Here is a 288358-nt window from a genome sequence, read left to right on the forward strand (position 1 = left end):
TCGGAGAGGGTCCCACCAAGTTGCGGAGAAATTCACTCTTAGTGTTCAACTTCTTCTGCCTACAGAGTGCAGCTTGACTCCTCCTTTCCAAGGACGCTTTTTCAACTTCATCCTTCCCCTTTCTCTCAAAACTTTGGGAACTTGGGTTTCATTGGAGTTGACGGCAGTTACAGGGAGCCCAGTTGACTCCTTCACTGGGGCCCTCTGAAGTTTCCTGCCGGCTTCTGATGTTTTATGGCTGCTCTCGGACTTGGGCACACGTTCCCGAAATGTCCAACCCCTCCACAGTTGAAACAACGTCCAGATTGGCTCCTGAAGGTGGAGTCTGGTACCTTCTTCAATTTTTCTGTCCCTTCATTGGGCGGGTTTGGGGGTCTCATGGTCAGTAAAGCCATCATTTCCATTAACTGAGCCCCCTGAGTCTTGAGAAGCTCAATCTGGGGATCATCCTCCATCACATTAACTGTTCGGACTCCAACAGTGTGCTTTGGTTCTGGGATGTTCTCCTTCTTTCTCTCCAGAATAGCTTCTTCTTCCCACACAATCCGAATCAGGTCTGGGTATTTCAGTATGCCTCCATCTTGGCGGGTTCTTAACTGGAGGGTGATGGGGTCCAAAGGCTGGGCACCCCTTAGGACTTGTTTGGCTCAAATCTCATCCACCTTACAAGGATCTATTCCCTTCTTTAGTAATATCTGGTGAATGACCTCGTCCAGCCGCCTCACATATTCTGATAACTTCTCTCCAGTTTCCTGATAGGTATGTTCTAATTGGTAAATTAGGTCAGAAACCTTTTCAGTACGTCCAAACACATCTTGCAGGATATCTAAGTAGTCTTGGGCTACACAGTTTTGTTTACTGAGTTTTAAATTTCGAATGGCCTCGGAAGCAGGCCCCTTGAGACTCTCAGTGATCCGCTGCTTCTTCTGTGTTTCAGGGATGTCCCACTCATCCAGCACCTATGTGGTCTGCTCCAACCATTCTTCAAAAGTATCTTCTCCTTTGGGTACAGGCTGTTGGCCCGAGAAGATGCCCAGTTTTTGGTACCCAATCCCTGAATAGGTTGAGTTCCCCTTCTGACATTGGGACACCAAGTTTCCAAGGGCTGTGATGAGTTTGGGTTCAATTGCAGTCGGTGCTGCCTGCGATGGACCCCTTGCTCTTGTTAAACTCATCTGAGAGAAGGTGGAAGGATTCTCCCCCTGCTCTATTGGGTGGGTCAGGTAAAAATTTTTTTCAGCGAGTTCAACACTATCACCCTTGAAGTTTTCCAGAACTCCCTTCCTCCATTCTAATAAGCCATAGGTGCGGCATGTCGCATGGTCAGGTCTTACTGCGACCACCTTGGCTCTTTGACCTGGGGATAGTGTTTTCACCACTTGATTAATGTGTTCCTTCTCCCAGATATCTCCCCAGAGTTCCATGGCTACGCTCGCTTCTGAGCGGATGCCTTCCGCCTCACACCACTGTGCCGCAGTGAGGGAATCCATTTTAGGGTTATTAAGACGATGTTCTGCTTTAGAGTGACAGTTATCCCGGACGAGCCCCCACATGTAGCAATAACTCACGGTGGAGCTTCTGGTTTAAGCGGGCCTGTCCTCTTTGCTCTACACCCTTCTTAAATTGTTCACTCCCCTTGACACAACTGTAGTGCAGTGTTGTAACAGTATGAACACTAACTTTAACCCACAATATACACTTACAATTATGGTTACCTCTGCCTGGGTGCTGGTAACTCCACCTGTAGGAGAAATGACAAAACTGCATGCAAACTTCAATAATGACCAAAAATAACTTCTTTCTTTGAGTAAGTAATATATTTGTATAAAGAGTTATAAAGAGTTATTTCAATGAATATACTATCACACCAACGTAGTTTGATAGTATAAGGAATGATAATGACAGTCAATAACAATCACAGAAATATATATATACAGTGGTATAAGCCTATACCCGGGAGCTCCCCCTGCTCTAGACCTTAAAGTCACTATGCTAAAAATGCAGGGCCCTGCAATGAAAGAGGTAGTCCAGACGTCTTCAGTCTTCGCTAGCTCTTATGATTGTAATCCGCAAAGGGTTCCTCCTGGGGGTTTCACAGTGTAGTATAACACACTAAACAATTGTAATCCAAATGAGTGACTAGGTGTCTTTATATGAAGAAACAAACATCTAACATCCGCTCTTGAATGCTGAAGTCTATTTGGATGTGATACTCTCAGACTTAACTTGTTCCGTGGGACTATCAGTCCCAGCAACACTCTGTACAGTTCTAAAGATGTGTGTGTAATACTCAATTAAACTTCCGGGTGTCAACCCTCTCACCACACGAAATCCAGGCAGGTGGATGTCTCCGGTTCAACAGTTCTCAGTTCCGTATGGAAACACCACCACGCCGTCACACTGTTCCATCCACAAACGACCAGGAGTCCTCGGTTAACTCCCTATGGGTCCTCCGGAACATTTGCGTCTCTTGTCCAGCTCACTGCGATGCGATGGTAGGATACTGCAGCTGCTCCGCTCCTCCACAAGGTAGGCCGCAACCCTGTGGGACACACACACCCACAGATTCCTGCTGGCAGGCCACACGTCCCAGGAACAAGAGACCTAAAATGGCCGCTGCTTACCCTTTTATATCCTCCCACAATGCAGTTCAGTTCTGACTCTGTCCAGGAGCATTGTGGGTGGGTCAGAGCTACAGTTCCGAAGTAAACAATGAATCACTTCCATGTCACTGAGGCCTGAGACGTAAACTTACTGCACTATATCAATTGTCCACAAGATGGCACTAACACAACTAATGTACTGAATAATATACATAAAGCTAGAAACAACAGTTGTCACTGAAGATATTGTAATTCCTGATGAATCAGGTATGGCTGATGTCCATTAGTTGAAGCATTAGAAGTTATAGCCATGTCTTAATAAACCTCTGAGTATCAGGCTAGATGTACTTTAAATACAGTACTTACAATCAGACTCCTCTAGTTAAGACATATCTAGCATACCCTTGTGTTGATGGTTCTTTCCCGGAAAACTGTAAGTAAGCTGGTGAACTTGGGTGTATTGAATTGTTTCTGTTCTTATTTTACACCGTAGCTGTAAAAAGGAAAGATAATGAAAACAAGGTGGAGGGGTAAACACAAGTAAACAGTTAACTTTTAAGCTCAAACTTTTATCTTTGTGGTTGGTCATTTTCTTGTTGGATGGTTTGAAGATGTTTTATCTGAGAAGGCAAAGGACGTATTGATGACTAATAGTTGTCTGAAGATAAGCATACGCAGAATGTCAACTGTATTTGTTGTGGATGTTTGAGTTTCAGGTGTCCATTTGGTCCTGTCTATCCATGCGATCTCTGCGTCTAGGAGGGGAAAGTCCTGGGCTTCCTTGGTTTGCTCCTCTTCTGTTCCTGTCACGTACCTGACGGTAGAGCCTGATGTGCAGGGAACGGCCTCTCTTGCTCCTCTGATTCTGGCCCCCTGATAGAGTAGACAGGAGGAGCAGAAGTGCAGAGTCGCACAAGTGCCAAACAGTTTGTCTTCACTGTAATGTAAAACAGCGGCAGGTGGCATGGTGCTGGAGCAGGGTTCTCCAATGAGCGGAAGAGGCAGGTCGGGCAAGCCGGGTCAAACACTGGCAGGAACGTCAGGAGCAGAAGCGGAGGCAGGTGCGTAGTCTGGATGCAGGCAGGGTCGGCAACGGGCTGGCAGCGTGGTAGTAGAAGGAGCAGGCAGATGCGAAGTCACAAGCCGGGTCAGATGCAGGCAGCAGGTAGCAGAGTCAGAGGCAAGCCGGGTCGGTAAACAGGTGCAGGTATCACGGGTAAAGCAGGCAGGAACACACGGGAATGCTGTAGAACGGACAGCACTGGATGCAAGCACAGACCATGTTTAAATAGCCTCTTGGTCATGTGCACACAGGTGAACCGAAGGTGTTCTGACAGAGGCTGAGGTCACAGGTCGACTTCTCCATCGGCCATCTTGAGTACTGGCTGGTCTTCACTGACAGGCTGAGGTTTGGTCATCTTGAGTACTGGCTAGTCTTCCCTGACTGGCTGAGGTCACAGGTTGACTTCTCCTTCGGCCATCTTGAGTACTGGCTGGTCTTCCCTGACATTGCCCCCCCCTAACGGGCAGCCTCCGGATGCCCAATCTGGCTACTTTGTGAGGATAGGTCCTCTTAAAGGTTCGGATCAGTTCTTGGGCATGAATATTGGTTTCAGGTTCCCACGAATTGTCTTCAGGACCGTAACCCCTCCACTTAATAAGGTATTGAACTTGACCTCTCCTTCTCCTGCAATCTAAAATCGCCTCTATTTCAAATTCCTCTTCGCCATCTACCACCACAGGTTCGGGTGGCCCTGTATTCCGATCCGGAAAAGAGTTGGGGATGACGGGCTTCAGTAAGGTTATATGAAACACCGGGTGGATCCTGAAGGTCTCCGGTAACTCCATCTCATAGGCAACATCGTTAATTCGTCTCTTTACAGGAAACGGTCCCACAAATCTGGGGCCTAATTTCTTTGAAGGACAGGTTAACAATGTTGCCTATGAGCTGGAGTTACTCATAATGCCCAAATCGTGTGCGGAAAGCAGTCTTCTACTCGTCTCCTTCCCGAATGCGCACCAAATTATAGGCGCCCCGAAGATCCAATTTTGTAAATATGGTAGCGGAACCAAGTCTTTGAAAAAGTTCTGGAACTAATGGAAGTGGGTAACGGTTCTTCACCGTCACCTTGTTAAGTTCACGGTAGTCCACACAGGGCCTTAACGACTGATCCTTCTTCTGGACGAAGAAAATCCCCACCCCAGCTGGAGACGTGGAAGGGCGGATGAAGCCTTTCCTGAGATTGTCATTGATATAGTCCTTCAGTGCCACCAGCTCGCTTTCAGACAGAGGGAAAATCCTCCCAAAGGGAACTTCGGCTCCGGGGAGTAGCTCTATAGGGCAGTCATAGGGCCGATGAGGTGGGAGGATCTCTGCCCCCTTCTTACTAAACACGTCTAGGAAGCTGTGGTAGGCTGGAGGCACAAGCTGACTGGTTTCAGAGTCCGTATCTAGACACAGCAGAGCGGGAACATCACAGGAGGTCTGTAGGCAGTGCTGGGTGCAGTAAGAGGAGACAAAGTTAATGCTTCCTTTAGACCAGTCGATATGGGGATCGTGGGCCTTCAACCAAGGTATACCGAGGCTAACTGGGAACAGAGGGGAAGCGATGGCGTCTAGTCGTAGCAGTTCTCGGTGGTCCTGGGACATGATGGTCAGCAGAGGAATGGTTTCGTGAGCGACTGCTCCGGACTTAATGGTGGCACCATCGGCCAAGTGAACCGAGAGTTTCTGTGCTTTAGGCTGCAGGGGGATATGATGTTCGGCAGCAAAGGACAAGTCCACAAAGCAGCTGCAGGCTCCGGAATCAATTATGGCGGTAGTCTGAAGAGTCCTTCCTGGCAGCTGTAGAGAAATGGGAATAGTAAAGTGAGCGGAGTTGCTAAGCGAGCTTGGGGTTAGCGAGGCAGAAGTAGTGAAGAGAGACTTACGAGGTTTCACTGGGCAGGACCTCACGTAATGTCCGGATCCCCCGCAGTATAAGCATAAGTTCTGTTGACGGTGGCGTTGTCGATCTTCAACAGTAAGAGAGGGCCGCAGCAGGCCGAGTTGCATAGGTTCCGGGGCGTCAGGAGCCGGAGTGGCTGGAGCAGGTGGAGCGGGATAGGACGAGCTGGGTACCCGAGGTAACATCCACACTGGACTGGATGGAGTGGACGCTCTCTCTAGTCTTCGTTCTCTCAGCCGGCGTTCGATCTGGATGGATAGATCAATCAGAGTTTCTAAGGTAGGGGGTACCCCTACCCGTGCTAACTCATCTTTGAGTGGTTCGGAGAGCCCCATACGAAATTGGTATCATAGGGCGGCGTCGTTCCAGTTTGTGTCAAATGCCCATCCTCGAAATTCAGAGACGTAGTCTTCCACCGCCCTACGACCCTGTTGAAGTGCATGAAGGGCCGCTTCGGCTGAAGCTGTCTGCTGAGGATCTTCGTACAGCTGGGCCATGGCACTGAAGAAAGAGGTTAAGTCGGATAAGCATTCGGCCTTCTGTTCCAGAAGGCGGTGGGCCCAGGACTGTGGCTCCCCTTGTAGCAGGGAGATTACAAAGCCGACCTTGGTAGCTTCTAAGGAGAATGTGCGGGGTTGAAGGGCAAAATACAGTTCACATGCGTTCCGAAATGCTCTAAACTTGCTGCGTTCACCCAGGAACCGGTCTGGAGTAGGTATCCTGGGCTCAGGTGGGAGCATAACCACGGCAGGAGCAGGAGAAGATCCCTGAGAGGAGGCTGATGCTGAAGGTGGACCCTGCAGAGTTGCAGCGCCCGTCAGGGTCTGTAGGCATCCCTCTAGCAGAGTGTAGCCCTGCTGTAGGTCTTTGATGGCTTGTGCCAAGCCGGCCAGGTGCTGGCAAAGTTCATCCATAGGAGAGGGCCCCTGCGCAGGCTCAGACATGGCTGTCCGTTACTCTCACGTACCTGATGGTAGAGCCTGATGTGCAGGGAACGGCCTCTCTTGCTCCTCTGATTCTGGCCCCCTGATAGAGTAGACAGGAGGAGCAGAAGTGCAGAGTCGCACAAGTGCCAAACAGTTCGTCTTCACTGTAATGTAGAACAGCGGCAGGTGGCACGGTGCTGGAGCAGGGTTCTCCAATGAGCGGAAGATGCAGGTCTGGCAAGCCGGGTCAAACACTGGCAGGAACGTCAGGAGCAGAAGCGGAGGCAGGTGCGTAGTCTGGATGCAGGCAGGGTCGGCAACTGGCTGGCAGCGTGGTAGTAGAAGGAGCAGGCAGATGCGAAGTCAGAACAAGCCGGGTCAGATGCAGGCAGCAGGTAGCAGAGTCAGAGGCAAGCCGGTGTCGGTAAACAGGTGCAGGTATCACGGGTCACAGGTCGACTTCTCCGTCGGCCATCTTGAGTACTGGCTGGTCTTCCCTGACAGGCTGAGGTCACAGGTCGACCTCTCCTTCGGCCATCTTGAGTACTGGCTAGTCTTCCCTGACTGGCTGAGATCACAGGTTGACTTCTCCTTCGGCCATCTTGAGTACTGGCTGGCCTTCCCTGACAGTTCCGTTGAGATGAAGGTGATCTGCGACGTCTATCTCTGTTTCTCTGAGCTCTGAGAGTGTAGTTGTTTGTTACTTCGAACCACGTGTCATTCAGCATGAAGGAATTCCACCATTCTGGTACTTCAGTTGGAGGAATGTTCAGTGTTTCACAAAATGATTGCAGGTCATCAGGCATGCGTAACAGTGCTGTGTGTCCTCTCCAAGTGGCTGAGAGACAAAATGGAAACTTCCATCTGTAAGGAATTCCTCTGGTGCGCAGTTGGTCTAGAATCAGACGCAGAGCCCTGTGTTGCTGCAATGTGATGTTTGATAGGTCTTGGTATAACTTTATCTTGTTTCCAATAAAGAGCACTCTATTTTTCTCTCTAGCCTTTTTTAAGATGGCTTCCTTCAGAGGGAAATTTTCCAAGCAACATATTATGTCCCTGGGAGGATCAGTATCCCTTCCTCTCGCTCTGAGGGCTCTGTGTATCCTTTCAAAGTCAATGGGGGAGTCTGGGGGTCTGTCCAGTAAGTCGTTAAATATGGTTGTAGCAGTGTGTTCTATGGGGTTTTGGTCTGCTGATTCTGGGACCCCTCTGATTCTTATATTATGTCGTCTTCCTCGGTTATTGAGGTCTTCTAAGTGGCGATGAATTTCCATTCTATGGGTTAAATGCATGTCAGAAGATTTTTGTACCTGTTTTATTGCTTCTGCATGGCGTGCTGTGGTCTACTCCACCGATCCCATCCTTGTTGCAATGCTCTGGATGTCTGCTTTGAGGTCTGTGATGGCTGCAGACAGCATGGCTTTTATATCCAAGGCCACTGCTTGCAGATCTGACAGGCAGAGTGCTTGTGGGGTTGGAGGGTTATGGGGTAGAAGAGATGCAGCTTGTGGTGTGGAGCTGTGAGCGCCGATCGCGCCGTTCATTGTGAGGCTGGAGCCGCCGGGCGGGGCGGGTGGCGTAGGCGAGGCCGTGGCTTTGAGGCCTTCTCCCTGCGATGTCCGGAACATCACGGGTATGTTGTTGTGATGTTGCTGGTTTGTCTCAGGGGGTTCTTGGGATGACGAGGAGCTCCAATCACCTTTTCCCATGTTTGGGGCAGATGTATTTAACCCTGTGTTTTTTTTCAGCTGCTCCTATGTGCATTAGGCATCCATCCTGGTCCGGAGTTAGGCCACACCCCTAAATTTCTGCATTATTTATACTTATATGTGAAGGGCAGAGAGAGATAATATAATATTTGAAGCAATAAAGTTAATGAATTGTCATTGCTTGACTATAATTGTTATACATCTGTTGTTAAAACTGTACAATGGGCGGCCAATTTCATGAAAAGTGAGTGCCACATGTGCTCCTCCTCACCGTATTATTGTCTTCATTCCATGTTATATTGTTGGGGTTGATGTGAAGTTCCTCTTTAGCCCATGGTGTGTACAAACCAACATCAGTATCACTTGTTCTAATGTGGCAGGAAAACTTCACCCAATTTACTATTTTGTAGTGGAAAGGAAAGTCACATATTTCCTCAAAGAAGGTCATTCTGTCTGCCATCTTATATGGATTTTTTATTTGTTTCACATATTTATGCAACTGGAGGATAGAAAAACCTCAAACAAGTTAAAGCTGAATCTTAAGCTTTTTATATGTTGCTTTCCTTTGTTTCTCCATCTCCCTTAATTAACATTCTTTTTTTTCTAATAAAACCTTTCTGTTTATATTACATACCTTATTTTAGACTCATTGGTGTCATCAGTGGGTAACTGTGCCACCCAATGTAACGTTGGACATAGCTTCCCTAAATCATCACAGCACCCTGCCTCAGTACTCTTCTCAAGAGCCTTCAGTCCTGATGTAAGCAGCGGTCTGGATCTTGGAAGGAGTTATGCAAATATCAATATCATGCCCTCATGAGTGGATGTCAGACTGACGGAGTGGGCATTCCTTGTAGGCTGTATTCAGGGCTGGTGCAAGGATTTTTGACACTCTAGGCAAAACCTAATTTTCCTGCCCCCCTGGATCTGCCCCTGACTCCACCCCCTTTGCCCTGCCCATGTATACAGTGGAGGTAACAGGGATGGAGTTTTCTTGTGGCACCTCTCCACCTATTTGTTCATCCGTGGTCTCCACCTGCCTCTGGACCTGGCCTGAAGACAAATAGTGGCAATACAGCACCCCTTAACAATACAGTGCCCGCTTTACATCACAAACCTCTTTCCGTTTAAGTCCCCTAATTTACACCACAGGCCCCCTCCTTTCATCACAGTCCTCATCACATAGCTCATCTACTAACTGCTGTCTTCTAGGATCTGCTCACCTTTTTTATTCTCTAATTTAAAATTTTCTGTTACATGCATACATTTCTCTTGTTCTGCCCACCAGCTGAGCATGATAGAGTAACAGTAATGAATGTCTCTTATAGTGAACAAATGTGTTGCTTGTGCAAATTCTACAAATTATAGCATATGCTTTAAAATTGTATATGTCTAAAAAAAATTTTAAAAAATTTAAAAAAAATAAAAATTTTATATGTGTAAAATTTTTGTTTGGGAGGGTCCTACATGGCACCCAGGCAGCAATGGAGTGTAAAAGCCCCCATGTTAAACTACTGTCATCTGGGATCCTATAATCCTTCATTTTCTGCATACATGTGTAGCACGGCCCCCTAGGGGACTGCTTGGATTTACCTGCTCATCTGCATCGCCATGACCCTGTGAACCTACCAACCCACCTGACACTCTGGGTTCAGACATCATTGGAACACCTTTAAGTAATAAGACAGCACTCAATGTGTTTATATTCTAATAATGTTTACTGGACTTCAGTTAAGCTATGGTTGTACAAAAAATATTGGTTCAACACTCAGCCGAATACACACTCAGCCGAATGACTACTTAAGAAATGTCAGTTGAGACAGAAGGCAACAACAGAATATTATATACACCTATGTACAGTAGTATACCACTTGGACATACCTGAAAGGATAAGCAAGTTAAACAGCAATACTGACAATACTTCTAGAAAGAGAAACCCAGGCCGACCTGTTAAACCTCTGATCCTAATAAAAGATGCAGCTAAACATGGATGGTGTAAGGGCCCTTTCAGTAGCAATGACAGAGTGTCCCCGTTGCAGATCTGATGGTCTTCACCGGCAGTCGGAGCTCATTAATTGTATCCAATAGGGTGTAGTAACAGAGTGGTAGTATGTCTTGTGATGACTGTAGCTAAAGAGAATTATGTACAGTGTTCAAATGAAGGTGCAGTGAAGTGTTTCCAAAGTAAAGCTGTCTGTGCACAATGTCCCAATGAAACAGAGGAAAGGTTTGCAAAGATGGACGATGGCCCTCTCACCAACGACCAGCCCGATTCAACGCCTTTCAGCTAGCGACTCCCGAATGGAAGTTCTGGCTGTAGATCCGCTTGTGATGATCCCCTGTTATGGAGCGCGAAGCATGGGTAGCTGCACTGTCGAGATGGTGCTGATCAGATATCCCTTAAACAACAGGCAGTGCTGGATCCCTTCTCAATCAGGTAGGAATGCTGTGGACCGCGTGGTAGGCCGCAACCTCACTCTCCATGCGTGGAGAGGTCCTTCACACACGAGGCCCTGGAGAAAGAGAGCTCGAGGCGGGTCTCTGGTTTCTTTTATAATTCTGCTAAGCAATCTCCCTGGTGGTAGCAAAGATCCCTGGAATATATAGTCTGGATGCATGGTCATGCAGGGGAAGAGCCGTCTGTTGGAACTACCAATCCCAAAATCCCTTGAATTGGGCTCACAAATATGATGTCTGTTTGATAATGCTGGGCACTAGAGGGATAATATGATATACAGATACGGAAGGGAACAGCAGTTCATTGCAATTATAATCATATTGCTACATCCTCCCCCCCACTTGAAAGTTTTTGGTCCCCGAAGACAGGGCATAACATGTAGGATCACCTCACTGTATATAAGAAATGTATAGTTAATCATATGACAAACTAGAAGTTGCAACAGCCAACAACTGATCCAAAGAGGGATCGTCTAACAAAAACTTATGTACATTATCAGGCATATCATGTTTATGACAGGCCATTAACAAGTTAGTGGCCCACCAAGTAGTGTCAGGGGGCGGATCAAGGCCATTCTTTAATAAAGGTTCAATAAAGGAGACAAGTGCTTGACTAGGGCGCTGAGCGGTAGAAATAAGTTCATCAGAATTTTCCCCAAGGGTATCATACGTTAATCTTTTTGGGGGGCATATTCTCTGTCTCAATCTGGAGTAGATATTGTCCAGCGGTTCTGAGTCAGGTTCTGATTCACGTTCTGGTTCAAACTCTGGTTCATGTTCCAGCTCAAGCTCTGGTGCGTGTTCAATTACTTCAACAGGTTCCATCTTTCCATTCTTGTTTCCTCTCATTGGGTGGAAATACAGCATTCAACCTCTGGTGGCAGAGGATCTGTCCCCTGAGTGGCAGGGTTGTCTGCAAGAGGGGAAATCCATAACCAATCAAGAGCTAGTTCCTTCTCATCACTCTCTTCTTTAGGAAGCATGGGTTGGCAGGCTTTTCTCAGCCCTAGGCCTCAGAGTAAGGGACTGGTAAGTCTCTAGACAAGGAGATGGAGGTACCCAAACAGCCTTAGGTTTTCTTGTTCCTTTGTTCTCTGGTGGTAGAGGCTTCCTTGGCTTTCTCGTAGGCCATCTTTAGGCTCTTCTGAAGCCTGTTAACATACCCCCATTAGGATCTAATGATGTCCCAAAAGCCAGGTCCGCTGGTAAATGAGCCTCTCTCCTGAACAATAATCTGTAAGGGGAGTACCCAGTAGAGTCATTGGAGGTGCTATTATAAGCACAAACTACTGCAGCTATATAGTCTCTCCAATGCTATTTCTTCTCCGAGGGAAGGGTTCCCAACATATTCAGCAGGGTACGGTTGAAACATTCAAGTTGCGGACCCCCTTGAAGATGGTAAGGAGTGGTTCTGGATTTCTTTATACTCAAGAGTTCACACAATCTTCTGATTAACTTGTTCTCAATGTCCCAACCTTGGTCTGAGTGTAGACGTTGGGGCAGTCCGTAGTGAATAAGCGGAGCTTTTCCACCAGAGTTTTTGCTATAGTACTGGCTTGCTGATCCCTAGTGGGGAAAGCTTGAGCATAAAAAAAATCCATACCAGGACCTTCAGCTGTTCTCTAAGGTCCTCCAGATCACACAAAAGGATCCGCCTGGCCCTTTCTTGTCTTGAGTTAGCCATATTCGATGTTGGGCAGTCCTGGCGCAGCCCACATCAAAGTCATCTTTGGAGAACATTTTCTCCCATCGGGCTAATTGGGCTTTAATCTTCTCCTCCCATTCTGAGGGTTGATTTGAGCAATTTTTTTCCTTGCAAATTTTTTTTATTATTCAGCTGTCAGTGGGGAAGCCCGTTGAAAGCTGAAAGCTTTGCCCAATCAGGGTGCAGAATGCACTGTGAAAATTTGGCTGTTTCCCAATGTTCAGCCTGAACTCATGCTCGGGCTTGACCGTTCTCCCAACACTAATATCTATCACACTGTCCCTAAAAAAAGGAGCTATATCCCTGCAATGCCCACTTCACAAAATGTGTGTCATTTTGTGTCACTAAAGATGGCCGCGGAGGTCACCCAGGGTTCCAGTGCCCAATCTGACAGCTGCTCCCCTGATGACACTGACAGAAGCTCCAGAGGGACAAAGTTCTCCATTCCTCCCTCCTGTACAGTGGCCATGACACAATGCCATCTACAGCCAGGAGGCCACATTGCACCTGCCTTACATACTAATGCACTCATCTTCTTTTTCCTTAAAGAAGACTCCAAGGTATGGCATTTTTTTACATAGCTTGGACCAATCTAACTATGCATATACCATATCAGTGGAATTAATCTAGAATCTGGAAATCACTTTAGTAGACAACCCTACTACAGTGATCTCCACTAGCTTCTGGGTCTTGTACCAAGTGGATGCCCTGCTGCATTATAAACACAGGAGTTTGTGATATCACTGCCCCACCTGCCCACCTCATCCAATTAGAGAATGCTTTGTGAATGCAAATGCAATGCAAAGCATTCCCTGAATGAGATGCTGTGTGGCTGACCGCCTGTGTTCAGCATGCAGCTGGGAAACCATTAAGCATAAGAACTAGAAATGAGTGGAGATCACAGTAATAGACACTGCTACTACAGTGATCTCTACTATCATTTAGGTCCTGTGCTTCAGCTTGTAGAGGGATCCCATGAGTATGGTATGTGCATTGTTACATTGGTCCAAGCTGCTATACTTGGAATTCTTTTTTTAGGACACATTAAAACCAGTACTTGGGACTACTAATTCTTTGTTTTCTTCTTGCGCAAGGATACATATCAGTATTTTTTTGGATTGCTAGTGCACACATTCTCCTCCTCCCTTTTTCTGTGTCCTGTACTACACAATAATTACACAATAGCAGGTACCCAACCATCATTATTTTTTTTTATACATGTGATTCTACTACTTCTTAACTGTAAGTGCAATACTACGGTTTATTAAAGTTACTTTGGATATATCACACTATGGCCAGTTCTCTTCTCTTTTGGGTTGTATACTAAGAGAATGGATACCTTAGCCGGAGCGAGTGAGAAAGGTCAACCATCTAAACACCATCCCTATTGTGATCATCTGCAAATTTTAAAGGCCCTGGCTGGGTTGTAAGCCATCTGCTTTTGTTGCTAGTTGTCTGGTAAGCCTAATCTACAGCTAAGGTGGTCGGGCACTTCACCTTGTTTACAGTATGTGTGCACACCAGGGTGTTTGCAAGATTTTAAGTGCTTTCATTGGATTGTCATAACCTTTTGGACATACTTCTCTTTTTTTTTAGCGCAGCTTTTTTATTATATATTCATCATTATTTTGACCCGAAGTTCAAGCCAGTGCCATTATTTTGCACAAAAGGCCATTCCATGTCCATGGCATGTGAATGCCCTAAGGCAGCAGGAGGTAAAGCTGTAATAATGAAGAGGAAGAATGTTTGGGTGCTGAAGGTTAGGAGGAGAAGTGTTGGCATGTTGAAGGTTAGGAGGAGAAGTATTGGTGTGTTGAAGGTTAGGAGGATAAGCGTTGGGTGATGAAGGTTAGGAGGAGAAGTGTTGGAATGCTGGCAACAGCAGGAAATATAGTGGGACGTTTCAAGGATATTTCACCCCTTCTTGATACAAGGGGAAAACTCTGGTAGATCTACTGCAACCATTCCAGAGGAAGCCCAAGTAGAACAATTACTGTAGGAAAAGAAAAATGCAAAGCCATTACTGTTTCATGAGCGTAAATACAGAAGACATGGAGAAGCAGGTATTCACACACTTAAACATGTTTGCAGGTAAGGGCCACAAAAAAGGTAAGTAGAGACAGTCTTCTTTTACAGGCCTTGCTTACTTTACAGGGTCAGAACAATATAGAACAGTTATGTGCATTGTTAATGTGAGCAGAAATCATTATAAAAAAAAAATATGGTACTACCTGTGTATTTCAATTGTATGATAATATTTGATCCTTGCTGAATAGGAGTTTATTTTAAAGAAATTATGTGTCTTGGTTTAGAGTTGTTAAAATAATATGAATAATAGAGGACTAAACTTAACCACTCACAAATAAACTACCTGCACAAACAACTAAAAGTAGATACACAGTGATGTCAGTATAATGAGAACAATGAGAGATGTATGATACTAAACTGTATAAAAAGAGAGAGAGAAGCCAGCTCATTGTATTGTCATTGTGATACCCATGCTGCAGAGGTCTGTGTCACAGTGGATAATTATAGGCTTTAGTTAAAGAAGAACCCAGTGATCTGAGCTATGGGTGTATCATATACCTACATCTTCCAGTTCTGTGTGATCCTGCAATGTATGACACTCTGGAGATCAGGAATGCAGAGTCCGGCCTGTACCCTTCATTTTACTGATGTGTTTGATGAGTTACAATATTTTCAGGATGGAGATTTGATCATTGGAGGAGTGTTTACTGTGAGGTCAAAAGAAGAAGATCTATATTTACCTGAAGAAAAGAAATACAGGTATGTAACTTACTTGATATGGAGAGAAAAAAGTGATCAAGCGACAAAGAACAACAAATCGGATTTTACAAAATGATTGTAAGAAATACATGTGATGGGAATATTATAAGAATGTATATAATGAATATAAAATGTCTCTTCATTTACATGCAAGCCAAGCTGAAAGTGTCAGGGGGTGGGCTACAGTGATAGGGGGTGGGTGACAGTGACAAACTATAACAGTGTCAGGGTGTCAGGATGTTGGAGAAGTTGCTGGAAGAGGATTTTCTTTAAAGCTGAAAAGTGTAGGGATTCCTCCATCCGCTCTGTTTGTGTGGATGGAGAGATCTGTCATTTTTTATTTGTTGTAACTAGGGTTGCACCGATACTAGTATTGGTATCAGTGCCGATACTGAGTATTTGCACAAGTATCGTACTCGTGCAAATGCACCAATACCTGAAACCAATACTTTCAGGCTCGGTTCTTTGAACTGTCAGTGAGTCTCCCCTGACAGTGACTTGGTTAAATTGATGATAGGCAACTCGCATCCTCATATTGATTAGTGGTTCCAAATGAATAATAACTACTGCAGTAGGGAACAGACACAAAAGATGCGCTCAGCATCTTTCCAAATAAGTGTTCTGCTCTATTATGACGCAATTAAAGGTTTTTATACACATGATTACGTAGGTATCACATTAATATTACAATTGTTCGTTTATGGTTACATATGCAGGCTAATTCTAATCAGGACTCAAGAATGTAAACATGTACTGAAAACATTATTAGTGCCGTGTGCACAGTGAGGTCAGTGTGCAATACATACAAAATAGAGTACAATTATATACAGAACTTACAAATTTCCATTACAACAGCTGAAGTGTTAAAGAAGTCTGGTAATTGGAGGTGTCAAAAAAAAAAGAAAAAAAGCAGCCAGCAATGTTTATTAACAACATGTCTCAGCCCCTGAAACACTAAAATAAAAAGAAACATTGTTTCTTTTTGTATCTTTCTGTTTCTTCATCTGCAGATCAAAGGGATGAACAAATATTCCTCTGTTTAACCCCTTATTAACCCTAAATTTACTCTAATCAGCCTTAATTAACTCCCCATTCTCCTCCATTTAATTATTATTTTCCTGCTTTTTTTTTTTTTTTGTTCACGTCTATTTTTTTAAATGATAAACAATTAAAACTTTTTTGCTTGCTTTGTTAGTGAATATTTATATATATATATATATATATATATATATATATATATATATATTAACAAATATTTACACATTACACAATGAAAAAGCGCAAAAAAACTATTTATTTAATTATATTACATTTATATAATAAATTAATTATATTTCATTTATTTATTATAAAATAACTTTTCAATGCTTTGTACCATTGCTGACAGCTGAGGTGAAAAAAAAAAAAAACTGTTGCGGTAGGTATCGGTAATTGGTATCGGCAAGTACTGAAAAAAAAGTATCGGTAAAAAAAAATGATATTGGTGCCTCCCTAGTTGTATCAGTGATCACTTTACAGCTGTCCTTGGATGATTTTTTTTTTTTTTTCATTCATCTAGGTAGATGGAGGGATCCTCCCTTTTGAGATATTGTATTGGAAGTGGAACTCTTCACTGTCAGAATACTCTGACTTTTGTTTAACCAAAAATGCAGATTTTAAAATGTGTGCAAAAAATAAAATAAATGCTCTGGATGGGACATAAAAACTCAGGCGGAAGTTTTTGCGGAAAGTGTAATGTGCACTTATGCTTTAATCCCAATTGTTCTGTTACCATTCTTTATAGCATCACACATACAATCTGTGCTGTCATTTCCCTTTTTTTAACAAACTCCAGCACAGGGCACAATGAAGGGTTCATATACTAAAGTCCTGCTGTGGATTGGCCACTCAGATTGTTTTCATGTGGTTTATGATTTATGTATGTTTTAAAGGTTATAAATCTGAACCCCAGACAGATATAAAAGACACAAATGAATGCAGCTCTGTACTGAATAGTACATCATTACATGTGTAAGTGCTGACATTTTACTTGGTATCAGACACAGTCTGGGGGAGGGATAAGACCTGCAAGTGTGTCTGAACTTCAGCAGAGAAAAACCCGGTCTTCTGTACTGTTAGACAGAGCTGTGTGGCAGAGCTGCATAAATATCAGAACTGGATGGACAAACATACAAATCCTTTGGCAGTTAAAACAGCTCTCATGTATGCCTTTCTTCTTGTGTATTTCATTATTTGCTTGGAGTTTGATTTGAATGCTTTCTCTGCCAGAGCAGTTTCAGTTATTGCACTCCTGGTAAAATGCACATTTTAGGCCTGAAAATTACTTTAAGCTCCCCAAACATTATACAGTATATTTCTGAAAGCAGAGAACCTGTAGAATAAAAATAAAAAGATAATTGTAAATCTTTATGTTGTACCATATCTGTGCAATTGTGTATCAAACCAATATTTTCACTACAAAATAAACTTACATTTTCTTTTAGTGCACACAAAGATAGTAATATAATGTACAGTATATATTTTTGAATATAAAAGGTGAGATTGTGTCTAGTAAATAGATACCAAACTTGTAAATTTAAAAAAAAATGCCTGCACCCACAAAACAAACATCCTTAAGTGACGCTTTCAAAAGCCCTTCCAGCTCATAATTTTAGAGTTAACCATAAATATTGGAAGTAAAACTATTTCTCTCCTCCAAAATGTGTTACACTGGTGATGTCTTCCAATGCTAGCTATACGTATTTTTACATATGTGTGTAAGGGCATCAACGGTCATTTGTTACTTTTTGCTTTACTTATTTATTTTTTCCATTTTTTTAAATTTTAACTTCACTTTGAATTTTCCTTCTTTAAGGACTGTTAAGCCCCCAATGTGATAGTATTCTGCAGTGACAGGTTCTCTCTATGGAGACATCAGGGGTCTATTATTTTCCCAGAGCTGATAAAGGACATAAACTCCCTGATCAGCTCCTACACTTGCCATTAGCGGCTGTTATTTGACAGTCACAAACCCAGAAGTGCTTCCAGGTTCGCTGTATAGAGGAGAGATCAGATAAGTTATCTCTCCTCTGTTCACACCGCTAGTCACCCTGATAGTTGTGGTGGTCCTGTGCTCCTGGTAGGAGTGGGAGAGCCTAGGAACCACAGTGGGGAGTCACATGCTGGGTCTTCACTACTGATGTTCTTGATGTTTGAGTCGAACGTAAGTTTGACTTGAACATCAGCTGTCTGTTCGTAGAACAAACAAACATATGGGGCACTTGCCTGCTATGGAGCTCCCCATAATGCACTACGAGATCACAGTGCATTGACAGCTTCTGATTGGCCAAAGAATGCACCTGAACTGTATGCTTTGGTCAATCACAGCGCGATGTACTATTAAAGCCATCATGGCTCAGGGGCTAAGTCCACACCCCACACTATATAAGGCTGCCTACACTGCGGCCGTATGTAATGTGTTGTAGTGGAGAGAGATTAGGCAGGTTAGTTAGTGGATTGAGTGTGTAGGCAGTGTAGAATATATAAGAGAGTGTAGTCAGTGTAGAATATATAATACAGTGCAGTCAGTGTAGTGTATATAACGCAGTGCACAGTATAGAGTGCAGTGCACAGTATATACTACAGTACAGTGCAGAGCATATAGTGCAGTGCAGTGCAGAGTACATCGTACAGTGCAGAGTATATACTACAGTGCAGTGCAGAGTACATACTACAGTGCAGTGCAGAGTATATAGTGCAGTGCAGAGTATATAATACAGTGCAGTGTAGTGTGAATAACAGTGTTGTGGTGCTACTGAAGTGTCCGTGTGTCACCACTGATACCATTTTTAATTTTTTTTTTCATTAATCATTTTTTTTTGCAGTATCAGGTTATTTTGCTGCATTACTAGTACTCCCCCTTCTGTGTCACATGTGTTATTCCTTCTGCGTCAACACAGCAGTTGTATACTTAGATTTTTAGGGGATATTTAGGGCATAATTGCTGTTCCCCCTTCTGCGTCTCAGGTGTTTCTTATTCTGCATCAGCAGTGGTTACCTATTTTTTTTTTGAGGGGGGCTTTTTGAATTTTTTTTCCAGCAGGAGCAAAAAAAAAATCTCCATTAATGCTGTTCCTTCTTTTGAGTCGCAGGTGGTCTTCCTTCTGCATCACCACTGTTTGTTTTGAATTTCTTAAAGTATCAGCACATAGTGGTCATGCGGATACATATATGTTACGAGTGCCACGTCCTATTATGAGCTGAATTCTGTATCTGTTCTCTTTTTTACCTATACATTTTAAATAATCTCTAATAAATTAGATTTTTAATTATATCAACATAGTGATTATTGTGCCTTAAAAGTCCAAAGCCCAATCCATCTTTCTCTTTGTATATAACCACTGTTTGTTTGTTTTTTTGCCTTTCTTAATTTTTTTTTTACTTTTATTTTATTTTAATATTTAAATTCTCCACAATTGCTGCATCCTTATTTTCTTTATTAAAAAAAAACTATAATAAAATGGTTTATAGCGCACCAAGTAAAAAAGTATTGCACCCAAGCACTATATTCCCTTCCCACATTCTATACTAAAGAGTTATAAACCACCCCCCCCCCCCAAAAAAAAAAGACTAATAAAACGGTTTATAGTGCACCAAGCAAAAAATAAATCCCCCAAAGAAATCCCCATCATGTCCGAAAGGCCAATATGGAGAGGCAGATGCTCACAGGCCACCAAAAGAGGGAAAGCAGCCTCTTTGTCTACAGAAAAAAGTGGTGGTCGCGGATATGGTGATTCTTCTGCAGGCAGGGCACGTTTGTCGTTTTTTTTTCCACTGCTGGCCGTGTTGTTGAGCCACAACATGCAGAAGAGCTGGTGGAGTGGATAACTAAGCCATTCTTATTCTCCTCATCCTCTGTCACCCAGGCTCATAGTAGTTTGCCTTCCACCGCAGCTGCCAAAGCGGCCTATTCCACCGGCTCCTTGTCCACAGCTACTCCTTCCATAGGCCCACCATCATGCACGAAGGAGTCACCTGAATTATTGGATCATAGTGTCAGTTACTTGCTGCTGGAGTATGAGCAGCAATTTGAATGCTTCGATATTGGTTCCCAGGTTGAGGCAGGGAGTAACGTGAGCATAGAGAGAGGGGGTGCCACAGAAGGACAAGAAACTAGCAGTCATGTTCACCCAGCTGCAGCATATGGCCAAGTTTGCTCCAATGATGAGGAGGGAGGGGAGGATGAGGTCACTGACTATACGTGGGTTTCTGAGAGAACAGAGCATGAAAGTGAGGAGGAGGCACAACTCCAATGAGGCAGGATGTCCTCCAGGGGCCGGCTTAAGGGTAGCCACCCTATTCCATCACACCACAGAGCTCCACAGGTGCAGGGCGCTTCTGACTCCCCGCTGACTTCCAAAAGTTCATTGGTTTGGGCTTTTTTCAACACATGTGCAGCAGACCACAGCGTTTCTGTTTGCAATGTATGTCTGAAGCGGATCAAGCGTGGCCAGAACACCAACCGCTTGGGCACCAAATGCTTGACAAGACATATGACGACCTGTCATGCAGTCCGTTGGCAACAGCACCTGAAAGACCCACATTATAAAAAATGCAGACTTCTCTTTGCTCCTCATCTGGGATCTTTACTTCTACTATACCTCAAGTTTTCTCAAAAACCTTCACTGAGAGGAATGATGGTATAGCAATGGGTGCCACAAGTGCTTGCACCCAATCTGCTAGCAGTACACCACCTGTTGATTTCACCAGGCACATTTTGCTACCCAAGTTGCTAAACAGTAAAAAAAAAATACTGTCCCAGTCATCCACATGCTTAGCATCTAAACGCTAGCTTGGCCAAATTGCTAGCACTACAACTGCTGCCTTCTCATATGGTAGACTCTTCCCCTTTCATGAATTTGCAGAATGTGTTATACCACAGTGGCAGGTTCCAAAAATAATTTATTTTCACGTAAGGCCATTACAGCTCTGTACCGTCATGTGGAAGGCAATGTTTTGGCCTCGTTGGACAAGGTGGTCAGCAGCAAGGTTCACATCACAAAACATATATAAAAAAATGACAATAAAAAGTCCCACATATTTTTGTGTCCTTAGAATGTCAAAGCAACGCTCATATCAAATAGTCCAGCTAAGACAAGCTTTTACATGATTTCAACACATAAGAACGAAGCAAAAAAATTCAAACACATATAAAGATAAGGTGATGAAATAATCCCTCTGAAGATTTGTGAGTCTTGTTGCGGTGATCCTGAATGTTGTCACGCGTGCACCACACACCTAAAATACCACCACGTGTTTTTATACTGTGGTTTTTACAACTTCTAAAATGTTTTTTGGATTATAAAGTGGGTCTTTCAAAAATGAGGTGATTGTATGGTAACAATACCATATATACAGAGACACAAAGTATAAGGGAAAAGGAATTATTGTCCTCTCACCTGAACAGGTATCTGAATCAAAGAACAGTCCCTTTAAAAAAAAAAAAGCACCCACTCTATTGGACTCTTAAATTGTTATACTGTTTCATAAAACATATTTCTCAATTCCAAAGAGTTATTTTACATTTATAAAGTATCAATATGTTAAATGGTTAATAACATACAAAAATAAATGACCATTATTTTGGGATGACTAATTAAGGATGAATTTATTTTATTATATTGATTCCATTGATTCTATTCTGCCCCATCCACTCCATTGATCGATGTGTATTATTATTCTTAAATCTGCATATACAGTACTGGTGACTGGATCTAGCCTTTATAGTCTCAACCATAGTGCCGCTCATACAGGATGGTATGCTGTTCAACCACTCCCTGTATGTAGACACAGGCAAATAGATAACGGGGTCAAAAAGGTTTGACCTAGTATTGGATTAGATTACATTTTGCTTTTATTTTATTCTACACTCCACCTTGTTCTACTTCATATCATCTGATTATTATCTCATTATTAACCCTTACCAAACCACCCCCACCATAAATTGCATTTTTAATTTTCATTTATTCCACAAGAATGCTATAAAAGGCCCAATAGCACAGCTCCGTGCCAAAAGCAAAATCCTTTTAAGGAATTGATGTTACCTGAATGTAGTTTTAGTTTTCACCTAAATAGGACATATACTAAGCAACTTTCTTTATTTATGTCAGCAGCTGCTGTCAAAAAAAACATATGTAAAAAAAAAGTCCCACATATTTTTGTGTCCTTAGAATGTCATAGCAGCGCTTATGTCAAATAATCCAGTTAAGACAAGCTTTTACATGAGTTCAACACATAAGAATGAAGCAATAAAATTCAAACACATATAAAGATAAGGTGATGAAATAATCCCTCTGAAGATTTGAGAGCCTTGTTGCGGTGATCCTAAATGTTGTCACGCGTGCACCACACACCTCAAATACCACCACATGTAATAAAGCCTCTCCCCTTTGGGGGTAAACTCACCAGATGGCCAAAATGTAAACACCTTTTGTAATAATCTTTAAATGCTGCTTCAAAAAAACATCCAACAGCTCTGCTAGGGTTCTTTACTGTGTAAACATGGCTTCAAATGAGCAGGATCATGTGAAAGAATAAAAATATCCACATAGCGTAATCCTGTTTATAAACATGGCATGGATCTGCTTTGCCGGGAGGCCATCAATAGACTTTCTCCCCTTTACACGCTGGCCACGCCCCCCCTGAAGGGCGCACGCTGTGATCACCTGAGTCAATGATCGATCCTGACCCCTTACCACGTGATCAGCTGTCAGCCAATATCAGCTGATCACGTGATGTAAACAGAAGATCGGTAATCTTTTTTTTTTTTCTCACGCTAACAGCTTGAGGAGAAAAAATAGCCGATCACCGGCTTCTGTTGAAGGGACATCGGTCCCAAAGAGTTAGAGGCAAAGCCGCCTCATATATCTGCCCACCAGTACCACCTGCCAGTGCCATGAATCGGTGCCCACCAATCAGTGCCCACAGTGCCCACCAGTACATAAGTGCCAGCACTCAGTGCCACCTATCAATGCCTCCAAGTGCTACGTAATAATGCCCACCAGTGGTGCCAATCAGTACCTCATCAGTGACACCTAGCAGTGTTGCCTATCAGTGTCCCCTACCAGTGCCAATCAGTGCCCATCACTGCCTCCCATCAGTGCCCATCACTGCCACCCATCAGTGCCCATCACTGCCAGCTTTCAGTGCCACCTATCAGTGCAACCTCTCAGTGCCCACCAATGCCACCTATCAGTGCCCACCAGTGCCACCTCATCAGTGCCGCCTATTAGTGCCCATCAGTGCCACCTTATCAGTGCCCATCAGTGTCACCTTATTAGTGCCCTTCAATGCAGCCTATCAGTGCCTATCAGTGCCCATCAGTGTAGCCTCATCAGCGTTAGGGATGGGCTGGCTGTTCGAGTGGAACATGAGTTTGACTCGAACATCGGCTGTTCGATCGTTCGATGAAGATCGAACATTATGGGCCATTCGCGCCAAATTCGAGCGGCGTGTCATGGCCCATAATGCACTGCGTCATCACAGTGCATTGCTGGCTGATGATTGGCCAAGCATGCACTATGTAAATCAGTGAATCCGCGTTTAGGACAGTGTGAGAGCTGCTGCCTATCTCTAATTAGTACCCCTAGGGGTCTAATTACATAATAGATGGGTAGGTTGAGAATGAAAACGGCGCTGCCCTCCTATATTAATATTAAATAACGGTAAAGGTGTCATAAAATACAGACTGACTCCAAATGTGTCAAAACTACACCAATATCAAAACATAGTACGGTCTAAACCAGAGAGAGCCATATATTTGGAAATAACCAAAAAATTCAAAAACACCAGTGTTTTAGAAACTGCTGAATGAAGTGTGTCCCATCAACGGAAAAATGTCATCCAAGTTGAAATATATAATGAATGGTGAATGAATAGTGAAAAAATATATTGTGGTGAACTGTGCACACAAGAAAAAAAGGAGAAAATTAAAAACTTGACCCCAGAGTTCAAAAGTATTGGGACAAGATGGCGCCAAATTGAAAGATGAAAAAAATGATGAGATACTGAAAGAATATATGTGTATAATATAATCAGTGTAATGTCCGTGTTGCCCCTTCCATATGTATATATACAAAAGATTAATCAAGTGTGGTTGACCCCAATGTTCAAAAGTATTGGGACAGTATGTTGTTTGTGTAGCGTGAGGTGTCCTTCTATGTAAAACGTGAGGTGTCCCTCTACGTGACCAACTGAAATTATAATTCAATAATAACGCTCCCTGTACACAAAATGCAGTAAAAAATATACAAATGATTCCAATTTCTTTTGTTTGTAACACGTGATATGGTTAATTTCTAAAAGTTTTTATATATAATCCATGCAGAAAAAAGCGTTGTTAACCAGGTGGGAGAAACAGAGTTCAACTGTAGATGCTGTTTATTTCACCTTAGAGGGTACACCGCAGTGACTTCTGTGCGATTTTTTCATAAGGTGACTTGAAGTGCTCACCCCCCGATGTTACCCCACTCACCAGATATAATCACCCCTGCAGGGGTACCGAGCGATAAAGTGGGTGCCTCAGGGCGGATGGTATTCACTCCAATAGTGCTTCCATTCCTCTGCTCTGTGCGATCCTTACGGCTGTTCCAGGGTAAATAAATGCTCTGCTATGACCATGCTACTCCAGCAGTAAACCACCTTAATCTGTTAAACTCTCCAAAGATCCAGAGAAAAGAGAAACACAAGGGGGCTGCCTTCGTGAAGTATGTCAAGTTGTTTTATTCCATAAAAGCATAGAAAATCCCAAAATTACAAGCCAGAATATAGGTAATGTAGAAACAGGCAACGCTGTGTGCAGAGAAGGGACCAGCAGCGATCTGCGAGCATGCGTCCCAGCTTGCGTTCCAGCGTACACTTCCGGGTATGACGTGTGAGCGTGACTCCGCCTTAACTATGAGTATTGGAGTCCAAGGAGGATAAGAGATCGCAACGTATACCAGGAATACGACACAAATCCCCGGACCGAAACTACGAGGGAATATCAACAGGGGACGGACATAGGACCCACACACAGACACACAGAAAGAGAAAACAGGCAAGAGGAAATCGTGGAGGCAAGAAGAAGAAAGAGGCCCAGAAACTATTAGGACAAGGCATTTTTAATCTTAGTAACGTGCAATTTACGCGAGAAGAGCTAAGGGTACTAGAACTGGGACTTAAATATGCCCCAGATAAACCGTTTGATCAATTTGAGGCTTTCATTGATTTACAAAAGTTTTTAAGAAAGCTGAATATAAAGAAACATTTTGCGATGAACCCAGGTGAAACAGTAAGGGTAGATTCAGAATTTGAACAAACGAACCTCAAGAATAACTCCATTTTTAATCCCAAAACCCCAGGGAACCAATGTATTAATGCTTTTAAAAAAATGGTGGAAGAAGATATTAAATTAATGGGAAAAACTAAAAAAAGATCCAACAATATCTGGAATACCATTAAGGATATAGGAAAAAAACATGAGGTAGTGATCAGGCCTGCTGATAAGGGGGGAGGCCTAGTCATTCTGAACAAAAAGGACTATCAGGATGAGATGAACAACCTTCTCAGTATAGAAAATACATACAAAACGCTAAAAGGGAACCCGAAGAAAAAATATGAAAAGGGGAAAACCAAAGGTATACTAAATTGCAAAGAGGCAGAATATCTAATATCCAATTCGACTAAAACACCAGTGATATACCATACACCAAAAATCCACAAAAGGTTGGAAAAACCACCAAGGAGGCCCATAATCAGTGGGATCAATTCCATCTTCTCCTGGCTGGGAGAGTACCTGGATATATTTCTCAAACCTCTAGTGAAAGAAGGGAAATCCTATTTGCGGGACAGTATGCAATTAATTCAAGAACTGCAAGAGATCAAGGGAGTTGAACAATGGTTACTGGTGGCAGTAGATGTTAATTCTCTGTACACTAGTATTGAACAGAAGGACGGCTTACGGGGTGTGGAAAGAGCCCTTCATACGAACACAAGTATGAAGCAGGAACAGATCGGTTATATCCTCGAAGGCCTAAAAATGGCCATGGAATGCAACTATTTTTGGCATGATAAAAAATATTATGTACAAACTAAGGGAGTTGCAATGGGAGCACGCTATGCTCCTAGCGCAGCTAATTTATTCATGGACCTATGGGAAGATAAATACATCTACAGTAGAAATATACCTCAGATCAAGATGTATAAAAGGTACATAGATGACCTGTTCATTTTATGGAATGGAACACCAGACAGCCTTACAAAATTTCTTGAGAACTTAAACGACAATAAGTATGGTATTAAGTTCACCGGGAAGTGGAGTTACGAGAAAATTGATTATTTGGATCTAGAAATTTTTAAGACAGGAGACAAGCTATCTACTCGTACCTTCTTTAAACCGACAGATAGAAACGGGTACATCCCCACTTCCAGCTGTCATCACCCAAGATGGAAAAGTAATGTCCCTAAAGGACAGCTGCTACGGATAAGACGCAATTGTGATAGAACTGAAGATTTTAATAAACAGGCCGATATTTTAATTAAAAAATTTCAGGAAAAAGGATATGACAAGGAGAGACTCCTGAAATTAAAAGCAGACATTATGAAGCTTGACAGAACCTCCCTGCTCTTAAATAAGAACAAAAATTGGCTTGTAATTTTTGGATTTTCTATGCTTTTATGGAATAAAACAACTTGACATACTTCACGAAGGCAGCCCCCTTGTGTTTCTCTTTTCTCTGGATCTTTGGAGAGTTTAACAGATTAAGGTGGTTCACTGCTGGAGTAGCATGGTCATAGCAGAGCATTTATTTACCCTGGAACAGCCGTAAGGATCGCACAGAGCAGAGGAATGGAAGCACTATTGGAGTGAATACCATCCGCCCTGAGGCACCCACTTTATCGCTCGGTACTCCTGCAGGGGTGATTATATCTGGTGAGTGGGGTAACATCGGGGGGTGAGCACTTCAAGTCACCTTATGAAAAAATCGCACAGAAGTCACTGCGGTGTACCCTCTAGGGTGAAATAAACAGCATCTACAGTTGAACTCTGTTTCTCCCACCTGGTTAACAACGCTTTTTTCTGCATGGATTATATATAAAAACTTTTAGAAATTAACCATATCACGTGTTACAAACAAAAGAAATTGGAATCATTTGTATATTTTTTACTGCATTTTGTGTACAGGGAGCGTTATTATTGAATTATAATTTCAGTTGGTCACGTAGAGGGACACCAGACGTTTTACATAGAAGGACACCTCACGTTTTACATAGAAGGACACCTCACGCTACACAAACAACATACTGTCCCAATACTTTTGAACATTGGGGTCAACCACACTTGATTAATCTTTTGTATATATACATATGGAAGGGGCAACACGGACATTACACTGATTATATTATACACATATATTCTTTCAGTATCTCATCATTTTTTTCATCTTTCAATTTGGCGCCATCTTGTCCCAATACTTTTGAACTCTGGGGTCAAGTTTTTAATTTTCTCCTTTTTTTCTTGTGTGCACAGTTCACCACAATATATTTTTTCACTATTCATTCACCATTCATTATATATTTAAACTTGGATGACATTTTTCCGTTGATGGGACACACTTCATTCAGCAGTTTCTAAAACACTGGTGTTTTTGAATTTTTTGGTTATTTCCAAATATATGGCTCTCTCTGGTTTAGACCGTACTATGTTTTGATATTGGTGTAGTTTTGACACATTTGGAGTCAGTCTGTATTTTATGACACCTTTACCCGTTAATTAATATTAATATAGGAGGGCAGCGCCGTTTTCATTCTCAACCTACCCATCTATTATGTAATTAGACCCCTAGGGGTACTAATTAGAGATAGGCAGCAGCTCTCACACTGTCCTAAACGCGGATTCACTGATTTATATTTTTACAATACCACTCTTGGGTGGATTTTGTCTGCAGCTATGGACATCTTTGGTTATTTTAATACTAGAAATATAAATGTAGAGGCAATTTTCAGTCAAGAGCAGATCTCAAATAATAATGATATGCATGGGCTGCTCAAACAACTGAAACACACCCTGGAAAAACAACTCAGGGTGTGGTGGGACATCTCCACTTTGGAAATGTATGTTACTGAAAAAATTACCCCCAGAAGGCTTAGGTGGGACATGCACCCCAATGATGGAATAGACAACAGTGACCTCATGAGAGATTGGTACTCCCTATTCAATAAGTGTGAGGGAGAACTACTCCAGAATATTATCAAAAGAAGACAATTCAAAATGCGAATAATTGAGACTAACATCACTGAAATAAAAAACTTACTCCTACCCTTCATTCATTTGAAGGAATACAAAGATAGGGAAAAAGAATTACAGGAGTCTATCAAAAAGTATGATAGCAACATACAGGCAAAGAAACAGAAAAAATTCAAAAGTGATGTTATGGATTACAAAAATTCGAAGGTCTATAAATGGCAAACCAATGGAGAAGAGGATGATGATCCACTAGAAGAACCCTCTATGGAAGAGGAATCTGAGGAAGCAATACCTATCCCGTCCCTGAATACACCTAGAAGATTAGACAATCCACCATATAGCCCAGCAGGGCATAACATCCCCAATACACCACTAGACAGAAGGGATACTAGAAGAGACGCCTATAGAGGACCCTCCAACTATAGGACCCCAACAAATAGATACAACGTATCTGTGAATAATCGATACTCCCCTCTGAGGGAAGAGTATAAAAGACCGCCTATGAGGGATGAGCACAGAAGATTGTACCCAGAACATGAAAGATGGGAGGGTGGAAGGAAGGTTTTTCCCCGAGTCACTTATCAAGACAAACCCCCAGGCAGATGGAGACCCCGTATCCCGTACAGGAAATATGGATGGAGGGGACGGAATATGGAAGGAGGATCAAGGCAGGAAGATCGGTATTGGAGTCCAAGGAGGATAAGAGATCGCAACGTATACCAGGAATACGACACAAATCCCCGGACCGAAACTACGAGGGAATATCAACAGGGGACGGACATAGGACCCACACACAGAAACACAGAAAGAGAAAACAGGCAAGAGGAAAACGTGGAGGCAAGAAGAAGAAAGAGGCCCAGAAACTATTAGGACAAGGCATTTTTAATCTTAGTAACGTGCAATTTACGCGAGAAGAGCTAAGGGTACTAGAACTGGGACTTAAATATGCCCCAGATAAACCGTTTGATCAATTTGAGGCTTTCATTGATTTACAAAAGTTTTTAAGAAAGCTGAATATAAAGAAACATTTTGCGATGAACCCAGGTGAAACAGTAAGGGTAGATTCAGAATTTGAACAAACGAACCTCAAGAATAACTCCATTTTTAATCCCAAAACCCCAGGGAACCAATGTATTAATGCTTTTAAAAAAATGGTGGAAGAAGATATTAAATTAATGGGAAAAACTAATAAAAAAAGATCCAACAATATCTGGAATACCATTAAGGATATAGGAAAAAAACATGAGGTAGTGATCAGGCCTGCTGATAAGGGGGGAGGCCTAGTCATTCTGAACAAAAAGGACTATCAGGATGAGATGAACAACCTTCTCAGTATAGAAAATACATACAAAACGCTAAAAGGGAACCCGAAGAAAAAATATGAAAAGAAGCTTAAAACCTATGTGGAAAAAGGGAAAACCAAAGGTATACTAAATTGCAAAGAGGCAGAATATCAAATATCCAATTCGACTAAAACACCAGTGATATACCATACACCAAAAATCCACAAAAGGTTGGAAAAACCACCAGGGAGGCCCATAATCAGTGGGATCAATTCCATCTTCTCCAGGCTGGGAGAGTACCTGGATATATTTCTCAAACCTCTAGTGAAAGAAGGGAAATCCTATTTGCGGGACAGTATGCAATTAAGTCAAGAACTGCAAGAGATCAAGGGAGTTGAACAATGGTTACTGGTGGCAGTAGATGTTAATTCTCTGTACACTAGTATTGAACAGAAGGACGGCTTACGGGGTGTGAAAAGAGCCCTTCATACGAACACAAGTATGAAGCAGGAACAGATCGGTTATATCCTCGAAGGCCTAAAAATGGCCATGGAATGCAACTATTTTTGGCATGATAAAAAATATTATGTACAAACTAAGGGAGTTGCAATGGGAGCACGCTATGCTCCTAGCGTAGCTAATTTATTCATGGACCTATGAGAAGATAAATACATCTACAGTAGAAATATAGCTCAGATCAAGATGTATAAAAGGTACATAGATGACCTGTTCATTTTATGGAATGGAACACCAGACAGCCTTACAAAATTTCTTGAGAACTTAAACGACAATAAGTATGGTATTAAGTTCACCGGGAAGTGGAGTTACGAGAAAATTGATTATTTGGATCTAGAAATTTTTAAGACAGGAGACAAGCTATCTACTCGTACCTTCTTTAAACCGACAGATAGAAACGGGTACATCTCCACTTCCAGCTGTCATCACCCAAGATGGAAAAGTAATGTCCCTAAAGGACAGCTGCTACGGATAAGACGCAATTGTGATAGAACTGAAGATTTTAATAAACAGGCCGATATTTTAATTAAAAAATTTCAGGAAAAAGGATATGACAAGGAGAGACTCCTGAAATTAAAAGCAGACATTATGAAGCTTGACAGAACCTCCCTGCTCTTAAATAAGAACAAAAAAGCTGAGAAGGTGCCGGAAGTAGCATTCATCACAGGGTTTAACAGCCAGTTCAGAAATTTTGAGAAAATAATAAAAAAGTACTGGCCTATACTCAAGGAAGATCTTACCCTAACAAAACTTCTGCCGGCCAAACCTAAATTCATATACAGAAAGGCACCCAATCTAAGGGACCACTTAGTGAAGAATGTTACTGATCCTCCGAAGTCCATCAAAATATGTCCAGAACTAAAAGGTTTTTTCAGGTGCCAGAGATGCTTACCGTGTAAAGTAGCTAAAAGACAACCAAGAAGGAAGAATACGTTCAAGTCATGTACTGATCACAAAGAATACAGAATTAACCAATTGATCACCTGCCGGAGCACACATGTCACATATGTTGTGGAATGTCCCTGCCGCCTCCAATATGTGGGAAGAACCACCCATCAACTTTTTGTCCGTATCCGGGAACATATCAAAAATATTAGGAAGGGGTTCCCCAATCATAGTCTATCCAGACATTTTGACGAGGTTCACCATAGGGATCCAAGTGTACTTATTTTCTATGGGATTGATTCCGTGCAGGAACACTGGCGTGGAGGCAACAGAGAGACCTCAATATCCAGAAACAAAACGAGTTGGATTTATCGACTGGGTTCCCTTGCCCCCAAAGGGCTTAACTGGGGGGGTCTCTCTCAATTCCCATCCAATATTCCTCTATAGTCTGTTGTATTACTTTTAACAGTTGTTCTGGCATATGAGTTATGTCCCAAAACTTTTGAACCTTGGGGTTAATCTACACTAGGTATGAAGAGACAGCACTAAAGTGGCCGACGTACTTTTTTGCAGTAGGGCTGGGTCACTTACATCACATATGGTTTTCCCTCTATATAAGCATATATGGTACTAATAATTCTGTGTACCCTCTAACATCTAATTTAACACCTCTTCACCTTACACCTGTTAATATATGTATTTTATCAACCTAAAATACAATTTTACATCTTCTCACCCTCCACCACTAACTATACGCACTTTACTGACCTAATATGGATACTACTTTATTGAATAACTATATGCATTTTAATTGATCGATTTTAATTGATTAATTATATGCATCAGTCTTTTTACACTAGGTCGTTTTATATAAATGGCTTATTTTAATGGTTTTTAGCTTTACATATAAATTAATCTGTTTGTATACTTTTTATATTTTTTTAATATTAAATCTATTAATGTTGGGGTTTTTACACATGTATTTGCTATATACATGTCTTTATATACATTTTTATGTATATACTAATATATACATGTTTTTATATATATATATTTTTATTTCTGCCTGTCTCCATGGTTTGGTTATAGCAGTTAGCACTTATACCTATTAATGATGCACTGGTGCTTAATCACTGCTATTTTTTCCATTTACACACAATAAACCAGGAGAAATTACTCCAAATTTGACTAACTTATATACCCGTTCTAAATGCAATGTATTTAGTTTAGGGGTCATTATAACTATGAGTAGTTGGAGTTTAAATAGCGGTGATTAGTTTTGTAGAATGTTTGGAAAGTGTTCAGTTCCGCTCTATGTATGTAATACATCACTGAAGTATAGCGGCCACAACACATCCTCCCCCCGAGCGATATTACCATAATAAGGGGAGTGACGTTGTGGGCCGCAGGACTATATTAGAGTGTGAAGCGTAGGTGTCAACACCGTCTTTGAAAATGTCCTATGACGAAACGCGTAAGGCGGAGTCACGCTCACACGTCATACCCGGAAGTGTACGCTGGAACGCAAGCTGGGACACATGCTCGCAGATCGCTGCTGGTCTCTTCTCTGCACACAGCGTTGCCTGTTTCTACATTACCTATATTCTGGCTTGTAATTTTTGGATTTTCTATGCTTTTATGGAATAAAACAACTTGACATACTTCACGAAGGCAGCCCCCTTGTGTTTCTCTTTTCTCTGGATCTTTGGAGAGTTTAACAGATTAAGGTGGTTCACTGCTGGAGTAGCATGGTCATAGCAGAGCATTTATTTACCCTGGAACAGCCGTAAGGATCACACAGAGCAGAGGAATGGAAGCACTATTGGAGTGAATACCATCCGCCCTGAGGCACCCACTTTATCGCTCGGTACCCCTGCAGGGGTGATTATATCTGGTGAGTGGGGTAACATCGGGGGGTGAGCACTTCAAGTCACCTTATGAAAAAATCGCACAGAAGTCACTGCGGTGTACCCTCTAGGGTGAAATAAACAGCATCTACAGTTGAACTCTGTTTCTCCCACCTGGTTAACAACGCTTTTTTCTGCATGGATTATATATAAAAACTTTTAGAAATTAACCATATCACGTGTTACAAACAAAAGAAATTGGAATCATTTGTATATTTTTTACTGCATTTTGTGTACAGGGAGCGTTATTATTGAATTATAATTTCAGTTGGTCACGTAGAGGGACACCTCATGTTTTACATAGAAGGACACCTCACGCTACACAAACAACATACTGTCCCAATACTTTTGAACATTGGGGTCAACCACACTTGATTAATCTTTTGTATATATACATATGGAAGGGGCAACACGGACATTACACTGATTATATTATACACATATATTCTTTCAGTATCTCATCATTTTTTTCATCTTTCAATTTGGCGCCATCTTGTCCCAATACTTTTGAACTCTGGGGTCAAGTTTTTAATTTTCTCCTTTTTTTCTTGTGTGCACAGTTCACCACAATATATTTTTTCACTATTCATTCACCATTCATTATATATTTCAACTTGGATGACATTTTTCCGCTGATGGGACACACTTCATTCAGCAGTTTCTAAAACACTGGTGTTTTTGAATTTTTTGGTTATTTCCAAATATATGGCTCTCTCTGGTTTAGACCGTACTATGTTTTGATATTGGTGTAGTTTTGACACATTTGGAGTCAGTCTGTATGTTATGACACCTTTACCCGTTATTTAATATTAATATAGGAGGGCAGCGCCGTTTTCATTCTCAACCTACCCATCTACCAAGCATGCACTATGACTCGCATGCTTTAACCAATCACAGCGTCATCAACAGGAGAGCCATAATTGGCCAAAGGCAGGGTGCCTTTGGCCAATTATGGCTCAGGGGGTTAAGTCCATGCCCCACACTATATAAGGCCGTCTGCACGTCAGCCGTGTGTAGTGTGTTGGTGGCGTTGTTAAGAGAGAGACAGAGAGAGACAGAGAGAGGCAGAGAGAGTGTCATTTCATTTAGTTTGAGGAGGCAGTTGATTCAGTTAGCTGCAGTGTATTTCATATATATACAGTCAGTCTAGTATATATATATCCACTGCATACAGTTTAGCTAGATCCCACTGCAGACAGTTCCTGCTGTACTGTTTCTAATAAACTTTAGGCAGGCAGTTGATTCAGTTAGCTGCAGTGAATTTAATATATATATACAGGTGTGTATATATATATATATATATATATATATATAGTCTAGCCAAGCCTATACCTGACTGTAGGCCATTCCTGGAGTGCGTGTTCAAAGACACTTTCAGGCAGGCAGGTGACTCAGTGAGCTGCAGTTCATAAAATATATATCCACTGCATTGTAGTCCAGCCAATCCTATACCTGACTGTGGGCCATTCCTGGAGTACATGCTCAAAGACACTTTCAGGCTGGTGACTCAGTGAGCTGCAGTTCATTTAAAAAAAAAAAAAAAATATATATATATATATATATATATATATACAGGCTTGTGTATATATAGTCTAGCCAAGCCTATACCTGGCTGTAGGCGATTCCTGGAGTGCATGTTCAAAGACACTTTCAGGCAGGCAGGCAGGTGACTCAGTGAGCTGCAGTTCATAAAATATATATCCACTGCATTGTAATCCAGCCAAGCCTATACCTGACTGTAAGCCATTCCTGGAGTACTGTTTTTAGTAAACTTCAGGCGTTGTTTTGCTAATCTAATTGTACAGTATGTCTGGAAGGCCACCAGGGAGAGGCAGACACTCACAGGCCACTAAAAGAGGGCAAGCAGGCTCTGTGTCTACAGCCAACAACAGTGCTAGTCGTGGACACGGTGCATCCTCAGCATGTGGTGGGGCACGCTTGTCCTTTTTTTCGGCAGCTGACCGTGTTGAGCCACAACATGCAGGAGAGTTGGTAGAGTGGATGACCAAGCCATCCTCACCCTCAGTCACCCAGGCTCAGGGTACTTTGTCTGCCAATGCAGCTGCCAAAGCGGCCTTTTCCATCGGCTCAATCTCATCAGTTACTCCTTCCCTAGCTGCATTATCATGCCCTGAGGAGTCCCCCGAACTGTTGGACCACAAGGTAGGGTACATGCTGCAGGAGGATGTGCAGCGTTTTGAAGGCTCTAATGATGGTACCCAGGTTGAGGATAAAGGCAGTAACGTGAGCCCAGAGAGAGGGGGGCCCAAGAAGGACAAGAAACTGGCAGTCATGTTCACTCAGATGCACATACTGCCAGGTTTGCTCCAGTGGTGAGGAGGGAGGGGATGATGAGGTCACTGCCTCTACGTGGGTGCCAGATAGAAGAGAGGAGGAGGTGGAGAAGGAGGCACATTTCCAATGAGGCAGGATGCCCTCCAGGGACCAGCTTAAGGGCAGGTAACCGACTACATCACACCGCTGAGCTCCGCATGTGTAGCCTGCGTGTTTTCCAAAAGTTCTTTGGTGTGTGCCTTTTTTGAGACATGAATGAATGAATGAATGAATGAAGGATTTGTAGAGCGCTGCAAATGCGAACTGAATCGCCTCAAGGCGCTAGAAAACATGTGCAGCAGATTGCACCATTGCTGTTTAAAACATATGTCTGAAGCGCATCAAGCATAGCCAAAACAGCAGCCGCTTGGGCACCACATGCTTGACCAGACATATGTCGAACTCCCATGCAGTCCATTGGCAACAGTACTTAAAAGACCCACACAAAAGAACAAGGCGGACCTCTCCTTGCTCCTCATCAGCTGGGATCTCCAACCCCAAAAAGATGCCATGCAGTGCTTGAGTTGGTCTGCTTAGGGGACAGGAGCCACACTGGGGCAGAGATTCTGGCAGCTCTGCAGGGGCAGGCTCAGAGGTGGTTTATGCCATGCCAGCTTTAGCCAGGAATTGTGGTTTGCAACAATGGCACCAACTTCCTCTCTGTCCTCTGACAAGGACACTTCACCCATGTTCCCTGTTTGGCTCACATCCTTAATTTGGTGGTGCAGTGGTTCTTGTGCAGGTACCCGGGCTTACAGGATCTCCTGAGGCAGGCCAGGAAAGTCTGTGGGCATTTCCGACGGTCATATAATGCCAGTGCTCGGCTGGCTGACCTCCAAAAGGAATGCAACCTGCCCAAGAACCGCCTCATCTGTGACATGCCCACCAGGTGGAACTCAACGTTGGCAATGCACAAGCAGCAGAGGGCCATCAATGACTACCTGTGCGAGTATGGCACCAGGACAGGGTCAGGGGAGCTTTTTTTGGCCACGCCAGTGGCTACTGATCAAGGATGCATGCACTGTCCTGTCACCATTTGAAGAGGCCACAAGGATGGTGAGCAGTGACAGTGCATGCATCAGTGATACTGTCCCTCTTGTCTACCTGTTGGAGCACACGCTGCGTGGAATAATGGACAGGGCACTTGAGGCAGAACAGAGGGAGGAAGAGGAGGACCTCCTTACCTCTCAAGGCCCCCTTTATCCAGACAGTATTCCTGCTGGCCCGCCTATCACCCAGGAAGAGGCGGAGGAGGATTGTGTCAACATGGAGGTGGAACCTGTCACTCAGCATCAGCAGAAGTCTTCAAGGGATTGTTTCCAGTCCCCAGAAACCCATGGACTTGTGCATGGCTGGCAGGAGGTGGCTGCGGATCAGGTCGTCCTTAGTGACCCAGAGGACCCTGGACCAAATGCCTCAGAAAACTTACGCTGCATGGTCCTGCAAAGCCTGCGAAAGGACCCTCGGATTTGTGGTATCAAGGAGAGGGATCAGTACTGGCTGGCAACCCTTCTTGATCCACGTTACAAGGGTAAGGTGGCGGAACTTATCCAGCCGTCGCAGAGGGAGCAGAGGATGAAACAACTTCGGGAGGCCTTGCAGAAAGGTTTGTGCAATGCGTTTCCAGAGCCTGGGAGGTTACAATTTCCTGGTACTCCTGGACAACGTTTTGCTGAGGCTTCGGTGAGTCACAGAAGGAGCAGTGGAGAAGGTGGCCGTCTGTCTGATGCGTTCAGACAATTTTTTAGTCCACAGCCCCAAGGTCTAATCGGTTCCAGCAACCATCTCCAGCGTCTGTTGTACATGGTGTAGGAATATCTAGGGGCAAGATCAGACTTGGAGACCTTTCCAACCAAAAGTCCACTGAGTTACTGGGTCTTGAGGCTGGATCACTGGCAAGAGCTTGCACAGTATGCAATTGAGCTATTGGCCTGTCCTGCATCCAGCGTTTTTTTCGGAACGCACATTCAGTGCTCCTGGAGGCTTTGTAACTGATGTGCCTGTCCACCGACTCAGTTGATCAGCTCACCTTCATAAAAATGAATCAGTCTTGGATAACCAGCTACCAAGCACCTGATGCTGAAACGATTCATTTTTTTAATGAAGACTGCCTATGCTGATGCTGAGTGACTATCCTGTTATGCCGAATGACTATCCTATTCCTCCTCAAGCATTATTAAAATCACTGCTGCCGAAAAAAACGGCCGTTTTTAAAACTTTTTTGCATTGATACATGTCCCCTGGGGCAGGACCCAGGTCCCCAAACACTTTTTATGACAATAACTTTCATATTAACCTTCAAAATAAGCACTTTCGATTTCTCCCATAGACTTTTAAAGGGTGTTCCGTGGGTTTTCGAATTTGCTGCAAACACCCCAAATTGTTTGGTGTACGGCAAACAGCCAATGTTTGAGTCAAACTCATGTTCGACTCGAACAGATAGCCCATCCCTAATCATCAGCAAACACTGAGCTATTTATATCATGTTCTATGTCATTTTTCAATACTTTAAACAGAATTGGTCCCGAGACAGAGCCTTGGGGTACACCATTTACCACACCAGACTATTCTAAGTACACGCTATTTATCATCATCCTTTGGACACGCCCCTGTAACCAGTTTTCTATCCAGGTTCATACACTATGGTCTAAGCCAACAAACCTCAAGTTGTGTATCAAATGCTTTTTCAAAATCCAGATACACCACATCCACAGGCCTTCCTTTATCTAAATGACAGCTCACTTCCTCGTAGAATGCTAGCAGATTGGTCTGGCAAGCAGATCTTTTATAAATCCATGCTGATTACTACTAATGATAATATTTTCATGTGAAAATTCTTGGATATAGTCCCTTATCATCCCCTCTAGGGATGGGCCGAACACCCCCCTGTTCGGTTCGCATCCAGAACATGCGAACATGCAAAAAATTTGTTCAAACACGCGAACACAGTTAAAGTCTATGGGACACGAACATGAAAAATCAAAAGTGCTAATTTTAAAGGTTAATATGCAAGTTATTGTCATAAAAAGTGTTGGGGGACCTGGGTCCTGCCCCAGGGAACATGTATCAATGCAAAAAAACGGCCATTTTTTTCGGGAGCAGTGATTTTAATAATGCTTAAAGTGAAACAATAAAAGTGAAATATTCCTTTAAATTTTGTACCTGGGGGTTGTCTATAGTATGCCTGTAAAGTAGCGCATGTTTCCCGTGTTTATAACAGTCCGAGAGCAAAAACGTCATTTAAAAGTACTAGTGCTAGTGCTGGCTTAACCACTTCCCACCCGGCCTATAGCAGAATGACGGCTGGGTGGTGGTTCAGTTATCCTGACTGGGCGTAATATGACGTCCTGCAGGATAACAGCCTCCATGCGCCCGTGGGGGCACGCATTGCGGCGATCGTTGGTGCGGTGTGTCAATCTGACACACCGCTACACCGTTCTCGGTAAAGAGCCTCCAGCGGAGGTTCTTTACCACGTGATCAGCCATGTCCAATTACGGCTGATCGCGATGTGAACAGGAAGAGCCATTGACAGATGCGAGTAGAGGAGAGCTGATCGGCGGCTCTCCTGACGGTGGGTCTGCGATGATTGTTTGTCAGTGCAGCCCCCCTCGGATGCCCACACTGGACCACCAGGGAAGCCGCCAGGACCACCAGGGAATCACCTAACATGTGGATGGCCAGGTATATGCCCCATGGCCATCTACATGTGAAAATTGATGCCCAACATATGCCAATCAGTGCCCATTTATATATAAATGGGCACTAACTGGCACCTCTGTGGCACAATAAAAAACAGTGATGCCCAGCAATGCCATCCATCAGTGTCATCAGTGCCACCCATCAGTGTCCATCAGTGCCACCTATCAGTGCCCATCAGTGCCCACCTATCAGTGCCCATCCGTGCCACCTATCAGTGCCACCCATAAGTACCCATCAGTGCCACCCATCAGTGCCGTCTATGAGTGCCCATCAGTGCCGCCTATGAGTGCCCATCAGTGCCGCATACCAGTGCCACCTTTCAGTGCCCATCATCAGTGCCCATAAGTGCCACCTCATCAGTGCCACCTCATTGGTGCCACCTCATCGGTGCCCATCAGTGTCATCTTATCAGTGCCCATCAGTGCAGCCATATCAGTGCCCATCATTGAAGATGAAAATGTACTTATTTACAAAAAATTTTAACGGAAACAAAGAAAACCAAAGAAAAATTTTTGGTCTTTTTTTATTTGTTGCGCAAAAAATAAAAATCGCAGAGGTGATCAAATACCACCAAAAGAAAGTTCTATTTGTGGGAACAAAATGATAAAAAATTTGTTTGGGTACAGTGTAGCATGACTGTGCAATTGTTATTCAATTTACAACAGCGCTGAAAATTGGCTTGGGCAGGAAAGTGTATAAGTGCCTGGTATTGAAGTGGTTAATGAATTGTCGGTCCTGACAATACACATAAAAGTCATTGAAAGTCATTGAAAAAAAAAAATTGCGTGGGGGTCCCCCAAAATTCCATTACCAGGCCCTTCAGGTCTGGTATGGATATTAAGGGGAACTCTGCACCAAAATTTTAACAAAAAAATGCCGTGGGGTTCCCCCCAAAAATCCATACCAGACCCTCCACTCATGTTCGACTCGAACAGATAGCCAATCCCTTATCCCCTCCAATGGTTTACATACTACCGATGTTAGGCTGGATTCACACCTATGCATTTTTAGTGCTTTTTGCATTTTGCAGATTTGTACTACAGTCCATTTACCATGGTTTCCTATGGAACACATTCTGTTGTGCAAATCTGCAAAATGCAAAAAGCACTAAAAATGCATAGGTGTGAATCCAGCCTTAGACTGACTGGCCTGTACTTTCCAGGAAATGCATAATACTTTCCAGGTATCTTTGCTCTTTTTTTAATATCGGTACCACATTGGCCTTACACCAGCTGGTATCATTCCAGGCCTTAAGCTATCCATAAAAATTAGGAATAACGGTCTGGCTATTACCTGGCTATGTTTTTTGAGGACCCTTCTGTGTAAACCATCTGGTCTTGGTGATTTATTTGCATTCTGTTTTTCAAGTCTTTTTTGGACGCTGGCTTCTGTTAGCCACAAGGGTAAATTCTGTGATGCAATCCAATGATCCAGCCTTGATTATTATACCCCATCCTTTTCTTTTGTTAAAACTGAGGAGATGAATGCATTTAGTATAGTTGTCTCCTCCTTGTCATTTGTAACCAATTTCCCCGATCATCTTTTATGGGGCTTATATGCTCTGACATCGCTTTCTTACAATTAATATATATATTTTTATAATTCCATATATTTATTGATTTTACATATGAAATACAATGTACAATTAAACATTGTACGTTGTGCAACGACATCGGTGTAAATAGTTCAAGGTTTAAACTTATATCCACTAACAGAATTCAGATGTAACAAGTAGTAAACGTATATTTATGAAAGTTCCTAGAAATACGATCAGTCCACTTCACTAGTGTGGCACCTCATGTGGGAACTTTAATGCCACAGGAGTGGAGAGGACCTCTTTGCAATATACCATACGTTAACTGAGGTTATCTAGTAGTAACTAGCTAGAACACGTAACATATAACTATTAAGAAAGTAACTGGTATTGCTCGGTTAAGAAAGAGAGGTCTGTGTTTCAGTACTTTTATGTGAGATGCGCGGCGTTAGTCTAGTCAGTCCATGGTTGCCAGTTTGTGTGCGTTTTTGCTGTTTGGCCATTGTATGCAGCTAATATGATCTCATAGCTGAAGTGTAGGGCTACCAAGTGCAAACGAGAAGATCTGGACAGCCGCACTCCAGGAAGTAATAATCCAAGTTTCTTTATTTTAAAATCAGGAACACATCAGATACAGGACATCATAGACAGAGTGTACAGATCATAGGCTAACGCATTTCACACTTGTCCAAGTGCTTACTCATAGCTTTTGTAGGGCTACCAAGTCGATGACTTGGGCTAGTGTCAGAGGTTTGTCGGACTTCCATTGTCTGGTTATATTGAGTCTGGCTGCCAGCAGAATATGGGTTATTACGAGTCTGAATGGATAAGGAATGTCGTCAATAGTTAGGTTTAGGATTGCAAGTGCCGGTGAGGGGGGGGATCGTGATTTGAGTTATGTTCAAAATTAGCTGAAAGATGTTTTCCCAGTATTTCTGTAGGTTGGAACATGTCCAGAAAACATGGAGTAAGTCACCTGGGGAAGATTTACATCTTCAGCATAGTGATATTTTCTGTGTGAGTTCCCATAGGGCCACGCATTTGGTGGCTTTGTATAGGTCTTGAGGGTTTGTTGCCATTGAGTGTCTGTATAGGTACAGGCAAGATCTATGTCCTACCTGTAGTGTGAGTTTAGTTTGGAGAAGGTGTATTTTTGGTGAAGGCTGTTGTAAAAGTAGGAGATACATTTGATTTTTGTGGCAGGGTTGGTGAGGTAATCCCAGGTCTTTGGGTGAATACTGTATATAGGAAGGGGTATAGTATGCAGGCAATGATGTATACGTAGGTCGGTAAAGTATTCGGATGTAGGAAGAGTAAATTCTGATTGTAGTTGGGAGGATGTTTTAATGTGGTTATCTTGTAATAAATCTTGTAGGGAGTGTAGTCCTTTGAGGGTCCATACTGATAATGAGAGTTCAGGCATTAAGTGTAGGAGAGTGCGTAAAGGAATATGGGATTGTGGGGTGATGGGAGTGAATGTCAGGAGGGCTGTCATTTTCTTCCAGGCGTGGACTGAGACTTTCATGGTTGGAGATAGAGATGTCTGAACTGAGGTGCCGAATGGTGTGCTTAGTAACCAGTTTTTCAGATTAGGCCGGGTGAGTGAGGAGTCCTCTATTTGTCCCCACAGTGTGGTCGGGCAGGGTTGGAACCAGCAGGGTAGTTGGGCTAGGATGGCTGCCAAGTAATAATCCTCGAAGTCTATGGATCCCGTGCCTCCCACTGGTTTGTGTTTATTCAGTTTTAAATGGGCACATCGAGGTCTTTTACCATTCCAAAGGAATTTGTTAAATATCGTTTGGAGTGATCTGAAGAATGTGGCGGGTAATGGGAAGGGTAAAGTTCTGAAATAATACAGTATTTTGGGGAGGCAGATCATTTTGAAGGCCGCAAGTCTACCTGTCTAGGAAAGTTCGTGCTTTGTTATTTGTTGTGAGGTCGATTGAATGTTCTGAAGGAGTGGCAGGAAATTACATGTGTAGAGGTTCTTGTTTTTTCTTGGTTGTTGGATGCCTAGGTAGGATATATCAGTAGCTGCCCACGCACATGGGTATTGTAGCTGTAAGAGGTTCTTCATGGTAGCGTCTATATTAATATCTAATATGAAGGATTTGGTCATGTTAACCTTATAGTATGAGACCAAGCTAAACCAGTTGAGCAATTTTTGTACTTCTGCCAGGGAAAAAGTCAGGTTGGTAAGGATGAGAATGACACCATCAGCAAATAGGCTGATTTTGTGGTGTAAAGTGCCAATTTGAAGGCTTGAGATGTTGGGATGGGAGCGGATATGTTCTGCTAGGGGTTCCATAAGCATGTTAAATATGAGGGGGGATAGGGGGCAGCCCTGGCGCATGCTGTTGGTAATGGGGAATCTACGGGAGAGCATGCCCTCTGTGTACACTTGGGCCTCAGGGTTGGAATACAGTGCCATAATGGCACATAGAATGTTGCCTTGGAACCCAAATTTTTGGAGGACCGCTTTGAGGTAGGACCAGTGGACCTTATCGAATGCCTTCTCTGCATCCAGAGATAGGAGCAGAGAAGGCGTTCCAGTGGATTCTGCATGTTGATTGAGGTTAATCATCCTTCTGGTGGCATCTGAGGATTGCCTGCCTTTTGTGAACCCTGTCTGGTCTTGGTGGATAAGAGTCGGCATAATTTTAATTAGTCTTGTTGCTATTGTTTTAGCGTATATTTTGAGGTTGAGGTTGAGCAAAGAGATTGGGCGAAAATTTTGGGAGACATTTGACTTTTTTCCTGGCTTCGGTATCGTTATAACCAATGCTTTTAAGTATTCTTTGGAAAAGACAGAAGAGGAGGCAGCGTGATTGAAAAGCTCAGTGAGATGCGGGATTAGCTGTGAGGAGAATTGTTTATAGTATTCCCCTGTCATTTCGTTGGGGCATGGTTCTTTACCACTAGGTAGCGAGTCAATAGTTACATTAATCTCTTGGTCCGTGAAAGAAGCATTAAGGGTGGTTAGTTGATCCTCAGTAGGGATGATCCGAACACCCCCCTGTTCGGTTCGCACCAGAACTTGCGAACAGGCAAAAAATGTGTGCGAACACCGTTAAAGTCTATGGGACACGAACATGAATAATCAAAAGTGCTCATTTTAAAGGCTTATATGCAAGTTATTGTCATAAAAAGTGTTTTGGGACCTGGGTCCTGCCCCAGGGGACATAGATCAATGCAAAAAAAAGTTTTAAAAATGGCCGTTTTTTCGGGAGCAGTGATTTTAATAATGCTTAAAGTGAAACAATAAAAGTGTAATATCCCTTTAAATTTCGTACCTGGGGGGTGTCTATAGTATGCCTGTAAAGGGGCACATGTTTCTCGTGTTTAGAACAGTCTGACAGCAAAATGACATTTCAAAGGAAAAAAAGTCATTTAAAACTGCTCGCGGCTATAATGAATTGCCGGTCCGACAATACACATAAAAGTTCATTGATAAAAACAGCATGGGAATTCCCCACAGGGGAACCCCGAATCAAAATTTAAAAAAAAAATGATGTGGGGGGGTCCCCCTAAATTCCATACCAGGCCCTTCAGGTCTGGTATGGATATTAAGGGGAACCCCAGCCAATTTTTTTTTTTAAATGGTGTGGGGTCCCCCTCAAAATCTTTACCAGACCCTTATCCAAGCAAGCAACCTGGCAGGCCGCAGGAAAAGAGGGAGGATGAGAGGGCGCCCCCCCTCCTGAACCGTACCAGGCCACATGCCCTCAACATTGGGAGGGTGCTTTAGGGTAGCCCCCCAAAACACCTTGTCCCCATCTTGATGGGGACAAGGGCTTCATCCCCACAACCCTTGCCTGGTGGTTGTGGGGGTCTGCGGGTGGGGGACTTATCAGAATCTGGAAGCCCCCTTTAACAAGGGGACCCCCAGATCCCGGCCCTCCCCCCCTGTGTGAAATGGTAAGGGGGTACAAAAGTACCCCTACCATTTCACAAAAAAACTGTCAAAAATGTTAAAAATGACAAGAGACAGTTTTTGACAATTCCTTTATTTAAATGCTTCTTTTTTCTTCTATCTTCTATCTTCCTTCAGTTTCTTTCTCCATCTTCTTCTTCTTCTGGTTCTTCTGGTTCTTCCTCCGGTGTTCTTGTCCGGCATCTTCCTCCGCGGCGTCTTCTTTCCTTCTTCTCTTTGGGCCACTCCGCATCCATGATGGCATGGAGGGAGGCTCCCGCTGTGTGACGCTTCTCCTCTTCTGATGGTTCTTAAGTAACGGGGGCGGGGCCACCCGGTGACCCCGCCCCCTCTGGCGCACAAGGACTTGACGGGGACTTCCCTGTGGCATTCCCCGTGACGTCAGAAGGGGGCAGGGTTACGTAACGGGTGACCCTGCCCCCCTCTGATGTCACAGGGAATGCCACAGGGAAGTCCCCGTCAAGTCCCCGTGCGTCAGAGGGGGGCAGAGTCACTGGGTGGACCTGCCACCTGTTATTTAAGAACCGTCAGAAGAGGAGAAGCGTCACACAGTGGGAGCCTCCTTTCATGCCATCATGGATGCGGAGTGGCCCGAGGAGAAGAAGGAAAGAATACGCCGACGCCACAGAGGAAGATGCCAGATGAGAACACCGGAGGAAGAACCAGAAGAACCAGAAGAAGAAGAAGACGGAGGAAGAAACCGAAGGAGGTTAAAAGATAGAAGAAAGAAGAAGCATTTAAATAAAGAATTGTCAAAAACTGTCTCTTGTCATTTTTAACATTTTTGACAGTTTTTTTGTGAAATGGTAGGGGTACTTTTGTACCCCCTTACCTTTCACACAGGGGGGAGGGCTGGGATCTGGGGGTCCCCTTGTTAAAGGGGTCTTCCAGATTCCGATAAGCCCCCGCCCGCAGACCCCACAACCACCGGGAAAGGGTTGTGGGGATGAGGCCCTTGTCCCCATCAACATGGGGACAAGGTGTTTTGTGGGGCTAAGCACCCTCCCAATGTTGAGAGCATGTGGCCTGGTACAGTTCAGGAGGGGGGGCGCTCTCTAACTCTCTCGCCCCCCCTCTTTTCCTGCAGCCTGCCAGGTTGTGTGCTCGGATAAGGGTCTGGTATGGATTTTTGGGGGGACAGACATGTGAGTGAGTGCACAACACACACACACACAGTAGAACATGCCAGGCACACTTTACACCCCCCCGAAACTGTGATAGGCAGTGAAGAGTGAAATCAAAAATTTACACCCTTAGAAATCCTGAAGGCGGTGATTGGTTTTCGGGGCCCCGTACGCGGCTAGGCCCCCAAAAAGTCCCACACATGTGGTATCCCCATACTCAGGAGAAGCAGCTAAATGTATTTTGGGGTGCAATTCCACATATGCCCATGGCCTGTGTGAGCAATATATCATTTAGTGACAACTTTTTGTAATTTTTTTTTTGTCATTATTCAATCACTTGGGACAAAAAAATGAATATTCAATGGGCTCAACATGCCTCTCAGCAATTTCCTTGGGGTGTCTACTTTCCAAAATGGGGTCATTTGTGGGGGTTTTGTACTGCCCTGCCATTTTAGCACCTCAAGAAACGACATAGGCAGTCATAAATTAAAGGCTGTGTAAATTCCAGAAAATGTACCCTAGTTTGTAGGCGCTATAACTTTTGCGCAAACCAATAAATATACACTTATTGACATTTTTTTTACCAAAGACATGTGGCCGAATACATTTTGGCCTAAATGTATGACTAAAATTGAGTTTATTGGATTTTTTTTAGAACAAAAAGTAGAAAATATCATTTTTTTTCAAAATTTTTGGTCTTTTTCCGTGTATAGCCCAAAAAATAAAAACAGCAGAGGTGATCAAATACCATCAAAAGAAAGCTCTATTTGTGGGAAGAAAAGGACACAAATTTCATTTGGGTACAGCATTGCATGACCACACAATTAGCAGTTAAAGCGACGCAGTGCCAAATTGTAAAAAGTGCTCTGGTCAGGAAGGGGGTAAATCCTTCCGGGGCTGAAGTGGTTAATATCCATACCAGACCTGAAGGGCCTGGTATGGAATTTAGGGGGACCCCCCACATCATTTTTTTTTTAATTTTGGTTCGGGGTTCCCCTGTGGGGAATTCCCATGCTGTTTTTATCAATGAACTTTTATGTGTATTGTCGGACCGGCAATTCATTATAGCCGCGAGTAGTTTTAAATGACTTTTTTCCTTTGAAATGTCATTTTGCTGTCAGACTGTTCTAAACACGGGAAACATGCGCCCCTTTACAGGCATACTATAGACACCCCCCAGGTACGAAATTTAAAGGGATATTACACTTTTATTGTTTCACTTTAAGAATTATTAAAAGCACTGCTCCCAAAAAAAGTTTCTAAAACTTTTTTTTGCATTGATCCATGTCCTCTGGGGCAGGACCCAGGTCCCCAAACACTTTTTATGACAATACTATGCATATAAGCCTTTAAAATTAGCACTTTTGATTTCTCCCATAGACTTTTAAAGGGTGTTCCGCGGCTTTCAAATTTTCCGCGAACACCCCAAACTGTTCGCTGTTCGGCGAACTGGCAAACAGCCGATGTTAGAGTCGAACATGAGTTCTACTCGAACTCGAAGCTCATCCCTAATCCTCAGTCAGTTTGGGTAGGTCTAGATTGCGAAGTTGGGTTGTGGGGTATGGGGGTCTTGTTTCAGGTTGTAGAGGTCTCCATAATAGGCTCTGAAGGCATCGGCTATGTCTTGGGGGTTACTTAGTCGGGTTGTCGTGTGAGGGTGAATTTGTTGGGTTATTTTAGTTCTGGCACGTCTACCTTTAAGGCATTGTGCAAGTTACTTCCCCGCTTGGTTAGAGGTTAGAGGTTAGAGGTGGAGTATGTACACGCTTTAAATTTCCTTTGAAGGAATTCATAGGAGTGGAGGAGTAGGGTTTTAAGTTCTTGTCTTAGGGGTAGTAGTTGGTTTGTCTGCGGGTCTTGAGGGTTAGTTTTGTGTCTCCTTTCTAGGGCCGCTATCTGAGCTGTTAATTCATCTATGCGCTGCGTCCTCTTTCATTTATGGTAAGAACTCTATTTAATTAACATTGCCCTCATGTACGCCTTATGCGTGCTCCACACCACGGCAGGGTCGGACTCCGAGCCTTTGTTCAATGAGAAAAAATCAGTAATGTGTTCTGATATTTCTGGCGTGTACTTGTCATGTTGGATAATGAAGTTGTTTTCTCACCAGAGAAATGTGTTTTGCTGTAAGTTGAAATCTTGTATTGTAATTGAGGTAGGAGCATGGTTCGACCATGTCGTGGTGTGGATCATAGAATTAGATATTTTCTGTAGTATACATTTGTCAGTTAGGAACAGGTCTATTCTCGAGTATGAGCGGTGTCTGGAGGAAAAAAAAGTCGCGTTCGGATCCATGGTGGCAACGCCAAACATCGTATAGATCCTGGGAGGAGATTAATTTTTTCAAAGGTGAATCTCGCCTCTTTGCTGCTGATGTGGAGTTCATGGATACGTCTGGGACTAGGTTTAGGTCTCCACAGATTATTATGTGGCCCTTTTGAATGGGTTTGGCGGTGCATAGGACTCTGTGTAGGAACTTCATTTGGTGGGAATTCGGGGCATAAATATTGATTATAGAGTAGGACAGTCTATTGATGGTGCTGACAAGAATAATAAAACGACCTTCAGGGTCTGACACAACATTTAGTAATTGGAAGTCTACAGTGTCTTTGATCGCGATCATGACCTCTCTAGTTTTAGTGGAGTGCACTAAAATTGACCTACACAAGGCTTTTGACTCCATAGACTGGGGTCTGAGATTCTGGGAAGATGGGGCTTGGGCCCTCACTTTATGAACTTAATTCACTCCATGTACTCCAAACCTACTGCTCAGGTGAGATTAATGGGTAGATACTCAGATTCATTTCCAATTGGTAGGGGGACCAGACAAGGGTGTCCCCTTTCCCTACTCCTCTTTGCCATAGCCATTGAAACCCTAGCTATCGCGATTAGATCTAACCCGGATATTAAAGGGGTTACCTGTGGAGACAGGGAACACAAATGCGGCCTGTACGCGGATGACCTCTTACTCTACATAACTTCTCCGCTAATTTCTATACCAGTCATACTTAGCGTGCTAAACTCATTCAGTAGAATATCGGGTTTGAAGGTCAATATTTCCAAATCCACGGCCCTAAATGTCTCCTTACCACCCGAATTACTTTCACAGCTCTCAAATAACTTCACATTCTCCTGGGCTCATAAGGCTATCCCCTATTTGGGGATATACTTGACCCCGGATGTTAAAGATCTATTTAAAGCCAACTATCCCCCATTGATCACAAAGTGTAAGGGGGATCTTCAACATTGGTCAAGATGTGGTCTGTCCTGGCTGGGAAGGGTGCATGCCATAAAGATGACTCTCCTACCTCGCCTCCTATATTTATTCTGTTCGCTGCCAATCCCCCTCCCGAAGACCTTCTTGGGGAAATTCCAATCTGAGACAATCCGCTTTGTTTTGGGAAACAAGGGGTATAGATGTCCATCCAAAATACTTATGCCGCGTACACACGGTCGGACTTTTCATCTACAAAAGTCTGACAGCCTGTCCGACAGACTTCCTGCGGACTTTCGGCGGACTTGCGGCAGACTTTCTAATGAACGGACTTGCCTACACATGACCACACAAAAGTTCGACAGCCTAGTACGCGGTGACGTACATCAAGTCCGGCGAGACTATAAAACGGAAGTTCAATAGCCCGTACGACACCCTTTGGGCTCCTTCTGCTAATCTCGTGTTAGTAGAAGTTTGGTGAGAGACGATTCGCGTTTGTGAGACTCGTATTTTTCAGTTCGTTTTAACTGTTGTTCAGTCTGTGCTTGTGAGGTTTGTATCTGCTTTTCAGTGCGTTTGGTCAGTTGGCATTGAGAAATCTTTGTTTTATTGGCCGCTCGTTCCTGATTTTCAGGTCGTTCTTCACAGGCCTTGCTGTTCTTCAGTGCGTTCTGTTAAGTGCGTTCTGACCAGCCGACCGTTTTATAGCCATGTTACCTGTACGTACTCGTCGTCGAGCTCGTGCATTGTATGTGTTTGGTGCTGTAGTTTATTCTTCAGACCAAGACCAGTCCATGAACAGGGCGAGGAGGAGTTCATGGACCAAGAATTGGTTGCTCCAGCGTGACCAGTTCTGTCACATGCCATTGCTCCGTGAGATCCGTGAGAATAATCCTGAGGATTTCAGGAACTTTCTCCGGATGACGGACCCCGTTTTTGACCATTTGGTGGCTTTGCTGACCCCCTATATCAGCAGGCAGGATACCTGCATGAGGCAAGCCATCACTCCGGAGCAGAGGCTAGTTGCCACGTTGCGGTACTTGGCAACGGGGAGAAGCCTGCAGGACCTCAAGTTCTCGACAGGCATCTCCCCCCAGGCTCTGGGGATCATTATCCCAGAGACCTGTTCTGCCATCATCCAGGTCCTGCAGAAGGACTATATTAAGGTAAGAATTGTTTCTTTTATTAGCATCACATGTTCTTTTATTTATTCTTTGATAATGTAATGTATTTCTTAGCTCAAACACTACTTACCATCATTGTAATATAGTGTGAATGTCCCCTTTTTCTTCTCACGCATGCTTGATTTGTTTCATGTTCTTTTTTGTCATGCATGTATATTTGCCTTCAATAACCTCTCCAGCATACAATGCTGGTCACATATTCACCTAGTCTACTCAGTTTGAATGTATTTAGTCAGCTGCATTGTATTTTGTTTCCCCTAAACTCTATCCAAATAGTGTGCTTATAATTAGCTTGATTTCAAACCCCCCCCCCCTAATAATTTGCTAGAATCTTCTGTGGTGTTGATTTTTAAAAAGCAAATATATGTTGCACTTTGCAAAATGCATGTGCACTCTACAAGTGCATTTGCTCCAGTGCTTTAGTAAATGAGCAGAAGCTCTGCTGATTTCCATCATCAAATCATATACAAGCCACAAAGTGTTTTCATTAATTGCCCTTGCATGTGATTGTGTACTCCTTGCAACATGAAAGCCTTTTTACCTTACCTCATTTACTTTAAGCTGGGGAGCAACTGCACTTGCAGAGTGGGACAACTGCAGTCTTGTAGCCTTTTTAGTCCATAAATCCCTGTGTGTCCTAAAATTAATATTTTTTGGTAATTTCACCACCCCCTAAAATGTAATCAATGTTCCATTAGAGGGGGTGAGCAATCTGATAAGTGTGCCTTTCCATATTATTTCTTCCAGAAGATATAAATTATTTAATGTTGTACTGATGCTGTGGAATAATGTTTTTAATTGTATAATTTTCTTGCAATGTTCGATTCAAAATTACTGATTTTTGTTTTCTTGTTTGATTCCCCAGTTTCCTTCAACGCCACAGGAATGGCAGACTGTGGCATCCCATTTTGCCACCCGTTGGGACTTTCCCAATTGTGGAGGGGCTATAGATGGGAAACATGTCCACATTGTGCCACCACCCCATTCGGGGTCATACTATTTTAATTATAAGGGGTTCCACAGTATAGTTTTAATGGCGGTGGTGTCGGCACACTATGAATTTCTATATGTGGACGTGGGGAAGAATGGCCGGATGTCGGATGGAGGAGTATTTGCCCAGACAGAGTTCTGCCAGCGTCTCCAGAGTGGTGGCCTGGGATTGCCACCTGATGCGGATAACGTGGAAGGACTCCCCTTTGTCTTCATTGCCGATGAAGCCTTCGCTCTGAGCAAGCACCTCATGAGGCCATTCCCCCAAAGAACCCTCACCCCGGAGAGGAGGGTTTTTAATTTCCGGCTGGCCAGAGCTAGAAGAGTGGTTGAGAATGCGTTTGGGATTCTGGCCAGCCGGTTCCGCCTGTTTCAAACCTCCATTAATTTGGCGGAATACAAACTTAATTTTATCATTTTATCGTGCTGCATCCTGCACAACTTTTTGCACAAACATTCTCAAAATTATATGGTGCCAGTTGGGCCTGAGGCCGGACTTATCGTTGAGAATCTTACGGGCCTGGATACTGTCCATACTGGCTTGGCCCCACAAAGTGCCCGTCAAGTTAGACAGCAATATGTTAATTATTTTATGGGTAGGGGGGCCATTGCAATGGGCCAGGATATCTAAAGATTTAAAATAAAAACAATCTTGATGAAATCTTGAATTATATTTATTGCTTGCCTTTCTTTTGGGCTTTCTCCTAGGTTATGGTCAAGCAGTTGTAGTGCCAACTGTATTTTCCTTGTAAATTTCTAAATAAGCTCCATTGCCACTGTAAACAACTTTTTTGAAATTTATAAACAAACTGATACTGAGCATTGAAATAACAAACCACACATTTATTTAATTCTAAGCAGATGTTTTTAATCTTTGGTATCCATTCAGTTATGCATTTAGTATAAAATGTTCCTAGCCAAAAATATAATGATATATTAAATAAATTTAGAATAATATAATTAGAGTTAAATATTTTTAGATAATCAAAAATAAAATTTGTTGGGCATTTTGATTTTAGCAAACAGGCCTTTTTTTTTTTTTGTCTTTTTTCAAATCCTTTTTTTTTTTTTGTCTTTTTTAAAATCCTTTTTTTTTGTCTTTTTTAAAATCCTTTTTTTTTGTCTTTTTTAAAATCCTTTTTTTTTTTTTTTTTGTCTTTTTTAAAATCCTTTTTTTTTTTGTTTTTTTTGTTTTTTTTGAAAAATAGGCCTCCTTTTTTAAATGTTGTTAAACAGGCATATAATTTAACAGAAAATAATAAAGAGAAGGCCCAGAATGGGGTCAGCAAACCAGGAAATGAAGGACATGATCGATGTTTTGGGGTTTAAAAAAGGGCATTTAGATTCGACCCAAAACATCAATCATGTCCTTCATTTCCTGCTGCATACGATCCAGCCGATTCCGCATTTGATCGATCTCCCCATTCCAGGCCATTATTTGAGCAATTAGCCGTTGGGCACTGTCTGTGGTGAAGTAGTCACTTGGACCTAAAGTGGAATGAAAAAAAAAATGTGTTTAGAAATATGCACACATACATATTTTACCTTACCATAAAGCTGGTGTCTCAGACACTGACCTGGTGGGGTGCCCATGTTGCATACTTCATGAACATTCTCGGGGGTGGCGCTGTTGCTTGACTCAAGCACAACCAGATCACCTAAAATAGAGTAGAAAAATTACATAAAATAAAAGGCAGCCATGCATAGATTACCGTAAGCTGGTGTGTCAGACACTCACCTGGTGGGGTGCCCATGTCGCCCACCTCTCCTTCCTCCACATCCTCAGTGGGGCTTGGGCTGATTTCCCAAGTATGTTCTTTTGCTTGGGGGGGACTGGGTTCCTCTTGCTGGCTGAGTGATTTTTCCCCTATGTGAAGCAAAAAATTAATATACTTAGCACACAGATATTTTAGTACATACTAATCTTCAAACATTTGTAGTGAAGTGGTGTACAAATTGTCTGTTTGTGTAGAGTTCCTAGTAGACTTCAAGATTTTAATTTCTAAAGACATATCAAGATAGATAGATATCTCGATATCTAGATATCAATATCAAAATATATCAAAAAATCTTTGGAGCTCTCTCTCTCTCTATATCTATAACTAAATATAAATCTTCAATCTCAAACAAAATCTAAATATAAAAATAGATATTAATTTAAATTAAAAAAAAAAAAATTTCTATATCTATCTATATCTACCTATATATCTATATACATACATATATACATACATACATATATGTATATATACACACACATATATATATATATATATATATATATATATATATATATGTGTGTGTATGTGTATATATATATATCTCTATATATATGTGTGTGTATGTGTATATATATATATCTCTATATATATGTGTGTGTATATATATATATATGTGTGTATGTGTATATATATATCTATATATATGTGTGTGTATATATATGTGTATATATATATATATATATATATATGTGTATATATATATATATATATATATATATATATAGAGAGAGATATATATATATATATATTATATATATAGATATGTAATGATATATGTAATGTAATGTATATATGTAATTATATATAAGATATGTTATTAAAAGATCGTTTCAAACGATGCAAACAATCGTATAGGAACGAAAAGCACATGGAGCAGTATACGAGGTAATCAACACAAGATGAAAACACAGGTACTTACTTTTTTTCAGCACTTTACGGATCCGTCTGTACTGATCCGGCTCCCTGAGTTTGAGGTCAGACCATCTTTTTCTAATTTGATCCTTGGAGCGCTGTACCCCAAAATAAGCCTGTAAAGTGTCCACCACCTTCGCCATTATTTTGGCCTTGCGCAAATTTGGCCCGGGCGTACGGCCCATACTTCCCATCATAGTCCTTTTTTTTAAGAATGGCCACCATTTCCACCATCTCTTCAAAGGACATATTGGAGGCCTTAAATCTAGGCCTCACAGATCTTGACGTTACGGCCTCCGGGCTTTCTTCGCTACCTGAGGTAGTACACACCTGATGTGTCTCCGCCATTATTCACCCCACTACGCGCCGTAAATAAAAATGGGCGGAGAACATGAGTTAAAATCGAACGTCAGGGGCGGGCGACGCAGGCGGAGTTTCACACATGCGTAGTGTATAAAGAGGGGCCTTGCGCACGTGTCGTACGTACGTTCTGTGCGTAGAATTAAGGGGCGGAGAACATGAGTTAAAATTGAACGTCAGGGGTGGGCGACGCAGGCGGAGTTTCACACATGCGTAGTGTATAAAGAGAGGCCTTGTGCACGTGTTGTACGTACGTTCTGTGCGTAGAGTCAAGGGCGGGTTATATGCGTAAACAAAAAGAACGTCAGGGGCGGGCCAAATAGGCGTAGTATTACGCATGTGCAGTGTATAAAGCGCTGTTACGTATTGTGTCGTACGTACGTTCTGTGCGTAGGTGATAGTGGACCGGGACGCTACTAAACGAAGGTAATTTAAAATTTATACTTTTGGTCAAGACTTTGTAGCAAGTGGCCTATATGGCTTGACAGATTGATGAGGCCTACATAGGGATAAGATGATGAGGGTTTAGCAGAAACCTAATAAGTGTTTTTTGTCTTGTGACTTTATCTTTTATACAGACATTATGAATCCCCTATTTAAGGATCCAGAGTTCCTTACTGCTTTTATTTCTAAATATAGAGAGATGAGGAATTTGTGGAAGGTGAAACACCCACAGTATTATGCAAAGCATGTGAGGAAGTCAACGCTGGAGAGACTTCTGTCCTTTGTCCAGGCGACCATCCCGGAAGCAACAATGGAGACATTGCTCAAGAAAATTGGGGTCTTGAGGAACATGTATAAGAGGGAACATAAGAAGATCCAGGAATCAATGAGATCAGGAGCATCAGCAGATGATGTTTATGTACCCAGGCTGTGGTACTACAATCAACTCCGTTTTCTTGATGACCAGACTGAAGCCAGGGCATCACTTTCAACCCTTCCCTCCACCCTTCCCTCCACCCCAGCAGAGGCTGATGAAGAGCAAGCTGGGTCTTCCATCCTGGATGAACCGGATATGACCATCTGGAGTCAGGTAAATTATTTTAACAAATATTTATTGTACTAATATTAATGATGTTAACTGGATGTTATAATTGTCTAAAATAATTTTGCCCTCAAAATAGTGTATACATATAAATTGACAGTAGTGGCTAAATATGTTTGGCACCTGCTTGAAATAATTAGGGTGTCTGATTAGACTCTTTTATTAAAGAGATGTATTCACATTGAATTTGCTAGTCATGAGAAGCAAACTGTGTGTCATTGATGAACCCAAAAAAATATACTAAAACTATGTCCTTTTTTTATACACAGGATGAGTCCATCCAGGAGGAATGTGGGGAAAGTGGCAGGCAGGAGGAGACCGGGCCCATGGACAGCCTGGTGGAGGCTGGATTCACCATCATCCTGGAGGAGGCTGGGCCCAGTGTCAGGCAGGAGGTGGCTGCTCCCAGTGAGGTGGCTGGGCCAAGTGAGGTGGCTGGGCCAAGTGAGGTGGCTGGGCCCAGTAGGAGCCTGACCGAATCCCAAGTGCCTCCCCTCCACCTTCCCAAAAAAAGGGCCAGGAAGGGGACGGTCACACAGGAGGCATCCCTGCGCCTCATGCAAGAGGCCACCCATTTTTTAAGGAGCCCCCCCGAAGCGGAAGAGTCCTATGGCTGCTACTTAGCCAGCAGGCTTCTTCAAATGGATTGGGAGCAGCGCCTCATTTGTGAGCGACTATTTGGGGAAACAATCCAGAAGGGGCTGCAGGGCACGCTAACACGAAACACCCAACTACATGAGGCAGCCCCCCCTCCTCCTCCTCCTCCTCCTCCTGCCACAACTGAAACACCAGAGCCACAGCCTCGAAAGAAGGCTACAGGGAAGGCTGCAGGGAAGGCTGCAGGGCAGCGTGGAGGAAAGGCTGCAGGGAAGAGAAGAAAGTGATGACCTGGGTTCAGTCTGGTCTGACAGAAGACGCAGGCTGTTGTAGTACCACAGTCTGGGGACATCTATATCATCTGCTGGTGCTGTTGATCTCTGGGATTCTTGGACCAGATTGTGCTCCCTCTTATATGGACTCCTCAAGATCCCCATTTTCTTGTACACATACTTTTTCCAGCGTTGACTTCCTCTTTATTTTATTTAGACCATAAATAAATGGATCTTTTTTGAGTTTAGGTTTTTTATTTTAAATCATAGATTTTAGACACAATGTTAAATTAACAAGGGACAACAATCTCATTGAGTTTGCAAAAACACACCAAAAATAGATTAAAATAATGTTAATAATGTTCGAGTGGTAAGTATTTAAAAAAAAAAAAGATACATAACCAAAAACGGTTCTTTGGGTTAACCTTATATAAAAAAAATAACAAATCACTATAAAAACAAAAATTATAAAGGGTTCTTTGTGGTAACTTTACAAACATTAAAAAAAATACAATAAAAACATAAAAAGAAAAATGGTTTCTTTGTGGTAACTTTACAAACACCAAAAAAATTTAAAAAATATATATAAAAATGGGTTCCCTGTGGTAACTTTACAAACAAATATATAGATAAACAGAAAAAAAGTTCCACAACAATCATAAAATAAATATCTGGATAAAAATTACAAGAAAAGATGACTCCACCAAAAAAAAAAAAAAAATTAAAAAGTATTATTAGTATGGAAACATTGTTTTGAAAAAGCATACCATGTCATTCATGAGATCAAAGAGAAAAAGAATCCAGAAATCTGTTTGGGAGAACTCTGTTTGAATAGGAACAGCAAAACATCTTCGTTCTTTATAGCATTCGTAAAGAAGACATTAAATGCGCTGCATTCAACGATCACAGATTTTGCAGCGTGAGGAATGTGCTTCCTACAATACGAACACTAGCTTTACTAGACCGAGTGCTTCAGTTTAGTTTTTGCTTATGAGCATGCGTCGTTTTTTTGTCCGTAGGACTAGCATACAGACGAGCGTATTTCGGGGTCCGTCGTAGTTACGACGTAAAGATTTGAAGCATGTTTCAAATCTAAAGTCCGTCGGATTTGAGGCTGAAAAAGTCCGCTGAAAGTCCGAAGAAGCCTACACACGATCGGATTACCAGCCAGCTTTAGTCCGTCGGTGTCCGTTGGACTTTTGTAGACGAAAAGTCCGACCGTGTGTACATCCCATAATACGCCTGAAATCACAAGGTGGCCTGGGTTTACCAGACCTCTGGGGATACTATCAGGCAGCACAGTTATCCCAAATCTCGATAATTTTTTCTAAAGGCCCGAAACCGGAATGGCTCTCTATGGAAAGGTGGGCAACACCCCTCAACACCATCGATTTCCTTTTATAGGGTGACCCCAAACAAAGACCGGCTATAATGGCTCCTACCCTTTCACACTCTATCTCCTTAAGCACTAAGTTATTCAAACACTCCTCTCTCATATCCCCTCTAAAACCATTATCACACATTTTCCATAACACTAAATTCCCCCCGGGATTAAATATCCAGGCCTTCCGATGGTGGACAGATAAAGGTCTCTACCGGACAGGCCACTTCTTTTCCCAAACTGGCCCCCTTACATTATCCCACTGTATACACAAGCTTGAAATGCCCAAATCGGAACAATTTAGATACACACAAATCTCTCACTTCCTAAGTGCCATTTGGATCACTAGACTAGAACCTCCCTCATTTACCCCCTATGAGTATTGGATCTCCAACTTTTCAGAACTGAAGGGAGGCATCTCTCTAATATACAACGCATTACAGATGAAACTGGACAAGCCGAGCTACGCGAAGGCCTGGGAGGAAGACACGGGTGGACCGTGGCCGCCAACAGACTGGTTCAGGTCCTGAACACGTTCCTTTAGAGGTATTTGCAACATCTCCCATATCGAGGCTAATATAAAGGTTATGTCCAGATGGTACTATGTTCCCTCTAAATTAGCCTTGATCTATCCTGGGACTTCTCCTTTGTGCTTTAGGGGTTGCGGGCTAGTGGGGTCTATGATACATATTTGGTGGACCTGTCCCTGCATTAGAACTTTTTGGCGAAAAATCTTCCAAATAATAAGCAAATTAGTAAAGACACCAGTTGGACCCAGCCTCTACATGGCCTTATTCAACCACACCATCCCCAATTTAACTAAACATCTACAGGACCTCTCTTTCTTTGTACTGTTAGGAGCAAAAATCACTATAGCCAAGGCCTGGAAGAAAACCACGGTGGCTCTTCAGCCTTGTAAACAGAAGGTGTCTTGGATAATGGCCCAGGAAAAAATAGTAGCTAAGCTGAATGACAACATGGAAAAAAATTCTATGGAATATGGGAACCTTGGGCCACGTTCTGTAATATAGCTCTAATACCGGGGACGGGACCTGCTGCTGGACCTGCCCATGTTCTAGGCTGATCAACTCTCTACTCTTCTTTTTCTCTTTCCTCCCCTCTCCCATGTTCTTTCTTTCCTCTCTCTGGTTATTCTTAGCCTCTCAGGCTCTTTTTGAAGTACTTAGATCTCTCAACCCCATTGGTTGGGGAAATCTTGGATAAGGCTGGATGAGACGTCGAGGGGGATACCACCACCGCTAGTTAATTTTAATTTTCTCTTACATATGGACCTGGAGGAAGAGGGCACCACCATTTTGCCCTCTCTCTTGGACCTTTTATTACTGGAGACAGCGAGGGATGCTGGGAGGACCCTTATCACACCTACAGGAAGATCCCATAGGGGTAGTGTGTGTGGGCCCCGGCAGATCCTGGCGGGCTCTCCTCAAAAACAAAAATACACTTTTACATGGTATCCTTCTCGGGCGGTGTGGGATCCCCTCCAACTACCCTGACCTGAATACTAGGTCCGGATGTATGATTCCTAGGATTATTTTCCGGTAACTTGCTAACATTTTCCTCAATAATTATTTTGGTTTATTGTTACCCTAATATAGCCTTTATGTGTCCTTCTCTTTTACCTAAATTTCAGCCTTATCCTTTTTGATCTGATCGACTGTAAAGTTTTAGCTAGCAATCGCATGTAGCTGTATCAGGAATTTCTTGTAATCTGAATTACGCTACTGTATGTTTTTATGTGAAATATTTCAATAAAAATCTTTAAACCTTAAATATCGTACCTGGGGGGTGTCTATAGTATGCCTGTAAAGTGGCGCGTGTTTCCCGTGCTTAGAACAGTCCCTGCACAAAATGTCTTTTTTAAAGGAAAAAAGTCATTTAAAACTGCTTGCGGCTTTAATGTAAAGTCGGGTCCTGGCAATATGATGAAAATCAGTGATACAAACGACATGGGTACCCCCCAGTCCATTCCCAGGCCCTTTGGGTCTTGTATGGATATTAAGGGGAACCCCGCACCCAAATTAAAAAAAGGAAAGGTGTGGGGCCACCAGGCCCTATATACTCTGAACAGCAGTATACAGGTGGTGCAAACAAGACAGGGACTGTAGGTTTGTTGTTAAGTAGAATCTGTAATTTTGAACGGGTACATTTTTAACGTGTTTAGCTCCAGCCAAAAAATCTTTTTTAAGCTTTTTGGAAAACATAGGGAAGGGTTATCACCGCTGTGACATTTGTTTTGCTGTCTGTGCTCCTCTTCAGAAGATTTCACCTCACTTTTTGTCCCAATGACAAATGTTTTTTGAAAATTTGGAGTTTTTTGTGAAACAAGGATTGGTGATAAAGCATCAGTGGAAAGGAGAAATGTTTTTCCCATATTAACTCTAATAGGGCGTACACACGGTCGGACTTTGTTCGGACATTCCGACAACAAAATACTAGGATTTTTTCCGACGGATGTTGGCTCAAACTTGTTTTGTCTACACACGGTTGCACAAAGTTGTCGGAAAATCCGATCATTCTAAACGTGGTGACGTAAAACACGTACATCGGGACTATAAACGGGGCAGTGGCCAATAGCTTTCATCTCTTTATTTATTCTGAGCATGCGTGGCACTTTGTCCGTCGGATTTGTGTACACACGATTGGAATTTCCGACAACGAATTTTGTTGTCGGAAAATTTTATCTCCTGCTCTCCAACTTTGTGTGTCGGAAAATCCGATGGAAAATGTCCGATGGAGCCCATACACGGTCGGAATTTCCGACAACACGCTCCGATCGGACATTTTCCATCGGAAAATCCGACCGTGTGTACGGGGCATTACAGGAGAGAATTTCCCTTCCTAGGGGTAGATTTCATCTCACTTCCTGTTGTCTCCTTCCGTTTGCAAGTAGGAGTCGTTTGTAAGTTGGATGTTTTAAAGTAGGGCCTGCCCTATACACTCAGAAGAAATTTGGGCCTTAGGTGTTGTTGTGGCCACAACACTGTAATCCCTTACAGGGCCCTGCTGTGAAATATTAGATCAAGTACTGTAATTACATGCCCCTGTTGAACAGGGGCAGAAAAATTGGGCCTTTGGTAGTGGTGGTGGTGGTGCTGGTGCCACAACACTGTAAGTCCTCACTCGCTCTTGGTGGGCGCAGAAACGGGCCCTGCTGTGAAATATTAGATCAAGAATTGTAATTACATGCCCCAGTTGAACAGGGGCAGAAAAATTGGGCCTTTGGTGGTGGTGGTGCTGGTGCCACAACACTGTAAGTCCTCACTCACTCTTGGTGGGCGCAGAAATGGGCCCTGCTGTGAAATGTTAGATCAAGAATTGTAATTACATGCTCCTGTTGAACAGGGGCTGAAAAATTGGGCCTTTGGTGGTGGTGCTGGTGCCACAACACTGTAAGTCCTCACTCGCTCTTGGTGGGCGCAGAAACGGGCCCTGCTGTGAAATATTAGATCAAGAATTGTAATTACATGCCCCTGTTGAACAGGGGCTGAAAAATTAGGCCTTAGGCACTGGTGCTGGTGCCACAACACTGCAACCCCTCACAGATACTCTAGTTAGAACGCAGGAACGAGCCCTGCTGCAAAGTATTGCATCAAAAATTGTAATTACATGCCCCTGTTAAACAGGGGCTGAAAAATTAGGCCTTAGGCACTGGTGCTGGTGCCACAATACTGCAATCCCTCACAGATACTCTAGTTGGAACGCAGGAACGAGCCCTGCTGCAAAGTATTGCATCAAAAATTGTAATTACACGCCCCTGTTAAACAGGGGCTGAAAAATTGGGCCTTAGGCACTGGTGGCGGTCCCCAGAACCAAAAATGTTCTTACAAGCTATCAGCATGATCATTGAGGAGGAAGAGGATAATTACTCAGGATAGTCACTCAGCATCAGCATAGGCAGTCTTTGAAGGGATCTGAGATTTCAAAAAAATTATTCGGTTACATCAGCATCAGGTGCTTGGTAGCTGATGATGATCCAAGACTGATTCATTTTTATGAAGATTAGTCGATCGACCGAGTCGGTGGACAGACGCACCCTGTGATCGGTTACAAAGCCTCCAGCAGCACTGAATGTGCATTCCGAAAGAATGCTGGATGCAAGACAGGCCAGTAGCTCAATTGTATACTGCGCAAGCTCTGGCCAGTGATCCATCCTCAAGACCCAGTAACCCAGATGATTTTCGGTGGGAAAGGTGTCCAAGTCAGATCTTGCCCCTAGGTATTCCTGCACCATGTAAAACAGACGCTGGCGATGGTTGCTGGAACCGATCATACCTTGGGGCTGCGGACTAAAAAATTGTCTGAACGCATCGGTTAGACAGCCACCTTCTCCACCGCTCCTTCTTTGACTGAACAAAGCCTCAGCAACACGTTGTCCAGAAACAGGAGTTTGTAACCTCCCAGTCTCTGGGAACGCGTTGCACAGACCTTTCTGCAAGGCCTCCCGAAGATGTTTCATCCTCTGCTCCCTCTGCGACTGCAAGATAAGGTCCGCAACCTTACCCTTGTAACGTGGATCAAGGAGGGTTGCCGGCCAGTATTGGTCCTTCTCCTTGATACCACGAATACAAGGATCCTTACGCAGGCTTTGCAGGATCAGGGAGGCCATGCAGTGGAAGTTTGCTGAAGCATTCGGTCCGGAGTCCTCTGGGTAACTAAGGACGACATGGTCCGCAGCCACCTTCTCCCAGCCACGTACAAGTCCATGTGTTTCTTGGGACTGATCCCTTAAAGACTGCTGCTGATGCTGAGTGCCAGGCTCCACCTCCATACTGACACAATCCTCCTCTTCCTCCTCCTCGTCCTCTTCCTGTGTGATAGGCGGGCCTGCAGGAATACTGTCTGGATAAAGGGGGCCTTGAGAGCTAAGGAAGTCCTCCTCTTCCTGCCTCTGTTCTGCCTCAAGTCCCCTGTCCATTATTCCATGCAGCGTGTGCTCCAACAGGTGGACAAGGGGGACAGTGTCACTGATGCATGCACTGTCACTGCTCACCATCCTCGTAGCCTCCTCAAATGGTGACAGGACAGTGCATGTATCCCTGATCATGGCCCACTGGCGTGGGGAAAAAAAAACAAGCTCCCCTGACCCTGTCCTGGTGCCATAGTCGCACAGGTACTCATTGATGGCCCTCTGCTGCGTGTGCAACGTTGAGCCAACGTTGAGTTCCACCTGGTGGGCATGTCACAGATTAGGCGGTTCTTGGGCAGTTTAAACTCCTTTTGGAGGTCCACCAGCTGAGCACTGGCATTATATGACCGGCGAAAATGCACACAGACTTTCTTGGCCTGCCTCAAGACATCCTGTAAGCCCGGGTACCTGGCCAAGAACCGCTGCACCACCAAGTTAAGGACGTGAGCCAAACAGGGCACATGGGTCATTTGTCCCTGTCGGAGGGCATCGTCACAAACCACCATTCCTGCCTTAAGTTGGCTTGGCGTCAACCACCTCTGAACCTGTCCCTGCAGAGCTGACAGAACCTCTGCCCCAGTGTGGCTCCTGTCCCCCAAGCACACCAGCTCAAGCACCGCATGGCATCTTTTGGCCTGCGTACTTGCGTAGCCCCTTGAACGGCTACGGAGCACCGCTGGTTCAGAGGACAAAGCACAGGAAGAGGCCATGAAGGAAGAAGAAGAGGAGGGGGTGGAGGAGAGAGGCGTGTCACAATCATTAGTAGTGGCATTTTGGAGGCGTGGTGGCGGAACAACCTCCAACACTACTGCACCTTGTCCTGCATCCTTCCCAGCTGCCAGCAGAGTCACCCAATGCGCGGTGAAACTTAGGTAATGTCCCTGTCCATGCCTGCTGGACCATGAGTCAGCGGTAATATGCACCTTACCGCTGACCGCCCTGTCCAGCGAGGCATGGACATTGCCTTCCACATGCCGGGAGAGAGCCGGAATCGTCTTCCTTGAGAAAAAGTGGCGTTTGGGTGCCTGCCACTGAGGAACCGCACATTCCACAAACTCACGGAAGGGGGCAGAGTCTACCAACTGAAAAGGCAGCAGTTGAAGTGCTAGCAATTTTGCCAAGCTAGCATTCATCTGCTGGGCATGTGGATGGCTGGGAGCGAACTTCTTTCGGCGGTGCAGCAGCTGGGAAATTTGCCTGGTACAATCTGAGGTCGGTGTACTGAAAGCAGATTGCCCACAAGTACTTGGCTGTGACACACCTAGTTCTACACCTTCATTCCTCTCAGTGCAGATCTCAGAGAGGACTGAAGGTATAGTGGGGTTGGAGATCTCAGCTGATGAGGAGCAAGGAGAGGTCCTCTTTGTTCTTTGGTGTGGGTCTTTTAGATATGCTTGCCAACGAACTGCATGGCAGGTCAACATATGTCTGGTCAAGCATGTGGTGCCCAAGCGGGAGATGTTTTGGCCACGCGAGATACGCTTGAGACTTATGTTGCAAATAGCAGCGGTGCGATCTGATGCAGTCGTCTCAAAAAAGGCCCACACTAAAGAACTTTTTGAATAACACACAGAGACAGCAGCGCCCTGCATGTGTGGAGCTTTGGGGTGTGATGCAGTCAGTGTGCTGCCCTTAGGCTGGCCCCTGGAGGGCATCCTGCCTTGTTGGTGATGTGCCTCCTCCTCCTCTCTCCTATCAGGCACCCACGTTGAGTCAGTGATCTCATCATCCCCTCCCTCCTCATCACTGGAGCAAATCTGGCAGTATGCTGCAGCAGGGGGAGCATGACTGCCAGATTGCTGTCCTTCTTGGACACCCCCTCTGTCCGTGTTCACGTTACTGCCTTCATCTAGCTCAGTATCATCATCAGAGCCTTCCAAATGCTGGGCATCCTCCTGGAGCACATACCCAACACTGTGGTCAAACAGTTCGAGGGACTCCTCAGGAGGACATGGTGGGGCTAGGGAAGGAGTCACTGATGACATTGAGCCGAGGGAAGAGGCCGCGTTGGCAGCTGCTTTCCCAGACAAAGTACCCTGAGCATGGGTGAGAGAGCATGAGGAGAATGAGGACAGCTTGGTCAAGTGGACTCGACCAAGTCTTCCGCATGTTGCAGCTCAAAACGGCCAGCTGCCGAAAAAAAGGCCAAGCGTGTCCCACGGCCACGTGCTGATGAGGATGCACCGTCTCCACGACCAGCACTGTTGCCTCTAGAAACAGAGCCTGCTTGCCCTCTTTTATTGGCTTGTGACTGTCTGCCTCTCCTTGTTGGCCTTCCAGACATACTAATGGCCTGTAGCTGCACTATATATATATATATATATATATATATATATATATATATATGTACTGATGCTGTAGCTAGCAAAATCAACTGCCTGCCTGTAGTATGAGAACACCACCAACATTCTACAGGTAGCTTTAGCTGAACAGTGTGCAGAGCTTGCAAAAAACTAACTTGTAGCTTATTTAGCTGCCTGCGGTAGTGATAGGATCAGGAAAACACCACCAACCTTCTACAGGTAGCTTTAGGTAAACACTGTGCAGAGCTCGCCAAAAAATAACTTGTAGCTTATTTACCTGCCTGCGGTAGTGATAGGATCAGGAAAACACCACCAACCTTCTACAGGTAGCATGTAACTTTAGGTGAACACTGTGCAGAGCTCACCAAAAACTAACTTGTAGCTTATTTAGCTGCCTGCGGTAGTGATAGGATCAGGAAAACACCACCAACCTTCTACAGGTAGCTTTAGCTGAACACTGTGCAGAGCTCGCAAAAAATAACTTGTAGGTTTAGCTTAACACTGTGGAGGAGGACGCACTACACTAACTTGTAGCTTTAGCTGAACACTGTGCAGAGGTCGCACTACACTAACTTGTAGTTTTCGCTGAACACTGTAAGGAGGACACACTACACCAACTTGTAGCTTTAGCTGAACACTGTGAGGAGGACGCACTACCCTTACTTGTAGCTTTAGCTTAGCACTGTGCAGAGGTCCCACTAAACTAACTTGTAGCTTTAGCTGAACACTGTGAGGAGGACGCACTACACTAACTTGTAGCTTTAGCTGAACACTATACAGAGGTCTCACTACACTAACTTTAGGTTTTATCTGAACACTGTGGGGAGGACGCACTACACTAACTTGTAGCTTTAGCTGAACACTGTGCAGAGGTCACACTACACTAACTTGTAGTTTTAGCTGAACACTGTGAGGAGGACGCACTAAACTAACTTGTAGCTTTAGCTGAACACTGTGCAGAGGTCGCACTACACTAACTTGTAGTTTTCACTGAACACTGTGAGGAGGACACACTACCCTAACTTGTAGCTTTAGCTTAACACTGTGCAGAGGTCACACTAAACTAACTTGTAGCTTTAGCTGAACACTGTAAGGAGGATGCACTACACTTACTTGTAGCTTTAGCTGAACACTGTGCAGAGGTCTCACTACACTAACTTGTAGTTTTAGCTGAACACTGTGAGGAGGACACACTACACCAACTTGTAGCTTTAGATGAACACTGTGAGGAGGATGCACTACCCTAACTTGTAGCTTTAGCTGAACACTGTGCAGAGGTCACACTAAACTAACTTGTAGTTTTAGCTGAACACTGTGAGGAGGACGCACTACACTAACTTGTAGTTTTCGCTGAACACTCTGAGGAGGACACGCTACACTAACTTGTAGCTTTAGCTGAACACTGTGCAGAGGTCGCACTACACTAACTTGTAGTTTTAGCTGAGCACTGTGAGGAGGACGCACTACACTAACTTGTAGCTTTAGCTGAACACTGTGCAGAGGTCGCACTACAGTAACTTGTAGTTTTAGCTGAACACTGTGAGGAGGACGCACTACCCTAACTTGTAGCTTTAGCTGAACACTGTGCAGAGGTCACACTAAACTAACTTGTAGCTTTAGCTAAACACTGTGAGGAGGATGCACTACCCTAACTTGTAGCTTTAGCTGAACACTGTGCACTACACTAACTTGTAGTTTTAGCTGAACACTGTGCAGAGGTCACACTAAACTAACTTGTAGCTTTAACTGAACACTGTGAGGAGGACGCACTACACTAACTGTAAATAGTCTAGCTGTCTGACTGTGATACTAATAGGATCAAAAGAACACCAGCAATTTTCTTCAGGTAGCTGTAAATACTGTAACAAGACAAGCCTGCCTGTCAGTAGGAAGATAACAGGAAAGGATCTAGCTAAACTGAATACAGTGTATATATATATATATATATATATATATATATATATATATATATATATATACACACACACAACACCTGGGATGCATATATATACACAATACACTGTAAGTGCAGCTAACTCACTGACTGTCCTGCCTAATCTAGCTAACTCAAATGAAATGAAACTGTCTCTCTCTCTCTAAGCACGCCGGAACACACTACACAGGGCCGCTGTGCAGGTGGCCTTATATAGTGTGGGGCGTGTTCTAAACCCCCTGAGCCATAATTGGCCAAAGCCACCCTGGCTTTGGCCAATTACAGCTTTCTCTACCGACGGCGCTGTGATTGGCCAAGCATGCGGGTCATAGTGCATGCTTGGCCAATCATCAGCCAGCAATGCACTGTGATGCCGCAGTGAATTATGGGCCGTGACGCGCCGCACGAATTTGGCGCAAACGGCCCATATCGTTCGCAATTCGACGAACGATCGAACAGCCGATGTTCGAGACGAACATGGGTTCGACTCGAACACGAAGCTCATCCCTAATGACCGGATACGCTTCAATCCGTCTATGGCCATTCCTGCTAAAGGTGAAGTCAATTTTTAATGATAAACTTCTCTCAAACCAGCAAAAATGTTTCCTTTGATCTGCAGGGCTGACATAGATGTTTAAGTGGAAAGAATTCCCTCATCCACCTTAGTTGTGCGGATCTGCTCAGTTTTTTTGATCAGACATGGACTAAAAATAAAAACTGATCCATTTATGGCCAGCCTACAGCTTACCATACACTATACAATCTGATTGTACTATATTTTTTTAATCTACCAGCAACTATGTAATACAAAGTCCTGCCTGATTGGATACTACTTAAATTAATTGTTTAGGTTTGTCCATATATTACAAAGTTTTGGTAAATCTAAAGGTGATTGTGCAGAGATTGTACAATCCGATTGTATAGTGTATGCTCACCTACAGCATTGTGTTCTTGTGCATAAGTACTAACAATGACAGTTGTTTTCCCTGTTATTTTTATTCTCATCTTTGCAGATTTGTTTGCCCAGGAGCTTTGCCTTTGAGTCCATTAAACACCCTTACACACTGTCTAAAGCTGTGTACACGATGGGGTTGCGCCAATACCTGTTTTGTACTGGCAATTAGGAGTGCCAATACTTGTGCTTAAGTACTCACTGATACCAGTTATGCCGCGTACACACGAGCGGACTTTCCGGCAGACTTGGTCTGGTGGACCAGACTCCATCGCACAATTCGATCGTGTGTGGGCTCCAGCAGACTTTTTTTCCCCAAAAGTCAGACGGACCTAGAAATAAAACATGTTTCAAATCTTTCCGACGGACTCAAGTCCGGTCGAAAAATCCGCTCGTCTGTATGCTAGTGCGACTGACTAAAACCGATCCTAGGACAGCTATTGGCTACTGTCTAGGGATGAGCTTCGTGTTCGAGTCAAACCCATGTTCGACTCGAACATCGTCTGTTCGCCCGTTCGTCGAATTGCGAACGATATGGGCCGTTTGTGCCAAATTTGTGTGGCGCGTCATGGCCCATAATTCATTGCGGCATCACAGTGCATTGCTGGCTGATGATTGGCCAAGCATGCACTATGACCCGCATGCTTGGCCAATTACAGTGCCGTCAGTAGAGAGAGCTGTAATTGGCCAAAGCCAGGGTGGCTTTGACCAACTATGGCCCAGGGGGTTTAGAAAACGCCCCACACTATATAAGGCCGCCTACACGGCGGCCCTGTGTAGTGTGTTCCAGCGTGCTGAGAGATAGAGAGAGAGACAGTGTCATTTCATTTGAGTTAGCTAGATTAGGCAGGACGGTCAGTCAGTTAGCTGCACTTACAGTGTTTTGTGTATATATATGCATCCCAGGTGTTGTATGTATATATATATATATATATATATATATATATATATATATACTGTATTCAGTCTAGATCCATTCCTGTTATCTTCCAACTGACAGGCAGGCTTGTCTTGCTACAGTATTTACAGCTACCTGAAGAAAATTGCTGGTGTTCTTTTGAACCTTTTAGTACCACAGTCAGGCAGCTAGACTATTTACAGTTAGTGTAGTGCGTCCTCCTCACAGTGTTCAGCTAAAGCTACAAGTTAGTTTAGTGTGACCTCTGCACAGTGTTCAGCTAAAGCTACAAGTTAGTGTAGTGCGTCCTCCTCACAGTGTTCAGCTAAAACTACAAGTTAGTGTAGTGCGACCAGTGTTCAGCTAAAGCTACAAGTTAGTGTAGTGCGATCTCTGCACAGTGTTCAGCTAAAGCTACAAGTTAGTGTAGTGTGTCCTCTGAACAGTGTTCATCTAAAGCTACAAGTTAGTGTAGTGCGTCCTCCTCACAGTGTTCAGCCAAAGCTACAAGTTAGTGTAGTGCGACCTCTGCACAGTGTTCAGCTAAAGCTACAAGTTAGTGTAGTGCGTCCTCTGAACAGTGTTCAGCTAACGCTACAAGTTAGTGTAGTGCGACCTCTGCACAGTGTTCAGCTAAAGCTACCTGTAGAAGGTTGGTGGTGTTTTCCTGATGCTATCACTACCGCAGACAGCTAAAGTATTTACACGTTAGTGTAGTGTGACCTCTGCACAGTGTTCAGCTAAATCTACCTGTAGAAGGTTGGTGGTGTTTTCCTGATCCTATCACTACCGCAGGCAGCTAAAGTATTTACACGTTAGTGTAGTGTGACCTCTGCACAGTGTTCAGCTAAAGATACCTGTAGAAGGTTGGTGGTGTTTTCCTGATCCTATCACTACCGCAGGCAGCTAAAGTATTTACACGTTAGTGTAGTGCGACCTCTGCACAGTGTTTAGCTAAAGCTACCTGTAGAAGGTTGGTGGTGTTTTCCTGATCCTATCACTACCGCAGGCAGCTAAAGTATTTACACGTTAGTGTAGTGTGACCTCTGCACAGTGTTCAGCTAAAGCTACCTGTAGAAGGTTGGTGGTGTTTTCCTGATCCTATAACTACTGCAGGCAGCTAAATTACTTACACATTAGTGTAGTGTGACCTCTGCACCGTGTTCAGCTAAAGCTACCTGTAGAAGGTTGTTGGTGTTTTGCTAGCTGCAGTATCAGTATATATATTTATATCAGTATATATATATATATATATATATATATATATATATATATATATATATATATAAAAGACCCACACCAAAGAACAAAGAGGACCTCTCCTTGCTTCTCATCAGCTGAGATCTCCAACCAACCCTACTATACCTTCAGTCCTCTCTGAGACCTGCACTGAGAGGAATGAAGGTGTAGAATTATGTGTGTCACAGCCAAGTACTTGTGAGCAATCTGCTTTCGGTACACCAACATCAGATTGTACCAGGCGAATTCCCCTGCCCCAGCTGCTGCACGGCCAAAAGAAGTTCACTTCCAGCCAGGGCCTTAGGCACTGGTGGCGGCGCCCAGAACCAAAATTGTCCTTACAAGCTATCAGCATGATCATTGAGGAGGAAGAGGATAATTACTCAGCATAACAGGATAGTCACTCAGCATCAGCATAGGCAGTCTTTGAAGGGATCTGACATTTCCAAAAAAAATTATTCGGTTACATCAGCATCAGGTGCTTGGTATCTGGTGGTGATTCAAGACTAATTCATTTTTATGAAGGTCAGTCGATCGACCGAGTCAGTGGACAGACGCACCCTGTGATCACTGAGCATGCCCTTCGGGGGGGTGTGGCCAGCTTGAAAAGGGGAGGTCGTCTATTGACGCCCTCCCTTCAAAGCAGATCCGCACTGTAGCTGTCATTCGGCTATAGCGCGGATCTAAAGGAGTTAATGGCTGGAGGCCATTTAATCCAGAGCACCCAGTGAAGGACTCCCCCCCCCCTAATCTATGAGGTGTGTTCCTCTGTCTTTGTGCTTTAGTCTGCTTGTTGCAATCCTTGAAGTGTTGGAATGCGGTGCGGACAATGACCCCTCGGCCTTATACTATATTTTTAAAGGCCATGTTTTCTCTTTATAAACCTTTTTACATTAAAGTTTAGACACCCAGGTTTACCCTTAGCTCTTTTATATGTGTTGGCCATTGGAATGCACTGGCTGATACTCTTATTTAATATGTTCTTAAAACACTCCTATTTTACCTCAGTGTTCAATGTTTTAAGAATTTGATCTTATTTAATATTCTGTGGTATGGAGAGTAGCTTAGAGAAGTTGGCTCTTTTGGAATTTAATGTTCTTGCACTGCCCTGGTGCCTCCTTTTACTATGAGGTGTGTTGAATGTAATACCCTATGATCGTTGTTTCCTAATCTACCCGTAATTCCACGTAAATCTGCAATCGGATCTGTGTTATTTGTAATAAGTAGATCTAGTAAAGCATTATTTCTAGTCAAAGCATCCACCAATTGACCCATGGAGTTGTCCTGTAAGACATTTGAAATGAAATGGCAAGCTTTAAATGAGTTAGCAGTTCCTTCTGCCAAAGTAATGTAAATCCCCTATTAGGATAACATTGCCCTGCCTTACTGCCATTTCTAACTGTGATAGATCAGACTTCTCCTCATCCTCTAAGTTAGGGGGCCTGTAGCATATACCCACTATTAGTTTCCCATTTGCTACTTCCCTTTGAAGCTCCAGCAACAAGGATTCCACCCCCTGCCTTGCCCCATTAGCTATGCCGTCCCTCACATTCACTTTTAAATCATTCTTTATATACAGACACACCCCTCCCTCTCTTCTACCTTCCCTGTCCCTCTGATAAAAGGAGAACCCCTGAACATTGGCATGCCAGTCATGTGGGCTGTCAAACCAAGTTTTTAATATCTCCACAAAGTTAAAATCATCCTTGTGTATCAGCAGCTCCAGTTTTTCCATTTTATTAGCTAGACTTCTAGCATTTGTGTACATGTCTTTTAGTTTTGTACGAACACATATTTTTTCCTCTTTAGTACTAATGCCCCCAGTAGCACCTTCTGTCTTTTGCTCACTGCTGGCTATCTCTTCCTCTGATCCCTCCCCCCAACATCTAGTTTAAACGCTTACATTTTTGGCCATCTTCTCTCCCAGCAGAACTGCGCCCTCTACATTTAGGTGCAGTCTGTCCCTACTGTAGAGCCAGTAACCGACCAAAAAGGCAGCCCAGTTCTCCAGGACCCAAATCCCTCTTTCCTGCACCAGTTCCTCAACCAATTGTTAAGTGCCCTAATCTCCTGCTGCCTCTCTGGTGTGACTCAAGGTACAGGCAGTATTTCTGAGAATACCACCATGGAGGTCCATTTCTTCTGCATAGATCGTAAATCCCTGAATTTTTTTAGGACACTCCCTCTTCCTCTAACTTTGTTATTGGTACCAATATGTACCATGATGCTGCGTCCTCCCCAGCTCCACCCATCAATCTGTCCATCTGATCCATGAATTGCTGAACCCGGTTGCCCCGGTAAACAACATATTTTCGGCGATCTTTGTGACAGAATGCCCTGTCTGTCCTTCTAATAATTGAATCCCCTACCATCAGAATGTGTCTATAATTTACTTTATCCTTGTCCCCATCCTCACTGGAGGAGTTGTTCCCCGGCAACTAGGGGATTCACTCTGCTCCAACACTGCCACTCCTTGACGGATGTCCCCAATATCACGCAATCGGGTGTATTTATTGGGATGTGTCAGCTCAGGACTGGCCTCCATTATACTTTTCCCTCTACCCCATCTAACTGTTACCGAATTATTCTGTTCTGGAGTCTTCACCTCCCTATCACCACCCAATTGATGGGTATGGTCCAAACTCACTTTCAGGCTAATGATGCTTTGCAGTGTTGCCAGCTGCTTCCTTAATAATGATGGGCCGAACACCCCACTGTTCAATTCACATCAGAACTCCTGAACAGAACCGCAAACTCTATTAAAGTCTATGGAACCAAAACATGAAAAATCAACTGTCCACATTTTGAAGGATTATATGCAAGTTATTGGCCATAAAAAGGGTATGAAGGCATGGGTACTGCCCTGGGGACAATGCAAAAAGTGTAAAAAAAAATGGGGAACCGCATGGCAAATAAACCCCCGCCGCCCAAAATCCATACCAGATTCTTATCCAAGCACTCAGCCTAGCAGTAAAGGGGGAGGATGAGCCCCCCCCCCCCTGAACCATACCAGGCCACATGCCCTCAACATGGGGGGGTGCTTTGGGGCAGAGGGGGCAGAGCCAAAGCACCTTGTCCATGTGCTAATCAAGACAAGGGCCTCTTCCTGACAACTCTCTGCTGTGGTTGTGGGGGTCTGCTCCCCCAGATCCCAACACCATATGTGAATGAGTATGGGGTACTGCTCTGTCCATGATGAAGGCTAACAAGCAAATAACTGCTCCGCCATGTGACAGTTCTTAAATAGGTAAGGGACAGGGCCATCTGGTGATGTCAGCTGGTGGCACCACCCTCTTGTGATATCACCAACACAGCATGACTTCACATGACCCAGCATGACCCACCCATGCAACTCTTCCCCACAACCCTGGGCGATGGGCGTTGTGATTGATGATGGATCTACATTACGAGACATTGTTTTTTATTTTTTTTTATTAAAGGAATTGTCAAAAACTGCCTTGTTATGGTAGACCAAAGAACTCAGCATCATATCCAGAGGTTGTCTTTGGGAAATAGACATATGAGTGCTGACAGCATTGCTGCAGAGGTTGAAGGGGTGGGGGGTCAGCCTGTCAGTGCTCAGACCATATGCTGTACACTGTATCAAATTGGTCTGCATGGCTGTCGTCCCAGAAGGAAGCCTCTTCTAAAGATGATGCACAAGAAAGCCCGCAAACAGTTTGCTGAAGACAAGCAGACTAAGGACATGGATTACTGGAACCATGTCCTGCGGTCTGATGAGATAAACTTATTTGGTTCAGATAGTGTCAAACGTGTGTGGCGGCAACCAGGTGAGGAGTACAAAGACAAGTGTGTCTTGCCTACAGTGAAGCATGGTGGTGGGAGTGTCATGATCTGGGGCTGCATGAGTGCTGCCAGCACTGGAGAGCTACAGTTCATTGAGGAAACCATAAATGCCAACATGTACTGTGACATACTGAAGCAGAGCATGATCCCCTCTCTTCGGAGACTGGGCCAAAGGGCAGTATTCCAAAATGATAATGACCCCAAACACAACTCCAAGACGACCACTGCATTGCTAAAGAAGCTGAGGGTAAAGGTGATGGACTGGCCAAGCATGTCTCCAGACCTAAACCCTATTGAGCATCTGTGGGCAGGGCCATCTTTACTATTGATTGGGCCCTGGGCAAAAAAAATTCTTGGGCCCCCCCATGCAAATTGTCTCTCCACCCCAACATTCGAAAAAACAAAACACATACGTATGCATTGCATTGTATTGTAACTGTACTGTCTGCCCTCATGTTGTAAAGTGCTGCACAAACTGTTGGCGCTATATAAATGCTGAATAATAATAATAATGATGGGGGGAAGAGATAGAGAAGTCCAGGATGATGGGTGGGGGGGGGTTGGGTGGGAGATATGGGAGTCCAGGATGATTGGGAGGGGGGGAGATATGGGAGTCCAGGATGATTGGGGGGGGGAGATGGGGGAGTTCAAGATGATGGGGGAAGGGGGGAAATAGGAGTCCAGGATGACACACAGGGATTGGGGGTGTGTACTTTGAGGTGTTTGTATCATACAGGGCACAGAAAAAAATCAGCACAAGGGGCAGTACTTGCATATCCTCCTCCCTCCCGCAAAGTAACTATCTATTGGTCACTTCTGCACATCACTTTTCTTATCTCTGCTCCCCCATACACAGCTCACTTCTGTAACCCCCATCCACCTCTGTACATCACTTTTCTTATCTCTGCTCCCCCATACACAGCTCACTTCTGTAACCCCCATCCACCTCTGTACCCCCTCCCCCTATGTCCACCTCTATATCTTTCCGTCCACCTTTGTACCCCCCATCCACCTCTGTGTTCACCTCTGTACCCCCCATCCACATTCACTTCTATATTTTTCCTTCCACCTCTGTATCCCCCCATGTCCACCTTTGTACCCCCCATCCACATCTGTAGTACCCCCCCCTCCATGTTCACCTCTGCATCCCCTCATTCACAGCTCACCTCTGTTCCCCCATTCCACCAGTGTTCACCTCTGTACCCCCCATGTCCACCTCTGTACCCCCCATGTCCACCTCTGTACCCCCCATGTCCACCTCTGTACCCCCTCCACCTCTGTACCCCCCCCATGTCCACCTCTGTACCCCCATGTCCACCTCTGTACCCCCCCATGTCCATCTCTGTACCCCTCATGTCCATCTCTGTACCCCCTCCACCTCTGTACCCCCCCATGTCCACCTCTGTACCCCCCATGTCCATCTCTGTACCCCTCCACCTCTGTACCCCCCCATGTCCATCTCTGTACCCCATCCACCTCTGTACCCCCCATGTCCATCTCTGTACCCCCTCCACCTCTGTACCCCCCCATGTCCATCTCTGTACCCCATCCACCTCTGTACCCCCCCATGTCCATCTCTGTACCCCCTCCACCTCTGTACACCCCCCCATGTCCACCTCTGTACCCCCCATGTCTTCTCACTTCTGTACCCCCCCCATGTCCACCTCTGTACCAGCAATTCTCTGCAGTCTGCACATATGAATCCTCTTCCCCTTCTCTCCACCTTGTTCTTTCTTACCTGATCACACAGCGGTGCAACACAGTCCCAGCCTATCAGACCCAGCACACAGCCAGAAAACTTCACTCGGCTGTGTGCTACACAGGTCTGCCAGGTGGGGCTGGGAGGAACACGGAGCGCCGCTCTTGCTCTGTCATTGACTCCGGTCCGCAGCTCCTGACAGAGGGAGAAGCGGGACAAGTGGGCTCAAACACATGAAGCCCGCAGCTGTCCCGCTCTCCTGTATAATTAATGTGGCCGCCGCTTGGGAGAGCAGGGGTGATCGGCTCCCCCCGCTACTCCAGAAAAACTGCGGGCAGCACAGGGCTTAATTGGCAGCTGCTTTGGGCCCCACAGCAATGACAGGGCCCAGGGCAGCTGCCCCTTTTGCCCTGCGTTAAAGACGGCCCTGTCTGTGGGGCACCCTCAAACGGAAGGTGGAGAAGCGCAAGGTCTCTAAGATCCACCAGCTCTGTGATGTCATCATGGAGGAGTAGAAGAGGTCTCCAGTGGCAACCTTTGAAGCTCTGGTGAATTCCATGTCCAAGAGGGTCAAGGTAGTACTGGAAAATAATGGTGGCCACACAAAATATTGACACTTTGGGAACTATTTCTACATTTTCACTTAGGGGTGTACTCACTTTTGTTGCCAGCGGTTTAGGCATTAATGGCTGTGTGTTGAGTTATTTTGAGGGGGCATCAAATTTACACTGTTATACAAGCTGTACATTCACTACTTTACATTGTAGCAAAGTGTTTGTTTCTTCAGTGTTGTCACATGAAAAGATCTAATAAAATATTTACAAAAATATGAGGGTTGTACTAACTTTTGTGAGATGCTGTATATCTGTAAAACACAGATAACATTTTTTCTATCTGTCAAATAACTCTTTCCAAGACAATATGCAGTTCAGTTTTCACCAGTTTTCACCAGATCACTAATCCTCAGTAAAGACATTGCTGAATTAGAAAGAGTTCAGCAAAGGGAAAACTAATAATAAGATGGGTGGAGGATCTCAGCTATGATAATCTATTACATAGACTACAGTTATTCTCTCTGAAGAAGAAGCGTTTAAGCAGGGATAAGATTACAATGTACAAATATGTCAAGGGTGGCTCCAATAATGAGAAATTGTTTACTCTAAGGTGAAGAGGACATGTGGCCATGAGCTAAAGTACGAATAAAGGAGCAGTAAAAATGTGAAACTCCCTCCCCCAGGAAACAGCACCAGCTGAGGGTGACAACTTAAAAAGAATTGTCAGGCGGCACAGTGGTGTAGTGGGTAGCACTCTCGCCTAGCAGTAAAAAGGGTCACTGGTTCGAATCCCAACCATGACACTACCTGCCTGGAGTTTGCATGTTCTCTATGTACTTGCGTGGGTTTTCTCCAGGTACCCTAGTTTCCTCCCACACTCTAAAGACATGCTGGTAGGTTAATTGGCTTCTGTCCAAAATTGACTATAGTATAAGAATGTGAGTTAGGGACCTTGGATTGTGGGTTCCTTGAGGGTAGTGAGCAATGTATGTGTGCAGTGCTGCGTAAATTGACAGCGCTATATGGGTACCTTAAATAAATGTTGATATAATAGATGAGCATCTTAATGAGACACAATGTACAGGAATAGGGACAATTGTAGACACTCACTCAGGATGGATGTTGTATATGTTCACCGATTTATGTGGGACATTATATTATTATATATATGTACACATACAGTCAATATTAACCAGGCCAGAATTCAATTGACAATGGTTGATTTGTCCGAGCCAACTAACATAGCAAGGGGACAGCTGAAGACCCTTTGATGTGTTAATCTTATGCAAGTCTATTTGAACATTTCAAAGGGTGTTCAGGTGGTATCTGTTAATCTAATCTAATTACACATATCTAAGGGGACTTGTTGACATTGATATGTGGGAGTGCAAATTGGGGCGGTTTATGACTACAGCTGTTCACGGCTGGGGGTTGTTGTCTGTCTGAAAGAATGAAGCTAATCAAAGTCCTAAATTGAAACGGCCAATCAAATTGCTCAGCCATTCAGTGTCTAGTGAATATAACACGGCATTCAGTCTATAGTTTAAGTTAGGCTTGTCTGTGTATGAACACACAGACCTAGGAACATGGGACTCTGAATTATATCTACTCTGTCTGATTTTTTGTCATCTGTGGACTTTGGACTTTGTTCTGTGTTAGAAGTCAATAAAGTGCATCTCTCTGGAAGAATTGGGTTGCTGCGGAAGAGTACTTACTAATTAATTATCATACCCACTGTGACCACTATACTACTACTACATATTATTATATTATATCACTACAATGGACTGGTGTCTTTATTCAACCTTACTAACTATGTAACTATGTCTCCTTAGGAAGCAAAATATACAGGGCCGAGATTGAGAATTGTTAGAGAATAAATATCATACACACATACTGGGGGAAACTACATTGTCTGTCCACTGTCAGCATCCCTTCTGATGTGAAATTCGTTTCCCTCCGAATCCAATTCTGACAAATTTTTGGTTATTTTGAGATTCAGATGTATCCGAATCTTCAAATGAAATAGTAACAATTTTCATTAAAAATCATTAAAATTTGTTTTGTTTATTCATTTTCTAACAAATTCCAAAATGATTAGCTTTCACATTGGTCAAAAAATGAACAACCAATTCAAATTCTGTGTGAAAAATAGCTGGTTGTAAAGCAGCGGGCCGGGAAGCCACCCCCCCACCCTTAACAAACAATGACTCATCAACTGTCAGCGGGCTTTCCCACTGACAGCTGAAATGTAAACAAACAATGCTGGCAATACAAAAATGTATTGAGGTCCCCCCAATCCATATCAGGCCCTTTGGGTTTGGTATGGATTTTAAGGAGAACCCCATGCCAAAATAAGAAAAAATGGCGTGCCCCCCCCCCCAAATCCAGACCCTTATCTGAGCATGCAGCCTGGCTGCTCAGGAAAGGGGGGGATGAGCGAGCAGCCCCCCTCCTGAACCATACCAGGCTGCATGCCCTCAACATAGGGAGGTGCTTTTGGGTGCGGGATCTTGTCAATCGTCGTGATTGTCGATGGATCTACATCGGGGGACATTGTTTTTTTAATTTATTTTTTATATTTTTAATAAACTGTCCACTGTTTTTATTTATTTTTGACATTTTTTTTGGTGAATGATTAGAAATATACCCCATACTCATTCACCTGGGCGGGGGTGGGATTCCTTGTTAATGGGGACTTCCAGATTTCGGGGGGGTTTAGGGGGAACTCACTTTTTTTTGCATGGAGACCCACCTAAAATCTGTACCAGAATCAAAGGGTCTGGTATGTACAGTATATCCTGCGGAACCTCATGCTTTTTTTTTTTGTTTTTTTATTTTTTTGTGAAGTACCCTCTTAAAATCCATTCAAGACTCAAATGGGTCCACTTTAACACCTTCCCGCCCAGAACTGTTGTTCTGGGAGGACGTCATATGACAACCTCCCAGCATTGCGCCTCGCTTTGCATTGTTCTCGAAGGCAGTACTCGCCCACTCCCTTTTTTTACACCCTTTTGCCTATTAGAGCAGAAAATTAGCATTTTCAATTTAACTGGTTTCAATGAAGTTCACCGAACACCTGCTGAACTGAACATTGGCAGTTTGGCTGATCACTACCTGCCAGACCTCTGCAGAATATACCAAAACAGTTCACAAGTAGGTGTTCTGGATCTTTAAAGGCCACATGATTGGTTTAAACATTCAGTGTGAGACATTAATTTACAGACCTGTTTTGTGAAACTATCAAAGAAAAAAGGGAATATTTGGGACTTTAAATGAGACGCCCTGATTGCTTTTGCAAGAGGGGGAGGACGTTAGATGAGGTGCGTGGGGTAGAGCCAGACAAAACCATATAAAATACAAAGTATCAACATACATATTAAGGATAGTCACCAACATGACACAGAAAGTAAATATTATACATCACAGTCCCTCAAATAGAGTAGGCATAATATTATCTCAGGGTGGTAGAGCAATAAAAACCATCTGCAATCATAAATATGAAATGGATGCATCAAAATAAGCTCAACGACGTTTCGTTGACTTCTATCCACTCATCAGGAGCAAGTGCATCCATGTACTAAAAGGGGATAAAAGAAATCACCATTATAGTTTATTATAACCACAGACTGGAGGGGTAGAGGGGTTAAAGATGATGATGAACAAATAAACGGCCATAACTGAAAGTACTCACATAAGAGCTGATACTAGGCCATGCGATACCACCTGCTGGAGGTCAGCCAGATAATTATGTCCAGTACGGGAGCTGAGGAAAGGACCCAAGCATGGATCAGGAGCACACACGCAGTCCCCCAAAAAAGTGTGTATAGAAAAATCTTGATGTAACTGTAGATGGGATTTCTGTATTGTATACAATAAAGTAAGTGGTTTGTTACCATATTGGTATAAATAAAAAGAAATGTCATATAGAGTAAACCCATCACCACAGTATAGAAGTATATTGCGGAGCATATCAACAAAGTGAACAGAATGAAAAAATAGGGTGTCCATATAGTAAGAATAGGGAAGAGGAGATTAAATTCCTGAAATCAGGAGAAATTAATGAAAACTGGAGTAAAGAAATATTAGTAATGCTTGTTATAGAGGAATTTAGAATAAATCAAGAGCTTGCTATGTATTTACCCATGTAGGTCCTAATGGGATGTGAACCAAAAATGGAATGAAATATGGGACTGCTGAGAAAAGGTCACTAAGGGGAAACTGCAGGGTGAGCTCAACGGCCAGGGTCCCATCCAGCGTCACACTGGCATGACAAGGGAGAGACAGCCCGGCAGCAGCCAGACCTACTCACCATGTGTCAGCCAAGCTGAAATAACATGCACCTGCGTGAAGGGACGCCTACTGGGCGTCATACGCATGAAGTGGAAGGTGTGGTGCCGATGCACAGTGAAATCGCCCGCCCAATGCGTTGTGAAACTTAGCATTAACTCAACATTGTTTCTGCTGTTTTATTCATTCCCCAGAAAGCATTGCCCAAAAGCTTAAATATATATACTTATATTATATATTATATAATATATAAATAAATAATAATATATAAAATTATATAATATTATATATTATATTTTTGAAACATTTGACACATCTGTATAGAAATTGTTAATGTACTGTTTTGGAAAAATCTTTTTGTAGCTCGTCTTTCTGGTATTACATGAACCTCCTAGCTTTCCTTTACGCAATTGATAATATTAACCAGGATCCAGATATCTTACCCAATATCACTCTAGGCTTCCATCTATATGATTCATGGTTGGAACCCAGGAAGGGTGTACAGAGTGTTCTGCAGATCTTATCTGGACCAAATGGGACATTTCCTAATTATTCCTGTAAAGGACAAGGCAAGCTGGCTGGTGTTATTGGAGATCGCCATTCATCCACTACAATCCCAATCGCCCAAATCCTTGGAATGTACAGATACACACAGGTGAGTCAAAAGTGCTTGTATATTTGTAATAAGTCAACAGAGAAAACAATATACATTTTACAAAAACATGACAGTCTGTAAAAGTTAAAGTGTATATAAACTCTAACATTTAAAGTTTTTGTAAATGCAAAGTACATAGCACCCCTACTCGTTCACCAAAAAAAAAAAAAGTGTTGTGTAAATAAAGACAGGAGACAACTTTTGACACGTGCGTTATTAAAAAAAAAAAATGTACGCCGGAGTAGATCCAACGTCAATCAGGATGAACGCCAGTTAACCCGAAATAAAAATAAAAGGTCTGCACCCGATGAAGGCTCCAGCCAAATGACAGCTTCACCACCTCCTGCCACTAAATACATTAAAAGGTGAGGCCACCCGATTATGTCACCAGGTGACCCCACCCCTTGCGATGTCATCAGCCCAGCATATCTCAGTCAATGACATCACAAGGATGCGGGGCCATACGGTGACGTCACCAAAGCACATTGTCCCCATGTTGATGGGGACAGGGGCCTCTTCCCCACAACCCTGGTCAGTGATTGTGGGGATCTGCGGGTGGGGGGCTTATCGGAATCTGGAAGCCCCCTTTAACAAAGGGGCCCCCAGATCCTAGTCCCCCTATGTGAATGAGAATAGTATCCCTACTCATTCACCAAAAAAAGTGTTGTGTAAAAAAACACAGGAGGCAGTTTTTGACAAGCCCTTTATTAAAAAAAAAATTAAAAACTGTCCCCAGGAGTAGATCCAAAGTCAATCACGATGAATGCTGGTTGCTGACCTGAAAGAAAAAAAAAAGCCTGCAGCCGACAAAGGCTTCCAAAGACTGACAGCTCCGCCACTAAAAAAATCAAAAGGCAGGGCCACCCAATGATATTACTGGGTGACTCCGCCCCATGTGATGTCATCTGACCAGCATGCCCTAGTTGATGACATACGGTGACATCACTAAATCACCTTGTCCTCATGTTGATGGATACAAAAGGCCTCTTCCCCAAAACCCTGGCCGGTGGTTGTGGGGGTCTGCAGAGGACAGAGGCAGAGGACTTATCGGAATCTTGAAGCCCACTTCAACAAGGGGCCCCAGGATCCTGTCCCTCCATGGGTATATAGTAAAAAATGTTGTCACAAGGGGGCCCTTTAGTTTATTAGCGGTGGGAGGCGGAAGAGCTGTCAGATGGCGGTAGCCTTCATCACGTGAGGACCTTTGAGGGCTGTGGGGAAAAGGCCCTTGTCCTCATCAATATGGAGACTAGGTGCTTTGGAGGGGAGTCCCCTACCCCAAAGCACCCCCCATGTTGAGGGAATGTGGCCTGGCATGGTTCAGGAGGGAGGATGCTCACCCACCCCCCTCCCCTTTCCTGGTCTGCCAAGCTGTATGTTTGGATAAGGGTTTGGTATGGATTTTGAGGGGACCCCACTCAATTTATTTATTTTTTTCATTTTGGTGTGGGATTCCCCTTAATTTCCATACCACACCTGAAGTGCCTGGTATGGAATGGAAAGGACCCCCGCTCTGTTTTTAAATTTTTATTGCTGGCATTGTTTTTTTACATTCAGCTGTCATTGGAGAACACCAGAAATATAAAGTAGGCTAGGCTTTAAGCAAAATGAATACAAAGCTGTGCTAGAGTTTGTAATTATAAATATAAATTACATCTTTATGTATATATACTAAGAGAAATGTAGTTTATCTTTTGCTGACTTCTTTTTGAAAATGTGGGTAAAATGTTTTTTTCTGGCTAGCCAGAATCGGTGATCCAAAGTAAGCAGATCACAAGTGAAGCCAGGTTGATGTCAGGTCTCCTGATTTGCAAAGTTTTTCTGGGTATGTATAATTTAGCCTGAGTAGGGACGCCTGTCCCCTGCCAGCCTGCTGCAGAGAAAGGTCACTGTTCTCTGTGTGAAAACAGTGGTCTCTCTGCATAGGTCCAACATGTTCACTGATAAGCCCAAGCTATATTGTATATAATACTTATGACCCTTGCTGATTGGAGAGCCACAGATCTGACCGGGGCATATTGTACCTCTGCAGGTAGACCACTGTTTCAACACAGAGAGCAAGGATCCTTCTCTACAGCATGCTGGCAGGGGCCGGCTTTTCTACTCAGGCTCTGGCTGCATTCCACAGTATATAGAAATACATGTTTTGTTTTAATGCACCTGCAATGTATTTAGCTGATTTAATCTAGAAGATCAGTTGTATTTTTAAATATTTGTACAGTGCAGTCTCTAATTATAATTTTAGTGCCAACTGGATATGAATGCAACTTTAAATATAGTAACATTATCGTTAATAGTCAGGGCCGGTGCAAGGATTATTGTCTTCACAGGCAATAGCATTATTGCCGCCCCCACCATCCTCCCCCCCACCCCTCTTCTCCACAATGCATACCCCATGCCCTCTGCTCTGACAATCCCACAGTGAATGGTTTCAGTAGGATAGTGGAAGGTATCAGTTAGTTGAGAAATGGACAGTGTAAGTATGGCTGTGGACTTTGTCAGTAGGGCAGAGGATGGGGTCAGTACAACAATGGATGGTGTCAATAGGGAAGTGAACAGTATCAGTTGTTTTTACCTTTTGTTATTATTTTTTTATTATTATTTTCTACAATTTTTTTATCAGCCCTTTAAGGAGCTTTGGTGAAATATCAGGAGTCCGAACAGACCCCTGATGTTTAATTTTTGAGACAGAAAAATTAGATTGAGGACACAGTCCTCAATCTCCATCACTGCAGCCTTAGCTACATGGAATGAATGAACAGGAAGAGCACATCCTCCCTGTTCATTCACAAACCAAAGCATAGTAAACAGTTATAAATGAACACAGTAAGTGATCAGTACCGATCACTCACTGTTTTCATTCAGAAAAGGTAGGGGCCAGTAAATTATGAATTTAGCCCCTTCCATGTTCTACATCCTGAAGCAATCCTGCGCCGCAGCTGGCTGGAGAAGAGGTGAAGCCGGAAGCACTGTGGGAGGGGGTACCAGGGGAGCACATACAGTAAGTGGCCCGGGCAGCAGGAGGAAGTAGAACCTGGTAGGAGGAGTGGGAGGGGCAGCATATACTGGAACAGATCCCCTGTATTTTCCTCCAGCAGCCGCAGAATGCCGACGGGAGGGAAAGCAGGAGAAGCAGTCTTTCAGAGGCTGCAGAGGAATCTGTTCCAGTGAATGCTAAAGTGTAAAGTATAATGTGAAAAGAAGGCCTCACGGTCCCCTAGAGCATAGGCAGGGTCACCATTGCGACCATCAAAGCTCCACCAGCGCCACTCCACATTCTGATGCCCTAAAGCGGCTGTCTAAGTAGCCTTATGCTGGTGCCAGCCCTGTTAATATTTAATCCTCCTCTTTTCAGATCAGCTATGGAGCCACCGATTACTCATTAAGTAACAGACTCCTTTACCCGCATGTATTCAGGACCGTTCAGAATGATTATGTCTATTATTTAGCAATTGCCAAACTAGTGAAACATTTTGGCTGGAATTGGGTTGGAATACTTTTTTCAGACAATGATACCGGAGAGAATGAAGTGCAAATTCTGAAGAGAAATTTGGCTTCCCAGGAGATTTGTGTGGCTTTTGAAAAAAGAATGACTGTGAATTCCGCTACAATGGATCAGTGGAGAGACACACTTAGTAAAGTGCATTGTAAAGTTTTAATACTTTGTGGTTCCTTCACAAGCAATGCTCGGGGATACCTTTATGAATACTCTCAGTTCAATAGAAACAATATGATTATCCTTCCCCCAGGCTGGACTTCAGGTGAAATCAAAATGATAACAGTTTTTGCAGGTTTTATAACAAGTTTGTCTTTACAGTTGTTTGATCCGCAAATTCTTATTGATGAAAGTCAGTTTGATAACAATCTATTGTCAAGACATTCACAAATTGGACTGTTGCTGGATAATCTGATCATTACATTTTACAATATAACATCAACTCAAAATGGGAAAAATATTTATTTCCAAAACTTTACTAGTTTTAGTCAGAGTTTCATAAGAGTGTTTTTTCCACGAATTAAAGGAAGTATGCTTTGCGAAGAATCTCTACGAGTGTATATTGCAGTAGAAGCTATGGCTGAAGCTATACATTTTTTTAACAAATTTAATCACAGTTTTAATATTAACAGATTTAAGCAGGTAAAACCGTATAGTGCAATAGTCTGTAAATAATCTTTTAGATTTTTTTTTTTTATAGAAACGTAAGAAGGTACTTTGACCAAACATTTTGGGATTGTTATAATTATTCTACAGGATTTATATAGCGCCAACTGTTTGCACAGTGCTTTGCAAAATAAAGGGAAACAGTACAGTTACAATATAATTCAATGCAAGAGGGTTAGGTGGGCCTTGCTCATGGGAGCTCACAATCTAAAAAGAGGCTGCGAGAAGGGGAGATGGGCGGAGTCTAGCGGAGCAGACATGCATTGTTAGAGCTCCGCACCGCTGAGGAGAGAGGAGAAGGACAAAGCGGAGCCTGCAGGCTCAAAAGGTATCCATTTGAACCTTTTTGCCCCAGGGAACAAACTGTGAAAGTTTGGGCAGGAAATATGGTACTGGGAGGAAGCCGTGGCAGAAATAAAAATCACCTCACAAAGAGCTCACAGGCACTCACTGCAACTAAAGCAGCTCCAGTCACCTCACAAGATACAGCATCAGGGCGCTCTCACAGACAGAAAATGTCACAGCAAGACTCTCCATTTGAGTCAGATACAGAACAAATCCTCTCACAAACTTCTCCACAAGCCTCCTCAGCATCCCCAGTAATATTATTACAATTTGAAAAGATGCTTCATAAGGCTTTAAAACAAACCTCAGACCAAATAACAAAAAGCCTAACCAAAGAAATAAGAGAGCTGGGAAACCGCACCGCAGCCTTAGAAATAAAAATGGATGAAATTGAAATTACAACCCAAGAAAATATAACAGAATTGGAACAATTAAAAGAAGAGAATTTAATACTTCAAACTAAGCTCGAAGATTACGAAAATAGAGCCAGACGTTCAAACTTGCACATAAGGGGAATACCTGAAACTGTGACAGACCTGCAATCTACTATTACTGCTCTATTACAAGAACTAAAGCCAGATATCCCTATTGAACGTTTAGAACTGGACAGAGTACACAGAGCCCTCACAGCCAAAAAGAAAAGATGGACCCCCACGTGATATAATTACAAAATTTCATTATTACAGAACGAAAGAACAAATACTAATTGCTGCAAGAGAAAAAAAGGAACTTAATTTTCAAGGACACAATTATCAAATTTTTGCTGACCTATCCCAACTTACTATTACTAAAAGACGATCCATGAAACCCCAACTAATGGAACTGCAACGCCACAACATTATGTATCAATGGGGCTTCCCCTTTTCAGTCAGATTTAACTACCAAGGTACAATTTACAGAAGCAGATCAGCAGATGAACTACAACAAACCCTTTTAAAATTAAATCTGACAGAACCCACAAGCAGCAACTCTCCCACACGCAGAAGAATGGCATCACCTTCACCTTCAGGCAGCACCCAGAAAATTTCAGAACAAAATGGGAATCATCATTCTCACAAAAGAGGCCGTTATGCCACATCATCCATGGACCAAGAAGATTCAATGGACTGACATCCTAATTCCTGATATCTCTTCATTTATTATACTAAGAGATGGTTCTCTATAAAAAACCTGTATTTATAACTGAATGTAACTGCATTCTGATAGTCACACACTGTGTGGGATCATGTTACATTCCAGTTATATTTCTTATTACTTCTGATTCATATAGCCTTAGAATATATAAGTGAAATAAGGAAATTCTTGTTCAGTTATATATTTTCAGGTAATAACAATAGATTTATTACTTTTTAGGACAAATATGTTCAATAATCCAGAAGTAATGGAAGCTTTTTCTTTCCTTTCTTAAAACAAATATATTATTACCTAACTAGTTCCTAGAATTATGTTTTTGTTTATTCTAATCTGAAGCAATACAACCTCAATTTTATGAGTTAACATATCTAAACAGTTACATATGAATAAAATATGTAATTGTTTACTCTAAAAGGGTTAAAATCCCAAAATAATTCAATACCAAAGTTATTAACAGTACCTTTCTAACTGAATTATTTAGCCTAGGGCAAGACTAACCATATACAACCACCCTGGAATAAATAATTTCAACAAAAACTATATTCTGCACTCCAATTAATGAATCATCATTTTGATGTCTTTTGACATAGTACTTCTCTCCTGTAAGCGGAAGATCAGTGTACCCCCATTAGCCCTCCTCATTCTCCCAACCATATTATGTGGGAGTGTGACGAAGGCACTTATTCCCCTGAGAGAGATATTTATTCTCTTTCACGGGTAAATTGTGATTACTTGCAAAAAATAATTTATACAATGTATCATCTAATCTCATATGTTTTTTGTTTACTCTTTACTCCAGAATTCACTGGTTTCTTTTCTATCTTTTCATCTCTTCAGTCCACACAGGTTGATCTGCACAGTCAGCTCTGCATAACAAAAAGTAAGTCAAAACTATTTGATCTGTTGCCATGGCACCACTGAATATACTTTCCCTGAATGTTCAGGGAATAAATGTCCCTCAAAAAAGGACCAAAGCCTTCCGTACTTTCCATAACAAGAAGGCTCACATAGTATGCCTCCAAGAAACACACATCACCAAAGATTCTACTCCAACATATATTTCTCCTTTTTATCAACAAATTTACACGGCTTCTGCCTGTACCAAACAAAGGGGTACTCTAATTGCATTTCACCGATCCACACCATTCACCTTATCATCAGAAATTAAAGACCCAGAAGGTAGATACCTGATACTCATGGGTTATATAATGGATACAGCAATCACGGTGATTTCCTACTACGCTCCTAACAAACAACCTACACCATTCCTCTCACATATATTACAAGTGATTAATACACACAAAATAGGAACAGTGATAATGTGCGGGGATTCGAACCAGGTCCTCCTCCCATTTCTAGATAAATCACCTTTTACACCATCCAAAATAACCTCTAGATTACCTTTTTCTCAACTTCTTTCCAAATACAATCTGGTAGATTCGTGGAGAGAAAGTAACCCAATGAAAAAGAAATTCACTTATTTCTCGCACCCTCATCAAACCTTGACCAGAATAGATCATATTTTTCTAACAATAGGAATGATACCAGAAATTATTGCATCAGATATAATTCTGATTCCGTGGTCTGACCATAATGCAGTATACACTACTATAGCCTCAGCCATACCAAAAGCGCATGACCCAACGTGGTACTTACCGGACATAATGCTCAAACACCCACTACATCAGATGGCCATTGAACAAGCTTTAAAGGAATACATATCAATTAATAATACAACAGACATCTCCCCAATAACACTGTGGGAAGCTCATAAGCCTGTCTTGCGTGGTACAATACAAAGACAAATGGCACTATTTAAACGGGAACGCAAAAATCTAGCAAAAAAACTAGAACTTTAATGCAGCCTACATATCATTCCAAAATAATCCATCTCAGAGTACAAAATCTCATCTGGAAAAATCTAGATTGGAATACGATCTATTTCTCACTGAGTCAGTTGATAAATCCCTCAAACGCTCCAAACACAATTTCTACATGAATACAAACAAACCAGGTACATATTTGGCTCGGGCATTAAATTCAACTAACAAATCTTTCAAACCAATACATTTGAAATTATCAAAAAATGTTTATACTTGTAATCCAGTTAAAATAGTCCATAAATTTCACTCACATCTCGCAACTTTATACAAGACAAACAATGAATTTAATCCTACAGAGGCTGAATCCTTCTTCTCAAAAATAACCTTACCTGAGTTGTCTCAGAATCAAAAAAGCAGTTTGGATGAGCCTATAACTATAGATGAAGTTGCTAACGCCATAAAAGACCTAAAACTTAACAAAAGACCAGGCACAGACGGCTACTCGGCTTTATACTATAAAACATTCTCAGAAATACTCTCTCCCATTCTCACTGAAACTTTTAACAAACTTCTAGAAGGACATTCTTTTCGGCAAGAAACACTAATGGCAATTGTTTGTATGATCCCAAAACCCCTTTCTGATGATACTTCCTGTGTGAATTATCGGCCTATCTCTCTGTTAAACCTTGATATTAAATTATTAGCAAAAATAATAGCAAAACGCCTCAATAGCATTATAGGAAAATTAATACATAGAGATCAAGTAGGCTTCATGCCAAATAGACAGGCAGGCGATAATATACGCAGGGCAGTGTTATTGGCACATATTGCTGAAAAACGGAAAATCCCTTTATGTTTTCTATCTCTCGATATTAAGAGGGCATTTGACACAGTATCCTGGCAATATATGCAATATTCATTACAAAAATGGGGTTTTGGACCCCACTTTTTAACATGGATCAAAGCATTATATAATAAACCCAAAGCCTATATAAAATATGCTGAATACAAATCTGATGCCTTTAATATCGAAAGAGGTACCCAACAGGGTTGCCCATTATCTCCCTTATTATTTGCCCTTATACTTGATCCCATGGCCCAATACATCAGAACAAACCAAACTATAACTGGCATTGAAGTAGGAGGTATTACACACAAATTATGTATATTTGCAGACGATATATTACTTTTTCTATCATCACCACAGGTCTCTGGTCCTAACTTAATACCAGCTCTTGATGGATTTGCAGCCCTATCCGGCCTTATGATTAATCCTAAGAAATGCCTAGTGCTTAATATTTCGCTCACAAACATGGAATTGATCCCGGCTAGGGCTGCACTCCCATTCACATGGGCAGAAAAATCAATCCCATATCTTGGAATTCATTTAACAGCATCTCATTCTGACTTATTCTCAACCAATTATCCTCCTGTATTAAGACAGATCACAAATCTAATAAAACAATGGTTGCAACTTCCTTTATCCTGGATAGGGAAGAATAATGCAATCAAAATGACTGTTCTACCCAAATTGCTTTATCTATTCAGAGTCCTCCCTATTCCAATTCCTTCCTATTTTTTGAGAATAGTACAAAAAAGAGCAACTTCGTTTATATGGGGCTCTTCTAAACCACGTATACCTATACACACACTACATCTTCCCAAAAATAAAGGAGGCCTGGGATACCCTAATTTTACTAACTACTACAGAGCAGCACATTTGGCCAGTCTGTCCAAATACCATGCAAAACAGGAAATCCCATTATGGGTATTTATAGAGGCTTCAGAAAATGACCCTCTATTAATATCAAATTTATTATGGCTTGATCCTAAAGACCGCTTTAAAATTCATAATCCCATAACTAAACACTTCTTATCTCTCTGGGATAAACTAAAAACCAAATATCAGTTACAATCTCCACACAATCCTCTCCTTTCTTTTATCAGAAATCCGGCCTTTTATCCGGCATGGATCTACCCAAATTCTTTTAAAGCTTGGACAACATCAGGCATTCAGACACTAAATGACTTCATAGCATCTAAATCATTCCTTTCATTCCCATCGCTTAGAGACAAATATGATCTACCAAACTCTGAGATATTTAGATATCTCCAAATCAAAAATTTCTATACACCATTCCTAAAGGGGGATACACCATTATCCCAATTATCCATTTTTGAATCAATCTGTACAAAAGATCCATTTGCTAAAGGTACAATTTCATCACTTTATAATCAATTATATGGAGTAGTAAATCTTAATAGACCCTCTTACGTTCAGAAGTGGGAGGAGGACCTGGGACGAACTTTAGAAGACACGGACTGGTCTAACATATGGCTCGCATCTAAGTCATCTTCACCCAACATCTTAGCACTGGAGACAAATTATAAAGTCCTAACTCGCTGGTACCTTGTACCCGCTAGAGTGGCAAAATATTCACCTAATACCTCAGCTCTTTGTTTTCGAGGATGCCCAGAAATAGGCACACATTTACACATATGGTGGACGTGCCCAGTAATCCAAACCTTCTGGAAGGAAGTCTTCGTGATTGCATCTAAAATATTTAAAAAAATAATACAACCAGATCCATATTTAACTTTACTTAATCTAAAACCGGAATGGTTAACACTCTCTCAATTCAAACTTATGATCCAACTAATAACGGCTGCAAAACAAACAGTGGCCAAGGCATGGAAATCTCCTACATTGGTACTAGCAGAAACAATTCACAGAATGAATAATACAATGTCCCATGCTAAGATGGTAGCCATCGATCAAAATCAAATTCCAAAATTTGAAAAACTTTGGCATCCTTGGATAAAACAACAGTTCTTGTCAAATTTCAATGACTCTGTCCTGTTGCCATGGTAACAGATTAAATGACTTACAGAGACACCCATTCTAAGGCTTCAAAGAGAACTAAAAAGAATAATAAACTGACGAGCGGGACAACCTTGTGGCCCATACCTCTGCCTTTCTACCCTTTTTCTTCTTTCTCTTTCCTTTTCTCCACTTTACGATTAAAGCTCATTATCAGAATTTATTTGACCTATATACACTCTACCTGTAAACAATATGTATAGTAGGTACAAATCATTTAAATACCTACAAAAGTAACTAAGGAAATGATATATATCTTTAATTTAGGTTTACGTGAACCCAATGTTTAATATTTGAAATTTCATGATATTTACCTATATAAATCCTACTGTAAAACAATGAGCTTACTTTATAGATCCTTGTAAACTTACTTTATGTATCTTTATAATATTGTATACTCAATAAACTTCTTTTGACAAGGAAAAAGAGGCTGCGAGTGATACAAAAGGTAATAACTGTATTGGGTGAGCTAATGAGAAAAAAAAGTATAGTTATTAGGTGGTGGTAGGATAGGCTTCCCTGAACAGATGAGTTTTCAGGGATTGCCTGAAGGCGGACAGAGCAGGAGATAGCCAGACAGATTGAATTAGAATGTTTCAAAGGATGAAAGAGTCATTGAAGTAGTCTTGGAGGAGAGCATAGGAGAAGGTGTTGAGGGAGCTAGAGAGCAGGAGGTCTTGCGGGAGGATGGTTTGAATGATATTTTGAGATGAGGTTGTTGATGTAGCTCCTCAGAGCAGGGCTCCTGTTATTAGTGAGAATTTTAGTTATTAGATGAGCGCAAGCCAGTGGAGAAATTGGTAAAGAGGGTTGGTGGTTAATGAGCTGATGGTTAGGTGCATACATCTAGCAGCAGCACTATAGCTGGGATAACCTGTGTAGCGATAGGCCAGTGAGGGGAAAGGTGTTATAGTAGAGGTGAGGGATACTAAGAGAGTGAATTTGTATGTTGGTGGTGTCATTGGCAAGAAGGAGTGCATTTTGGAGATATTATGGAGATTAAGGTAGCAAGATTTGGACAGTGATTGGCTGTGGAATCAAAAGGAGAGGTCAGAGTCCAGGATTACACCTTGTGTGCTGACATGAGGGAATAGACTAATGATTGTGTCCTTTATCTTGAAGGAAAAGTTTGGGGAGGGGACATGGTCGAATGGAATATATGTTTTTTGCAACTTTTAGCATCTGACCACATCTGAGGACTGCAAAGGGAATTGGTTCTGAGACTTCCCTCTGCCAGACTTTACAATCTCATGTCTAAACAGGGAAAAGGTATAATTTTCATCATATTTTACTAAGTGCAGATCCCACTTTGGCCACTGTCTGAATAGTAGCTTCACTGAGGGCCCCAACAAAACAAACTGTATTTTTTTAGTAGAAGAATTAAGTTGGCCATACACCAGAGCAGGAAAGTATACACTTAAGAATTTGCACAAGCAATACATTGGGGTTGACTTACTAAAACTGGAGAGTGTAAAATCTGGTACAGTTGTGCATGGTAGCCAATTAGTTTCTAAGTCCAGCTTCTTCAATTAAGCTTTGACAAAAAAAATTTGGAAGATGGTGGGTTTCTATGCAGAGCTGCCAGATTTTGCACTCTCCAATTTTAGTAAACCAACCCCATTGCTCACTATAAGAGACCTCTCATTTTTCAAATCCCTTATTGCAGATCAAGAAGATTAACTGTTTCCATGTTAAAAAAAAAACATGATACTGATACTGATACTGTCCACTTAGCAGATGTGTTTTGTCTGCTAAGACTTCGAAACGCATCGGACCTAAACAATACATTTTTCCTTGCATACCGGATTTACACTATGTGGAAGCTTTTTTTCTTTATTTTCTCTTTGCCACATCTGAAGGATTGTCGCCGATCGGGTTGAACCCGGTGAAAGATCCCAGCCTACACCCGGATGGTGAACCAGATTAACAAGTCCACTCTTTATAACTTATGTTTTATGTTCACGTTTTTTGTGCCTTTCTATTATGATTGACATATGACACTGTGTTTACTTTTTAAGTCCATATCACCAAGCCAGTGGAGTCTCTCAGATGACTCATTATATTTTGGTTTAATCTCTTTATATATGTTTTTGCTTGGTTTGATGTCACAGTTAATGAGACACATTTATATGGCTTAATGACACTAACCAGGTTGAGAACTCCTGAATGCATTTGTCCTCTATTTTATAGAGACGGTTCACACACCTGGCAAATACATGTATCACCCTCACCATTGTGATTCTACACTCATTAATGTAGATTCTCAATTTTTGTTATAGCGCTACACTTTATTTTTTCACTTACTTTTCACAATTAGTTTTATTGTAGTGTTGGCTGCTCCTATATTCAGAGTTGGCGCGCCAGTTTCTTCCAATTTTTTACATAGGAGGGGGGTAAGGATTATGACAAATGGCCATCCCCAAACAGAATATTGCGCTAAACTAGATAAATAAACAAACCAGAACCTTCACTAAGTGGAAGAGTGAGTTTGATAATATAGTTAGCAGTGCCTCCACCCAGGACAGGACCTCTGTGAACAAATACCCAGGTATATATAGTTATTAATAAAGATATCTCTATATGAATGTTGCAGCAAAGTCCAGTTTCATGGGGCCTCTGAGGATGAACCCAATGTGGTGTCCATCTTTGTGTCTCAGACCTGAATATAAGATCTGATGTGATGAGGAGATCCTCCAGCCATTGTACAACCAGCATAGAATTGAGCTTTTCATCAGCAGAAACCATTGTATGGCACTGGAACTCAGAGTCAGCCTATCTACTCTGCACCCTATGGATTTTTATCTGTCATGCAACCAAACCTTTTACTACCAGAAGTGGCTGTTGGATGCCTAACCTGGCACTAGCTTATGCTGATTATTGAGTCATAAAGTGGTTGAAAAGGCAGAAGGTTTTTTATCTTAATACATTCTATGCATTAAGATAAAAAGCCTTCTGTGTGCAGCAGCCCCCCTCAGCTCCTCTAATACTTACCTGAGGTCTATCTAGATCCAGCGATGAGGTCAGGCCAGTCAAGTTCTTCCACTACAAACTTGCTCATATATGTCTTTATGGTCCTCGTTTTGTTATGGTCATTTATAATGGTCATGTTAGAACAGGATGGGGCCATCCCCAAACTGTTTCCACAAAGTTGGGAGCAAAATGTCCAAAATGTCTTGGTATGCTGACACCTTAAGGTTTCCCTTCACTGGAACTAAGGGGCCAAGCCCAACCCCTGAAAAACAACCCCACACCAGAATCCTCCATCCACCAAATAATTTGGACCAGTGCACAAAACAAGGGACACGAATACCCCCCGGTACATTGGGACTTTATGGGCGAACAGAAAGAAAATCATGTATCATAAAATATCATTTATTTAGAAAAGTTATTTTGTTTTAAAACACATGTATAGTGACAAACATAGCAGCAGTTTGTACAGTACATTTATATGAAAAAACAGAAAATACTTGTGGTGAGTTATTACAAATTCCAATGAACGTAGATTTTCTCCTTTTGGCCTGATATGTTTCAGGAAAAATATCCCCTCCTCAGAGGCATTATAGGAGAAGGTACAAATACATTCGACATTGAATTGTAAAGGATTTTCATACAAGTACTTTAAAATCAGAATTTTATAGGAAGGTAAGTTTGCCGCTGTCTGTCCATCAGAAGGTGATGAACCCTGTCTAGGCTCGGAATAGCCCTCACAAAGGTCCCCATGAAACAGCCCTCATGGTACAACCACAGAAAAAATCTTAGAGTGAGTGTGTGGGCAGACGTAGCTGGGACATTGCTAGTCCTATGAGGCAAAATCTAACAACGTCCCAGCTACGTCTGCCCACACACTCACACTAAGGTTTTTTTCTGTGGTTGTACCATGAGGGCTGTTTCGTGGGGACCTTTGTGAGGGCTATTCCAAGCCTAGCTGGGGTTCATTGCCTTCTGATGGACAGACAGCGGCAAACTTACCTTCCTATGAAATTCTGATTTTAAAGTACTTGTATGAAAATCCTTTACAATTCAATGCCGAATGTATTTGTACCTTCTCCTATAATGCCTCTGAGGAAGGGATATTTTTCCTGAAACATGTCAGGCCAAAAGGAGAAAATCTACGTTCATTGGAATTTAAGTAAAGGATATATAAATGTACTGTACAAACTGCTGCTATGTTTGTCACTATACATGTGTTTTAAAACAAAATAACTTTTCTAAATAAATGATATTTTATGATACATGATTTTCTCTCTGTTCGCCCATAAAGTCCCAATGTACCGGGGGGGTACTCGTGTCCCTTTTGTAGGGTCTCTATCTAACAAATGTTTGGGATGTTGGCAACACTCTAGAGTGAGAATAATAACAATTCTCCTTGTGGTTCACCACTTATATTCAGTGCACAAAACAAGGTCCATAAAGACATGGGTGAGCAATTCGTGGTGGAGAAACTTGACTGGCCTGCACAGAGTCTTGACCTCAACACGATAGAACACTTTTGGGATGAATTAGAGCGGAGATTGCGAGGCAGGCCTTCTCTCCGACATCAGCGCCTGACCTCACAAATGCGCTTCTGGAAGAATGGTCAAACATTCCCGTAGACACACTCCCAAACCTTGTGGACAGCCTTCCCAGAGTTGAAGCTGTTATATCTGCAAAAGGTGGGCCAACTCAATATTGAACCCTACGGACTAAGACTGGGGTGTGTGTGTAAAGGCAGGTGTCCCAATACTTTTGGTAATATAGTGTATACACTCAGAAGCTTTGGACAGTAATTTTAAACTATCAAACATAGGAGCACTTGCCTCTTAATCCCTTGTGGTCTGGATTTAGCAGCATGGACAGGACACGTTCCTGAGACTTTCTCTCTCTCTCTCTCTCTCCTCATTTTCTCCTCATTGGGGATTTTCAAAGCCAACCTCCAATAGACAGGAAGTGCTAATATATAATTACATATAACAGTGATATATTAGTAGCTAATAGTAGAAGGCAGCAAGTCCCTCATAGGCGTGCACAGGGGGTATGCCAGGTGTGCCTGAGCACACCCTAATCACTCTCTGTGGTGTCGATTCCCCCTACTGCCTGGGCTTCCCTCTGTGTTGAGCCCTTCCACCACAGTGCTGCTGGCTTTCCTCCTCTCCTCTCCTCTCCCCCCCTGGCTGCTTTAGGGGATGTTTCAGGATGAAGAGTGGGGGAAGGCGCTAATGAATATGTCATTTACAGGCACCTTCCTTTTCTAAATTAACACAATGAAAACACTCACTCACTGTGTTCAATCATAACTGAAGCACAGTAAACTGTGTTTACTGTGCTTCAGTTTGTGAATGAACAGGAAGCAGCTCAGCACAGAGCACTTCCCATTCATTCACTGTTCCATGCAGCTGAGACTGCCGAGAAAGGCATGTGTGTTTGAGCTTTGGGGTGCATACCCTAATCCAATAGGCTGCGCAGACCTATGAAGTCCCTAGATATATAAAATAAAAAACATTAAAATTCAGTACACTAAAAATGTATTCCAAATCTCCACCAGTGTTTTCATACTAGTGAACTTGTGCAACAAATTCAAGTGAATGAATAAATAAACATATTATACTACAATAAATTAAGAAGTTTAATTTAATAAATATAGTGATCTTTGTGATATCTTCAATGTATAATCTACACACTGCTCCGTGCTCCACATTCATTATTAGCACTTCACCAGAGATACGTGCTTCTCTAATTCTTCACTTGAATTTGTTGCACACGTTCACTAGTATGAAAGCATTGGTGGAAAATTCATTTTTAGTATACTGAATGATTTTTTTATTTTATCCATACAGTGCTGCAATTGTTTGATGCATGATGTATAGGGTTGCTGACGTTTAATGCAGCTGCAGTAAAATGTTGAAGTTTGATTGCACAGTTTGCTTTATTTATCAATAAGCGCAAAGTATTTACAGTAAATCCCTACATATGTAATAAATATCTGTGATCAATTGCAAAGTGATATTAAAGGTTCATTAAAAAAACAAAAAACAAAAAAAAAATAAAAAATGTCTTATACTTGTGCTCAGTTTGAAGCTGTGGAGCTTGGTGTAAGTGGAGCTGGATTAAGTGGGAGTTAAAAACAAGTGTTAGAGTATACAAGTCTTGCTGTCTGTCGGTGTGTGTTGCTGTCTGTTGGTGTGTGTTGCTGTCTGTTGGTGTGTGTTGCTGTCTGTTGGTGTGTGTTTGCTGTCTGTTGGTGTTTGCTGGGTTGCATTTTGGGGACTTTTCCTTTTAGTTTTTAATTTGCCTTTTGCTGTCACTTATTAAATAGCTTTTTTTTTTTTTTTTTTTCTTGTTTCATCAGTCTATCAATTAAGGGGTGTGGTTAATTGCTCACAGGTGCCTATTTAACTTGTTGTAGGACTCAGTCTGAGCGTGCTCAGTTTGAAGCTGTGGAGCTTGGTGTAAGTGGAGCTGGATTAAGTGGGAGTTAAAAACAAGTGTTAGAGTATACAAGTCTTGCTGTCTGTTGGTGTGTGTTTGCTGTCTGTTGGTGTTTGCTGGGTTGCATTTTGGGGACTTTTCCTTTTAGTTTTTAATTTGCCTTTTGCTGTCACTTTTTAAATAGCTTTTTTTTTTTTTTCTAGTTTCATCAGTCTATCAATTAAGGGGTGTGGTTAATTGCTCACAGGTGCCTATTTAACTTGTTGTAGGACTCAGTCTGAGCGTGCTCAGTTTGAAGCTGTGGAGCTTGGTGTAAGTGGAGCTGGATTAAGTGGGAGTTAAAAACAAGTGTTAGAGTATACAAGTCTTGCTGTCTGTTGGTGTGTGTTTGCTGTCTGTTGGTGTTTGCTGGTTTGCATTTTGGGGACTTTTCCTTTTAGTTTTTAATTTGCCTTTTGCTGTCACTTTTTAAATAGCTTTTTTTTTTTTTTTTTCTTGTTTCATCAGTCTATCAATTAAGGGTTGTGGTTAATTGCTCACAGGTGCCTATTTAACTTGTTGTAGGACTCAGTCTGAGCGTGCTCAGTTTGAAGCTGTGGAGCTTGGTGTAAGTGGAGCTGGATTAAGTGGGAGTTAAAAACAAGTGTTAGAGTATACAAGTCTTGCTGTCTGTTGGTGTGTGTTTGCTGTCTGTTGGTGTTTGCTGGGTTGCATTTTGGGGACTTTTCCTTTTAGTTTTTAATTTGCCTTTTGCTGTCACTTTTTAAATAGCTTTTTTTTTTTTTTTTCTTGTTTCATCAGTCTATCAATTAAGGGGTGTGGTTAATTGCTCACAGGTGCCTATTTAACTTGTTGTAGGACTCAGTCTGAGCGTGCTCAGTTTGAAGCTGTGGAGCTTGGTGTAAGTGGAGCTGGATTAAGTGGGAGTTAAAAACAAGTGTTAGAGTATACAAGTCTTGCTGTCTGTTGGTGTGTGTTTGCTGTCTGTTGGTGTTTGCTGGGTTGCATTTTGGGGACTTTTCCTTTTAGTTTTTAATTTGCCTTTTGCTGTCACTTTTTAAATAGCTTTTTTTTTTTTTTTTTTTCTTGTTTCATCAGTCTATCAATTAAGGGGTGTGGTTAATTGCTCACAGGTGCCTATTTAGCTTGTTGTAGGACTCAGTCTGAGCGTGCTCAGTTTGAAGCTGTGGAGCTTGGTGTAAGTGGAGCTGGATTAAGTGGGAGTTAAAAACAAGTGTTAGAGTATACAAGTCTTGCTGTCTGTTGGTGTGTGTTTGCTGTCTGTTGGTGTTTGCTGGTTTGCATTTTGGGGACTTTTCCTTTTAGTTTTTAATTTGCCTTTTGCTGTCACTTTTTAAATAGCTTTTTTTTTTTTTTTTCTTGTTTCATCAGTCTATCAATTAAGGGGTGTGGTTAATTGCTCACAGGTGCCTATTTAACTTGTTGTAGGACTCAGTCTGAGCGTGCTCAGTTTGAAGCTGTGGAGCTTGGTGTAAGTGGAGCTGGATTAAGTGGGAGTTAAAAACAAGTGTTATGCCGCGTACACACGGTCAGACTTTTCGTCTACAAAAGTCCGACAGCCTGTCCGACAGACTTCCTGCGGACTTTCGGCGGACTTGCAGCAGACTTTCTAACGAACGGACTTGCCTACACACGACCACACAAAAGTCCGACGGATTCGTACGTGATGACGTACACCGGACTAAAATAAGGAAGTTCATAGCCAGTAGCCAATAGCTGCCCTAGCATGGGTTTTTGTCCGTCGGACTAGCACACAGACGAGCGGATTTCGGGGTCCGTCGTAGTTACGACGTAAAGATTTGAAGCATGTTTCAAATCTAAAGTCCGTCGGATTTGAGGCTGAAAAAGTCTGCTGAAAGTCCGGAGAAGCCCACACACGATCGGATTACCAGCTAGCTTTAGTCCGTCGGCGTCCGTTGGACTTTTGTAGACGAAAAGTCCGACCGTGTGTACGCGGCATTAGAGTATACAAGTCTTGCTGTCTGTTGGTGTGTGTTTGCTGTCTGTTGGTGTTTGCTGGGTTGCATTTTGGGGACTTTTCCTTTTAGTTTTTAATTTGCCTTTTGCTGTCACTTTTTAAATAGCTTTTTTTTTTTTTTTTCTTGTTTCATCAGTCTATCAATTAAGGGGTGTGGTTAATTGCTCACAGGTGCCTATTTAACTTGTTGTAGGACTCAGTCTGAGCGTGCTCAGTTTGAAGCTGTGGAGCTTGGTGTAAGTGGAGCTGGATTAAGTGGGAGTTAAAAACAAGTGTTATGCCGCGTACACACGGTCGGACTTTTCGTCTACAAAAGTCCGACAGCCTGTCCGACAGACTTCCGGCGGACTTCCGGCGGACTTTCGGCGGACTTGCAGCAGACTTTCTAACGAACGGACTTGCCTACACACGACCACACAAAAGTCTGACGGATTCGTACGTGATGACGTACACCGGACTAAAATAAGGAAGTTCATAGCCAGTAGCCAATAGCTGCCCTAGCATGGGTTTTTGTCCGTCGGACTAGCACACAGACGAGCGGATTTCGGGGTCCGTCGTAGTTACGACGTAAAGATTTGAAGCATGTTTCAAATCTAAAGTCCGTCGGATTTGAGGCTGAAAAAGTCTGCTGAAAGTCCGGAGAAGCCCACACACGATCGGATTACCAGCCAGCTTTAGTCCGTCAGCGTCCGTTGGACTTTTGTAGATGAAAAGTCCGACCGTGTGTACGCGGCATTAGAGTATACAAGTCTTGCTGTCTGTTGGTGTGTGTTTGCTGTCTGTTGGTGTTTGCTGGTTTGCATTTTGGGGACTTTTCCTTTTAGTTTTTAATTTGCCTTTTGCTGTCACTTTTTAAATAGCTTTTTTTTTTTCTTGTTTCATCAGTCTATCAATTAAGGGGTGTGGTTAATTGCTCACAGGTGCCTATTTAACTTGTTGTAGGACTCAGTCTGAGCGTGCTCAGTTTGAAGCTGTGGAGCTTGGTGTAAGTGGAGCTGGATTAAGTGGGAGTTAAAAACAAGTGTTAGAGTATACAAGTCTTGCTGTCTGTTGGTGTGTGTTTGCTGTCTGTTGGTGTTTGCTGGTTTGCATTTTGGGGACTTTTCCTTTTAGTTTTTAATTTGCCTTTTGCTGTCACTTTTTAAATAGCTTTTTTTTTTTTCTTGTTTCATCAGTCTATCAATTAAGGGGTGTGGTTAATTGCTCACAGGTGCCTATTTAACTTGTTGTAGGACTCAGTCTGAGCGTGCTCAGTTTGAAGCTGTGGAGCTTGGTGTAAGTGGAGCTGGATTAAGTGGGAGTTAAAAACAAGTGTTAGAGTATACAAGTCTTGCTGTCTGTTGGTGTGTGTTTGCTGTCTGTTGGTGTTTGCTGGGTTGCATTTTGGGGACTTTTCCTTTTAGTTTTTAATTTGCCTTTTGCTGTCACTTTTTAAATAGCTTTTTTTTTTTTTTTTTCTTGTTTCATCAGTCTATCAATTAAGGGGTGTGGTTAATTGCTCACAGGTGCCTATTTAACTTGTTGTAGGACTCAGTCTGAGCGTGCTCAGTTTGAAGCTGTGGAGCTTGGTGTAAGTGGAGCTGGATTAAGTGGGAGTTAAGAACAAGTGTTAGAGTATACAAGTCTTGCTGTCTGTTGGTGTGTGTTTGCTGTCTGTTGGTGTTTGCTGGGTTGCATTTTGGGGACTTTTCCTTTTAGTTTTTAATTTGCCTTTTGCTGTCACTTTTTAAATAGCTTTTTTTTTTTTCTTGTTTCATCAGTCTATCAATTAAGGGGTGTGGTTAATTGCTCACAGGTGCCTATTTAACTTGTTGTAGGACTCAGTCTGAGCGTGCTCAGTTTGAAGCTGTGGAGCTTGGTGTAAGTGGAGCTGGATTAAGTGGGAGTTAAAAACAAGTGTTAGAGTATACAAGTCTTGCTGTCTGTTGGTGTGTGTTTGCTGTCTGTTGGTGTTTGCTGGGTTGCATTTTGGGGACTTTTCCTTTAAGTTTTTAATTTGCCTTTTGCTGTCACTTTTTAAATAGCTTTTTTTTTTTTTTTTTTTTCTTGTTTCATCAGTCTATCAATTAAGGGGTGTGGTTAATTGCTCACAGGTGCCTATTTAACTTGTTGTAGGACTCAGTCTGAGCGTGCTCAGTTTGAAGCTGTGGAGCTTGGTGTAAGTGGAGCTGGATTAAGTGGGAGTTAAAAACAAGTGTTAGAGTATACAAGTCTTGCTGTCTGTTGGTGTGTGTTTGCTGTCTGTTGGTGTTTGCTGGTTTGCATTTTGGGGACTTTTCCTTTTAGTTTTTAATTTGCCTTTTGCTGTCACTTTTTAAATAGCTTTTTTTTTTTTCTTGTTTCATCAGTCTATCAATTAAGGGGTGTGGTTAATTGCTCACAGGTGCCTATTTAACTTGTTGTAGGACTCAGTCTGAGCGTGCTCAGTTTGAAGCTGTGGAGCTTGGTGTAAGTGGAGCTGGATTAAGTGGGAGTTAAAAACAAGTGTTAGAGTATACAAGTCTTGCTGTCTGTTGGTGTGTGTTTGCTGTCTGTTGGTGTTTGCTGGGTTGCATTTTGGGGACTTTTCCTTTTAGTTTTTAATTTGCCTTTTGCTGTCACTTTTTAAATAGCTTTTTTTTTTTTTTTTTTTTCTTGTTTCATCAGTCTATCAATTAAGGGTTGTGGTTAATTGCTCACAGGTGCCTATTTAACTTGTTGTAGGACTCAGTCTGAGCGTGCTCAGTTTGAAGCTGTGGAGCTTGGTGTAAGTGGAGCTGGATTAAGTGGGAGTTAAAAACAAGTGTTAGAGTATACAAGTCTTGCTGTCTGTTGGTGTGTGTTGCTGTCTGTTGGTGTTTGCTGGGTTGCATTTTGGGGACTTTTCCTTTTAGTTTTTAATTTGCCTTTTGCTGTCACTTTTTAAATAGCTTTTTTTTTTTTTTCTAGTTTCATCAGTCTATCAATTAAGGGGTGTGGTTAATTGCTCACAGGTGCCTATTTAACTTGTTGTAGGACTCAGTCTGAGCGTGCTCAGTTTGAAGCTGTGGAGCTTGGTGTAAGTGGAGCTGGATTAAGTGGGAGTTAAAAACAAGTGTTAGAGTATACAAGTCTTGCTGTCTGTTGGTGTGTGTTTGCTGCCTGTTGGTGTTTGCTGGTTTGCATTTTGGGGACTTTTCCTTTTAGTTTTTAATTTGCCTTTTGCTGTCACTTTTTAAATAGCTTTTTTTTTTTTTTTTTTTTTTCTTGTTTCATCAGTCTATCAATTAAGGGGTGTGGTTAATTGCTCACAGGTGCCTATTTAACTTGTTGTAGGACTCAGTCTGAGCGTGCTCAGTTTGAAGCTGTGGAGCTTGGTGTAAGTGGAGCTGGATTAAGTGGGAGTTAAAAACAAGTGTTAGAGTATACAAGTCTTGCTGTCTGTTGGTGTGTGTTTGCTGTCTGTTGGTGTTTGCTGGGTTGCATTTTGGGGACTTTTCCTTTTAGTTTTTAATTTGCCTTTTGCTGTCACTTTTTAAATAGCTTTTTTTTTTTTTCTTGTTTCATCAGTCTATCAATTAAGGGTTGTGGTTAATCGCTCACAGGTGCCTATTTAACTTGTTGTAGGACTCAGTCTGAGCGTGCTCAGTTTGAAGCTGTGGAGCTTGGTGTAAGTGGAGCTGGATTAAGTGGGAGTTAAAAACAAGTGTTAGAGTATACAAGTCTTGCTGTCTGTTGGTGTGTGTTTGCTGTCTGTTGGTGTTTGCTGGTTTGCATTTTGGGGACTTTTTCTTTTAGTTTTTAATTTGCCTTTTGCTGTCACTTTTTAAATAGCTTTTTTTTTTTTTTTTTTCTTGATTCATCAGTCTATCAATTAAGGGGTGTGGTTAATTGCTCACAGGTGCCTATTTAACTTGTTGTAGGACTCAGTCTGAGCGTGCTCAGTTTGAAGCTGTGGAGCTTGGTGTAAGTGGAGCTGGATTAAGTGGGAGTTAAAAACAAGTGTTAGAGTATACAAGTCTTGCTGTCTGTTGGTGTGTGTTTACTGTCGGGTTGGTGTTTGCTGGGTTGCATTTTGGGGACTTTTCCTTTTAGTTTTTAATTTGCCTTTTGCTGTCACTTTTTAAATAGCTTTTTTTTTTTTTTCTTGTTTCATCAGTCTATCAATTAAGGGGTGTGGTTAATTGCTCACAGGTGCCTATTTAACTTGTTGTAGGACTCAGTCTGAGCGTGCTCAGTTTGAAGCTGTGGAGCTTGGTGTAAGTGGAGCTGGATTAAGTGGGAGTTAAAAACAAGTGTTAGAGTATACAAGTCTTGCTGTCTGTTGGTGTGTGTTTGCTGTCTGTTGGTGTTTGCTGGTTTGCATTTTGGGGACTTTTCCTTTTAGTTTTTAATTTGCCTTTTGCTGTCACTTTTTAAATAGCTTTTTTTTTTTTCTTGTTTCATCAGTCTATCAATTAAGGGGTGTGGTTAATTGCTCACAGGTGCCTATTTAACTTGTTGTAGGACTCAGTCTGAGCGTGCTCAGTTTGAAGCTGTGGAGCTTGGTGTAAGTGGAGCTGGATTAAGTGGGAGTTAAAAACAAGTGTTAGAGTATACAAGTCTTGCTGTCTGTTGGTGTGTGTTTGCTGTCTGTTGGTGTTTGCTGGTTTGCATTTTGGGGACTTTTCCTTTTAGTTTTTAATTTGCCTTTTGCTGTCACTTTTTAAATAGCTTTTTTTTTTTTTTTTTTTTTCTTGTTTCATCAGTCTATCAATTAAGGGGTGTGGTTAATTGCTCACAGGTGCCTATTTAACTTGTTGTAGGACTCAGTCTGAGCGTGCTCAGTTTGAAGCTGTGGAGCTTGGTGTAAGTGGAGCTGGATTAAGTGGGAGTTAAAAACAAGTGTTAGAGTATACAAGTCTTGCTGTCTGTTGGTGTGTGTTTGCTGTCTGTTGGTGTTTGCTGGGTTGCATTTTGGGGACTTTTCCTTTTAGTTTTTAATTTGCCTTTTGCTGTCACTTTTTAAATAGCTTTTTTTTTTTTTTTTTTTTCTTGTTTCATCAGTCTATCAATTAAGGGTTGTGGTTAATTGCTCACAGGTGCCTATTTAACTTGTTGTAGGACTCAGTCTGAGCGTGCTCAGTTTGAAGCTGTGGAGCTTGGTGTAAGTGGAGCTGGATTAAGTGGGAGTTAAAAACAAGTGTTATGCCGCGTACACACGGTCGGACTTTCCGGCATACTTGGTCCGGCGGACCAGAGTGTGCCGGACAATCCGTCCGTGTGTGGGCGGCGGCGGACTTTTCCGGCGGACTTCTTCCCAAAAGCCCGCCGGACCTAGATTTGAAACAAGTTTTAAATCTTTCCGTAGGACTCAGTTTCGGGCGGAAAGTCCGCTCGTGTGTGTGCTGGTCCGACGGAAAGCCCGCTCGTGTGTAGGCTGGTCCGACGGACCAGATGCGACACAAGGGCAGGGTATTGCATCTCGCGCTCTCTGCAATAGGAAAAACAAATCTTCCTATTGCGGTGAGCGCGGTGCATGCCAGGCCCTTAGCTCTGGTATGGATTATAAAGGGAACCCCGCTACGCCGAAAAAACGGCGTGGGGTCCCCCCTAAAATCCATACCAGACCCCCGATCCGAGCACGCAGCCTGGCCGGTCAGGAAAGGGGGTGGGGACGAGCGAGCGCCCCCCCTCCTGAACCGTACCAGGCCGCATGCCCTCAACATGGGGGGTGGGTGCTTTGGGGGAGGGGGGCGCCCTGCGGGGCCCCCCCACCCCAAAGCACCTTGTCCCCATGTTGATGAGGACAAGGGCCTCTTCCCGACAACCCTGGCCGTTGGTTGTCGGGGTCTGCAGGCGGGGGGCTTATCGGAATCCGGGAGCCCCTTTTAATAAGGGGGCCCCCAGATCCCGGCCCCCCACCCTATGTGAATGAGTATGGGGTACATGGTACCCCTACCCATTCACCTAGGGAAAAAGTGTAAGTAATAAAACACACTACACAGGTTTTTAAAATATTTTATTAAACAGCTCCGGGGGGGGATCTTCCTCCGGCTTCGGGGGTCTTCTTCCGGCTTCGGGGGTCCCTCCGCTTCATCTTCTCCCGGCGTCCGGTTGGTTCTTCTCCGCTCTCTTCTCCCGGTGTTCCTGTTCTTCGGCCGGCTCCTCTGCTGTCTTCAAGTAGCTCTCTTGCCAGCAGAGGTCCGGACTTCTGGGCTTCTGGGCTTCTGGGCTTCTTGTCTTCTCTTCCCCAGATGTTGACACGACGCTCTCTCCTGCTGGACTGCTCTCCGAGGGCTGCGTTGTGACTTATATAGGCGGAGACCCCGCCCCCTTTTGATGTCACAGTCCCTGGGCATGCTGGGACTGTGACGTTTTAGGGGGCGTGGTCAACATCACCCAGTGACCACGCCCCCTAAAACGTCACAGTCCCAGCATGCCCAGGGACTGTGACATCAAAAGGGGGCGGGGTCTCCGCCTATATAAGTCACAACGCAGCCCTCGGAGAGCAGTCCAGCAGGAGAGAGCATCGTGTCAACATCTGGGGAAGAGAAGACAAGAAGCCCAGAAGCCCAGAAGTCCGGACCTCTGCTGGCAAGAGAGCTACTTGAAGACAGCAGAGGAGCCGGCCGAAGAACAGGAACACCGGGAGAAGAGAGCGGAGAAGAACCAACCGGACGCCGGGAGAAGATGAAGCGGAGGGACCCCCGAAGCCGGAAGAAGACCCCCGAAGCCGGAGGAAGATCCCCCCCCGGAGCTGTTTAATAAAATATTTTAAAAACCTGTGTAGTGTGTTTTATTACTTACACTTTTTCTTTAGGTGAATGGGTAGGGGTACCATGTACCCCATACTCATTCACATAGGGTGGGGGGCCGGGATCTGGGGGCCCCCTTATTAAAAGGGGCTCCCGGAATCCGATAAGCCCCCCGCCCGCAGACCCCGACAACCAACGGCCAGGGTTGTCGGGAAGAGGCCCTTGTCCTCATCAACATGGGGACAAGGTGCTTTGGGGGAGGGGGGGGCCCCGCAGGGCGCCCCCCCTCCCCCAAAGCACCCACCCCCCATGTTGAGGGCACGCGGCCTGGTACAGTTCGGGGGGGGCGCTCGCTCGTCCCCACCCCCTTTCCTGACCGGCCAGGCTGCGTGTTCGGATCGGGGGTCTGGTATGGATTTTAGGGGGGACCCCACGCCGTTTTTTCGGCGTAGCGGGGTTCCCTTTATAATCCATACCAGACCTAAGGGCCCGGTATGACCCGCGACGGGGCTCGCAAGGTGTCAATCTCGCCGATAAAAGCGGCAAGATTGACATCCTTTGCTAGTCCCGTCGCACCTGAGTCACGTTCAAAATGAACGGACTTGTCCGTGTGTGGGCAAGTCCGTTCATTCTGAAAGTCCGCCGGAACTCCGGCGAAAGTCCGTCGGAAAGACGGGCGGACCTAGCCCGCCGGAAAGTCCGGTCGTGTGTGGGCAAGTCCGTCCGTTTTAAAGTCCGGCGCACCTGGCGGACAAAGTCCGTCGGAAAGTGTGCCGGACCAAGTAGGATAGAAAGTCCGACCGTGTGTACGCGGCATTAGAGTATACAAGTCTTGCTGTCTGTTGGTGTGTGTTTGCTGTCTGTTGGTGTTTGCTGGGTTGCATTTTGGGGACTTTTCCTTTTAGTTTTTAATTTGCCTTTTGCTGTCACTTTTTAAATAGCTTTTTTTTTTTTTTTTTTTCTTGTTTCATCAGTCTATCAATTAAGGGGTGTGGTTAATTGCTCACAGGTGCCTATTTAACTTGTTGTAGGACTCAGTCTGAGCGTGCTCAGTTTGAAGCTGTGGAGCTTGGTGTAAGTGGAGCTGGATTAAGTGGGAGTTAAAAACAAGAGTTTAAAACAGGAGGTTATAACAGGGGTCATAGTACCTGTGTAGTGTGAGTATCTGAGTGTTGTCTGAGTAGTGTGTGTGGATCGTTAGTACTTGTGTATTGTGTACCTATGTATTGTCTTGTCGTGTACCTGTGTATTGTCTTGAGTATTAGTGCCAGGAAGCTAGTTGTTAGGTAATTTGGACAGGGTAAAATCCCCAAATCCTCACCAAATTTAATAGGTACGATGCCCGGCGGGTGTGGAGAGGCGACTCTTTGTACATCTTGCCGCATGTATGCGTTCCTTGATCATCTGATCGAGGGCGAATACTGCTGTGCAAAATGTAAGCACATTGTTTCCCTGGAAGCCCAGGTTCTGAATCTGGGGAAGCAACTGTCAGCACTGAGAAGTCCCTCCATACTAAAGGTGAGCCAGGAACGTACACGGCAGGTGCCGGCAGGGGCCAGCACAGAGGCGGGTGGAGACAAAGAGGTGCAGGCACTAGCAAAGAGTAGATGGGTGACAGTCAGGAGGGGTAGAGGGGGAAGTGCCAGGGAGGCCGATCCAGGACTGGAGCATCCCAATAAGTACACTCCATTGAGTGACATTGGTGTAACCAGTCACGGACCAGCACTGCTGGAGATGAGGGACTCTCCTAGCTGCCAGGGGAAGAACTCCTCCAGTGAGAGTGGGGGGGCAGCAAAGGGAAAGGAAAGACAGATTCTGGTGGTAGGGGACTCAATTCTTAGAAGGACAGAGAGGGCAATCTGTAACCAAGACCTGAAGCGCCGAACAGTATGTTGTCTACCGGGCGCTCGGGTTCGGCACATCACGGATCTTGTGGACAGATTACTGGGAGGGGCTGGGGAAGACCCGGCTGTCATGGTGCACGTTGGCACCAATGACAAAGTCAGAGGCAGATGGAGTGTCCTAAAGAACGATTTTAGGGACTTAGGAGCTAAATTGAGGAAAAGGACCTCCAAGGTAGTGTTCTCAGGAATACTACCGGTACATCGAGCCACACCAGAGAGGCAGAGGGAGATTAGGGAAGTAAACAAGTGGCTGAAGAGCTGGTGTAGTAAGGAGGGGTTTGGGTTCCTGGAGGACTGGACCGACTTCTCAGTCGGTAACCGGTACTATAGAAGGGACGGACTGCACCTAAATGAGGAGGGTGCAGATCTGCTGGGAATGAAGATGGCCAAAAAGTTAGAGGGGTTTTTAAACTAGGCGATGGGGGGGAGGGTCCAGAGACAGTGATAGCCAGCGCGGAAGATATTCCAGAGGGTAGTATTGGGGGCATTAGTGGTAGGTTAACCAAAGCACAAAAACACAAGGTGAGTATAGTAGCAAGTCCAAGTTGCAATCTTGAAACACCCAATACGAGGACAATATGCGACCGGTCTAAACTATGTGGCATGTTCACCAATGCCAGGAGCCTGGCGGACAAGATGGGTGAACTAGAGATACTGTTGTACAAGGAGGATTTGGATTTTGTGGGAATTTCAGAGACCTGGTTCAACAGCTCTCATGATTGGCTGGCAAACATTCAAGGGTATACCCTATACCGCAAGGACAGAGAGGGTAAAAAAGGGGGAGGGGTATGCCTATATATCAAGAATAATGTACAAGTGAATGTGAGAGATGACATCACTGAGGGGGCTAGGGAGGAGGTGGAATCTTTATGGGTAGAGCTCCAAAGGGATGAAGCTAAGGGGAAAATAATACTGGGAGTATGCTATAGGCCCCCTAACCTGAGGGAGGAAGTGGAGACGGATCTCCTATCACAAATTGGATTAGCAGCAAGGATGGGAAGTGTTATCATAATGGGGGATTTTAATTATCCAGACATAGACTGGGCGGAGGGAACCGTGCATTCATTTAAGGCTCGCCAGTTCCTTAGTGTCTTGCAGGACAATTTTATGGGTCAGATGGTAGACGCACCAACTAGAAATAAAACATTACTAGATCTACTGATTACCAACAATACAGACCTGATAACAGATGTGGAAATACGGGGCAATTTAGGTAACAGCGATCACAGGTCAATTAGTTTCAGTATAAATCACACAAATAGGAGACATGAAGGGAACACAAAGACACTGAATTTCAAAAGAGCCAACTTCCCTAAACTACAAACCTTGCTAAAAGGCATAAATTGGGATAAAATATTAGGAACAAAGAATACGGAGGAAAGATGGGTTTGCTTTAAGAGCATATTAAATAAGGGCATTAGCCAATGTATCCCATTGGGTAATAAATTTAAAAGAGCGAACAAACATCCTGGATGGCTTAGCTCCAATGTAAAAATGCATATAAAAGCAAAGGAGAAGGCCTTCAAAAAATACAAGGTTGAGGGATCATCCACAGCATTCAGAATTTATAACGAATGCAATAAGAAATGTAAGGGTGCAATTAGGTTGGCTAAGATAGAACATGAAAGACACATAGCGGAGGAGAGCAAAAAAAATCCCAAGAAATTCTTTAAGTATGTAAACAGTAAAAAAGGGAGGACAGACCATATTGGCCCCATAAAGAATGAGGAAGGACATCTGGTTACAAAGGATGGGGAGATGGCAAAGGTATTGAATTTATTCTTCTCCTCAGTCTTCACGAGTGAATCGGGGGGCTTCAGTAACCAAAACTGCAGTGTTTATCCTCATGACACAACACAGGAAGCACCTACATGGTTAACAGAGGACGGAATTAAAATTAGACTTGAGAAACTTAACATTAATAAATCACCGGGACCAGATGGCTTGCATCCAAGGGTACTTAGGGAACTCAGTCAGGTGATTGCCAGACCGTTGTTCCTAATTTTTACAGACAGTCTATTGACTGGAATGGTACCAGCTGATTGGAGAAAAGCCAATGTAGCACCAATATTTAAAAAGGGCCCATAAAACATCCCTGGGAATTACAGACCAGTTAACCTAACATCAATAGTATGTAAACTCTTGGAGGGGATGATAAGGGACTATATACAAGATTTTAGTAATAAGAATGATATCATTAGCAGTAATCAGCATGGATTCATGAAGAATCGTTCTTGCCAAACCAATCTATTAACCTTCTATGAGGAGGTGAGTTGCCATCTAGATAAAGGAAGGCCCGTAGACGTGGTGTATCTGGATTTTGCAAAAGCATTTGACACAGTTCCCCATAAACGTTTACTGTACAAAATAAGGTCCATTGGCATGGACCATAGGGTGAGTACATGGATTGAAAACTGGCTACAAGGGCGTGTTCAGAGGGTGGTGATAAATGGGGAGTACTCAGAATGGTCAGGGGTGGGTAGTGGGGTTCCCCAGGGTTCTGTGCTGGGTCCAATCCTATTTAATTTGTTCATAAACGACCTGGAGGATGGGATAAACAGTTCAATCTCTGTATTTGCAGACGATACTAAGCTAAGCAGGGCAATAACTTCTCCGCAGGATGTGGAAATCTTGCAAAAAGACCTGAACAAATGAATGGGGTGGGCGACTACATGGCAAATGAGGTTCAATGTAGAAAAATGTAAAATAATGCATTTGGGTGGCAAAAATATGAATGCAATCTATACACTGGGGGGAGAACCTCTGGGGGAATCTAGGATGGAAAAGGACCTGGGGGTCCTAGTGGATGATAGGCTCAGCAATGGCATGCAATGCCAAGCTGCTGCTAATAAAGCAAACAGAATATTGGCATGCATTAAAAGGGGGATCAACTGCAGAGATAAAACGATAATTCTCCCGCTCTACAAGACTCTGGTCCGCCCGCACCTGGAGTATGCTGTCCAGTGTCTGGGCACCAGTCCTCAGGAGGGACGTACTGGAAATGGAGCGAGTACAAAGAAGGGCAACAAAGCTAATAAAGGGTCTGGAGGATCTTAGTTATGAGGAAAGGTTGTGAGCACTGAACTTATTCTCTCTGGAGAAGAGACGCTTGAGAGGGGATATGATTTCAATTTACAAATACTGTACTGGTGACCCCACAATAGGGATACAACTTTTTCGCAGAAGAGAGTTTAATAAGACTCGTGGCCACTCATTACAATTAGAAGAAAAGAGGTTTAACCTTAAACTACGTAGAGGGTTCTTTACTGTAAGAGCGGCAAGGATGTGGAATTCCCTTCCACAGGCGGTGGTCTCAGCGGGGAGCATTGATAGCTTCAAGAAACTATTAGATAATCACCTGAATGACCGCAATATACAGGGATATGTAATGTAATACTGACACATAATCACACACATAGGTTGGACTTGATGGACTTGTGTCTTTTTTCAACCTCACCTACTATGTAACTTACAAGCTCTGTGTAATGGTTTTACACGGAGCAGCCTGGATCCTCTTCTTCTTGGGTCCCCCACCGGTGCTCTTGGCTCCTCCCCTTTGACCATCGCCCTGAATAGCAAGCTGATTACTACGGGAGCACTGGTGTGTACTCGCTACTGAGTCCCGCTCTATGCGTCCATAAGACACATAGAGCCGTGGCTTGCCCCACCCCCCACACTTAAGACACATAGAGCCGCCCCCCCCCACACTCTGTACTTATTGGCTCACTGGCTGTCACTGACAGCAGTGGGAGCCAATGGAATCCTGTACAAAAACTGTACTGTAAAAAAAAAAAAAAAAAAAAAAGCTTCAGCCTTTACAACCACTTCCACCCTGGAAGGTTTCAGCCCCTTCATGACCGGGCCATTTTTTTGCGATACGGCACTGCGTCGCTTCACCTGACAATTGTGCGTTCATGCGATGTTGACAGAACGGCGGTCTGCCTTGTGTACATTGTGTAGACTACCATTCTGCTTCTCCTGTAAATGACCGGTGGGTCCCGGCGGACATTGCGTCCGCCGGACCCTGCTGATTGGCTCCTGCCGTGTCCAATTACAGCGGGAGCGGGGTCGCGGGCGGCACGCATCCCCAGAGCGGGAAAAAGAGACAACGTACAGGTATGTTGTTTCACGCCGCCCGGAACGCCCTGCTGCTGTAAATATGTGGTGGTCACTCTGGAAGCAGTTAAAGTGGTATTATCCCCTTCCCGACTGGCTCCCATACATATATGGCAGCGGGTTGGCTCTCCTGCACAAATCACCATATATGTACGACGACTCTTTTAAGAGACATAGCAGGCGCACGCGCTTACCAGCTGCAAAGGGGGGGGACCCGATGCGCATGGCCGGTGGGCACGAGAGAAAGAATGAGGATTTGTGTATGTAAACACACAGATCCCTCTGGCAGGAGACGAGAAACAGATCATGTGTTCCTACTAACGATCTGTCTCCTCCTCTAGTCAGTCTCCTCCCCCCACAGTTAGAAACACCTCCCTAGGGAACACATTTAACCCCTTGATCGTGGTGCCCTAGTGTTAACCCCTTCCCTGCCAGTGACATTTATACAGTAATCTGTGTATTTTTATAGCACTGATCGCTGTATAACTGTCAATGGTCCCAAAAATGTGTCAAAAGTGTCCGATCTGTCCGCCGCAATGTTGCAGTCCCGCTAAAAATTGCCATTACTAGTAAAAAATAAATAAATAATAAAAATGCCATAAATCTATTCCCTATTTTGTAGATGCTATAACTTTTGTGCAAACCAATTAATATATGCTTATTGCGATTTTTTTTTTCAACAAAAATATGTAGTAGAATACATATTTGCCTACACTGATTCAGAAATTTTTTTTTTTAAACATTTTGGGGGATATTTATTATAGCAAAAAGAAATTTTTTTTTTTTTTTTTTCAAAATTGTCACTTTTTTTGTTTATAGCGCAAAAAAAATAAAAAGCGCAGAGGTGATCAAATACCACCAAAAGAAAGCTCTATTTGTGGGAAAAAAAGGACGTCAATTTTGTTTTGGTACAGCATCGCACGACACGTGCAATTGTCAGTTAAAGCGACACAGTGTCATGTAGCAAAAGATGGCCTGGTCATTAAGGGGGAAAACCCTTCCGGGGCTGAAGTGGTTCAACCTAAAAGCAAACACATAATATATTGCAGCTTACCAATCATTAGATGTGGTGGCTGCATTCATTTTCTTTTCTTTGGCTTCCCCTCTCCTCTGTTTTCACCTGGTGATCTGCCCATTAGAACATCTCCTGTATTAGAGCGCCTCCCACTTTGGTTGAAGGATCACCGGGGGCACCTTTTCGAATTTCTGAAATTTCGAATTTACGAATTTTCGAATTTACGAATATTCGGAAAAATTCAGAAATTCGACAGATCGCAAATTTGGATATTTCCGAAATAATAAAGTTGTCTAAATTCGTTAAAAAACTAATTTGGTAATAAACGAATTACACATGTCTAGTATGTAATAGAAACAGAAAAGATTTGTATAAAATACATATACATTATATATATATATAAATAAAGAAAATTGCGCTGCGCTTAGGTATGTATCAATATATGCGTTCGCCCTATCGGTATCATATGCAAAGGTGCTATGTGCATGCGATTCAGATCCACAAATAATTCCGTATATCCAAACCAAAAAAATGTGCTACTGAATGCCACATCCAAAGTGCAATGTGCTTAATAATAAATGAGCTCTATATGCGTAAATAAATATATTGCTCACATGTTAATCAATTAGATTGAAAACAGCCTAGCAAAAATCATTGTGCCAAAGAAATGCATCAAAGTGCCATACGTATTAAATCCAAAGTGCAGTGTGCAAATAATAAACTCTACATATATCCATATATATAATACACCCACATTGATCAATAGTATTCAATAAAAATCTAAGTGAAAAAAACATGCGCTATGAATATAGTATCTTATACATATCACATGCAAAACTCCAATAAATCATACAGGTGACAGGTGATATAAAAAACATATATGAGTGATATGCGATGCTTGAGACAATAATTGTCCTTATCCGTGAAAAAATCCTCCGAGATAGTATCACACAGCAATGTGCAGTGAAAAGTTCCAAAGGTGAACTACAGTGCATAAAAGTGTTTCACAGAAAAATCCAATCGCTGAACCACAGTGCCCAGATCATGCCGTGATGTGCCTCGGTGACCCCCAAAGTAGTTGCGCTCACCTTAGAGCGTGTGACACAGGGTTTAACTGCGTCAATACACGCTATGGAGCCACCCCTGGGCTCAGTATTAGGACAACAGATGATCTCCAACCAGGCTCTTTAAGGCTCCACAGGCATCAAACCCATAAAAAAGAAGGGACTATATAGTATAATATCGCCAGACACTTTATTAAAAACATATAAAATCCAATCCCCACACTGGGGTACTCACATTTTACAGGTGCTTAGTGTGCACCAAACAATACAGGCAGAGTAACGCTAATCGGCGTGCTGTGGGGTGTCAGAGATCCCCAGCCCAGCTCTGTGCTGATCGCTCCGTCCTGGCCCCTCCCCTACGCCTCTTCGACACAGGGAATCACGTGTCTTCATCAGGGGGATATGATTGGACGAGCGCTCTGCAGTTTAAATACACTAACGGCGGCCATTTTCCCTGAGACCGCAGACTCTTATGTGTTGGGCTTCGCTCCTCTATGCATAGCACAACCTTTAACATAAGACGTTCTATCACTGTAGCCATATTAATCATGCTGATCATAAGGGGAACCAAATATAAAACATAATTATATCCAGGACGGAGCCTCGGAGGGGAAAACTAAGACACCACAGCACTCTTATAGCCAACATTAAGATAAATAAAAACGATCTTACATATATCTACTATAAGCGATCTCATATCTAACTCTATTACAAACAACCACATACAATTGCTGGGAGACCCACAGTACATACACTGGCTCTATTAGCAAGTAATGCCAGTAATCAGCCTGCAATTAACTATCCTCAAGATGAATTGTTAGTGTGTATGGTAATTTGACTAGTTTAATTATGAATGATGCCTGTATACGGCTCTCCCTCCGAGCTGGTATCTCTCTTATATTTCAAGCAAGCGGCCCATACAGGCATACATAATAAATAACTATAAAAATCCATCTTATGCATATAGACCAACTAATAGCATATAGCCCTATATATCTACAAAGGTATAAAATTTATAAAAAATTAAATATAAAAAACTACTTACTTTTATTGAAATATAAATTAAAATATATATATATTAAAAAAAATGTATAAACCAGTGGACACCTAAAAGAAATCAGTCATATGTACCTAATTAAATGTCCTCAAAAAGGGAAGGGAGAATTTTATTACTTCCTGACTAAAGCCTATAGACTACAAAAAAGGAGGGGGTAAGGATGACACCCTTATATGGGACCTCTGAAGTCCTTCCAATTAATTACATATTAAATCTATATAATAAAAACATCAGACCAATCTTGCTATGAAATTATATACAATAGACTACATAAATTCCAGAAATATATATGATATAAATTACGTGATATTCAGATAAATAGGGTACAGAGTGATGTATGTCAATCTCCCGGCTAATCTAAGCTAGGATAGTATATATAGGAATAAATCGTATAACGTACAGTATGAAGACTAAAAATTGCTCAAAAAACATGTGAGATCGAACTCTTTATTCAACCCACCCGGTGACAAAGAGCCGAGCTGGTAAATCCACCAGGATTCGCACTTGCTAATATCTCTGACATAGTTGGAGCCTCTCCAGTTTCGTTTCGGAGCCTCTAGTCCCCAAAACCTCATGCCCTGCGTGCTCTGGTTGTGCTCATTCTTAAAATGCACATACAGGAAATGGCTGTCAGACCCCTTCCGTATGTTCCTCACATGCTCCTCCATAGGTCTTTCAGGGCCCTAATAGTGCGACCAATATATAATAAGTTGCAAGGACATTGAATCGCATATACCACTCCAATGGTGTCGCATGAAACAAAATCCTCTATAGTGTGTATCTGCTTCCTATGGGGGTTATAGAACTCTTTAACTTTCTTAATATTAGACGGTACTCTTACACAACTATAACATCTCCCACAACCAAAAAATCCCTTTAGGTCCCAGAACATCTTAGGCTTCGGTGGGGGTGGTTCCACTACATTGTGCACCAGTCTATCGCGCAAACAGGGTGCTCTCTTGTAGATGATCTTAGGTTTATCAGGTATTAAATCTCTTAAATGACAATCTTGTTTTAGTACGTTCCAATACTTTTTTAAAATCCTCTCTACTTCTTTACTCTGTAGACAATAGTCTAAAACTATACATGTACCATCATACTCATCATTAACCACAGCAGCATTTTTATCCTTTACCAAATCTTCCCTCTTAAAATTCTTCACCAAATTTTTTTCTCTTTCTAAAAATTCCTTCTGGTAACCTTTATCTAAAAACATTTTCTCTAATTTATCTGATTGTGATTCAAAATCGCCCTCTCGTGTACAGTTTCTCCTCATTCTTGTAAACTGGCCCCTGGGGATATTACTAAGCCATGGTTTGTGATGGCAACTGGTGGTGGGAATGTAGGAGTTACGATCAGTGGCTTTAAAAAAGGACCTGGTAATGATACCACTAGTTGTAGCTAAGATTTCTAGATCTAGGAAGTGTATACGGTCCCTACTAACATCCCAAGTTAGGGAGATATTCCGATTGTTAATATTCATGGACTCCAATAATTTCATTAGCGATTCTAAATTCCCTTTCCACATGATCAGAAGATCGTCTATGAACCTCTTGTATAATAATATATCTCCATACTGTTCAATCCGCACCGACTCTTCCTCCCATTTGGCCATATAAAGGTTCGCCACACTGGGGGAGAACTTAGCGCCCATAGCGACACCCCTTATCTGTAGGAAAAATCTATTGTTGTACCAGAAAAAATTATGGTGTAAACAAAAATCCAGACATTTCAAAATAAATCCACATAGGCCCCTATCAATTCCTTCCTCTTTATCTAGGGCCCATTCCACGGCCTCCAAAGCGCCCTCACGGTTAATATTTGTATATAATGACGACACGTCGCCTGTAGCCATGATGATATTATCCGTGACGTGTTCTTCCAATAATTGAAGGGTGTGCTTAGTGTCCTTAAGAAAGGCTCGTGTTCTTCTTACCAGAGGTTGTAGATGGAGGTCAATGTATTCTCCCAATCTGGAAGTTAGGGACTCAATCCCACTCACAATGGGCCGTCCAGGTGGATTCAGACTGTCTTTATGAATCTTCGGCAGATAATATATTACTGGAATCCTGCTGACTGTGGGAATTAAATATTTGGCTTCTTGTTTATTTAGGAATTCATTATCTACACCATATTTTATAATCAGATCCAATTCATTCCTAAAGTTCCTGGAAGGATCAGCATTTAATACCTGATATGTGCTGCTATCATTTAGGATCCTATCCATCTCATCCTTGTATTGCTGTAACGAAAGCACCACAATGCCCCCTCCTTTGTCCGCCGGTCTTATAACTATATCCGTTCTTCTCTCCAATGAGTCTAATCCCTTTTTAAAATCCCTGTGCTCATGTACTCTTTTTATGGGTAATTGTTCGAGCTCTGTATTGACCAACTTTTTAAAAAGGTCCACATATTTGTTATTGGCCACATATGGATTAAAAATCGAGTTATTTCTTAAACCCGTAAACTTCTCATTAACAACCGTTTTCTCAACTGGGTTCAAGGCATAGTATTTTTTGATGTTCAATTTCCTTATGAACTTTTGTACCCCTACATAAGTTTCAAATTTGTTAAGTCCCTTTTTGGGTGCAAATTTTATGCCCTTATCAAGTGTCAAAATTTCTTCCCTTGATAGATCCTTGCCGCTTAGATTATAGATCCCTTCACCTTATCTTCCCGCCTTCTTTTTTTGCTGTAACCTTCGTCCCGCTCTTCCTCCTCTCTTCCTAGGTATCTTACTTCGCGGGCGTGTCCATCCTGGTTCCTCCCTAAAAAAGGCTCATATGCGTATCGATCTTCATTATCCGTAAGCGGTTGGTAGCTATTGTACACAGTATGTGCATTTTAAGAATGAGCACAACCAGAGCACGCAGGGCATGAGGTTTTGGGGACTAGAGGCTCCGAAACGAAACTGGAGAGGCTCCAACTATGTCAGAGATATTAGCAAGCGCGAATCCTGGTGGATTTACCAGCTCGGCTCTTTGTCACCGGGTGGGTTGAATAAAGAGTTCGATCTCACATGTTTTTTGAGCAATTTTTAGTCTTCATACTGTACGTTATACAATTAATTCCTATATATACTATCCTGGCTTAGATTAGCCGGGAGATTGACATACATCACTCTGTACCCTATTTATCTGAATATCACGTAATTTATATCATATATATTTCTGGAATTTATGTAGTCTATTGTATATAATTTCATAGCAAGATTGGTCTGATGTTTTTATTATATAGATTTAATATGTAATTAATTGGAAGGACTTCAGAGGTCCCATATAAGGGTGTCATCCTTACCCCCCTCCTTTTTTGTAGTCTATAGGCTTTAGTCAGGAAGTAATAAAATTCTCCCTTCCCCTTTTGAGGACATTTAATTAGGTACTGAAGTGACTGATTTCTTTTAGGTGTCCACTGGTTTATACATTTTTTTTTTAATATATATATTTTTTAATTTATATTTCAATAAAAGTAAGTAGTTTTTTATATTTAATTTTTTATAAATTTTATACCTTTGTAGATATATAGGGCTATATGCTATTAGTTGGTCTATATGCATAAGATGGATTTTTATAGTTATTTATTATGTATGCCTGTATGGGCCGCTTGCTTGAAATATAAGAGAGATACCAGCTCGGAGGGAGAGCCGTATACAGGCATCATTCATAATTAAACTAGTCAAATTACCATACACACTAACAATTCATCTTGAGGATAGTTAATTGCAGGCTGATTACTGGCATTACTTGCTAATAGAGCCAGTGTATGTACTGTGGGTCTCCCAGCAATTGTATGTGGTTGTTTGTAATAGAGTTAGATATGAGATCGCTTATAGTAGATATATGTGAGATCGTTTTTATTTATCTTAATGTTGGCTATAAGAGTTCTGTGGTGTCTTAGTTTTCCCCTCCGAGGCTCCGTCCTGGATATAGTTATGTTTTATATTTGGTTCCCCTTATGATCAGCATGATTAATATGGCTACAGTGATAGAACGTCTTATGTTAAAGGTTGTGCTATGCATAGAGGAGCGAAGCCCAACACATAAGAGTCTGCGGTCTCAGGGAAAATGGCCGCCGTTAGTGTATTTAAACTGCAGAGCGCCCGTCCAATCATATCCCCCTGATGAAGACACATGATTCCCTGTGTCGAAGAGGCGTAGGGGAGGGGCCAGGACGGAGCGATCAGCACAGAGCTGGGCTGGGGATCTCTGACACCCCACAGCACGCCGATTAGCGTTACTCTGCCTGTATTGTTTGGTGCACACTAAGCACCTGTAAAATGTGAGTACCCCAGTGTGGGGATTGGATTTTATATGTTTTTAATAAAGTGTCTGGCGATATTATACTATATAGTCCCTTCTTTTTTATGGGTTTGATGCCTGTGGAGCCTTAAAGAGCCTGGTTGGAGATCATCTGTTGTCCTAATACTGAGCCCAGGGGTGGCTCCATAGCGTGTATTGACGCAGTTAAACCCTGTGTCATACGCTCTAAGGTGAGCGCAACCACTTTGGGGGTCACCGAGGCACATCACGGCATGATCTGGGCACTGTGGTTCAGCGATTGGATTTTTCTGTGAAACACTTTTATGCACTGTAGTTCACCTTTGGAACTTTTCACTGCACATTGCTGTGTGATACTATCTCGGAGGATTTTTTCACGGATAAGGACAATTATTGTCTCAAGCATCGCATATCACTCATATATGTTTTTTATATCACCTGTCACCTGTATGATTTATTGGAGTTTTGCATGTGATATGTATAAGATACTATATTCATAGCGCATGTTTTTTTCACTTAGATTTTTATTGAATACTATTGATCAATGTGGGTGTATTATATATATGGATATATGTAGAGTTTATTATTTGCACACTGCATTTTGGATTTAATACGTATGGCACTTTGATGCATTTCTTTGGCACATTGATTTTTGCTAGGCTGTTTTCAATCTAATTGATTAACATGTGAGCAATATATTTATTTACGCATATAGAGCTCATTTATTATTAAGCACATTGCACTTTGGATGTGGCATTCAGTAGCACATTTTTTTGGTTTGGATATACGGAATTATTTGTGGATCTGAATCGCATGCACATAGCACCTTTGCATATGATACCGATAGGGCGAACGCATATATTGATACATACCTAAGCGCAGCGCAATTTTCTTTATTTGTATCTACCGCACGGCCATGAATACGTGATCTGCGTTTGCAACTGGGTATTTATTTCCATATTTGGTTTGTTCTCCAGTAAGGCATTGGATTATTGTGGCTCGCAAGATTTCTTCTATATTTCTGTATTATATATATATATATATATATATATATATATATATATATACAAAAAAGATGTAGAAATTGCGCCAACTCCTAAAGGGAAATGAAGCAGCCGACACAGCAATTTGACCGTTGCAAGTATGAAATAAAAATAAAAAGTGTGGCGCTAATGAATAGTGAGACACCTGTTACTAATCAAGTAACAATGATCTCCGTAGAGGAGTGATAAAACTTACAGTGTGAACTTGTGAAGTGAGAAGTAATTATTTAGTGAAATATCCAAAAGGAATAGATAACGGTGAGTACTAAGATGTGTAGAAAAGTGGAATACTCAGTGACAACCTATAAGTTGATAAAGAAGCAATCATGCATATAAAACCATATTCCAAAAAACAAAAACGAAACAGGCAAATATTGATGCAAGGTATCTCAATATACTGAGTATGCTGTTCAACAAAAATACTGTTCATTAGGATAGAAATCAAGAGAAAGGGTATCCAAATCCCTAAGGGGGATAAACATATATGGAAAACTACAAGTCTCTTGATGGGTGGATGGGGTACTCCTATTTAGTCCCACAACCGACTGGGCGCAAGCCGTCTTCCTATAAGGTGTTTGTAAGTTGTTCAGGAAGGGTCCTTAAAAACACGCTGAATCCTGGCTCATGTGGGTGATTTCAACCCAGAGAAAGAAAAAGCAAAAGGATGCCCTTACCAGATCAGGTGGACTCACAGGCCGTGGCGGTGAGTCAAACGAGCTTGTACCGTCAAGCGGTGTGGGGGTGAAGGTCTATAAGAAGAAGGTCTATATATATATATATATATATATATACTGTATATTTCGTTGATAAAGGGAGATGGAGAAACAAGGTAAAGCAACATATAAATTGTTGAAACTTCAGTTTTAACTTGTTTGAGGTTTTTCTGTCTTCCAGCTGCATAAATATGTGAAACAAATAAAAAATCCATATAAGACGGCAGAGAGAATGACCTTATTTGATGAAAATGGTGAATTTCCTTTCCACTACCAAATAGTAAATTGGTTGAAGTCTTTGCGCCACTATAGAATAAAGTCTACTGATGTTGGTTCGTACACACCTTGGGGTACAGAAGAAGACCAACTTCACATTGACCCCAACAAAATAACATGGGATGAAGACAATAATACGGTGAGGAGGATAACATGTGGCTCTCACTTTTCATGACATTGCCAACCGAATGGACAGTTTTCTCACCAGATGTGTAACAATTATAGTCATTCAATGACATTTCATAATGTTACCCATGAACTTTATTGCTTCAAATATTATATTAGCCTTATCTGCCCTTCACATATAAGTATTAATAACACAGAAATTAACCACTTGCCTTTTACCCCCTTCCTGCCCAGGCCATTTTTCAGCTTTTAGCGCTGTCACATTTTGAATGACAATTGCGCGGTCATGCTACACTATACCAATATGAAGAGGTTATCATATTTTTCATACAAATAGAGCTTTCTTTTGGTGGTATTTCATCACCACTGTTTTTTTTTTATTTTTTGCTAAATAAACAAAAAAAATGTGAAAAAAAACAACAACAAAAAAAAAAATGTTCATAGTTTATTATTAAATTTTGCAAACAGGTAATTTTTCTCCTTCACTGGTGTGCACTGATAAGGCTGCACTGATGGGCACTGATGGGTGACACTGGTAAACAGCACTGATGGGCACTGGTAAGTGGCACTGATGGGCTCTTATAGGTGGCACTGATGAGCACTGATGAGGCGGCACTGATGGGCACTGATAGGCACTGGTAGGCAGCACTGATGGACACTGATAGGCAGCATTGATAAGTGACACTGATGAGGAGGCACTGATGGGCACTGGCTGACAGCACTGATTGGCACTGATAGACAGCACTGATGAACAAACATTGATTGGCAGCACTGGTGGGCACTGATAGGCAGCACTGATGGGCACTGATTGGCAGCACTGGTGGACACTGATTGCCCTGATTATTAGTGCTGATGCCCCTTTAACACAAGCTGGTTATTGGCTCTCTTCTTCTCTCTTCACAATGTCAGCATGAGGAAAGAAAAGCCCATAACCAGCTTGTGTTTACATCCTGTGATCAGCTGTCATTAAACACAGCTGATCACGTGGAAAAGGGCCACTGTGATTGGCCCTTTACCCCGATCTATGATCATCTCAGTCCCATGGTCTCAGTGATTACAGAGGACGATCCCAGGAGGATGTCCATGGATGCCCTCCCAGCAAAGTAACCCTGCGCTGTAGCCATCTATAATGTAGGCAGGATGTGGTTAAAAAAAGAAAGTAAAATATTTTTCGGGTTTATTTCTTACTCTTCCTCATAGACTATGGGGTTCTCCATGGGGAATGACTTCTGTCCCCCCAGGTTAAAATAGTTAACATGTTTGTAATCCGTACAAGTGAAATTCTCTTTTTTCCTCCTGGTTGCTATATTAAATATACAATTGCAAGCATTTTGTTATACCTGTTTAATATACAAAATAAAAAATAGGGCAAGGCTGACACCAAACCAAAAAAAAAAAAAATTACATTTTATAGTGCTAGTAAACCAGAAATTATATATACATATATATATATATATATATATATATATATATATATATATATATATATATATATATATATATATATATATATATATATATATATATATATATATATACACACATACACCGGTATATATATATATATATATATATATATATATATATATTTTGAATATGTTAGTCATCACTATATCACTGTATTCGGTTTGCATTTTTTGGGAATCCTTTGCAGTTTCTGACCTGGAGATCACACCAGTAGCAGCACTTCCTATAGCAGGCTGACAACACTAATCAACTTCCTCAATATTATCATCAGCATTGTAATGCCGCGTACACACAATAGGATTTTCCGATGGAAAATGTGTGATAGGACCTCGTTATCGGAAATTCCGACCGTGTGTGGGCTCCATTACACATTTTCCATAGGAATTTCCAACAAACAAAGTTTGAGAGCAGGCTATAATATTTTCCGACAACAAAATCCGTTGTCGGGAATTCCGATCGCGTGTACACAAATCCAACGCACAAAGTGCCACGCATGCTCAGAATAAATTAAGAAACAAAAGCTATTGGCTACTGCCCCGTTTATAGTCCCGACGTATGTGTTTTACGTCACCGAATTCAGAATGATCGGATTTTCCGCCAACTTTGTGTGACCGTGTGTATACAAGACAAATTTGAGCCAACATCCGTCGGAAAAAATCCATGGATTTTGTTGTCGGAATGTCTGATCAATGTTCGACCGTGTTTACAGGGCATTAGGCTGCCATGAGTACTCTTCCAGTGTGAGGCGGTGGCTTAGTGTGGTCAGCCTGAAATAAGAAGAGTTGTTCCCGGCAGGATCTCCAGACTGTACACTGAGACACTTACTGGCAGCTCTACTGAAAAATAGAAATAATATGCAATGGAAGACACAGATAAAGAGATACAGTAACAGTTTTCAACACACTCTTATTTAATCTCCAATGTTATTTCACACAAGTAAATACATTTTTTTTCACTTCCTTTTAGAAGCTGGAGTCTCGGTGTGTGGACTCTTGTTTGCCCGGATACAGAAAAAAGCCAGGAGCTTCAATCCACTCTTGCTGCTATGACTGTGTGCCATGTTCAGAAGGGCAGATATCCAATATGACTGGTATACCTTATATTTTTATATACATACTGTATATATGTATAAAGTGAAATTTACAGATGTGCAAAAGCTGTATCATATATATATATATATATATATATATATATATATATATATATATATATATATATAACTGTATATGTATATACTGTATATATACAGTATCTCACAAAAGTGAGTACACCCCTCACATTTCTGTAAATATTTTGTTCTGGGGGCGTGGCTTGGCTCCGTTCTAAGATGGACGTGTAATCTTAGAGCTCCTGTTCCTTGAGGTCCAGATACCTGACTACATCAGCCCCACAGCAGATCCAGCATGGGAAGTACACACCAGAGTGCTTCAGCAACCCGTTCCCGCTCCCCCAGAGATCAAGACACACAGCTCAGCCCTCATATACCAGAGATGTTCCGGACACGGTCTTAGGGAGTCATGATGGCATCTCAGGCCTCCTCACATGAGTCACGCTCATCCAGCCGTGACACGCTTAGAGACCGGAGTCGCAGTCCTTCCTCACCGGACCTGCACCCTACCTCTGCACTGAGCCTAGCAGACCTCTGCTCAGTAGCTACAGACATCAAAAACACACTGTCAGCTGCTATCTCTGATCTTCGCTCTGACATACAGGCCATTGTTCTGAGGGTGGAGGAAGTTGAGGAAACACAAGCATGCCATGACGCTTCACTGTGCCATGTTCAACAAGTAACAGAATCCGATGCCATTCACCTGAGGGAAATAAACCGCCACATGGAAGACCTGGACAACCGCGATAGACGCCGCAACTTTTGAGTAAGAAGCCTCGATGAAAACATTGAAGCTGCTCAGATCACAGGAGTGGTCAGCGCCATTTTCAACGACCTCCTGGAGAGACCTCATGATACTCCAATAGCCATAGAACGCATACATAGAGCGCTGCGCCTGAGAGGTAAAGACACAGATCCACCCAGAGATATCATTTGCTGCCTGAATGATTTCTTACTAAAAGAAGAAATATTGTGCAAAGCGAGAAGCAGGGGACACCTCACATTTCAGGGCACTGAAATTAAGCTCTTTCGGGATCTATCTAATATTACTCTGCAGAGGAGGAGGGAACTGAGACTACTATTAGATGTCCTAAGATCCAGAGCCATTACTTATCGCTGGAAGTTCTCTTTCTGCCTTTCAGCAACCCATAACAACCACACAGTGAATCTCAGCAGGGATGAGCCGAACACCCCCCTATTAGGTTCGCACCAGAACATACCGAACAGGCAAAAAATTTGGCAGAACATGCAAACACCGTTAAAGTCTATGGGAGTGGGAGTCTATGGGAGTGCTCATTTTAAAGGCTTATATGCAAGTTATTGTCATAAAAAGTGTTTGGGGACCCGGGTCCTGCCCCAGGGGACATATATCAATGCAATTTTTTTTTTTTAAACGGTCGTTTTTTCGGGAGCAGTGATTTTTTGTTAATGCTTAAAGTGAAACAATAAAAATGAAATATTCCTTTAAATATTGTGCCTGGGGGGTGTCTATAGTATGCCTCCAAAGTGGCGCATTTTTCCCATGTTTAGAACAGTACCACAGCAAAATGACATTTCTAAAGGAAAAATTGTCATTTAAAACTGATCGCGGCTGTAATGAATTGTTGGGTCTAGGCAATATAGATAAAACTCATTGAAAAAAAGAGCCCTTTGGGTCTGGTATGAATATTAAGGGGAACACTGAACCAAAATTTTAAAAAAGAATTGCGTGGGGGTCCCCCTAAAATCCATACCAGGCCCTTGGGGACAAGTCCTTTATTAAAAAAAATTAAATAAAAATGTCCCACAATGTCCATTTATCTTCTTCTTCATGCCGCAGCAGACCAAAAAAAAAAATCCACCACTGATCCTCCTCTATGGGAGGCTCCCGCCGTGTGACGCTTCACTGATGACAGTTCTTATATAACTGAGGGTGGGGCCACCCTGTGATGTACCCGGATGACCCCACCCCCTCTGATGCCATGGGACTTTCCCATGACTTCCCCGTGGTGTCAGAGGTGGGCGGGGCCAACCAATTATGTAAACAAATGACCCCGCCCCCTCTGACGCCACAGGGAAGCCATAGAAAAGTCCCCGTGGCGTCAGAGGGGGACGGGGTCATACGTTTACGTAACCAGGTGGCCCCACCCCCCTCTGACGCCACAGGGAAGCCATGGGAAAGTCCTCGTGTTGTCAGAGGGGGCGGGGTCATACGTTTACATAACCGGGTGGCCCTGCCCCCCTCTGACGCCACAGGGAAGCCATGGGAAAGTCCTCATGGCGTCAGAGGGGGCGGGGTCACCCGGGTACGTCACAGGGTGGCCCCGCTCTTAGTTATATAAGAACTGCCAAAGGCGATGAAGCATCACACAGTGGGAGCCTCCCATGGAGGCGGATCGGTGGCAATTTTTTTTTCTTTTTCGGTCCGTCGGCAGAGCGATATAAGAAGATGAATGGACATTGTGGGACATTTTTATTTTTTTATTTTTTAAAAAAGGACTTGTCCCCAAGCTGTGTCTTGTCATTTTTAACATTTTGACACTTTTTTGTGAAATGGTAGGGGTACATTTGTACCCGTTACCATTTCACACAGGGGGGGGCGGGATTTGGGGGTTCCCTTGTTAAAGGGTGCTTCCAGATTCCGATAAGCCCCCTGGCCACAGACCCCCACAACCACCGGGCAAGGGTTGTGGTGATGAGGCCCTTGTCCCCATCAACATAGGGACAAGGTGCTTTGGGGGGCTACCCCAAAGCACCCTCCCCATGTTGAGGGCATGTGGCCTGGTACTGTTCAGGAGGGGGGCGCTCTCTCATCCCCCTCTTTTCCTGTGGGTTGCCAGGTTGCATGCTCAGATAAGGGTCTGGTATAGATTTTGAGGGGGACCCCTACACCATTTTTTTTCAATTTTGGCGCAGGTTCCCCTTAAAATCCATACCAGACCCTTCAGGTCTGGTGTGGATTTTGGGGGGACCCTACACCATTTTTGTTTAAATTTGGCGCAGGGTTTCCCTTAATTTCCATATCAGACCCAAAGGGCTTGGTATGGATTTTAGGGGGACCCCCACGCAATTTTTTTTTTAATTTTGGTTTGGGCTTCCCCTTAATATTCATACCAGACCCAAAGGGCCTGGGAATGGAATGGGGGGATCCCATGCTCCTTTTTCTTGTTCAATCTCAGTTTTTTGAGTTTTTACAAGTAAACAGTTGTACATACATTAATGGTATTATCATACCATCAAAACATCTTACAAATACATTATACAAACTATCATAACCAAAATATCAGATAAAAACAAACAAACAAGAAACATAAAAAAATTCCGTAAATGTCCTCCAGGGGGCCCATATCTGACAACATTTTTCATATGTGTCCAATTCATGTGACAGGAGGGTCTCCATCTTCTCAATTAGGTCCATTTCCACTATCCATTCATTCACTGAAGGAGTTTGTGTTGATTGCCAATGCCGTGGGATAACCAGTCTCGCTGCTATTAACCAATGTCTGAGCAAACCCTTTTTGATATTTTTATATGAGCTTGGTAAAATGGATAGCAGAGTAATTTGAGGTGTGTTGGGGATTAACTCCCCTGTAACTATAGTATACAACTGCATGATCCTGTCCCAGAATTGTCAAATTTGGGGGCATACCCACCATATGTGTATCAACGAGCCCTTGGCAGAATAACATCGCCAACATTTGTCTGATGCCTCTGAATATATTCATTGCGTGGTTGATGGGGATCGGTACCAACGAGAGACAAGCTTATAGCTTGTCTCTTGGGCTTTAATTGCCAATGACAAGCCATGTGTGAGGGTAAATGACTTCTCCCACTCTTCTGCTCCAATTTGGATATTAAGATCACTTGCCCATTTATTTGTAAATTCTGGGAGCTCAGGGTGATTTTTTAAAATAAGAATCCTATATATTGCTGATAGAACATGATTTGGTCTACTACTTTGCAACAAGATGGACTCAAACAAATTTAGGTCTCTATTAAAAGATTGGTTTAAAGTGATGGAACCAGTTCACTAGTCTAGTCAGGACTGCCGCCGCATAATAAAAATAAAGACCCAGTGCACCCGCTCCTCCTTTCTTTTTAGGTAATGTTAGCATTTTCCAATTTAATCTAGATCTCTTGCTCCCCCAGATAAACTTAAAGTGGAGTTCCACCCCAAAAAAGAAAAAATTAGTATTGTGCTTAAAAAAATAAAAAAAAAACATTTGGAGAAATTTTTTTTTTTTTTTACTCACCTCTAAATGCCTTTAGCTAGAGGGTCCCTCGTAGTCTGCCTTCTTCGGTGCCTGGGTTGGTGACATCAATTCCGTCTGCGCAGGAAGGGAGATCGCCTCTCTCCCCTCCCTCTTGCCAATGATCTGGGACACGTGATCGGTCCCAGATGATTGCAAGGCCAGTGACGGCGTGCGGTGCGGCTCGCGCATGTGCAGTGGGTGCCTGGCTGTGAAGTCACAGCTGAATGCCCACAGTTAAAATGCCGGCACCGCCGAGCGGTGGGGGAGGCGAGCGGGGCTTCGATCCCCCACATCGCTGGACCCTGGAACAGGTAAGTGTCCGATTAAAAGTCAGCAGCTGCAGTATTTGTAGCTGCTGACTTTTAAGTATAACTGGGTCAGGTCCGAAGGAATGTTGATTCCTAAGTATTTTAATGCAGAGGAACAAAATCTAAATGAAAAATTAATTTTCAGCACCGTCACTTGGTGTGGTAGGAGTGACACATTAGGAATTTCTGATTTTGAGACATTTAGCTTGAAATTACTCTGAGCTCCAAAGCGCTGGAATTCCAATAGAATAGAAGGCATAGAGATATGTGGATTGGTAACATAAAGTAACAGGTCGTCAGCAAACAAAGCAAGTTTTATTTCCTGTTGATCTAGCCTTATGCCTGTGATAGAGGGGTTCTGTTTGATTGCTATCGCTAAATGTTTCATTACATATATATATAGAACATAAAGCAAGGGGGATAAAGGGCATCCTTGACAAGTACCATTTTGTATAGGGAAACTTGTAGTCAATGATCCATTGATCCTTATTCTGGCCTTTGGTTTAGTGTATAGCGTCAAGATCTTATTTAGTAGATTTGGACCCATCCCTATTTGCCTTAGTGAATGCTCAAGAAAAGGCCACCCGACCCGATCAAAAGCCTTCTCCACATCAACCAAGAGAAGGCATGCTGGTATTTTAGCTGATTGAGCATGGCCTATAAGTAGGAATGTTTTTATTGTGTTGTAGCATGTTTCTCTTCCTTGAACAAATCCGGCCTGGTCATTATGTACCAGGCTGGGGAAAAAAGATTAAAGATGTGACGCAATCAATTTAGCATAAATTTTTATGCCTACTCCAATTAAAGATATTGGACGATAACTAGAACATAATGTTAAGTCCTTATCTGGTTTAGAGTAATATGGGCTTCCAATGTTTGGGTCGGAAATGTGTTTGTAGAAGAGATGGAATTAAACACATGCAGCATAAATGGAGACAAATGTTCTTTATATGTTTTATAGAATTTTGGAGTAAATCCATCTGGGCCAGGGCTCTTACCTGATGGAATGTCTGTAATTGCTCCCAGTAATTCTTCCATTGAGAAAGAATAGTCCAATGATTCTCTATGGTCATCTTCTAGTGTTGGAATAGCAGTTTCCTGCACATAGTATTCAATGCTATCTAGTATTTGATCCCATGTCTTCCACAAAAGATGGTTGAGCCAGATTGTAAAGAGCTGAAAAGTATTGCCTAAATGTTTGATGGAGACTTTGCGGGTCTGAGGTAGTTTCCCCCGATGACTTCCTTATACTAGCTATAAAAGTCTGAGGAGGACAGGGATGTAGTATACGTGCTAATTGTCTCCCACATTTATTTCTATATCTGTAGCTACTTAAGGCACATTTCTGTTGGTATGCGATTCTTCCATTAGCTGTAATAAGGATGCCCTCGTAGACGTTATGTAGACTGTGAAGCTTTGTGTAAAGTTTCTAATGATTGAAGCTTTTGACAGAATGTTTTGAATGGCCAACGATCTTCCTTTTTTAAGACGAGAACTATGTTGGATAAATAACCCTTGTAAAACCACTTTAAGAGCTTCCCATTTTAGTGGTAGTGCAGTCTCGTCCTGTTCATGGTCAGAAACAAAATTGCTGATTGCCTCTACAATTGCCTTGTGGCAGAGTGGATTAGACATAAGCCTATCATTCAAACACCAGGACCAACTTGTGCCTCGAGTCTGGGGGGGGGGTATATTGATAGAAATACGGGTGAATGGTCAGACCAAATAAATTACCTTATTTCCATCGAGGGATTCCACTCCAAAACCTTTGGACCTGATAAAAAATAATCTTACCTACTATAAGATTTATGTGCTGATGAAAAATATGAATAATTACGATCTTTGGGATATAAAATCCACCATAAATCAAGTAGTCTGTTGTCAAACAGTTGTTTTTTAAGGGCCCTCAGCTGAGAGTGAGGAATATTGGAACGCTGGGCAAAGGTGTCCAACTGAGGCTCTAGGGCTAAGTTAAGATCTCCTCCTACAAGAATGACACCTTCCGTTAAAAGACAAAGATAGCGAGAAATAATCGTGGTTTGATCATGATTCGGAATATAAAAAATTAGCAATTGTGAAAAGTTTATCCCACAACTGGAATTTAAGATATCTACCATTAATATCAGCTATATGTTCCAAATGCTGAGCCGGTAAATTTTTATGAAAAGCAATGGAGACCCCCCTTGCCTTAGAACCAGACATAGTGCTATGAAACCACTGGGAATAATGTTTACCAGAACATACAGGAAATGCCTTCACTGCGAAAATGGGTGTCCTGGAGGAGTATAATATCTGCCTTGGCTTTATGCAAACTGTATAAAATCTGTCCTCTTTTTGACTCATTGTTCAGGTCTTTTGACAGCCCCAGGAGGATATGGACTATATCCAGGAAAAAAAAGAAAAATCACCAAACCATACAAGAGGGCTATTGTACCTACCAGGGGGTTAGGTGGGTGGACGCAGGGGATGTCTCACGGAACAAACAAAGTTTCCTTATCGTCCTCCCGTCAGCACACTATGGATTAACTGTTCCTCATTAACCCTCAGGACCACCTTCTTCCAGCATTATAAATCCCTGTCCTCCCCTCCCCCTCGTGTTCTTTTTTCATTGGTCGCCAGACCACCGGACTGAATTCCAGCTTATACCCCCCTACCGAACCTTTCCCCCCCAGGTTAAGCCTCTCCTGGGGTTGGAGGGTCCAGAATGATGGAGGTAAAGCCTCTTATGACACTCGACGCCTTGTGCCAGGCTGTGGGCATTTGTTGTCTAAAGGACACACTTTAAACTGTGGCGAGCTGAAGAGGATTTTTACCTGCATTTTCCCCTCTGGAGCCCTGGTCGCCACAGAATGACCTCATGGGGGGGCGGGGCTTAGCGGGAGCGGCCGTGCATTGCTGGGGAAACGAGCACACCATAAAGCCAGACACCACAGCGGGGCAGGCGCTGATCGCTGTGTGTTGCAGAGGATTCCGGTAGGTGATTCACGATCCTTATCTCCAAACTTTTTCTCTTAAAATGACTTATGTGCTTCTTATGCCGCGTACACACGGTCGGACTTTTCACCTACAAAAGTCCGACAGCCTGTCCGACATACTTCCGACGTACCTTCGGCGGACTTGCGGCAGACTTTCTTACGAACGGACTTGCACACACACGACCACACAAAAGTACGACAGCCTAGTACGCGGTGACGTACACCAAGTCCGACGAGACTATAAAACGGAAGTTCAATAGCCCGTACGACACCCTTTGGGCTCCTTCTGCTAATCTCGTGTTTATCTCGTGTTAGTAGAAGTTTGGTGAGAGACGATTCGCGCTTGTGAGACTCGTATTTTTCAGTTCGTTTTAACTGTTGTTCAGTCTGTGCTTGTGAGGTTTGTATCTGCTTTTCAGTGAGTTTGGTCAGTTGGCATTGAGAAATCTTTGTTTTATTGGCCGCTCGTTCCTGATTTTCAGGTCGTTCTTCACAGGCCTTGCTGTTCTTCAGTGCGTTCTGTTTAGTGCGTTCTGACCAGCCGACCGTTTTGAAGCCATGTTACCTGTACGTACTCGTCGTAGAGCTCGTGCATTGTATGTGCTTGGTGCTGTAGTTTATTCTTCAGCCCAAGACCAGTCCATGAACAGGGCGAGGAGGAGTTCATGGACCAAGAATTGGTTGCTTCAGCGTGACCAGTTCTGTCACATGCCTTTGCTCCGTGAGATCCGTGAGAATAATCCTGAGGATTTCAGGAACTTTCTCCGGATGACGGACCCCGTTTTTGACCGTTTGTTGGCTTTGCTGACCCCCTATATCAGCAGGCAGGATACCTGCATGAGGCAAGCCATCACTCCGGAGCAGAGGCTGGTCGCTACCTTGCGGTATTTGGCCACAGGGAGAAGCCTGCAGGACCTTAAGTTCTCGACAGGCATCTCCCCCCAGGCTCTGGGGATCATTATCCCAGAGACCTGTTCTGCCATCATACAGGTCCTGCAGAAGGACTATATTAAGGTAAGATATTTTTCTTTTATTAGCATCACATGTTCTTTTATGTAATCTTTGATAATGTGATGTATTTCTTGCTTCAAACACTACTTACCATCATTGCAATATAGTGTGAATGTCCCCTTTTTATCCTCACACATGCTGGAATTTTTTCCTGTTATTTTTTGTCATGCATGTATATTTTCCTTCAATAACCTTCCCAGCATGAAGTGATGGGAACATATCCACCTAGTCTACTCATTTTGAATGTATTTTGTTTGAGTGTATTTAGTGTGCTTATAATTAGCAATTATCTAGATTTCACAACTCCCCCCCCCCCCACCTAAACTCACTCCAAATAGTGTGCTGCTAATGAGCAATTATCTAGATTTCACAACCCCCCCACCCCCACCCTCGTTAAAATTTGCTTGAATGTTCTGTGGTGTTGATTTGTCTAAAGCAAATATATGTTGCAGTTTGCAAAATGCATGTGCACTCTACAAGTGCATTTGTTCCAGTGCTTTAGTAAATGAGCAGAAGCTCTGCTGATTTCCATCATCAAATCATATGCAAGCCTCAAAGTGTTTTCATTAATTGCCCTTGCATGTGATTGTGTACTCCTTGCAACATGAATGCCTTTTTACATTACCTCATTTACTGTAAGCTGGTTAGCAACTGCACCTGCAGAGTGCGACAACTGCAGTCTTGTAGCCTTTTTAGTCCCTAAATTCCTGCGTGTCCTAAAAGTAATTTTTTTAGGGATTTCACAACCCCCTAAAATGTAATCAATGTTCCATCAGAGGGGGTGAGCAATCTGATAAGTGTGCCTTTCCATATTAGTTATTCCAGAAGAATTAAATTATTGAATGTTATACTGATGCTGGGGAATAATGTTTTTAATTGTCTAATTTTCTTGCAATGTTAGCTTCCAAATTAATTGATTTTGGTTTTCTTGTTTGATTCCCCAGTTTCCTTCAACGCCACAGGAATGGCAGACTGTGGCATCCCATTTTGCCAGCCGTTGGGACTTTCCCAATTGTGGAGGGGCTATAGATGGGAAACATGTCCACATTGTGCCACCACCCCATTCGGGGTCATATTATTTTAATTATAAGGGGTTCCACAGTATTGTTTTAATGGCGGTGGTGTCGGCACACTATGATTTTTTATATGTGGACGTGGGGAAGAATGGCCGGATGTCGGATGGAGGAGTATTTGCCCAGACGGAGTTCTGCCAGCGTCTCCAGAGTGGTGGCCTGGGATTGCCACCTGATGAGGATAACGTGGAAGGACTCCCCTTTGTCTTCATTGCCGATGAAGCCTTCGCTCTCAGCAAGCACCTCATGAGGCCATTCCCCCAAAGAACCCTCACCCCGGAGAGGAGGGTTTTTAATTACCAGCTGGCCAGAGCTAGAAGAGTGGTTGAGAATGCGTTTGGAATTCTGGCCAGCCGGTTCCGCCTGTTTCAAACAGCCATTAATTTGGCGGAATACAAACTTAATTTTATCATTTTATCGTGCTGCATTCTGCACAACTTTTTAAACAAGCATTCTCCCAATTATATAGGCACAGTTTGGCCTGAGGCCGGACAAATAGAAGCCAACCTTACAGGCCTGGATACTGTCTTGGCCCCCCAAAGTGCCCGTCAAGTTAGACAGCAATATGTTAATTATTTTATGGGTAGGGGGGCCATTGCAATGGGCCAGGATATATAATTTTTGACAATAAAAAAAATATTGAGGAAATCTTGCATTATATTTATTGCTTGCCTTTCTTTTGGGCTGTCTCCTAGGTTATGGTCGAGCAGTTGTAGTGCCAACTGTATTTTAATTTTAAATGTCTAAATAAGCTCCATTGCCACTGTAAACAACTTTTTTACAATTATAACCAAACTGATACTGAGCCTTGAAATAACAAACCACACATTTATTTAATTCCTATAAGGAGATGTTTTTATTAATGGTTGTTATGCATTCAGTTCTGCATTTAGTATAAAATGTTCATAGACAAAAATATAATGATATCTTAATAATGTAGCAAAATATAATTATATTTAAATATTTCTACCTAATCCACAAAAAAATATTTTTGGCTTTTTGATTTTCGCAAACAGGCTTTTTTTTTTTTTTTTTTGGTTTTTTAAAATCAAGTTTTTTTAGTTTTTTTTGGTTTTTGCAAATCAAGTTTTTTGATTTTTTTTTGGTTTTTTAAAATCAAGTTTTTTTAGTTATTTTTGGTTTTTTAAAATCAAGTTTTTGTAGTTTTTTTTGGTTTTTTAAAATCAATTTTTTTTTTTTTTTGTGTTTTTTAAAATCAAGTTTTTTAGTTTTTTTTGTTTTTTTAAATCAATTTTTTGATTTTTTTGGTTTTTTAAAATCAAGTTTTTTTATTTTTTTTTTGGTTTTTTAAAATCAAGTTTTTTATTTTTTTTTGGTTTTTTAAAATCAATTTTTTTTTTTTTTTTTGTGTTTTTTAGAAAATCAAGTTTTATTTTTTTGTGGATTTTTGAGGTATTTACGAGAAACAGCCCTCCTTTTTTACATTAGGTTAAACAGCCATTTATGTTCTGCCAAAAAAAAAAGAGAAGGCCCAGAATGGGGTCAGCAAAACAGGAAATGAAGGACATGATTGATGTTTTGGGGTTTAAAAAGGGGGAATTAAGATTCGACCCAAAACATCAATCATGTCCTTCATTTCCTGCTGCATACGATCCAGCCGATTACGCATTTCATCAATGTCTTTATTCCAGGCCATTATTTGACCAATTAGCCGTTGGGCACTTTCAGAGGTGAAATAGTCACTTCTTGTTGTTGTACCTAAAGTGGAATGAAACCAAAAAATGTCTTTAGAAATATGCACACATACATAGTTTACCTTACCATAAATAAAGCTGTTGTCTCAGACACTGACCTGGTGGGGTGCCCATGTAGCCTAATTCCTCCACATCCTCGGGGGTGGCACTGTTGCTTGAATGAAGCACAACCAGATCCCCTAAAATAGAGTAGACAAATTACATTAAACAAAAGGCAGCCATGCATAGATTAACGTAAGCTGGTGTGTCAGACACTCACCTGGTGGGGTGCCCATGTCGCCCACCTCTCCTTCCTCCACATCCTCAATGGGACTTGGGCTGATTTCCCAATCATGTTTTGCTTGGGGTGGACTGTCTTCTTGTTGTTGGCTGAGTGATTTTTCCCCTATGTGAAACAAAAAATTATTAATCTAATTAGCACACAGATATTTTAGTACATAGTAATTTTCCAACATTTGTAGTGAAGTGGTTTGTGTAGAGTTCCTATTTTACCTCAATATTTAAAATTATAAAGACATATCGGATAGATAGATATCAATATCTCAAAATATAGTTAATAATCTTTTGATCTCTCTCTATATCTGGAACAAAATCTCTAAATATCTAACTAAATGTAAAGCAAAAAAATTAAGATAACTTCAAATATTCAAAAAGAATGTTTTACATTTCTATATCTATCTATCTACCTATCTCTATATTTCTCTCTCTCTATATATTTCTCTCTCTCTCTCTCTCTCTCTCTCTCTCTCTCTCTCTCTCTCTCTCTATATCTCTATCTCTATCTATATCTATATCTATATCTATATCTATATCTATATATCTCTATATATCTCTATATATCTATATATCTCTATATATCTATATATATATATATATCTCTATATATCTATATATATATATCTCTATATATCTATATATATATATATCTATATATAGATATATATATATATATATCTATATCTATATATAGATATATATATATATATATATCTATATATAGATATATATATAGATATATATATATATATATATATATATAGAGATCTATCTATAGATATGTAACGAGGTTTATTAAAAGATCGTTTAAAACGATGAACAAAAAATCGTATATGAAGGAAAAGCACATGGAGCAGTATACAAGGTAATAAACACAAGAGAAAAACACGACAAGTACTTACTTTTTTTAAGAACTTTCCGGATACGTCGGTATTGATCCGGCTCCCTGAGTTTCAGGTCAGACCATCTTTTTCTCAATTGATCTTTGGAGCGCTGGACCCCAAAAGATGCCTTCAAAGTCTCCACGACCTTCGCCATTATTTTGGCCTTGCGCAAATTTGGCCGTGCGTACGGCCCATAATTGCCATCATAGTCGTCTTTGTGAAGAATGGCCACCATCTCCACCATCTCTTTAAAACTCATATTAGAGGCCTTAAATCTAGGCCTCATAGATTTCGTTGACGTTCCAGCCTTCGGGCTGTCTCCACTACCTGAGGTCGTCAACATTTCAGGTGTCTCCGCCATTCTTTAACTCCACTACGCGCCGTAACAAAAAATGGGCGGAGAACATGAGTTAAAATCGAACGTCAGGGGCGGGCGACGCAGGCGGAGTTTCACACATGCGTAGTGTATAAAGAGGGGCCTTGCGCACGTGTCGTACGTACGTTCTGTGCGTCGAATTAGGGGGCGGAGAACATGAGTTAATTTCGAACGTCAGGGGCGGGCGACGCAGGCGGAGTTTCACACATGCGTAGTGTATAAAGAGGGCCCTTGCGCACGTGTCGTACGTACGTTCTGTGGTAGGTGATAGTGGACCAGGACGTTACAAAACGAAGGTAATTTTAGATATATATTTTTTGGGTTTTATGGTCATGACTTTGTAGCAAGCGGCCTATATGGCTTGATAGATTGATGAGGGGTTAGCAGAAACCTATAATAAAAGTGTTTTTTGTCTTGTGACTTCATCTTTTCCAGATATAATGAATCCCCTATTTAAGGATCCAGAGTTCCTTACAGCTTTTATTTCGAAATATCGAGAGATGAGGAATTTGTGGGAGGTGAAACACCCTCAGTATTATGCAAAGCATGTGAGGAAGTCAACGCTGGAGAGACTTCTGGCCTTTGTCCAGGCGACCATCCCGGAAGCAACAATGGAGACATTGCTCAAGAAAATTGGGGTCTTGAGGAACATGTATAAGAGGGAGCATAAGAAGATCCAGGAATCAAGGAGATCAGGAGCATCAGCAGATGATGTTTATGTACCCAGGCTGTGGTACTACAATCAACTCCGTTTTCTGGATGACCAGAATGAAGCCAGGCCATCACTTTCAACCCTTCCCTCCACCCTTCCCTCCACCCTTCCCTCCACCCCAGCAGAGGCTGATGAGGAGCAAGCTGGGTCTTCCATCCTGGATGAACCAGATATGACCATCTGGAGTCAGGTAAATTATTTTAACAAATATTTACTGTACTAATATTAATGATGTTAACTGGATGTTATAATTGTCTAAAATAATTTGGCACTCAAAATTGTGTATACATATCAATTGACAGTAGTGGCTAAATATGTTTGGCACCTGCTTGAAATAATTAGGGTGTCTGATTAGACTCTTTTATTAAAGAGATGTATTCACATTGAATTTGCTATTCATGAGAAGCAAACTGTGTGTCATTGATGAACCCAAAAAAATATACTCAAACTATTGTCCTTTTTTTATACACAGGATGAGTCCATCCAGGAGGAATGTGGGGAAAGTGGCAGGCAGGAGGAGACCGGGCCCATGGACAGCCTGGAGGAGGCCGGATTCACCATCATCCTGGAGGAGGCTGGGCCCAGTGTCAGGCAGGAGGTGGCTGCTCCCAGTGAGGTGGCTGCTCCCAGTGAGGTGGCTGCTCCCAGTGAGGTGGCTGGGCCAAGTGAGGTGGCTGGGCCCAGTAGGAGCCTGACCGAATCCCAAGTGCCTCCCCTCCACCTTCCCAAAAAAAGGGCCAGGAAGGGGATGGTCACACAGGACGCATCCCTGCGCCTCATGCAAGAGGCCACCCGTTTTTTAAGAAGCCCCCCCGAAGCGGAAGAATCCTATGGCTGCTACTTAGCCAGCAGGCTTCTTCAGATGGATTGGGAGCAGCGCCTCATTTGTGAGCGCCTATTTGGGGAAACAATCCATAAGGGGCTGCAGGGCACGCTAACACAAAACACCCAACTACATGAGGCAGCCCCCCCTCCTCCTCCTCCTCCTCCTCCTCCTCCTCCTCCTGCCACAACTGAAACACCAGAGCCACAGCCTCAAAAGAAGGCTACAGGGAAGGCTGCAGGGAAGAGAAGAAAGTGATGACCTGGGTTCAGTCTGGTCTGACAGAAGACGCAGGCTGTTGTAGGACCACAGTCTGGGGACATCTAGATCATCTGCTGGTGCTGTTGATCTCTGGGATTCTTGGACCAGATTGTGCTCCCTCTTATATGGACTCCGCAAGATCCCAATTTTCTGGTACACCTACTTTTTCCAGCGTTGACTTCCTCTTTATTTTATTTTGACCATGAATAAATGGATCTTTTTTGAGTTTAGCAAAAGACTTTATGTGTTTTCTTTGAAATCATTGATTTTACACACAATGTTAAATTAACAAGGGACAACAATCTCATTGAGTTTGGAAAAAACACACCAAAAATACATTACTAATGTTAATAATGTTCAAGTGGTAAGTCTTGAAAATAAAAAAATTTACATAACCAAAAACGGTGCTTTGGGTTAACTTTATCTAAAAACTAAAAAATAATCACTATAAAAAAAAAACAGAATAATGGGTTCTTTGTGGTAACTTTACAAACCTAAAAAAAAAAAAAAAAAAAAGGGGAAAAAGTATTATTAGTATGGAAACATTGTTTTTAAAATGCATACTATATCATTCATGAGATCAAAGAGAAAAAGAATCCAGAAATCAGTTTGGGAGAACTCTGATTATGAACAGCAAAACACCTTCGTTCTTTAGAGCCTTTGTAAAGAAGAAATAAAATGCGCTGCATTCAACGATCACAGATTTTGCAGCATGATGAATGTGCTACCTACAATACGAACACTAGTTTTACTAGACCGAGTGCTTCCGTTTAGTTTTTGCTTATGAGCATGCGTCGTTTTTTTGTCCGTCGGACTAGCATACAGACGAGCGGACTTCGGGGTCCGTCGTAGTTACGACGTAAAGATTTGAAGCATGCTTCAAATCTAAAGTCCGTCGGATTTGAGGCTAAAAAAGTCAGTTGAAAGTCCGGAGAAGCCCACACACGATCGGATTACCAGCCAGCTTTAGTCCGTCAGCGTCCGTTGGACTTTTGTAGACGAAAAGTCCGACCGTGTGTACGCGGCATTACACTCTGCTTGCTCTTCCTTTCCAGCCAGGTTTAGCTGAATTGGTTGTTGTTACTACCACCGGCCTCTCTGTCAGCCTGCACTTCTCAGCTTGTTTTGCTGCAGGTAAGATGGCCGACGATTTAAAGGGGTAGGACAAAAAAAAAAATTTTAAGGGAGAGGAAGAGGATAGTTACAAGGATGCCTCTATTGTTTAACCTATTGTTCTCTCATTCATCTGTAGCCATGAGCTCGCCACAGCAGGCACGAAGATCTGCGGAAAGGTAGGAGGGGTCTACGGGAGACAAAATACTGCAAAAGAGTGCCGCACACGCAAGTAACGCGTTGCTTAATCTTTTTTAGGAGTAAGAGCCCTAAAAAAAGACATTCCCGGAATGAAAAGACCGTTCTAGGTCCAGCTCCAAACGGAGGGATCGATCTCCTAGTGGTCCAAGCTGTAGCAAATCCTCAGCGGTAGAACCACGACAATCCGGGAGACCAGCGAGGAGATAAAACGATAATTCTCCCGCTCTACAAGACTCTGGTCTGGCCGCACCTGGAGTATGCTATCCAGTTCTGGGCACCATTCCGCAGGAGGGATGTACTGGAAATGGAGCGAGTACAAAGAAGGGCAACAAAGCTAATAAAGGGTCTGGAGGATCTTAGTTATGAGGAAAGGTTGCGAGCACTGAACTTATTCTCTCTGGAGAAGAGACGCTTGAGAGGGGATATGATTTCAATTTACAAATACTGTACTGGTGACCCCACAATAGGGATAAAACTTTTTCGCAGAAGAGAGTTTAATAAGACTCGTGGCCACTCATTACAATTAGAAGAAAAGAGGTTTAACCTTAAACTACGTAGAGGGATCTTTACTGTAAGAGCGGCAAGGATGTGGAATTCCCTTCCACAGGCGGTGGTCTCAGCGGGGAGCATTGATAGCTTCAAGAAACTATTAGATAATCACCTGAATGACCGCAACATACAGGGATATGTAATGAAATACTGACACATAATCACACACATAGGTTGGACTTGATGGACTTGTGTCTTTTTTCAACCTCACCTACAATGTAACTTATGCTGGGCTTGCGCAGCACCAGCTATTGCCGGGAAACTTCTATGTGCCGAATGCATTAAAGATGGATAAGGAAGCAGAAGCCCAGAGGGTTAAGGATTATATACAGGAAGCAGTGACCGAAAGTATGCAGCTAGCCTCCAGCACATCCTGCTCTAAAGAGGAGCCTAGACCAGGCACCTCCACAGATCAAACACAAAGATCGTCAAGGATATGTGTGACCTTATCAGATTCCTCATCAGAGACAGAGAAGATGCCCGAGCATTTGTTCGACTATCATCTGATTGAGCCATATGTTACGGTCATAAAGGAGGCCATAGAATGGGATCAGGACTCAAAACCTCCAGAGAAGATTAAGAGATTTTTTCCTAATTTAAGGAAACAGGGGCCATCTTTCCCATTTATGGAAGAAATACGGGAATTGATGGAGGATGAGTGGGAGAAGCCAGAGAGAAGGGCGAGAATCCAAAATCGCTTTAATAAACTCTATCCCTTTAATCCATCAGATGCCTCTTTTTGGGAATCGGCACCAGGGATAGGTGCAGCCCTACAATGCCTTGCAAGGCATGTCTCCCTCCCGATGGAAGATTCCACAACATTTAGAGATCCGATGGATAGAAAAACAGACGCTGATCTTAAAAGAATTAATGCTGTTGCAGGAGCAGCCTGTCGCCCAACCATAGCCCTAACATCAATCTCAAGAGCCCTAAAAGTCTGGGTTTCGAATGTGGAAATGGCACTCCGGGCTGGAGTGGAAGCAGTCAAAGTTATTGACGCACTGGAGGAACTCAACCTGACTGCAGCCTTTTTGACTGAATCTTCGATCGATCTGGTAAGATTAATGGCGAGATTGATTGCACACGCAGTGACCGCAAAGAGGGCGTTATGGCTCAGACATTGGACCGCAGATACGGCATCTAAACAGGCGCTATGCAATCTTTCATACAATGGTAAGATGTTGTTAGGAAAGACCCTGGAGGAGGCAATCAAGCGGGTCACAGGTGGAAAGTCAGGCCTGTTACCTCAGACTTCTAAGAAAAGACAGCAACCTTTTCGGTTTGATTCCAAAAGGGGCCGCGGGCCAGGTCATATAGACCAGGCCGGGAATACAACAGACCACAATGGAGGGGTACACAGAGCTTTTTTCTGCGCAAGGTGAAGTCAACCACAGGACAGGCGGCGAAAAAGTCTGAAAAGTCTTTTTGACAGTCATTCCGTCCAAACCCTCCAGGTTGGAGCCAGGTTGGCAAGATACTAGAGGGAATGGGCAACAAATGTGAAGAACTGCTGGACCCGACAGACAGTCAAACGTGGATACAAGATAACATTTCGAAGGCAACCCCCAAACATTTTTGTCTAAACTCATTATCCACAGGATCTGAAGAAACGCAAGTGCCTGTAGTGCTACGTTGCCGAATTATCTCAAAAACAAGCAATTATTCCAGTGCCACAGGAGTGCCAGGGGAAGGGAGTATATTCCCCAATATTCCTAGTACCCAAAGCATCCAGAGAGCTCAGACCAGTGTTGGACTTGAGGTCCCTAAATCTTTTCATCATACCCAAAAGATTCAAGATGGAATCAATATATACAATAACATCCGTACTTCAACAGGGAGATTGGCTAACATCAATTGATTTGGCAGATGCCTACTTACATGTCCCAATCTACAAACATCATTAAATGTACCTCAGATTCACAATAGAGGAAAGACAATTGAGATGTCTGCCCTTCACCATCAGCACAGCTCCCAGGGTTTTCTCCAAGATCCTTTTAGAGACTATAGCATTTATCCGATTGCAAAGAATAAAGATTTTTCATTATTTAGACAACATTCTTGTCGTGGCAAGTTCAAGCAAACAGCTGACACTACAACGCGACAAGGTGATAGCGATCCTGTCCAACTTTGGATGGCTAATAAACAGTCAGAAGAGCAATCTCATTCCTTCCCAAAGGATGGAGTATATAGGCATGGTGTTCGACACGCAGTCAGGTCGGATTCTCCTACCACATCGCAAAGTAGCCGAACTAAAAGCCTGTGTCTACAGGATAATGGAGGCTCCGACACTGTCGGCAAGAGACTGCATGACAATGTTGGGGATGTTCACCGCAGCTATCCCTGCACTACCTTGGGCAAGATGCCATATGAGAGCTTTCCAGACGTTCTTCCTGGGACAATGGGACGGCCGCTCACTGGACCAGAAGATCTGGGTACCGGGACGAATCCGACAGAGTCTGAACTGGTGGACCTTGCCAGAAACCTTGTCACGGGGCATGCCTCTCAGCCCGGGAGACTGGATTGTAATTACTTCTGATGCCAGTCTCCAGGGCTGGGGGGCTCACTGCCTCGGCGAGCAGGTTCAAGGCAGGTGGAGCATGACGGAAACCAGACATTCCAATGTACTGGAGCTTCAAGCAGCATACATGCCTCTGATGGCATTCAAGGGGATTATTCAAGGAGCTCGAGTCAAGCTTCGGCTGGACAACTAGACGGCGGTAGCATATATCACCTGACAGGGGGGAACCAGGAATCTGGCATTACTCCAGGTGGCAACTAAGATTCATCACTGGGCCGAGACTCATGTGGAAGATTTAACAGCAGTGTACATTCCAGGCAGTCAAAACCAGATAGCGGACCGATTGAGCCGGAGTTTTCCCAGCCAGGGAGAATGGGCAATCGGCAGTTGCTATATTCAACCAATTTTTGCCAAATGGGGGACACCCAGTGTAGACCTTATGGCCACACCAGCGAATGCTCAAGTACCAGAATTCGTCACGAGGTTCAGGTGCAACGGGGCCATAGCCCAAGATGCCTTTTCAATCTCGTGGCGGTTTCCTTTAGTGTACCTGTTTCCTCCAATCCCATTAATTATGAAGACTTTACTGAAGATCGAGAAGGAAGAGGTGCATGCCATCTTAATTGTACCCTTCTGGCCCAGGAGGCCATGGATTCCGCTACTCCTGCAGATGGCTTCAGCCCCAACGGTACATCTACCCCTCAGGAGAGATTTGTTACAGCAGGAGCAATGGATGCACCCCAACCCGCAGAGATTGCGGCTGATGGCCTGGCTGTTGAATCGGCCCGACTGCAGGCACAGGGCCTCTCAGAGGACGTAATTGCTACCTTACTATGGGAAAGGAAGTCTACAACAAATACCACATATTCCAGGATCTGGAGGAGATTTGTGAACTTTGCATTACAGCATAATTTCTCCCCATTATCTCCGGGTATCGCAAATATTTTGGAACTTCTACAGACAGCACTAACTATAGGCTTGGCATACAACTCGATTAAAGTCCAAGTATCAGCCCTGTCCTGCTTCACTGGACATAGATGGGCTAAGGAACCTTTAATAAAACAATTCCTCAGAGCTGCAATAAGAGTACGGCCACCAAGGAAGAACATCTTCCCAACTTGGGACTTGGGCATGGTCCTTAAAGCGCTGCTACAGCCCCCATTCAGTCCAGCGGACTCATGCACACTGGGGTCTCTGACAATCAAGCTGGTCTTCTTGACGGCCATTACAACGGCCAGAAGGGTATCGGAATTAGCAGCCTTATCCTGTGAAGAACCATTCTGCATTATTTATCCAGACAGAGTGATCCTGAGACCCTCTTCAGCTCTAGCCTCTAAGGTAGTGTCAAGTTTTCATGTAAACTGGAAATCCGTGTTACCTTGCTTTACGCAGCCACCAGAGAAGGCAAACCAGTTAGATTTGAGACCTCTGGATATGGTCAGCTTGTTATCAACATATCTTCAGAGGGCACAACAGATCGACGCAAATCGAATACTTTGTTCATCCTCCCTTCGGGACCCAAGAAGGGGGAGGCCGCACCATCCACCTGGATTACAAGGACCATCTCCTTGGCATACAAGTAACAGGGCCTTGCTCCTTCGCAGACTATACAAGCTCATTCTACAAGAGGGATGGCAGCTTCTTGGGCGTCCGTAGCAAAGATCCCAGTGGAAGGCGACCAGGAAAATGGAAAATTGTTATAAATACTCACCGTAATTTTCCTTTCCTAGTCTGTCCTCCCGTCAGCACAACTTTGCTTCCCTCCCTAAGTGGCCTGGCGCCACTACAAAAGAACACGAGGGTGAGGGGAGGACAGGGATTTATAATGCTGGAAGAAGGTGGTCCTGAGGGTTAATGAGGAACAGTTAACCTATAGTGTGCTGACGGGAGGAAGAAATTTCCATTATATATGCCCTATCCTCCGCATAAATTTTGCTATATACACTGGAGTTAAGAAAAAAAAAAGAGATAAAAACCCTCTCCGGACAACGTAGGCCATGTGGACAACCCACCAAAAAAAAAGAAGAAAAAAAAAAGAAAAAACTTTTTTTTTTCTAAAAACACAATATTTTAATTGTATATTTTTTTTTTTCCTTTTCCCCCCGAACCCACAGTGTACATATGCACATGTCAACATACCCATTCCCACATAACTGTGCGTGCACTCGCACAAATATATTTGCAGCCACACACACATGTATATGTATATTTAACCAAACATGTACTAACAAGCACATTCATTCACCTACCCCAAATTTCTCATTAGGAGTGCCCTAATCTCATTGTTATGCTGTATAACCTATAGCATCCAACAAGGTATCCCCAACATAACTCATCAACACCCCGACCACTGAGGGGACCGGTACGGTAAGTGACACCAACTGAACAGTTCACATATCGCAGAGCAGACCATCATTTCAATTATGAATTGGATAACATAGGTGTAAACACCTATATAACCGATTCCTGTGGGGGTCTAGATAGATTCCCACAACCTTGATCCAAATTTGGTAAAAACCATACCTCACAGTCAGTGCGGCATGTCTCATGTTGCATTATCGTCACAAGCGTTCTGCACTACAACACAGTTGGGACACATGAGACTAATGCAACCGTTGCCCACCACATACGACAACATATAATGTCAAACCCTGCGACACCTTGAACCGTTCCACAGTCTTAGAGACCGGTAGGGATCAACAACTAAGTCTATTTTTTTTTATATATAGTATATAGCACATAATGGCTAACCTAATGGTAACATAATCCTCCAAAAAAACAAGCTTTGCTTATCAAGTTGCTCAACAATACTCCTCACACATAGCCCCCACGTGCCACCATATATAACATACCATTTTAATAAATGCTAATTTACTTTTTATTATTTCCTTTATTGTTTTATAGAAGAAAAAAAAAAAGAGGGAAAAAAAAAAAAAAAACGCCCCCAACAAAAATACCCTACTACATTTATAAGTTGTAGTACTCATCAAGCGATGCATTCTCCTCGTGGTATTCATAACAATTAAAAATTTGAATGAGTAGATAATTGATAGGCCTGGATTTGTTCCCATCCTAACTAGATTACTTATCAATATTTCTATATCACTATAGTGCATACCCATAATACTATGATAGTACTATTTAGTAACTCATTTACCAAAATTCATTGGTGTTTAAACCCAAGGCATACTACATAAGGTATTACAAAAAAAAAAAGGGGGGAGACCCCACAACCCTCCCGACCACTGACCACTGTCAATTGTACAACAAATTGTGTCTCTAATGTATCTTCGAAATATAGGGAAGGAGAAAATAAAGAGAACAATATTATTAATATATATAGAAAAACAAATATAGATGTATAAAGAAAACCAAAAAAAAATAAAATTAAGGGTAAATGGAGAGAAAAAAAAAGGGGGAGGGAAGAAATGTATAATTGATTTGTTATTTGTTGTTGCTTGTGGAAAGAGTTCTCTTCCCTATTTTCTTCCCCACCCTCTTCCCCATTCTCTTCGCTTTCTTTCTCTGCTCTCTCCTCTCTCCTCCTGGTCTGCTGTTATTGTTGCAGCTATTACAGCTGGCAGGTGGAACTCAGAACTCGATGAGGCCATTGCATCAGTCCTTTCATCAGCCCCCTGACGTCCAACTCTCCTAAATGGTGTATAGGTCTGGGACCATGTTATAACTGGAAGATCTGGCAAACCAAAAATATTTTGTATAGCAGGAATATCAGATGGATCACGTGTATTAAACCACCTGCCATCTCTCTTGATCTGGAGTTGAAATGGGAAGCTCCAGCGATACGGAAATTTGCGATCTTGCAACATTTTAAGCAATGGCCTTAATGCTCTTATTTTCTCCAGTGTAAACTGACACAGATCATGTAATAAATAAATGAATGTCCCATTTATGTTGACTTGACCTTTTTCTCTAGCCTTCTTCATAATCTCCTTCTTCTCTCTATAAAAATGTACACAACAAATAATGTCTCTTGGTTCAGTTGGATCTGTATTCCCAGGTCCAAGAGCCCGATGAATTCTATCAAGTTATATATTTGATGTCTCAGGCTTTTCCAACAAAGAATTGAGTATTTTTTTTGACTATTGGCATAAGGTCCTCAGTACCTGATACCTCTGGTACCCCTGATCCGGATATTGTTTCTCCTATTGCGATTATCCTGGTCCTCCAATAGTTGAAACAATGTATGAATGTGAACCTCATGGGTATCCATACGTTGTTCCTGGGATTGTAACGAGCCTGTCAGGACATCTAAGGACTGCTCCAACTCCACAGTCTTTGCCCTTGTTGCCCGCAACTCCATTTTAACAGATTGAAGCTCTTTGTGATAGCCCTGTTCCAAACGTTGCACAAAAGCCTCCATATCATTGCGAGTGGGTAGTACTTCTAAACTCAGAACAGTTCTTGTCTCTACCTCTCCCTCTGAACCACCAACCACTTTTGCATCACATTTAACCCCAGCTGAGGAGAGGGGGGGTGGAGGTAGAGGGGAAAAGAGGAGAGGGAGGTTTCATTGAATCAATCAAATTGACATTTACTGCGCTTAATGCACTTACCGCACCTGACCCGGCTGGATTCAGTAGTTCTAGAGGTTCAGGGGGGCCCATAGATGAGGGCAGCGCACTCATAGCGAGAGATGGAGATGGAGAATGCAGGGGAACACAGGCGGGAACACGAGCGGGAACACGGGCGGCTTCTCTGCAGCTTCCCGACTCCTGCTTTGATGTGCGGGTGCGAGTCCGACCACCAACAGGGAAGAACTCTAGTATACCTTGCTGACTGGGCACACAGGTAGATACAGCGGCAACTGTAGGCAAACGGTTCCGTACACTAGATACACTCCGCCTCCTCCTCCATCCCATGGAACCTGGGGGGGGAGCCAATAGATCGCCAATAGGTCACCTGTAGTTTTGCTGTAGACTACAGTGGAGCACAGCCAAGCACAGCAGAACACCAAAGGTAGCCAGAGGTATCACAGAGCATGGAGCATGGATTGCAGGGACTGCAGATTTTCACCTGCCGATCTCAGGTGTGATTTTTGTGGATCAATGAAATCAGTAATCCTGGTCTCATCTGGAGCACATCTAGCACACTCCTTCCTCCATGGTCAACCACCCCTTCCTCCTCATTGCTCTTTTTTTCAATGAGTTTTATCTATATTGCCGAGACCTGACAATTCATTACAGCCGAGATCAGTTTTATATGACAATTTTTCCTTTAGAAATGTCATTGTGCTGTGGTACTGTTCTAAACACGGGAAAAATGTGCCACTTTACAGGCATACTATAGACACCCACCAGGCATGATATTTAAAGGAATATTTCATTTTTATTGTTTCACTTTAAGCATTAAAAAAATCACTGCTCCCGAAATTTTTACATTTTTAAAAAAATGTTTTGCATTGATACATGTCCCCTGGGGCGGGACCCAGGTCCCCAAACACTTTTTATGACAATAACTTGCATACAAGCCTTTAAAATAAGCACTTTTGATTTTTCATGTTAGCGTCCCATAGACTTTAACGGTGTTGTGGCGGCTTTCCAATTTGCCCTGAACACCACATATTGTTTGGTGTTCACAGAACGGGCCGAACCGTTCGCCCATCCCTAAATTTCAGGGTACCAGAGGACTTAGAGCACTTCTGCACAACCTCCAAGCAGTGGCAGCTGGTGAAGTTTTAGGATGGGGGGGTGCCAGGCCCCGCCCTTCCTTTTTGACTCCTCCCACTTGGTGAAAATGGGCGTGGTTTCAGCAAAATAGTGGGCATGGCTCTAAGGTGGTGTGGTTAGTGTCTGAGATGAACGAGGGATGGAGGGAGAGGCAGAGAGGGATGAAGGGACAGTAGGCCCAGATCCTACACAACAATAGAAATATGTGTATTCTAGAAAGTTTAACAATCAGCAGATAAAGATACTCCAAACACCTGGTGTTAGCGCTTCAATCATCCCGGCACCATGGTTGTTATGGTATCAGGATGAAGCGCATTATTTCTATTATTACATTGTAATATAAAATGAAACCATTCAACTCACCATAATGCAGAATCAGTGGGAGCCCTGAGCGTGTCACTAGCCACGTCGCCTGCCACCAGATGCCATCAGGTGTCCCCAGCAGAGTCCCTTCTTACATCAGGTGTCACCAGCGGAGTCCCTCCTTACATGCAGCCTGTGTCCCACCAAATGCAGCAGCCTGTGTCACCACCAAATTGCAGCAGCATGTGTCACCACCAATTGCAGCAACATGTGTCACCACCAAATTGCAGCAGCATGTGTCACCACCAAATTGCAGCAGCATGTGTCACCACCAAATTGCAGCAGCATGTGTCACCACCAAATTGTAGCAGCATGTGTCACCACCAATTGCAGCAGCATGTGTCACCAAATTGCAGCAGCATGTGTCACCAAATTGCAGCAGCGTGTGTCACCAAATTGCAGCAGCGTGTGTCACCAAATTACATGCATGTGTCACCAAATTGCAGCATGTGTCACCAAATTGCAGCAGCGTGTGTCACCATCAAACCCCCCCTCCCCCGGTTATTTACCTTGCTGTGTGTTGTCCTCTCCAGCGGTGTCTCCTGTGGAGAGGTCCGTTCTTCTCATACTTCCTGTTTCTCTCTCCTGGGCGCAATTGGAGAGAGAAACAGGAAGTGTCATCATATTAAGATGTCAGTCAAACGGCCCAGCCATTGTAATAGATACTAGCGCGGGGCGGAAGCTACTCCGTGCTTCAGAAAGCGCCACAAGGCGGGCTAAACGCCAGCAAATGAAGCGCCACGTATGCAATCTCGTGATTGCATAGACATGGCGCTTCCCATAAGTGCACTGTGTTCGGCGTCGCACTGTGCCCGGCATCCGAACACAGTGCACTTAAGGACCTTTTTTTGTATCTTTTTTTTTAAAGGGTCAGCTTTAAAAAAAAAAAAATTTGACATTTTTTTTTGTGACTGCCTGGAGAGGGCCGCTACTGCCCCCAACATCCCCCTGATAGACCTGCCTGATTGGTACAGCGACTTCCGCCTACCACCGCTGAGAAGAGCCACATCCATGGATTGCATCACTGAAGCAGGAAATGAAAATTTCAGCATAAGACACCGCCGCACTCATCCTCTACTCTCACCGCCCAAAAGCTCCAGGAATACCGAAAAACGGGAGCCCGACTCCCCGGACCATCGCAGGTCTAGCCATTCCTAACAAGGTAAATACCCTTCTTTTCAGAACAAACAAAACTCACAATTGCTGAAGATTCCACCATTACTACCCCCCCTCCCCACAGTCAGGGCCGTCTTTTTTTTCTGCAGACTTTAATTCATACTAATAAGTTGATAGGTGGTAAACTCACAAACAAGGTAATAGATAAAAATTGTAAGCATATATGGTCTTAATAATACCTTTATGATATATCCCCTTTCTTTCTAATGTTTATCAGGTATGGGAGGTAGTAAAGGCAGTATACAACGGAGGAGGAGTGGTTTAAATCAATCTACTCTTTTTCTTCCTCAAGGGTATAAAATTATCATTATCCCTTACCTTGTTTGAATATTATTTGTGCCACCATCAGCTGTGTCCCTGTAATACATACATTGTAGGCTACAATGTATGTATTACAGGGACACAGCTGATGGTGGCACAAATAATATAATCTCATGCCACTACAGAAACTTCTGTAGGTGAGACGCTGTGGATCAAACACACACCATGTCACACTCCCTTTGGAATGACTAAAAGAGACAAAACACAAATTGAAATGGAAGTCTGGTACATCTGCTAGACCCCCTTCCTAGTAATACCTAACTTCTACCTGGTGCCACCGTCAGCTGACCCTAACTACTATCAATTCCCTGAACCCAGGTGGGTTCCCACAACTTTTGTTCTGATTACCACAGACACTTGCACTACTAATGGGCACGAATTGACTTACCGACACAAACCTCTAGCCTGTTTTCCACACACACATTTAAATAATACTCTCACATCCAAGCTTTTAAGACTCCAGGGGCCTTTGCTCTGTTCATTGCAGACACATAGGCCCCAAATCCATTACCTGATCCTAGAAGCGTGGATCCCCCCCCCCTCCCCCCTTCCAGGACTACTACCATAGACCGGTTACAGCGTGAATGTTATTGTTACTACATTTATGTAGAGTTAAATGAGTTTTGTAAAGTTCTATGAACCTTTTATATCATTAATGGTTTTACCCTGTTACACATTTCGTGATTTTCTTGTGCAGAATGTCTCGCACATATATTCTTCATACGCAACTCAATGACAATACATCTCATAACACTTAAACACCCTCACATTACACACTAACAATAATCTTAACAACCTAAGACCCATCTCTTTACTCTCTTTTGCCTCCAAACTCCTTGAATGTTTAGTCTACAACCGACTGAGCTGCCACCGCATTGAGAATAACCTTCTTGATCCCCTTCAGTCTGGATTTCGCCCACAGCACTCCACAGAACTGCCCTCCTAAAACTCACAAACGACTTACTAACAGCCAAATCCAACGGTCATTATACCGTAATCTTACTCTTGGACCTTTCCGCTGCCTTTGATATAGTTGACCACCCCCTCCTCCTCAAAAAACTTAATTTGCTTGGTCTCCACCCCTCTCTGCCAATCCCTCCACTGGCTTCCACTCACCCAATGAATAAAATTCAAGGTACTAACAATAATTTGCAAAGCCACCCATAACTCAGCCCCCAGCTACATCACTAACCTAGTCCCAAAATACCAACCAAGCCACTCTCTTTGGTCCTCTCAAGACCTCCTGCTCTCTAGCTCCCTTGTCACCTCCTCCCATGCTCACCTCCAGGATTTCTCCAGAGCTTCTCCCATCCTTTGGAACTCCCTACCCCAATCTGTCCGACTGTCCCCTAATCTATCCATTTTTAAAAGATCCCTGAAAACCCTTCTCTTTAAAGAAGCCTATTCTGCTTCTAACTAACACTGTTTTACTTCCTCCATCAGCTCATCCCCCACAGCTATTACCTTTTGTATCAATTGACCCTTCCTTTGCAGATTGTAAGCTCTAATGAGCAGGGCCCTCTGATTCATCTTGTACCAAATTGTAATGTAACTGTAATGTCTGCCTTTATTTTGTTAAGCGCTGCATAAACTGTTGGCGCTATATAAAACCTGTAAAGTAATAATAATAATAATAATTACACAGACTGAGGCCTTGTTATCATAATCTCACCTCTACTCCCCACACCCACTTACACACGCACACATAATTTTACTTGTATCTGCGCATACGCTGGCTTATTTGCCTTCTATTATCAAATACTATGCACACCAAACACCCAGACCTCACTGGAATGGGGGTGTCACCCCATCTAGGAACCTCATCCAACCACACCCACACACAGCGGACTCTAAGGGTACTGACTGACCTCTACTGGACCCACTATTAGTGATTAGAGAAAAAGTTCCTAATCACCACCAGTTGACCTAAGACCACTCCACCCTCCCTTCCCCCCCAATCACACCCCTTCTTAACACCCATCAAACAACCTCCCCTCTTCCCCTACCTTCTTTACAATATACTTTCCCTTTCACCCCCCTACTCCTGTCCACCCCCCCTTTTTTCTTGCCCTCTAAACACAGCACCCTCTCTTGCTTCCCTCCTCTGGGAGACCTACACCCGACATCCGATGCAGGGACACCTCGAGACATGATGGCTACCACCAGAACCGCGACAAAGAACATCTCCCTTAAAGTAGTCTCGCTCAATGCTAAAGGCCTGAAATTACCGGAAAAACAGTCCCAAGTATTAACATGCATGAGGAGCATGAAGGCAGATGTTGTGTTCTTACAGGAGACTCACTTCTCCTCAACAGCAGTCCCTAAGTTCTCAAATCGAGACTTTCCAATAGGCTACCATGCACTAACACTGAATTCTAAAATTAAAGGAGTCACAAGTCTTATATCTAATGCCCTGTACACACGATCGGAAATTCCGCCAGCAAAAGTCGGATGTGAGCTTTTGGTCAGAAATTCCGACCATGTGTATGCTCCATCGTACTTTTGCTGGCAGAATTCCAGCCAGCAAAAGATTGAGAGCAGGTTGTCTATTTTTGGGTCGGCAAAAGTTCCTATCCGAAAATGCGTTCGTCTGTATGCGTCTGTATGCAATTCTGACGTGCAAAAAATCACGTAATCATGTATGCCGGGTGACAGCGATGAGAAGAGATGACAGGAGCCATGCAGTGCAGCCTATGGATGTGCTGAGAGTGGAGAAGAAGAGGCGAGCGTAGCTACGTATGTGTGTGTGTCAGCGAGCTATGTACTGCACGGCTCCTGTCATCTCTTCTCATCGCTGTCACCCGGCATACATCTTCCTGATATCAAGAATAGAAACTGCGGAGGTGATCAAGTGCCAGGGGAGGGTTCTGTTTGTGGGAGGAAGGGGCGTTAATTTTGTTTGGGTGCGGCATTGCACGACCGCGCAGTTCTCGGTTGAGGCGACGCAGTGTCGTATCGCAAAAAAGGGCTTGGTCAGGTAAATCCTTCCGGGGCTGAAGTGGTCATTTTCTTCTTGCGTCCCAGTACGATTTGGTTGGTGAATGAAGTACCGGGGCTCAGATACAAGAAGTAACATATATAAAACCCCTGCTGTCCTGTTACTGGAGTCCCTCTGCACTGACATTTTTTCACGCCAGGACATCCGGAAATATACCTTTGATGAATTATTATACTTGATCCTTTCCATGTCTGAGGGTCACTCTGTGGCCACTACTGTCTAGTGAGCGCTTTGACATACCACTTCGGGTGAAGCACGAATAAGATAGCATTTGCACTTTATTGTCATGTGGTGGTTGGATTATTTAAGAAGATTGTGGCTTTGTTTCACACTACTATTAAGAGACATTGATCTTTTTCTTTTTTTTGCACTATATTCACTTTATTGGCAATTATATGACTTAATTCATTGTAGCATGCACTGTTGCACCCTATTACATGATTGAGTCAACATGATATTTATTCATTTTATTATTGCACTATTGATGCGCCCCTCACTGTTTGTTTATTGTATATTGGTATTCTACTAATTTTAGGAGCAGCATTAGTTGTGAGTTTGCACGTTTTATCATTTGGCGCCCTGCCCATTATTTTTTTCACCTCTCTTCTAGACTTGACAAACCTCAGATACCAGACTGGACATATCTCATGATCACACACTTCTTGAGAAACTTAGACAGAAAATCTACTTCTTCCAGACAATTGACTCCTTTTGAGCACCTCTGCTCCTAGAAGACACCCCAGACACATCTGATCTCAGCTACACACTCCCTCCTCTTCATAGACTGTAAACCCAACAACTTGATAATGTGTGACGCATGGGAAAGAGACCTGTCCATATCTCTTTCGCCGGAAGAGTGGGGAAAAATTTATCTCAATATTCATAAGGGATCTATTAATGTGACTATACAAGAGAATGGATACAAAATCCAAAATCGCTGGTACCATATACCCAGCTTATTACATAAATTCAACCTAGCACTCCCAGAGGAATGCTGGAGATGTGCAGACCAACCAGGAACCTTACTCCACATATGTTGGGACTGCTCCCATATTCAAAGAAGTACACCGCATAATTACTCATGTCACTACCTACAATGTGGAAATAACCCCCTCCCAATTTCCACTACACCACTTACACCTATCACACTGAACCTACGACAAATCGTTGGCAATGCACATGATAAATGCAGCAACACAATATATACAACACACTGGAAGTCCCAAACTTCCCCTGCAATTAAAGAATGGTTCAACAGAATTAACAGGATTGCTGAAATAGAGGAATTAATCCACGTAGCAAGAGACTCCCCTAACACATTTGGTATCAAATGGGCATGTTGGGAACATTATTAAACCACATCAGAATACTCTCTCCTTTACTCCCCAAACCATTAAAGATCTGAACAAAGATAACTTGAAACACACAACTAAAAACATACACGCCGCCTAAATGTCTTTCAACACAACTTACGAAACTACTGCGCATAGGACCACCCTATTTCCATAACACGGAGCAGCAAATGTAAGCCTCGTAGGGATCCCCTCTAGAGGGGGGAAGCAAGAGACAGCTGCTACTACTGAAAAATCACAAAATACTCCTCAAATTCAAATATCCCCAGCATAACCCCCCCCCCGCCCCCCACATCCCTTTCCCCTTACTCTACACTCCTTGTCTATACAAACCCATGTTATCAGCTGCTTCACCATTCCTAGGAATACCTACTTAAAATTTATAACCCATAGCTTCCCCCACTTCTTCTCCATCTACCCCCCCGATCAGTCAGCTATCAACGACTTGAACAGGATGCCAATGACAAAACACCCCGCATACGCCATACCCCAAGCTCTTAATTCACTACAAGCACAGACCGATCATCACATGATAACCTTCTCAACTGAGAAGACCCCCAAATATCCCCAAGGGGTTGTATCTAATCACACATCTTGACTCAGGCCAGATACACCTCTAAATACAATTTTTTCTATAGACAAGACAAACATAACACAATCCTACAATTGGAACATACAAACTGTTTAACTACACATAGCTCGCCCTGACCTATGGGGGGCGCAATGTAACACTGAAAGCTTGATTGCCTGTTCTCCCTGTTATTGATCATATTGTTTCTGCTCAATGTGTATGTTCAACGTTCGATGTAACCTTACTTATGTAAACAATAAAAACTTTTTGGGGGAAAAAAAATATATATATTTTATTCTTTCCTTTCATGTGACAACACAGAAGAAATGACACTTTGTTACAATGTAGTGAGTGTACAACTTGTATAACAGTGTAAATTTGCTGTCCCCACGAAATAACGCAACACACAGCCATTAATGTCTAAACCTCTGGCAACAAAAGTGAGTACACCCCTAAGTGAAAATGTCCAAATTGGGCCCAAATAGCCATTTTCCCTCCCCGGTGTCATGCAACTCATTAGTGTTACAAGGTCTCAGGTGTGAATGGGGAGCAGGTGTGTTAAATTTGGTGTTATCACTCTCTCATACTGGTCACTGGAAGTCCAACATGGCACCTCACGGCAAAGAACTCTGTTAAGACCTTGAAACTGAGCTGCAGCACGGTGGCCAAGACCATACAGCCATTTAACAGGACAGGTTCCACTCAGAACAGTCCTCGCCATGGTCAACCAAAGAGGTTGAGTGCACATGCTCAGCGTCATATCCAGAGGTTGTCTTTGAGAAATAGACGTATGAGTGCTGCCAGCATTGCTGCAGAGGTTGTGTAATGATTAAGCGCACTTGGAGTGTGTGAAATGCCTCTACCAGCTTTCTGTCAACACTTCGGGATGTTCTGGGATGTACTGAATAAAAGAATTTTGATCGAGTATAGTGTGCGGCCATTTCTTCATTTGATTATACGCGAAGGCAAGCCGAAACGGGCACCTGTCCAGATCATCAGGCTTTCAAAACCTCACCTGGAACAGCGAGTCTTCTTGTTTAGACCCAAGTCATGTCAGTGACTTCATCTTAATCACCCCCTTCATCCTCATAACCACTGGAGGCAACTTGGCAATACGCTGTGGCTGGGGGAACATGACTGCCAATTTGTTGTTTACCAGTGTTTTCCCCTCTCTGTAGGCTCATGTTCCTGCCTTCCTCAACCTCAACCAACATCAGAATCAAGTAATGGCTGTGCATAATCAAAGAGCAAGTGTTTCAAATAACTCAGCTGACTCCTCCATGCATGATGCTGAGGCTATAGCAGGAGTGGCTATGGACAAGGAGGCCGAATAAGCCACTCTGGAAGCTTCAGTGGACTGCACATTAGTCTTTGCTTGGGTGATAGAGGATGAGGAGAATGAGGATTGTTTAATAGGCCAGTCCACCACCTCCTTTGCTTTCTGTGGCTGGATAGCATGGGCAACATTGCTAAACTGAACTGCCTGAGGACGGACCACGTCCACTTTTGCCTGTGGATAGGGATGAGCCGAACACCCCCCTGTTCGGTTCGCACCAGAACATGCGAACAGGAAAAAAGTTCGCTCGAACACGCGAACACCTTTAAAGTCTATGGGACATGAACATGAATAATCAAAAGTGCTAATTTTAAAGGCTTATATGCAAGTTATTGTCATAAAAAGTGTTTGGGGACCCGGGTCCTGCCCCAGGGGACATGGATCAATGCAAAAAAAGTTTTAAAAACGGACGTTTTTTCAGGAGCAGTGATTTTAATAATGCTTAAAGTCAAACAATAAAAGTGTAATATCCCTTTAAATTTCGTACCTGAGGGGTGTCTATAGTATTCCTGTAAAGGGACGCATGTTTCCCGTGTTTAGAACAGTCTGACAGCAAAATGACATTTCGAAGGAAAAATTCAATTTAAAACTACCCGCGGCTATTGCATTGCCGACAATACACATAGAAGTTCATTGATAAAAACGGCATGGAAATTCAACACAGGGAAACCCCGAACCAAAATAAAAAAAAAAAATGACGTGGGAGTCCCCCTAAATTCCATACCAGGCCCTTCAGGTCTGGTATGGATATTAAGGGGAACCCCGGCCAAAATTAAAAAAAAAATTGACGTGGGGTTCCCCCTAAATTCCATACCAGACCCTTCAGGTCTGGTATGGATTTTAAGGGGAACCCCGCGCCAAAAAAAACAAAAAACGGCGTGGGGTCCCCCCAAATATCCATACCAGACCCTTATCCGAGAACGCAACCTGGCAGGCCTCAGGAAAAGAGGGGGGACGAGAGTGCGCCCCCCCCCTCCTGAACCGTACCAGGCCACATGCCCTCAATATTGGGAGGGTGCTTTGGGGTAGCCCCCATTGATCCATGTCCCCTGGGGCAGGACCCAGGTCCCCAAACACTTTTTATGACAATAACTTGCATTTAAGCCTTTAAAATTAGCACTTTTGATTTCTCCCATAGACTTTTAAAGGGTGTTCTGCGGCATTCAAATTTGCCGCGAACACCCCAAATTGTTCGCTGTTCGGCGAACTTGCGAACAGCCAATGTTCGAGTTGAACATGAGTACGACTCAAACTCGAAGCTCATCCCTACCTGTGGACACAGATGCTTCTGGTCCCTCACAGTGCCATGGGAAAATCTGCCTCTCCTTGCTGGCCTCCCAGACATGATTGGAGCTGACTTATTACTGAAATGTAATAGAGACGGGGAAATGTGTACTTGAATGCACTTTAGTCAATTGAAAGTGGTGTTTGATGCACTTTAACTCGAGTACTCACTACACAGACACACTCCAATATACTGCAGTAAAAGTGCACTAATGCACTTTAATATACTGCAGTAAAACTGCCCTGACCCACTTGACTAGTGTAGTCCAGATGTACCCCATCTTAACCCATACTGTTAGCCACCCATACTCCACCCTTTTACCAACCTAAATAATGAGACCACACCTTTCTTCTGGAGTATAAATGGCCATAACAGCCTCTTTTATTAACAACTGTATCAAATCCCTCCAATATCAACTTAAATAATATAAATAACATATAAATAACATATAACCTCAGATAAAACAACATGTTTTAACCCAATCTGTTGGTCAATGACGGAGCTACTCCTTTTTCACCACATATCCAAACAGTACACTGCAGGAACATGTTTCAAAACTGATAAGGCCTCCAGCTGTGCCGCTCTGAGACAACCCCCTCCCGCAGTGCAACATACAGGTATTCCTTTCAGGAATACACAGGAGGGGCCATACTATTGCTGACCCCCCACCCCTTTTACCAAATTTTATTTACCGATACCGTCACCGACCAACAGCAACACACCAGCCACACCCCAGCTGTCATGATGACCAACTTCTTCCAAACCTGAAAAATAAACACATACATTAACAACTCTAACAACACATTACACAGGGGGGGAGGGGGGGAATTCTGCCTCCTCGTGTCTCCTTCCAAGCACACTGCTCCGCTTTTGCTCCGCCCCTCTTTTATATTGCCACTCCTCCCTTACATTCCTGTTACTCCTCCCCATCTCTCCATGAAACTTTAACCCTATGTGTGTCACTAGACACACTATCATGCCCGGCCCTGCACTATTCCACTTCTTTCCATTATTCCGGGCCTCACTTGACTAGTGTAGTCCAGATGTACCCCATCTTAACCCATACTGTTAGCCACCCATACTCCACTCTTTTACCAACCTAAATAATGAGACCACACCTTTCTTCTGGAGTATAATTGGCCATAACAGCCTCTTTTATTAACAACTTAAATAAACTTAAATAATATAAATAACATATAACTAAATAACATATAACCTCAGATAAAACAACATGTTTTAACCCAATCTGTTGGTCAATGATGGAGCTACCCCTTTTTCACCACATATCCAAACAGTACACTGCAGGAACATGTTTCAAAACTGATAAGGCCTCCAGCTGTGCCGCTCGGAGACAACCCCCTCCCGCAGTGCAACATACCGGTATTCCTTTCAGGAACACACAGGAGGGGCCATACTATTGCTGACCCCCCACCCCTTTTACCACATTTTATTTACTGCTACTGTCACCGACCAACAGCAACAAACCAGCCACAGCCCGAAAGGATGAAACCTTATCCTTAAGGGCCCCTCCATACCCTCAAGGCCCGTTGTATTCCTTCCTGCAACCCCATGGTCCATAGAACCGCCCCCACATCCGTGAGGTGAACCCCATCCATTCGCAAATAAAGGCCTACATTTATCTCCAGCTCTCTATGGCGAATCACCATGCCCCCTTGCTGAACCAAAAACCTCCCCACCACCTTATAAACTCGTATACGAGCCTTGTTGATTCGCACCACAGACCTTGCATTGCGCCACGAAGTTCGTGCCACAATATCGGACTATAGCAACAATGTGTTCGGAAAATAGTGTGCAATTGCAACAGATCAGCTTTTACATCTGCTATCAGTTCCCTGACCGTACGCACTCCCAAATCGTTACCTCCAGCGTGTATGACCAACACATCCGGCGGCCTGTCTAGCCACGCATATCGTTCCACCTCTGAAACCACTCCAGGGGCGGATCCGGGGGGGGCAACGGGGCAATTGCACCCCCCCCCCGAAAATATCACTGCAGTCCCGACCGAGTCTCTCTCTTACACATCAGTGTAATTAGCCGATCAGTGGCGCTGAGAGAGACTCCGTGCTGTGATCATTTCACCACGCTGGACCTGGAGAAGATGGAGGGAGGAGGTGGGTGGAGCTGCTGGCTAGTGTTTCCTGCACTGGTTGCTAACGCCTGGGCCGCCTGGCGTGTAGCAACCAATGACGTCAGTCAAGTCGGAGGCTGGAGCCACTGCTGAGAAGGAGAACCCAAGCATTCTTAGCGGAGCCTTCTTTGTTCTCTGCCCCTGAGTGTTGGCTCCACCCACCTTCTCCCTCTGTCTTCTCCACAGGACAGCGTGAACACAGGAAGAAGCAGTGACTGTGTGTCACTGTCATCTGATGCTGCCGGCTGCACCTGCTAACGGATCCTGCTCCTCTCCATTGCTCCTGCATGGGAGCCCCTCCGCCCCACCAGAGCACCAAAAAGTGAGTAAAAGAATTAATGAATGTGTAAAACTGCCATTATTTATGGAAAGCAAATGCTGCCCTTTTAGTCTTGTTCAATCTAAACCCCTTCAGCTCTGGAAAGTTTTACCCCCCCCCCCCATGAACAGGCCATTTTTTGCGATACTGCATTGCGTTACTGTAACTGACTGACAATTGCGTGGTCCTGCCACACTGTACCCAAGTAAAATTGATGTCCTTTTTTTCCACTAATAGCACTTTCTTTTGGTGATATTTTATTTTTTGTGATATAAGCAAACTGACAATTTTGAAAAAAAAAACAATATTTTTACATTTTTTCTATAAAAAAAAAAGTCTTCCTCAATTTAGGCCAATATGTATTCTGCTACATATGTTTGGTAAAAAATCCCAATAAATGTATATTGATTGGTTTGCACAAAAGTTATCGCATCTACAAAATAGGGGAAAGATTTACGGCATTTTTATTTATTTTTTCTAGTAATGGTGGTGGCAATCAGTGATTTTTTTTTTAGCGGGACTACAACATTGTGGCGGACAGATCGTACAACTATCTGACACTTTTGACACTTTTTGGGGACCAATGACACTAATACAGTGATCAATGCTAAAAATATGCACTGTCACTGTACTAATGACACTGGTTGGGAAGGGTTAACATCAGGGGTGATCAAAGGGTTAACTGTGTCCCTAGGGGCTGCTTGCTAACTTTGTGGAGACTCACTACATGAACAGAGTGATCCGTGTTCCTGGTTAGGAGGAACACAAGATCACTTTGTTCATCTCTGACAGAACGACGGTCTACCTTGTTTACATCAGCAGACCGCTGTTCTATCCCTGTGGGGAGCGATTGCAGGTGGCCGGCGGATATCACTTCCGCCGGACTCGCTGATTGGCTCCCCCTCTGGCCAATCAGCACGCGTGCCTTTGCTGGCTATTGCACAAAATGGCGTACAGGTACACCTTATTTTCTGGCAGTGCCCCTCCCGAGACTAGACTCTGGATCCGCCCCTGAACCACTCTACCCCACATCATTCCTGGTCTCCCCAGCCACCTGATAAAAGCCTCCCTCTGTGATATGCCTAACTGACGCCCGTCTGGTCTCGCATCACCTCTCCTTGCCCCCCAACAAACGTAGGAGTGTCCCAATATCCAGACGAGGCGTGGAGACACTCCATCTGAAACGAAAAGACAACAAGGCAGGGTGATATCACCAACACAACAAAACAAAAACTCCACTACCTATGTGTGAAAAACCAAAATTATTAAACATACGTTTTTGGTTTTTTTTTGTTCTTTTTATTATTCCACTGCTAATTCAGGGCGAATGTATGTACGGAATCTCTTTGATTCCCATCTACCGATCCTCCGCACAGCTGCCTCATCCAACCCGCATCTGGCAGCTTCTGTAGCCGCCCCAATGTGGAAGGAGTGTGAGGCATATGCCTTCCCATCCAAACCAATCATCGATAAGCATGACCAGTGTAGGAACTAATATCCCCAACTTCCACTACCCACTCTTTATTTACTACTCCCCTTTCCCTTTCTTATCTATAATAATTAGATAACACACACAGGAGTTGTTTTGGAGTAAAAAAACGGCCATAGCAGCCTCCTTTATTATAAAAGTATAAAACCAACTTTTAAATAACTTTAAATAACTCTTTTAATGAACATTTTGTACAACTATGTATAACTTTTAACTGACAGTTCTTACACCTCCCAATCTTTGGTCTTCTGATGGCACTCTTAACTTCACCTCCTCCATTTCAACAACTTCACCAAACACCATACACTGCGGTACATAATTTTACCATACCAGGCCACCAGCCGTATTTAAAAACAGCTCGGTGACAACACCCTTCCCGCAGTGTAACATCTGTCTTCCAGCCTCGCCTTCCGCTGTAAGAACAGAACACACCAGAGGGCCCAGAATACTGAAAGCCCCCCACCATTTACCATCACCTCTTTGCATTTTGTACCACCATCAGAGACCAAAGATGCCGCCGATAAAGTGCTGCTATGACGACCATGATCCATTCACCTGTAATAAAGAAAAAACAGAAACAGCAAACCAGAAAATACCCACAACAAAACCAAAAAAGGGAGGGTGGGTGGGCAACTTCCCCTTTGTCTGTCTCCTCACAATGCTCCTGCTTAAACCCCGCCTATTCCTTTTATATCTCCCTACCCCTTAAGTTAACTTCAATCCCCTCCCTCTTACTTCCTTTTAATTTTTAACCCTCCGTTGTCTCCTGTTCCACCTTGTCATGCCCAGCCCTTCATTACCATTCCATATTTCCATTATCATTCCGGGCCTCCCTTTTCCGAAACACTGCCACAAATTAAAACCTTGATAAGTAAGCACCATCCTCATGACATAAAAATGGTCCCTCACCTACCGGTCTAATCTTCCCAAACTCACCAACCGTCCTCACCAGACACACTGGCGATCCCGGCAAGGCATGCAGCCACACATCTATGTCTTTTCCTAATTGATCCGTTTTTGACCTCCTCAGCCGTAAACACACCTTATCCGTGTATGACCGCACATCCTGTACCAAAATACCCCCACATACTTTCTGGATGGGCTGACCAACTCCCCTACCCGAAACGCCCCAAAAAACGCCAGCGAAAAAGCCGCTGTAAACAGTAAGCACTCCTAACTTGAGTTGCACACCGACCCTAGCTGTTCACAGATTGCCGACAGGTTAGCAAAAGTGACGACCTACGGTTGTCCTTTTTCTTGTGACCCTTCTGGTACCCTTTTAATGCCTGCCTTACCCAAAAATCCTTCGTCCAATCCTCCATCCCCTGCAACTTAAACAGAAACGACAGTGCCGCCAACTTCTTACCAATAGACGATACTGCCACCCCATTTTCCATGTTCCTGGACACAAAATAAAGGACCAATAATCTAATTTCCCCACTGACTTCCTCTGCTCCGGCTTCCCGGACAATTCCCAACCATTCCTTCCATACCTTCACATAGGCCGTCCATGTGGACTCACTCACAGATTGTTGTATTCATCCTGCGGCGACTCCAAGGCCAGCTCCCAGATCCAACCCGGGCAAGGAGTTCCTTCCTTTTCTGCAGCCGGAGCTAATTCCCTGGACTTGTCCCACTGAAAGCGAGACAGCGAATCAGCCAGCGTGTTGTCAATCCCAGGTATATGTACAGCATATATGAAAATATTCAATTGCAAGCACCGTAATACCAACTGTCGTAGTAGCCTTATGACAGGTTGGGAAGAAGCTGACAAGCGATTGACTACCTGCACCACTCCCATATTGTCGCAGTTCAACCTTAACTTTAAATTCTGACAAGACTGTCCCCACAATTCCATAGCCAGTACTACTGGAAACAATTCCAGTAGTACCAAGTTACGAAGGAAACCTGCTTCCACCCAGGATTTTGGCCATGGTTCCGCGCTCCATTGCCCCTGAAAAAACGCCCCATATCCAGTAGATCCTGCCGCATCAGTAACCAACTCCACATCGAAATTACTTACCGGACCCGACATCCATACCGACCTCCCGTTGTACTCCGACAAAAATTGATACCATACCTTTAAGTCCTCACGATGTTCCTTGGTAAGCCTAATGAAATGGGCCGGTGCTTTTACCCCAGCTGTACCTGCCGACAGCCGTCGGCAAAAAACCCTACCCATGGGTATGATCCTGCAAGCAAAGTTCAACTTACCAAGCAAAGATTGAAGATCCCGCAGCTGTATTTTCCTCATCCCATGGATCCGCCGTATTTCCGTCTGCAAGTCCACTAACTTTTCTTGCGGTAACCTACATTCCATTGCCATTGAATCAATAACATTGCCCAAGAAACAAATTTCTGTGGTGGGGCCCTCAGTTTTTTCAGCAGCCAGGGGAACTCCAAACCGTTCTGCAATGTGCTGCAACGTTGACAATAAAATCGCACACACACTGGAAGAAGGGGGGCCTATGCATAGGAAGTCATGTAAATAGTGTATCATAGATTCAAGCCTGGACACCTCCCTTACCACCCACTCCAAAAAGGAACTGAAAACTTCAAACATGGCGCAGGAAATGGAGCAACCCATAGGCAAGCATTTATCCACATAAAATTGTTCCTGCCAGTGGCAACCCAACAGCCAAAAGCTGTCCGAGTATACTGGAAGCAGCCTAAACGCCGCCTTAATATCAGCTTTTGCCATCAGTGCCCCTTTTCCATATTGCCTGACCCATCGAACTACCGCATCAAATGAAGTGTATGACATGGTGCATACGTCCGGGTCAATGAAATCATTAACCGAGCCCCCTTTTGGAAATGATAAGTGGTGAATTAGCCAAAACTTATTTGGCTCTTTCTTTGGCACCACACCCAGTGGAGACACCACCAAGTCTTTTAATGGTTTTGCAACAAACGGCCCGCCCATCCGTCCTAAAGCCACTTCCTTTGCCAATTTTCCCCCCACCACCCCCGGGTGTTTTAAATTCCGTACTACTGCAGGAACTACCTCTAATGAACATGGAATTTTGAACCCTTCCCTAAACCCCTCAGTGATCAGTAACCCCACTTTCCTATCCAGATACTTACTTAGGAAAGGCTGCATCCTTTCCACCTTCACCGGCGTCCTCCCTCTTGTTAGCAGACTCCCCTCCACGCTTACCTTTTTTGAAACACCGAGCCAGGGTGTGGGCTCCCCCACACCCTGAACATTCGTGCTTGAATTTGCACGATCCTCCAAACTTACAGGATCCCTCATTAAACTGCCAGCACACCCCCCATTTTCTGCCGGCCGGTAGTCCTGAGGAGTGAGTACCCCCGGCCCCCCCTGAAATAACTGAGGCGGGGCCCTAGTTGACGACATCAGTCTCATCCATAGGCTAATATCCTTATGGTCCCAACGCAGATCCGGACGAACCGCTCTGCGTTGACGAAACTGCTCGTCATACCGTAGCCAAGCAGTTCCCCTATAAACCCTGTGTGCCTCTCCTATAGCATCCATATAACAAAACAACCCCGAACAATGTTCGAAATTCTTTTCGCCAATGACGCTGGCCATGATAGCGAACGCCTGTAACCAATTTACAAACGTCCGCGGTATCAATCTATATCTCCTCTTCTCCTCAACCTCCTTCTTGGAATCATTGGGTTTAACCCTATCCAGGTTAAACTTTTCCAATGGCAACAAGGAGAAGATTTCTGAATATTCCCCTTTGTAAATTTTCTCTCGAACCTCCTGTTTTAAATGGGCTCCCAGCGGGCCTTCGAAACAGACATATATCTCGCATTTTGCCGCATCAGCCAGCCTAACCACATCTGACCTACCCGACGCTTCTGCGGCCCCGTTCTCACCTGACGTCTCCTTTCCCGACACCGTCTCCATCGTCTTGTCCGCCGGCAGCACGGTAGCCAGAGGTACCTCAGGCCCCCACCTGAGTTTACACCCCCGCAAGTTCTTCCCACACCCTGGGCGTCCCCCTGCGTATCCCTCCTCGAAACCTGCCCTTGTGCATTGCCAAAACGACCTACCAGCACCCGCAGCCCTTCCAATAGCTCCTGTAGCTGTCCCCCGGACCCCGAACTGGCGGATGCGGTACCCGCCAGTTGTTGGTCCGGAGCCTGTCCTACCGACTGCGGCAAAGCTGACCCCACCCCTCCTGCACTCATTGCCACCGCCCCCAACAAACCCTGTAAAGCATTAGTAAATGATAAATTGTCACTGGACTTACCGGGCTGACCAGGAGTCTTCCCAACAGCCGCCGCGCCGCTCTCCCTCGCAGGTGCTTCCTCCCTTGGCTCCTCCTCTTCTTCCGACACTCCATCCTCCGACTGGTCCCCGTGCTCTGGGACTGATGACACAGGCAGCCCCCCAGGTGAATCCCTCCTGGAGGCCGTAACAACTCTCTGCTGTGGAGCCTGTACATTGTGCGCTGATGACGATCCCCGCTGCCCTGACGTCCCTACAACCGGGCCAGTCTGTGTCCTGCTCCGTCCGCCATCTTGTGCATCCTCCCTCCCACCGAGTGAGCTCCGCCCACCCACAGCGCCATCCAATCCACGTCTCCCAGCCTCTATGGCTCCAGCCTCAGGTCTCCCCCTTTTGTCCACCCCCCCGCACTCGTGGAGAGCAGCTGGAGGGCAAGTTTTGTCTCCATAGCCTGGCCCAGCGTTCCGGGAAGCGGTGCCATCTTGGCCCGTGGCCCCGCCCACTGAGCCCTGACCGCGGCGTGTAACCCGCCCGGGCCTCGCTACTGACGCCTTGTGACTCTTCTTTGCCTTGGAACCGAGCGCTCCCCCCAGGACTCCTCTCCCTGCGGCCTTGCCTTTCTTCTGGTCCCAGTGAGTAACGCGCCGGAGGCCGCGATCTCCACGCACGCGCCGATGGCCCATCTTCCCTTACAGACGCGCTTGTCTCCCCACCGAGCAGCTCAGTGACATGGCTGTGGAGCCAGTCGGATCCTCTCACCGCCGCAGCCTGCCTTAAGCGCGCCAGGATTGACTCCACTTCAGACATCGTTGCTGAGGAGCAGAGAAAATTCTGCCTCCTCGTGTCTCCATCCAAGCACACTGCTCCGCTTTTGCTCCGCCCCTCTTTTATATGGCCACTCCTCCCTTACTTTCCTGTTACTCCTCCCCATCTCTCCATGAAACTTTAACCCTATGTGTGTCACTAGACACACTGTCATGCCCGGCCCTGCACTATTCCACTTCTTTCCATTATTCCGGGCCTCACTAAACTGACACTACAGTAAAAATGAATGGTCACACTACACTATCACTATATTCATACCACACTGATACTTTACACTCATAATATAATCACAATAGCACACTATAGCACACTAAAGCACTAGTAGCAATGAACAGAGCCCTGTTCTATCTCTCTCCACTTCAATATCACACTGCAAATGGCTGCTCTGGGAAGGAACCTTTTATAGTGTGGGGTGGGTCTATGAGTAATGAGCCATGATTGGAGAGAGTCATCATGACTGTGCCCAATCATGGCTATAACAGAGCTATGAGCCCTGATTAGGCAAAGCCTTCAATGCTTCAGCCAATCAGGGCTTTCAATGCACTGTGTGGCATTTGATTTACAGGGGTGAATCTGTGAATTCCATACACTTGAACTTAGTATTTGATCTCACTGAAGTCTAGGGGGGTCATTCTTAATACTACACTCTGCCTATTTTGTAGGTTAATAGGCTAATATGTTGTCAAAAAAGGGCATGGGTGACTGGGCACTGTAACTGGGGACATGGGGACTAAATGCTTGAAAGATGCATTTAAGCTGTATGTGATGTTGTGAAACACTACAGCTTTCTTGGGTATGACCGGCAACACTGTATTCTGCATTGGAGCTCATTCAGAGGGCCTATTAATGCCATCCCCATGCAGAGCCATTGGCAGATGCATGTGCATCCACTTCAACTGCATGTGCATCCACTTCCACTGCTCAAGTGTTGTACAGTGGCTAGACAGTATGTAAACAGCTTGGAAAGGCTCACACTTAAAGCGGGGGTCCACCCACACCGCCAAAAAAAAAAAAATATTAAAAGCCAGCAGCTACAAATACTGCAGCTGCTGACTTTTAATACATGGCCACATACCTGTTAAAGGGTCCAGCGATGTTGGCAGGCGACGCCGAGAACCCGCTCAGTTCTCGGCAGCTACCGCCGCCATCCTAGGTGAGGGAATCAGGAAGTGAAGCGTTGTGGCTTCACTTCCCGGTTCCCTACTGCGCATGTGCGAGTCACGCTGCGCGTCCCAAGTGGTCCCTGCTCTCTCCTGGGAGCTGTGTGTTCCCAGGAGACAGCGCGGTGGGGACGGGAAGAGGCGTAGACTCCCATGGGAGTCTATGCCGGAAGTGGGTGCAAATACCTGTCTTAGACAGGTATCTGCACCCCCCTCCCCCCTGAAAGGTGCCAAATGTGACACCGGAGGGGGGGAGGGTTCCGAAAAGCGGAAGTTCCATTTTTGTGTGGAACTCCGCTTTAAAAGGAAGAGATGCAGTAGGTTTAGCTTGAAAAATAAATGCGGGTTCAATATTTGAAAGGCAAACGCCACAAATATTGTTCAGTGGCTTGACAGTATGTTAGCAGAGTAGAGTTAGAGAGTTAGCAAAGTAGCAAATTAAAACAGAGTTTTATCTTGAAATAAACATTACAATGCATTATTTGAGAGATAATTTCCAAATGTATTGTTCAGTGGCTGGTCAGTTTGTAAAAAGTTTGGCAAAGTTGAAATGTAAGTGGGAGAAGCAAGCTATACTGCATCTTGAAATAAACATTAGAGTTTATTCTCTGATAGCTGATAGCCACAAATATTGTACAGTGGCTCAACAGCTTGGTAAGGCTGCAACGTAAAAGGGAGAGATGAGGCAGGTTTTATCTTGAAAGAAACATTGTAATATATTCTTTGAGAGACAATAGCCACAAATATTGTTCAGTAGTTGGACAGTATCAAGCCGCATCTAAGGTCGCAATGTAAAAGGGAGAGATGAAGTGTTTTTTTTTTTTTTTCTTTTTTTGCCACTTCAGTCGACTTTTTCGAGGGGGTTTAATCAACTTTGTAGATCATATTATACAATTACCCTCTCAGTGTCTCATCATCGTAGCCTTTTGCCATAACAAAAACTAATAACTCTGATATACAAATCATTGCATCTCCCAGGAAACGATAGCCCTCTCTCCGTTATTTTCCCAACCCACCCACCCCCATCCACCCGTCCCCATCCACCCGTCCCCTCCCATTTCCCCTCTCTCCAAGGTCAATTCCTCTTCAACTCTCCGTTTCTAATCTAAGGCATTCAATTCTTTAACATGTCTCACCAGTTTTTTTTTAATTTTTTCCATCCTTCCCAAGCCTCCAAATTCCTACTTCCTGCTTCAGATGAAGTGTTTTATTACCTTGAAATAAACATTAGAGAGTAATCTTAGTAATACAACAACCACAAATTTTGTACAGTTACTGGACAATATGTAAATAGCTTGGTTAGGCTGCAGTGTAAAAGGGAGAGACATGACAGGTTTTATCATGAAAAAAAAATAGAGCATACTATTTGAGGGACACTAGCTGGAAATATCTGGTGCAGCTGTGCATAGAAACTAGATTAGATTGTAACCTTAGCTTGTTCAATTAAGCTTAACTACTTAAGGACCGGAAGAAATTGCCCCCTTATTGACCAGGCCATTTTTTTTGCAATACGACACTGCATCGCTTTAACTGATAATTGCGTGGTCATGTGACGCTGTACCCAAACAAAATTTATGTCCTTTATGTCCTTTTTTTCACACAAATAGAGCTTTCTTATGGTGGTATTTGATCACCTCTGCTGTTTTTATTGTTTGCCCTATAAAAAACAAAGAGCGACAATTTAAAAAAAAACAAAACTTTTTTTCCTTTTTTGCTATAATACATATCCAAAAAAATAAAAATAAAAAAATGTATTCATAAGCTTATCCTGATATATATTCTTCTTCTACATATTTTTTGGTAAAAAAAATTGCAATAGGCGTATATTGATTGGTTTGCGCAAAAGTTATTGCATCTACAAACTATGGGATAGATTTAGGGACTTTTTTTATTTTATTGTTTTTACTAGTAATGGCGGCAAACTGCGATTTTTAGTGGGATTGCGAAATTTCGGTGGACAAATCTGACCCCAAATGACACTTTTTTGGGGACCAGTGACATTGTTACATTGATCAGTGCACTGATCAATGTATAAATGACACTGGCAGGGAAGGGGTTAACACTAGGGGGTGATCAAGGTTTTAACCGTTTAACTGTGTCCCCTCAGCGTGTTCTAAGTGTAGGGGGGATGGGCTCATTGGGACATAAAAAAGATCCCTTTCCACGATCACTGGGAACAGAAGATCTCTGACATGTCCCCTGTCAGAATGGGGATCCACCTTGTTTACAAAGGCAGATCCCCATTCTGCCTCTGTACTAGACAATCGCGGGTCGCCGGCTGAGTTTGAGTCCGCCCGACCCACGGTTTTCCCCCTCCGCAGAATGTTTTAGAGGATGTGGCCAAACTGATGACTTCATACGCTGCTTCTAGACCTGCTCCATTTTTGGACATATATTGGTTCCTTTATTTCCTCCACACTGGGCCTTCCCTATATCCTGAATCCCAAGAACGGCCTTCTAGGCATTTTTGGTGACCTGTCTATTCCCACACATGCTAAGAAACTACTCTGCATCTTATACTTTTATGCAAAGAAGTTCATATTATTATCATGGAAGGGATCCCAATCCCCAACAAGATCCACATAGTTGAAACAAATTAACGACTCTCTACCACTATATAAACTTACATTTGAGACCCGCAAGAGAGCTAAAACAATCCAAACAATTTGGGGCAGATGGATAGCCAGCCCTCTGACTCTAATGCCACGTACACAAGGTCGGAATTTTTGACAACAAATGTTCGAGGTGAGCTTGTTGTCAGAAATTCCGACCGTGTGTAGGCTCCATCGGACATTTGTTGTCGGAATTTCCGACAACAAAAATTTGAGAACTGGTTCTCAAATTTTCTGACAACAAAATCCGTTGTCGGAAATTCCGATTTTGTGTACACAATTCCAACGTACAAAATTCCACGCGTGCTCGGAATCAAGTAGAAGAGCCGCACTGATTTTTCTCGGCTCGCCGTACGTCCTCTACGTCACCGCATTCTTGACATTCGGAATTTCCGTCAACATTTGTGCGACCGTGTGTATGCAAGACAAGTTTGAGCCAACATCTGTCAGAAATAAATCCAGGATTTTGTTGTCAGGATGTCCGATAGTGTGTACACGGCATTGCTCAAGGGTCATCCTGTTAGCTTCATTACTCTTTGGTTGTAATAACCACCTTATTTAGTTTTCTTTATGTCTGTATGTAAGTTTGTCTTTAAAATCAATAAAAATATCTTTAAAAAAAATTTTAAATGAAAGAAACGGAAGGTATATGCAGTTAACCTTTATGCTTCCTATGCAGACTCTCCTCTTGTTGGTGGACAACTGGGCAGCTTCAGGAGAATACATTTGGCCCAGTGTTTCTCAACATTTTGCAGACACGGCACCCTTGTTTAAAAGTAAAATCCCAAGGCAACCCAATCTATTATGTAAAATATGCATATGTTGTTTATCAGTGGGGAACCTGAGCCTGTGATGTTGTAGTCACTTACCTTGATTAATTAATTTCACATCAAAAGCCCCTCTTCACATTAGATCTCCCCCATCATGTCAGAGGCACCCCTGCCAACATCATAGCAAATAACAACACCATACCTACTGCCCTAGAGCATTATTGGTTGTTATGGTGCAATGAAAATACCTGTTTAACCCTATATAATCAACAAGGAGAACCAAACTCAGTACTGAAAAAGACCGGTAAATGTTAATATAAGACTCTGCAAGTAAAAACTAACTAACCTACACAAAACTGTTATGGGACAGAAAGTCTGAACAGGTGGATTATGGGATGTGTAGTTCCATCACCGTTAGGTGGAACTGCGCTCTGTTGAGGAAAAAAATGACAGCTCCCCACAACTGTGGAGAGGTGGAAGAGAAAACTTTTAAAAAACGGCCTGGGAAGATCCAGAGCACTTGGCACCAGACCAGGGAAGTAATGTTGGGACAGAGTGCTGAGTCTTTTAACAGCTGTCTGCCAGCCTATTCCATAGACACAGAGTGGAATCGCTAATCTATCCTCAGCTGTTCCAGAAACACAGAGCAGAGTTGCCAGTCCAATCTCAGCTGTACCAGAGAGACAAGAATCACCAGTCTATCCCCAGCATTCAAGAAACACCCAGCAGAATCGCCAGCCCATCCTTGGTTTTCCATAGACACAGAACTAGATCGCCAGTCTGCCCCTTCTGTTCCATCTGTCTGCCCCATCTGTTCAGGGCCAATTGGTTTCTCCGGAGTCATCACATTAGTGTATGAGGGGCCCCTCCACTGTCTGTACCAACAAATGAGTTTAGTAAGAGGGTTGTTTACCCCCATCCTTGTACTGTATAGCAGACACTGATACTCCAGTTCATTATTGCCTTACCTACCACCCTTTGGGTGTCATCCATCCTATCCAAACCATTCTCAAAGCTATTGTCCTAACAACCCAAGGCTGCACTTCTTCCTACAATACTACTTCTTTGTTAATTTCCCCTCCCGCCCCAAATATATTGTAGATCTGTGATTATAAAAAAATAATAATATAATAATAATAAAATTAATTTCCCCACGATTCACTATCGCTCAATTCTGCAAGTGTTCTAATTTACTCTCGCTGTTTTCTAGCTGGTCTAAAACCACTTTTGACGTAAAGGGACACTTTTTGGTTGCTATGGATAGGGATGAGCTTCGTGTTCGAGTCGAACCCATGTTCAACTCGAACATCGTCTGTTCGCCCGTTCGCCGAATTGCAAACGATATGGGCCGTTCGCGCCAAATTCGTGTGGCGCGTCATGGCCCATAATTCAGTGCATTTCTGGCTGATGATTGGCCAAGCATGCACTATGACCCGCATGCTTGGCCAATCACAGCGCCGTCTGAGCAGAGAGCCGTAATTGGCCAAAGCCAAGGAGGCTTTGGCCAATTATGGCTCAGGGGATTTAGTACATGCCCCACACTATATAAGGCCGCCTGCACGGCGGCCCTGTGTAGTGTGTGTTCCGGCGTTGAAAGAGATAGACAGAGAGACAGTGTCATTTGATTTGAGTTAGATAGATTAGGCAGAACAGTCAGTCAGGTAGCTGCACTTACAGTGTATAGCTGCACTTACAGTGTATTGTGTATATGTATGCATCCCAGGTGTTGCATATATATATATATATATATATATATATATATATATATATATATATATATATACTGTATTCCGTTTAGCTAGATCCGTTCCTGTTATCTTCCTACTGACAGGCAGGCTTGTCTTGTTACAGTATTTACAGCTACCTGAAGAAAATTGCTGGTGTTCTCTTGATCCTATTAGTACCACAGTCAGGCAGCTAGACTATTTACAGTTAGTGCAGTGTGTCCTGCTCACAGTGTTCAGCTAGATCCGTTCCTGTTATCTTCTTACTGACAGGCAGGCTTGTCTTGTTACAGTACATACAGCTACCTGAAGAAAATTACTGGTGTTCTTTTGATCCTATTAGTACCACAGTCAGGCAGCTAGACTATTTACAGTTAGTGCAGTGCATCCTGCTCACAGTGTTCAGCTAAAACTACAAGTTAGTGGGGTGCGTCCTGCTCACAGTGTTCAGCTAAACCTATAAGTTAGTGGGGTGCATCCTGCTCACAGTGTTCAGCTAAACCTACAAGTCAGTGCGGTGCGTCCTGCTCACAGTGTTCAGCTAAAACTACAAGTTAGTGGGGTGCGTCCTGCTCACAGTGTTCAGCTAAACCTACAAGTTAGTGAGGTGCGTCCACCTCACAGTGTTCAGCTAAACCTACAAGTTAGTGCGGTGCATCCTGCTCACAGTGTTCAGCTAAAACTACAAGTTAGTGCTGTGCGTCCTGCTCACAGTGTTCAGCTAAACCTACAAGTTAGTGTAGTGAGACCTCTGCACAGTGTTCATCTAAAGCTACAAGTTAGTGCAGTGCGTCCTGCTCACAGTGTTCAGCTAGATCCGTTCCTGTTATCTTCTTACTGACAGGCAGGCTTGTCTTGTTACAGTATTTACAGCTACCTGAAAAAAATTGCTGGTGTTCTTTTGATCCTATTAGTACCACAGTCAGGCAGCTAGACTATTTACAGTTAGTGCAGTGCGTCCTGCTCACAGTGTTCAGCTAAACCTACAAGTTAGTGGGGTGCGCCCTGCTCACAGTGTTCAGCTATATCCGTTCCTGTTATCTTCTTACTGACAGGCAGGCTTGTCTTGTTACAGTATTTACAGCTACCTGAAGAAAATTGCTGGTGTTCTTTTGATCCTATTAGTACCACAGTCAGGCAGCTAGACTATTTACAGTTAGTGCAGTGCGTTCTGCTCACAGTGTTCAGCTAAACCTACAAGTTAGTGGGGTGCGTCCTGCTCACAGTGTTCAGCTAAACCTACAAGTTAGTGGGGTGCGTCCTGCTCACAGTGTTCAGTTAAAACTACAAGTTAGTGTGGTGCGTCCACCTCACAGTGTTCAGATAAACCTACAAGTTAGTGCGGTGCGTCCTGCTCACAGTGTTCAGCTAAAACTACAAGTTAGTGCTGTGCGTCCTGCTCACAGTGTTCAGCTAAACCTACAAGTTAGTGTAGTGAGACCTCTGCACAGTGTTCATCTAAAGCTACAAGTTAGTGAAGTGCGTCCTGCTCAGTGTTCAGCTAAAACTACAAGTTATTTGCTGTGCGTCCTGCTCACAGTGTTCAGCTAAAACTACAAGTTAGTGTGGTGCATCCACCTCACAGTGTTCAGCTAAACCTACAAGTTATTTTTTTGCGAGCTCTGCACAGTGTTCACCTAAAGCTACCTGTAGAAGGTTGGTGGTGTTTTCCTGATCCTATCACTACCGCAGGCAGCTAAAAAAGCTACAAGTTAGTTTTTTGTGAGCTCTGCACAGTGTTCAGCTAAAGCTACCTGTAGAAGGTTGGTGGTGTTCTCATACTACAGGCAGACAGTTGATTTTGCTAGCTGCAGTATCAGTATATATATATATATAAATATATATATATATATATATATATATATATATATATATCCCAGCTTAGTGCAGCTACAGGCCATTAGTATGTCTGGAAGGCCAAGAAGGAGAGGCAGACAGTCAGAAGCCAATAGGAGAGGGCAAGCAGGCTCTGTGTCTAGTGCTGGTCGTGGAGACGGTGCATCCTCATCAGCACGTGGCCATAAGACACGCTTGGCCTTTTTTCCGGCAGCTGGCCGTGTTGAGCCGCAACATGCGGAAGACTTGGTCGAGTGGATGACCAAGCTGTCCTCATCCTCCTCATCCTCTTTCACTATTGCCAGGGTACTTTGTCTGGCAAAGCAGCGGCCTCTTCCCTCGGCTCAATGTCATGAGTGACTCCTTCCCTAGCCCCACCATGTCCTCCTGAGGAGTCCCTCGAACTGTTTGACCAGAGTGTTGGGTACATGCTCCAGGAAGATGCCCAGCGTTTGGAAGGCTCTGATGATGATACTGAGCTCGATAAAGGCAGTAACATGAGCACGGACAGAGGGGGGTGCCCAAGAAGGACAGCAATCTGGCAGTCATGCTCCCCCTGCTGCAGCATACTGCCAGGTTTGCTCCAGTGATGAGGAGGGAGGGGATGATGAGGTCACTGACTCAACGTGTGTGCCTGATAGGAGAGAGGAAGAGGAGGAGGAGGAGGAGGCAGCACATCACCAACAAGGCAGGATGCCCTCCAGGGGCCAGCCTAAGGGCAGCACATTGACTGCATCACACCCCAAAGCTCCACATGTGCAGGGCGCTGCAGTCTCTGCGCGTTATTCAAAAAGTTCTTTGGTGTGGGCCTTTTTTGAGACGAGTGCATCAGATCGCACCACTGCTATTTGCAACATATGTTTACATAAATGTATGACTCAGAGGGTTGGCCGTGTCATTGCCAACATCCCTTGTAATTTTTAGAACTAGATGTGTACCTCAAAATGGGATTTTAAGGGCAATGCAGAAATTGGCAGTGTTGAATTATAGTTAAAAAGAAGTTTATTGATACAAAAACGAATAGGATATACATGAACGTACACATTGATCTAGTTAAGAATAATTATAAAAACATCAGATATATGGAAACATATGATGCATCCTACTGCTAGTTACAAGTACCACCCCCGATAGGTGTGATGGCGTCCTGATAGCAGATTTCCAACGCGTTTCAACTTATTGTAAGGATAAAGTCTTCCTCAGGGAGGGACTGCATCACATTATTTGCATTTAACTGTGAAAAATCGCTTTCCCAGTGCTGGCAGGGGTCCTAACACGTGATTGTCAATGCTGCTCAAATATCCTCTACGGGATGGCCTGGTATATTGTGAAGAAACCAGTATTTGGCAGTCGTGATAATTAAACAACTTAAATTGATTGTGTCAGGTGTATTGTTCCAAGTGGCAGGGAGCTCCGGTCCTGCAGTACCTCTCTGTAACAAAGCCAGTTGTGGAATGCAACTGGCTTTGTTACAGAGAGGTACTCCAGGACCGGAGCTCCCTGCCACTTGGAACAATACACCTGACACAATCAATTTAAGTTGTTTAATTATCACGACTGCCAAATACTGGTTTCTTCACAATATACCAGGCCATCCCGTATAGGATATTTGAGCAGCATTGACAATCACGTGTTAGGACCCCTGCCAGCACTGGGAAAGCGATTTTTCACAGTTAAATGCAAATAATGTGATGCAGTCCCTCCCTGAGGAAGACTTTATCCTTACAATAAGTTGAAACGCGTTGGAAATCTGCTATCAGGACGCCATCACACCTATCGGGGGGTGGTACTTGTAACTAGCAGTAGGATGCATCATATGTTTCCATATATCTGATGTTTTTATAATTATTCTTAACTAGATCAATGTGTATGTTCATGTATATCCTATTCGTTTTTGTATCAATAAACTTCTTTTTAACTATAATTCAACACTGCTATTTGCAACATATGTCTCAAGCGTATCTCGCATGGCCAAAACATCTCCCGCTTGGGTACCACATGCTTGACCAGACATATGCTGACCTGCCATGCAGTTCGTTGGCAAGCGTATCTAAAAGACCCACACCAAAGAACAAAGAGGACCTCTCCTTGCTCCTCATCAGCTGAGATCTCCAACCCCACTATACCTTCAGTCCTCTCTGAGACCTGCACTGAGAGGAATGAAGGTGTAGAATTAGGTGTGTCACAGCTAAGTACTTGTGGGCAATCTGCTTTTGGTACACCGACGTCAGATTGTACCAGGCAAATTTCCCTGCCCCAGCTGCTGCACCGCCGAAAGAAGTTTGCTCCCAGCCATCCATATGCGCAGCGGTTGAATGCTAGCTTGGCAAAATTGCTAGCACTTCAACTGCTGCCTTTTCAGTTGGTAGACTCTGCCCCCTTCCGTGAGTTTGTGGAATGTGCGGTTCCTCAGTGGCAGGTACCCAAACGCTACTTTTTCTCACGGAAGGCGATTCCGGCTCTCTACCGGCATGTGGAAGGCAATGTCCATGCCTCGCTGGACAGGGCGGTCAGCGGTAAGGTGCATATTACCGCTGACTCATGGTCCAGCAGGCATGGACAGGGACGTTACCTAAGTTTCACGGCGCATTGGGTGACTCTGCTGGCAGCTGGGAAGGATGCAGGACAAGTTGCAGTAGTGTTGGAGGTTGTTCCGCCACCACGCCTCCAAAATGCTAATGATTGTGACACACCTCTTTCCTCCACCCCCTCCTCTTCTACTTCCTCCATGACCTCTTCCTGTGCTTTGTCCTCGGAACCAGCGGTGCTCCGTAGCTGTTCAAGGGGCTACGCAAGTACGCAGGCCAAAAGATGCCATGCGGTGCTTGAGCTGTTGTGCTTGGGGGACAGGAGTCACACTGGGGCAGAGGTTCTGTCAGATCTGCAGGGGCAGGTTCAGAGGTGGTTGACGCCACGCCAACTTAAGGCAGGAATGGTGGTTTGCGACAATGGCACCAACCTCCTCTCTGCCCTCCGACAGGGACAAATGACCCATGTGCCCTGTTTGGCTCACGTCCTTAACTTGGTGGTGCAGCGGTTCTTGGGCAGGTACCCCGGCTTACAAGATGTCCTGAGGCAGGCCAGGAAAGTCTGTGTGCATTTCCGCCGGTCATATAATGCCAGTGCTCGGCTGACTGACCTCCAAAAGGAGTTTAACCTGCCCAAGAACCGCCTAATCTGTGACATGCCCACCAGGTGAAACTCAACAATGGCCATGCTGCAGCGGCTGCACATGCAGCAGAAGGCCATCAATGAGTACCTGTGCGACTATGGCACCAGGACAGGGTCAGGGCCAGTGGGCCATCATCAGGGGTGCATACACTGTTCTGTCACCATTTGAGGAGGCCACAAGGATGGTGAGCAGTGACAGTGCATGCATCAGTGACACTGTCCCCCTTGTCCACCTGTTGGAGCACACACTGCGTGGAATAATGGACAGGGCACTTGAGGCAGAACAGAGGCAGGAAGAGGAGACTTCCTTAGCTCTCAAGGCATCCTTTATCCAGACAGTGTTCCTGCGTGCCCGCCGATCACACAGGAAGAGGAGGAGGAGGAAGATTGTGTCAGTATGGAGGTGGAGCCTGGCACTCAGCATCATCAGCAGTCTTTAAGGGCTCAGTCCCAAGAAACACATGGACTTGTACGTGGCTGGGAGGAGGTGGCTGCAGACCATGGCGTCCTTAGTGACCCAGAGGACTCCGCACCGAATGCCTCAGCAAACCTACGCTGCATGGCCTCCCTGATCCTGCAAAGCCTGCGTAAGGATCCTCGTATTTGTGGTATCAAGGAGAAGGACCAATACTGGCTGGCAACCCTCCTTGACCCACGTTACAAGGGTAAGGTTGCGGACCTTATCTTGTCATAGCAGAGGGAGCAGAGGATGAAACATCTTCGGGAGGCCTTGCAGAAAGGTCTGTGCAACGCGTTCCCAGAGACTGGGAGGTTACAAACTCTTGTTTCTGGACAACGTGTTGCTGAGGCTTCGGTCAGTCAAAGAAGGAGCGGTGGAGAAGGTGGCCGTCTGACCGATGCGTTCAGACAATTTTTTGGTCCGCAGCCCCAGGGTATGATCGGTTCCAGCAACCATCGCCAGCGTCTGTTTTACATGGTGCAGGAATACCTAGGGGCAAGATCTGACTTGGACACCTTTCCCACCGAAAATCCTCTGGGTTACTGGGTCTTGAGGATGGATCACTGGCCAGAGCTTGCACAGTATGCAATTGAGCTACTGGCCTGTCCTGCATCCAGCGTTCTTTCGGAACGCACATTCATTGCTGCTGGAGGCTTTGTAACCGATCACAGGGTGCGTCTGTCCACCGACTCGGTCGATCGACTGACCTTCATAAAAATGAATCAGTCTTGGATCACCACCAGCTACCAAGCACCTGATGCTGATGTAACCGAATAATTTTTTTTGAAATCCCAGATCCCTTCAAAGACTGCCTATACTGATGCTGAGTGACTATCCCTGAGAAATTATCCTCTTCCTCCTCAATCATCACGCTGATAGCTTGTAAGAACATTTTTGGTTCTGGGCGCCACCACCAGTGCCTAAGGCACAATTTTTCAGCCCCTGTTTAACAGGGGCGTGTAATTACAATTTTTGATGCAATACTTTGCAGCAGGGCTCATTTCAGCATTCCAACTAGAGTATCTGTGAGGGGTTGCAGTGTTGTGGCACCAGCACCAATGCCTAAGGCCCAATTTTTCTGCCCCTGTTTAACAGGGGCGTGTAATTACAATTTTTAATGCAATACTTTCCAGCAGGGCTCGTTCCTGCGTTCCAACTAGAGTGTCTGTGAGGGGTTGCAGTGTTGTGGCACCAGCACCAGTGCCTAAGGCCTAATTTTTCAGCCCCTGTTCAACAGGGGCATGTAATTACAATTCTTGATCTAATATTTCACAGCAAGGCCCATTTCTGCACCCACCAAGAGCGAGTGAGGACTTACAGTGTTGTGGCACCAGCACCACCACCACCACCACCAAAGGCCCAATTTTTATGCCCTTGTTTAACAGGGGCATGTAATTACAATTCTTGATCTAATATTTCACAGCAGGGCCCATTTCTGCACCCACCAAGAGCGAGTGAGGAATTACAGTGTTGTGGCACCAGCACCACCACCACTAAAGGCCCAATTTTTCTGCCCTTGTTCAACAGGGGCATGTAATTACCATTCTTGATCTAATATTTCACAGCAGGGCCCATTTCTGCACCCACCAAGAGCGAGTGAGGACTTACAGTGTTGTGGCACCAGCACCACCACCACCACCAAAGGCCCAATTTTTCTGCCCCTGTTCAACAGGGGCATGTAATTACAATTCTTGATCTAATATTTCACAGCAGGGCCCATTTCTGCACCCACCAAGAGCGAGTGAGGACTTACAGTGTTGTGGCACCAGCACCACCACCACCACCAAAGGCCCAATTTTTCTGCCCCTGTTCAACAGGGGCATGTAATTACAATTCTTGATCTAATATTTCACAGCAGGGCCCATTTCTGCACCCACCAAGAGCGAGTGAGGACTTACAGTGTTGTGGCACCAGCACCACCACCAACACCAAAGTCCCAATTTTTCAGCCCCTGTTCAACAGGGGCATGTAATTACAATTCTTGATCTAATATTTCACAGCAGGGCACATTTCTGCACCCACCAAGAGCGAGTGAGGACTTACAGTGTTGTGGCACCAGCACCACCACCACCACCAAAGGCCCAATTTTTCAGCCCCTGTTCAACAGGGGCATGTAATTACAATTTTTAATGCAATACTTTCCAGCAGGGCTCGTTCCTGCGTTCCAACTAGAGTGTCTGTGAGGGGTTGCAGTGTTGTGGCACCAGCACCAGTGCCTAAGGCCTAATTTTTCAGCCCCTGTTCAACAGGGGCATGTAATTACAATTCTTGATCTAATATTTCACAGCAAGGCCCATTTCTGCACCCACCAAGAGCGAGTGAGGACTTACAGTGTTGTGGCACCAGCACCACCACCACCAAAGGCCCAATTTTTATGCCCTTGTTTAACAGGGGCATGTAATTACAATTCTTGATCTAATATTTCACAGCAGGGCCCATTTCTGCACCCACCAAGAGCGAGTGAGGAATTACAGTGTTGTGGCACCAGCACCACCACCACTAAAGGCCCAATTTTTCTGCCCTTGTTCAACAGGGGCATGTAATTACCATTCTTGATCTAATATTTCACAGCAGGGCCCATTTCTGCACCCACCAAGAGCGAGTGAGGACTTACAGTGTTGTGGCACCAGCACCACCACCAACACCAAAGGCCCAATTTTTCAGCCCCTGTTCAACAAGGGCATGTAATTACAATTCTTGATCTAATATTTCACAGCAGGGCACATTTCTGCACCCACCAAGAGCGAGTGAGGACTTACAGTGTTGTGGCACCAGCACCACCACCACCACCAAAGGCCCAATTTTTCAGCCCCTGTTCAACAGGGGGATGTAATTACAATTCTTGATCCAATATTTCACAGCAGGGCACATTTCTGCACCCACCAAGAGCGAGTGAGGACTTACAGTGTTGTGGCACCAGCACCACCACCACCACCACCAAAGGCCCAGTTTTTCTTCCCTTGTTCAACAGGGGCATGTAATTACAATTCTTGATCCAATATTTCACAGCAGGGCCCATTTCTGCACCCACCAAGAGCGAGTGAGGACTTACAGTGTTGTGGCACCAGCACTACCACCACCACCACCAAAGGCCCAATTTTTCTGCCATTGTTCAACAGGGGCATGTAATTACAATTCTTGATCTAATATTTCACAGCAGGGCCCATTTCTGCACCCACCAAGAGCGAGTGAGGACTTATAGTGTTGTGGCACCAGCACCACCACCACCACCAAAGGCCCAATTTTTCTGCCCCTGTTCAACAGGGGCAAGTAATTACAATTCTTGATCTAATATTTCACAGCAGGGCCCTGTGAGGGCTTACAGTGTTGTGGCCATAACAACACCTAAGGCCCAAATTTCTGCTGAGTTTATAGGGCAGGCCCCTACTTTCAAACATCTAACTTACAAACGACTCCTACTTGCAAACGGAAGGAGACAACAGGAAGTGAGATGAAATCTACCCCTAGGAAGGGAAATTCTCTCCTGTAAGAGTTAATATGGGAAAAACATTTCTCCTTTCCACTGATGCTTTCCAATCCTTGTTCCACAAAAAAACCCAAATTTTCAAAAAACATTTGTCATTGGAACAAAAAGTGAGGTGAAATCTTCTGAAGAGGAGGACAGACAGCAAAACAAATGTCACAGGGGTGATAACCCTTCCCTATGTTTTCCAAAAAGCTTAAAACAGTTTTTTTGGCTGGAGCTAAACACGTTAAAAATGTACCCGTTCAAAATTACAAACAGATTCTACTTAACAACAAACCTATAGTCCTTGTCTTGTTTGCACCGCCTGTATACTGCTGTATAGTATATAGGGCCTGGTGGCCCCACACCTTTCCTTATTTTAATTTGGGTGCGGGGTTCCCCTTAATATCCATACAAGACCCAAAGGGCCTGGTAATGGACTGGGGGGTACCCATGCCGTTTGTCTCACTGATTTTCATCCATATTGCCAGGACCCGACATTACATTAAACCCGCAAGCAGTTTTAAATGAGATTTTTTCCTTTAAAAATGACATTTTGTGCAGGGACTGTTCTTTTTTTTTTTTTTTTTTTTTTCCTTGTCAAAAGAAGTTTATTGAGTATACAATGTTATAAAGATACATAAAGTAAGTTTACAAGGATCTATAAAGTAAGCTTATTGTTTTACAGTAGGGTTTATATAGGTAAATATCATGAAATTTCAAATATTAAACATTGGGTTCACATAAACCTAAATTAAAGATATATATCATTTCCTTAGTTACTTTTGTAGGTATTTAAATGATTTATACCTACTATACATATTGTTTACAAGTAGAGTGTATATAGGTCAAATAAATTCTGATAATGAGCTTTAATCGTAAGGTGGAGAAAAGGAAAGAGAAAGAAGAAAAAGGGTTGAAAGGTAGAGGTATGGTCCACAAGGTTGTCCCGCTCGTCAGTTTATTATTCTTTTTAGTTCTCTTTGAAGCCTTAGAATGGGTGTCTCTGTAAGTCATTTAATCTGTTACCATGGCAACAGGACAGAGTCATTGAAGTTTGACAGGAACTGTTGTTCTGTTGTTTTATCCAAGGATGCCAAAGTTTTTCAAATTTTGGAATTTGATTTTGATCGATGGCTACCATCTTAGCATGGGACATTGTATTATTCATTCTGTGAATGGTTTCTGCTAGTACCAATGTAGGAGATTTCCATGCCTTGGCCACTGTTTGTTTTGCAGCCGTTATTAGTTGGATCATAAGTTTGAATTGAGAGAGTGTTAACCATTCCGGTTTTAGATTAAGTAAAGTTAAATATGGAGTGCAGGGACTGTTCTAAACACGGGAAACACGCGTCACTTTACAGGCATACTATAGACACCCCCCAGGTACGATATTTAAAGGAATATTTCACTTTTTTTTTTACTTTAAGCATCATTAAAATCACTGCTCCCGAAAAAATGGCCGTTTTTAAAAGTTTTTTTTGCATTGATACATGTCCCCTGGGGTAGGACCCGGGTCCCCAAACCCTTTTTAGGACAATACCATGCAAATTAGCCTTTAAAATGAGTACTTTTGATTTCGAGCGTTCGAGTCCCATAGACGTCAATGGGGTTCTAACGTTCGTGCGAATTTTCGGTCCGTTCGCAGGTTCTGGTGCGAACCGAACCGGGGGTGTTCGGCTCATCCCTAGCTATGGACAATCTCAAGTTTTCAGGCAGAAAGAACAGTATATATAATATAAAACTGCATGCAGGGAATTGGACAAAGCACTAGGGACAAAAGGGTTGTGAAATTATTTCATAAGTAATGTAATCTGTAAGATTACAGTGTACTGTATGTATTATGAATTTAAATTTTTTTGAATTTGCTGCCGGGCTCCGCCCCCGTGCGTCACGACGCTCGCAGGGAACAGAGCCTGGCGCACAGGACATCGGGCGGAGGACAGAGCCTGCAGACACAGTGGGGAGGACATCGCAGGATCCTGGGGACAAGGTAAGTATACTGCACCAGGATCCTGCAATGCAGTTCCGAGTGTGGCTCTGGGTTAACGCTAATGGTACTGAAATTTAACCCCGAGCCACACTCGGGAAAACCACCAGGGAGGTTAAACCCCTCCAGTTACCTCTTCTACAATTACTGACTTTAAACAGTATACACATATACATATACATAATTTTTAACTTTCTGCTATAAAACATATCCAATAAAAAAAGAAAAAAAAAATCTTAAATTTAGACCAATATGTATTCTGCTACATATATTTGATTAAAAATCCCAATAAGCATATATTGATTGGTTTGAGCGTACATTACAGCGTCTAAAACAATAGTAAATACACTGAATTTTTTTTAAACTTGTAATACTAGTGATGGTGGTGATCAGCAACTTATAGCAGGACTGTGATAGTATGGCAGTCAGTCAGACACTAACTGACACTTTGTGGGAACTAGTAACACTATTACAGTGATCAGTGCTATAAATATATACCGACACTGTACTGAAACTGGGAAGGGATTAACATATAGGGCGATCATAGGGTTAAATGTGTGCCTGTGTACAGAGCTTGGTACATTCACTATGAGATGCTTTTACTAAAGGATGTGCCTGTTTTTATTCCCTGATTTGCAGAGAAACAAAAACTGGCACATCCCCGTTGACAGGACAGAGCTCTGTATTGCTTACAGTCATAGAGCTCTGTCCTGTCATCTTCTTCACCGATCAGCAGGTGCCAACAGTGATCCATTGGCCAGGACCCACTGATCGGCTTGTGCTGTGACTAATGACAGAATAGTCGGCATGGCTGTCATGTGCCCACACTGCCCCTACCCGGAAATGCTGGATTACGTATTTAATAACGTTATCCAGTGCAGGAGAGCCACTGTGCCACCATACTCCTACATGAGGCAGTCGGCAAGCGGTTTAGCTGATCTGAGTGGTTGGTGGTAATATAACTACAGATACAACTCAAGTTGGTGTCTCATCGTTAGGAGTGTAGCAGAGTGGTTAGATTGATAATATAAATAGTCCATATACCAGATTAGTCTCAGGGGGCTTATTCACTCAGTAGCTACTTCAGGGGTGTGCTGTATATGTAGAAATTACATCCCCATTGCTCTTCCAAAAATGACTGTTTAATTAATTAGAATAAAAATTAATCTGTGTTATATGTATTACTCTTGGCAGACAGTGAGAACTGTATGAATTGTCCAGAGGAAGAATGGCCCAATGAGAAGAAAGATCGATGTATTCCAAAACACCTTGAATTCCTTTCCTACACTGATGGCATTTCTAAAGTATTCCTAACAGTTTCTGCTGTACTCTGCATTGTGACTGTTTTAATAAAGGGGATTTTTATCTCCTATCTGAACACCCCGATTGTCAAAGCTAATAACAGAAATCTGAGTTTTGTTCTTCTTGTCTCCATTTTGTTGAGCTTCCTCTGTGTGTTCTTGTTCCTTGGTCAACCACTGGATATAACCTGTATATTGCGTGTCATGACATTTGGAGTCATCTTCTCCATAGCGGTCTCCTCTCTTCTTGCTAAAACAATCATGGTTTATATCGCTTTCAAAGCCACCAAACCTGGCAGCTACATGAGGAAATGGCTTGGAAGCAAACTGGCCAATTCCATAGTATCAGTGTGTTCATCCATTCAAGTATTAATATGTGTTTATTGGTTGTCCTCTTCTCACCCTTTTAAGGAAATGGACACTCACTCTTATCAGGACAAGATCATTATTCAGTGTAATGAAGGGTCTGTTATCGGATTCTACTCTGTGTTGGGTTATATGGGGTTTCTGGCAGCTGTGAGTTTTGTTCTGGCGTTCATGGTGAGGACATTACCGGACAGTTTTAATGAGGCCAAAAACATCACCTTCAGCATGCTGGTTTTCTGCAATGTCTGGATTTCCATGATCCCGGCCTATCTGAGCACTAAAGGGAAATATATGGTGGCTGTGGAGATATTTGCCATATTGGCCTCAAGTGCTGGACTTCTAAGCTGTATATTTTTTCCAAAATGTTTCATTATCTTATTTAAACCTGAATTGAATACACAATCATGTTTACTTGATAGAAAAAATAGACATGAATAACTACTCTTAGGAATTTGTTTATAAATATTTTCACACAAGATTCAAATAGCTTTCACTCAAGTCTAATGAATTTCAAATGTTGTTAATCCTTGGTCAAAGTTGTGTAAATCTCGTGCAATTTTTGTTTTTTAAAGGTAGATGGAGATGAAACCTGGGGCTGGAAGTGGGTGATAGTTTTCAAATCAATGTCATTGTTATGTTGGTGTATTCCCTGTAGGGCTTTGATTAGTAACTAGGCTGCTTTTGCAAGCCAAGCATGTCCAAAATGACATTTTTTTCAGAGTTAATTAGGTACTGATGAATTAATATGTGTGTGTTCACGCTGCAATACAACCTAATTCATTAGTTATGTCTGAGTCACCATACTGTCAACCGTATATTTTTGCTAAGCCTTGGTAAAGGGGCTGATGTTGGACTCCTAAAATGTGTTGGCTATTTTACCCATTTAATATTTGAAATAAACCTCATATCGGACTTAAACTATTTAGTGTGGCACTTCAATATTCAGATTAAGATTTTTGAACAAACCCCCCAGTAACCTTCTGTCAAAGTTCTTCTCTCCTTACAAAACCTGCCTCTGAAATTTGCCCATACTAAACCCAAAATGTCTTTTCATAAAAAAATTGATTTTTGAATGTTCAGTCAATGTTCTAGTAGTAAATGGAGTCAAATAGATTTTTTACTGTAGCAATAAAAAAAATCAAAGGAAAAGGATGGACATATTTTCTCCAAACAAATAAAATTCTAATAATGATTGTGGTTTCCATTTTCATAAGCAAATGTTAAAAGCAAATTAAATGTTGAAGTATTTTTGAGCGTCATTTGTCAAGTTTTTGATGGCAGTATAGATTAAAACAACAAGAATTTTTCTGCAAATGTTCGTATAGAAATCTATTTCTGTATAGCCAGCTTACGAACCAACAATGTAAAAGGAGCCAAGAGCTTCACCTGATGGCTGGAATTGTAAGTGTGGGGAAAAATGTTCTAAAAAAAAAAAAGCATAAAGTTAACAAATCAATATAAAACATTATACATTTCCTTTAAAGTGGTTGTAAACCTGGGTAACCAAAAGATAAAAAAATGAAACCCTGCAAGACAAAGGCATAATGAGCTAGTATGCATAGCATACTAGCTCATGAATTACTTACCTGAGAACAAAGCCCCCGCAGCTGTCCTCGTCTCCCCCTCCGGCCGGCGTCATCTCTCCCGTAGGTTACTTTCGGGTATCGCGGCTCCGGCGCTGTGATTGGCTGGAGCCGCAATGACGTCACATGCGCATGGGAGCCGCTGGGAACGGCACAGTTCAACTGAAGCAACGGCATGTACATGCCATTGTTTCAGTTGGCTTAAGTGCGCATGTGCCAATGACATCGGCACATGCAAATACAGGTATATCTCCTAAGCCATGCAGGTTTAGGAGATATCCAGTGCAGCTACAGGTAAGCCTAATTATAGGCTTGCCTGAAGTTTAAAGTGGTTGTAAAGGGTTTACAACTCCCCACCTGATCATATTCACATTCTCCTTGATTGCCACCTTTCACTACTGAAAGTAAACACTAATACCTTATACTTCCAGGTATGGGGGCATGTGGTTTACTCCCCTTCCTCCCATGTGACAACACTGGTGCTTGGTGATTGGTTGCTCAGACATCTGGCACTTTCTTTTGGAGTCATAGAGAGATGCTTGCCTTGTGTGAGCCCCAAGTCCGGTTGTGTAGTCAGGGTTGTCTCTCTCCTCTTTTCTGGAGGATGAATAATTAGCAGTAATTCAATAATAAGCATTTACGTACACAGAGGTTTAAAATGTCAAAGGCTCATTGCTTCATTTAATATGGAAGGAAATTTAGCAATTATTCCCAAGCACAGGAGATGATATGTTCATATGTATGCACCCCCTGACTAGGGTTGTCAACCTCCAGAAGTGCAAAAGTACTCACACGACACAAAAAATTACTGTAACGTGATGCCTCAATCTGAAAGGTATATAGAAATAGGGGCGGGTAACATCATCCTTGAGCTTAAAGTGATGAAGGAATAGGGGATTTTAGGAGCTACTCCAAATGATGCCCCACGACAATTAAAAATTATTTATGGACTATCTTGGTATACAGGGAATGGACAATTGAGTATAAAAATATTATTTTATTATAAAGAACAAAAATTAAAACACATAAATACAAGCAATGTATAAAAAAGTGGTTGCATACTATGAACGAATAGTATAGACTAAACAGTGTGAACCACACAATATAGTGGAGCCTCAAAAGATGTAGGTCTAAAGGGTGATCCTCAACATGTTTTGCAAAATTATTTGCCTCTTCAGGAGGAGTTGACCTTAAACATCTATAAAGAGATACAATCTTAAAGTTAAACAGTCAAACGTAATGAAAGGGGGGTATGCTACACATCAAAGTAAGTAGACTGGTACTTTGGAGTATTTATAGTCGGGCATTGCTTACCAATGGGAGCCCAAAATGAGGGTCACAGGCAGCACAGTTTGAGGCACCTTGAAAGCGTAATCTTCCCACGGCGAACAAGGGGGGCACTGAAAAGATGCAGTAACTAAAAAAAATGTTTAAAATTATAGAAAGAGTGCTTGCTTCGGCAGCACATATACTAAAATTGGAACGATACAGAGAAGATTAGCATGGCCCCTGCGCAAGGATGACACACAAATTCGTGAAGCGTTCCATATTTTTGGGATATAATCAGTTACAAACATGAACAGTTCAGCACCACCTCCTGAAAGTGGGCAGTATTCCACATCGCAGCAGAGGCCCTTCTTTTATGCACAACCAACAGCACAACTACCTTTCCCAAACCCTTGGTACCTTGCCCAACTTTACAATCCATACTGCATCTCTGGACCAGGTTACCGGGGGGGGTAATCCATATATGCCCTATTATTCGGTCCCACTTCATGAGTATCCTGGATTTTATGTCCCTCAACAGCAAATGAACTTGAGAATGAACCGGAGACCTTATTTTAATCCTCATCCACCATCCCCTATGTTTTACCATGCCACACGATTTAGTCACTACGCCAGTCCAGGGAGAAGAACTGAAACAAAAGAAACCCAGACAGATCCAAGGCAGCCTGAATATGTACCCAAAAATCAACCAGGTACAGAAAGGGAAGACTGCAATGAAGGAATTGCAGTTTCCCATTCATCTGGCATCAGCACAGAGAATGAACACATCCCGGAGATTGCTGAAACGAAAATGTCTCCAGTGACGGCAATGCCAGAAAGAGACTTTCACAAAAATGCCTGCAATTCAGCACAGTATCGAAACATGCCTCCAGGAAGCTTTGCTTATTAGAAAGAGGAGGTAAGAATAGAGTATGGAAGTGGTTCTCCTGCTGCCATACAGATGTGGAAGTCTTATAAAGAAACTATACCAATATATGATGTGGCAGTAGTTAAAGAGATACCAGAAAATGTAGTGCAGCGTGATCTATTTTGTGAGGGTGTATTGTATGGCCCCCACACTGAAGAAAACATTGCAGTGCAGAGCATATCCTTCACAAACACAGAAGAGCGTAAGCAGTTGCCACCCCCTAAACTCTGCCTTGATGAAGTGCATGAAACTGAAACCCAGACTTCTCTTGTGCAAGACAGCGAACCAAGGCCAGAATTGACTAAGCAAGATAAACAAAACTCAAGACCAAAAATTCCACTAGAAGGAGAACCTCAGTCTATTCTTGCTGAACATGTTGATGTTGCACATACTGTTTATGATGATCACCAAGCAAGTGAAGTCAGAGGAAACAGATTCATCTGAAGAAGCAAGTGACGAGCTTCTAGTTGGATTGGATACATGTCCAGAAAAAGTGGCTCAAAGCCAGTCTGTATGTAATGGAGAAATAAAGGTGGCAAATGCAAGTGTATGGGTAGAGGACTCTGTACAAAAGTTTATCCCCTCACCATCCTGGGTGGCCTGGATTGAAAATTAAGAAACAAATTATGACTATGATGTGTATGTCTCAGAGAAGGCAAAAGCGCCCCAGTATATTAAGCATTACATCTGAGGAGCTTTCATCTAGAGATGAGGGCTCGTCCATGGATAATGGTTCAGTTTCTTATTTTATGCCAGATTATATGCTTCGAAAAGGCTTGTACGCTTTCCAACGAAGTGCAGAGAGCGCAGAAAAGGAGAAAATTCAAAGTGGTGGTTCTCTGAAAGAGGATGATGTTCCAGTGAAGCATGCCAGCAGCCGGTATGAAAAAAGCTGCAGCCCTTCTATTGGGCAAAATGTTAAAGGTGTTTCTAGCAGGAGCCGAAAAATTGGAGTACCCATAAGAGGATTAAACAAGAGGAAACTCTACTCTGTAAAAAAGAAACCAAGAAAGAGTCAATCTTTGTCTGAACCTGAAGATTCTGAAGAATATTGGGTACTGGAGGAAGAAAACTTGCACAAATTTGAGAAAGATGAGACCGATGAAGAATATTATTTTGAGGAAGATCTACCAAATGAGCAGCTGGACGTTTGTAAAACCAACTTCTTTAAGCAGATTGCTCAGCAAAGAATTTTGTGGAAACCACCAAAAGGGGCCTTTCCGGCCCGTCTTGTTGGGTGGCCTGTCAGAGAAAAGCTTAAAGTAAAGAAAAAGAGTTTAACTGACGCTCTTGAGCAGGTGCATAAACTTAAAGCATGTGACTATGCAAAGTATGAGAAGCCTGAGAGAGGATACAAAGAGGTGACCGAACTGAAGAAACCTCAGCAGAAAACAGGTGGAAAATCCCAAAAGAAAACCTCTGGGGCAACTGTTGAAGAGTACTGGGTTGGAAGAGGTGCTAAGCCCAAATTCACAGAACCTGCATATTATCTGCAAGATACAACCAAAATCCAAGAGCAAGACAAGCCCCCAAAAAAGAAAGGAACGCGCAAGTCTTCTTCTAAAAGAAAACAAGCACGAACTGATACAGAGGAGATAGAAACATGGGAAATCTCCAGATCCTTCTTGTATAGAGGTCATGGCTTAAGGAAAGGTGGCACCAGGACGAAGTAGCTCATCTGCTTTATATTGTGTAATTAAAAAAAAATGTATATTTATTTCTTTATATGTGTGAGTGAGTGTTTGCATGAAACAATGTTTTACTCCTGAGAGGGAGTCCTACCTACCCACAAATTCTTTGTACCTTTTGTTATGCACTGGAGAGGGAAACTGATGGCGAATAGTCCGAAGGAACAGGCACATTTAAGTAATGAATTATTATAAAGGATTGTCAAATTGAAAACTGAAAAGGAAATATTGTCACAGAAGTAAAATTGCACTTATAAAATGTAAAAAACACATTTCACAAATTTAATAGCAAAAATAAAGGTTAATAGACTTGTAAAAAAAAAAAATAAATAAAATAAATAAATAAAATTATAGAAAGAAATATATATATGGGTCTATATAATCGCAATCGGAGAGAAAGAGGAAAGGGGGAGGGTGAAGCGGGAAAGGTGGGGAGAAGGAAAGGGAGGGGGAGGGGAAAGGGAAAGGGAGGGGGAGGGGGTTAGGGGTGAAAGGGAAAGGGGGTAGAAAAGGGGAACTAAGGAAACATCTATCCATTGGAGATTGAACCCACCTAATAAATGGCGTACGAACAGTAGAGCACCCGGGGATCAGGAACAAGATTCAAAACATAACGATGCAGCAAGGAAGGGTAGATGGGCTATGGCGCAAATGGGATCCAGCATTCAAAGCTCTGCCAATAGGAGCTTGCTCCCTGATGGTGGTTTGCATGTGGATTTTGTGAACATAAGTGGAATTTTGAACTAAAGTGGAGAGTTAATAACCAGGAGTTGTGCTTCTGACTGCTTCTGCTTGCAAGTGTTGTTTTGGGGGTTTCTTTTTTTTTTTTCCTCCTTTATTTGATACGTTTGCTAGCAGTTTTTAAAATACTTTTTTCCCCTCCTTTTTTCTGACACTTTTTAAACAGCTTTTTTTTTTGCTTTTTTTTTGTTCCTTCTGCTAATTAAGGGGGGTGGTTAATTGCTCACAGGTGTATAAAAGTATCTATACAATCTCCCCTAGGAGCTTGCTCCCTGATGGTGGCTTGCATGTGGATTTTGTGAACATATGTGGAATTTTGAACTAAAGTGGAGAGTTAATAACCAGGAGTTGAAAACAGGAGTTAAGAACATCTGTAAGTAACATCTTAAATTTCCTTTAAGTAATTGTATCGTAACTGGGAAATGAGTGCTAGCAGGGTTGAAGGTTTTGCTCAGTGCACAGTGTGCCACATGTATGCAAAATTGGTGCAACAGCTCCAGGATGGATACCGCTGTGACAGATGTGAGCAGGTTGCCCTTCTGGAAGCTCGCATTAGAGATTTGGAGGAGCAAGTTGCAACACTGGGCAGAAAGGACAACCTTATAAGGGGTCCTCTGCTCGCTGAGCAGGTGGCCAGTAGGGTTGATGTGAAGGGTTGAGGGGTAAGTCAGGATTATAGGATAGGAAGATGGGTTAATGTAGTTAGAGGGAGTGGAAGGGGCTCGCAGAAAAGTAAGGCCAGTCCTGTATTTCTGCATCAAAACAAATTTGCCAGGTTGGGTGAATATGTGGAGGTGGCAAACACAGAGGTGGCAGCCCTAGATGTCACTGCTACCCCTAACAGCTAGGAGAGCAGCCCATCTAGTAGAGGTGGTGAGGGGAGTGCAGGTAGGCCTAGACAGTTGGTGGTTATAGGGGATTCTATATTCAGAAGGACTGATAGAATAATTTGTTGCCAGGATCGCCTCAACCGAATGGTTTGCTGTCTCCCAGGTGCTAGGGTTCGGCATGTGGTGGACCGGGTGGATAAATTACTAGGAGGGGCTGGGCATGACCCAGCTGTCTTGGTCCACGTTGGAACCAATGACAGTATGCATGGAAGGTGGAGGCTCCTTAAGCATCAATTTAAAGAACTAGGCTGCAAGTTGAAGGGAAGGACCTACAAGGTGATATTCTCTGAAATATTGCCTGTGCCATGTGCAACACAGGAAAGGCAGGGGGTGATTAGAGAGCTGAATGCATGGCTAAAGACCTGGTGTAGGGAGGAAGAATTTGGGTTTCTAGAGCACTGGGCTGACTTTTCATTGGGGTGCAACCTATATGCTAAGGACGGTTTGCACTTGAATAGAAGGGGGTCTGCTGTGCTGGGGGAGAGAGGTTTATGGGAAGGCTGGAGGAGTATTTAAACTAGAATTGAGGGGGGAGGGTGAACTAGAATTTCATTGGACAGACAGGTCAGTTAGGGGTCAGACATTAATGGAGGATGGAATGGGAATAGATGGGGGGAGGGTTATGGCAGGTGACAAGAAATTTCCCATGTTGCAAACAGCCATTGGAAACTATAGTGCCATTTGTACTACTAAAAATGATATAAAAAACACCAGAGCAAACTGTAATAATGCATTAAAGTGTTTGTACACCAATGCCAGAAGTCTGCCAAGCAAAATAGGTGAGTTGGAAGCTCTGGTGCATGAGGAGAGCTATGATGTAATCGGTATTATTGAAATTGGCTTCCATCCTCACATTACTGGGCTATTAATATTCCTGGCTATGCACTCTTTCAGAGAGACAGGGTAAAAAGGAAAGGTGACGGGGTATGTCTCTATGTGAGAAGTGATCTCAAAGCAAGTGTGAAACCTGGTTGAAAGAGAGTGTGATAAGTCTGAAGCATTATGGGTGGAACTGTATATAGATGGGCGTAGTTCAAAGTTAATCATTGGAGTTTGTTATAGACCACCCAATGTTAATGAGGAGGTGGAGACTCAGCTCCTTGCACAGATGGAAAGGGCTGCAAGGGCTGGGACTGTGATAATAATGGGGGATTTTAACTACCCAGAAATTGACTGGAGTAATGGCACTGCTGGGACAGTTAAAGGGCAAAAATTTATAAACCTATTACAGGACAATTTTATGGTCCAGTTTATTGAGGCCCCAACTAGGAATGAAGCTCTGTTGGACATGGTAATCTCAAACCATGCAGAGCTTATTACTAATGTCCAGATAAAGGAACACCTGGGTAGCAGTGATCATAACATAATTTCATTTGTTGTTAGCTGTAAACAAGAAATACATACGGGAAAGATAAAAACACTTAACTTCAAGAGCAAATTTTCCAAGGATGAGGGCTGCTCTCTCCAGGATTTAGACTGGGAGGGAATATTTGCATTGATAAACACAGAACAGAAATGGGAATTCTTCAAAAAGACTGTTTGGGACCTCACTGCAAAGTATATTCCCATGGGCAATAAGTTTAAAAGGCTAAAAACAAAATCTATGTGGCTCTCGGCCAAAGTTAAAAAAAGCTATAAACAATAAGAAAAGAGCTTTTAAAAAAATATAAAAATGAAGGAACACTGGTGTCGTTTAAATGTTACAAAGAATTTAACAGAATATGTAAAAAGGAAATCAAGGATGCAAAAATTCAAAATGAACGACAGATTGCAACAGATAGTAGGACAAACCCCCAAAAATTCTTCAAATATATTAATAGTAAAAAGGTCAGGTCTGAGCATGTAGGCCCTTTACAAAATAATCTAGAGTGGGTGACTGGGGACAAAGAGAAGGCAAATTTATTAAATACTTTCTTCAGCTCTGTGTATACAAAAGAACATGGGGGAGCTCATGTCCATAATGGGGGTGGTAGTGACACAGCCCCGAATGATCCACAATGACTCAAAAGTGATATGGTCCAGAAATATTTAGACAGAATAAAGGTGGATAAAGCACCTGGACCTGATGGCATCCACCCATGGATCCTAAAAGAATTGAGCTCTGTAATTTCAAAGCCATTGTATCTAATTTTTAGGGACTCATTAATGATGGGAATAGTACCACTGGATTGGCACAGGGCAAACGTGGTGCCTATATTTAAAAAGGGATCAAAGTCTTTACCAAGTAACTATAGACCTTTTAGTTTAACTTCTATAGTTGGGAAGATACTGGAACGTTTAATAAAAGACCACATAGATAAGTTCTTGCTGGAAAAAAACATTTTAAGCAACGGACAGCATGGATTCATGAGAGACAGAAGTTGCCGGACAAACCTGATTTCTTTTTATGAAGAGGTAAGTAAAACCTTGGACAGAGGGGTGGCTGTGGACGTGGTATACTTGGATTTTGCAAAAGCGTTCGACACAGTTCCTCACACGCGGCTCATGTGTAAGGTATAGTCTACAGGCTTGGAAACATCAGTTTGTAAATGGATAGAAAACTGGCTAAAAGACAGAATTCAGAGAGTAGTGGTTGATGATTCTTACTCTGAATGGTCTAAGGTTATCAGCGGTGTACCCCAAGGTTCAGTGCTGGGACCCTTACTTTTTAATGTCCTTATAAATGATATTGGGTCTGGGATCAAAAGTAACATTTCTGTCTTTGCAGATGACACCAAGCTATGCAGTGGAATAACGTCCTTACAGGATGTCTCCAATTTACAAGCCAACGCCAATGCACTGTCTAATTGGGCGACTATGTGGCAGATGAGGTTTAATGTTGAGAAATGTAAAGTTATGCACTTGGGGGCTAAGAATATGCATGCATCATACATGGTAGGGGGAGTACAACTGGGGGAATCCGTGGTGGAGAAAGATCTGGGGATTTTGGTAGATGATAAGCTCAATAATAGCATACAATGCCAAGCTGTGGTTTCCAAAGCGAGCAAAGTCCTTTCTTGTAATAAGAGAGGTATGGACTCCAGAGAGAGAGATATAATTTTGCCCCTGTTCAAATCATTAGTAAGACCTCATCTGGATTATGCAGTTCAGTTTTGGGCACGTTCTCAAAAAGGATATCGGGGAACTGGAGAAAGTGCAGAGAAGGGCAGCCAAACTGATAAGAGGCATGGAGGAGCTCAGCTATGAGGAAAGATTAGAGGAACTGAATTTATTCTCTCTTGAGAAGAGGAGAATAAGGGGGGATATGATCAACATGTTCAAAAATATAATGGGTCCATATAGTGAACTTGGTGTTGAGTTATTCTCTTTACGGTCAACCCAGAGGACACGTGGGCACTCTTTACGTCTAGAGGAAAAGAGATTTCATCTCCAAATATGGAAAGGTTTCTTCACAGTAAGAGCTGTTAAAATGTGGAATAGACTCCCGCCAGAGATGGTTCTGGCCAGCTCAGTAGATTGCTTAAAGAAAGGCCTGGATACTTTCTTAAATGTACATAATATAACTGGGTACTAACATTTATAGGTAAAGTTGATCCAGGGAAAATCTGATTGCCTCTTGGGGGATCAGGTAGGAATTTGTTCCCCTGCTGTAGCAAATCGGAGCGTGCTCTGCTGGGTTTTTTTGCCTTCCTCTGGATCAACTGAGGGTAAAAAATTGGGTATATTGGATTGTACGATATTTTTTATTTTATTTATTTATTATTTTTAAGGTTGGACTGGATGGACTTGTGTCTTTTTTCAACCTGATTAACTATGTAACTAATAGGTAATTCCACTGCAACGTTAGACTGAAGAGAGGTATAGTAAGTATATGCAGGAGCAGGGATCAACGGTCCGCTCCTGCACCTGCTATCATATAGCAAGGGACATCATTAGGGTGTGCAATAGCAACCATCAAAAAGATGTTAGGTTGAAGCTTGTCCCCGGGTGGCGGCCATCTGCAATAGGAACCGCCATAACCATATCTTTATAGAGCCTCCAATCAGGCGCATGTCGGTACGCTGGTGACCGACGTCACCTGATCCGTCTCACCCACGATGCGCGCGCAGATGTGAACGCGCGCAACACTTGTGATCAGATTGCCAATGCGCGTGACCCACATAGGAGGCGGCACAGTGAGGGAAGAAGGAGGAGGGGCCATCCAAAACATTGGAGGCTCGTTTCCCAATGGTGAGATGCATGTCCGCCGCTGGGGGGAATAAAGCATCTAGCCGCCCAAATCCTAAGGTAAAGAAAACCCGACATCAGAAATTTATATGTAAAACAAAGGTTTAAATGTTGAAAGTAGCGAGGCGACATGCGTGTCTCAAGGACATGGCAACGGAAGGACATCCCCTCCTAGTTCATGCCCTGGACGCACACAACAGCCAAGCAATTACAGCATATGTTAAACAATACAAACAATTTGTCTACAGTCATAATCTCACCAAACAGGATCACACCCAGTGGTATATGGATCCTAAGATTAAAATAAAATTTATTTGGGGTATATACTTGACCCAATTAGCATTCATCAGCCATCCTAGTCATCAGGGACACAGAGATAGGGGGGGGGGGGAGAGGGAAGGGGAAAAAAAAAGGGGAAAACACAAAAAGAAAGAAAGACAGAACACAAAAGGGCAAGCCACATTTAAAGATCAGCAAAAATACAGGCCAAGAGGACATAGGCAAAGTCAGGAAAGGTGGAACCAGGGAGACGCAGCCTCACATATTGGGCATACGGGATGCTGCGTATCAGAGGGTGGGGATGAGAGCTAGAGGCGTGGAGCAATGTATTACGCGCTGTGGGTTTTCGATAGAAATCCGTTGCTATTTGGATGTGCGCCTGATTAGGGTCTTATAAAGATATGCTTATGGTGCTTCCTATTGCAGATGGCCGTCACCCAGGGACAAACTTCAACCTAACATCCGTAAGGTAGGACTGGTTCTTTTTGATGGTTGCTATTGCACACCCTAATGATGTCCCTTGCTATATGATGGCAGGTGCAGGTGCAAGCGCGGACCGTTGGTCCCTGCTCCTGCATATGCTTACTATACCTCTCTTCAGTATAACGTTGCAGGGGTATTACCTATTGGCAGAGCTTTGAATGCTGGATCCCGTTTGCGCCATAGCCCATCTACCCTTCCTTGCTGCATCGTTATGTTTTGAATCTTGTTCCTGATCCCCGGGTGCTCTACTCTTCATACGCCATTTATTAGGTGGGTTCAATCTCCAATGGATAGATGTTTCCTTACTTCCCCTTTTCTACCCCCTTTCCCTTTCGCCTCCCTTTCCTTCCCCCCTCCCCCTTCCCCCCTTCATCCTCCCCCCACCCCACCCCCCTGCCCTCTCTCTGCTTGAGATTATATAGACCCACATATATATTTCTTATATATAATTTTAAACATTTTTTTCAGTTACTGCATCTTTTCAGTGCCCCCCGTGTTTGCCGCAGAGGGATTGCCCATTCAGGGTGCCTCAAACTGTACCGCCTGTGACCCTGATTTTGGGCTCTCATTGTTAAGCCATGCCCGACTATAAATACTCCAAAGTACCAGTCTACTTACTTTGATGTTTAGCATACCCACCTTTCATTATGTGTGACTGTTTAAATTTAAGATTGTATCTCTTTATAGATGTTTAAGGTCAACTCTTCCTGAAGAAGCGTATAACATGCTTATGCTTAAACTCCACATGCTCGGGGACATCCCCCAATAATAAACGTCTCTCCTCCGAGTGGAGAAAAGTCGGAGGTGTTTCTTTTTTTTTTTTTTTTTTTTTTAACGGCATCGAGGACTCGTGCCGATTGGATTATCCCTTCTAGTGGTATAAGGGAATTGGGGGTGGAGTTTTTTTTTTTTTTTTTTCTTTTGGGGTCTCCCCTCCCCGTAGTTCCTAGACGATCGTAAAGATATGACTAGAATAAAATTTGCCTCATACAATGTGAAGGGACTGAACATCCCGGAAAAACGGATTAGGCTGCTTGCCGAATTGGGAAGGTTAAAGACGCAGGTCGCTTTTTTACAGGAGACACACTTCAGAAGGGATAGAATACCAAGAATCGTAAACCATAAATTTCCTGTGGTTTATCATAGTGCATCCTTGAGCGCGAAATCCAATGGCGTATCTATTATTGTTTCGAAACAGATTCCATGGAAGGATTTGAAAGTAATTACATATAAGGAGGGTCATCTTTTAATTGTAAAGGGACTAATTGGATCGCAGAAGGTTACATTAGTGAACCTGTACCTCCCAAATGAAGACCAGGTTGGTAGCTTAGAAACCTGCCTTAAATTGGTACATCAGTATAAGGAGGGCATTTTGGTGATAGGAGGAGATTTAAATCTGGCACTGGATCCTCTCATAGACGCGTCTAGGGGAGCTTCACACCTCTCATTTACAAAAATACGAAGAGTTAAAAAATTATTAAGTGATTTGCAGGTGATAGATACTTGGAGGGTGCTTCGTGTACAAGACAGAGATTATACATTTTTTTCGGCAAAGCATAAATCGTACACCCGTATTGATTATATCTTGATATCACAGATAGCAATAACATCAATGGTGAGTGCTGATATAGGCCCATTTACCTTGTCGGACCATGCTCCGACAAATTGTATACTAGACTTAGGTGAGGCAGAGCGTCGTGAGTGGCATTGGAAGATTAATGAGACTTTGTTAAAGGATAAAGAATATGAACAAAAACTAAGCCAGGAATTGGATTCTTTCTTTGTGACAAATGATACGGAGGAAGTCACCCCGCTCTGTATTTGGGAAACACATAAATGCATGATGAGAGGAGTCTTGATATCTTTAGGAGCGCATAGGAAAAAAAAGCTCAATGAACAGATTGATGTCCTACTTAAAAAAATTCGGGAAGTAGAACTAAAACATAAAAAATATCAGGCACAGCAATTAGAGGAAAAACTAAGTGGTCTCCGGGAAGATCTGAACTCTTTATTCATTGAACAGGCTAAAGCTAAGTTGAAACGGGGAAGGTGGATACTTTATGAATTTGGGAATAAACCGAGTAGGATGTTGGCTAAGGCCCTTAAGGATGCTACAACACAGAAGCACTTGTCCTGTATTAAGACACAGAGGAATGAGGTGGTCAGCTCCTCGCAGGACATGGCACAGATTTTTAAGGAGTACTATGAGGGTCTTTATTAATTGAATGATCACCTTTCCCCACAGCGGCGTAAAAGTAAATGTGAGAGGGTAAGGGACTACCTATGTAATTCAGAAATGCCAAAACTGACAGAGGAGATAGCATGAGATCTAGATGTACCAATTTCAGTAGAAGAATTTAAGAGAGCTTTGAATCTTTTAAAAGTAGGTAAAGCACCGGGTCCAGATGGTTACACCCTGGCATATTATAAACTTTTTAGCGGCTTTCAATTCACTCCGGGAGGGACAGATGTTACCCACTGAGACATTGATGGCACACATAGCAGTAATCCCGAAGGAGGGAAAGGACCCTTCTTAATGTTCCAGTTACCGGCCGATTGCATTATTGAATGTGGATTTATAAATCTTTTCTAAGATCCTAGCGATCAGATTAGATGAGCACATTCCCGCATTGATACACCCAGATCAAGTGGGATTCACCGCCAGAAGGGAGGGGAGGGAAAATACACAGAGAGTAATTAATGCAATTTATACCGCACAGAGCCAACAGAAACCTTTAATATTGTTTTCAGCTGACGCAGAAAAAGCATTCAATAGAGTTGACTGGATTTTTCTCGAGGCCACCCTACAGCACATTGGACTGGGTGATGGAATGCTGAGTTGGTTCTCAAACCTTTACTCAATACTGAGTGCGAGGGTAAAGGTAAATGACAGATTATCGGACCCCTTCAAGATACGAAATGGAACGCGCCAGGGATGCCCTCTATCGCCTATTATTTTTATTCTCACACTGGAGCCCTTTTTAAGGAACATTAGTGGTATTAAGACAGAAAGAGAGGAGCATAAGTTGGCAGCTTATGCCGATGACTTGATTTTTTTTATAACTTCCCCAATTATATCCCTTCCATCCCTTTTAATGGAAATAAGCAAATATGGGGAGTTAGCAAATTACAAGGTGAACTATACTAAATCCGAAGCTATGGGGATGGAAATGAAGGAACCTGAAATACAACAGATAAAGTCACAATTCAATTTCAGATGGTCAGACTCCCATAAAAGCTACCTGGGGACTAAAATTCCAAAGAAGCTTAGTAGAGTGTTTGAGTTAAACTACGCCCCGATGTTAAGACAAATCAAAATGGACTTCAAGAGATGGGATAGGGAGATCTTTACTTGGTTTGGAAGGACCAATATCATAAAAATGAACGTGATGCCTAGACTTCTTTATTTACTGCAAACCCTGCCAATAAAGATCCCTTTGAGTTTCTTGAAAGACCTCAGATCAAGATTCCTGAGGTTCATCCGGGCTGGGAAGCCAGCAAGAGTAAGGAGAAATATCTTAGTTCTCCCTAAAGAAAAAGGAGGTATTGGCTTTCCAGACCCAGTGAGATACCAGGAAGCCTCACAGCTAGCCAGAGTAGTGGAATGGTGTGCCTCTGTGAGGAAACCATACGTACAATTAGAACAAGCAATGGTTAAAATCCCTTTGGAGGGACTGGTATGGATAGCAAAATCGAAACTACCTACAATAGTGAAAAAGCACACATTGACAGATGTAACTATCTGTACTATTAATATGATTTTTAAAAAGACAAATCTATCACTACATCCGAGCCCTATGGCCCCGGTGTTGGGTTCACCAGACTTTCAGCCTGGCCTATTAGATCGGAGGTACGAGGTACTAAAACAAAGGGGGAGAAACAGGCTCATACATTTTTCTAGGGGCAACTGGTTGATGACACGAGGCGAGATAGAGAGAAAAGTGGCACCAGACTTAGACTATTTTAGGGCGATGCAGTTAGGAGCATTTATCCGTTCAAAAATTAAAACTTATCCAGCGATACGGGAACTATCCTGCTTCGAACAGAGATGTTTAGATGGAGAGAGCATGAGGCATTCCCTATCATATTTCTATGGGGTATTAACGAGTCTGGAAGCCCCCCAAGAGCTTAACTTTATTTAAGCTTGGGAGAGAGAGATGGGGATAACGTTCTCCCAAAGACAGAAGGTCAAAATTCTAAAATCCATTCACAAGACATCTGTCGCTAGCAGGTACCAAGAGGGAGGATACAAAATCCTCATTAGGTGGTATAGAACACCATCTGTTCTACATAAAATATTCCCACAGGCCTCAAACATATGCTGGCGTTGCATGAAACTAGAGGGCACGATGTTGCATATATTTTGGGATTGCGAGAAGATTCAGGGATTTTGGAAATCGGTTGAGGAAACGATCAAGGACATTACAGGTGTGATGTACCGGGTAGTTGAGCCTGACTGGTAGAAGGAGACCTCTCTTAAACGCTGGTTCAGGAGCTGCTGGAAGTGGGAACAGTGGTCTCCTGAGCGCAGTGGGTAGGAGGGCCTGATGCAGATTCCAGCGGGAGCAGATACCGGAACTGGAAGGATGTCCCTCAGGGATGGCTGAGCTGCGGATGCAGGTAAGCTGGTGCAGGCCGGTAGGCAGGCAGACAGATGAGAAGACAGCAGCTGGATGCCAAACAAGCAGGCTGGGAGCAGCGTCACAGGACACAGGCAAGCAAGGTCAGACAGTCCGTTTTGGCAGGAGATCAGGCAGGTATAAACAGGAGGGATGATCCAGGGATAGTCAGGCAGGCAGGAGTTCAGCAACAGGTAATCAGAATAAGCAAGGTCAGGCAAGCCGGGTCGGATAGGAGACTGGAGAATGGTCAGACGTAGCCGGGTCACAAGCAAGATAACAGACAGGCAGATACAGGAACTTCAGGTGCAGAGCTGCAGACGAACAGCACCTGACATGAGCACCTGTCATTCTTTTAAAGGGGCCTTGGCGCCAAAACAGCGCTAGCGCGCACCCGCGAACGCGCGTACGGGCACACGCGGGAGCGCTCCGGCACCCCCTGGTGGGGAATTGAGCTGAATTGTCCTAGAAAGACTCCTCGTGCCCCTGCGTGTACGCAGATTCGCCCGACGGCTACTGACATGCCCCTGACAACAGGTGTGTCTCTTGGGGAAAACCCGGCTGCATTTCTATTAAATGATGTCCCCATGTCGGTGGAAAAATACAAGAATTCTCTGCTTAAACACCTTCTCACGGCAGCGAGGGCCTGTATACCGGCTCTGTGGAAGAGTTCAGTCCCTCCGATCAAAACACAGTGGTGGGCTAGAATTACAGAAATCCAACAAATGGAGAATTTGACCCTGATGTTGAAAGAACAGGATGAGAAATACTGGAAGGTATGGGCTCCCTATTTGGAGTACAGAAGTAGAGAGCAGGAGAGGTAGATCATGCGCGATCGAACGGGAAAGGGAGGGAGCACCGACCCCCCTTTTTTTTTTTTTTTTTTTTTTTTTAGTTCTTAGAGGGTGGGGGTTGGTATTAGGGTTATGATAAGAGAAAAGGGAAATAATATATGTTTACCGGGTAGATGAGATTCAGTTCCACTCAAAAGAAAATGTACTATGTTGTCATATTATGGTAAAATGGAGATGTAAGAGATGATATGAAGATTATGTTAAGCGCTTTAAGTGGAATGTATTATGTGGTATTCAAAAATAAAGAATTTATTAAAAAAAAGAAGCGTATAATTTCACAAAACATGTTGAGGATCACGCTTTGGACCTACATCTTTTGAGGCTCCACTATATTGTGGGGTTCACATTGTTTAGTCTATACTATTCTGTCATAGTATGCAACCACTTATTTATACATTGCTTGTATTTATGTGTTTCAATTTTTGTTCAAGAAAAATTTGGTCAAGAAAAATTACTGACAGAGACAAATTTTTGCTGACATTTTGGCTAACGGTTTGAAATGTCAGTAAAAATTTGTCTCTGTCAGTATTTTTTGTTGTTTTATTATAAAGAGCAAAAATTGAAACACATAAATACAAGCAACATATAAATAAGTGGTTGCATACTATGACAGAATAGTATAGACAAAACAATGTGAACCCCACAATATAGTGGAGCCTCAAAAGATGTAGGTCCAAAGCGTGATCCTCAACATGTTTTGTGAAATTATTTTCTTCTTCAGGAGGAGTTGACCTTAAACATCTATAAAGAGATGCAATCTTAAAGTTAAACATTTAAATTATAATAATATAAAATAATTTAAATAATAATTTAAATTATTTAAACCATTAGCCAAAATGTCAGCATGTAAGCTACATACATATAGATAGTGGGATTTGCAATGTACTTGAGATATAACAAAAGACAAAACACATATTTCTCCTTTTACATGAAGATCAGAGTAAGATACCCCAGCAGTTTTGTCACCTATCTCCAATTTGAGAGATTCCCTTTCAATTTCAGTTTCATAGCCACCACAGAAAGTGAGGGGAAATTCCAGGTAGCCACCAAGATCACAAGAATTAGTGTCCCAATTTCTTAAGGTCCCCTCCAATCCTGTTGTGTATTTGATCTTACTTTTCGTGATAATGGTAAACAGCCTAAATAGAGGGTGAATCTTCCCAACCGGGGCACAGAGATATCAATTTTCCACTGACAACTGCAATTTTTTGGTAAATTGGTACCTTTCTGTTACTGTGATAATAGGCAAAACAGAAAAGATTGAACCTCCCTAGTATGGTGACAGCTCTGCTTCCAAAATGAAGAAAAATTCCAGTTTGTAGGCAGAAGATACAGAGATAAACACTTAGGGCTTGACTGGCCATAACCCTAATATTTTTACAACTCAAACTGTAATGGGGCGTACACACGGTCGGACTTTTCAGCTACAAAAGTCCAACGGACGCTGACGGACTAAAGCTGGCTGGTAATCCGATCGTGTGTGGGCTTCTCCGGACTTTCAACGGACTTTTTCAGCCTCAAATCCGACGGACTTTAGATTTGAAACATGCTTCAAATCTTTCCGACGGACTCGAGTCCGGTCGAAAAATCCGCTCGTCTGTATGCTAGTCCGACGGACAAAAACCCACGCTAGGGCAGCTATTGGCTACTGGCTATCAACTTCCTTATTTTAGTCCGGTGTACGTCATCACGTAAGAATTCAACGGACTTTTGTGTGATCGTGTGTAGGCAAGTCTGTTCATTAGAAAGTCCGCCGCAAGTCCGTCGAAAGTCCGCCAAAAGTCCGTCGAAAGTCTGTCGGACAGGCTGTCGGACTTTTGTAGCTGAAAAGTCCGACCGTGTGTACGCCCCATAATTTTCTGTATTTGAAACTATTTCATACAGTATTAGGGATGAGCCGAACACCCCCCGGTTCGGTTCGCACCAGAACCTGCGAACGGACCGAAAGTTCGCACGAACGTTAGAACCCCATTGACGTCTATGGGACTCGAACGTTCGAAATCAAAAGTGCTCATTTTAAAGGCTAATTTGCATGGTATTGTCCTAAAAAGGGTTTGGGGACCCGGGTCCTACCCCAGGGGACATGTATCAATGCAAAAAAAACTTTTAAAAACGGCCGTTTTTTCGGGAGCAGTGATTTTAATGATGCTTAAAGTAAAAAAAAAGAAAGTGAAATATTCCTTTAAATATCATACCTGGGGGGTGTCTATAGTATGCCTGTAAAGTGACGCGTGTTTCCCGTGTTTAGAACAGTCCCTGCACCAAATGTCATTTTCAAAGGAAAAAATCTCATTTAAAACTGCTTGCGGGTTTAATGTAATGTCGGGTCATGGCAATATGGATGAAAATCAGTGAGACTAACGGCATGGGTACCCCCCAGTCCATTACCAGGCCCTTTGGGTCTTGTATGGATATTAAGGGGAACCCCGCACCCAAATTAAAATAAGGAAAGGTGTGGGGCCACCAGGCCCTATATACTCTGAACAGCAGTATACAGGCGGTGCAAACAAGACAGGGACTGTAGGTTTGTTGTTAAGTAGAATCTCTTTGTAATTTTGAACGGGTACATTTTTAACGTGTTTAGCTCCAGCCAAAAAATCTTTTTTAAGCTTTTTGGAAAACATAGGGAAGGGTTATCACCCCTGTGACATATTTGTTTTGCTGTCTTTCCTCCTCTTCAGAAGATTTCACCTCACTTTTTGTCCCAATGATAAATGTTTTTTGAAAATTTGGGTTTTTTTGTGGAACAAGGATTGGAAAGCATCAGTGGAAAGGAGAATTTTTTTTCCCATATTAACTCTTACAGGAGAGAATTTCCCTTCCTAGGGGTAGATTTCATCTCACTTCCTGTTGTCTCCTTCCGTTTGCAAGTAGGAGTCGTTTGTAAGTTAGATGTTTGAAAGTAGGGTCCTGCCCTATATACTCAGCAGAAATTTGGGCCTTAGGTGTTGCTGTGGCCACAACACTGTAAGCCCTCACAGGGCCCTGCTGTGAAATATTAGATCAAGAATTGTAATTACATGCCCCTGTTGAACAGGAGCTGAAAAATTAGGCCTTAGGCACTGGTGCTGGTGCCACAACACTGCAACCCCTCACAGACACTCTAGTTGGAACGCAGGAACGAGCCCTGCTGCAAAGTATTGCATCAAAAATTGTAATTACACGCCCCTGTTAGACAGGGGCAGAAAAATTGGGCCTTAGGCACTGGTGCTGGTGCCACAACACTGCAACCCCTCACAGACACTCTAGTTGGAATGCAGGAACGAGCCCTGCTGCAAAGTATTACATCAAAAATTGTAATTACACTCCCCTGTTAAACAGGGGCTGAAAAATTGTGCTTTAGGCACTGGTGGTGGCGCCCAGAACCAAAAATGTTCTTACAAGCTATCAGCGTGATCATTGAGGAGGAAGAGGATAATTACTCAGGGATAGTCACTCAGCATCAGCATAGGCAGTCTTTGAAGGGATCTGAGATTTCCAAAAAAATTATTCGGTTACATCAGCATCAGGTGCTTGGTAGCTGGTGGTGATCCAAGACTGATTCATTTTTATGAAGGTCAGTCGATCGACCGAGTCGGTGGACAGACGCACCCTGTGATCGGTTACCACGCCTCCAGCAGCACTGAATGTGCGTTCTGAAAGAATGCTGGATACAGGACAGGCCAGTAGCTCAATTGCATACTGTGCAAGCTCTGGCCAGTGATCCATCCTCAAGACCCAGTAACCCAGAGGATTTTCGGTGGGAAAGGTGTCCAAGTCTGATCTTGCCCCTAGGTATTCCTGCACCATGTAAAACAGACGCTGGCGATGGTTGCTGGGACCGATCATACCTTGGGGCTGCGGACCAAAAAATTGTCTGAACGCATCGGTCAGACGGCCACCTTCTCCACCGCTCCTTCTTTGACTGACCGAAGCCTCAGCAACACATTGTCCAGAAACAGGAGTTTGTAACCTCCCAGTCTCTGGGAACGCGTTGCACAGACCTTTCTGCAAGGCCTCCCGAAGATGTTTCATCCTCTGCTCCCTCTGCGATGGCAAGATAAGGTCCGCAACCTTACCCTTGTAACGTGGATCAAGGAGGGTTGCCAGCCAGTATTGGTCCTTCTCCTTGATACCACGAATACGAGGATCCTTACGCAGGCTTTGCAGGATCAGGGAGGCCATGCAGCGTAGGTTTGCTGAGGCATTCGGTCCAGAGTCCTCTGGGTCACTAAGGACGGCAACGTCCGCAGCCACCTCCTCCCAGCCACGTACAAGTCCATGTGTTTCTTGGGACTGATCCCTTAAAGACTGCTGCTGATGCTGAGTGCCAGGCTCCACCTCCATACTGACACAATCTTCCTCCTCCTCCTCCTCGTTCTCTTCCTGTGTGATCGGCGGGCACGCAGGAACACTGTCTGGATAAAGGGGGCCTTGAGAGCTAAGGAAGTCCTCCTCTTCCTGCCTCTGTTCTGCCTCAAGTGCCCTGTCTATTATTCCACGCAGCGTGTGCTCCAACAGGTGGACAAGGGGGACAGTGTCACTGATGCATGCACTGTCACTGCTCACCATCCTCGTGGCCTCCTCGAATGGTGACAGGACAGTGCATGCATCCCTGATCATGGCCCACTGGCGTGGGGAAAAAAAAACAAGCTCCCCTGACCCTGTCCTGGTGCCATAGTCGCACAGGTACTCATTGATGGCCCTCTGCTGTGTGTGCAGCCGCTGCAGCATGGTCAACGTTGAGTTCCACCTGGTGGGCATGTCGCAGATTAGGCGGTTCTTGGGCAGGTTAAACTCCTTTTGGAGGTCCGTCAGCCAAGCACTGGCATTATATGACCGGCGGAAATGCACACAGACTTTCCTGGCCTGCCTCAGGACATCCTGTAAGCCCGGGTACCTGCCCAAGAACCGCTGCACCACCAAGTTAAGGACGTGAGCCAAACAGGGCACATGGGTCATTTGTCCCTGTCGGAGGGCAGAGAGGAGGTTGGTGCCATTGTCGCAAACCACCATTCCTGCCTTAAGTTGGCGTGGTGTCAACCACCTCTGAACCTGCCCCTGCAGAGCTGACAGAACCTCTGCCCCAGTGTGGCTCCTGTCCCCCAAGCACACCAGCTCAAGCACCGCATGGCATCTTTTGGCCTGCGTACTTGCGTAGCCCCTTGAACGACTACGGAGCACCGCTGGTTCCGAGGAAGAGGCCATGGAGGAAGAAGAAGAGGAGGGGGTGGAGGAGAGAGGTGTGTCACAATCATTAGCATTTTGGAGGCGTGGTGGCGGAACAACCTCCAACACTACTGCACCTTGTCCTGCATCCTTCCCAGCTGCCAGCAGAGTCACCCAATGCGCCGTGAAACTTAGGTAACGTCCCTGTCCATGCCTGCTGGACCATGAGTCAGCGGTAATATGCACCTTACCGCTGACCGCCCTGTCCAGCGAGGCATGGACATTGCCTTCCACATGCCGGTAGAGAGCCGGAATCGCCTTCCGTGAGAAAAAGTGGCGTTTGGGTACCTGCCACTGAGGAACCGCACATTCCACAAACTCACGGAAGGGGGCAGAGTCTACCAACTGAAAAGGCAGCAGTTGAAGTGCTAGCAATTTTGCCAAGCTAGCATTCAACCGCTGGGCATGTGGATGGCTGGGAGCAAACTTCTTTCGGCGGTGCAGCAGCTGGGGCAGGGAAATTTGCCTGGTACAATCTGACGTCGGTGTACCAAAAGCAGATTGCCCACAAGTACTTGGCTGTGACACACCTAATTCTACACCTTCATTCCTCTCAGTGCAGGTCTCAGAGAGGACTGGAGGTCTAGTGGGGTTGGAAATCTCAGCTGATGAGGAGCAAGGAGAGGTCCTCTTTGTTCTTTGGTGTGGGTCTTTTAGATACGCTTGCCAACGAACTGCATGGCAGGTCAACATATGTCTGGTCAAGCATGTGGTACCCAAGCGGGAGATGTTTTGGCCACGTGAGATACGCTTGAGACATATGTTGCAAATAGCAGCGGTGCGATCTGATGCACTCGTCTCAAAAAAGGCCCACACCAAAGAACTTTTTGAATAACGTGCAGAGACTGCAGCGCCCTGCACATGTGGAGCTTTGGGGTGTGATGCAGTCAATGTGCTGCCCTTAGGCTGGCCCCTGGAGGGCATCCTGCCTCGTTGGTGATGTGCCGCCTCCTCCTCCTCCTCCTCTCTCCTATCAGGCACCCACGTTGAGTCAGTGACCTCATCATCCCCTCCCTCCTCATCACTGGAGCAAACCTGGTAGTATGCTGCAGCAGGGGGAGCATGACTGCCAGATTGCTGTCCTTCTTGGGCACCCCCTCTGTCCGTGCTCATGTTACTGCCTTCATCAAGCTCAGTATCATCATCAGAGCCTTCCAAACGCTGGGCATCCTCCTGGAGCATGTACCCAACACTGTGGTCAAACAGTTCGAGGGACTCCTCAGGAGGACATGGTGGAGCTAGGGAAGGAGTCACTGATGACATTGAGCCGAGGGAAGAGGCCGCTGCTTTGCCAGACAAAGCACCCTGGGCATGGGTGAGAGAGGATGAGGAGGATGAGGACGGCTTGGTCATCCACTCGACCAAGTCTTCCGCATGTTGCGGCTCAACACGGCCAGCTGCCGAAAAAAAGGCCAAGCATGTCCCATGGCCACGTGCTGATGAGGATGCACTGTCTCCACGACCAGCACTAGACACAGAGCCTGCTTGCCCTCTCTTATTGGCTTGTGACTGTCTGCCTCTCCTTCTTGGCCTTCCAGACATACTAATGGCCTGTAGCTGCACTAAGCTGGGATATATATATATATATATATATATATATATATATATATATATATATATGTACTGATACTGCAGCTAGCAAAATCAACTGCCTGCCTGTAGTATGAGAACACCACCAACCTTCTACAGGTAGCTTTAGCTGAACACTGTGAGGTGGACGCACCCCACAACTTGTAGGTTTAGCTGAACACTGTGAGCAGGACGCACTGCACTAAATGTAAATAGTCTAGCTGCCTGACCGTGGTACTAATAGGATCAAAAGAACACCAGTAATTTTCTTCAGGTAGCTTTATATACTGTAAAAAGACAAGCCTGCCTGTCAGTAGGAAGATAACAGGAACGGATCTAGCTGAACACTGTGAGCAGGACGCACTGCACTAAATGTAAATAGTCTAGCTGCCTGACCGTGGTACTAATAGGATCAAAAGAACACCAGTAATTTTCTTCAGGTAGCTTTATATACTGTAACAAGACAAGCCTGCCTGTCAGTAGGAAGATAACAGGAACGGATCTAGCTGAACACTGTGAGCAGGACGCACTGTACTAATTGTAAATAGTCTAGCTGCCTGACCGTGGTACTAATAGGATCAAAAGAACACCAGTAATTTTCTTCAGGTAGCTTTATATACTGTAAAAAGACAAGCCTGCCTGTCAATAGGAAGATAACAGGAACGGATCTAGCTGAACACTGTGAGCAGGACGCACTGTACTAATTGTAAATAGTCTAGCTGCCTGACCGTGGTACTAATAGGATCAAAAGAACACCAGTAATTTTCTTTAGGTAGCTGTAAATACTGTAACAAGACAAGCCTGCCTGTCAGTAGGAAGATAACAGGAACGGATCTAGCTGAACACTGTGAGCAGGATGCACTGCACTAAATGTAAATAGTCTAGCTGCCTGACCGTGGTACTAATAGGATCAAAAGAACACCAGTAATTTTCTTCAGGTAGCTGTAAATACTGTAACAAGACAAGCCTGCCTGTCAGTAGGAAGATAACAGGAACGGATCTAGCTGAACACTGTGAGCAGGACGCACTGCACTAAATGTAAATAGTCTAGAAGATAACAGGAACGGATCTAGCTAAACTGAATACAGTGTATATATATATATGCAACACCTGGGATGCATATATATACACAATACACTTTAAGTGCAGCTAACTGACTGACTGTCCTGCCTAATCTAGCTAACTCAAATGAAATGACACTGTCTCTCTCTCTCACTAAGCACACCGGAACACACTGCACAGGGCCGCCGTGCAGGCAGCCTTATATAGTGTGGGGCGTGTACTAAATCCCCTGAGCCATAATTGGCCAAAGCCTCCTTGGCTTTGGCCAATTACAGCTCTCTGTTCAGGCGGCGCTGTGATTGGCCAAGCATGCGGGTCATAGTGCATGCTTGGCCAATCATCAGCAAGCAATGCACTGCGATGCCGCAGTGAATTATGGGCCGTGACGCGCCACGCGAATTTGGCGCGAACGGCCCATATCGTTCGCAATTCGGCGAATGACCGAACAGCCGATGTTCGAGTCGAACATGGGTTCGACTCGAACACGAAGCTCATCCCTATACAGTATGTTATCACAGTACAAACAAATTATTCTTTTTTTTTTTTAATTGTCTGTTGTACAGTCACAAGGGGAAGGAATCAAATATGTATATGCTTGTGGTCAGTGGTTCTCCTACACCACCACCACCACCTCATCTTTGTCTTTTTTTTTTTTTATAATTCACTCTTTATTAAGCATTTTCTTTTTCTCTGAAACAATTAAAATTTACACGGCATATCCACATGAAAAAATAATCAATATCATAACCTGTATATATATACATCAATAACAGAAAATTGATCCCTCTACTCCACCATATCCTTCCCCCATAACAGAGAGAAAAAAAAAAAAACAATCCATAAGTGTTATAAAATTTAAAAATCTTCAAGTGTTTGTGTTCTGTGTATATTAATTAAAGTATTCCGTGAATTATAAGTGTTATATAAATAAAGTATTTAACTCTTCAAATATTGTGCCCTGTAATGTTATTTACTTAATACCCCCCCCCCCCCCAATATGTGAAAATTTATATTCTTCTAGTGAATGTGCTCTTATGTAATGGGGAAAAAAAAGAAAAAAGTGGATAAACTCATTTGTGAAAGTGCTAAAAATAAAAAAAGTGAATAAACTCATTTGTGAAAGTGCTTAAAAATAAATAATTAAAAATCTACCAAGTGTTTGTGCCCTTTGTGTATTATTACAAAAAAAAAAAAGGGGGGGGAGGGATGTGAGGATAATCAGGTATGGGGTGGCAGATCCACAGATAAAACCCCCTCCACAATACGTATATGCCACATAATCACATAAAAACAAAGAAAAATCAAAAAACAAAAGAAAAAATTGTTGTGGATCGTTCCTTATTTATCTACCCATTATCAGATTCACCTTTAACCTTTTCAAATTACCAGTAATAGTTTCTAATTACTTTCATCTCTATCTAATTCATGGTCAAGACTTTCCCACTTAGCCCATATTTTATCAAACTTATCTTGTTTATTTCTAGTCCTATAGACCCACTTTTCTGCTTCCTTTATCTTATCTACTTCCATTTTCCACTCTCTTAACGTAGGGCATGTAGTCTGTTTCCAGAACCTAAGTATTAACCTCTATGCTGCCTTTAATAAATGTGGTATTACACTATTCTTGTAGGATTTTATGGATCCCATGCTCCCGTGGAATAAGAAATATACTGGTGTTAGTTCTATACCTTTACTTGTCATTTTTTTGATCCAAGGTGTTATTTCTTCCCAAAACACCTTGATTTTAGGGCATGTCCACCATATATGAAGAAATGTACCCCTTTCGTTACATCCCCTCCAGCAACGATTATGCACAGTTGGATATATCTGTACCAATCATACGAGGGTTCTGTACCATCTAGACAAAAATTTATATGACATTTCCTGGATAGATGAGCTTACAGACGAGGAATGTGTTATTTCTATTAATTTTTTTGTTTGTGATGGGGTAAATGTACAATTTAGCTAATTTTCCCATTCTTTAACAAAATATGGTGTTGTATTTTCTTGTTCATTGAGCATCAGTTTTACAGTTTATACATTTGAGATAGTAAATAATTGAGTTTTGATATCTTCATACACATCTTCTCAAATAGGGTTAACTTGTTTTGGGATCTCAATTGATGTTCTATTTTTTTAAAGAAGTTTTGCATTTGGTTATATCTCCATCCTGCCATCCTCATGTCTCCCTGTGATGTTACTAGTTCAGCTTGGGGCATCAGAGTACCCAAGGGAGCATATCTTAGACACATTGTGTTTCCTCCTGATTCCCACGGGCCTAATGCTCCTTTTTCTTCTCCCGGGGGGAACCATGGATATCCTTCCAATGGTGCTAAAGGGGATATTCTAGGAGCATATTTGCCTGTTTTATTTATTCTGTCCCACATTGCCAGTGTATTTCGGGGTTAATGGGGATGTCCATTTCGAAAGTCCCCTATCCTTGGCCGATATCCATGGTGCTCCCGCTAAATCTCTCCCTGTCATGTTTTTCTCCATCACCACCCATGCTTTATTTTCGGAGTCATGGCACCAATTTAAAATGCGTACTAAAGATATTGTTTTGTAATAGGTTGCAATATCTGGCATTCCAACTCCTCCTTCCTTTTTACTTCTACGAAGAATATTATATGCTATTCTAGCATTCCCATCCTTCCAAATGAAAGACAGAAATGCTCTACATACCTTTTTGAAAAATATTTGCTGGAGTGGTATAGGTACTGTATATAATACATACAATAATCTGGGTACTATATTCATTTTAAGGGTGTTAATCCTTCCAAACATTGTTAAAGTATGTCCTTTCCAACTACGCAGATCATATACTATTTTAGCAAGTATGGGGCTGTAATTTTGTTCATACAATAATTTCACATCTGCAGATATCTGCACCCCTAAATAGGACAAGGACCTCTTATTCCATATAAATGGGTATTTATTTTGCAAAGTTTTAGCTAGTAATGGTGGCACATAACTAGGTAATAACACAGATTTCTCTAAGTTTATTTTAAAGTTTGATAATTTCCCACTTCTTTAATGGATTCTTGGGGTTTTGATAAAAAAAATAACAAATCATCAGCGTAGGCTGACACTTTATATTCTTTGGGTCTGATTTCTATTCACAGTTTTCCTTTATTTTCCCTTATTTTGCACAAGAAAGGTTCTAACACCAGAGCAAACAATGTTGGGGACAATGGGCAGCCTTGCCTTGTGCCGTTTCGTATATCAAAACCGCTTGAGAGGGTTCCGTTAACTTTTACCCTTGCCCTTGGTCCTGCGTATAATGCTGATACCCACCCCATCATCCATTCCCCCAGACCTATTCCCCTCAATACTTCCATCATAAATATCCAAATTACTATATCAAAGGCCTTTTTGGCATCCATTGATAGCACTACCTTTGGTGTCTTACTGGGTCCATTCTGCATCAAATGGAGAACATGAAGGGCCCGTATAGTATCATCTTTAGTTTCCCTTCCTTCATGAACCCCGTTTGATCAGAATGTACCAAATGTGTTATTTTATCTTGCAATCTAGTTGCTAAAACTTTTGCGATTAGTTTAGTGTCTGAGTTTAAAAGGGAAATAGGTCTGTAATTTGTGCAGTATTGTGGGCCCTTTCCAGATTTTGGTCACAAAAGCCAGCAGTGCTTCTGGGGGTAGCGGGTTCATTGCTGTAATTTGATTAAAATAGTTACCTTTTGGTATGGTCAGATTATTAATACATTTTTTATGATACGCATTTGTTAGGCCATCTGGCCCGGGCTTTTCCCCATTGGCAAGTTTTCTATTGCTTTTTTTATTTCCTTTACCGTGATCAGCTCCTCCAGTCTTTCCACCGCTTCCGAGGAGAGTGATGGTAATTTAGATTCTTTAATGTAATCTCTTATTCCTCCTACTTGATCTCCTTCCTCTAACCCCATTGAGGTTGGATGTATATTGTATAAACCCCAGTAGAAATGTTCAAATTCCTTAGCTATAGATTTAGTGTTTATTATCCATCTAGTATTTGCTCGGATTCTTTGAACATGGGAAATCTCTTGTTTTTTTAGTTGTCTGGCTAATAATTTGCCATATTTATTTCCATGTTCATAGAATCTGTGTGCTTAGAATCTATATTTATCTTTGGTCCTTTTATCCAGATATGTAGAGAGGTTTGTTCTAAGCTTTTTCAGCTGTTTTAATTCCTCAGGGTCAAGACTGCTTTTGTGTTTAATCCCTAGCTCATGTATGTTTCTTAGCAAATCCTCCAGCTCCTTCCTATTCTTCTTTTTAACTCGTGAACCGTGAGCTATCAACTCACCCCTAATAACAGCCTTATGTGTCTCCCATATTGTTTGTTCTGAAACCTCTCCTGCTGTATTTTCTTCAAAATAAGTTATTATCTTACTTATATCTTCCGCTATCTGTTTGTCATCTAACAATGACTCATTTAATCGCCACGTCTGTTCCCGTTGACCCACAGACACCGGAAGAAATTTCATTACGACTGGAGCATGGACTGGAGCATAAAATCCCCCCCCTAGTATTACACAACCTTCCTTGAACTTGTCCAATTTTCTTAACGTTTTCAATAAAAAATCTACTGTACTATTATTTGGAGCGTAAATAGTTGCAAATATATAACAAAATCCATAAATTATACCTTTAATAAACAAATACCTCCCCTCTAGGTCTGTTTGTACTGCTATGGTAATCAAGGGGCATGTTTTCCTAAAAGCTATAGATACTCCTCTTTCCCTTGCTATTGGGGATAGTGTATGAAACCATTAATTATATTGAGATAACGGCAATTTAGGGACCGATCCCAACATAAAGTGCGTCTCCTGCATGTAGATGATATCCACCGCCTGGTGACGTACTTCCTGCCACAAGGGGCCCCTTTTCTGGGGTAAACTCAATCCTCTGACATTATATGTCATGATCTTCAATGGGTTATCCATCAGCCGTTCTCTCAGGAGCCCAAGATCTATACATTTTAAACTTATTGCTGTCTATTATATTATCCTTTTCTATTAGGGAATCTGTATCAAAAAATAATAAACTAAATCTACCACAACAAAACCCCCTATTAATTAGGGTGAGCCATCTACCTGGAGGGTAAGCCCATATGGGCACTCCTTGCCCACCCCTCACCCTCCCACCCATCTGCTCAATGCAGATCATCCAATCCCTCACTGGGACCTACCTACTTGTAACGGGTGAGTTTTCCCTCATTTGTGACCCGGACCATTCCTTAAAGCGGAGGTTCACATAAAAATTGAACCTCCGCTTTTCAGAACCCTCCCCCCCTCCGGTGTCACATTTGGCACCTTTCAGGGGGGAGGGGGGAGGGGGGTGCAGATACCTGTCTAAGACATGTATTTTCACCCACTTTCGGCATAGACTCCCGTCCCCACCGCACTGTCTGCTGGGACACACACGGGTCCCAGAGACAGCGGGGACCAGTTAGGAAGTGCAGCGCAACTTGTGCATGCGCAGTAGGGAACCGGGAAGTGAAGCTGCAGCGCTTCACTTCTTGAGTCCCTTACAGAGAATGCGTTGCATTAAAGTTCTGCGTGATATGTCAGGGAATAGAGAAATTTGCGCCTCTTTAAATCTAATCAAGGGTGTGTCTTGTACAGTCTTCATTATAATCTCCTTCACTGAATATTTATGAATTTTGCATATCACATCCCTTGGCCTTTCTTTATCCTGCCTCCTAAGAGGGTTAGTGTGCGGTGGACGCTGTCTATTTCTACTGGTTCCTTCATACTCGCCCCCATAATTTGTGAAAAAAGTTTTTGTACTGTTGCTAGTAGATCTTTGTCATTGTAGTTCTCAGGTAAGACCCATATCCGTATATTTTGCCGGCGATCCCTGTTCTCAATATCATCCAATTGGTCTCTAAATGTGTTCATCATATCTTCCTGTTGTCTTACAATTTCTTGCAGCTCTCCCACAGCATGTGTAATTTCATCTTGACCTTCCTCTAGCACTTCCACTCTATTTCCCACCACCGCCATTTCCTCCCTAAGATCTTCCACTGCCTGTATACACGATTTCTCTACCGTGGATATCAGTTCTTGAATATCGATTTTCGTGGGTAATGCTTTTATCAGCTCTCTGATATCTCTGAAATCTTGATCATTACCACCCCCTGCTGTCTCCATCTCTGCACCCTCCGTGTGGAGCACACACTCCCCAATAGCGCCCTCCACTAGTTCCACAGGGGGTAGGAGCGTCGCCATCTCCTCCAATCTTTGCTCCATTCCTGAGGGTCTTAACCCTATTCCTGCAGGGTCCTGGTCATCTCCCTTTAATTCTGTCAGTGGATTGGCAGTTTGTATTAAGTCTTTTGAATTTTCCTTTGGGATTACTTCCAAGGTAACTCCCTGTTTATCCTCTAAGTGTGTTACTCTGTCTTTAAGGGGTATTGATGTCTCCAGCCCTGCTCTATCGGGATATCCCCCGGCTCTGAAAGACCCTCTTTATCTTTGTCTTTTTTAAGTCCGTTCCCCCAAGAAAACTCATCCATACCTTTGGGTTTCTGCAGGGTGCCTTTCTGCTCCATCGAACTGAACACTGCCCACCGCCGCCACCACCTCTCCGCTCCCTCCCTCCTTCTGGCATCTACCTGCCTCTCCCATTTGTAAGCGGGCTCCGGTTCTGTGAACTGTGGCCATGCGCAGTGTGGGGCATAGGTGATCCGCGACTGGCTTTCCCCCTAAGTCCTCCAATCTCTGGGCTTCCATATCTGCTCATCTCCGCTCTTGCAGCGCTACTTTCCTCTCTCTGCGGCGTCATGTATGCCCTCATACCACCGGTCACAATCCTGCCTCCTCCTCCAGCTGGCTAAAGGGCTGCACACGTGCGAGTGGCCATATTCACCTCCACTACAATAGCTCTCCTCTCTGTCTCCTGCCCACGCTGTGTGTTGCTGACAACTGACAACTGGAGCAATCAGCCTCTAATCAGGTACATCAGCTGCAGCTCTCTCTCTCCGTGGTCCGGGTGTGTGAGGGAGCTCTCACCTCACACGTCTACTCCTCCCATCTCTCCTGCCCCACCTCATCTTTTTCTTTATACAACTCACCAGCAGCAGAAGAAACACCCATTTACATTTAGGCTTTGATAAAGTGTCATCCTTGTGGTTTTATGATTAATTCTTCCTAGGCCACTCTTTACTAACAACATTGGAGTGAAAAGTTTGTTCCAAATATTCATTTTCATTTACTTAACAGATGAGAACACATATTCTACCTCAGCTGTGCCAGGAAGAAAAAGAATAGTTTTTGCAAATTTTACCAGACTTTGGAATTTAGGTACTTTCAGATTGTCGTTCTACAGCGTTGTGCTACCATTTGCCAATAAGAATCATATGTGTCACTCTAAGCAACATCACTGAATTTTGTCACTTGTTATTCAACAAATTCAGTATGTAGAGTGTCAAAATCATATGGGGGAAATGTTTTGCAAGTTCAATAATGTTCCCAGATTTAGCTATTTGGAGGTTTTAGTATAAATAATAGCTTATTGATTCTGTTTGCAATGGGCATCCAATTTTAATGGCAGTTACTGCTCTTGTGTAAAATGTTGTTACTTGGACTGTGACTGTTGAACAGCTGACAAATAATCTACTGGAGACAGATATTTTTTCAAAGGTTTGGGGCAGTGAAAGGCCAGAAAAGAAACCGCATCCCAATTATATACAAAAGAAAAAGGGAAAAAAACACAGGACTTTTAAGGTGCCACAGTAAGGTAACTACAATTGCTTTAGATAAAATTAAACATATTTTATTTGTAAAAATCAAAATAGCTGAAATTCTTTGTCATATCAATATACAATTCATACACCAATGCAGTGACTTCAGCTCTACATGTTTCGACCCAATGGGTTTCTTCTGGAGACTCAATAGTGCTTCATGAAATTGATACTATAGATGAAAAAGACATCACATTTTTTAAATTTTTGTACATATATTAATAGATAATAAAAGCAATATATATACAGTATCTCTAAAGTGAGTACACCCCTCACATTTTTGGAAATATTTTATTATATTTTTTCATATGACAACACTGAAGAAATTACACTTTGCTACAATGTAAAGTATTGAGTGTACAGCTTGTATAACAGTGTAAATTTACTGTCCCCTCAAAATAACTCAACACACAGCTATTAATGTCTAAACCGCTGGCAACAAAAGTGAGTACACCCCTAAGTGAAAATGTCCAAATTGGGCCCAAAGTGTCAATATTTTGTGTGGCCACCATTATTTTCCAGCACTGCCTTAACCCCTTTTTGGCATGAAATTCACCAGAGCTTCACAGGTTGCCACTGGAATCCTCTTCCACTCCTCCATGATGACATCACAAAGCTGGTGGATGTTAAAGACCTTGCGCTCCCCCACCTTCTGTTTGAGGATGCCCCACAAATGCTCAATAGGGTTTAGGTCTGGAGACATGCTTGGCCAGTCCATCACCTTTATCCTCTGCTTCTTTAGCAAGGCAGTGGTCATCTTGGAGGTGTGTTTGGGGTCATTATCATGTTACCATACTGCCCTGCGGCCCAGTCTCCGAAGGGAGGGGATCATGCTCTGCTTTAGTATATCACAGTACATGTTGGCATTCATGGTTCCCTCAATGAACTGTATCTCCCCAGTGCCGGCAGCACTCATTCAGCCCCAGACCATAATACTCCCACCACCATGCTTGACTGTAGGCAAGACACACTTGTTTTCATACTCCTCACTAGGGATGAGCTTCGAGTTCGAGTCGAACTCATGTTCGACTCGAACATTGGCTGTTCGCAAGTTCACCGAACAGCGAACAATTTGGGGTGTTCGCGGCAAATTCGAATGCCGCGGAACACCCTTTAAAAGTCTATGGGAGAAATCAAAAGTGCTAATTTTAAAGGCTAATATGCAAGTTATTGTCATAAAAAGTGTTTGGGGACCTGGGTCCTGCCCCAGGGGACATGGATCAATGCAAAAAAAAGTTTTAAAAACGGCCGTTTTTTCAGGAGCAGTGATTTTAATAATGCTTGAAGTCAAACAATAAAAGTGTAATATCCCTTTAAATTTCGTACCTGGGGGGTGTCTATAGTATGCCTGTAAAGGGGCGCATGTTTCCTGTGTTTAGAACAGTCTGACAGCAAAATTACATTTTGAAGGAAAAAACTCATTTAAAACTACCCGCGGCTATTGCATTGCCGACAATACACATAGAAGTTCATTGATAAAAACGGCATGGGAATTCCCCAAAGGGGAACCCCGAACCAAAATTAAAAAAAAAAAAATGATGTGGGAGTCCCCCTAAATTCCATACCAGACCCTTCAGGTCTGATATGGATTTTAAGGGGAACCCCGTGCCAAAAAAAAAAACGACGTGGGGTCCCCCCAAAAATCCATACCAGACCCTTATCCGAGCACGCAACCTGGCAGGCCACAGGAAAAGAGGGGGGATGAGAGTGCGCCCCCCCCTCCTGAACCGTACCAGGCCACATGCCCTCAACATTGGGAGGGTGCTTTGGGGTAGCCCCCAAAACACCTTGTCCCCATGTTAATGAGGACAAGGGCCTCATCCCCAGAACCCTGGCCAGTGGTTGTGGGGGTCTGCGGGCGGGGGGCTTATCGGAATCTGGAAGCCCCCTTTAACAAGGGGACCCCCAGATCCCAGCCCCCCCGTGTGAAATGGTAAGGGGGTACTTACCCCTACCATTTCACTAAAAAACTGTCAAAAATGTTAAAAATGACAAGAGACAGTTTTTGACAATTCCTTTATTTAAATGCTTCTTCTTTCTTCTATCTTCCTTCATCTTCTGGTTCTTCTGGTTCTTCTGGCTCTTAGGGGCGGGGTGTTAGCTACGGGGGGTGAGGGGAGGGAGGGGAGGGGAAAGGGAAGGGGGATAGGGAGGGGGGAAGCGGGTACAGGATAGGAAGGGTGGGTAGACTGGGGGGGATCCCCTGAGGAAGCAGTGCAGGTTTAAACAAACAAATGACGAGGTAAGCTAAAGACAGGGGAAGGCCCCTCTCTAGAGATTAAACTAAACAAACCATAAAAAAAAACATTACAGGTGTCCCTGAAAAGGAAGGTCCCCCAGATAGTGGGAGGCCACTTCAGTTACCGAGTTGCATGACCATATAACTGTAAATGCATAACTTTTAGCAACAGGCTGGTAAGGGTAGTGCTCCATAGAGAGCATGTACGGCAGTTTCTAGAGGCATCAAAAGTACCTTTGTCTTAAGGGTAAAAATTAAGAAAAGAAAAACATATAGGGTGGGTTGATACTACCCGTTAGTAGATGGCGAGGTGAAAAGGGTGGTGATGTGGAGTCCTTCAACGATTCCCAGAGCGTTCTTCTTGGTTGGTGAAACGACTGCGTTTGTATGGAGGTTTGGTTGGGCTTCGGGGGTGCTTAGGGGGTGCATTTGCGTACGTTGAAGACGATGATGGTGAGCCCTCTGTAGCGGTACTGTGTTCCATTTCGGAGCTTCTATTGGCTAGGTAGGTTTCCGCCTCTTCAGGTGTATTAAAGGTGAGTTGTTCCCCTTCAGGCATTTGGACGCGGAGGACAGCTGGATAAGCTAGGGAGAATCGGATTTGATTGTGGTGCAGAGTGGAGCATACCGAGGAGAATGCCTTGCGTTGTTTCATTACCTCTATGGAATAGTCCGCAAAGAGCAGCAGTTTTGCGCCATCCACCACCAGTGAGCGCGTGCGACGAAATTTTTGCATTATAGCGTTTTTGTCAGCATAGTTCAGATATTTCACTATCACATGCCGAGGTTTAGCGCGTGTGTCAGAGTACTGACCCATACAGTGCGCCCGTTCAACAGTGCAGGGTATGCGGAGGCCCAGTTGCTCTGGGATGGTTTTTGCACATATATTTGTAAGGTGGGAGGCCGGGATTGACTCTGGCAAGCTGATTATGCGCAAATTGTTCCTTCTTAAGCGATTTTCTAAATCGTCCAGCTTGTCCCATATGTCCCTGTGCGAGGCATTGATGCGTGCAAGTGCCGCAGATGAGGCTGTTCAATCATCTTCAAGTATGGATATTCTCTCCTCCACCTGAGTAATGCATTGGGCCTGAGCCTGGAGCTCTATGTGCAGCTGCTCCAGCCCTCTGTGTACCGCTGCGTCCACAGTGGCTGTTAGGGATGGTCCCAAAAGTTGCACTACAGCCTGGGCAATGTTGGAAGGGGATGTGGGGTCCGTCTCTGCCATAGCAGGGGCAGGGGGAGGTTGTGGCTGCGGCTGAGGCCTCTCTGCTGCATCCGGAGCGGCCGCCATCTTGGCCGTGTCAGCTGCTATGTCTCCCGCCGGAGGAGCTGTGGAGGGGGGCGAGGACAGTGCCCGAGCATAGGATCGCTCCACGAAGCGATCCATGTCTGCCTGGTAGAAAGCAGAGGCAGTAGGGGTTCCCCCCGGAGCTGTGGCCGGATTAAATGCCGGTTTAGTGAGGAGCTGTGCGGGAGCTAAAGCTGCTCACCTCCTCCTCATGTGGCGCCGGAACCGGAAATAAAGCTGATTTTTACATGTAAACCGAAAGTGTCAGAAAAGGCCCGGTCTTCACACTTGTGTTTCTTTTTTAGACTAAAGGAAGCATAACTTATTTTGTACTGAATATATTTGAATTCTCTTACAAAAATACATTTTTGTATTGAATTCAGCATTGAAGTGCCTTTAAATTGACAAATATACATTTGCATTTGGTGCAAAAAAACATTTCCTATGAGGCTGCAAAGTTGCAAACATTAAAATTTCCAAAAGTGTCCACAATTTTCACCACAACTGTATGTCCATGAATAATCGTAATCGTTTTGTGGTGTTGGGTCAGTTTCCTATCATTCAATCAATCTTTGGTGCCCAAAGTGGTCTCCCTTTGGTAGGATCACCTCCCACAATATACAAAAAACATTGCTTCCATTATAATCTGGTTTCTAATATATATTTTTTCCATAATATTAATTTATTTTCAGAAATAAATTAACAAATTAAAAATTACAAAAACAAAATATGTATGTAAAAATATACTAAGTATAAAGGCAGTAACAGAATACATGGCCTATAAGATAGTATAGCCATACTTTTAAAAACAAATTTAGTAAGCATGGATGAATATTTTGCCCAGGTCCATTTAACTGGAGCAGAAAGAGAAAATAAAATAAAAGAGAATAAAATAAAATAAATGAATTAATAAAAAAAAAAAAAAAAAAAAAAAAAACGAAAGCAAAAAATAAAACAATAACAAGGATAAAGTAAAAACAAAAACTGTTGCATTTATTGAGAGAATAATATCTTTGAAACTATGTGAACTGTTGGAATTTTTTCTAGGAAAGTTTACTGAGAATTAAAGGCTGGTTGATTATGTTTTATCACAGTTCAAATTTGCCCAATGAGTTAGCAAGGGATGCTTTATTGTACCACTCCGAATATATCTAAATGGTGTCATGATCTGCGATATCTCAGAATTAGACAAAGATCTTTTCTTGAATGTTTGCCATATTTTAATAAAACGGTTTGTTGAGTTGAGTGATTGGTTCCCAATGTCCAATTTCTCAATGTACAATAGCGCGCTCAAATCTTTTTTCACCTTTGAGAGTGAAGGAGGAGTAAAGACTGCCCACGGTTTTAGGATGGCCTTTCGAGTTGTTAGCAGAGATATCTATGTCCTTATAGTAATGACAGGTTTATGAATAGGATTAGAGTATTCTGGGATATCATTATGACCAAAAAGACATAGTGTTTTCTAATACATTAATGTCAAAGTTTAAAAAACCTAATAAGAGACTAATGCCTCGTACACACGATTGGATTGTTGGCCAACAAATCCGTGGAATTTTGTCCAAAGGGCGTTGGCTCCAACTTGTCTTGCATACACACGGCCACACAAATGTTGGCCAACAATTACGAACGTGGTGACATACTAGACATACTAAGTGGTTTTTCAGCTATTTAGCCCCACCCTTTGGGCTCCTTCTGCTAATTTCATGTTAGTAGAAGTTTGGAAAGTGTTGATTCATGCTTTTCATTTCACGTTTTTCGTTTAGCGCTTTTCATTTCGTGCTTTTCAGTTCTCCCTTTTTAGTTCATTTCTGAACGGCCGTTCGTCAACCAGACATGTTTCGGAATCGGAGGAGATAACGTGTTATTTATTATTGGCCTTGGAGTTATTGCTTTGACATTATTTTTTTGCTTAAATAATTATTTGATTTGGTATATTTTCTATATTTTTGGATGCATAGAATGCACTTTTTGGTTAAGTTCTATTGGCAGATAGCATGTCTAATTTTATTGTTATTTTTTTAATGCACAACAAAAAAAAATGTGGAGAATAATACTTGGCCATGTGTTTTACTTCAAATGACAGTTTTGGAGTAGGCAGTTACATTTTAAAAAATACAATGTAAAATTAACATGGGACACCAACATAGTTGTATCTTTGATCTTAAAAACTACGGGATAATGGTGTTGTGATAACTTGCCCAAAAAAAAAAAAAAAAAGCATAATAATATTATTCTAGATATCACTAGAAAAAAAAAGCCTTTGAAACTTTGTTTGCAATAACTCCATCAGTATAAAAAAAGAAGAGAATGTGTGCTGCATTTGGAGATTTCATAATTTGCCACGTCAATTGTCCAATGGAGCATACACACGGTCAGACTTGCCGCCAACAACCTCACATCCAACATTTCCCATTGGAAAGTCCGATCGTGTGTAAGGGCCTTTACACTATATTACCAAAAGTATTGGGACACCAGCCTTTACACGAACATAAACTTTAATGTCATCCCAGTCTTAGTCCATAGGGTTCAATATTGAGTTGGCCCACCCTTTGCAACTATAACAGCTTCAACTTTTATGGGAAGGCTGTCCACAAGGTTTAGGAGTGTGTCTATGGGAATGTTTGACCATTCTTCCAGAAGAGCATTTGTGAGGTCAGGCACTGATGTTGGACGAGAAGGCCTGGCTCGTATCTGCTCTAATTCATCCTAAAGGCATTCTATCGGGTTGAGGTCAGGACTCTGTGCAGGCCAGTCAAGTTCTTCCACCCCAAACACCCTCATCCAAGTATTTATTGACCTTGCTTTGGTCCAAATCATTTGGTGGAGGGGGGATTATGGTGTGAGATTATTTTTCAATAGTAAAGGGAACTCTTAAGACATCAGCACACCAAGACATTATGGACAATTTCATGCTGCTAACTTTGTGGGAACAGTTTGGGGATGGCCCCTTCCTGTTCCAACATGACTGCGCATCAGGGCCTGGCTCTAATAGGGTATCCGCTCTAATTCATCCCAAAGGTGTTCTATGGGGTTGAGGTCAGGACTCTCTGCATTTCAGTCAAGTTCCTCCACCCCAAACTCGCTCATCTATGTCTTTATGGACATCAGTTCCTGACCTCACAAATGTGCTTCTGTAAGAATGGTCAAACGTTCTCATAGACACACTCCTAAACCTTGTGGACAGCATTCCCATAAAAGTTGAAGCTGTTATAGTTGAAAAGGGTGGGCCAACTCAATATTGAACCCTACAGACTAAGACTGGGATGCCATTAAAGTTCATGTGTGTGTAAAGGCAGGTGTCCCAATACTTTTGGTAACAGTGTATTTTTACAAATGAGGAGAAAAACAGTATGGGTCAACTACACATGGGAAGCAGCATCTTTTCCTCTGCCACCGTTGGCCTAGGTTTACCATGTCTAATGATAAATTCTTCCCCTGGGATTGACTCTTCAACTAATGTTTTTTCTCTGCCTCTCAGATCAGCTACGGCTCCACAGATTACATATTTACCAATAGACAGGACTATCCACATGTTTTCCGCACTGTTCAAAACAATCGCATTTATTATTCTATCGTGGCAGAAATCTTAAACCTCTTTGGCTGGACTTGGGTTGGGATTTTTGTATCAGATAATGACACCGGAGAAGATGAACTACAGATACTAAAGAGATATTTCGCTGTTTAGGAAATTTGTTCAGAATTTATTTTGAAAGTGAACACAATGGAGGAGTCCTGGTCCAGGATGTTTGTTACTTTAAAAAAGGCGCGTTCTACAGTTGGAGTCTTGTGCAGTTGATTTCCTTTTATTTCTTGCCCATTTTGAGACAATGAATAATGAGGGAATAATTATTTTACCCCCACATTACGCCTCCGTTGATGAATTGACAAATGGGATGAAAACTTCGGCATGTTTTTCCCCTTTGCCGATTCCAGGAATTGAACTATTTTTGGACTCTATACAAGTGGCAGAACATAACGAAAGTCTGCTGATTCAGTATGTATTGCACATAGTACAAAACGAGATTGCTTCATTACAAAACTTGTATGATAACCGTCTGAGTTTCAGTTACAATGACACAATTGGTGGTCTCATTATGACCATGAAGGAATATATATCTGTAGGGGTCTCTTCCAGAGTGTATTATGCAGTAGAAGCAATGGCTAAGGCTCTGCATGATATGAATGTACAACAAAAAGATATCACTAAAAGAAAAATCAACCAGGTAATCAACTTTAGCGACTTAGGCTACATTCACATGGCCCTAAAAAAAATGCATTTACAAGCATTTTTTTTATTTACGGATCTGAACGCAGCTGCATTGTTTTCAATGGAGACAGTCACACAGGTGCGCAAATGTGCAGCATTCATATCCATAACCCCAGCACAATCTGCGCTATCCCCATTCGCCTACAGTGATAATAAATTCAATAAATGTGAGCAAACAACTATAGACATAAAGTGCTGCAACCAAAAAATGAACTAGAATATCTAGTTCTATGCCATGTGTAATAAATTCAGATGCGCTACTAGTGTCTCAATGGTTAACGTTAGTCTTCACCCAAAACTTTTTAAATATTACTAACGTGACAAAAAATAGGAAACATGAGTGAATTCCCAAAAAAGGAATAAATAGCAACTTGTTAAATTAGTGTATCAAACACAAATATGTATCAACTTGTTAAATTAGTGTATCAAACATAAATAACTATCAAAAATAATATGTGTATCACTAAAAGTCCTTCTTTGTATTAGTCGGATAGCTGATCCTTTTGGTGTCTGAACTTGCTGACAAGATGATATATGCTGACAAATCTGTAAGGGGAGCCGCTTACCAGAAAAGTTGGACCCCTATTACGGGGGTCTTTGGAGCCTCACAGGTACCAGGTACCGGGCAGGAATGGCTGCTTACCGGCTTCGGATCCGCCTAAGCTTGTTACCAAGCACAAGGGTGTTCTCACCTCGACCGTAGTTACTGTGTAGTCTCAGGTATCTCAAGGGTTTTGCCGATGCCAGGGGTTAAAGGCTCAGACAGCTGATTGCATCTGCGGTTAGGAATCCGCCCCACGTTCCTCACAAACACTGACACTGGAATACCGTATCCCAAACTTAGCTTCTGTGTGATCCCTCATTACCAAGTTGGAAAGAGGATAGAAAAAACTTCCATAGTGAAGTAGATAAAAGTTCCTTTATTTAAAACTCATGGGTGACTAACATCAAGATTGGAGAAGAAAATTGCAAAACGAACAGCTTGGCTGCTGCGAGGCTTGCCCAGCTGGTGTGTGGTGATGTCAGGTCCCGTAGCTCTGTCCAACGCGGCGTTTCTCCATAAGAAGCTTCGACGGGGAAAGGAGACTCATATCCGTAACACACTATCTGCATTTGAGGACATACTATACGTATATACACTCTATTACCAAAAGTATTGGGACGGCTGCCTTTACACGCAGATCAACTTTAATGGCATCCCAGTCTTATGCCGCGTACACACGAGCGGACTTCTCGTCGGACTGAACTCCGAAGGACTTTTCGACGGAGTTCCAATGAAACGGACTTGCCTACACACAATCCCACCAAAGTCCGATCAGTTCGAACGTAAAGACGTACAACCGGACTAGAAAGGAAAGTTCAATAGCCAGTAGCCAATAGCTGCCCTTGCGTTGTTTTCAGTCCGTCGGACTAGCATACAGACGAACGTTTTTTTCCATAGGGATCGAGTCCGTTGGAAAGATTTGAAACATGTTCTATTTCTAAGGTCCGTCAGATTTTTTGACAAAAAAAAAAGTCCGATGAAGCCCACACACGATCGGAACGTCCAACGGATTTGTTCCGTCTGACCTTTTCTGCCGGAAAGTCCGGTCGTGTGTACGCGGCATTAGTCCATAGGGTTCAATATTGAGTTGGCCCACCCATTGCAGCTATACCAGCTTCAACTCTTCTGGAAAGGCTGTCTACAATGTTTAGGAGTGCGTCTATGGGAATGTTTGACCATTCTTCTAGAAGCGCAGTTGTGAGGTCAGGCACTGATGTAGACGAGAAGGCCTGGCTCGTAGTCTCCACTCTAATTCATCCCAATGGTGTTCTATAGGGTTGAGGTCAGGACTCTGTGCTGCCAAGTCAGATTCCTCCCCCCTAAACTTGCTCATCCATGTCTTGCTTTAACCTTGCTTTGTGCACTGGTGCGCAGTCAATTTGGAACAGGAAGGGGCCATCCCCAAAGTTGGGAGCATGAAACTGTCCAAAATGTCTTGTTATGCTGACGCCTTAAGAGTTACCTTAACTGAAACTAGGGGGTCAAGTCCAACCCCTGAAAAATGGAAAGTAAGTGAATAGAAGAGAAATCCAAATCAAATCAATATTTGGTGTGACCACCCTTTGCCTTCAAACCAGCATCAATTCTTCTAGGTACACTTGCACGCAGTTTTTAAAGGAACTCAGATAGGTTGTTCCAAGAATCTTGGAGAAATAACAACAATTTGTCTGTGGATGTAGGCTGCCTCAAATCCTTCTGTCTCTTCATGTAACCCCAGACAGACTCAATGATGTTGAGATCAAACGTGTGTGGGAGCCAAATGCTATATTTTTTGATGCTATGGAATGTGTATGGATTCCTAAAGAGGCGGGACACCTACCTTGGATTAATTAATTTGGTTATGATGTACAAGTAAAATGGTCTGGCCTCTATCTTTGGGATGGAGTCCTTGATCCAGCATGGTCGGCTGGTAGTAACAGAGTAGCTTATAGATCTTGAGGTGTCTGTAATTAGTTTGATATTTTCCACAAGGCAGTGGGATGTGGCTGGAGGCCCATCACATGTATGTGGTTGCCCAGATAGGGGTATTTTGTTCTGTTCTCTTTATTTCTTTAAAGACCATTTCATATTAGTTTTTTATACAATGTAATTATAATAAAAGGCCAGTACTGTCATTGTATTCCCATACAAGCTTGGTCTTCTTCAGGCCATAAAAGTTAGGTAGTGTTAGATGGTGGTCAAGCAGTCTGAGAGTGATAACAGGTTACATCTAAACTGCCTTGGTCATTTCCAATAATGCATAAAAACATCCACTAAGTGGGCAACCTTTTTCACATGTGTGCTATGTTCAAATCAAAGGAGAAGAAGAACTTGTTCAAAAAGTAGATGTAACGGTACCCCCGCAGGAGCTGCTGGTTACTGGTTTCCCCTATTCCTGCATAACCAGGCAACATGCATCTCCAACTTGCGAAAAAAGAAAACTAAAGCGCTGATGTGGATTCTCTATAAAATAACAAAACACCAAAAAAACGGCCGAACCATCCCAGCACTACAGAAGATGTTCATATATGTCAATGTCACCACCTGATTTTCTAGTCTGCCTAATGGACATCTTTAGATTATTAAGGCAGACAATATCTGTGAATTTTACTTTACGAACAGGAGTTCTCAGTCCCCTTTAGTGAAATAGCACAATGTTCCAAACTGTATGCAGGAGTATAGTGTCTCCTCAGTACAACCTCCCATAGTTCTGACACTTGTAGATACTACCAGCCCACCTGGTACCAGCCTAATCTGGCATAGATTAAAAACAACCTTTGAAACTACATTAACATGTTATAATGTATATGGCAGTTTACTAATTGGGTTCACATCCACTGTAACTTTTCATTTTAATATATGGTGGACTTTTTTTGTATTAGAGGCAGACAAAGATAGATATGGGGTAATGGCGCTCCCTAAAAGGTTATTGGGCGTGAGCAGATGTGTTAAGGGGGGGGGGAGGAAGGGGAGCCACCGTGCTAACCCAGTCGTGGGGATACCCCACCTTGATACCAATTGTGTGTATAAATATAATTATATACTTCTAAACCCCCCTCCAATAATGATTGCCAATGGTACAGGTACCTGTGTGTAAAAAAGTGCAGAATGTGTATAGTGTAAATAATAGGATCCCACCTTAAACTCTGTATTGGAGTGTGCTATAGGTAATTATACACATAAGATGTGCCATAAAGTACCTCCCACAGGTGCTAGATAAACAAAATGAAAAAAAAAACAAAAACAAAAAACAGCAAAAACCAAATTACATGTAGTGATTCTCTTAGTGATTAGCTAATGATATACCCTCATAATCTAAAGGTGGACCACAAGCTACAATCAAGATAAGAAATAAACCCACAGGTGTATATATATCAACATTTAAATGGCTATAATCAGCCGTGTGATAGACCAGAATCTATGGCCACATCAAGAAGTCCGTATGCATTATAGGCAAACAAAAAATCATATTAACGTGGGTTTCTTCAGTCACTTCTTTGCAAAATAACACTTTTTTTCACATTTTTGAAGGAAACCTATGCACAATTTATGGACTGGTATATGAACACTATATGATTTTTTGTTTGCCTATAATGCATATGGACTTCTTGATGTGGCCGTAGATTCTGGTCTATCACACGGCTGATTATAGCCATTTAAATGTTGATATATATACACCTGTGGGTTTATTTCTTATCTTTTTTTTTTTTTTTTTTAATAATTTTTTATTAAAGATTTTCAAGTACAAAATATAGTACAAGTTTTTTTTTTGTACAGTACAAACATGAGAATACACATGAATTAGAGACAGGATTCAAGTATATATTGTAGGAGGTGAATTATTAAACAATCTTATTACCATGTTAGTCATTTATAGTGAGATATCACTCCGTGTAACATAGTGTGTTTCCATGTAACAATAGAGTAGAAATATAGAAAGAAAAGAAGGGGGGGAAGGGAGAAGGGGGTGTGGGATTGGAGGGAGTTAGTGGAAAGGAAGAGAATAGGTGATGGAGTTATGTAGGTATGTTTATTTTATATTAAATGTTCGAATTTAGCTGAGGTATAGTATAATGAGGAAAGAGCAAAGAGCAACCACCCTCTTGCAGAACAGTGGTATATTCCTGGCGCACCAATCTTTTTTTTTTTTCTTTTTTTTTTTTTTTTTTTGTCTTTAAACCAATCTGACCATATCCTCCAATGTTTATCGAAGGAAGATTTTTGTTCGGTTCTAGCTGCCATCAATGAATCAAAGATATAATTAGTTTGTGTAATTGCAAGAGCTTCTGATACATTGGGTACTATATTTGATTTCCAATTTTTGGTAATCAGTGATCTAGCAGCCAGGAGTATATGTGTAATTACCGTTCGGAAGCAAGGGGGGAAGCTTTCGATACCCAAGTTCAACAGTGCCAATCCAGGATTTGGTGGTCTTAGTATTCCTGTGATACGGGATATACATCTAAATATACTTTTCCAGAAGCGGATGATATGCTTACATGACCAAAACACATGCAGAATATTACCCACTTCTCCACATGTTCTCCAACATAACGGTGAGTTGGAGAAGGAGAATTTAGACAATCTATAGGGCGTGAGGTACCATCTTTGAGCTATTTTTAGGGAGAGTTCCCAGTGGTTTATACATCTAGTTGCCTTGTACGTGGTATTGAATGCAATTTCCCATTGATTGTCGGAGTAGGATTCCCCTAATTCTAGTTCCCACTTTAGAAAAGGTGGTAATTTTGTAAAAGTAGTTTTGTTTTGAAAAAAGTTGTAAAATAAGGAGATAACCTTAGATGTAGCGGGAGTTTTAGTGTAGAATTGTCATATTGAGTCATGTATGAGTATGTGAGTTGATTTTAGAGATTTTAAAAAGTGGACAAGTTGCCTATATTTAAAGTGGTCCACCAGGGGTAATGAGTATTCCTTCAACAGGGCGTTGAATGATTTGAGTGTGTTGTTGCTATATAAGTCGGCAATCAGAGATATACCTCTCAATGCCCATTTTGAGAAATTGGAGTGTGGTATAGCGTGATTTAAGATTGTAATTGGAATAGGGATTTTTATGCTTTTAGTTGTAGTTGGGGGTGTTTTATGGAGTTCTCTCCATGCTAATAGAGAGGCTTGGACAGTTAGTGGTAATGATCTTAGGGGGTACGGTATCCATGTGTCAAGCAGTAAGAGCATTCGGAGATCTTGGGTTGGACTAAGTGCTTGTTCTATGTTATACCAGAGGATATCTGGGGATGGTGATAACCAATATCTGAGTTGAGTTAGCTGAGATGCTCGATGATAGTCTTTAATATCTATCAGGCCCATTCCTCCCATTGATCTATGTTTAATTAGAATAGCTCTAGAGCATCTTGGTCTTTTGGATCCCCATATGTAATTTTTAAGAAGAGAATTCAATATTTGGAGGTGGGTGTTTTTAAGTGGGATCGGTAATGTACGAAACACATACAATATCTGGGGAAGGAGGAGCATTTTAAAAGAGGCTAAGCGTCCTGACCACGATAATTCTATTTTGGTAAGTCTTTTTGTTTCTTTTTTAATTTTGTCTATCAACGGATTGTAGTTTGCGTCTGCTAGTTTTAAGGGGTCGGCCGTTATTTGTAATCCTAGATATGGGATGCTAAATGAGCTCCATGTATAAGGGAATCGTTTTTGTAAGTCTAATTGGAGGGATGGAGGAATATTTAAGCCCAAGATTAGGGATTTTGAGAAATTTACTTTATAATATGACACCTGAGCAAAGCTTGTAAGAATATCATGGGCACATCTTAGGGACTTATGTGGTGCTGTCAAGAGGAGAATGATATCATCTGCGAATAAATTAATATTATGTGATTTACCTAATAGTGAAAATCCGGGTGTATCCGGGTGTGCTCTAATTTTTTCTGCTAAAGGCTCTATGAGGAGGTTGAATATAGAAGGGGACAGTGGGCATCCCTGCCTGGTTCCGTTGGTAATTGGGAAGGAAAGGGAAAGGGTACCGGAAGTATAGACCTGGGCACATGGTGAGGAATATAAGGCCAAGATGGCCGAGAGGATGGGGCCTGTGAATCCAAACTTCCTAAGTGTCTGCGACATGTATCCCCAGTGGACCCTGTCGAATGCCTTCTCCGCATCCAAAGAGAGTAGCAGAGAAGGCACCCGACAGGACCCAGCATGGTGGAGCACACCAACAATCCTCCTTGTGGCATCTGATGCCTGTCTTCCCCTAGTGAAACCTGTTTGATATGGATTGATCAGGAGTGGTAGGATTGTTATTAGTCTCTGGGCGAGGATCTTGGCATACAGCTTAACATCTGTGTTAAGTAGTGAGATTGGTCTAAAATCAGCAGGTGTTACAGGGTCCTTCCCAGGTTTTGGAATAGTAACAACATATGCTTTAAGCATCTCAGCGGGGAACGAGGCAGGGGACATTGCTTCCATATAAACGTCTTTGAGTGAGGGGGACAGGGTCCCACAGAACATTTTATAGTAACTATTTGGTAGTCCATCTGGTCCTGGAGATTTACCAGTGGGCAATGAATTTACTGCTTTTCGGATCTCAGTCTCCGTTATGGGTGAGTTAAGTTGTTCTAAATGTGATGATGAGAGGGAGGGTAGTTTGAGATCTGCCAAAAATGAGTGAATGGCATCATCTGAGGGCTGTGGTGTATTCACATCCTCTTTTAAATTATAAAGAGAAGAGTAATATTCAGCAAAATTGTTTGCTATGTCGTTTGGGTTGAATAATTTGCTGTTGTCTGAACTTCGAATCAGATAAGGGATCTTCATTTGTGTTCTACGATCTTTTAGTCTCTGGGCTAAAAATTTACCAGCTCTGTTACCAGAGGATTAATGGTTTAATTTAAGGAATCTAATATGTTTGTCATATTGTTCTAGCAACAAGAGCCTGAGATCCGATCGCAGTTGGGTTAATTTGTTTGCTGTGCTAAAGTCAGGTAGATTTTTGTTTTGAACCTCCAGGATTTTTATATCTTTTAGAAGGGAGTCTAATTTTTGTGTCCTCTGCCTCCTCATCCGCGAGCTGATCTGTAACAAGATGCCTCTAATAAATGCCTTATGGGCGCACCACATAGTAAATGGACTTTTAACAGATTTAGCATTGATATCAAAATATTCTTTTAGATGTTTGGTCACCAAAGCAACCTGGGAGGGTTGCTGGAAAATCTGTGGGTTGGCCCTCCAAATGTAAGCCGGTGTCGTTGTGTATTTCTCCTCTATCGTGATAGACACAGGAGCGTGGTCTGACCACGTTATGTCATGCACGGCAGAGGAGGACACTTTCTGAAGGAGAGCTCTGTCCACCAAGATCAGGTCTATACGTGAGTATGAATTGTGTCTGGAGGAGTGGAAAGAGTAATCCCGTTCATTGGAGTGCTGGCATCTCCAAGCGTCATACATCTCTTCTTTATGTAGTAACTTTTGAATTGAGGGGAGAGGACGTTTTGATTTGGAGGTGGTGTCCATTCGATAATCCACTGTGATATTGTAGTCCCCACACATTATAACTGCTCCCTTTTTGATTGAGTTGATCTTTTGAAACATCTTTTTCAAGAAGCCTTTTTGGTGTGTATTTGTTGCGTAGAGGTTAACTAGTGTGTATAGGTGGTTGTTGAATTCCCCAATCAGGACCAGATATCGACCCTCCGGGTCTGTGTGGGTCTCTCGGATTGAGAGAGCAACAGAGTCTCTTATGGCAATAAGTACGCCCTTTTGTTTTTTAGAGGCTGACGCTTGAAAGATGTGAGGATATTTAGGATGTGAGAATTTGGGGGCTGCTGAAGCCATCCAATGCGTCTCTTGTAAGCACAGGATATCAGACTTAAGTCTGAGGGCCTCCCTCCATACTGAAGCTCTTTTGGCAGGGTGGTTTAGACCGTGGACGTTAAAAGAGGTCACTCTAATCGCCATTTGAGGTGTGTAATTTGATGATAATGTATTGGTACCTTGTATAATCCTGAGTAGGTTCCCGCAGGTCTTGATTGTAGTTTGTCCTCTTGCTGAATAAGAAGGTTTCTTCCAGTGGCATGAGTTTGCAGTCCATCACCAATACGGAGGGGTAAGGTTTGAAGAAAAGAAAGAGTAAAGCAGAAAATATCAATAAGCAAAAATAGAACTTATGTGTAAAAACTTTAGATTCCGTCCGGAATCTGATGGCAGATGTACTGCGCATTTTTTTTTTTCCTTAGGAGGGGAACTACGTGGAGTATGTTAGCTCCATTTGGAATCAGGAACAATCGTGGTTGTGGGTAGTTTATGACATTCGAGGTGATTGGGTGTTACGGCTTTTCTGTTTCTTTTTGTGTGCTACCATTTTCCACTCATTTTGGTCGTCTAGTCTCGGTGAGGAGGAAAGTCCTGTAGGGGGTTGCTCCGGGAGAATGTCCCATGTACGCAGCATAGAAAGGCCATCTTCAAGGTTGGTGATCACCGAGGTCTTGCTATCATGGGTGATTATAAGTTTTGTTGGGTAACCCCATCTATATACAATGTTATGGTTACGCAATGCCTTAGTCACAGTTAGCAATGATTTGCGCTTTTGCATTGTAAACTGTGAGAGGTCTGCAAACATTTGTATATTGGAATACTTCTCAGGCGGTTGTGAGTTTTTCCTAAAGGCTAGCATGAACTGCTCCTTGACATGAAAAAAGTGCACCCGCATCAGAACGTCTCTAGGGATGTTGTCTGGTAGGTGTGCAGGTTTAGGAAGCCTGTGAATTCTGTCAATGACTAACTCCGAGGAGGGAGTAGATGGTAGGTAGGTTGACATAAATTCCTGAACGTATTGACGGAGTTGTAGGGGTTAAACACTTTCTGGGACACCACGCAGTTTCAGGTTGTTCCTGCGTGATCTGTCCTCGAGGTCTGCGACTTTTTCTTTAAGCAATGTTACCTCATCTGACTGTTCATTATGGGCATCTACTAAGGTGTTGTATGATGCTGCATAATCCCCCATTTTTTTCTCCACGTGGTCTACTCTACCTCCTAGTTCCCTCACTTCTACTTTGAAGTTCCGCATGCATTCCATCATGTCTGCATGTAAGGAACTGCGTAGTGAAACCAGCATGTCTCTGAGGGTTGTGTCTGAGAGAGGTTGGTTTACAGTAGGGAAGGAGTTAATGGAGTCAGCCATCTCCCTCGTGTCATCTAATGAGTTATGGCCCGTACTGACCTTTTGTTTGTGCGACTCATCCGACATGCGGGGTTTTGATTTGGCAGGGCTGCCTGAGAGAGGAGTGGAGGCATCTGGAGAGTAGCTGTGTGGGCCTTTTCCGGAGCTCGGGCTTGGTGTGGCGGAGTGTGATCCGATCGATGTGACCGGAGAGCAGCCGGCGGCGCCATCTTGGATCTCGCTGTGGATCTTAGGAGAAAAGAAATCTTTCAGTTTCTTCGGCTGTGAGGAGTTTTGTCTCTTCCTCGTCATCTCTAGCTGTGGTGCGGGTCCTTAGGCAGGTACTGGCACCAAAAGGAGCGGGTTGGTTCACCTCGAATTGCTTTAGATCCTGTCGTTAGTGCGGAGCTAAAAGATCATGCGGCCGTTCACTAGCGCGGTAGCCACGCCCCCCCCCCCCGTTTATTTCTTATCTTGATTGTAGCTTGTGGTCCACCTTTAGATTATGAGGGTATACCATTAGCTAATCACTAAGAGAATCACTACATGTAATTTGGTTTTTGCTGTTTTTTTTTTTTTTTTCATTTTGTTTATCTAGCACCTGTTGGAGGTACTTTATGGCACATCTTATGTGTATAATTACCTATAGCACACTCCAATACAGAGTTTAAGGTGGGATCCTATTATTTACACTATACACATTCTGAACTTTTTTACACACAGGTACCTGTACCATTGGCAATCATTATTGGAAGGGGGTTTAGTAGTATATAAGTATATTTATACACACAACTTGTATCAAGGTGGGGTATCCCCACAGTTGGGTTAGCACGGTGGCTCCCCTTCCTCCCCCCCCCTTAACACATCTGCTCACGCCCAATAACCTTTTAGGGAGCGCCATTTCCCCATATCTATCTTTGTCTGCAACTGTTTGGAGATCCCCTATAGGAGCTCCACTTAGGGGGGGCGGCATACCTAATCATAGTCCTAAGCGCAGCCTCTACATACATTTAACTTTTTTTATATTACTTTTCAGTTATATCATTATATATCAAGAATAACATACACGCTCGATATGTCAGATTCAGTGCCCTTTTTTAATGACATAGGAGAATTTATATACCACTACAAAATAATAAATTGGGTAAAGGATAATTTCTACTTTGTACCCATTGATGTTGGCAACTATTCCTTATCAGCTGCCGGTCAACAATTTTACATTGATGCACAAGCCATAACATGGAACAAAAAAGACAATAAGGTGGGTAGGTTTTTATTTACAACCGAAGCTGGACAACAAAATAATTTCTGAAAGGAAGAATGGGGCTTTGGATGAATTTGGCAATGTACACATTTGTCTTAAAATCTCTTGAGCTCCAAGCAGATAGACTTAACTGCATTCAGGGGGCTATACTGCCAGAGTACATTAAGGGTGACAAGACTAGGCCTAGGCTGATGGTGTGGAATTGCCCATTAAATGGATAAAGGGTATAGACTAGTGAGAATTCTTAATATGGGATTAGGAGTCCTTTTATGAAGTTCTTCTGACAGCTATAGTTGGGGTCTGTCACGGGCATGGCCAGATCCATTGGACTCGTGTTCCAGAACTTAGGAAGCGGTATATGACGGAAGCACTCAAGCGGAGTGTGGGGCGTTCCGTGACATTGGTGCCAAGCGGCGGGAAAGCTTCCTGAAGTCTGAAGTCTGGGATATCCAAACCTCCAACTGGATCCAAGATCAGCATAGCAGACTTCAGTCACCCCAGCGGAGATATGGACCTGGCATCAGAATTCCCGGGGCTGCTGCGGATCATCCTTTCAACATACACCAGGACTGTGTCTGAGGATGAACACCTGGAGCTCAGGCAGCTGATTCGGGTGGAGCTCTGGATTGCAGCCCTCCGTCTCGCTGGTATAAAACAGGGCAAGTGCTTTCCAACCCAAGAGCAACGGGCCAGTGACCAACGGGCATTGCGGATGGCATTCCTGGGAGAGCAGCCCCAGGAGCAATGGGTGACTGAGTTGGACAGGTTGGTCCAGCAGGAGATAGAGCTGGACAATCGTTATCGGGCTCTGCAATGGCACGCAGAGGAGGGATATTTAGGGGAGACAACAGAATGCTCTCCGGAGGGATATGACTTTGCCGGCCCTGGATTGCTGTGGGAGAACCTTACAGATCTTTTTATGTTTGGCGATGAGGGGGAACCTGACCTTGAGGACATGAGGGACTATAGAGAGTCTATGCTCGGTCTTGCAGGGGTCTCAGAGCTCAAACCTGATCTGGACCATTTGCTAAGGAAGGAACAGCATCTGGAAAGGGCATACAGGAAACTGCTAGAACAAGTTCAGCAGCATGCCAGAGAATCGGCAGTGGAAAATCCGGAGATTGCCGTCCCCAAACCTGAAGTGCTGACAACAGGGCAGAGCTCTGCTAACCTCTGTCCAGAAATGATAACATCTTCTGGGTTCCATGGACAGGAGATGGTGAACCTCTATTCCCAGACATCAGTTGCAGAGACATGGGATTTGATAGACTTTTCTGCTGAGGAAGAACAACCTGATGAGCCTCCAGCAGAAGAGCTGCTATCATTGCCAAAGTTCACTGTGTTCTGCCCAGCACCAACAGTGGCTTCGGCCTTCCTGAGAGAAGAGGTAGTCTGACAACACTGACAGGGACATGTGATTTTCTGCCAGCAGCATCTATGGAGTTAAAACAAACTTCTCCAGCTGAAGATCTGGTAACTGAACAGAGGGTCCAAGACCTCTGTCCCACACTTTTACCAATTCCAGAGACTGGGGATTTAATAGACGTTTCTGTAGAGGAGGAACCACCTGGCAAACCCCCAGCAGAAGTGCTGGCAACCGGACAGAGGGTCCAAGACCTCTGACCCACACCTGCAGCAATTGTGGAGGCCCAAGGTGAGGAGGTTGCAGTCTATCGCGAGCTGCAGATCAGGATCCAAGGAGAGAATGCAGTCATCACCTCACAACTGCAGCTTGATCTGGTGTCGGTTGATGGGGCTTCAGTCCCCACCTGTATACCCCAGGGATGCTGGGCAGTCGGCCCAGATCCCCAACAGCAGGATGGAGTGAGCCCAGTCCCCCTGTCTTCTCTCCAGCGGCAGAAAGGATTCCAGGGAGAAGGGCCAGTCCGGGCCTCTCCCCAGCGGCAGATATGTTCTCTGAGAGAGGCAGAGGATGGCTGGGTGAGTAATGCACTGTTTGGGATGATTTGTTTGGGGTACTGTGTGGGTACAGGCAGTAGAGGACTGGAGCTGTGGACTAACTTCGGAGTCAACCCGTCTGGGGTCTCCTCCTGTGTTAGTCTCCTGCCGAAAGAGGAGAAATGTCACGGGCATGGCCAGAGCGGAGGCTGTTGGAGAGGACTGTGTGCAAGCCTGTTGCCCACCGATTATGGGCCCTAGCATTTGAGGTGAATGAGAAATCCAGTCTGAACTGTATTAATCGGACTCAGTCATGTATATATTGTATGGGGACTCCTTACTGTATATTTGTGTCCCTGAAGAGGGAGGGGGGATTCCTCCAGCAGCCCCCTGCTGATAAGACTGATTCATTCTGCTGGGACACATCCTGTGAGGAGATGCTGGTGTTATCAACATGTGTTTATGTTAATTGAGAGAGCTGATCACATTAGCCACCAGCACTGGCTAATAGACGAATGGTCTAGGCTGAGGAGGGGGGAGATTGTTGTTTGTATTGTTAATTGTATTAATGTGTGAAGCTCGGTGCCCACAAGACTGTCATCTGGTCTGGGTACATTTTGTAGTAAATTAGGTCATGTTAATTAGGTTAGCTTTGAGTCATCCCTGCTGTATAAAGGTCTGTGAGATCTCAAAATAAAGGTAGTTCTGATGTACTCCAAGACTGGTGTTGTCTAGTTCTTGGGGTTCCTATGGCCAGATCCATTGGACTCGTGTTCCAGAACTTAGGAAGCGGTATATGACGGAAGCACTCAAGCGGAGTGTGGGGCGTTCCGTGACAGGGTCCTTTAATAATGTTGGTGCACTTAACAACAGTCTACATAGTCCAGTATATGGTGTAGGTGCTGTCCGTATTCGATCTAGGCACAGTATGGAAATGGTGCTTTAATAATAACATGGCACGGTTGCAGTATTGCTGAAGTATGGGTGCTAGGTGTCCTAATGTCCTACTCTCAGCAATTTAGTACTGGCTCAACAGTTTGACAAGTGCAGCGTGACAGCGTGACAAGTGCAGTGTCAGTGTGATCACCGTAGTCCCACGAGGTTTCTCTCGCTCTCTCTCTCGGCTGCTGTCGCCATCCTTCAACCATGCAGGCCACATGTCAGAAATGGTAAACTCACAGCTCCAGTGTTCCTAGATCTTTACCTTCTGGTTGTCAGGGCTGGGCTCAGCCCTTCCTTCTCTGAGCCGGTCGCTCAGCTGTTGGCTAATTGCCAGCTCCTATCTCTCCACAGTTACTCAGCTGTTGATGATATCCTGCTCATCAGTCCTGCCTACTTAAGCCATCCAGTCCAGAGGAGCTCTGCCTTCGCCTTAGTCAACATCACAAAAACTATCTCCTGCGATCCTGTTCAAGACTTGCGTTGCTGACATCCCTTCTGGCTCCAGATCCTGCTTGCTGTTCCACTACATTGATCCCTGACTTCTGGCTTGGCTGACTATCCGTTCTGGTTACCGAACTTTGGCTATGTTTTGACTACGTTTGTTCTTTTTACTTTTATTATTACATAGTTACATAGTTAGTCAGGTTGAAAAAAGACACAAGTCCATCCAGTTCAACCTTAAAAACAATAAATAAATAAAATTAAAAATATCGTACAATCCAAAATACCCAATTTTATACCCACAGTTGATCGCAAAAAAACCCCAGCAGAGCATGCTCCAATTTGCTACAGCAGGGGAAAAAATTCCTTCCTGATCCCCCAAGAGGCAATCAGATTTTCCCTGGATAAACTTTACCTATAAATATTAGAACTCAGTTATATTATGCACATTTAGGAAAGTATCCAGGCCTTTCTTAAAGCAATCTACTGAGCTGGCCAGAACCACCTCTGGTGGGAGTCTATTCCACATTTTCACAGCTCTTACTGTGAAGAAACCTTTCCGTATTTGGAGATGAAATCTCTTTTCCTCTAGACGTAAAGAGTGCCCTCGTGTCCTCTGGGTTGACCGTAAAGAGAATAACTCAACACCAAGTTCACTATATGGACCCCTTATATATTTGAACATGTTGATTATATCCCCCTTAGTCTCCTCTTCTCAAGAGTGAAAAAAATTCAGTTCCTCTAATCTTTCCTCATAGCTGAGCTCCTCCATGCCTCTTATCAGTTTGGTTGCCCTTCTCTGCACTTTCTCCAGTTCCCCGATATCCTTTTTGAGAACTGGTGCCCAAAACTGAACTGCATATTCCAGATGAGGTCTTACTAATGATTTGAACAGGGGCAAAATTATATCCCTCTCTCTGGAGTCCATAGCTCTCTTAATACAAGAAAGGACTTTGCCCGCTTTGGAAACCTCAGCTTGGCATTGCATGTTATTATTGAGCTTATGATCTACCAAAACCCCAGATCCTTCTCCACCACGGATTCCCCCAGTTGTACTCCCCCTAGTATGTATGATGCATGCATATTCTTAGCCCCCAAGTACATAACTTTACATTTCTCAACATTAAACCTCATCTGCCACATAGTCGCCCAATTAGACAGTGCATTGAGGTCAGCTTGTAAATTGGAGACATCCTGTAAGGACGATATTCCACTGCATAGCTTGGTATCATCTGCAAAGACAGAAATGTTACTTTTGATCCCAGACCCAATATCATTTATAAAGATATTAAAAAGTAAGGTTCCCAGCACTGAACCCTGGGGTACACCACTGATAACCTTAGACCATTCAGAGTAAGAATCATTAACCACTACATTCTGAATTCTGTGTCTTAGCCAGTTTTCTATCCATTTATAAACTGATATTTCCAGGCCTGAAGACTTTAACTTACACATGAGCCGCGTGTGGGGAACTGTGTCGAACACTTTTGCAAAAATCCAAGTATACCACGTCCACAGCCACCCCTCTGTCCAAGGTTTTACTTACTTCTTCATAAAAAGAAATCAGGTTTGTCTGACAACTTCTGTCTTTCATGAATCCATGCTGTCCGTTGCTTAAAATGTTGTTACCAGCAAGAACACGTCTATGTGGTCTTTTATTAAACACTCCAGTACCTTCCCGACTATAGAAGTTAAACTGACAGGTCTATAGTTACTTGGTAAAGACTTTGATCCCTTTTTAAATATAGGCACCATGTTCGCCCCCCTGCACCAATCCAGTGGTACTATTCCCATCATTAATGATTCCCTAAAAATTAGATACAATGGCTTTGAAATTACAGAGCTCAATTCTTTTAGGATCCATGGGTGGATGCCATCAGGTCCAGGTGCTTTATCCACCTTTATTCTGTCTAAATATTTCTGGACCATATCACTTTGAGCCATTGTGGATCATTCGGGGCTGTGTCTATACCATCCCCATTATGGACATGAGCTCCCCCATGCTCTTTTGTATACACAGAGCTGAAGAAAGTATTTAATAAATTTGCCTTCTCTTTTTCCCCAGTCACCCACTCTAGATTATTTTGTAAAGGGCCTACATGCTCAGACCTGACCTTTTTACTATTAATATATTTGAAGAGTTTTTGGGGGTTTGTCCTACTATCTTTTGCAATCTGTCGTTCATTTTGAATTTTTGCATCCTCGATTTCCTTTTTACATATTCTGTTAAATTCTTTGTAACATTTAAATGACACTAGTATTCCTTCATTTTTATATTTTTTAAAAGCTCTTTTCTTATTGTTTATAGCTTTTTTAACTTTGGCCGTGAGCCACATAGGTTCTGTTTTTAGCCTTTTAAACTTATTGCCCATGGGAATATACTTTGCAGTGAGGTCCCAAACAGTCTTTTTGAAGAATTCCCATTTCTGTTCTGTGTTTATCAATGCAAATATTCCCTCCCAGTCTAAATCCTGGAGAGCAGCCCTCATCCTTGGAAAATTTGCTCTCATGAAGTTAAGTGTTTTTATCTTTCCCGTATGTATTTCTTGTTTACAGCTAACATCAAATGAAATCATGTTATGATCACTGCTACCCAGGCGTTCCTTCATCTGGACATTAGTAATAAGCTCTGCATGGTTTGAAATTACCAGGTCCAAAAGAGCTTCATTCCTAGTTGGGGCGTCAATAAACTGGACCATAAAATTGTCCTGTAATAGGTTTATAAATTTTTGCCCTTTAACTGTCCCAGCAGTGCCATTACTCCAGTCAATTTCTGGGTAGTTAAAATCCCTCATTATTATCACTGTCCGAGCCCTTGCAGCCCTTTCCATCTGTGCAAGTAGCTGAGTCTCCACCTCTTCGTTAACATTGGGTGGTCTATAACAAACTCCAATGATTAACTTTGAACTACGCCCATCTATATGCAGTTCCACTCATAATGCTTCAGACTCATCACACTCTCCATCAACCGGGTCCTCTTTCACACTTGCTTTGAGATCACTTCCCACATAGAGACAGACCCCGCCACCTTTCCTTTTTACCCTGTCTCTCCGAAAGAGTGCACAGCCAAGAATATTAATAGCCCAGTCATGTGAGGATTGAAGCCAAGTTACTAACATGTCTGTCGTGTGCTTCAGAAACTAAGAGAGAACAATCTCCATTGTAAACTGGAGAAGTGCGAGTTCCATCGTGAACAGGTTAAATTCCTGGGTTATGTCATTTCCACTGCTGGTTTTTCGATGGACCCAGAGAAAGTTTTGGTAGTTCTACAATGGCCCCGACCTGTGAGTTTACATCCTCTGCAGAGTTTCCTGGGCTTTGCCAACTATTATCGGAAGTTTATTTGTAACTTCTCATCTCTGGTCAAGCCCCTGACTGATATGATCAGAAAGGACGCTAACCCACAGAGTTGGTCTCCGGAGTCCATTAAGGCCTTTGAGAGTCTCAAGACTGCCTTTGTTTCTGCTCCTGTGTTGACACATCCTGATCCTACGTTACCTTTTATCCTTGAGGTTGATGCTTCTGAGACTGGTGTTGGCACCCTTCTGTCTCAACATCCTACCTCTGAGAGCGCTATGCATCCTTGTGGCTACTTTTCCAAGAAATTGTCACCTGCGGAGTGCAATTACGAGATTGGTGACAGAAAGCTGTTGGCGATCATTTCAGCCCTGAAAGAATGGAGACATCTCCTTGAAGGTACCACTGTGCCGGTGTCTTGCCGAGAAAGTTCCCCCGGCGGATAAGGACCCCCCCTGTACTACGCAGGCGCTGCGCTTGCGCAGTATGAATGACTAGGAGCCGCCGAAAATAGCCGAAGCTGAAAAACTTCAATCAGCTGTACACAGCGCCTGCGCCCTGGGTCCAGGTTCAAGCCCCACCATCCAAGTGGACCTAGAGGGAGAATAAAAAAGTGCTGAGCGCAGCGAGTCCGTGCCCGAAGCGCGGCGAGCGAAGCGAGCCCGCGAGGGGCCCTCTTACAGGCGCTGTGTACAGCTGATTCGGCTATTTCCGCCGGCTCCTACAGCGCCTGCGCAGTACAGGGGTCCTTATCCGCCGAGGGGAACTTTCTCGGCAGAACACCAGTTCTCATTCTTACTGACCATAAGAATCGCACATTTTTGTCTGAGGCTAAATGCCTCTCTCCCAGAGGGGCACGATGGCCTCTTTTCTTGTCAAGTTTCAATTACATTGTTTCATTCTTACCCGGTACCAAGAATGTAAGGGCTGACGCCTTGTCATGACAATTTTCTTCCACTTCCAAGTTGGAGTCGGTTCCGGTTCCTGTGATTCCTCCTGATCGTATTCTGGCTATGGTTCGCACCAGTCTCACCTCTCCTTTGGGTGACATAATTCTTGTTGCTCCGGTCCATGCTCCTCCTGAGAAACCTTGTGCCCGCTCCTTTGTCCCAGAGAGTCTCCGTACTGCCATGCTCCAGATTTAACATTCTCCCAAGGCTGCTGTCCACCCTGGGAAGAATCAACTCTTTTGGGCCATTTCCCAACAATTCTGGTGGCTTAGTCTACGTGCTGATGTAACCGCCTTTGTAGCTGCCTGTTCCGAGTGTGCTCAGAGTAAGACTCCACGACACCTTCCAGTGGGCCTCCTACAACCCATACCCAATAAAGAGAGGCCGTGGACCCATCTGTCTATGGATTTCATTGTGGAGTTACCCAACTCCCAGGGCAACACAGTTATCCTTATGGTGGTTGACCGGTTCTCAAAGATGTGTCATTGTATTCCACTTAAGAAGTCGCCCACATCTAAGGAACTGGCTTCCATTTTTGCTAGGGAGATCTTTCTCTTACATGGGCTACCCATGGTGATTTCTCAGACAGGGGTAGTCAGTTTGTGTCCCGGTTCTGGCGAGCCTTTTGTGCACTGTTGGGAATTCAGCTTGCTTTCTACTCTGCATATCACCCGCGTCTAATGGGGCCACAGAACAAGCCAATCAGTCCTTGGAGCAATTCTTACGTTGCTATATTTCTGACCATCATAACAACTGGTCAGACCTATTACCGTGGGCAGAGTTTGCTCACAACAGTGCCTTGAATTCTGCTTCCCGATTGTCCCCGTTTATGGCGAATTATGGTTTCCAACCTTCCATGTTGCCTGACTAATTTGTTCCACAGAATATTCCATTACATTAGGAGCATCTCTGTGGTCTTCGTTCCACTTGGGCACAAGTCCAGGAGGCATTGCGACATGCTAATGATAGTTACAGACTCCATGCTGACCGCAGACACCTGCCTGCGCCTTCCTTCCAGGTTGGGGACAGGGTCTGGCTGTCATCTCACAATCTCAGACTTCGTGTTCCCTCACTGAAGTTCGCACCTTGCTTTATTGGGCCTTTCTGTATTCTTCGCAGGATTAACCCAGTGGCTTACGCATTAGACCTTCCTTCTAATATGCGTATTTCGAATGTATTTCATGTCTCCTTACTAAAACGTTTGGTCTGCAACCACTTTATCACCTTGGTGCCACGTCCTCACCCTGTACAGGTTGAGAACCATTAAGAGTATGAAGTACAGTCCATTGTTGACTCCCGTAGGTTCCGTGGGCGCATACAGTACCTGGTGCATTGGAAAGGGTACGGTCCGGAGGAACGCTCTTGGGTCTCATCCTCGGAAGTACATGCCCCTGTCCTCCTCCGTGATTTCCATAGACGTTTTCCCCTCAAGCCTGGTGGTCCTTTGAGGGGGAGGGGTCATTGAGGAGGGGGTACTGTCAGGGCTGGGCTCAGCCCTTCCTTCTCTGAGCTGGCCGCTCAGCTGTCGCCTAATTGCCAGCTCCTATCTCTTCACAGTTACTCAGTTGTTGATGATATCCTGCTCGTCAGTCCTGCCTACTTACGCCGTCCAGTCCAGAGGAGCTCTGCCTTTGCCTTGGTCAACATCACAGAAACTATCTCCTGCGATCCTGTTCAAGACTTGCTTTGCTGACATCCCTTCTGGCTCCAGATCCTGCTTTCTGTTCCACTACATTGATCCCTGACTTCTGGCTTGGCTGGTTATCCGTTCTGGTTACCGAACTTTGGCTATGTTTTGACTACGTTTGTTCTTTTTACTTTAATTATTAAACAAGTGTGATTTAACCGTACTTCTGTCTCGGCCTGATTTCATGACACTGGTGCCTCATGGTCTTTTCTTTGATGTTTACCCATTGGCTAGTGCCCCAATTCCCCTTCTCAAGCCTATATGTAAGATAGTTCTTTTCAACGAGAAGCCATCTTCAAATTGATGATCCAACCAGTGTAGAGATCCAGAAAGGAGATATGAACGTGAGGTGATTCCTGCCTTCAATCCCCACCACCATTTCCATTGCTGTACACAGTGTTGTCTTTGAGCCATCATACCCCCAGCTATCACATCAAGGAAACTCTCGTCAGTTCTTAAGCACAAGCACCTTATATTTGGAAGCATGCCCGTGGGACTCTTTTTTACTATTTGATAATAACTTAATTTTTGAATTAATTTACCACAATTCTGTTATAGACCAGGGTCCCAGATATCTGTCTGTGTGTGTGTGTGTGTATGACGAGTGTCTGAGAGGTGTGTGTATCGAATCGGTGGCCACCAGTGTTTTTATAGGACGTTGGTCTTATTTTTAATCATGGTTTGGAGTTGGGTGTATTTTTTGTAAATTTATTCCTTGGGATAATCAATAAAGATATTTAGTTATATTATCGGTCTGTCCTCATTGATGAACTGCTGTTGCATTTCTTCCATTTTTTTCATATGTATTCCCTAGTTCAGAAGACAACCACCCCCTGATTGTTGAAATCTATTGTTGTTTCCAAAACAGGGCTGACGATAAAAACAGGTTTTATAACCAAGTGGGCAATAGATAAGTCCGTAATTAATTTAGCTTGACCTGTACTAAATTGGAGGTATTACTGGGTTTCCCCATCTTTTTTGTTTTGCTATGTTGGGCTAAGGTGGCTTCTCTGAATTCTCCCCCTTGTGGGATAATAAGAACTTAAAGGAGCTAATGGTAATGGGGAAGATTGAGGAATGGGAACGAAGTGGCATCCACTGCCTGGCACAAATGTTTAATGCTGGTAGGTTGAAAACATTTCAGGAGATAACAGAGGAATATGCAGTTTCAAATAGATCTTTTTATAAGTACCTGCAGGTAAGACATGCCCTGGACGCGCAGTTTGGGGAGAGGGCAGTGGAGTGGAGTGAACTGCCCTCTCTCCAAAGGGTGGTCAATGCTGGGATGTCTAAGGGGTTGGTTTCCGACATGTATAGGTGTATAAGCAGGGCTGAATTGGAGGGTGATGGGGGATTCTCCATCAGACCCAAATGGGAGGAGGATATTGGGCGAATAACTGAGGAACAATGGAGCAGAATATTGGCATCAGGGCCGGAGGTTTCACTGTCCCCCTTACAGACTGTATCCCATCTATTTCTGTTACATAGAGCATATTTTACCCCTTTGAAAATGTTTAAGTTTGGAAGAAGGCCAGACGCGAAGTGTCCAAGGTGTGGGGACGAGATGGGTGACTTGGTGCATATGGTCTGGAGATGTCCCAAGTTGCATAGATATTGGAGTAATATAGTGACAAAAATAAATTCCGTATTTGGGACATCTCTGGTCTTGGAAGCCAAGATATGCATCTTGGGACTGGTGGAAGGGAATGGCTGGTTAGGAGATACACGGATTGCAATTATCAAATGTCTGTTTCAAGCAAGGAAGTTGATTGCACAAAAGTGGCAGGCAAAGGTTCCCTCCAACAGTAGAAGAATGGATGACGGTGATGAAAGACACTATTTGGAAAGAAAAATTCACTTATTGTAAAAGGGGCAATATTAAGAAATACAAGAAAGTGTGGAAATGGTGGCTAGAGGTGGAAGAATCCCAATTATAATTAAAACGGAGAAGAGTGAGGAGGGGAGGGGAGGGGGGAGGGAGGGAAGAGAGTAGGGAATGAATAAATGAGATGGAAGTATGGATCTGTGTGAGGAAGGAATAGGTGGGGGATGAGAGGAGGGGGAAGGGGTTGAGGTGGGGAATTGGGGGAGGGGGTGGAAGGGGGGGGGTTGTATTTTGTATTGTTTTTCTTGTGATGCATAAAATGTAAAATGAAGAATTTATTTTTCAATAAAAAGCATTTGATTTAAAAAAATTGTATGTTTGGTCATTAAGGGTCTGTGCACACTGGGCTTAAAAAATGCTGCTTCTAAAGGAGTTTTTTGTTTTGGCTGAAGAAGTAGCTTAGTGATATCCTAAGTGTCCATGCACATTAGGACGTTTAGAGGCATCTTTTAAGCTCAGCGTTTAGAGGCAGAAAAAAAACCCTTCTGGTTTACGTTTTTGAGAGGAGATTTCTGGCACGTGCGCCTAAACCTATGTACAAAAATATTCTATTTGAGTGTATTCTTTCTGCCGAAAGAACTGGCGCTCATGTATCCTTGAAAGATTATTTTTATCAAATCTTTTGCAGGCAAGCACTGCCAGAACAACTTGTATTTAGCTTGACCACATGTTGAGAAGTTCTTTGCATTAGACTTCACCTACACAAAAAACAACTTTAAAAACCCCTTCCCGCCGACCGAACGCATATATTCGTACTCGGCTTTCCGGGGTTATACCGGGATGATGCCCGCAGCTGCAGGCATCATCCCGGTACCGTTGTTTTCAGCGGGCGATCAGCTACCCGAATATAACAACCGATGCGGCTAAAAGCCGCTCGGTTGTTATACCGGAGGAGCGGGAGGGGACATCCCCCCCCTCCCGCCGCCTCCCGCCGCTGTTACCGGGCCTCCCGTGCGATCGGGAGGCCCGGTGTCTGTTCGGCTGCCTTCGGCGGCTGGGGGCGGACTGGAACGAAGCTGCGAGCGGCTTCGTTCCAGCCTTCTTCTTGTAAATGCGGAAGCGACGTCATGACGTCACTTCCCGTTTACTCGGCTGCCAATGGCGCCGAATTTAAAAAAGTACACAGTATTCAGAATCTCCGTTTTCGGCGATCTGAATACTTTGAAGTGTAAAGGAGGGATGGGGGGTCTTTTAGACCCCCCATCCCTCCATAAAGAGTACCTGTCACCATATATTACTGTCACAAGGGATGTTTACATTGCTTGTGACAGCAATAAAAGTAAAAAAAAAAAAAAAAAATTTTAAACACAATTTATAAAGTACAAAAATCAATAAATTAAATAAAAAAAAAAAAAAAATTTTTAAAGTGCCCCTGTCCCCGCGAGCTCGCGCAGCGAAGAAAACGCATACGGAAGTCGCGCCCGCATATGTAAACGGTGTTCAAACCACACATGTGAGGTATCGCCGCGATCGTCAGAGCGAGAGCAATAATTCTAGCCCTAGACCTCCTCTGTAGCTCAAACCTGGTAACCGTAAAAAATTTTTAAATCGTCGCCTATGGAATTTCAAAGGTACCGTAGTTCGTCGCCATTCCACGAGTGCGTGCAATTATAAAGGGTGACATGTTTGGTATCTATTTACTCGGCGTAACATCATCTTTCACATTATACAAAAAAATTGGGGTAACTTTACTGTTTGGATTTTTTAAAATACATGAAAGTGTCACTTTTCCAAAAATTTGCGTTTAAAACACCGCTGCACAAATACCGTGTGATAAAAAATATTGCAACAATCGCCATTTTATTCTCTAGATTCTCTGCTAAAAAAATATATATAATGTTTGGGGGTTCTAAGTCATTTTCTAGCAAAAAATACGGATTTTATCTTGTAAACACCAAATTTCAAAAATAGGCTTAGTCATGAAAGGGTTAAATGTTCGTTATCTCTAATGCCCCGTACATACGGTCGGATTTTCCGACGGAAAATGTGTGATAGGACCTTGTTGTCGGAAATTCCGACCGTGTGTAGGCTCCATCACACATTTTCCATCGGATTTTCCGACACACAAAGTTTGAGAGCAGGCTATAAAATTTTCCGACAACAAAATCCGTTGTCGGAAATTCCGATCGTGTGTACACAAATCCGACGGACAAAGTGCCACGCATGCTCAGAATAAATAAAGAGATGAAAGCTATTGGCCACTGCCCCGTTTATAGTCCCGCTGTATGTGTTTTACGTCCCCGTGTTCAGAATGATCGGATTTTCCGACAACTTTGTGTGACCGTGTGTATGCAAGACAAGTTTGAGCCAACATCCGTCGGAAAAAATCCTAGGATTTTGTTGTCGGAATGTCCGAACAAAGTCTGACCATGTGTACGGGGCATAAGTCAACATGCCTCTTTCATCACTAACTGATTGTGAGATTCAGTAACAACTTTAAGAAAGACTAAACCCTAGAACTTGCAACCAGAGTTTTCCAACTTTAACCAGCTATAAAACAAATAGATGTAAAAAATAAATGTACTGAATGCATTGAGAATATTTAAACAAAAAAGCAGAAGGTGCCACCATCTACGTATGTCAGTTTATTAAAAACAGTGTAAAAGTGGTCAAATACACTCACAAGAGTAGAGGAAAGACAGGCTCATCATCAGTCTTTAGTCACTAGCATGGCTCGATGGAAAGCAGCCAAAATGCTGGCAGCTGGAACCAGGAGGCAACTGTGTTGTGCAAGAGACATTCGGCTGAGGAGGGATGCAAGGCTTGAACAGTGTCAACCAGTGAGAGCTGTAATCACAATGTGATGAAAGCCAGTGGTGGGGTCGGAACCTGAAGTGATGTCGGACATGATGGCATCAGTAGGATGTGGCATCAGTTGGATGTGGCATCAGTAGGATATGACCCAGTCCCATGCTGTACGCCATCCACTGGAGGAATAGAGATATCCAAAACAGAAATAAATATGACTCCCATTGTTTTTATGGAAGCAAGTTTTATCCGTTTATTCATCATCCTTCAATTTGTCTACTTGTTTCTCAAGGATACTCTGACTTTACCAGTGTGCAGCATATAGCTTGTATGTTCTTCTTTGTCTTCATTGTGGAGCTCCACGGCATGTTACCACCCACATCCTACTGACGTCATTTCAGGTTCCGGCCCCGCCACTAGCTTGCATTCCAGCAAGATTGCAGCTCTCACTGGTGGCACTGTTCAAGCCTTGCAACCCTTCTCAGCCAGATGTCTCTTGCACAACACAGTCGCCTCCTGGTTCCATCTGCCAGCATGTTGGCCCTGCTAGTGACTAAAGACTGATGATGAGCCTGTCTTTCTTCTATTCTTGAGTGTATTTTACCATTTTTAAACAGTTTTTAATAAACTGATACACTTAAATGATGGAGCCTTCTGCTTTTTTGTTTATTGTAGTGCACAGAGCTCATCCAATACTCTGCTGGAATAGCTACAGCCATCATAAATGTGATTCTCCCTAATTGGACTTATTTACCTTGGGACTTTATTATTTTTCCTTTTTGCACCATTGAGTTTGTTTTTTCTAATTGAGAATATTTTCATTTCTGGCAGACAGTAAAAATTGTATTCAATGTCTAGAAGATGAATGGCCAAATGAGAAGAAGGATCAGTGTATTCCAAAACCGGAGGAATTCCTCTCCTACTCTGATTATATTTCTACAGTATTTGCATCCATTTCTGTTTTGCTATGTCTTGTGACACTCTTCATAATTGGAATCTTTATATCCTATATGGATACCGCTGTTATCAAAGCAAATAATCGGAGTTTGAGCTTTGTTCTGCTTGTCTGTATCTTGCTGAGCTTCCTCTGTGTGTTCCTGTTCCTTGGTCGTCCACAGGATATAACCTGTATACTGCATGTCACCACTTTTGGTACCATCTTCTCCTTAGCCGTCTCCTCTCTTCTGGCTAAAACAGTCATGGTTTATATTGCTTTTACAGCCACTAAACCTGGCAGCTACTGGAGGAAATGGATTGGAGCCACACTTCCAAATTTTGTAGCGTTACTGCTTACTTGTGTTCAGGGTGCAATATGTCTCATTTGGCTGTCTACTTCACCACCTTTTATGGAAATGGACACTCACTCTTATCAGGACAAGATCGTCATTCAATGTAACGAAGGGTCAATTATTGGTTTCTACGCTGTGTTGGGTTATATGGGATTTCTAGCAGTTGTGAGTTTTGTTCTGGCTTTCATGGTGAGGACATTACCGGACAGTTTTAATGAGGCCAAATACATTACCTTCAGCATGCTGGTGTTCTGCAGTGTCTGGATTGCCATGATCCCGGCCTATTTAAGTGCTAAAGGAAAATACATGGTGGCTGTGGAGGTCTTCGCCATATTGGCCTCAAGTACTGGACTTCTAAGCTGTATATTTTTTCCAAAATGTTTCATTATTCTTTTCAGGCCAGACTTAAACACGCAAATGGGCCTGCTTTCTAAGAAAAATAGACTTTGAAGATTATTCTATTGGTTCTTCAGTAATTGTATTTTGATGCAACAATATATGCTGTTGCACGGGCTGTATAATGATGTAGTATTGTAGGGCTATTTGTACTGATCTTCAATAGTTACACAGGAACTTCTATATCACTAGAAACATAGAAGGCTTAATTTTCAAGGTAATCACTGGAGATCTTATATCCCTTACATAATTCTAGTCCTTTGAGCACACAGCCTCACCTACCCATAAGGGTTCTTTACTAATGTGTATATTTGTCCCATGTTCTTATTTATTTCTACAATGCACCAAAAGGGAAATACAATGGTGGCTGTGGAGGTATTTGCCATACTTGCCTCAAGTGCTGGGCTTCTAAGCTGTATATTTTTCCCAAAATGTTTCATTATTCTATTTAGGCCAGGCTTGAACACACAAACAGATCTGCTTTCTAAGAAAAACAGACAATTCTATTAGTGCTTTAATACATGCTTCTGTCAAGTTTTAATCGCTGTTTGCTGCTTGTGTTCCAATTATGAAGATTCACTCTTTCTATTTATACTGGTGACTTATCGCCAAGCATGAAAATGAAATACAATCCCAAATTTTGGTTTGTCAACAGGATTAGTGAGAAAATCTTCTAGCTGGGACATTAACTCTGGTGACCCTGGTGACAGTCTGGGATTTTCTCACTTCAGAAGGATTTCCTCTCACTTCCAGTTTTAGCTATGGGACAGAAAATTACATTTCTCCAATGGCATGCAGATGACAAAAACAACGCCCCTTGACTTTTTTTTAGCTATTTTTCACTAAAGGCCTTTATAATTTGATGGACAAAAGTAATGTTTATGCTTAACAGTACATCACCGCCAACCCAAATTCACACCTTGCCAGGTCAATTCGAGTGAAAACCTGTTGTGGTTTTCAAATTTAAAACTTTTTTGGGGACTATGCCTTAATATGGACATTACAAAAAAGAATAAATTGTGGTCATATTGGTCCACAGACCCTATTCATCATATGCCTGTATTCTCTGCTGCAATGGCCAGGAGAAGATATGAGAGAATAATGCATTTTATGAATTTCAATGACAATACCCACTGTCTTCCCCAGGGTGACCCTGACAATAATCGGCTCCACAAAATTTGGCCCCTCATAAATTACCTGTCCCTGACACTTGCAGATGTGTATATGCCCCCCCAAAAAATCTGCATAAACCAGTCCCTTGTACATTTTACTGGCAGGCTTGCAATAAAGCAATAATTCCACAGCAAGCGTTCCAGATACAGTATGGGGTCAAAATGTATAAGCTCTGTGAAAGGGCCACAGGCTATATATACTGCTCTAGAATTTATGAGGGAAAAGACAGTCAAGTGGAGCCTCCAAAATACCCAGACTTCATGTGGAGCAGTGGCAAGATGGTGTGGGACTTTTTGTCACCTTTGTTCTGTAATGGGTACTATTTGCACGTGAAACGACTTTTATGCAAGCATGCCAATTTTTAGACAACTGTTCATTGAAGAAATTGGCTGCTGTGGTACCATTTGACCTAATCGCTGGGGCTTCTCCCAACGGCTCGTTAACACCCAACTTAGAAAGCTGGAGAAAGCCTGCTTGCAGAATAACAAACTGCCTTTCACTTCACCGCAAGTAAACGTGATGTATTCATACAGTCTACCATTCATCCAGACAAAACAGCCAAAATTAACACGGGTTCTGGTGTAGTTGAAAAGCCTCTCTGCGTCCACAACTTATAATCTAAATATGAGAGTCGAATGTATCGCTACCCTCGTAAGGGATGCTGATAAAAACTGTACCCCACTGGTTCCCCGACTCAGCAAATCCTCCATCACCTCTGACAGCCTGGGTTCAGTAATTTTTTACCCACTGTCACCAATAATAGGAAACTTACACAATATTAGTGAAACAGTTCAAGTTTTGTTTACTGTACTGAACGACAGATCGCAAAAAATAGTAGGACAAACCCCAAAAAATTCTTCAAATATATTAATAGTAAAAAGGTCAGGTCTGAGCATGTAGGCCCTTTACAAAATAATCTAGAGTGGGTGACTGGGGACAAGGAGAAGGCTAATTTATTAAATACTTTCTTCAGTATGGCTTCAATGGCTCAAAAGGGATATGGTCCAGAAATATTTAGACAGAATAAAGGTGGATAAAGCACCTGGACCTGATGGCATCCACCCACGGATCCTAAAAGAATTGAGCTCTGTAATTTCAAAGCCATTGTATCTAATTTTTAGGGACTCATTAATGACGGGAATAGTACCACTGGATTGGCGCAGGGCAAACGTGGTGCCTATATTTAAAAAGGGATCAAAGTCTTTACCAAGTAACTATAGACCTGTTAGCTTAGCTTCTATAGTCAGGAAGATACTGGAGCATTTAATAAAAGACCACATAGACGAGTTCTTGCTGGAAAAAAAAACATTTTAAGCAACAGACAGCATGGATTCATGAAAGACAGAAGTTGTCAGACAAACCTGATTTCTTTTTATGAAGAGGTAAGTAAAACCTTGGACAGAGGGGTGGCTGTGGACGTGGTATACTTGGATTTTGCAAAAGCGTTCGATACAGTTCCGCACACACGGCTCATGTGTAAGTTAAAGTCTACAGGCTTGGAAATATCAGTTTGTAAATGGATAGAAAACTGGCTAAAAGACAGAATTCAGAGAGTAGCGATTAATGATTCTTACTCTGAATGGTCTAAGGTTATCAGTGGTGTACCCCAAGGTTCAGTGCTGGGACCCTTACTCTTTAATATCTTTATAAATGATATTGGGTCTGGGATCAAAAGTAACATTTCTGTCTTTGCAGATGACACCAAGCTGTGCAGTGGAATAACGTCCTTACAGGATGTCTCCAATTTACAAGATGACCTCAATGCTCTGTCTAATTGGGCGTCTATGTGGCAGATGAGGTTTAATGTTGAGAAATGTAAAGTTATGCACTTGGGGGCTAAGAATATGCATGCATCATACATGCTAGGGGGAGTACAACTGGGGGAATCCGTAGTGGAGAAGGATCTGGGGGTTTTTGTAGATCATAAGCTCAATAATAGCATGCAATGCCAAGCTGCGGTTTCCAAAGCGAGCAAAGTCCTTTCTTGTATTAAGAGAGGTATGGACTCCAGAGAGAGAGATATCATTTTGCCCCTGTTCAAATCATTAGTAAGACCTCATCTGGAATATGCAGTTCAGTTTTGGGCACCAGTTCTCAAAAAGGATATCGGGGAACTGGAGAAAGTGCAGAGAAGGGCAACCAAACTGATAAGAGGCATGGGGGAGCTCAGCTATGAGGAAAGATTAGAGGAACTGAATTTGTTCACTCTTGAGAAGAGGAGAATAAGGGGGGATATGATCAACATGTTCAAATATATAAGGGGTCCATATAGTGAACTTGGTGTTGAGTTATTCACTTTACGGTCAACACAGAGGACAAGGGGGCACTCTTTACGACTGGAGGAAAAGAAATTTCATCTCCAAATACGGAAAGGTTTCTTCACAGTAAGAGCTGTGAAAATGTGGAATAGACTCCCTCCAGAGGTGGTTCTGGCCAGCTCAGTAGATTGCTTTAAGAAAGGCCTGGATACTTTCCTAAATGTACATAATATAACTGGGTACTGACATTTATAGGTAAAGTAGATCCAGGGAAAATCCGATTGCCTCTTGGGGGATCAGGAAGGAATTTTTTCCCCTGCTGTAGCAAATTGGAGCATGCTCTGCTGGGGCTTTTTGCCTTCCTCTGGATCAACTGTGGGTATAGTATTGGGTATATTGGATTGTACAATATTTTTTTTTTGTTTTTGTTTTTTTATGGTTGAACTGGATGGACTTGTGTCTTTTTTCAACCTGACTAACTATGTAACTATGTAACTATGTACTGTAGTAAAGAGGGACACATGCAAGTGTATAACATAACACAGTAAATCATAGAGGCAGTTTATCTGAACAATATAGCACTGCTTGTGAAATACTATTTGGTAGTTTAGAACTTTTTAGTACCAAAGAGAAATGCAAAGTATACAGTATGACCCAAATTCAGTCAGATCTTGTTTCTATTTCTAGTAACCTATGTGAACAGGTCAGCAGAAGGGTAGAGAACTGACACTCTATGTCAGATTCACTCCCTTCTTTTTACTCAACCCACAGGCCATTAGCATCAATATAACATGACAAACACTATTCAACTATTGTGTTTAAAGTGGCTGCCTCCTTTAACTAGAGTTCCAGAGAAGTGAGAGCAGACCCTTTGTGCAAAACAACATACTCCTTGTTACTCCTTGGAATCTGGCAAATCTTCAGCTAGCCTTGAAGTATTAGGAATAGGGTAATCCTTAATGATAGAGTATAGTAAATTTGGCTGATCTGTGGTGTATCTTTATTTTGCTTCACACTCTTCGTATATTGCTTTAGTATTACTGTATCCAATGACATTGCTGGTGATAAAGATGTGAACAGGATATAGATGTCTGCATACAGTGTTCATTAGAGTATGTGAACTAACTTTCAATGGTACCACAAGTACCAGAAAGCTGGGTTGAATAAAGGATGTCTATATGAAGTGTCTTATATAATCTACATGGGCAAATGCCCGCTCACCATATTGGTTACAGAAGTTGCTGGCAGCGATGCAGGTGATGGTGATGAAGACTCTTTCAGGAACTCCCTCTGAATCCTGGCTCTGGGAATGATGTCTGACCCTGTCACACCACACCGCAGCCTACCCGGATCTGAAGTGCAGGTGTCGCTGGAGGATCTGGAACAGTCTCCGGTCCGCTGTATGTGAGAAGCCATGCTGTCCGCAGAGGTCCCTCTAGATGCAGCTGTATGACTTCCCACTGTGCAGGCCACAAATCAGCAGCAGCTCACACAGAACTCCTGCTGGCAGATCCAAGCCGGTGTTCCGAAAGAGCGATGTAGGCCTCAGCCAGCCCTTTTATATCCTCTCCCAGTAGTCTGTTCTGTTTTCTCAACATTCTGATAGTGGTAGTTCAGGCCAGTCCTGCTGGAATTGAAACCTCAGCATTCTGAGCTACACATCCCACAATGCTCTGCTCTGCTCTAAGTTTTGTCTGAAAGGAAATGACTCATGGAGCCCAAGCCAACACTAGAGGGAGACAGATCCTCATTAAGAACACTGCACCTGTCCCTGAATTGCAGGCATAATAGCCAGCTCCTGGCTACATTCTCCCCCCACTTGAATTCTTTGGTCTCCAAAGAGGTGGAGACATTAAACTATTCAAACATTATGGAAGGAAAAGGTTATTAACAGGTCTACAATGACATTAACCACAATCTAAACTCAGAAAATATTGAGACACATCTGGATTTTGCTGAAACTATTTATATACACCTTCGGTCAGATCGAAATCAGTTTTTGAACAGGCCAGAGCAATTGCCATGTCCCACCCATCGGTGTCAGAGCAGAGTCACCCCCTATCCAATTAACAGTAGGGAGATTAGGAGTGGGAACTTGCCTTTTAATGGTAGGAATTAGTTCGTCAGAGCTCTCTCCTAAAGTTTCATAAGTAAATCTCTTTGGAGGATGTATATTTTACCTTAGCCGAATGGGAGAATACTTCTCAGAAGGTTGAACAGAGTTCTCTGCTGGACTTCTGGAGTGAACAGGACTGCATGGCTCCAAAGGGAAACCGTAGCCACAGGCTCAGAGTTCGGTCATGGAGGGGAAAGATTGACTTCCTCAGTGAGTTCAAGGATAGGCATTTGACGTTCTCCATTTTCCCACCCACAAGGGGAGCTTCAGCCTCTGAAGAGCAATCTGGTTCAGGCAATGTCAAGGGCTCATCAGCAAAACTGATCAAGTTTCCTGTTTCTCTCTGAGGTGGGACTGGTACTCTCAACCTTGATCCGATCCACTTCCATAAATGATGGTAGGATTTCAACTTCTGGACAAGGTAGTCTTTATATCGTTTTAGTCAGCTCTCCTCCTCTGCTCACTCCCATAGTGTTTGTATCAGTCTCTGTTTCTGTAAGGCACATCCAATAGGGCACTATTTCCTCATCCTCACTATCTTTTCCTCTTACTCTTCTTCTTGCGACACAGTGGGAGCAGAAGCTCATTGATGTGAGCGAGTCCTGGGTGGGGTTGGTTTCTGAGGAGGTGTTGGGGGCACTTGAGGCACTCTGACTGCATCAGACAATGAAAGCAAAAGATTTCGATGCCACATCTTCAAGGGCCCTTGTTTTTCCCTCACCTCAGGTGTGATTTGGTAGCCCAGGAAGCTGTTTACATATGACATAAGGTTGTGATCGCCATCGGTCAGACAGCTTATGTTTTCCTCCAAGTTCTTCAGCAACACACGATCTCCAGGCACCAAGTCCTGCACTCACTTTTAAGTCAAAATTCTTTTTATTCCGTAGTTTTCTGGTCGGGGCATGTTCCATGGCTTTCTCGTAAGCTTGCTGCAGATTCTTTTGTAATCTTTCAACATAACCCCGGAGAGAAGTCAAAGAAGTATTGTCAACTGATGTATAGGAAGGTGAGCTTCTCTTCCAAACATAAGTCGGTATGGAGAATAGCCAGTAGCATCACTTACAGTACTGTTGTAGGTATGGACAACAGCTGCAATATGATTTCTCCAGTGCTGCTTCTTCTCCGTAGGTAGAGACCCCAGCATATTCAGGAAAGTTCTGTTAAATCTCTCAGGTTGAGGATCGCTTTGCAGGTGGTAAGGCATCGTTTGAGACTTCTTTATACCTAGCCAAGTGCACAGCTGATGGATTAACCGGCTCTCAAAGTCTCATCCTTGGTCAGAGTGGATTCGGACAGGCAGCCCATAATGCATGAAAAACTTTTCAACAAGGACTTTGGTCACTGTGGTCGCCTGTTGATCTTTAGTGGGATAGGCCTGCTCATAGCGAGTGAAATGGTCAGTCTCTCCTCTCATGTTGGGCCAGTAGAACCTATTGCTGACTAAACAAAAATTTATCTCCGTTCCTAAATGTCCATGGTCATCATACAAAGCTTTCAGGATTGTTGCACAGTGTTTCTCAGGAAGGAATAGCTGCCATTTTTCTTCCATGTCCTCAGAAGGACATACAGTACTCCATCCCTCAGCTGCAATCTATTCCATTCCTGATGTAGAATCTTCACTCCAATCACAGAGCTCTTCATTAAGAAGCTTGGCTCCTGCTTGCTCAGGGCTTGGATAGCCAGATGGCATTGCGGATCCTGATCCTGATCCTTTCTCAAATCTCATTTAGACAACTGAGGAAGGCCCTCACCTTGTACTTGCGTCAGCCCGCAATAGCCTTTGGGTATCCCAGAGGGATGAACTCGGATGGATTTGGCTAAAACACTTCCCTTCAATCTCCTGGCCATGCCTTGACATAAGGCCCTTATTCTTTCATTTTTTAAATACTATATTATTATTCTCCAATTATTATCATCTTTACATTTCATAATTTATTATTATATTAGATATTTTTTATTTATTTTTATTATTATTTCTATTTTTATTTTTATTTTTATTCCTATAATAATTTTTTTTTCTATTTTTCTATTTTTCTATTTTTATTTTTGTTATTTTTCATCCATATTACTTTCATATATTACTTTTCATTTTCTATCATTATTATTATTTTTATCATAATTCACATTTATTTCATTGTATTTTCATTTTTTATTTTTTATTTTTATTATTATTATTTTTATTTTAGGGTTGGCCAGTGGATTTTTATTAATATTTTAATTCTTAATTGTTATCGCCATATATTCCTTATCTATTTACAACTCTTTGGAGTAATGTGTCCCAATTATATCTTGCAATGTCTTGTTTTTATTAATGCCACACATAGAGCTCCCCTTTTCTGGCCAGCTGCTTGTTGTTTTGCAGCTGGCACACACACATAAATGCTTTCCCGTCTATTCTCTATCATTACACTTGAGAAAGGAGCGCGCATGTGCCTTACGCCCGTTGCGCATGCTCTGAAACGCATTGTGTCTCCTTCACCTGGCTGACATCACACGCTGGCTCTGCGAGCTGTCCTCTCCATCTCTGTATGAGCGGCTGTTCTCGGTCCGGTTCTCTGCCCTCATTGCGGCCACGGATTAGTGACACTTCTCCAGCTTGTGTTTCAACTGCAGCAAACCATCAGTTACCGATTTGTGTGGAGAGCTTTGTTCTTTGCCAATATGTAAGTGGCTAATTTTCCTTTTATTAGATTGAATAAAGCAGTTTTACTTAGAGGCGCTCCTCTCTCTCTTTTTTTCCTGGATGACCTGAGCTGGCTTCACTCCTGAGAAGAGCTGCCCTTTGCTGACTGTGCTACAACCATTCCCTCTACTAGCAAATTAACCATCATCAGCTATTGTTGGTTTTTATTATGGACTTATTTATGGACCCATTGCCTTATATATATATATATTTAGAATTTTCTTGAACCTTTATTGCCTGTTTTTTGTTACTCATCAGTAATTCTAAGCGCCATTCTGTTATGTTTTTTTTTTTTTTCTGACATAAGGCCGTACACCTTCTGCAGTAACATAGCCCCAATCTCCTGGCTCCCCCTCCTGTTGATAAGGTCTACGAGATAAGGCATCTGCATCTTGATTTCCTGCCCCAGATTAGTACTTTAAACTGAATTGGAATCCAGCAAGGGCAGCCAGCCACCTGTGTCCTGTTGCATCCAATTTGGCAGAAGTCAGAAGATAGGTCATAGGATTATTATCCGTTTTCACCCCATACAGGTAATCCTTCAACTTGTCTACTACGGCCCATTTGAGAGCCAGAAACTCCAGCTTGTGAACGGGATAATTTTTTTCTGATGGAGTGAGACTGTGACTCACATAAGCCACTGGTCTGAGACTACCATCTTGTTTTCACTTTAGACCAATTCTCTCCTTCTCCCATGGCCACTTGCAACAGCTCATTAAGAGGCCGAGCAATACCGGTAGCAATACTCCGATAGTAAGAGCAGAATCCCAGGAAGGATTTCAATTCAGTTACAGTCCTTGGCCAGGTGGTGACAGCTTCCAACTTCTTTAGGTCCGTGGCTACCCCTCCAGCAGAGACGAGATAACCCAAGTATATAACAGAAGTTCTGTAGAACTGGAACTTTTATTTTTTTGACAGTTTCAACCCTTCTTCATGGAGCCGTGCAAAAACCTTATTCAACCGGGCTTCACACTCTTCCAAAGTCTTCCTGAACACAATGATGTAGTCTAGGTACACAAGTACTTCTATTAGATTCATATCTCCTACTGTTCTTTCCATCAACCGCGGGAAGATCGCTGGGGCCCCGACAATCCTTGAGGCATCCGACTGAACTCATAGAACCCCAAGGGGCAAATTAATGCATTCTTTTGTCTGTCTTTCGGGTGCTTGGGAATTTGGTAATACCCACTCTTCAAGTTGAGTATACTGAACCGTTTAGCTCCAGTAAGACACTGGAGGGAATCTTCAATGCAAGGGATTATGTACTGATCAGGAACAGTACGGCAATTCAAAGTCTGGTAGTCAATGCACATAAGCAGTGATCCATTCTTCTTGTGCACCACCACGATAGGCGAGGCATATGGGCTTCTGGACTCTTCAATGACCCCAGACCTCTTCAACTCTGCCAACTGCTCCAGAAGGTCTTCCAGTCACTGAGAGATATTCTCCTGGCTTGCTCTCAAAAGGGCTTGTCTTCTAGCTGCCAGATCTGATGCTGAGTGCTCTTGACACATCCCACATCGAAGTCATCCTTCGATAAAGTCTTCTCCCATCTAGCTAGTTGTGACTTTATTATTCACTGCCATGCAGGGAGTAAAGCTTCAGTACAATGCTGGTTTCCTTCTGCATTTTCTGACAATCTTCTTTCCCAGCAACCTCTTCTGGTAGCACAGGGGTAGCTGCATTCACTTGTCCCACCAGCATACGTGCCCCTAAAGTAGATGGAAGATCTGTAGCATTCCGATAACTGATCTGCACCTTCTTCCCAGTCCGGGACAGGTCCTTAGTAGGAACTAACTTAGGGACCTTTTCGATTCCGGCAGCTTGAGCCTGTTCATCAGTCTCTAATAGGGATGGTCAAACGGTTCGGCCCGAGCATAAGTTCAAGTGGAACTTTCGTTGTTTGGTCGTTCAGCAAACAGGCGAACAAACAGGTAATTCGAACGCCCCCCCGAACCGACAACAATGCATTGCGGCGCTGAACAGTGCATTGCAAGCCCTGATTGGCTGAAGCAGTGAAAGAGCACTGTCAAAGTCATGATTGGTCATCATGACTTTATCCAAACATGGCTCATTCCCTCCCCACAATATAAAAGTATTATTTCAATGCCAGCCATTTTAAGTGTGATTTTGGCATGGAGAGAGATATAACAGGGCTCTGTTCAGTGTTATTAGTTAGTGTGCTATATCAGTGGTCAGCAACCCTGTCCTCAGGGCCCACTAACAGGCCAGGTTTGCAAGATAACTGAAATACATCACAGGTGATATAATTTGCTGCTCAGTGATTGCAGTATTCTAGTCTGCATCTCCCCAAGGTAATACATAAAACCTGGCCTGTTAGTGGGCCCTGAGGACAGGGTTGATTACCACTGTGCTATACTGTGCTATTTTGCTTCAATTGTCAGTGTAGAATATTAGTTTAGTGGCAGTCTAGGGATAGTGTGAGTGTAGTGAGGAGGACAACCATTCAGCTTTGCATAGTGTGCAGCAATGGATAGTTTCACTGTAGTGTAGTGTAGTGAGACCGTGTCATTCATATGTACATTGGTGTTGAGTAGGGACAGCTCATATAGGTTCAGTGTAGTGTAGTGAGACCGTGTCAGTAATCTTTACATTAGTGTATAGCTAGAGTATACCTAGAGTAGGGACAGTTCAGATAGCGTCAGTGTAGTGACGGTTGAACATTGTCTATTTGATTGCGTTACTGCCAGTTTAACACCATTTACTTCTTTGTGCATTACTGCCAGGTTAACGCCATATAGTTTTGCGTGCATTACTGCCAGTTTAACGCCATATAGTTTTGTGTGCGTTACTGCCAGTTTAACACCATATAGTTCTGTGTGCGTTACTGCCAGTTTAACGCCATATAGTTCTGTGTGCATTAGTGCCATTTTAACGCCATTTACTTCTGTGTGCGTTACTGCCAGGTTAACGCCATATAGTTCTGTGTGCATTGCTGCCAGTTTAACGCCATATGGTTCTGTGTGCATTACTGCCAGTTTAACCCTATATAGTTCTGTGTGCGTTACTGCCAGTTTAACGCCATATAGTTCTGTGTGTGTTACTGCCAGTTTAACGCCATATTGTTCTGTGTGCGTTACTGCCAGTTTAAGGCCATATCGTTTTGTGCGTTACTGCCAGTTTAATGCCATTTACTTCTGTGTGCGTTACTGCCAGTTTAACGCCATATAGTTCTGTGTGCGTTATTGCCAGTTTAAGGCCATATCGTTTTGTGTGCGTTACTACCAGTTTAATGCCATTTACTTCTGTGTGCGTTACTGCCAGTTTAACGCCATATCGTTTTGTGTGCGTTACTGCCAGTTTAACGTTATATAATTTTGTGCATTACTGCCAGTGTAACGCCATTTACTTCTGTGTGTGTTATTGCTAGTTCAACGCCATATCATTTTGTGTGCGTTACTGTCAGTTTAAGACCATATAGTTTTGTGCGTTACTGCCAGTTTAACGCCATTTACTTTTGTGTGCGTTACTGCCAGTTTAACGGCATATCGTTTTGTGTGCGTTACTGCCAGTTTAACACCATATAGTTTTGTGCCTTACTGCCAGTTTAACGCCATTTACTTCTGTGTGCGTTACTGCCAGTTTAACGCCATATAGTTCTGTGTGCGTTATTGCCAGTTTAACGCCATAGAGTTCTGTGTGCGTTATTGCCAGTTTAACGCCATAGAGTTCTGTGTGCGTTACTCTCAGTTTAACACCATAGAGTTCTGTGTGCGTTATTGCCAGTTTAATGCCATAGAGTTCTGTGTGTATTACTGCCAGTTCAACCCCATATAGTTCTGTGTGCGTTACTGCCAGTTTAACGCCATATAGTTCTGTGTGCGTTACTGCCAGTTTAACACCATTTACTTTTGTGTGCGTTACTGCCAGTTTAAGGCCATATCGTTTTGTGTGCGTTACCATCAGTTTAATGCCATTTAGTTCTGTGTGCGTTACTTCCAATTTAACGCCATATAGTTCTGTGTGCGTTACTGCCAGTTTAACGCCATTTACTTCTGTGTGCGTTACTGCCAGTTTAACGCCATATAGTTCTGTGTGCGTTACTGCCAGTATAACGCCATTTACCTCTGCGTGCGTTACTGCCAGTTTAACACCATATTGTTCTGTGTGCATTACTGCCAGTTTAAGGCCATATCGTTTTGTGCGTTACTCCCAGTTTAATGCCATTTACTTCTGTGTGCGTTACTGCCAGTTTAACGCCATATAGTTCTGTGTGCGTTACTGCCAGTTTAAGGCCATATCATTTTGTGTGCCTTACTACCAGTTTAACTCCATTTACTTCTGTGTGCGTTACTGCCAGTTTAACGCCATATCGTTTTGTGTGCGTTACTGCCAGTTTAACGTTATATAGTTTTGTGCATTACTGCCAGTGTAACGCCATTTACTTCTGTGTGTGTTACTGCCAGTTTAACACCATATCATTTTGTGTGTGTTACTGCCAGTTTAACACCATATAGTTTTGTGCGTTACTGCCAGTTTAACGCCATTTACTTCTGTGTGTGTTACTGCCAGTTTAATGGCATATCGTTTTGTGTGCATTACTGCCAGTTTAACACCATATAGTTTGGTGCGTTACTGCCAGTTTAACGTAATTTACTTCTGTGTGCATTACTGCCAGTTTAACACCATATAGTTCTGTGTGCGTTATTGCCAGTTTAACGCTATAGAGTTCTGTGTGCGTTATTGCCAGTTTAACGCCATAGAGTTCTGTGTGCATTACTGCCAGTTTAACGCCATAGAGTTCTGTTTGCGTTATTGCCAGTTTAATGCCATAGAGTTCTGTGTGTGTTACTGCCAGTTTAACGCCATATCGTTTTGTGTGCGTTACCGTCAGTTTAATGCCATTTAATTCTGTGTGCGTTACTTCCAATTTAACGCCATATAGTTCTGTGTGCATTACTGCCAGTTTAACGCCATTTACTTCTGTGTGCGTTACTGCCAGTTTAACGCCATATCGTTTTGTGTGCGTTACTGCCAGTTTAACGTCATATAGTTTTGTGCGTTACTGCCAGTTTAACGCTATTTACTTCTGTGTGCGTTACTGCCAGTTTAATGCCATATAGTTCTGTGTGCGTTATTACCAGTTTAACATCATAGAGTTCTGTGTGCGTTACTGCCAGTTTAACGCCATATCGTTTTGTGTGCGTTACTGCCAGTTTAACACCATATCGTTTTGTGTGCGTTACTGCCAGTTTAATGCCATATCGTTTTGTGTGCCTTACTGCCAGTTTAACGCCATATCGTTTTGTATGCATTACTGTCAGTTTAACGCCATATAGTTCTGTGCGTCACTGTACGTTTGGCACATTATATTGCAATATATTATAGTGTATCCGTGGAGTGTGTCTGTGTAGTGTGAGTACTCAATTTAAACTGCACCAAGCACATTACATTGATTAAAGTGCATCTACATACAGATTTTAACTTCTTCTTTACATTTGCTTAAAAGCCCCCCACACCCAATAATGTATGGGAGGACAACAAGGAGAGACAGACATTCCCTTGGCACTATAAGGGGGCCAGGAACAAATGTGTCCACAGGCAAAGGTGGACGTGGTGGTCAGTTCCTAGGCAGGGCATAATTTCCTCTGTTTAGTGAGTTTGCCCATGCTATCCAGCCACAGCATGCAGAGGAGGTGGTGGACTGTCTTACTAAACCTTCCTCATCCTCCGTCACACAAGCAGAGACAAGTGTGCAGTCCCCTGCAATTGTCAGAGTGGATAAACCTGCCTCCTTGTCCACATAGCCCCAACATCAGCCATTGAGGAATCAGCTGAGTTATTTAACCACAGCGTCAGCCACTTGCCCCTTGGTGATGCCCAGACATTACTGGATTCAGATGTTGGTTTTGAGGTTGAGGATGACAGTAACATGAGCCTAGAGAGAGGGAGGAACACTGGTAGACAAATTGGCATTCATGTTCCCCAAGCCACAGCGTATTGCCAAGTTGTCTCCAGTGGTAATGATGAAGATGGAGGAGATGGAGATGATGATAATGATAATGAGGTCACTGATGTGACTTGGGTGCCAGATAGAGCAGAGGAGGAAACTGAAGGTGAGGCGGCACAACCCCAAGGAGGCCAACATCAAGAAAGAGTAGAGAGCAGCCACCCTATTTCATCACATTCTGCAGCTGTTATCTCCCGGCCCACTCCCCAAAGCTCAGCTGTCTGGGCCTTTTTCAGCACATCTACAGCAGATCACTCTGTTTCTGTTTGCAAACTGTGTCTGAGGCACATCAAACGTGGAAAAACACCAACCATTTGGGTACCACATGCCTAACAAGGCATTTAACGGCCAACCACTCAGCCAGTTGGCATGAGCACCTAAAAGCCACATAAAAGGGGTACAAATCTGTCCCTCCTCCTCCTTACCCACTTCAGTCTGCCCCTGTGATACCAAGTCATTACCTCTCAGCAGCCTCCGCTGACAGGGTTGATGGTATTGCACAGGGTGTCCCAGGTCCTAGCAGCACACCACCAGCTGTAGACTGTTGCCGGCAAATTTTTCTGCCCTATCTGCTGCAGCGGAAAAAAAATACAGTCCCTGCCACCCACATGCCTAGCGTCTGAATGCAAGCTTGTCAAAGCTGTTGGCTCTCCAACTCCTGCTTTTCAGCCTGGTGGATTCTGCCCTTTCCGTGAATTTGCACAATGTGCTGCACCACAATGGCAGGTTCGCAGTCGCTACTACTTTTCACGTAAGGCCGTTCCATCTCTCTACCATCACGTGGAAGGGAATGTTCTGGCATAGTTGGGCAAGGCAGTCAGCCGTAAAATCCATGTTACTGCTGACACATGGTCCAGCAAGCATTGGCAGGGACGATATATTTCGTTCACAGCACACTGGGCAACGCTGCTTGCAACTCAAAAAGGATGCAGGGCAGGGCTCGGTGCTGCAGCTTGTCGTGCCCCCACGTCTCCATACAGCTAGTGGTGATGATTATGCCAGACCTGTGAGCTCTACCCCCTCCTCCTACTCTGCCACCTCCATGCCCCCCTCTGTAGAATTGTCCTATGAACATCAGGTACCCCCTAAGCATTCAAAGGGCTATTCCCAGAGCCAGGCTAAAAGGTGCCATGCAGCGCTTCAGATGGTGTGTTTAGGGGACAGGAACCACACCGGAGCAGAGATTCTTGCAGCTCTGCAGGGACAGGCACAGAGGTGGTACACACCACACCAGCTGGAGCCAGGAATGATGGTGTCCGATAATGGCTCAAACCTCATGTCCGCCCTTAGACAGGGAAAGTTGACACATGTGCCATGCCTGGCACATGTCCTCAATTTGGTGGTGCAGCGTTTCCTAAGTACGTACCCAGGGTTGCAAGATGTACTAAAACAGGCAAGAAGAGTCTGTAGCCATTTCAGGTGGTCATACACAGCCAGTGCTCGGTTGGCTGCAATTCAGCCAACCGAGCCCGCAATTCCACCTGCCCGCAAGCCGCCTGATTTGTGACATGCCCACCAGGTGTAACTCAACTTTGGGAATGCTGCAGCAGCTATACATGCAGCAGAGGGCTGTCAATGAGTATCTGTGCCAGTATGCCAGTACGGCATGACGACAGGCTCAGGCCGCCTCAACTTTTTTTCCCCACGCCAATGGCTGATCATTAGGGATGCATGCACTGTATTGTCACCATTTGAGGAGGCCACAAAGATGGTGAGCAATGACAGTGCATGCATCAGTGACACAATCCCTGTTATGTTCCTGCTGGAGCAGACTCTGCATGGCATTATGGACAGGGCACTGGAGGCAGAGCAGCAGGAGGAAGAGGAGTTCCTTTCCTCTTAAGGCCCACTTTACCCAGACACCATCATTCCTATGTCACAGAACACACAGGAGGAGAGATGGGAGGAGGATGAGGAGGAGGATTCTGGCATTTTGATAGGCTTTGAAGAACAGGAAGACATGTGTCAATCTGTAAGCGTTGGCTTTCCAACCTCAGGACCCTTGGGAGTAGTAAGGGGCTGTGAGAAGAAAGTTTCAGACGCTGTCATCCTGAGTGACCCTGAGGAGTCTGCTTCTCAAGCCTCGGCAAACTTGAGGCGCATGGGCAACCTCATGCTTCAAAGCTTGTGAAAGGACCCAAGAATACGTGTCATAAAGGAGAAGGATGATTACTGTTGGCAACCCACCTTGACCACCGTTATAAGGAGAAGGTCTCAGAACTCATCCTGTCCCCATAGAGAGTGTAGAAGATAAAATCTCTTGAGGACACATTAAAGAGGATTTTATTGGACGTTTTTCCTGACTCCAGTAGGTTACAGTGTGGTGGAAAACATCGTTTTGAGTCTTCCGTTGGTCAAGAGAGGAGCGTTGGAGAAGGCGTCCGCCCAAGTGAGGCATTTCGGAATTTTTTTAGTCCTCACCACCCAGGGTTATCAGCTTCCACATCCCATCGGCAGCATTTGCATCACATGGTGGACGATTGTCTCGGGGCCAAAACAGAGATGGAGCTTTCCAGCTGACGATCCACTGACTTACTGGGTCATGAGAATAGACCACTGGCCAAAACTTGCCCAGTATGCTACTGAGTAGGGATGAGCTTCGAGTTCGAGTCGAACTCATGTTCGACTCGAACATTGGCTGTTCGCAAGTTCGCCGAACAGCGAACAATTTGGGGTGTTCGCGGCAAATTCGAATGCCGCGGAACACCCTTTAAAAGTCTATGGGAGAAATCAAAAGTGCTAATTTTAAAGGCTAATATGCAAGTTATTGTCATAAAAAGTGTTTGGGGACCTGGGTCCTGCCCCAGGGGACATGGATCAATGCAAAAAAAAGTTTTAAAAACGGCCGTTTTTTCAGGAGCAGTGATTTTAATAATGCTTAAAGTCAAACAATAAAAGTGTAATATCCCTTTAAATTTCGTACCTGGGGGTTGTCTATAGTATGCCTGTAAAGGGGCGCATGTTTCCTGTGTTTAGAACAGTCTGACAGCAAAATGACATTTTGAAGGAAAAAACTCATTTAAAACTACCCGCGGCTATTGCATTGCCGACAATACACTTAGAAGTTCATTGATAAAAACGGCATGGGAATTCCCCAAAGGGGAACCCCGAACCAAAATTTAAAAAAAAAAATGACGTGGGAGTCCCCCTAAATTCCATACCAGGCCCTTCAGGTCTGATATGGATATTAAGGGGAACCCCGGCCAAAATTTAAAAAAAAAAAATGACGTGGGGTTCCCCCTAAATTCCATACCAGACCCTTCAGGTCTGGTATGGATTTTAAGGGGAACCCCGCGCCAAAAAAAAAAAAAAAACGGCGTGGGGTCACCCCAAAAATCCATACCAGACCCTTATCCGAGCACGCAACCTGGCAGACCGCAGGAAAAGAGGGGGGGACGAGAGTGCGGCCCCCCTCCCTCCTGAACCGTACCAGGCCACATGCCCTCAACATTGGGAGGGTGCTTTGGGGTAGCCCCCCAAAACACCTTGTCCCCATGTTGATGAGGACAAGGGCCTCATCCCCACAACCCTGGCCGGTGGTTGTGGGGGTTTGCGGGCGGGGGGCTTATCGGAATCTGGAAGCCCCCTTTAACAAGGTGACCCCCAGATCCCGGCCCCCCCCCCCTGTGTGAAATGGTAAGGGGGTACATAAGTACCCCTACCATTTCACGAAAAAAGTGTCAAAAATGTTAAAAATGACAAGAGACAGTTTTTGACAATTCCTTTATTTAAATGCTTCTTCTTTCTTCTATCTTCCTTCATCTTCTGGTTCTTCTGGTTCTTCTGGCTCTTCTGGTTCTTCCTCCGGCGTTCTCGTCCAGCATCTCCTCCGCGGCGTCTTCTATCTTCTTCTCCTCGGGCCGCTCCGCACCCATGGCATGGGGGGGAGGCTCCCGCTGTTCTCTTCTTCTTTTCTTCTCCGGGCCGCTCCGCAATCCATGCTGGCATGGAGGGAGGCTCCCGCTGTGTGACGGCGCTCCTCGTCTGACAGTTCTTAAATAACGGGGGGCGGGGCCACCCGGTGACCCCGCCCCCCTCTGACGCACGGGACATGACGGGACTTCCCTGTGGCATTCCCCGTGACGTCACAGGGAAGTCCCGTCAAGTCACCGTGCGTCAGAGTGGGGCGGGGTCACCGAGTGGCCCCGCCCCCCGTTATTTAAGAACTGTCAGACGAGGAGCGCCGTCACACAGCGGGAGCCTCCCTCCATGCCAGCATGGATTGCGGAGCGGCCCGGAGAAGAAAATGAAGAAGAGGAGAAGAAGAGAAGAAAAGAAGAAGAGAAGAGCGGGAGCCTCCCCCCCATGCCATGGGTGCGGAGCGGCCCGAGGAGAAGAAGATAGAAGACGCCGCGGAGGAGATGCTGGACGAGAACGCCGGAGGAAGAACCAGAAGAGCCAGAAGAACCAGAAGATGAAGGAAGATAGAAGAAAGAAGAAGCATTTAAATAAAGGAATTGTCAAAAACTGTCTCTTGTCATTTTTAACATTTTTGACACTTTTTTCGTGAAATGGTAGGGGTACCCCCTTACCATTTCACACAGGGGGGGGGCCGGGATCTGGGGGTCACCTTGTTAAAGGGGGCTTCCAGATTCCGATAAGCCCCCCGCCCGCAGACCCCCACAACCACCGGCCAGGGTTGTGGGGATGAGGCCCTTGTCCTCATCAACATGGGGACAAGGTGTTTTGGGGGGCTACCCCAAAGCACCCTCCCAATGTTGAGGGCATGTGGCCTGGTACGGTTCAGGAGGGAGGGGGGCCGCACTCTCGTCCCCCCCTCTTTTCCTGCGGCCTGCCAGGTTTGCGTGCTCGGATAAGGGTCTGGTATGGATTTTTGGGGGGACCCCACGCCATTTTTTTTTTTTTTTGGCGCGGGGTTCCCCTTAAAATCCATACCAGACCTGAAGGGTCTGGTATGGAATTTAGGGGGAACCCCACGTCATTTTTTTTTTTTAAGTTTGGCCGGGGTTCCCCTTAATATCCATATCAGACCTGAAGGGCCTGGTATGGAATTTAGGGGGACTCCCACGTCATTTTTTTTTTTTAATTTTGGTTCGGGGTTCCCCTTTGGGGAATTCCCATGCCGTTTTAATCAATGAACTTCTATGTGTATTGTCGGCAATGCAATAGCCGCGGGTAGTTTTAAATGAGTTTTTTCCTTCAAAATGTCATTTTGCTGTCAGACTGTTCTAAACACAGGAAACATGCGCCCCTTTACAGGCATACTATAGACACCCCCCAGGTACGAAATTTAAAGGGATATTACACTTTTATTGTTTGACTTTAAGCATTATTAAAATCACTGCTCCTGAAAAAACGGCCGTTTTTAAAACTTTTTTTTGCATTGATCCATGTCCCCTGGGGCAGGACCCAGGTCCCCAAACACTTTTTATGACAATAACTTGCATATAAGCCTTTAAAATTAGCACTTTTGTTTATTCATGTTCGTGTCCCATAGACTTTAACGGTGTTCGCGTGTTCGAACGAACTTTTTTCCTGTTCGCATGTTCTGGTGCGAACCGAACAGGGGGGTGTTCGGCTCATCCCTACTACTGAGTTGTTGGGCTGCCCTGCATCCAGTGTGCTTTCAGAACGGGCATTCAGTGCTGCAGGAGGTTTTGTTACTGATCATAGAACCTGTCTGTCCACAGACCCTGTGGACCGTTTGACTCTTATAAAAATGAATCAGTCCTGGATTACCAGCTATGAAGCCCTTGATGCCGATATCACTGATTAAGTCTTTTTGGGATGTGGAATCTCTGCAGGACTTTGAGGCTGCCTAGCTTTGAGGGTGTTCAATCATTTCATCTGGAAGAATGTTTTTGGCATAGGTTTCATGATCAATTAACAATTAACACCCAAAGACCAATTTTTCAGCTTGGCAGGTGCATATCATTGCAATTTTTTACAGCAAGGCCAATTCTTGCTTTCCTCAAGAGTACCTCTATAGGGTTACAGTGGGAAGGCACCACCAACACCCAAAGACCAATTTTTGAGCACCTGTTTGACAGGTGCATATCATTGCAATTTTTTACAGCAAGGCAAATTCTTGCTTTCATCAAGAGTACCTCTACAGGGTTACGGTGGGAAGGCGCCCCGACACCCAAAGAGTAAATTTTCTGCACCTATTTGACAGGTGCATATCATTGCAATTTTTTGCAGGAAGGCCAAGTCTTGCTTTCATCAAGAGTACCTCTATAGGGTTATGGTGGGAAGACGACCCCGACACCCAAAAAAATAAATTTTCTGCACCTGTTTGACAGGTGCATATCATTGTAGATTTTTACAGCAAAGCCAATTCTTACTTTCATCAAGAATACCTCTATAGGGTTACGGTGGTAAGGCACCACCGACACCCAAAGGCCAATTTTTCAGCACCTGTTTGACAGGTGCATATCATTGCAATTTTTTACAGCAAGGCCAATTCTTGCTTTCATCAAGATTACCTTTATAGGGTTATGGTGGAAAGGACCCCTATAACCATTTTATGCCCAATTACTTGCATATATGCTTTAAAAATGGACACTTGATTTTTGACGTTCGGGTCCCATTGACTTTAATGGGGTTCCTTATTCGGGTCCGAACATTCGCAGTGTTAGAAAGTTCTCGTGTGAACCGAACAGCCCATCCCTATCTGTTATAGCTGCAAGCTGTTATAGCTGCAAAGAGTGAGCCAACTCAATATTGAACCCTACGGACTAAGACTGGGATGCCATTAAAGTTCATGTGCATGAAAGGCAGGCGTCCCAATACTTTTAACAATATAGCATATATATATATATATATATATATATATATATATATATATATACATATACATATATACATACACACACACACACACACACACACACACACAGAATCTCACAAAAGTGAGCACACCCCTCACATTTTTGTAAATATTGTATTATACAGTGTACAGCTTGTATAACAGTATACATTTTCTGTCCCCTCAACATGCAGCCAATAACGTCTAAACCGCTGGCAACAAAAGTGAGTACACCCCCAAGTGAAATAGTCCAAATTGAGGCCAAAGTGTCAATATTTTGTGTGGCCACCATTATTTTCCAGCACTGCCTTAACCCTCTTGGGCATGGCGTTCACCAGAGCTTCACAGGTTGCCACTGGAGTCCTCTTCCACTCCTCCATGATGACATCACGGAGCTGGTGGATGTTAGAGACTCCTCCACCTTCCATTTAAGGATGCTCCACAGATGCTCAATAGGGTTTAGGTCTGGAGACATGCTTGGCCAGTCCATCACCTTTACACTCAGCTTCTTTAGCAAGGCAGTGGTCGTCTTGGAGGTGTGTTTGGGGTCATAATCATGTAATACTGCCCTGCAGCCCAGTCTCTGAAGGGAGGGGATCATGCTCTGCTTCAGTATGTCACAGTACATGTTGGCATTCATGGTTCCCTCAATGAACTGTAGCTCCCCAGTACCGGCAGCACTCATGCAGCACCAGACCATGACACTCCCACCACCATGCTTGACTGCAGGCAAGACAAACTTGTCTTTGTACTCCTCACCTGGTTGCCGCCACACACGCTTGACACCATCTGAACCAAATAAGTTTATCTTGGTCTCATCAAACCACAGGACATGGTTCCAGTAATCCATGTCCTTAGTCTGCTTGTCTTCAGCAAACTGTTTGCGGGCTTTCTTGTGCATCATCTTTAGAAGTGGCTTACTTCTGGGATGACAGCCATGCAGACCAATTTGATGCAGTGTGCGGGGTATGGTCTGAGCACTGAAAGGCTGATCCCCCACCCCTTCAATCTCTGCAACAATGCTGGCAGCACTCATACGTCTATTTCCCAAAGACAACCTCTGGATATGACGCTGAGCATGTGCACTCAACTTTTTTGATCGACCATGGTGAGGCCTGTTCTGAGTGGAACCTGTTCTGTTAAACGGCTGTATGGTCTTGGCCACCATGCTGCAGCTCAGTTTCAGGGTCTTGGCAATCTTTTTATAGCCTAGACCATCTTTATGTAGAGCAACAAATCTTTTTTTCAGATCCTCAGAGAGTTCTTTGCCATGAGGTGCCATGTTGAACTTCCAGTTACCAGTATGAGAAAGTGAGAGCGATAACACCAAATTTAACAAACCTGCTCCCCATTCACACCCGAGACCTTGTAACACTAATGTGCCACATGAGCCACACCGGGGAGGGAATATGGCTAATTGGGCCCAATTTGGACATTTTCACTTAGGGGTGTACTCACTTTTGTTGCCAGCGGTTTAGATATTAATGGCTGTGTGTTGAGTTATTTTGAGGGGACAGCACATTTACACTGTTATACAAGCTGTACACTCACTACTTTACATTGTAGCAAAGTGTAATTTCTTACAAAAATGTGAGGGGTGTAATCAGTTTTGTGAGATCAGTGTCCATAAATGCAGCCTGCTCAGTGCCCATCAATGGAGCCTCACCAGTGCCCATCAATGAAGCCTCACCAGTGCCCATTAATGCAGCCTTATCAGTGCCCATCAATGAAGCATCATCAGTGCCCATCAATGCAGCCTCATCAGTGCCCATAAATGCAGCTTCATCAGTGCCCATCAATGCACACATCATCAGTGCAGCCTGATCAGTGCCCATCAATGCAGCCTCAGCAGTGCCCATCAATTCAGCCTCACCAGTGCCCATCAATGCAGCCTCACCAGTGCCCATCAATGCAGCCTCACCAGTGCCCATCAATGCAGCCTCACCAGTGCCCATCAATGCAGCCTTACCAGCGCCCATCAATGCAGTCTGATCAGTGCCTATTAATGCAGCCACACTAGTGGCCAACGCAGCCCCATCAGTGCCCATCAATTCAGTCACGCCAGTGCCCATCAATGCAGCCTGATCAGTGCCCATCAATGCAGCCTCATTAGAGCCCATCAATGCAGACTCACCATTACCCATCAATGCAGCCTCACCCATGCCCATCAATGCAGCCTGATCAGTGGCCATCACTGCAGCCTGATCAGTGCCCATCAATGCAGCCTCACTAGTGCCCATCAATGCAGCCTCACTAGTGCCCATCAATGCAGCCTGACCAGTGCCCATCAATGCAACCTCATCAGTGGCCATCAATGCAGCCTGATCAGTGTCCATCAATGCAGCCTCACCAGTGCTTATCAATGCAGCCTGATCAGTGCCCATCAATGCAGCCTGACCAGTGCCTATTAATGCAGCCTCAACAGGGCCCATCAATGCAGCCTCACCAGTGTCCATCAATGCAGCCTCATCAGTGTCCATCAATGCAGCCTGATCACTGCCCATTAATGCAGCCTAATCAGTGGCAATGCAGCCTGATCAGTGGCCATCAATGCAGTATCATCAATTCCTATCAATGCAGCCTGACCAGTGCACAGGGGTCAGAGAGAGGAGAGGAACAGGAGAGCCGACCGGATCATCACACAGAGCTGGAATCACACACTGTGACAACTTTGGTTTGAATCGCCCGGCGCCCGCAGTCACACAAAGTCCCGCCTCCTGGATTGGCTCCTATGATAGACGTCACACATCCCGGCAATGGACCAGTGTTCTGGCAATCCTGTCTATCAAAGGAGCTGGTCCATTCAAATCAAGGCTGTCACAGCATGCGATCCCCACTCTGAGTGATGATCCGGCTAACTCTCCTCTTCACCTCCCCTCCCCTGACCGATCGATGGGAGAACAGCTCCCATTCAACCCTGCCTATTGCCGGCGCTCGCCCTCAAGCTTTTTCCACTCATCAAATGCGAGCAGGCGAGTGTAAATTTTGAGGGCTGTATGTACTGTGTGTGCACAGTATATATACACACACACACACACACGCACTATATTACCAAAAGTATTGGGATGCCTGTCTTTGCACGCACATAAACTTTAAGGGCATCCCAGTCTTAGTCCGTAGGGTTCAATATTGAGGCCTGGCTCACAGTCTCTGCTTAAATTCATCCCAAAGGTATTCTATCAGGTTGAGGTCAGGACTGTGCAGGCCAGTCAAGTTCCTCCACCCCCAAACTAGCTCATCCATGTCTTTATGGACCTTGCTTTGTACACTGGTGTGCAGTCGTGTTGGAACAGGAAGGGGCCATGCCCAAACTGTTCCCACAAAGTTGGGAGCATGAAATTGTCCAAAATGTCTTGATATGCTGACGCCTTAAGAGTTCCCTTCACTGGACCTAAGGGGCCAAGCCCAACCCCTGAAACACAACCCCACACCATAATCCCCCTCCACCAAATGATCTGGACCAGTGCACAAAGCAAGGTCCATAAAGACATGGATGAGCGAGTTTGGGGTGAGGCCAACTCAATATTGAACCCAATGGATTAAGACTGGGATGCCATTAAAGTTCATGTACGTGCGTGTAAAGGCAGGTGTCCCAATACTTTTGGTAATATAGTGTATTAAACACTTTAGCCCTGGAAGGATTTGCCCGTTAATTACCAGACCATTTTATGCAATACCGCACTGCTTTATTTTAGCTGACAATTGTGCGGTCGTGCAACACTGTACCCAAATAAAATTGATGTCCTTTTTTCCCCACAAATAAAGCTTTCTTTTGGTGGTATTTGATCACCTCTGCGGTTTTTATTTTTTTGCGCTATAAAAAAAAATATTGAATATTTTTTATTTTTGGCTATAAAACATACCCAATAATGTTTTTTTTAAAAATCTAATTTCTTCATCAATTTAGGCTAATTTGTACTCTTCTACATATAGTTGGTAATAAAAATAAGCGTATATTGATTGGTTTGCGCAAAAGTTATAGCGTCTACAAAATACGGGATAGATTTATTGCATTTTTATTTTTTTTTCTACTAGTAATGGCGGTAATCTGCAATTTTTAGCTGGACTGCGACATTGTGGCAGACAGATCGGACACCTAACTGACATTTTTAAAGATTTTTTGGGAACCAGTGACATTATTACAGTGATCAGTGCTAAAAATATGCACCTACATTGTACTAATGGCCCTGGCAGGGAAGGGGTTAACATCAGGGGCGATCAAAGGGTTAAATATGTTCCCTGGTTGTGTTTACTAACAGTATGGGGGATGGGCTGCCTGGGACAACACACAGATCCATCTTCATGCATAGCAGAAAGATAGGGTCTCTGTGTGATCCCCCATCAGAACGGAGATCTGCCTTGTTTACTATGGCAGATCCCAGTTCTCTCACTGTGGGGAACGATCGTGGGTGGACGGCAAACATTGAGTCCGCCGGACCGGCTGATTGGCTCCCCCCGCTGGCCAACGGGTGCACCCACAGATCGCCATGTACGAGCCCAACGTACAGCTACGGCAATTCGCGCAGCCGAGCCAACCTTCCGCAGTATAACTGCGGCGGCTGGTCGGCAAGCGGATAAAACATATTGGTAAAATGAAAAACAATAAATATGCACTCACGTTTAAAAGACATTAAAAAGCATATTAATAGGTCTCCAGCAGGTGGCAACGTTCCAGGTGGTCAATGGTGAGCAAGCCCCTCCACCTGGATGTGATGTAAAGTGCTTGGAACCAGGATGTTGACCAGGGGAACGCCAGGAAGAGCAGCAGACTGAGCGTGTGTATATCACATGGATAGGAACCACTGTGGACCCCCATGTGGACCAGGGGAACGGAGTTCAGGGACTTGCGCTTAGGACGCCTGATAGCGCTGGTGAAGTGGACTGGGAAATGAGTGCCTTTTCCCGGGGGAGTCTGTGGTAGTAGGGTCTTGGGGCAGTGCTGGAACCAAGGAGAGAGGAGTAGAAGGTGCAGGCAGCTGGGCAAGGCGAGGCAAAGGGTCACTTTTGGAGGCCCGACCGCAGTCTTGGGTCCTAACAGCCACAAGAAGCATGCAGTGGGCTGGCAGCAAGACTCTGAGATGGCTTCCCACAGCGCAGCTAAATATATAAGCTGGGGCACGATCCTGCGATTCAGGCAATCTGTTGTTTAGCGTTAGATTGTCCGGGCAACTGGCTCCGTCCCCTTCTCGCATGGCCACATCAGGCACGCGGCTGCAGGTGAGTCTTGGTCTTCCAGTGGGACACAGCATGGGAAGAAGTGTGCACTGTACCCGCCAGACCCTGGCACATGGGGGAAAGAAGTGTGCGGCCGGTGTGATGAGATCAATACACCCGCTGCAGCAGGGATTCTGAGAGCCTGACGTCTTGCACACAGGAGGTGTTGTGGTGGGCACGTATGTGGTGTGGAGAGGTGGGGAGCAGAGAGGGGCCAGTATATATTCTTGCTTAGGGGGGGCATAATGAATTATGCCCTGTACACACGACCGGTTTTGCTGTCGGAATAAACTCTGAAGGTTTTTCTGATAGATTTCCGCTCAAGCTGTCTTGCATACACACGGTCACACCAAATTCCGACCATCAAGAACGCGGTGACATACAACGGCACTAGAAAAAGGAAGTTCAATAGCCAGTGCGCCACCCTTTGGGCTCCTTCTGCTAATCTCGTTGGAACCGCATACAGGCGAGCGTTTTTTCCGATAGTAATCTGTTCTGTCGGAAAAATATAGAACATGTTCTCTATCTAAGTCTGTCTGAATTTTCGACGGAAAAAGTCTGATGGGGCATACAGACGGTCAGAATTTACGATGAAAAGCTCCTATCTGACTTTTTCTGATGGAAATTCCGACCATGTGTACGCGCCATAAGTGTACTTGAGGTGAAAGTCAGCTTTATAAAAATATATATATTTATTTTATTCTTTAAACTTTTTTTACAAGGTAAATGTGTAAAGTAGAACTATAGGCAAAACTTTTTTTTTAAATTTGGATAGAGCAAAGCCTCGTTTATATTTTCGGACGACCGAACGTCTGTTTTTTGTGGCATGCTAGTCTCATGTCGAAAGTGAAGAGGTTACTCACAATATGAAAATTTTCGTATGGCAGAATACAACTTCAGAAGTGATGTAATGTGTTGAATAGTTTTTGTATGTATTTTTTCGTTTGTGAGCATGCGTAGCCTCGCTCTTATGATTTTTTTTTTTTTTTTGGTATGAAAACCGTACTAATGAAACGAAAATCGGACGTTGAGTTCACATCCGCCAAAAAATGTATAGTCTGCACATCCAACTTTTGTCTGACGAAAAAGCGAAATTGGATGTCGAAAGCACCGTACTAACGATCCGAAAATCCGCAGACAGCTCGTCGTACAAATTTTTGTACAGGCCTTTAAGGGAGGGTTATTTTTTTTTTCCTGCCATCTGCACCACATTGGGGAGATTTACCTCCACTTCTTGCCCAATAGCCAAAACAGGAAGGGCCCTTTCACATTGAGGCGGGGGCGGCGTCGGCGGTAAAATGCCGCTATTATTAGCTGCGTTTTACCGTCGGTATTCGGCCGCTAGCAGGGCGGTTTTACCCCCCGCTAGCGGCCGAGAAAGGGTTAAATACCACTGCAAAGCGCCTCTGCAGAGGCGCTTTGCCGGCGGTATAGCCGTGCCGTCCTATTGATTTCAATGGGCAGGAGCGGTGAAGGAGCGGTATACACTCCGCTCCTTCACCGCTCCGAAGATGCTGCTAGCAGGACTTTTTTTCCCGTCCTGCCAGCGCACCGCTCCAGTGTGAAAGCCCTCGGGGCTTTCACACTGGAATTAAGGCAGCGGCACTTTCGGGTCGGTTTGCAGGCGCTATTATTAGCGCAATAGCGCCTGCAAACCGCCCCAGTGTGAAAGGGCTCGAAGCGAGAGGAAAGCCCTGCAAATTAAGAGAATCCCTTGGGGGGCCCCCAGGCCACCAGAACTAGTGTCCCTATTGGAAAATGTCCCCTCTATTACTTCTCTGGGGACAGCCATAAATATGGAATTTTCTTTTACTTTAACTTTCAATGAGAACGGTAAACAGGACAAAAAAGAGGAGGGAGAATCTCCTTAAAATTGCTGCGCAATTACCATGTGACATTTGCAACGACCGCCATTTTATTCCTTAGAGCAGTGTTTCTCAACTCCAGTCCTCAAGGCGCCCCAACAGGTCATGTTTTCAGGCTCTCCATTATTTGAACAGGTGATTTTTTTCAGTTTTACTGCCTTAGTAATTACTACAGCCAGTTCATCAGAGGGAAATCCTGAAAACATGACCTGTCGGGGCGCCTTGAGGACTGGAGTTGAGAAACCCTGCCTTAGAGTCTCTGCTAAAAAAATATATATATAATGTTTCTGAGTAATTTTCTAGCAAAAAAAAAAAAAATTATGATTTTTACATGTAGGAGAGAAATGTCAGAATTGGTCTGGGTAGCAAGGGGTTAAGAAAAAAAAAAAAAAAGCTGTCACATTATAATTAGTGTTTTTTTTTTTTTTTTCTTTCTTTATGGCTAGAGTCTAGACCATGACTTGGAGGAGTTCATTTACTAAAACTGGAGAGTGCAAACTCTGTTGCAGCTGTGCATGGTAGCCAATCAGCTTTTTACTACAGACTGTTTAATTAGACACCTTTCACACTGAGGCGGTTTTCAGGCGTTTTAGCGCTAGAAATAGCGCCTGAAAACCACCTCCCATTCATTTCAGTGTGACTTTTCACATTGGGTTTGCTGCGCTTGCGGAACGTTAGGAAAAGTCCTTGCCAGCAGCATCTTTGGGGCGGTTTGGGAGCACTGTATTTAGCGCTCCCAAAACGCCCTGCCCATTGAAAGGAATGGGCAGCACTTCCAAAGCGCCTAAAAAGCATTTCGGAAGCGACGCAACACGAGCGCTTTTAACCCCTTCTTTGGGGCTGAAAGCACTCTGTCAGCAGCCAAAAAGCACCGCTTAAACCGCGCTAAAACGAGCAGCGCTTTAGCGATAACGCGGCCACGGCCCCCGTGTGAAAGGGGTCTTAACTTTTGTCAAAAAAAAAAACCTGGAAGCTGATTGGTTTCTATACAGAGCTGCACCAGATTTTGCACTCTAGAGTAAATTAACCCCACAGCTTCTGAAGAAAAACAACTTTTGCTTTGCTGTCTTTTTAGATGGCTAAAGTGCTCTGGGAATTCTTGTTAAGTTTTAAATATTTAAATGCAAATAATTGAATCAAATAATGTAAAAAAACATAACTTCTACTTATAAACTGCTAAAAAAAATTAAAAAACAATAGCTTGCACCCCCAAGTATCATTTTTCCCTTTAAGCACATTAAAATGAAAGGAATAGTAATTTACTAACTACTAACTGTTCAGTATTACTAAGCAAGGAGATAGTCTCCATACGCCATGATGGCAAATATGGCTCCCACCAAGCACACATAGCATTACAAAGTTGCAAAACATTTTTTTTTTTTTTTTTTTTTACACATTTAACATGCATTGATATAACTCTTTGCACTAAGCTGACCTTTTGCCTGTTTATGAAAAGAATACAGATTCCCTTGTAATACACTGAAGCTAAACTTGTAGTCATTCCCATCGGGTGAGCTGTAGGTAACACAACACACCTTCCATGATTAAAACAGCTTTCTGATTATTGGTTTTCATTTTTGACTTGTTAGTCTCATGTGTTCTTTTTTTTCTTTGTTTTTTTTCCAATTTATTGTATTTTAAATCGGGCAGTAAATTAATGGTTCTGTGAAGCAGCCGCAATATGCAATTATCTTGTTTTTCGCAGATATGGCGGTGGGGTCCCTGAGGTCCCAGTGCTGGAACTCCGGAATAGACTGTTTGTCGGAGGTGTCCGTGTTCTCTGGTGTATACAGGCAAAGAAAGAGTCATACAGACAGAACTGAAATATACTACATAATTAACCTTCAATCCATTACATCACCACTTTGCTTTTATGTTTTTTTTTTTATCTTTCAAACTTTCATTTAATCTTAACTTGCTATTTTGTTGCCTTTTAAACTTTCAATGCTTTTATTTTTACATTTCAAGATTAACATTTAAACTTTTAACCTTCCACTCTTACCTTTTAAACTTCCAATGCTTTTTTTTTTTTTACATTTAAGAATAACATTTAAACTTTTAACCTTTCACTGCTTTTTTTTTTACATTTTAAGATTAACATTTAAACTTTTAACCTTACATTCTTACCTTTTAACCTTTCAATGTATTATTTTTTTTACATTTAAGAATAACATTTAAACTTTTAACCTTTCACTCTTACCTTTTAAACTTCCAATGCTTTTTTTTTTTTTACATTTCAAGATTAACATTGAAACTTTTAACCTTTCACTCTTACCTTTTAAACTTTCAATTTTTTTTCTTTTTTATATTTCAAGATTAACATTTAAACTTTTAACCCTTTACTCTTACCTTTTAAACTTCCAATGCTTTTTTTTTTTACATTTAAGAAAAACATTTAAACGTTTAACCTTCCAATGTTTTTTTGTTTTGTTTTTTACATTTCAAGATTAACATTTAAACTTTGAACCTTTCAATGTTTTTATTTTTACATTTCAAGATTAACTTTTACATTTTTAACCTTCCACTCTTACCTTTTAACCTTTTTCATTTTTACATTTCAAAGTTTAACATTTAAATGCTTAACCTTCTACCTTAACCTTTTTAAACTTGCAATGCTTTTCTTTAATCTTTTAATTTTTATTCCACATATAAAAAAAAACTTTTTTTAAATTTACATTTAACCTTATACACCTGCCTTTTTAAAAACTTGAATTGCTTTTTTTAATCTTTCAGAATGTTTTAAAATCTTTTAAACTTCATTTAACCTTTTTAAACTTTCATTGCTCTTCAAAAACTTTCGGCCTAGGTTCATACATATGCGATGCGGGGACCAGTGCGATTCCAGCGCCTGTTCCCGCATCGCATCTCTCCCGCAGGCAGTTCACACTGCCCTCTGTGAACCGCTGCGTGTGTCAATACAAGGTTAATGACACCCGCAGATCGCTTGACAGATCGCAGTGTGAACTGTGGATTCAGACAGGAATCGGATCACATGGGTGAGAACACCCATGCAATCCGATTCCAGTGCGGGCGGAAAAAAAAAAGTCCCTGCACTTTTTTTTCTGTAAAGCCAATGCGAGTTCAGCCATACAACTGTATGGCTGAACTAGCATCGCACAGACATCGCATGTGATCAGCACCTGCGGTGCGGGTGCAAATCACTTATGATGTCTGAGATCGCTATAGTATAAACCTAGGCTTAAGCTTTATTTTTTTATTTTTTTTTACTTTTATACTTTCACAACAGTTTCATATTTTAAACTTCCCTTTTATTCGTTTTAGTTTACTTTTTTTCTTTTAACTTTCCATATTACCTTTTTTTTTTTTTTTTTTTTTTTTTTTTTTTAAACTTTCATTGCCTTTAATTTTTCAAGCTTTATTTTTTTTTTTTTTTGTCTTTGAAACAACTTTTCTGTTTTAATCTTCCAGACCTCAAATTTATTTCTTGCAAACTTCTACATTTTTTTTTTTAAAGTGGGGTTCCACCCAAAAAAACAAATATACATAAAAAATCCTAAAAAAACAAAACAAAAAAACATTTGGATATTTTTTTTTTTTTTACTTACCTCTAAATGCCTGTTGCTAGGTGGTCCCTCGTAGTCTGCCCCTTCCTTTGCCTGGGCTGGTGACATCACTTCCCCCTCGGCACAGGAAGGGCTCCGCTCTGCTCCCTCCCTACTGTCAATCATCTGGGACCCATTACAGGTCCCAGGTGACTGAGCGGCCAATCACGGCGAGCGGCGCCGCTCGCGCATGCCCGGCGCCCACAGTTGCAATGCCAGCGCCGCTGAACAGAGGGGGAGACGAGCGGGGCTTCGATCCCCCGCATCGCTGGACCCAGGGACAGGTAAGTGTCCAATTAAAAGTCAGCAGCTGCAGTATTTGTAGATGCTGACTTTTAATTTTTTTTTTTTTTTTTTAATGCCCCCCCCTGGGTGGAACTCCTCTTTAATCTTTTCAGTGTTTCATCTTTTAAAATGTATTCATGTTTTTAGATATTAGATATTAAAACCTTTTTTGTAGCTTTTTTTTTTCCACTGTAATTTTCTATCTTTTAAATTTACATTATTTTGGAAATAAAATACCTCAAAATATATAACATTTTCAGGCTTGTATTTTTTTTTTTTATAAGATTATACCAACAGTCATAAGTCTCATGTAAAGAGTTAATGGTTCCTACATCACAATGTATGGTTACATTTTTGTATAAAGGTTCTATTTGTTGGTACAGCATCAGAAGAATTGAAGAAGGCGTTTATTTGATCAATACATTAGTTGAGCCACGCTGCATCTCTAGCCCCCTCCCCTGGCTGTTCTTTGTCCTGCACCGACACATAATAGTCACAGGAATGGGTGGAGGTGTCTTAACCACTTAAGGACTATTTTTCAAACTTGTTGCTTACAAGTTAAAATCATTTTTTTTTTGCTAAAAATTTACTTAGAACCCCCAAACTTTTTTTTTTTTTGGGGACACGCTAGAGAATAAAATGGCGGTCGTTGCAATACTATGTCACACCGTATTTGCGCAACGGTCTTACAAACGCAATTTTTTTGGGAAAAATACACTTTATTGAATTAAAAAATGAGAAAACAGTAAAGTTAGCACAATTTTTATATATATATATTATGAAAGATAATGTTACGCCGAGTAAATGGATACCCAACAGGCCATGCTTCAAAATTTGAGCCCGCTCTTGGAATGGCGATAAAACTTTGACCCTTAAAAATCTCCATAGGCGACGTTTAAAAATTTCTAGTTTTGAGTTACAGAGGAGGTCTTTTGCTAGAATTTTTGCTCTCGCTCTAACGATCGCAGCAATACCTCACGTGTGAGAACACCGTTTACACATGCGGGGCGCGACTTACGTATGCGTTCGCCTCCGCGTGCGACCACGGAGTGACGGGGAGCTTTATATTATATATATTTTTTTTTTGTAGTTATTTTACTTTTTATTTTTAAATTTTACACTGTCCCTTTAAAAAAAATTTGATCACTTTTTTTCCTATTACAAGGAATGTAAACATCCCTTATAATAGAAAAAAAAAAGCATGACAGGACCTCTTTAATGTGAGATCTGGGGTAAAAAAAAAAAAAAGTATTTTTTAATCCAATTTTTTTTTTAAAATGTTCCTTTAAGGCCGTCGGGTGGAAGTGGCTTCCATCATCCAACGGCATTGAGTCGAGTGGGGGGCCATCATTCCCTCACACGACTTAGTGCCTCTGAGGGGAAAGGATCAGATAGTCTACGCTGCTACCGACCGCTCCGGTAAGCGGCAAAGACGACCGGAGCGCGGCGGGAGGGGGGTGGGCACCACTCCCGCCGTCGATAAAAGTGATCTCGTGGCGAATCCTCCGTAGGGACCTCTTTTATCCTAAAGTGGACCGCCTGCCATTTCAAAAAAATACCAGGGTTTTGGCAGTTTTCTGCTGCCATAACAACGGTATTCAACGTCAGAGTATCGACGTAGAACGACAGCGGGCAGTCCGGAAGTGGTTAAAGAAGAACTTTAGCAACAACTTGATAAAAAAAAAAAAAAAAAAATAATGTTCTTTAGCAAGGAACATACATTCCACATTAATAATTATGCCACCAAAATGAGTGTGTGCTGTAAAGTGCTTCAGCATTGGTTTTTTTCGGGTTTCTTCTTGCTGGAGGCCGCCATTTTGCTGAAGTCCAGAGCCCTTGAACAGCAGTAAATAATAAGGTGGAACTAAACTCATTGTTTAAAAAAAAAAACAAAAAAAAAAAAACTTACATTCCTGGAATGCCGGGATTGCTAACTGTCATTTGCTTGTGTCCTCAACCGAACTGTCAAACCATCAAATGGCTGGTGAATAACTGATCACATGTGCAGCACCATGGTGGTTTCAGATCAAACAGAAGCAGCCTCCTTGGCTGTAAAGGATAGGAGGGTTCAATTCCGCTTTAAGGCCGTCAGCAGATCGGCCTCTACAAACTCGGCAGTGCCTAAAAATGGAGAGCAACTGAGCATGTGTAGAGCAGGGCGGGACAGTGTATTTTAAACAGTATGGGCACTTACTTTTAATGTTTTCCATCACTATACCTGCAAAAGGGGCCAACCTGAAGTCATCTAGCAGCCCTTCATTTCCTAACCAAAGTTTCACTTTAAGCTACACACACACTAGACGTTTACCTCCGCTGTGCATCAATCCTGGGGGGTGTTCATGTGCACTGGAGGCACAGGTGCGGTGTCCAGGCCCTCCTGCCTTCAGCCTATCAAAGTCTATGACAGGCTAGAATACGATGTGGCTGGACGCTGCACCATGATTAAGCTCCGAGGGGGCGGCGTGAAATGTTTTGGAGGCATGGCCTGGCGGGAGACCAGGCCGAAACCGCCATGCATTTCAATACCAGTGGGTCTGCATTGATGTGCGGCTTCGTGGGATTCATCCTCTACTTACAATGGACGCTGTACCAAGTGGTACTCATGCTTGGAGACCTAGGCCTGGAAGGCAGAACACGTGCTGCAGGCACATGCCCCCTGAAAAGCATACAGGCCTACACATGCGTACTAGTCGGTGCAGCGTTCCTGTGCCTCCTGGATGCACAAAGATGCAGGGATGTGAGGCCCAGTGTGAATGAGGTCAAGAAGGTCCGGGCTGTGATTGAAAGCCTGGCGTTGCCTTTTTCTATGTCGTGTGAGAGGCGTGACATCCAAACAAAGAAATAACCAAGTCTCTAGGTTCAAGCCGAATCAGTTTTTAAAGACTTGGCCACAGTGTGTTGTGCATTACATGTATTGTTCATATTTGTAGCCATTTTCTCTAAGCAGTGGAATTTGAGTCAGTTCTAA

General features: G+C 43.3%; 1 protein-coding gene, 1 non-coding gene and 1 pseudogene across 2 annotated transcripts; all 3 read left to right on the forward strand.

Annotated features, from left to right (window-relative positions):
* The first annotated feature begins 14917 nt into the window (after window positions 1–14917).
* Window positions 14918–186612, forward strand: LOC141142588 (vomeronasal type-2 receptor 26-like). The gene is made up of 6 exons (XM_073629266.1): window positions 14918–15135; window positions 80318–80609; window positions 83965–84747; window positions 121424–121657; window positions 124078–124201; window positions 185702–186612. The coding sequence occupies exons 1-6, from the start codon at window positions 14918–14920 to the stop codon at window positions 186610–186612; spliced, it is 2562 nt and encodes an 853-aa protein (XP_073485367.1).
* Window positions 186613–189204: 2592 nt separating this feature from the next.
* Window positions 189205–189311, forward strand: LOC141124990 (U6 spliceosomal RNA). The gene has a single exon (XR_012241302.1). It is a non-coding gene; the product is annotated as a U6 spliceosomal RNA (small nuclear RNA).
* Window positions 189312–189332: 21 nt separating this feature from the next.
* On the forward strand, window positions 189333–192362 carry LOC141132869 (uncharacterized; annotated as a pseudogene).
* Window positions 192363–288358: the final 95996 nt, after the last annotated feature.

Source organism: Aquarana catesbeiana, linkage group LG01 (assembly GCF_042186555.1).
Source record: "Aquarana catesbeiana isolate 2022-GZ linkage group LG01, ASM4218655v1, whole genome shotgun sequence".
NCBI classification, from domain to species: domain Eukaryota; kingdom Metazoa; phylum Chordata; class Amphibia; order Anura; family Ranidae; genus Aquarana; species Aquarana catesbeiana.

What these genes read in the sequence shown, in the direction of transcription:
- LOC141142588 (XM_073629266.1), top strand. Translation starts at nt 14,918, where the DNA reads ATGGGTGTATCATATACCTACATCTTCCAGTTCTGTGTGATCCTGCAA. An exon ending in CCTGAAGAAAAGAAATACAG is followed by an intron (nt 15,136 to 80,317) that starts GTATGTAACTTA and finishes ATCTTTTTGTAG; the next exon opens with CTCGTCTTTCTGGTATTACA. An exon ending in GCAGATATCCAATATGACTG is followed by an intron (nt 124,202 to 185,701) that starts GTATACCTTATA and finishes TACTCTTGGCAG; the next exon opens with ACAGTGAGAACTGTATGAAT.